Source organism: Megascapheus bottae, chromosome 1, assembly GCF_031878675.1.
Source record: "Megascapheus bottae isolate mThoBot1 chromosome 1, mThoBot2.hap1, whole genome shotgun sequence".
In the NCBI taxonomy this organism is placed as follows: domain Eukaryota; kingdom Metazoa; phylum Chordata; class Mammalia; order Rodentia; family Geomyidae; genus Megascapheus; species Megascapheus bottae.
Window position 1 is genome coordinate 49453875 of NC_143509.1, and position 288358 is coordinate 49742232.

A 288358-nucleotide genomic window follows, 5' to 3' on the forward strand; every position below is an offset into this window, starting at 1 on the left:
TATCTCTACCCTCCCCTTTGTGTCCCTATATTTTATTTCAATATAAAATATTTGTAATTTTGTGATGAAATATAAAAAGAAATCTATTCTGAATCAAGAAAATAACCAACTTGGAAATTACATGGGTATTTTAATATGCATATGTTTATTTAGATGATACAATAGAGAGATATTCTGAGGGAAGTATAAGAACTATCAAATTTTCTTTCTATTTTTCTGATAGAACCTACAAACTATGCTAGATATATCTCATATTTTGAAAATCCCATGGAAATAACTTTGATCAATGTGTGATAAATTATTGATTTAAACCAAAATTTAGCAACCTGATATAGCATATGAATTTGATTTCTATCTTTGTTCATGCAAAATATATAAAAATATTTTCTAATCTCATCACTCACTTGATGTGATTACTCTCTTAGTGCTTTAAAATAAATACCTTTTGATATAAGGGGTTAGTCCTCTTCAAGAGACACAGCTTTGTTTTTAAAAGTATTAAAAAATAATTGATAGATAATCTCCTTGAATCCAAGTCTTCTTTCTCTTATTTATAATCCAAGAACGTTATTATAGCACTGAATAATTTTTTCATGCTAAACATAACCATAATAATATGACTGAAAGGCTGATTCCTAAGTGATATTATAAATGATATTATAAACTATGAAATAATCTGATTATAATGTAACTATGACCACCTCCTTATCATGTCTATTTCTAAAAGTTTTGTTAACATTTTGAAGTATCTACTCCAACTATAAGAGCAATGGGTACATAAGCTTTACAAGATGCTTGGAGAGTTCAATGATCTTGTTAGTAACACTTTGTACTTACTTGAAAGGTTCTAATTTTAAATCTCAGCAGCATGGTATATGCACCAAAGTTTATTTTACGATGCCTGGAGATCCTTATCAGTATGTACTCATAGGAATGAATTTAAGGAATGCATAATTCATAGACACAATATTCCTCAACGTGATGCAAATTGACAGCCTAAATAAATGCATGTGAGTATTTCAAAGGATGCTCAGGAATGTTAAGTTCCCCGTCTTCTGTGAAAGTATAGAGTATGGAGTATAGAGTAGGTTTAGATAATTTTTCACGCACACAAATTCTCATTCTTGTTGGATGGCCTTGCAAGCACTATGAACTTAATGTCCTATGATTTGATCTTGGATATTATCTATCTTAAAAGGTTACATAACTAGAAGTTCATATAGATAAGTAGGAAGACATTACAGTATAGTTGCTGAAAACATGCATTTGGCTTTATTTATATTAGCTTAATTAGTTGTACAAAGGGGTTTTGATACAACATGTCAATTTTTTAGTACATTTTGATCAGGGTAACTCTTTCGTAATCTCCTCCACATCTATTCCAACTACAACTGTAAGTGTTTAGACAGAACAATTTGATGAAAATTTACTGGTTTTATCAGTAACTATTTTATTGATTTTAGTTGGCTTCTTCTCTAAAATTAAGCTAATGCTGCTGGTGTGATGATAAATTTGGAAGTGAAGGTCTAATGCTATAATTCTAGTATATGGTAAACATTCTATAAATTATGTTGATTGTTACACTAAATTATGTTGTCTGCTACACTGGCTACAAAAATACTTTATGATTGTTGTTCTTAATGTAGTATGTGCAGTTACTTCTTTTCTCTTTTTTTCCCCTTATGGTAATCCCTTGTGGTTAATGTATCTGACTTTGTTACCTGACATATTATATATCAGTTTATTTGAAATACGGAAGGGAAGGGGGGAAACAGGATGATTGAGAGGAGGTGGGGGGAGGGAAAGGGGAACAAATCATGGGAAGGGGTATTAATGTTCAAGAAGTAATGTACCCATTACCTGATGAATGTAACTGTAACCCCTCTATACATTACCCCAACAACAGAATACAAAAAAGAAAGAAGAAAAATTATATAAGACATTGATAATATATATATGATATTGCTATCTAATAAAAGATATTAAAGTGTTATATTAGTCCTCAACTTGACACTTGCTATTTTCTATAAATATAAATAAATGCAGATAATTCTTGACTCAAGATGAGGAAAAATTCAATGCAATACCCATCAATATCCCAATGTCATTCTTTAAATAAATAGAAGAGGCAATCCAAAATTTCATATGGAATAATAAAAGAACCCATATAGCAAAAACACTTCTTAGCAGAAAAAACAGTGCAGAAGGAATTTCAATACCAAACTTTAGACTCTATTACAGAGCTATAATTCTCAAAACAGCTTGGTACTGGCACAAGAACAGGCCTGAAGACCAATGGAATAGAACTGAAGACCCAGATATTAAACCACAGACCTAGGGCCACCTAATCTTTGACAAGGGAGCCAAAAAAATAGAATGGAAGAAAGACAGCCTCTTCAACAAGTGGTGCTGGCAAAACTGGTTAACCACATGCAGAAAACTAAAGTTGGATCCTTCTTTGTCACCTTGCACTAGAATTAACTCCAAATGGATCAAAGACCTGGAGGTAAAAACCGACACTCTGAAAACTTTATAAGAAGGAATAGGAGATACACTAGACCTCCTTGGCACAGGTCAAAACTTTCTTAATAAGGACCAAGAATCAGAACAAATCAGAGAAAGGCTGGATAAGTGGGACTGCATTAAACTGCAGAGCTTTTGTATGGCAAAGGACATAGCTAGTAAACTAATTAGGAAGCCTACAGAGTGGGAGAAGATCTTCACCAACCAAACAACGGACAAAGGCCTCATATCTAAAATATATCAACAGCTCAAAAAATTGATTCAATCCAAAACTAATCTCCAAAGTAACAACCATCCCATTAAAAGATGGGCCAAAGACTTAAAGAGAGTCTTCTCTGAAGAAGAAACAAAAATGGCCTATAGACACATGAAGAAATGCTCAACATCTCTGGTCATAAAAGAAATGCAAATCAAAACAACTCTAAGATTCTACCTCACTCCAGTTAGAATGGCCAGGATCAAGAAAACTAATAACAACAGATGCTGGAGGGGATGTGGCCAGCAGGGATCACTACTACACTTTTGGTGGGAGTGCAAACTTGTTCAACCACTATGGAAAGCAGTATGGCAGTTCCTTGAAAGACTAAACATAGAGTTCCCCTATGACCCAGCAATTCCACTACTTGGCATTTACCCAATCATCCAGAAACAAAGACATACTAAATCCACCAGCACAACAATGTTCATTGCAGCACTATTTACCATAGCAAAGATATGGAACCAACCCAGATGTCCCTCAGTTGATGAGTGGATCAACAAGATGTTCCACAATGGAATTCTATGCTGCTGTCAGAAAGAATGACATCGCCCCATTTGTTAGGAAATGGAAAGACTTAGAAAAAAATCATATTAAGTGAAGTAAGCCAGACTCAAAGGAACTTAGGCTCAATGGTTTCCCTCATTTGTCATAATCAGTAGAAATCTTGGGCTCTCCTAGCAGAGATTTGCAATAGAGCAAAATCTTGATACAAAAGGCCATATAGTAGGACACTAAATGAAAGGATCTCTAGGATATAGAAACATAAGCCATATAATGAATGATTGTTGTTCTTGAGGTACTATGTTATCTCTCATCTCTTTTGCTGTCCCTTGGTTATCTCATATTGTTACAGTATCTAACTTTGTTAGCTGATATAACAGATATATTTGCATTTGGTTATTTGAAATTGGATAGGGAAGGGGGGAAAACAAGATGAGGGGTGGGGGTGGGGGGGAGGGAAATGAGGACCAAGACATGTGAAAGGGTATCAATGTATGGGAACTAATGCACCATCTATCTGGCAAATATCATGTAATCCTTCTATTAATTACAATAAAGATATATGAAAAAATATATAAAACAAAATTTTTTGACATACTATATAAGATCCACTAATGGAAAAAAATCTGTAAAATGATGTATGTAAGAGCTTAAGGAAGGGAATTGAAGTAGAGCTCTGGCTCAAGTGGTAGAGCTCCAGTTATGAGCAAAAATGCAAAGCAAGAGTGTAAAGCCCTAAGTTCCAATCTTACACACACACACACACACACACACACACAGACACACACACACACACATACATACACCACATTCAATTACTCACAAAATAATATAGAGGCCTTCCTGCAGGTTTATGCATTTTAAATGTGAATTCCTAATTAAAATGTAGCCTCCTGGAGAGCAGGGCCACTGTTTCCACACAACACAAAATTACTTGAGTAATAAGTGCAAAAGGTAAATATTACATTAACTGGTTCTTTTGATCTGTAGCATGATATAGTAGCATCCATTATTTATGTGTATTGTGTCAATGTGGGAAGTTACTATTACATTAGTAAAAATTTAAAGAATTACATGTTTTGATGTGCGTCTCTGATAATAGGTTAGTATTCTTAATCCAAAAATGAGTTAGTATTTTACTGTATTATTATTCTGATAGTAGATAATTACAGACATTTGATCTCCCAGGAGCACCTTGTATGTAAATATTTCATCATTCCATGTATGTTTGCATGATAAATTAGAACTATCTCTGCCAGGCACTGGTGGTTCATGCCTATAATCCTAACTGTCAGGAAGCTGAAGTGTAAGCATCATGATTAGAAGCCAGCCAGGGCAGGAAAGTCTGTGAAACTATTATTACTACCCCATATCAGGAAATGGAACTGTGGCTCAAGTGACAAAGTGTTAGCCTTGCTAGTGAGGGGAAAATGAAGAAAGAAAGAGAGAAAGAAAGAAAAGCTCAGATATAGCACCCAAGCCCTGAGTTCAAGCCAGGACCAGCACACAAAAAAATTAGAAAGATGTGGCAGTGCCTTCTGGTATTCTCAGAATATCCACATCGCATACTTGAAAGGCATAACAAGCTACTGAATTTAATGCCTAGTTGTGTAGCTCATGCATCTAGTTGGAGTGATCTTACTGGGGAAAGGGTATTAAGGAGGATGTATCAGATGATGAAGCCATTCCACCAGAGTCAGAAATCGCGCAGCTGTAAATACAATTCCAAAATAAGGCCATCAAGATAACTGAAGTGCTACCTCTGTAAAAATAAACATGAAGGCTAATGTGCTTTGGCACAAAGGTTGTCTAATGGAAAAACCCACAATTTCATAGGCACATGTGTATGGTTGGCATATATCAAAAAAATAAAATACAATAGTGCAAAATCAAAATTATGTGTTCAGAGGGAGATATTAGTCTCTTGATGTGGGCAATCAGGATGAAGTTGGAATGTCTGCTCACAGATCTCAATCATGTCAGAGAAAATCTGAGACTTGTGAATGCAGATTTCATACTTCTGCATTCTGCTACTACAGGCATAATTTCTTCAAAAGAAAAATGCAGTGGAAAGGGTAGGATAGAGTTAAAAGTCCTACTTTATTTTTTATTTATATAATATGAATGGCTTCAAACTACTTTCATAGCTGTAAGGCAGGGATGATAATAACCCTACTATCACAAAAAAAAATGAGAAGAGGAGGGGCAGGGATTGGGAGAAGACAATGGAAGGGGTAATAATGTTTGGCAAGAAAGGAACTCATTATCATATTTAAAAGAAAATAAAGTTTAATTGATAAAAAAATTTCTGTGCTTCAGAATAAACATAAAAATACTAGCAGGTGTCAGTTGTTCATTATGTAATCCTAGCTACTCAGGAGGCTAAGATGATTGCGGTTGGAAACCAGCCTGGGTAGGAAAGTCCATGAGACTCTTAAGTCACACAGACTATGCAAAAACTGGAAGTGGTACTGTGGCTCAAAGTGGTAGAGCACTAGCCCTGAGCAAAAGAGCTGAGGGACAACATCCAAGCCTTGAGTCCAAGCCCTATGACCAACAGAAAGAAAAAAAAATAGTAAGATTTGCCTTTCCACCTAGTACATAGAAAGCTGTAAGACAATACCATTTCCACAAAAAAATGTGTCAAAATATAATTTTAGCCCATCAGGAAGGACACTAGACTACCAGAGGTAATCCATTTCAAACAATATCAACCCTTCAATGGGAAGGGAGGGCACATGACATTTTATCACCTGTTGAGCATTTTGTTAACAGAAGGTTAAATGTTAAAAGAAGGTTAAATGTTAAAAGAAGGTTAAATGTTGCAGGAGAATTTAGAATTCCTGAAGGCCCCAGACAAATGAAATCCACATGTATTTTCCAGATTTATAATGTATAAACAATAAACACATAAATACGAATGTCAGAGACTAGATTTAGAATGAAGAGTTATGAATTTATTTGAAAGTAGTTAACATCAGATAGACACAAGATAGGGAAAGGGGTGGGGGGAAGGAAATGGGGACAAAACATAAAAAAGGGTAGCAACGTTTGTGAAGTAATGCACCTTCTATCTGGCGAATATAACCCTTCTATTAATTACAATAAAAATATAGTAAAAAAAGAAAATTATGGCTGGATTACATATGTAATTATGCTTATTATAAACCTATAGCAACAACTTAAAAAGTAAAGCAGATGCAGAAATAAAATTCCAAAATAAAGCAGAATGAAAGGAAACAAACATATGTGACAAAATACCTATAGATAATAACCAAATAGTAATTGTAGATCCAATTGTATTTAATAGAAGGGTTACATTATATTCACCAGATAGAAGGTACATTACTTCATATACATTGATACCTTTTCTCATGTCTTGGTCCCCATTTCCCTACCCCCACCCCTGCCCCTCATTTTGTTTCCCCCTTACCTATCCGTTTTCAAATAACCAAATACGCATATATGATATATCAGATACCAAGGTGAAATATTGTAATAATATGAGATAGCCAAGGGACAGCAAAAGAGATGAGAGGTAACATAGCACATTTAGGACAACAATCACTCATTATATGGCTTTTGTTTCTATATCTTGGAGGTTCTTTCATTTATTGTCATACTATATTGCCTTATGTATCTAGGTTTTGTTCTGTTGTAAATCTCTGCTAGGAGAGCCCAAGGTTTCTACTGATTATGACAATTGAGGGAAACCATTGAGCCTATGTTCCTTTGAGCCTGGCTTATAATAATTATTTTATATACCAACATATCAACACTCAAAATACACCTATTGAACTCTAGAAATTGAGAGATTGTAGGGAAAATGATGAACCAAATTTTACTTTCTATGAGAGAATTTTTTCAGCAAATATCACCGAAAATGGCATTGCAAGTAAGAGTAGAGAAATGAAAAGTATATTATTCTGGTAACTAATAACATGGGGAAACTACCAAATGTTTGGAAATTCTGTGACATATAAATAACTAAAAATAATATTTCAAGCCTAATAAAGAGAGAAAATACATATTAAAATATGAAATATAGTTAAACAATGCTTAGAAGAAAATTTATAATAAAGTCTGTATTAGAAATGAAGAAATATATCATTAATCATTTAAGGATCCACCTTAAGAAAAATGAAAAAAATGTCCAATTACATGCAGAAATGACAAAGTGAAATAAAACAATATTATAACACTATCAGTTAAATCAAATGACCAAGACTGCAAAGAAAACTCAGTGAGACCCAATGCTAATATATGAGTAAATAAAATAGATAAAATTGTGAATTAAATTAGCAATAGAAAAGATGGTATAAAAGTAACACTATAAGAATAAAATAGTGATATCAAAATTGCCCCTTTTTGTATTATCAGTGGAATCTGCCCTGTCTGTCCTTACTGCCACCTTTTTTTTTTTGCAAGTCCTGGGGCTTGAACTCAGGGCCTGAGCACTAGTTCTTGAGTTCTATCACTTGAGCCACAGCACCACTCCAGCTTTTTCTATGTATGTGGTACAGATGGATAGAACCAGGATCTTTGTGCATGCTAGGCAAGCACTCTACCACTAGGCCCAACTCCCAGCCCCTTCCTTGCACTTTCCAAACAGTTTTCCTCTTCTCTAATAAACTTTTCCCATTTTCATGTCTTTTTTATTTTCTGGTGATAGCCAACATTTGATATTTGATACTCTGATGTATTTCATTTATCATGACAAATTCTGGTGGCATCCATATTTCTGCAAAAATGTAATTTGAACCTTTTTAAAGCCTGAATAATATTCCATTGTGTGTATGCCATATCTTCTTCATTCATTCAGCCATTTATGAGTACTTAATCTGCTTCCCTAACTGTGAGTAGTGTTTAGATCAATGTAGCTTTGTCTTTTGATGGGAAAATTACACTTTCATCAGATAACTTTCTTTAACTATATCTTTCTATCTCTGCAACCATCTTTAACAGTTCATGGCTGGAGATGTCTGGTTTTTATTTGCTGGTTGTATTACACTGCCCAAATTACATATTCCTCAGTTTGATCCATGAAACTGCCCTCTTTTTATCGCCAGACTCCTGAGTGATAGGTTGAAATATTCAACCCCTTATATCATCATTTTTAAGCTATGAGGACTTGAGCTCTTCTTTTAACAGATTTTCATCTGTTACATATGAATAATATCTCCTTGGCAAGGTTGTTAGAAGAACGTAAGAATTACATGCTAGTCAAAAAGCTTTTACTAATCTTTTCTCCCTTCCTCATCTTGGTTTCTCTCCATCCACCAGTGGACATTTGTTTTCTACATCTTTCTATTTCTTTCTTTCTTTATTTTTGCCAGTCCTGGGACTTGATCTCAGAGCCTGAGCACTGTCCTTGGGCTTCCTCAATGCTAGAGCTCTACCCTTTGAGCCACAGCACCACTTCTGACTTTCTTTATGTATGTGGTACTGAAGAATTGAACCAGGGTCTTCGTGCATGCTAGGCAAGCACTCTACCTCTATGCCAAACTCCCAGCCCAATTTCTTTGCATGTTCTCATTTCTCCTCTATTTTCTAAGACCTTCATTTTTTTTCTCTCATGTATAAATGCACGTGTTAATCACTCAGGAGTATGTAATGTACAGAAGCCTGTAAGACTGATTTAAATGTGCATGTGTTCCTGGAATAAACTGCTGCTATTTCTACTGTTGCAGAACAGTTAAGTCAAATTTTTGAATTAGGTCAACAAAATCCACAAATAGGGTGGAATCTTTGGACCGTCTAGGCAGGGACAGATCTGGAATAAATCAGCCACAGATATCACTTGTCAGCATACTAAGAGAAGCATTTCAAAAAAAAAAAAGGAGGAGGTATGTCAAGATTACTGGCATGGTGGAAGCATGGTGATACATCCCCTTAAATCTATATTGAGAGTTTTCCATCATGTGGATTTAAGCTAACAGAATTGTTTTATGGCAGTAATGTCTAAACAAGAGTCTACAATTAAGGCTGTATTTTTATCTTGACTTGTGAACTACTGCCGACTCAAATTTCAAGCTTGTTCAGACATATGTTATCCCTGGAAACCTTTCATACAACTGAAGCATTTTACTAGCCCATCAATTCAGCTCTCCTATCTAGCTCCAAATTAACCATGGGATACTTCCAATAGTAGTTGAGTTGTATTTGACACGGCTTTTAAGCAAAACCAAAAAGAACAATATATTTCTTATGGTTTGGATTCTCTTCCTTGGCTTTTTAAACAATGAGACAGATTTCAGCCACTGGCAAGCACAGAATATGTATCTGTTTAATGGTGATTCACAAGTGAATAAAAGAATAAGTTATGTCCTAGTGACATAGCCTATATCTTTCATAAACCTTTAATCATTTATTACTAATTAATGGGTATGTACTAAATGTGATTAGGGATGAGATAAAGACAGGAGTGTCTCAGTTGAAAGGAAATTAAAACACTGGAGAACAAGAGTAAGTTAAGAATGGCTACAAGCTCTGCGTTTATAGCCCACACGTCGCAGCTCAGTATTTATAGGTTTGTTAGACATGTCCTTCCCAATATAACCATGTTAATTGTGAAGTTGCTGTTGGTTTCACTGACAGAGCACAGTTCACCTGACTGCAACTGAAACTATCTGCCATCATTTTCCATAGATGATTGTTTATTTTAAAGCACCAGTAAAGAAATTTGGATGAGATGATAAGTCTTACTTTGAAATGCCCTAGTGACTTCACAATTTTTAAGTGTATTCAATTTCTGAAATATGATTTTCAGTACTCAGAGCTTGTCTAAAACCTCAGGAAATGGTGATGGGTCAAAAGCTGAACACAATACTAAAATGTATACTTAAATTTTCCAGAGCCCTGTTCCCATTGCTTCTTAAATACCATAGGCAAAGCAACAGATAAAATAAATATGGAAAGGGCGTGAGGGAGGAAGGAAGGAGGGGGAGAAGGGAAATAAAAAGGGGGAAGAGAAACACAGAAGAAGGAAGGGAGGGAAGGAGGGAGGGAGGGAGAGAGAGAGAGATTGAAGAGAAGCATGGGGAAATGCTCAGTGGAAAATCTCTAGAAGTGATGTAAGAGAGAGCTGAGGCAGGGATTGGAGTAAGGGGTTCCTAAATGAGACTATAAAAACTCACTCGGAGAGAAAACTTACCATCAGGGCTGAGTTTGGGAGAAACTGCACGGACAGAATTCTCACGTAAGGATCTACTGAATATTCACAAGGTAAATTAACTGCAAAAATCCATGAGATCTTGTGGATTTTTTTTCTTTTTAACTGTGCTATTTACTTTCACTTACTTCTAAAATATTTCATGTATATTTAGATTTCTGTTAAGATTAGAAATGTTTTTGATAATTTTTCCCTCTCTAAAATGAATTTTAAAAATCTAAATGTTTGTAATGCAAAGTGAGGGAGCTAAATATTTGTTTAGATAGTTCATATTTAAAGATTTCTCTGTGCTTTTACATGTCCAAATAAAAAGGAAGAGAGAACTCAAAAGAAAGAGTCTGTACTATTAAATAGTATTATTTTAAGCACACATATTTACTACCAGGGCAATTTTTAATATAAAAGAAAAGCCTAGTGCTGCATAGAGAATGAATTTTGGTTTAATACTTATTTATATCAAAATTACAGCTGAAGACTGCAACTAAGTAATCAAATTCTACATTATCTATTTATAAACCTAAAGCATCTTTTTTCTCTTATGATGAAAGTCAGTTCAGGAATTAATAAAAGAAAGTTGGAGGTGACTTAGATCATGAAGAGTCTGCAGAGTTTGAAGTGTTCTTATCACTTACTGATTGATTTGAATTAATCTGAATACCCTCTCGAGTTCTACTTGAAAACAAATTAAAATTGTTGTTTCAGGTTTTGATCTGCAGAAACATAAGAATTTATACAAAATTTTATCTCTAACAAATACCTACCACAATATTTGTTTCTTCAAACTATAATAAAAGATCAGAAAGGTTTAGTGATGTGATGATTGCTTATTGGTTAAAATATACTTCTAAAAGTGGACCGTTGTGATTTGAATGTCCATGTAATGGTAGAAGTAAAGGAATTGATGATGTCATAGCTTATGTTCTACCCCTAAACTATTAGTCATAATTTTTAGCTTCTTTTTGCTATTCACATAGAAGTTTTCTAAGGAGATTTTTCTGTAGACATGAGTTAACACCTTCTCAATAAGTAACTTCACAAAGTTTAGGTAAGTACTTAAGACAGGCATTTCATTTGGGCTTCTAATTTCTCAGGGTTTTGAACTGATTGCTATATGATGAATTATGAGCAATAGATCATGATCCATTCATGCATCGGCAGAAAGCTTTAGTTGAATAGGTATAGAAACCTCAGAGGCTTAATTTCAACTTATTACTCAAATACTTTTGATGACTTGGACATTTTTAATAATATTAGATTAATCAAATTTGCCCACAGGAGACAATTTCCAAAAGTATTTTACTAGCTCTGCCATATAGCTACAAGTGCATATAATTCAGGCTAGCATTAAGCATTAACATTGGAGTTCTATAATATTATTTTTATTTAGAAGGACAAAAGAAGTAGAAGTATCCAGGATAAAGAATGGAAGATTGATCAGAGAAAGATTCCTTATTGGTCAGGTTTTTTTTTTGTTGTTGTTGTTTTGTTTTTCTACATCCAACACGAAGAATTCATGCAGCATTACAGAATCTTAGGGCTACTCTTCAGATATGATCTAATTTAACCACTTTGTGAACATTTGTCTATGATATTTCCTGCCACCAGAAGCTTTATTTAGATGTGATGGCGCAGTCAAAGAAACGCAAGCTATGGGATGAGGAAAGCAGACTTCTATCCCAAGTCCTGACCTCAACCATTCGGTGACCCTTGACGAATCATTTAGCCTCCCTGGATTTTGTTTTATCTTTCAGTAACACAGGAATCGCGAGAGATACTATAGGGTAACAGCAGGTTCCCATCTAAATCTGGCACCTCTAATCATACCAATTATCTTTAGAAGGAGTGAGGTCTATGAGTAGAACATGTTTTGTTTTGGTTTGGTTTGGTTTGCCAGTCGTGGGCTTGAGCTCAGGGCCTGAGCACTGTCTTTGGACTTTCTCAAAGCTAGAGCTCTATCACTTGAGTCTCAGCACCATTTCCAGTTTTTTTTTCCTATGTATGTGGTACCGAGGAATTGAACCTGGGTCTTCATGCATGCTAGGCAAGCACTCTACCGCTAGGATAAACTCCCAGCCCTAATTAGGACATGTTTTTAACTCTTGCTCTGCTTTCTCCAAATCTCGAGTTACCTCTCTGGTGCAAGGATTGACAGAATTAGTAAACTGTTGCCTCATACCTGATTGGCATGGGCTCTTATCATCTCAAGCCTCATAACCAAGCCTTTCCACCCTTCAGCCCATCTTCTCTCTGATCATTTTTTCCTTCATTTTCTACTTTTTTCTGCCCTTAAAAATCCTCTCTTACATCCATTCTCTCAGACTCACTTGAAATTGCTAATATGCCTTGAAAGTTTATATAAAATGATAACATTCACTTTAATTATTATATTAGTGATGGAAGATTCACTATACATTGAGTATAACTGAGCTATCTGTCCATCTGTTTTTTTTTAATCCAGGAAGATGTCTTTAAAATTGTGTGATAATGTTTCTGTGGTGTTATTATTACTAAACTAATACTGCATCATTGTGCCAGGGCACTGCTTTCACTTCTTAGTCAAATCTCTCTGCTGGTAAAAATTTGTTTCATTTTTGCATTTTATATCACTATGTTCTAATTAGAGACTTCAAGTGACATTTAAATGTTCCTTAAAACTAAAGGTTAAAGATTATATTTTTATTAAAATAAAAATAGGGACTCAAAATGGTGCTACATAGGGAAACTATTATTTATTACCTCATTTGTGCCAGTCACTTACCTGGACTATATCTTCTCATTTAAAAACAACTGCAAAATAACTCTGGCTTATTTTACTACTATGAAAATGTAATGGTATGAAAGTACAAAGGCAAAACCTGCCTCATCAGGATTCACATTAAGATCTGTGTTTCTTAAAGACCAATTTTTTCCTGATAATTGATTCACTTATTAAAAAATATGTATATAAGAGAATCATAATACTTTAATGAGTGCTATATGTATGGAGTTAATTTTAAAATAAAACACTATAAAAACGGATTTTTCATGAAGTATTTGCAATTATTCTTAAACAAAATGGGAATATTCCAGGAAGAAACTGCTCTTTCAAGAGTAACCTGTGATTTTGTCGAATGACCAGTGGGAGGACAGGAAAAATTGTCTTACTCATTTCTATAAGCCCAATATACAGAGTCTCTTATAGTATATTGTGATTATAAATGTCATACTTGTTTTCTTCTTTTATGTATAACAAAATATTTTTATTGATATCTTGGCTATTTTAATGTAATTTAGAAATAAAATATAGTTTCATGTAATTTACATGTAAGATATATATTTTATATATGAAAATATTTATATGTATCCTTTAAAATACTATAAATAAACATAACAATATAATAAAAGGATAAAGATATATGTAGCAGTGTCACCAATGTCTTCAGGGTTACATATCTTGTATTTAACTTCATTTGTGCAACTATGCCCTCTGAAAGCCTTTTTATGCCACCTAAAAGTTGCCTGTGCAACAAATGTCCAACCAGAATGTTGATAGGCAGCTCTATCATCTTTTCCCTACCCGTATTTAAAAGGTCTCTATTCCACTAATGAAGATTAGACATAAACAAATTGCCTCGAGAAAACTGCCTAAAATCATAAATTGGAGTTCTATTCTGTCTGTGGGTAACATAGATTGTGTCACCCTAAAATAGACTATTTAGTATCTGCAGGTATAGAAATGAATTAATGTTGAATAAAGAATGCTAAACTCTAGAAGAATAATTATTGAAAAAATCACATGCCTGTTTCAGTAGAATGATAGGAGTCAGTGCTCAGGCCTGTAATCCCAGCTACATGGAAGGCTGAGATTCTTGGGACCATGGTTAGAGGCCAATCTGGGTAGAAAAAAAGAAGACAAAATACCTCAGAAAAGAGTTGGACATGTTTGCGAGCTCAACCATCGAAGAGTTTATAACCACATTAATCGTTATTAAAAAGAATTGCTGATTATTTATTTATTTATTTATGTGAGTCATGTGGCTTAATCTCAGCCTGAGTGCTGTCACTGAGATCTTCAGCTCAAGGCTACCACCTTACCCGTGAGCCAAGCCCCACTTCCTGTTTTCTAGAGGTTATTTGGAGATAAGAGTCTCAGGTCCTTTTGTGCCCAGGCTGGCTTTGAACCTTGATCCTCAGATCTCAGCCTCCTGAGAGCTAGGATTACAGGCAAGAGCCAACGTGCCCAGCTCTGATTATTTTTAAATGACATATTTCATTGTATAGTAGGTTTCTGTCTTTAAAAATAGGGACTGATAGAATAACTGAAATTTTCAAATAAAATAATTAAACCTGAGAGCTGGGCTTTGATGACTCATATTCATAATCCTAGTTATTTTGGAGGCTGAGATCTGAGGACCACAGTTTGAAACCATCCCAGGGAGAAAAATAACTAACATTGGTACTGTTCCTCAGGTCTTGGTCCCCATTTCCCTGCCCCATCCCCACCCCTCATCTCATTCCCCCCCCTTCAAATAACCAAATAAGCATATATACAATGTATCACATAACAAGGTAAAATACTGTAACAATATGAGATAACCAAGAGACAGCAAAAGAGATGAGAGATAACATTAAGGGCATCAATCATTATATGGCTTTTGTTTCTATATCCTGGAGGTCCTTTCATTTAGTGTCATACTATGTGGCCTATGTATCTAGGTTTTTCTCTATTGTAAATCTCTGCTAGGAGAGCCCAAATTTTCTACTGATTATGACAAATGAGGGTTTGAGCCTATGTTCCTTTGAATCTGGCTTACTTCACTTAATATGACTTTTTTCTAAGTCTTCCCATTTCCTTACAAATGTCATTCTTTCTGACAGCAGCATAGAATTCCATTGTGAACAAATACCACATCTTGTTGATCCACTCATCAACTGAGGGGCATCTGGGTTGCTTCCATATCTTCACTATGATAAATAGCTGACAGATGTTTTCTTTATTATTATTGTAAAGGTGGTGTACAGGGGGTTACAGTTACGTAAGAAAGGAAATGAGTATGATACTTGTCTAATATTGTTGCTTACTCCCTCATTTACTCCTACTATTCCTCCCCATCCCAGAGCAAAAGCTAGAAGTAGAGGTGTGGCTCAAATGGCATTGTTCCACTCCAGCCTTGAGAGAGCAACCTGACCAGGAGCCTAAGGCCCTGAGTTCAAGACCGAGGACGGGATACAAAAAGAAAGCAAGAAAGAGACAGACACACTGAGACAGAAAGACAGAGAGAGTGACAGAAATAAGGGAGAGAGAAGAACTGAGGTACTTATATTTTTTTGAGATTTTGGAAGGCAATAGATTTGTAATAGTTGTTTTAATGAAAGAAAATTGTCTTAAACAAAAACATGATACAGTTACACTAGTACATTATCATTCTTTTTGTGATTTGTAGCATTTAGGGCAGTCATTTGATAATGAAATTGTTTACCATATTAAGAGTATATCATTCATAAAAATCATGCTTAATATGAAATTGTTTTAGATAGAAAATGTTTTATATTAACACAGATACCTTATACTTGAAAGTGCATAAAATTGAGATACTCAAAATGTTATGTTGTGGAAGTGGCACTGTGGCTCAAGGGGTAGGGTGGTAGCCTTGAGCTTAAGAGCTCAGGGACAACGCCCAGGCCCAGAGTTCAAACCCATGAACAATAACAACAGAAAGAAAGAAAGAAAGAAAGAAAGAAAGAAAGAAAGAAAGAAAGAAAGAAAGAAAGAAAGAAAGAAAGAAAGAAAGAAAGAGAAAGAGAGAGAGAGAAAGAAAGAAAGAAAGAAAGAAAGAAAGAGAAAGAGAGAGAGAGAGAAAGAAAGAGAGAAAAAAAGAGAGAGAAAGTGTGAAAGAGAGAAAGAAAGAAAGAAAGAAAGAAAGAAAGAAAGAAAGAAAGAAAGAAGAAAGAAAGAAAGAAAGAAAGAAAGAAAGAAAGAAAGAAAGAAAGAAAGGGAGAGAAAGAAAGAAAGATGTTTTATTGTTACTTTGGTTCTTCTAACTAGCTTTGTGACCATGGAAAATCTACTACCAACTAAAAACTTAAGGTGAAAAAATGCACAATTTCATGTCAAGCAGCACTTTTTCTGTAACAACAGAGCTGTTTTGTTTTGTTTTGTTTTTTATAAATAGATGACTAGTTAATGACTTTTTAAAGGAAGTTTTTCTTTGGATGAGAAGTTTAAAGATTACATTAGTTGTTATTATTTTAAATTGTATACATTTTTCCATAAAAATATTAAAGTTTATTTAAAACTAAAAAATGAAGTAATAAATAGGGAAGAAAGGCATTACTGATATTTTACCTTTTAAAACTTTATTAATTTCTCAGTTTCAATTTGCACTTTTATTCAGAATTATTGCCAAAATATAAAGTAAAATGTCCATCACACAAGGCATTAAATGTTTAATTTGGGGGACCAGGAGTTTGGCCTAGTGGTAGAGTGCTTGCCTAGCATGCACAAAGACCCGGTTTCGATTCCTTGGTACCACATACATAGAAAAAGATGGAAGTGGTGCTGAGGCTCAAGTGGTAGAGCTATAGAAAGTCCAAGGACAGGGCTCAGGCACTGAGCTCAAGCTCAGGACTGGCAAAAAAAAAAAAAAAAGTTAAATTTGGTGAGGGAAATGGGAACAAAAACTTGAAAAGGGATATCAATGCGTGTGAAGTAATGCTCCTTCTATCTGGAGAATATAACTGTAACCCTTGTATTAATTACAATTTAAAAAGTTAAATTTCATAACGACAATCTTAAATGACAAAGTAGGACTCAGAGGTATTTTGGGGAAAACATCATAAACAATATGTGTTAGTATTGGGAGCTGTCAACTATAATTCAATTGCTCTTGATTTAATTGCTGTTCCATAATTCTAAAGCCTTTATTTGAATTGTTGACAATATAAAACTAACTCCCTATTTCTAAAGTATTGAGTGCCACAACTATATTTGGTTTGCGGGGTCGGGGGTGAGACAAATTCACTAATGACTATGTAATCACCACTCCAATTACAACCCAAACAATGTAAAATTCATGCTGTGTCTCTTACATCTTTTTGCTTCATTCTCCATTTAGTTATCACTATGAATTGAAATATCCACATTCGCCATATAAGGACAAATTGTGTCATACCCTTATGATTCTTTAATATGCTTTGCAGACTACCTCTATATGGCTTTAAATGTTATACATGGCTATTAAGTGAATGTAAATGTCATGCTTTGGGGAAAAACATGGCTTCAAAGATATTTCCTCAGTTGAGCAATGGTCAGTTTTATATCATACAATCTGTCCCCACAGGTACCAAATTTTGCATGCACATCTTAGATTTATTGTGAAGATTTTCACAAATGATGAAATAAGAAAACTAAAGGGAGGTAGAGTTTTTTGTCATAAATTTATGTATTTATATACTTATATGTTTAGTAAATAATATATGACTTAATTATATCTTGTTCCAGTGTAGCAAATAAATCCATTATATAACTTTATTATTTTTAACTAATTAAATAACTAAAACTAATAAAATTTTGTGCATTGGTAAGGTGAATTTTAGCCAGGAACTTGATCCCACTAGTAGGTACGTAGAAGACTGAGAGCTAAAGATCCAGGTTCAAAGCCCAAAGCCAGTAAACTCTGTGAAACTCTTATCGCCAATGAACCAAAGCCAGAAAGAGAACTGTGACTTATGCAGCAGAGTGTCAAACTTGAGTGGTAAAATGAAGGGACAGCACAGGCCTGAAACTTAAATCCTGGTAATGGAGATATATATATATGAATATACATTCATATATTTATTAATAAAATAAATTTTACTACTATTTTCCATGACTTACTCATCGGCAGCAAATTGGGGTTCCTGAAATAGGGGGCAGGGACTGGAAAAAATAGAAGAGAGACAAACACATTGGGTCCGGGAGGTCTGCAGCCCAGGCAAAAACTGCCGCGCCCCGTTTATTCTCAACTCAAAGCTTATATCCCTTCTTGAGACCAGGGCACTGCCAGGTGTTACATCCAGATGGTTAATCAGGGAACTGTTGGGGGTTACATTCATATGGTAAAATCTCAGATCAACTGAACAGGAGAAGGCCAAAAAACAATAAGACAATCAAGCAATTATCTGATGCAAATCAAAGTACAGTTTGATTCCACTCTTGCTCCCAACACAAGGTCATCAAGCTAATGATGAGCATGGCACCCTGATTAATCCCATTTTTCAAATCTAGTCCCGACTGCACTAGGAAATTATTAAATGCCTATTTGTTAACTGAGGTTTATTTTTAAAATTACTCATTAATTCATAGGTGAGATGTATGGAGTAACAATATGTGAAAAGTATGTGATTTTGGATAGAACATTCAGTTATTTTATCTTGATAGACTTCATTTAAAATAACAAGTTTTAGGACTTGAGTTTTTGAAAGTCATAAATAACATTTGAAAAGTTATGTCCTTACTAAATACACTAGCCCACGATGTTCATTGCAGCACTATTTGCCATAGCAAAGATATGGAACCAACCCAGATTCCCCTTAGTTGATGAGTGGATCAACAAGGTGTGGTATTTATACACAATGGAATTCTATGCTGCTGTCAGAAAGAACGACATTGCCCCATTTGTAAAGAACTGGAAAGACTTAGAAAAAATCATACTAAGTGAAATAAGCCAGACTCAAAGGAACAGCCTCAATGGTTTCCCTCATTTGTCAGAATCAGTAGAAACCTTGGGCTCTCCTAGCAGAGATTTACAATAGAGCAAAACCTAGATATATAAGGCCATGTAGGATGAGGATAAATGAAAGGACCGCCAGGATATAGAAACTAAAGCCATATAATGAGTGATTGTTGTCCTTAATGTACTAAGTTATCTCTCATCTCTTTTGCTGTCCCTTGGTTATCTCATATTGTTACAGTATTTTGCCTTGTTATCTGATATATTGTATATATGCTTATTTGGTTATTTGAAATAGGATAGGGAAGAGGGGAAAACAAGATGAGGGGCGGGGGTGAGGGAAGGGAAATGGGGACCAAGACATGAGAAAGGGTATCAATGTTTGTGAAGTAATGCACCTTCTATCTGGTGAATATAATGTAACCCTTCTATTAATTACAATAAAAATATATGAAAAAAAGAAAAGTTATGTCCTAGCTAATTCATTTTGCCCCATGTTGACTGTTGCCAAAATTGAAATAATAAGTCTTGTACTTAATAGAATGTCACCATTTAATGTATAACCATGTTTTTTCACCTACTTTGAACACATTAAATATAGAACCTCTTAGGTGAACGATAGAGGTTAGTGATAGAGTGGTAGACTAAATTGGTCCCTGGGTACCAATATTAGAAGTAAAAAGTAAACGAGCTAACTAACTCTTAACATAAACAACATTGTAAAATGTAAGATTTGGAAGATGCAATACTATGCACAGATGACAGTTCATGTAGGAACAGCAGATAAGTTTTTTCCTTAGGTAAGCCTTGATCAAGATCATCATTACCTACAAGCTGTGATTTCAAAATAAATAAAAAATTATTGGCCTTAAAAAACAGACACAACATCAGAGTTCTGTTAAGCCAACTCCATTTTCCTTGGTCTAAAATGGGGGGGAAAATGGTCTAACACCATTTTGTTAAATTTCGACAGAGCCACAGGGAACCAGAAATCCCACAGCTCTTGTTGTCAGGTCCCTTTCTATTAAAGGAACCACACAGACTACATGTGAAGTGTTATTCTCTCTAGGTCTTCTCTCAAAATAAACATTGCCACTCTATCTTCTATTCCTAAGCCTCTTATCTCCTATCATGAGGATCTGCATGCCTGTAACTTCATGGAGTAGGGTTAGAGGAACACTTCAGAACTAACAACAACAAAAAAACAAATTGACTCACCTCTTGCCTGGAAGACCACCTTCATTTCCAGAGAATCAAACCCCTAAGTACTTGAGACACTGATTTTTTACATCAACAATGGTTCATTGGTATACTGATCCTTAATAATGAAAACACTTTTCTTCATTTCAACAGTCTAAGCATTAAACTGTTTTAATATTTAATTCTGTGAATTGACTGTGTATGCTGGACTTTTACTATGGTATGTCAATATATTCTGACAGAATGAACAATCGGTATTGTTACCTAAATTTTGAGGATAAAATTCAGCTTTTCACTTCTCTATGTACTATCCTTCTGTCTTAAACTATAATGAATTCTTTCATGTGGATAATCATTTTAAAAAAGCTTAGGATGTTGTACAGCAGCGTTAAATAAAAAGTAAAAGCATATTTTGCTCATATGTGGAAGCTAGATGTAAAAGACATACTCATGGGTGTACATACCTATAAGCATAAACATATACAGTTTTATATACACATGTATGTACATGTACATGCATACATCATGACTCTATGGAACTATATAAGACAATGAGGTATGGTAGAGAAAAGAAATACTAAATTCAAAATACATGGTACTATATATGAAGCCCACATAACCTTAATCAATTTTAACCCATGGCATTGGGAGTACCAGGAAGGAGAAGGCAGGAAAGAGGTTCTTCAAAGCAAAGTTCAATATATGAATATCTGAAATACCATAGGATAGTCAATACAAGAATATGGAAAAACTGAATGTCTGTGATGTGGGGCTACTCCATTGAGAGTGGTGGGTGAGTATCCTGGGCAGGAAACAGGTTAGTGAGGGGATGTGAAGATGAACAGGGAGGAGTGTGTGTGAAAATAGAACAAGGAAACTTGGTGAAAAGATTTTGTGAAGATGATAGTTGGATAGAGAGAGCACAGAGGGCGCGGCTGATACCTGGGGAAAAATGTGACAGTGAAGCCCCTCTTGTACAAGTAACGAACGTGTGAAAGCATAATAATCCAAGGTCCTACGAATAAATGAAGTGTGAACAAAATCTTCTCAGGAGGCAGATCCCATGACTTCCCTCTGTTTTGACATTCACTACAACCCAGAGGAATTATGGTTTGAAAATTATTCAGTAAGAGTTATTGGAAGGTTGTAAACACTTCTGTTTTGGTGAACTGACAGTCGATGAACATTGGAGGGAATTTGAAAATCATGATCTATATTTATCCACTATCAACAAAATAGGGAAATGGGGCTAAACCTGGTCTTTCCTTTTCCTCCCTATAATTTCCTGTGTTTCTAAGTTTGTAGCAATCATGTTTCAAGTAGTTAATCAAATGTTCTTTGTGTAGCAGGTGCCCTAGTGCTTGTTTTCACTGGTACACCAAGCACCATATTTAGGAATCTGGCCTTTTGGTTTACTGACTGCATGCATGGCTTTAAGCCATTAAATGCATGTGTTTAAACTCAGCATTTATTTTTACATCTCCCTTTCTAAATAATCAGGATGTGGTTATCTGTTAGATGATACATTATGTTTTTTTTCCAATCTACACCCAAGCACAAAAATATTTGCTTCAGGCATAATCCTCAATATCTAAACACCCATCATCCTGAGCCAATTTATAAGGAAAGCTACAGAGATGAAAGGAGACCCAGTGAGTGAAATGCGCCTAAAAATAGCTATAGGAATCCACATGGAAAGCCTTATAAAACTGGGCAGTTTTGCACTTTGCAACCTATTTTTAACTTAATAAGAAAAGGGAAAGGAAAAAAGCACAATCATAGCTTATCTTTGATTAAATGAGCTATTTTTAAAAGATGTAAGAAATATGAGTTAATTTTTGAAAGTACAGCTAAGCTCTTATATCCTCACTTGTGTGGGGAAAAAAAGTCAGAAATATAAGCAAAAATCAGGGGGTGGGATTTGATTAAAGGGGATGATTTCCAAAAGGAAGACCTAATGCAGTTTTCATTTGGTATCTTTACTTCAACTTTTTGTTATTTTGTCTATGTAAGGACATAGTCATTGTTTTTGCTTCCTGAAAGCTGTTGAAAGTCTCAAGTGAGTCACAACTTTAGGCAGGGCTAGTGGCTCATGTCTGTTCTAATGCTAGCTACTTAGTAGTTTGAAATGTGAGGATCTCCATTCAAAGGCAGTCCTGACAGGGAAGTCCATGAGACTTTTATCTCCAATTAACCACCAGAAAAGCAGAAGAGAACCGTGTTCAACTGGTAGAGTACTAATTTTGTGTGAAAAAACCAAACTAGGGTGTGAGGCCCTAAGTCCAAGCCTCAGGACTGGTATACACACACACACACACACACACACACACACACACATACATGCACACATGCAATCACACATGCACACAAACACACACACATACACACAATTGATATTTTGAGCAAAAAGGAACGTAGTATTAAGCATCTCTTTCTCATAAAACAATGGAACACAGAAATGTAATGTAATGGCATGGTTACAAAACAGTTTATTTGTGGACCACAATTAAAAGAACAATTTAGGTCAACTTATATAAAAATGTGGTAGACAGTATTATTGATTGCATTTAAGTTATCTGTGCGTAGTTAGCACAGATGCTCATATATATATATATATATATATAAGACTTAATGATTTATATTTTGGCATATGACATCGCTTACTAAAATCTATGTTGTAGTTTCACTGTACTAATTTTTAAGAAAGCTCCATTAAGAAAATTTGCGGTCATATATGAATGTTTCTAAGCATTAAATAATTATTTAGTAACACCTCATTTATGTTGCTTTCCTTACACATAAATACCATCTCATATAAAGTGATTATTGCATCACTCCAGTCAATCCTCTCACAGTTCTGCTGAAAGGAAAATGTAGTTTATGTGGGTCAAATGATAGATATCTAAGGTCATTGCAACACTAAAGCAAAGTGTAACTCAAGACCAATTCTTTAGATTATATGCTGCTATTCCCTATTCATTGCCCCCAGTGATTTTCTTTTGGATCTGCTTCTTTCTGTGCTAAGCCCTTCTGATTTTTTTTTTAAATAATTCTGGTCCTCACCCTTAAGGCCATGCTTGTTCTTTTACTATGCAGCATTAAGAAAATCAGTAATACAGCTATGTGCTGGGTGGTTCATGTCTGCAGTTCTAGCTACTCAAGAAACAGATATAAGAGGATAGTAGTTTCAAGGTAACCTAGGCAGAAAAATCCATGAGATTCTGATCTCCAATGAATTGCTAAGTTAGAAATAGAGCTGTGGCTCAAGTGGTAGAGCACTAGCCTTGAGTGAAAAAGTTCAGGGGTAATGCTCAGAGGGCAAGCCCAGAACTAGCACAAAAAAAGGCTTAGTGGTAAAACTGACAATCAGCAAACCTGAATTGTTTTATAGCTGAACTCTAACTGCCCTGATTATACCTAGACAGTTTTATATGTCCCCTGGGGTGTTACCATATAGAACCAAAAATATGGTTATATGAACTGGATTTCTCACATTCTGGATTCATTTTATAAAATTATAGCTACAAAAACAATCTAGGTTTCCCTAGAAACAAGTCCTAGATAGATATTTTTTGGAGACATTGATGGCTTCTATTAAGTCTTCCTAAGGTTTGTAGAAAAGCACTTGTTTGTAGAAGGAAATTTAGGCCTCTAATAAGATTTCTTTATGTGTTTAGATGATGATATGTGTTTGTTTGTTTATGTTTATAATGCCAGTACCACGGTCTGAACCCATAGCCTCCATGTAAGTTTGACTTGCTTAATTACAGCTGGTGTTCTACCACGTGTGCCACACTTCCAGCCTGTATTTTTGCTGATTGTTAGAAATGGAGTCCCACAAACTTTTCTGACTCAGTCCTCCAGATCTTAGCCTCCTGAGTAGCTAGACATTATAGTAATAGCCCCTGGAACCCTGCTGGAGAATTTGTTTCATACCTTTACATTCCAAAATCATTCATGCTAATCCTGATAATTGTGAACCCTAGATGCTGGACTGGAGATTGCCAAGTACATATTTCATCCTGGCTGTGACTGTGGTGCTGTGGAGCTCAGGAAAAATCCTCTCAGTGGAAGTAGCAACTGAGGTAATAAAACCAGCTGATAGGACCCTGTCTATATTTTTGTGAACATAAACCATTTCTATCAAGAGTAAGACAGCTAGGAAATGCCTTAGCAAAAAAAAAACTACATTTGGCTTTGAGTGGTGCTTTGGGAGATAAAGTTTAATCTCCTACTCTTTAGGGTTTTTTGTTTGTTTGTTTGTTGTTGTTATTGTTTGATTTGTCAGTGCTGGGGCTTGAACTCTGGGCCTAGGCACTATCCCTGAGCTCTTCAGCTCAAAGCTATTGCCCTACCTTTTGAGTCACAAAGCCACTTCCAGTTTTCTAGTGGTTCTAGTGGGTAAGCATCTCACCGTCTTTAGTGCCTCGGCTGGCTTTGAACCCCGATCCTCAGATCTCAGCCTCCTGAGTAGCTAGGATTACAGGCAATGAACCACCTTGCCCAGTTTCTTCAGCTTTTTTTTCCCTAGTGATTGGAGTATTGTTTCTTCTTCAGTTTCTATGTTGAAATCAACAATGCACTCTATAGAAGAAAGTGATTAAAGAAACAAAGAAGGAATTGCTTAGAATAGCTTTCTATTCTGTGGGAATAATTTTAGGATTTTAGAAAAGAAGCGGTATTTCCTGGAGTACACAATGATCAGGATTGTTAAGAGGAGCCATTTTTTAGAAATTCCATTATTGGGCCTAGGAAAAGAAGAAGATTTAACAAAGTGGACATCTACACAGATGACTTGAATAAATTACTGAGAATATATATGGCTACCAAAGTAGAAAATCTAGCTGGGGCAATAAAGTTATTGGGATAGCTCTTTCACATTTTAGATAGTCATGAATATTTTTAAATAAATCACATAAACGGATGAGATGTTAAGTTTGTTGGGAACAGAGACTGTATTTATTCATGTTTCCCTCCCTTAAATCTAATGCAGACCTGACACATGGTGGGATTTTAGTGGCTTCTGCCAATAAATAATGAATATGAGTGGTGACTGGAAAACAGCACTAAGTTTAGAGTTATTTTCTAAGAATTTGTGCAATATTCATCAGAAATTTATTGAGTATTTTGAGCAAGGCACTGTGCTAGGTACTAAATGGAGCAAATAAAAGCTTAACAAGGCAGCCATTGTCCTCAATTTATTTATAATCTCATAAGAAATCCAGATATATTATAATCAATCTAGCATAAGGTAAAGTGTAATGAGTACCATGAGAAAAGGTTTATAGATGAAGGAAGGAGATAGTTGTTACTGGGACTAAATCTGAAACAATAAGAGAACAAAGTTTTGAAACAAAATCTGCCGGTGACTTTTTTCTTGGTTATACTCTACTGCAGTCTTCAGTCCCCCCAAATGTAGCTTTCTCTCTGAAATGTAACTTCAGGAGACATTATAAAAATTGTACAATGCATGACATCTAAAGAAAATACCTAATGTAGATGATTATTGACACTGTACATTTCTTTGTTTAAACTAAAAGAATCTTTCTATGTCTCATAGGCTTTTGATTCTGGACTCACAGATGTACATTCACCACCCACAGTCAGGGAAGAGAAACCAGCAACTGACCTGGCAGGAAAACTCCTGTTGCTTGATGAACTAGTGTCCTTGGAGAATGATGTGATTGAGACAAAGAAGAAGAGAAGCTTCTCTGGCTTTGGATCTCCTCTGGACAGGCTCTCAGCTGGCACTGTAGATCACAAAGGGAAACAGAGGTAAGTGGAAATGAAAAGTTTGCATTCTTTAATTCTTTTATTCTGCACTCTATTGAGCATAACATTTCAGGGAGTGGAATGGCTACTACAATTTGCATTATTTTACAGTCATACTGTAAGATCTTCTAAGGAAGATCTTTCAAGTAGACGTAAAAACAATGACTATAATGTTTTTGCATGTGGAATCAGGGAAAGTGTGCATGTTGAGATAATCTAGCCACTTGAGCATTCTGCTGAATAGGCATAACTGGTACAGCATTTTAAGTTTTTTATTTTGGCAAATCCCGGGACTTGAGCTCTGTCCTCAGGCTTCCTGAAGGCTAGAGCTCTGCCACTTGAGCCACCGCACCACTTCTGGCTTTTTCTATGTATGTGGTACGGAGGAATTGAACCCCAGTCTTTGTGCATGCTAGGCAAGCACTCTACTATTAGGCCAAACTCCTGGCCCCAGCACTTTAATTTTATCCAGAATATAGAACTTGGCAAAATACAAAACTTAATTGGTTTTCCTACAGCAAGAAGTAGTAAAGAATATACACCACTTCTGGCCATAAACAAAATGAAAATCAAAACACTGGAATTCCACCTCACCCCAGTTAGAATGACCATTATTAAGACAACAGATGATAGTAGGATTTGGAGGGGATGCAGCCAAAAGGAAGCCCTAAAAAACCATTGGTGGGAATCTAAGCATGTTCAAACTCTCTATAAAGAAGCATAGGGGTTCCTCCAAATATTAAATATAGAACTACCCTATGATCTAGCAATTCCATTTCTGAGCATTTATTCAAAAGATTACACAGCAGAATACAGTAAAGCCACTAACACAAACATGTTCACTGCACTATTTACCAAAATATAAAATCAGCCCAGATACCCCTCAGTGGATGAATGGTTCACGAAAATCTGGTATATTTGCACAATGGGGTTTTACTCCTCCATTAGATAGAATGATATTGTGTCATTTACAGAGAAATGGAAAGACCTGGAGAAAATTATGTTAAGTGAGGCAAGTTAGGCACAGAGAGATAAATGATCCATGTTTTCCTTTGTATGTGGAAGCTAAATTTAGCTTAAAATTTCATAAATGAATACATTGGGTAGTAAGCAAGTGTGTAACAAATGTATTAACTGCAATATGGTATATTCTAGGAAGATCTCAAATAGTGCCTTAAAAAAACAAAATCAAAATTCAGCAGAATCCAATGCATATGCTGTGAGAAGGGGTAGACGGGGAGGGATGGGTGAGATTTAAAAGCAATGACATTGATAAAGATACATTTTATTCATAAACTGCTTTGTTAAATGGTAACTCCTTTGAACAAGTACTTAAAGATAATTTTTTTAAAGTGCTGAAGGGAAAAAAGAAAAAAGAACATAAAGCTTTCAAAATATAATATGTGCCTAAGAGAAATGGCTGTCCTTTTATAGCCATTTAACTTGTACAAATTATCTTTTTTCTTTTGTTTCTTTTTTTTCTTAATTGTGTTTTTTTGTTGGGGTAATGTTTAGAGGGGTTACATTTACATTCGTCAGGTAGCGAGTGGTTCATTTATGTAATCCTAGCTTCTCAAGGGGAATGCAGTTTGAAGCCACCCAAGGCAGGAAAGTCTGTGAGACCCATATCTCCAATAAATCACTAAAGCTAGAAGCAGAGATGTGGCTTATGTGGTAGAGTGCTCACCCTGAGTTCAAGCCCTATGATTGGCACCATATATATAATATATATATAACAAATATTATGTATAATGATTGTATCATTATATAGAATGATATAATCAACTAGAAGTGTTTTGTAAGCTGCTAATTACTATAACAAAATGAGAATAAACGTATCTCCCTTAATGATAAGGAATTTTTGAAAAACAAGGTTAACTTAAAACAGCCATTCCAAGTTTAACTCATTTTCCATTCCCTCAATAACTATTACTCATGTCATATATTTCATATTACTAGTGACAAAAAAAGTTCCACCTGATTACAGTACTGAAATCTGTGGATAATTTACTAAAGTGCCTTTTACTTCAGGCTTCCTAGTTTTCACTAAGTTCCCAAAATGCTATCTTTATATCATCTAGAAGATCTCCCTACATTACAACTTTCCTGATTCTGTCCTAGGGTATTATTTTTGCGCATTTGTCTTTCTTCCTTTCCACCTCTGCCACCACCCCATCCTCTTCTTGAAGCATGTTTGTGGAGCACAACACATCAGGGAAATGGAAATCTATGCTGTAGACAAGGAGGCCTAACTTGTGGACCAGTGCTCATTTCCTGGTTTTGGGACCCAACCTGCCTGTACCTGGTTGGAAGGCGTGGCTGTGGTTTGTGATGTAACATAAGGCTACTTCTGGGATTGACCCGAAACGCTTCTGCCCTCTCGGGCAGCTCCTGATTCCTCTTCTTTACCTAGCTCCCCCACCATGCCAACCTTTGTGCTGATAGGCTCCTGCATCCTATATTAGCTGAATGTACTTCCTCAATAAACGAGTTCCTGCCTTGACCGGTCTCCCTGAAGCATCTGATTGTCCTCTGGTGAGGGAAGGCTGGGGGACCTTCAGTCGACCCTTTCCTTTCTTGTCTCCTCCTGGTCAGGGCGTGTTCTCGCTATCCCGCTTGCAGGTGGGGAGGGATGGAGGACTAAAAACCCAGACACATGTTCATCTGCAGCAAAAGCTATGAAATATTATATACTGCTTACAGTACCAAAGTCAAATGACTTAAAAAGTCTTGTAAAGAACTGTGTGACCAGCTGGGCATAATGGCTCACTTCTGTAATCCTACCTACTCAGGAGGCTGAGATCTGAGGATCACAGTTCAAAGCCAGGCGGGGCACTGAAGTCCATGAGACCCTTATCTCCAATTAACCACCAGAAAACTGAAATTGGCTCTGTGGCTTAAGGGGCAGGGCAGTTGCCTTGAGCTGAAGAGCTCCCAGATAATGCTCAGGCCCAGAGTTCAAGTCCCCAACCCACAAAAAAAAAAACAACAATAAAAAAAAAACCCCATGACCTGGCCCCTTCATCAAGAATGACTTGATTTATGGAGTTTGGGGGATTTTTCATTCTGGTTTCATGAATTGGCTGCAATGAATGTACCCACAGGACACATAATTCAACTTTCCAGAGTTCTGTCCTAAGAAACTGTCAAAGCTAAACTAGAAATAAGACCCATTCACTGGATATTATAATTTATCTATCCTATACTTAGAAAATAATCTTATATTCTACTATCAAACTCACATTACATAAATACAGATTAGTTCCACTTATATTGTAGATACTATGTTGGAGTCTTGTGAGAAAATGAATATATAGCATGTCTCTCAAAATAAAATATTAATAAGAAATAAAAATATTAAAATAGATTGACATAAGAAATAAGAAAAGATACATGATCATAAAACAGTTTATAAAGAAGGCTATAATCCAATGACTGAGTAAGTTGCAGTAAAGAAATATTGTACTTTTAAAAGTAAATGTCATTCAGGTGGGGAGGTTAGCCTAGTGGTAGAGTGCTTGACTAGCATGGATGGAGACCTTGGTTGGATTCTTCGGTACCACATACATAGAAAAAAAAGCCAGGAATGGTGCTGTGGCTCAAGAGGTAGAGCTCTAGCCTTGAGAAAGCCCAAGGACAGTGCCCAGACCCTGAGTTCAAGGCCCAGGACTAGCAAAAATAAATAAATAAATGTCATTCCACATATTGTATATACATTTATTTATTTGAAATAGGAAAGGGAAGGGGGGAAAACAAGATGATTGGGAAGGGTTAGAGGGAGGGAATGGGAACAAAAACATGAGAAGGGATATCAGTGTGTGAGAATTAATGCACCTACTATCTGGCGAATGTTACTGTAACCCCTCTATACATAGCAATAAAAATAAATAAATGTCATTCTCATTATGTTATAATATTGTCAAATATATATTCCATGAATCAGTATTCAAATGTTTTATGGAAATATTCATACCTAAGTTTATATTAGCAGAGACAGCAAGTATACAAAATATCTGTTGCAAAATTATAACATATTTATATTTATATATTCTGCATTTAAACATTTACTCTGACAACTTATTTAGGAAGTGTTATACTGAGAAAGATTAACCTTAGAAGATTCTATATGTTTCTCTGTATCTCTGTACCCACCTATCTATCTACCAATTGATTAATCTATATAAAATTAAAGTTTTTTAGGAATTAAAGAGAAATTAGCAGTTTTGTATGTATGCCAGTGTTGCAGCTTGAACTCAGGATCTGGCACATCTCTTAACTTTTATCAGTCAAGGATGGAACTCTAGCACTTGAGCCAATGCTCCAATTCCAGCTTATAGGTGGTAAATTAGAGATCCAAGTCTCACAAGCTTCTCAACCCTGATTGGCAAAAAAACAAACAACAACAACAACAACAAAATCAGGATCTTCAGCTCTCATTTTTCTGAGTAGCACTGATAACATGTATGAATGACTGGTATATAACAGATCTTCACACAGAAAGCCTATAAAGTTAGTATATGCATTCAATAATTGAGGAAATACTAGTCTAAGAGCAGTATCAGATATCAGCTGAGTTACTTTGTGCACCAAAGTGCCTTGAGAGATGCCATCTTAAGCATTACCATAAACTAAGGAAGACAACAGCATTACAAAAATAAAAAGGACAACTAATCAAACATTCAACAACAGTGGCATGAGCATATAAAACTTTACAAAATGTTTTGTTGTTGTACTGCCACCAATTGGAAATAAGAACCATCAAAATTAGAGCCAGCAGATATTGCCTTAATAATTTTTTTGCCAGTCCTGGGGCTTGAACTCAGGGCCTAGACACTGTCCTTGGCCTTTCTCAAGGCTAGAGCTCTGACATTTGAGCCACAGAACCACTTCCGGCTTTTTTCTATGTATGTGGTCAGGAGGAATTAAACCTGGGTCTTTGTACATGCTAGGCATGCACTTTACCACTAAGTCTAAGTCCTGGCCTGATATTGCTTTAATATTATCTGTGTGTGAGTTTTGGTGTTTACTTCATCCCAAAGCCTATCTGTTACTAATGCTGGAATATACAAGTGTTTTGTTAAAATAAAGAACAAAAAGTTAATGCCTGCTATTTCCACTATAATTTAGAAATCTATTTAGACAAGAAAAGACAGAAGTATAATAGTCAGGACCTACTAAAACTGTAAAGAAAAGAAAATCTCATGCAAATTTCCTCCTTCTCAGGATGGCTTTTTACTCATGAATGAAAGGTAATAATCCAAGATCCATTTTCTACACCCTGAAGAACTCACTTGTCTATCAATAACCTTTCTGTGCTATGAGTAATAGTGTCACTTGATGAGCTTTTTCTACTTTAATTTTTTTCATAGAATGCTGATTCTAAAGCTTTAACTCAGTTCTACCCCTTGCATCATACCTATATCACAACTACTGTGCTGATTATTTTGGAGCTATATTATACTATTTTATTTTTGAGATCGGATCTTGAGGACTTTTTGTCTCAGGCTGGTTTCAAACCTTGGTCTTCAGATTTCAGCTTCTGATAGGTAGGTTTAGAGTAAACAGCACCTGGCTTCAAAGAGCAACTGTAAGAGTCCATGGTGGACCAGGAGTGTGGCCTAGTGGTAAAGTGCTTATTTCCATGCACAAAGACCCGGGTTCGGTTCCATAGAAAAAGCCAGAATCAGTGCTGTGGCTCAAGTGGTATATCTCTAACCCTGAGAAAATGAAAGGACAGTGCTCAGACACTGAGTTCAGTCCCCAAGACTGGCAAAAAAAAAAAATCTCATCTTCTTGGGCCAAGAGTTTGGCCTAATAGTAGAGTTCTTGCCTAGCATTCACAAAGACCTGGGTTTGATTCCTCTGTACTATTATATACAGAGAAAAAGACAGAAATGGTGCTGTGGCTCAGGTGACAGAGCTCTAGCCTTGAGAAAGCCCGAGCATGGTACTCATACTCAGGCCATTAGGTCAAGACTGGGTTTGGCAAAAAAAAAAAAAAAGAGTTCACATGTTCACCAATTATTTGCAAATACAATTGTCAAAATATTTGAAAATATAATTTTGTTATATATTAATAATGTGCTTCTTTATTTGTATGTAAAAATCTAGAGATGGATTTAAGCAATAATGGCTACTGGCCAATAATTTAAGGAAAAATACAAATTACCTGCAACACACTAAAATGTAGCCTGCAAGTATTTCTGATATCTAGTTATAAGATCCAGGTACAACCAATCCTGTCAAGATTTCTCTCCTCTATTCATCATTGAAGTGAGTTTCATGCAGGTTAATGAAATTAGAGATGTGACCTTCTTCCAGCCACATTATATAGAGCCTTGATTTATGCCAGATGAAAACATCCAGCATAAAAGTGCATTACTTTTTTATTCAGTTACTGTGAGATATTCAGGAAGGAACAACAAATTGAATCTGCCTTTGGAAAGGTCCACAAAGAAATGAAAACAAGGATGAATGACTAGATGGAAAAAACAAAACATGAAAAACTGAACAGGGCACAGTATACACTAGATGATATTAAAAGTAAGCAAGAAATAAATAACGCAACAGGTGGCATTTTCATCAAATTTGACAGAAGACTTATTGTTAGAGACCTGTGAAAATTACATCAATTTTTGGAGTGAAAGTTGACAGTACTTTAAAGTCTAAAATATTTTTCTCATTTGTTTTACTTGTTTAATATCTGAAGTTAAGGAATGCTAAGCCCATTTATTCAGGTGAATAGAAGTAAGTATGATTATATTCATGGCAAAATTGTATCTCATGTCTGAATGACTCTTTAATGTTAGAAAATATTCAGGATTGACTTAGAACTTTCTGAAACATCTTTTTATGCATAATAATGATGCTGCAAATAGAAGCACAGTAATAATATGCTAACATGAATTACTCTGAAAGAGTTCCAACAGTTGTTGATTCAGTTCCCCCATTAATATTGTGAAGTCAGCAAAGAAAAGAAAAAGTACTATTCTATTATTGGTCAGAGTTCCAATAAAACAGATGAGCATTTCTGAAACAGGAAGTTTGAGAAGGATTGATTCACCAGATCACAAAATCTGGGCACCAGAAAAATCACAGTGGATGCCACAATAATGAAGGAAGGTCCCTGAAGAAATAATCAGGATAAAAGTTTCTGAAAGTTCTCAAGAGTGACAAGCCTTGAGAATCAATTGAGACCTGACAGAGTATGACTCACTGGAAGTCATCTCTTAAGGAAGTTGGGGGGGGGGAGGAGAAAAGTATTCTAATAGTCTCTTTTTATTTGGGGATGTTAAAATTGTTTGACCACAGGGCCTCATTCTTGCTGGGCTATTGTTCTATCACCTGAAACACACTTCCATCTCTGCTCCTCACTAGGTATTTCAGAGCTGAAGTCTAGCAAATGTTTTTACCTGCATTCACTTCAAACCGTTATCCTCTGGATCTCAGTCTCCTGAGTGGCTATTAAATATGTATGAGCCCCTGTTTGCCAGCTCTACCAGTCTCCTTATTAAGGCTGCCTGTTGTTGAACCCAAACTAAAGCCAGAACATAGGAAAGTATCATCCTCCCGGGGTCAAACGTAGAATGAGAAAGGTAAACAGATAAATCTGTATAGCAAATGAAAGACAGGGGCTGGGAAGGTGGCTTAGTGTAGAGTGCTTGCCTATCATGCATAAAGCCCTAAGTATGACTCCTCAGTACCACATAAACAGAACAAGGCAGAAATGGCACTATGGCTCAAATGGTAGAGTTCTAGCCTTGAGCAAAAGAAGCTCAGGGACTGAGTACTGGCCCTGAGTTCTAGCTCTGGGACTGGCAATAAGCAACAACAACAACAACAAAGAAAAATCAACAGCAAATGGAATACAGGAACATGTTTACATATATATATATATCCTACAGACATGCATAAATAAACACTTAGCTGCAAAATAATGGTAGGTCAGCCACTTAACTGAAAGGGAAAGAAAAAAAAATAACCGTAAGAACTAATCCAGAAGAACAACTCTATACCCCATTCACAAGCAGTCAAATCCAGCCAGAGGGGAGAGGGGAGTTGTTTCTTAGATTTTGGAGAAAATGAAAAGCAAGCACCTAAAGACGATTGGATACGTGAAAATAATAAGAATCTATGATAAACTACAGCTCAGTAGTCATTCTTACAGACTAAACCATGAATATTATATTATTCAAGCTTTTGTTTCCCCAGCTCAAGTCCACTTAAAATCAGGAAACTTCAGGGGGATTAGGGCCCCCAATCTGTGGCCAGTTTATCAGCATTCCCCATCACAGGCTGCCTTTTATCTCCTCCAGAATAGGCCCTGGTGATGCGGAGAGGTAACCTTTTACATAGCTGTAACATTTGGATAGTAAAATTTTACCTTCTGTGCCACTATTTTCTGGTCATGATGTGGTTTTAAGTATGAACTAGCTCATTAGAAAATATCCAAAGCTGACTTTTTATCATGTCATGTGTCACATTCATCACTTCATCTGCCTCCGGAACATTGTAATAAGCACCCTGGCCTCTCTGAGGGATGTGTGGTGCCCTTTATCTTCATCCTGCCTTCTTGGCTTCTTTCTGTATTTTACTCAGAATCCCTCTGAGTTCACTTCATCCATCACCCTGGCCCTTGTGACAAGGTCCCTATTATAATTACAATATGCCCAGGCTACTCACATCACTCATGTCGTTGGCTTTGGTTACTAAGAATAAAACTATTCCTTACATGGTCATCTTTTCACTCTACAGGGTCTAGCTAATTTCCACAGCTCCATGACTATCAGATTTTATAGACAATATTTCTTTTCTCAGGTCTGTCAGGTGTCCTGAGTCATTTGTTTGACATCATCCAACCCCCACAAGACCCCTAATGCCTAGTTGGAAGACAAAACAAAAAAGCTGCTAGTCTCTAATAATAACCTATTCCTAAGAGCTGAAGAAATTCCTTTATTGTGACCTATGCAGCATCAACCTTTTATTGGGTTGGCGTTTGGAAAAACATCAATACATAGCAAACTCCTCTTTAAATATCAGATAATCCTAGAATCACACCTTAGGATGCAACTACTCTCTAGTGACTTTTTACTCTCTAGTGACTTTTTTTTCATTCCTTTCATCTTTTGTGGACCACCACCACAACGTAGAAAATCTTATGACATTGATTTATTCTTTTTTTCTTTTCAGTTTCATAGTCCCTTAGTCTTATAGGCATTAGGAGTCTTATTTTGCAGTGGTGGTGGTTTGGTTTTGGTGCTAATCCTAGGGCTTGAATTTAGGGCCTGGGCACTGTCTCTGAGCTCATTTGCTCAGGGCTGACACCATACCACTTGAGCCACAGCTCTACTTCCAGCTCTTTTGGTGATTAATTGGAGATAAATGTCTCAGGGATTTTCCTGCCCAGGCTGGCTTTGAACCATGATCTGAAGATCTCCTTTCCTGAATAGCTAGGGTTACAAGTATGAGCCAGTAGGTCCCAGATATGAGTCTCTTGTCATTGGTGTAGCCTCAGACAGATAAAAGTCATTCCCTGAGTCATCTACAAAGTGTATAACAAATTGTCCAACTACCAGTCTAATAACTTCCCATTTAAACCTACTCCCTATACAGAATTTAAAATTGTGTACAATTAAGATGCATATCAGGACACATTTGAGAATAGTGGTATCAAGTTCATTCTCTCAGATATAATTCATGATGACTACCCCAAAGTCTAAGACAAAAACCCCAAGTTATTTTTTCTTTCTAGTTCATTGTGAAGTAGTGTGCCAAACTTAGGTCAGCCTACACATCTCATGGTTTTTGGTCATTCTTTCCTGGCCTTATTTGCACTGCGCAAAGGTGGTAGTTCAAAATGGGCTGTTTCACTTCTAAGGGCAGAAAAGGATTCCAAAGTCGGGTGCCATTTTTGCAGGCCTCCTTCCTCTAGCTGGGCAATGGGAAATACCCTTAGGTGTAATGAATTCAGACCAGGCTTGTCAATAACTATGTGCTATTACCAGTCTCTTCCCACCTCAGTTCAGCCGCACCACATGAGAAAGTTCTTTTTTCTCCCTGTCCAACTTACTTATAAAATTAAATGTAAAGCATTCTCCTAAAAGAGAAAAGACGTAGGATTCCATACATAGGATTGCAATGCATATTATCCATCTTCCAGAAGGAAAATTCTGTAAGATATTTCTTGCGTAAATTCATCCAATGGATAGAAGTTTCAAAACTTTCTCAAAGACCCACAAAAAGGTTCATGAGCCAAGCAAATGTCTATTTCCTTCTGCACAAGTTTGTTACAAGTTTGTAGTGTCTTCGGGGAATTCCTTCCCAGGTTCCTTAATAACTATTTAGATCTCATTATTTGAATCCAGTGCTCATGATTTCTTTCTAAATGACTATTTATATAGCCATTCCTAGGGATTATAAATCATAAGATGAAATGAGGTCACACACACACACACACACACACAACCTAATAGTCTACTTTAAATTTAATTAACATTCTGTGGAGTTTATTTCCTTCTTATTTTTTGCAAGGTCTTACTGAGATTTTTATTTTAATTGGTTTACACATGTCAGTCTTCCCAAGCTTGTATAGACACATAGCAGTACCCCCATTGCCATTACTTAATTGTATCTTTTTGCTTTTAGTTTCTGCAGTCAAGATTGTGGGGCTCAGAGGTCACCATTCCTTGTATGATTTCCACTTTCTTCCTAATGATACTGTTTGCGGGCAGGAAAGTGTTTAAAACTGAGTTATTTTATTTGTAAAAGATGAGTCCAAAGGAGTGCTCTCAGGGGCTCCAATGGTGGTTTTTATAGTACAGGGCTTCTCCCTTTTTTCTTCTCCTAGGCTCTGCTTTAATAGTTGGGTGACTTCTGCATGTTCACTCCCCCCAAGTTGTTTTCATTGATTGAATGGTCACCCGAGGTATTATGGAAATAAGAAGCATTTGAGCAGGAATTCAAGGCAATATGGAAAGAAAGAAGCTTCGAAATCAGATGTCCAAGAAACTATGGGGACAAGATTCGTCACGATAGAACACAATTATCTGTCACATATAAGATCCACCATTTTTTTACCCCTATTTACCTAACAGTTTCCATTTCCTAGTTTTACCTAGAATCCACCCACACACATAGCATTTAATCTTTTTCATGAGACTCATAATATTAAATGTGGACTATTATGTAGCCAGTTTTCCAAATGTGAATAATTTAAGACAACTGTATGCATTTTTGGTTATTATACAGCTTCTGTAGACTTATAATGGTTTTGTTCATCAGGGCTGAAGTCATCTGAATACTCTGCTACAGATGGATTGTCCACTTCCAAAATGGCCTACTCTCTTGGCTGATGGAAGGAAGTTTGGGTTCCTCACTGGCTATTGGCAGGAGCTCTTCTCTCTTTGCCATATAAATCGCTTTATAAGGCTATTAGTCTGTACTTTGGAAATGGCTGCTGGCTCCTCTCTCCTCCTCCACCAGCTAATGATCCAACAAAGCAAGATAGAAGCTCTTATAGCTTTTATTTCTTCACATGGGATTCTTTTCCCTAACACCCTTGATTACAAGGTCAGCTCTATCCAGGAGCTTTTATGGTGGCAGGATTATGGCCATACTGGAATCTTATATTAATTCACATAAGCTTTCTACTCTTATCTACTTTCTGAACCAGCAAAAAGAACACCTTGTATTAGCTAACACTCTGCTTTTCCTTTTGGATAACACTCAAGGTGGAAAGAAGTGCATGTCATTCCTGAACAAGCTTAGGGTTTTATTCTCTAAAATGTAGTAGTAAATCTGATAATTGTTTAAAGTGAAATCTCAAACTGTGGTTCCAAGTTTCTTTCTTTGGAATTCACAGCCATAAACAAAATCCATAAGCATGAGTGGCTGTGCTCAACATTGGGGGGAGATATTTAAAGACACATGAAGCATTATTTATACATGAAAGTAATGAGTTGCTCATCTGCAAAAACAAGACTTCCAAATTTTAAAGGCATGGGTTTCATAAATTAAGTGTCCTTCAATGATGATATACTTAAATAAACAACGAAAGAAAGACTGAAGAAAGTGTAACCTCAACCAGTTTAGTGGGAATAGTGCTGAGGTGACAGTGAATACAAACACACAAAAAAAGAGAAAAGTTACATTTTGACTCATTAATAATCATAAGTATAAAATTTCTACGAAAAGTAGCAGAGTAAATCCATTAATATATTATAAAGACAATATGTATTTGTTGGCTTGCCACAAAAAATAATGCCTAATGTTGGTATACTTTAGAAAATTAATGGAATTGTCAAATAAAAGAAATTACATATCTCAACAGATACAGAATAGTCAGTAAATAACAAAAGGAAGCTTATTATCAGTATCAATTACAGAGCTTTTTGTAATCAAGTAAAGGACACCTATAAGAAATCAAGCCCAGGACTGGCAAAAAAAAAAAAAAAAAAAGTAAGCTTGAGTTAGGTGCCAGGATCCTAGCTACTCAGACTGAGATCTGAAAATTTCAGTACAAATTCAGCCCAAGAGATTTTTATTTCCAATTAAGCATGCAAACACTCAGGGGGCAAGTAAGTGTGTTTCAAATAAATATTTTTAATAAATTCAGTAGCACTTATACATTGTACATGTATACCCCGGAAATACAAGTCCTTCATATTTTCTTTATTTTCCCCTGTGGTCTTTAGAGGCTTTTAATCATACTATCCACTTGAGCACTTAAACTCATAGACCTGGTTTGTTCATGTGGTCTCTGTAAATTTGAATGCTAAGGTCCTTAAGCTTCAGTTTCTCCACAAATACATGACGTGTGAGAATGGCAACTGGAGAATGGTAACTATAGTTTTTACCTCACCTCCTGTAAAACTACTTGAAACAAAGAAAAATGAAATTAATGGTGAATAACTTGGACAGTAGCTTTCAAATATTCTTGGTTTGTTTCAGGAAAGTAGTAGATCATCCAAAAAAACGATTTGGTGTCCCCATGGATCGCATTGGTAGAAACCGGCTTTCAAATTCCAGAGGCTAATGGTGTACAATTGTGAGTACAATTTGAACAAGCAGCAATATCTTTATTGGATTTTATATTTCATAATTGACTAATTGGTGTACTTTTACTTGTGTATCTCCCGTTTGATTTATTATCTTACATTTCACCTTTTCAAATATTTCTCTATTCGGTTCATATACTGACATTAAAAATTAAAGGAACTTTTAAAAAACAAAGTACATCTTGTCCTTGAAAAAATTCACATTAATATTTCATTCCAAAAATAAAAACTGAGTTAGTTATTTTCTGCAGAACATGTCATTATTGACTATTATATGCAAATGATAGTTAAAATGACAATTAACACAATAAATTATCTTCATAAATATGCATGAATGTGAAACAATCCCATTGGTATTTCCTCTCAAAAGCCTTCATTCCCAGTAGTTACAACAAACAAAAAGTTTTCCCTTCTCAAATGCATCAAGGCCTTCAGGAGAGGGCCGGGAGTTTGGCTTGTCTAGCATGCATGAAGACCCAGGTTCGATTCCTTGGTACCACATACATAGAAAAAAGCCAGAAGTGGTGCTGAGGTTCAAGAGGTAGAGCTCTAGCCTTGAGAAAGTCCAAGAACAGTGCTCAGGGCCCGAGCTCAAGCCCAGGACTGGCAAAAAAAAAAAAAGCCTTCAGGAGTAGACAGTTTTTTTTTATCATAATACAAATACTTGTTCATTTATGATATCTGCCATTCCTAGATGACAATACAGGAGTATTAAATACAGTGAAGAATGTACCATTCAAAAAGTATTATCGGGAAAAATTCAGATTAAACTACTTGTCCTTCATTTCAAGAAATATAGTAAGTGTAATAACTACTTGAGATTGTTAAAACATTGCCATTTAAGTCGGAATTAGCTAAGTACTACTATAAGCCGTTGAAACCAGGCCCACATCTTTCAGTTTATTGACAAATAAACATTATAACCCTGAAAATATTTTTTAAAAAAGTAAGCTTGAGGGGCCGGGAGTTTGGCCTAGTGGTTAAAGTGCTTGCCTAGCATGCATGGAGACCCGGGTTCGATTCCTTGGTACCACATATATAGAAAAAAAATGCCAGAAGTGGTGCTGAGGCTCAAGTGGTAGAGTTCTAGCCTTGAGAAAGTTCAAGGACAGTGCTCAGGCCCTGAGCTCAAGCCCGGAACTGGCAAAAAAAAAAAAATAAGCTTGAGTTAGGTGCCAGGATCCTAGCTACTCAGACTGAGATCTGAAAATTTCAGTACAAATTCAGCCCAAGAGATTTTTATTTCCAATTAAGCACCAAAAAAGCCAGAAGTAGAGCTGTAACTCAATGGTAAAATGTGAGCCTTGAGCAAAAAAAGCTTAGAAACAATGCCTTATCCCTAAGTTCAAGCCCCAGGACTGGCACAAAAATGAGTAAATGAACGAATACACCACTCTTGACATCAACCTCTGTTTTAACATTTCTGAATTTAACATTTCTGAATTAAACCAAAGCAAGTATGCTAAACAAATTACAAAAGACATTCTCATATAAACACTCACAATTTCTATTCTTAGATCCCAGAAACCAAGGAAATCTATGAAGCTGTAAAAAATACAATTAAAGCAATACACAGAATCATTGTGTGTGGAATCTAAATGCATGATGTCCTCACTTAACAGACTTAGTTGTTTCTCTTGACAACTACTGTCTTCATTATTCAAACCTATAGACAGTAATATCAGAGAAGAGTATGTTTAGAGAAGAATCTCTAACATTATGTTTATTCTCTGCTCTGTCAGTATTGTTCATTGAGGGTCTCAATCATTATGTTTCTATTCATTACTATTATATTATCACTAAGACATCTCAGAGTTTTTTTTTAACTTCTTGTCAAGATAACAAACCCCACAAGATAAGTCTTTTGATTTCTATTCGAATTTTCAAAGCACTATTTGCACTCCATTATTTCCTACTATCACACTACCTTTAGAATGAAATATGGATATATGAAATGAGGTGTGACTCTAGTGGTAGAAATCTAGCTTTGAGCTAGTGAGATAGTGCCCAGGCCATAAGTTCAAGCCTAAAAGTTTGCACACACACACACACACACACACACACACACACACACACACAACATGGATGCAATATGTGCCTGACTTACTACACAAAATTTAAGACTTATTAAATAATGTTCTTATTACAAGCTTTAAGATGTTCATACCTTACATAGTTTCAAATTAAGTACTCAAAATCAGTTTAATGCCAATTTCTTTTTTTTATTATTGTTGGGCTGTGTAGATGGGGTTACAGTTACCTTTGTCAGATCGTAGGTACATTACTTCTCACACATTGATACCACTTCTCATGTTTTAGTCCCCGTTACCCTCTCTTCATCCCCTCCCAATCATTGTTTTCCCCTTTCCCTTCCCTATTTCAAATAATCATATATGCCATGTAACAAGCAACGAAGTCAGATTTTTAAAGTTTATCTCTAAATAGTTGTACAAGGGCAAAGTCATTTCACAAAACCGTAAATAAGTAGAATCCATCTTGTTCTATGTTACTCCTTTCAAAAATTTCCTAATTTTGTGATTCATACAATGTCTTCTCAGCTTCACCCTTCCCTTCTTCCCTACTTCATTGGCTACATCTTTCCCTGTGGCCCTACCCCTTGCAAGCAAGTGCCCACTTCTTGGTGCTTATTTTGTTGGGCTTTGAATTTGTTTTTCTAAAAGATTTGTGATATTTGAGTTTTCTATGGTGTCCATTACAGTTAATTCATTTGGAACTGCTCACATACAACCAAGCATGTGTGCTTATAATTCCTTAGGCATATCGTGCACCACTAGTGAGAGAAACCATGCAAACTTTCTCTGGGTTTGACTCCAGTTCACTTAATATAATTTTTCCAAGTCTTTCCATTTCCTTACTAATGGTACAATATCATTCTTTCTAATGGATTTGTAAACTTCTGTTCTGCATGGATACCACAGATTCTTAATCCATTCATCCACTGAGGGTCATTTGGGCTGTTTCATAATTTGGCTATGGTGAATAGTGCTGCAATGAACATAAATGTTCAGAAAACTAGTGATGTCAGAGAAAATTTGCCCAAACTGTATATATTTTTAGCAGATCCTAGCAGGTCGTAGGTGACCTAGGCCTTTAATCTTTGATACCAGCATCCTCTTCATAACCTATTATAACTTGTTAGGTGCTACTGCTGAATTGTCATGACAGGGTGCTAATATTCTGATCACACATTTCTGAGACAAATTGAAATCTGAGACATATTCTGGAGATCTTTTATTTCTGCAGATGTCGAAATGTTGTCTATATCAGAATGTTTAGTTGTACATTTTCACCTTTTGGATTTTGAGACTTCTTACTCCAAGTGAAACTAGTACCTAATCATAGATGTGTGGTTTGGTTTGAGGCCAAACCTAGGTACAGCGGCTATGTGAGAGTTTCCAAACCTATCGTCCATCTCTTCTCTGATAGTACATATCTTAGTAATGAAGATAACCTGATGATATATGTCTTCTCTTTTCCAAATGGATAATATTGTGCATATTTTTTGAGATTTTAGTAGGCCTTTTTTCTAAGCAACTTAGATTCAAAGAGAGATATTTTGGAGGGTGTCATTGTTTCCCTTAATGCAATTAACAATTTCTTCCTCTCTACTATTGAAATCAGGATATTATTCATGAAATTAGAAAACTGACCACTGAAGGTTGTCCTGATGGCTATGTACATAAAGTCTATTCTTTTAATAATGTGAGGCATACATTAACTGATCTATCCTGTTAATATATTTCCTCAAGAAAAATGCTGGATTATTTTAACACAAGAAAACTACAATTATCAATGTGTTATTGTTAATAAATAGAAAATAATACACAAATTTTCTTTATCATTTATCTTTTCGACATGGCAATGGCTTTTTATCAATAAAAACAAATGACAATAGACTTATGAAGAAAGGAGAGAGAGGTGTTATAATTTTTATTTATCCAATTTGAGCATAAATCCTTAAATTATTCATGAAAATACTTGCTTGAATTTATCTTCGTATGAATTTATCATTTTGCTTTATTATTTTCATAAGGAGACTAGGTCATGTAAATGAAAAAAAAGTGCACCAACATGTAATTAGAAATGTAGTACTTTTTTAGGTCTTTTCACCTATTCTCTAGAGTCCTTAATTACCTTTAATAATTTCAACCTTTACTTTTGCAGGTGAAACTTCCCTGTGCAAAATTACACAGAAATATGGAGGATGCTTCAATGAAGTCTTTTAACACATTTTAATGGTTAAACTATTAAGGAACTGCTGATCTGCTGAACAATATAGTGAAGAAAACGCATCCGACAAACCAAAAATCTTGAACTAAATAATTGACCATCTTAAAAGATTATTTTTCAGTTATCCGTAATGTTTTTTAGAAATCCACTTTTCAATGATCTGATAAATTCAAGTAAAAATGGACATGTATATTACTTAGAATATACAATGATTTTATGTGTCATTTCTTAGCTTTTACAGGAAATTGTCTAAATGTTGAGAATCTCCAGTGTAAATTTTTAAAAAAATGAATTTTCCTTTCAGTTGTAATAGAGAATTGTAGCAAAGAGAAAGGAACTTTGAGTAGGATAACCAATAACGTTCTTCATAAATTTGTGTTAGGTTGATAATTATGTGACCTGGGCAAAACTCCTGCAGGGCTCAAGAGTTTGAAAGAATTATTTAAGAAGTAATTGCTTATCTTTTCTGTCTAACCTTCTGATGCACTATGAAAATGTTTCTCATTTCTTTAAAGCTATTTCTTTCCTTTTTCTCCCAACTGAGTATTTCCAAGTAACTGATCCATTCAGTGTTGCTTTGTGTTTTATCAAAAGACATCTATTTTAGCCAAAAACTTTCTCTGGCAAGTAAATAAGATTAACAAATTGACTTTCTAATTTTTTATTCAAAATTGCACTACAGCATTCAGTTTAATTAAGAGAACATATTGATTATGTTCCATCATTCCAGTGGGTAATGGGCTTATCTAAAAATGCATGCACTAAATTTTGGCAAAGCAAACTGAAATATTTTTTCTTCTCTTATAACTATTCTATTTCATATTTCGATTCCATCACTACTTTATGAAGAATAGAAAATAAGATAGCAATACACTAGTTTAAATAGGGTCTCTTCAATATAACTAAATTAAATCATCATTTCCAATAAGACTGTGACGACTCATCTCATTTTATTAGTTCTATACATTGGCTGTCAATAATTCCACTAGACTCTACGGGTTGGCCACAAACTGGAATGAATGTTTTGCTCTATTCTAAAACAATACATTACTTTATTTTCATTGTTCCTGTGTAAAACTCCGTAGAGCAAATGAGCATGTGGGTAAGACTGAGATCTCCATGTGGCCAGATTTTCACAAAGGATGTTCATTTCTAACTACATGTTCCATAAAAGGATTACTTACAGTGTCTTCTAATTTCAGCTATTAAACCACGTATAGCTTTAGAGAATTGAATTTCTTAAAGTAAAATGTTTCAAAAGGACTTAATGGAACCTTCGGGGGGGGGAAACAGGCACTTGGAGCTTTATATGAATGGTTTATAAGACTTGTAAATGTTCACCTTACTCAAAGTTATTAAACATGAGATGATGAAAGTGGGAGTTTTCCAATTTCTTTATAACATCGTGTTTGTGTTCATAACTGCTCTTAATCTACAGAAATATCTTCTGACATCACATTGGTAATATTTATTATGTACATATGAATTACTCCTAATCAAATGTTTAGGGAGCACTGTAAGCCTATTTCCCAATTGGTCACTATATATATATATATATATATACACACATATATACTTAGTTTAAACAGTATTGTTTATTCAATATATATAATATGTTCAATATGTCTGCATTTATATGTTTTTACATTTTTAATTTAACAGTATTGTTCATCCAGTCTCATGATATCACTGCATCTTTAAGCACCACACAATTCATATTATATAGATAAACCTGAATTTTTTTCCATATTGTAAATAATGCAATGTATGCATATGTATCAGATATTTGCACAATTATTAACCTTTTATTATGAAGATATTTCAGCATAACAACACTGATCCTACCTCACCACAGTCAGAATGACCATCATCAAGAAAACAATAAAAAATGCTAAAGAGGATGCAGCCAGAAGAGAACTCTTACTACACTGTTGGTGGGAAAGTAGGCTTGGAAAACCACACGGGAAAACAATATGGAGGTTACTCAAAAAACTAAACATAGAACTTCACTATGACCTAGCAATTCTGAGCATTTATCTAATAGATCACAACACGTGTACAGTAGAGTCACCAGGAAAACCATGTTCACTACAGCACTATTTGACATATATAGCCAAAATATGAAATCAGCCCACATGTCCCTTCTTGGACAAAGGGATTAAGAAAATGTGGCCTTGGATCAGGAAAACGAATAACAACAGATGCTGGAGGGGATGTGGCCAGGAGGGATCACTACTACACTGTTGGTGGGAGTGCAAACTCGTTCAACCACTATGGAAAGCAGTGTGGCAGTGCCTCAAAAGGCTAAACATAGAACTCCCCTATGACCCAGCAAGTCCACTACTTGGCATCTACCCAACCATCCAGAAACAAGGACATACTAAATCTACTAGAGCAACAATGTTCATTGCAGCACTATTCACCATAGCAAAGATATGGAACCACCTAGATGTCCCTCAGTTGATGAGTGGATCAACAAGTTGTGGTATTTGTACACAATGGAATCCTATGCTGCTGTCAGAAAGAATGACATCGCCCCATTTGTTAGGAAATGGAAAGACTTAGAAAAAATCATATTAAGTGAAGTAAGCCAGACTCAAAGAAATTTAGGCTCAGTGGTTTCCCTCATTCATCATAATCTGTAGAAACCTTGGGCTCTACTAGCAGAGATTTCCAATAGAGCAAAATCTTGATACATAAGGCCATATAATGTGAAGCTAATTGAAAGGACCTCCAGGATATTGAAACAAAAGCCATATAATGAATGATTGTTGTCCTTAATGTACTATGTTGTCTCTCATTTCCTTTGCTGTCCCTTGGTTATCTCATATTGGTATAGTATCTCACTTTGTTATCTGATATATTGAATTTATTTGTATTTGATACTTGAAATTTGATAGGGAAGTGGGGAAAACAAAGTGGGGGTGTGGGGGGGAGGGAAATGGGTACCAAGACATGTGAAAGGGTATCAATGAATGTGAATTAATGCCCCTTCTATCTGGCAAATATCATGTAACCCTTTTACGAATAACAATTAAAATAAATAAATAAATAAATAAAAAAAAGAAAGAAAATGTGTCCTAGGAACACAATGGAATTTTACCTATCCATTAGAATGACGATTTACCATTTACAAGGAAATGGAAAGACTTGGAAATTCTATTAAGTGAAATAAGCCAGACCCAAAGAAACAAAGGTCGCATGGCTTCTCTCACTAGTGGAAGATAAAATGTGCCTATAAATCTATAAACGGACATGCTGGGTAGCATACAAAGCAGTTCCAAATAAATTAACTGAACTGTAATAGATGTTATGAAGAGCTCGTACAACTTTTTATAAAGACAATCAAAGCTAAAGCACAAGTACTTACAAGAGGAGTGTGTAGAGCCAAGGGAGAGAGGGATAAGCAAATGAAGGGAAAAACATGGAAAGAATGCAGTCAAGAATTCATTGTATAGACCATAAAATGAAATAACGTAAGCAAAGTGGTGAGTTGAAAGAGGATGAGAGTACTGAAAGGAGTGATACCAAGATTAACTGTATTCACAAACTGTTTCATTAAGATGTCAACTCCTCTGCTCAACCTTGTAAAGATAATTTGTACAAAGACACTAGATAATACTTCTACGCCGGCATAGGTGATGGATATAAATTAAGGTTAAACTACATTCTTGTAATAATTAAATAAATATGTTCATATATATGCATGAACATTACCTAAAATAAAAACCTACCTAGGAAAAACCAATTCATTTGAGGATCTGTTGTTAGATTTTAGCACACATCTACTAGCCTCTCAAAGGCATATGGTTTCTGACATTGTGAGGAAGGCCAAAATGAGAATTTGACAGTAAACTTTTATAGACATTATTTCTTTCTCTCAGACTCCAATAATTCTATATTGCTGCATGTAAGTAATGTATTTGTATGTTTAGTAGGCTGAAAGACAGGTATTCTAATGAACAAAAAGAAGTTGGCAACAACATCATAGAAATTAGTAAAGAGAAAAAAATAATATTCAGAATACATGGTACTGCCTCTTTATGCTTGAAACATCCACTATCTTTCATCAGGATGTACATAATATGCATGTGTGTGTCTCTGTGTGATGTATTTCTGATGTTCATCAGTTTTGCATCCACATGAAAAGCTTTAAACACAATATTCCCAAAAGCAAGCTAAAGAAAATGAAACAAATTCATTATTAGAAACACATTCTATGAAAACTTACATTTGAATAAAAATCTATATATTCTTCAGTAAGAAAAAAAGTTTTGTTGAAAAATCTCCCAAATGATAGTTGTTAGATTTCTATGCATCTTTAAATTAACTTAAAAAGGTGGAATTAGGAGAGTTGAAGGAGAATGAAGAGGTGACAGTGACCAGGATGTAATTCTATGCTAAACTGAAACTCCTTTGTACAACTACTTAAAGACAACTTGGCAATTAATTAACTAAAATTTAACAAATGTGGAAATCCTCTTCTGTATCATATTAGCCACATAGCAAATGCAAGCAAATGCCTTCTATCCATTGCTGAATAGAAATTAGAAAATGATCAGGACACAGAAAAGTCTTATTGTACAGCACCAGTAAACATTGTTATGCATATAATATACCACATATACCACAGAGAACAGGGTAGATTCACCTGTGAGACCATCCTTCTATTATACTTGTGGGCTAACTGAAATTCTAAAGAGGAAGTCACATAAGTAAAGACAATGATAAGTGTATTCTGTTTCTTGAGGAAAGAGAAAGAAACAGAGGTTAAAGATCATCTTGCAAACCAGCACATAACAGTTAACTAAATTAACCATCAAACAACATTGGGACCTCATCATCTGGTCATAAAATAATGCTTCAGACAAAGCAACCCAAAGTTTACAGCATTTCAGTCTTTCAGGTACATAAAGTAAATCATTCCCAGTATTCTATGGTCTGTTTATAATTACTCATCTAGTTTACAGCAGCTTTATCTAACTACTTATAAATTTCTCCAAATTTTTGATATCTAGTTTCTTTTAAAAACTAAGATCTTTTGAGCTAGGTATGTTAGTGCACATCCATAATGCCAGTCCTTGGTAGTCTAAGAAGAAATTCAAGGCCAAGCCTGAACTGAGTAGCAATATCTTAGTAAAATTAAAAGTTCTTAGAACAGCTATATTCTTCATTTAAATAAACAATAAACCAGGTACAGATAGCTTATGCCAAGACACTCATATCCCCAATTAATTACAAAGAAAATCTAGGAGTGGAGCTGTCCCGCACAAGTAAGTACACCAGATGTTAGCAAGAAAAGCCCTGAGTTTTAAGGCCCAGTTCAAAGTAAACAAATAAGTAAACCAAAGTCCATTAGCTTACCCACTCCAACTAGTCTCTCTAAACTGTTATCACACACTCACATATGCACAGGGTTTCAGAATCAACTTCTGATTTCTACAGGGGTCACAGCTAGCTTTCCTTATACAAAACCACAATGAAACCCAGTGAGACCGGTAGTCTATTTTCAGACATAGAGCAGAAGCACTTGGCCCACGAATCTAATCTTTTTATAGTATGCTGTGGAACATCACTCTCACTGAGCATGCCGTTCTTTCAGCTATCTTTGAATATCTTTGGCACAAAGCTAAAAATCCTCTCATAGATAAGATACACACCACATGAATGGTTCAATTAAGTGTGCAATAGGCTAAAGTTTAGAAAGTTTTCTGGATCTTCTTGAAAGGAGCTGCTCCAAGTGGTCTTGCCAACAGTTAGCTCCCAAGGTTTGCGTATCATTTTTCATTTATATAAACAAAATGCAGCTAGTATCTAGATGCCGCTTGATGTCTGTCTACCTTGCTCCCACGTGGCCTGATTTTAGTCCAATGTTGGATAACTGATGGTGAGGTTGATAGTATTGATTGTAACTTATTAATTATACTCTAAACGATTAAAGAAAATAACAAACTGGGTGCTGGTGGCTCACTCCTATAATCTTAGCTACTCAGAAGGTTGAGATCTGAGGATTGTGGCTCAAACCTAGTCCTAGAAACAAAGTCCATACACCCATTTAACTACCAAAAAAAGTTAGAAGTACAGCTGTGGCTCAAATAGTAGAGCACCAGCCATGAGCCAAAAAGCTAAGGGATAGTGCCAAAAGACTGAGTTCAAGACCCAATACAAGGAAACACACACACACACAGAGACGGAGAGGATGGAGAGAGAGAGAGAGAGAGAGAGAGAGAGAGAGAGAGAGAGAGAGAGAGAGAGAGAGAGAGGGAGGGAGAGAGAGAGAAAATTTTAGTATCTCTCCCATTAAAAGATGGGCCAAAAACTTAAAGAGAGTCTTCTCTGAAGAAGAAATAAGAATGGTCTATGGACACATGATTAAATGCTCGACATCTCTGGCCATAAAAGAAATGCAAATCAAAACAACTCTAAGATTCTACCTCCCTCTAGTTAGAATGGCCAGGATCAAGAAATCTATGTAATAAAGGCTGTGTATGAGAAACCTACTGCTGGTATTACACTTAATGGTTAAAATCTAAAGCCATTCCCTCTAAAATCAGGAACAAGTCAAGGATGCCCACTCTCTCCACTCCTTTTTAACATAGTACTAGAATTCCTAGCCAGTGCAATAAGGAAAGAAGCAAGCATAAAAGAGATCCAAGTAGGGAAAGATGAAGTAAAACTATCCCTCTTTGCAGATGACATGATTCTGTATTTAAAGAATCCTATAGACTCTACTCCCAAGCTCCTTGAGCTGATTCAAAGCTTTGGAAGAGTAGCAGGCTATGAAATCAACCCTCAAAAATCAACTGCCTTCCTTTACGCCAACAGTGAGAGGAACGAGGCAATAATCAGGAAAAAACTCCTTTCACAATAGCCTCAAAGAAAATAAAGTACCTAGGAATTAGCTTAACTAAGAATGTAAAGGACCTTTTTGACGAAAATTTAAAACCCTAAAAAAGGAAATTAAAGCAGAACTAAGGAAATGGAAAAACCTCCCATGCTCCTGGATTGGAAGAATCAACATTGTGAAAATGACAATCTTGCCAAGAGCTATCTACAAATTCAATGCAATACCCATCAACATCCCAATGGCATTCTTTAAAGAAATAGAAGAGGCAATCCAAAATTTCATATGGAATAATAAAAGACCCCATATAGCAAAAACACTTCTTAGCAGAAAGAACAGCGCTGGAGGAATTTCAATTCCAAACTTTAGACTCTATTACAGAGCTATAATTCTCAAAACAGCTTGGTACTGGCACAAGAACAGGCCTGAAGACCAATGGAATAGAACTGAGGACCCAGATATTAAACTACAGACCTATGGCCACCTAATCTTTGACAAGGGATCCAAAAAAATAGAATGGAAGAAAGACAGCCTCTTCAACAAGTTGTGCTGGCAGAACTGGTTAAGCACCTGCAGAAAACTAAAGTTGGATCCTTCTTTGTCACCTTGCACTAGAATTAACTCCAAATGGACCAAAGACCTGGAGGTAAAAGCTGACACACTGAAAAGTTTACAGGAAGGAATAGGAGATACACTAGGCCTCCTTGGCACAGGTCGAAACTTTCTTAATAAGGACCAAGAATCAGAACAAATCAGAGAAAGGCTGGATAAGTGGGACTGCATTAAACTGCAGAGCTTTTGTATGGCAAAGGACATAGCTAGTAAACTAATCAGGAAGCCTACAGAGTGGGAGAAGATCTTCACCAGCCAAACAACGGACAAAGGCCTCATATCTAAAATATATCAACAACTCAAAAAATTGAATCACTCCAAAACTAACCTCCAAAGTAACAACCATCCCATTAAAAAATGGGCCAAAGACTTAAAGAGAGACTTCTCTGAAGAAGAAACAAAAATGGCCTATAGACACATGAAGAAATGCTCAACATCTCTGGTCATAAAAGAAATGCAAATCAAAACAACTCTAAGATTCCACCTCACTCGGGTTAGAATGCCCAGGATCAGGAAAAAGAATGACAACAGATGCTGGAGGGGATGTGGCCAGGCAGGATCACTACTACACTGTTGGTGGGAGTGCAAACTCATTCAACTACTATGGAAAGCAATATGGAGTTTCCTCAAAAGACTAAACATAGAGCTCCCCAATGACCCAGCAATTCCACTACTTGGCATTTACCCAATCGTCCAGAAACACGGACAGACTAAATCCACTAGCACAACAATGTTCATTGCAGCACTATTCACCATAGCAAAGATATGGAACCAACCTAGATGTCCCTCAGTTGATGAGTGGATCAACAAGTTGTGGTATTTGTACACAATGGAATTCTATGCTGCTGTCAGAAAGAATGACATCGCCCCATTTGTTAGGAAATGGAAAGACTTAGAAAAAATCATATTAAGTGAAGTAAGCCAGACTCAAAGGAACTTAGGCTGAATGGTTTCCCTCATTCGTCATAATCAGTAGAAACCTTGGGCTCTACTAGCAGAGATCTGCAATAGAGCAAAATCTTGATACATAAGGCCATATAATGTGAAGCTAATTGAAAGGACCTCCAGGATATTGAAACAAAAGCCATATAATGAATGATTGTTGTCCTTAATGTACTATGTTGTCTCTCATCTCCTTTGATGTCCCTTGGTTATCTCATATTGGTATAGTATCTCACTTTGTTATCTGATATATTGAATTTATTTGTATTTGGATATTTGAAATTTGATAGGGAAGGGGGGAAAACCAAGACGGGTGGGGGGTGTGGGGGGGAGGGAAATGGGTACCAAGACATGTGAAAGGGTATCAATGTATGTGAATTAATGCACCTTCTATCTGGCAAATATCATGTAACCCTTTTACTAATTACAATAAAAAAAAGAAAAGAACTCTATTAACAACAGATGCTGGTGGTGATGTGGCCAGGAGGGATCACTACTACACTGTAGGTGGGAGTACAAACTCATTCAACTACTATGGAAAGCAATATGGAGTTTCCTCAAAAGACTAAACATAGAGCTCCCCAATGACCAAGCAATTCCACTACTTGGCATTTACCCAATCGTCCAGAAACAAGGACAGACTAAATCCACTAGCACAACGATGTTCATTGCAGCACTATTTACCATAGCAAAGATATAGAACCAACCCAAATGCCCCTCAGTTGATGATGTGGTATTTATACACAACGGAATTCTATGCTGCTATCAGAAAGAATGACATCTCCCCATTTGTAAGGAAATGGAAAGACTTAGAAAAAAATCATATTAAGTGAAGTAAGCCAGACTCAAAGGAACAGCCTCAATGGTTTCCCTCATTTGTCAGAATCAGTAGACACCTTGGGCTCTCCTAGCAGAGATTTACAATAGAGCAAAACCTAGATACATAAGGCCATATAGGATGACGCTAAATGAAAGGAATCCAGGATATAGAAACTAAAGCCATATAATGAGTGATTGTTGTCCTTAATGTACTATGTTATCTCTCTCCTCTTTTGCTGTCCCTTGGTTATCTCATATGGGTGCAATATTTCACCGTGTTATCTGATATATTGTATATATGCTTATTTGGTTATTTGAAATAGGATAGGGAAGGGGGAAAAACAAAATGAGGGGTGGGGATCAGGGGAGGGAAATGGGGACCAAGATATGAGAAAGGGTATCAATGTTTGTGAAGTAATTCACCTTCTATCTGGTGAATATAATGTAACCCTTCTATTAATTACAATAAAATTATATGAAAAAAAGAAAATTATAGTATCTCATCGCAATATAAATTCTTAATGCCTTCACCTAGGTTTCTGGATCCATCTTGCTTTGAAATTTGATTGTTCATGGGGATCAATTTTTATTTCAGCCACTACCAGTAACTTCACAGTAATATGAGTTGTTTTTGTGACTTGACTTAATCATCTACTTCACATATCCATCATCATAGATATTTACTTGGTTCCTACCACATGCAAAATGGTGTCTTTACTGGGATTTTGCACACTGTTTTCCTTGTTGCCTCCTTTCTTGGTAATTGTTCCTACTTGGCCCCTTTTGCTGATTCTCATCTGCCTAATTTCCAGCCCTGTAGTCATCTGGACTTCAATCCTTGAATGCATTACCTCTCTATCTCTACCTGGATTTAATCCCAGACAATCTCACAATGCCAACTATGAATTTGCTCACAAATATCAAATGTATGCTTCCAATCTGTGTTGCTTCTACAAACTCCCGGTTCTATACCAAAGGTTTACTCAAGTCACAAGGGGATTTTGTTGTGCATGGTATAATAAGCCTATAAGGTCTACAGTAAAAACAATGTTCAATTCCTTGAACACTGTTACCTTTCCTAGGTGCCCTCAACCACACATAAATTGAATTATGTACTTAGTTCTAGCAGTAAGAAGAGAAATTTACATCCTCTGAGCCTCTCCTATCATGCAAAGGAAAAGGAAGAGCATGTGTTCCACATAGTTTAGGTAGGAAGAAGAGGAGAATAAATCAGAATATTCCAGTTTTGTGTAAACCTAACTCAACATAGGAAACTTTATCATATAAACTTAAAATAACACAGGAAGCTACACTCCAGAGATTTTAAGGTTGTTTTTGATAATATTATCTGCCAAGCACATACCAATATGCAAATTGACAAAGTCAAAGTGAGCTCTTATTCTGAGAAGTACCTACAATTTGAAGCAGGTTTACCAACCCATTAGTGGAATAAGAAACTATTCCTATAGGTTTGGAAATATTTTACAAAAAGTTAGCAAATATGGCAAAGTTGTATCTGCAACAGCTATATATTTATTGACCATCTGTCTCTTAAATTTCTAGAAGAAAAGATTGGCAAACAGAAAATTGGACATAGATTAAAAGTTGCATTTAGGTTAGGATTTACAACAAATAAAAAGAGTGTAATGAGCCCAGGAAGGAAATGGTGATTTCACAGTAAAAAATAATAATAATAAAGAAGTTCAAAAAGACTGAAAGAGCTAATTGCTTCTAAATACTGAACATCCTGAAATGAGATTATTAAATGATTTAGGAAACAGAGGTTTGGTAAATATCAATTGGAATAAATAATTCCAGAAATAATTCAGACTAAGCATGTGGTCTTTAAGAGATATTCCAAATAGCTTCCAGAAAGCTGATATATTAGAGTGAAAAAATAATCTAAATATTTTGAGTACTGGGCATAGTGTTCTATACCTATAATTCCACCACACAGGAGGCTGAGGCAATAAGATCAAGTGATCCAGCTTGGATTAGCTGGTGAACACATTGTCAAAGAAATAAAAAATGTATTACCCACAAAACAGTTATGTGAAGAAAGCAGTTCATAAGCTTTCCAGTTTTTATTTTATTGCTTTTTTTTTTTCCTTTGACAGTCCTGGGACTTGGATGCTGTCCCTGAACCTTCGTGCTCAGGGTTACAGCTCTATCACTTCATCTACAGTTTCACTTCTGGCTTTCTGTGGTTAATTGGAGATAAGGACACACCTTCCCACATTGGTTTCTCACCACAGTCCTCAAATCTCAGCTTCCAGAGTGACAAGAATTACAGGTGTGAGCCCCAGGTGACTGGCAGCTTTCTAAATTTTTGACAAGTGCCATGGTCAAGAGAATGTTGTTGCTTAAAATAATAAAAAAAAATTAGGAACTTTAAAACAATAAACTTGCACTTTCAACCTCTGAAAAGTTTTGAGAGACCTGAGAAAAATGTGCAATTCATGAAGGAATCATTCCCCTGAGCTGGAGAGGCCTCCAAGGCTAATGGAAGAAAAACAGAAATTTCAGGCATTGTCAAACTAGGGCAAACAATACAATGGACAGATTAATTATTCTTAGAAATTAGTAGGCTATAACCAACAAACTTATCTCTACTGGGCACAGTAGTAAATAGCTAAAATCCTAGCTTTACAAGAGACAGGTATCAGGTGAATATAGTTCCAGAACAGACTATGCAAAAATATTGAGATGGCGTTCTTTCTGACACCAGCATAGAATTCCATTGTGTATAAATACCCTCATTTGTCTTAATCAGTAGAAACCTTGGGTTCTCCTAGCAGAGATTTACAATAGAGCAAAACCTAGATATATAAGGCCATACAGTATGACACTAAATGAAAGGACCTCCAGGATATAGAAACTAAAGCCATATAATGAGTGATTGTTGTCCTTAATGTACTATGTTATCTCTCACGTCTTTTGCTGGTTTTGCTTGGTTATCTCATATTGTTACAGTATTTTACCTTGTTATCTGATATATTGTATATATGCTTATTTGGTTATTTGGAACAGGATAGAGAAGGGGGGAAAACAAGATGAGGGGTGGGGATGGGGGGAGGGAAATGGGGACCAAGACATGAGAAAGGGTACCATTGTTTTGAAGTAATGTACCTTCTATCTGATGAATATAATGTAACCCTTCTATTAATTACAATAAAAAATATATGAGAGGGACTGGGAGTTTGGCCTAGTGGTAGAGTGCTTGCCTAGCATGTACAAAGACCCGGGTTCAATTCCTCAGTACCACATACATAGAAAAAAGCCAGAAGTGGTTCTGAGGCTCAAGTGGTAGAGCTCTAGCCTTGAGAAAATCCAAGGACCGTGCTCAGGCCCTGAGCTCAAGCCCAGGACTGGCAAAAAAAATTTAAAAAAAGAATAAAAATATATATAAAAAAAGCAAAAATATTGAGAGCTCTTCTCAACCCACAATGTAAAGACTAGTTAGCATTTTCCAGAAGGCCTTTTCTTTAAGAAAGGGATTAGTATAGCTTAATGTGTTTTCTTTTGTTTACATTTATTTTTTTAGTCAAGATCAAAGTATTCGCTTCGGTAGAGGGTGTGGTTTATATTTAGTGTATTTTTTGTTGTTTTTTATTTTGTTTTTTAAACCAGTCTGACTTGTCTGGTTGGCGGCAGCCCATGACTACTTCTGGCAAGTAGACATCTCTAGAAAGGGCATGTGTCACTACTGGACTAGGGACTTGAAAGCTGGGATGTATACTTCATTCATGTCTCTTGGTTTTACTGGTGATTGAACCTAGGGCCTCTTCCCTGCCAGGTAAGCACTCTATCATAAGCTATATCTTTCAGCCCTCTGGGTTCTTTTTTAATTCATAAACAAGATAAATTTATTATTGGGAAACTAATATCAAGGAGTTAGTAGGTCTCAGGAGGACCTGTTTCGCATAAATAGCACCTACTCTGTCCTTATAGGATGAAACGGATAGGTCCAAACACTGTTCCAAGAACAATTTCTTTTTTTTTTTTGGTGACACTAAAATATGAATTCAGTCCAGCCCTCTCTTTTATATCTTTGTTTTGGGATTGAGTCTCACTAATTTTTTGTGGGCTGGCCTTCACTCAGGATCTTCTTGCTATTACCACATAAAGACTACAACTTGTCGCCTTATTTCTTCCATCTTGGAAGTAATTGCAGAAATAATTTCTCAGAAGTCCAATTTTAAAATTTGAAATGCAAGCTTACCTCATTTGTTTGAATGGGATAAGGATAGCCCATCCACAACATAGGATATTCAGCATCGTTGGCCTCCAGGAAATGTTCTTGTTTTTCTAACTGATAAAAACAAATTAAATGGAAATCAGTCTTCCATAACTTGGGTTCTATTCTCTGTTAGTGAAAAAGGAGAAAAAAGGAGGAAAGATGGGAGAAATAGAGGGCAAAGGTAAAAAAAAAGAATTAAGGGAAAATAAACAAAAATAATAACATAGAAAAATGAATTTCCAGAATAGCTGGAAAAATTACGTGAATTGATCAGAAATTATAAAAAAAGAAACAAGGTTTTGACAAAAGAAGTCAAAGTCTGTGTGTAAATTAATAAAGATCCAGTAAAGGTGGGCAGATTGGATAAGATTTCATTTCTTGTACAAGAAACAGTAGGTAACAGTTCTTTTAAAGGAAATTAGAGAAATGTGTGAATGCTTGGATCTCCTCACAAATTTTCTCTTTTGAACAGAAAACGAGAAATATTTCAAGTCTGTATTTTCCACCAAGAATTCAATTATCTTTTTGTTTTTTGTCAATTATGGGGCTTGAAATCTGGTCCTCAGCTCAAGGCTAGTGCTCTACCACTTTGAGCTTCAGGACCACTTCTGGTTTTCTAGTAGTTAATTCGAGATAAGAATCTCATAGACTTTCCTTACTGGGCTGGATATCTTCAGGTCTCAGCCTCCTGAATAGCTAGGATTACAGGTGGGAGTCATCCATGCCTAGGTTAGCTCAGCTATTTTAATTTTCTTTCTTTTCTTTAATTTGGTAGTTCTGGGCTGTGCACTCAGTTTGCTCAGCTTGTTTCTGCAACACTGCCACGTTAGGCATGCTTTCAGCCCAGGTTTGCTAATCAGCAAATAATCATTTGAGGGATGGAATTTCACAACACTTCTGTCCAGGCTTGCTTCAAATCACAGTCCTCCAGGGTTCCTCCTCCTAAGAATCTAGTCTAACAGTAAGACTACCTTAGCTTATGGGTAAGCTACCAGGGCTTGACTTCAAACATCTTAATTTTTAACAATGTCTCATTACCCCCTGAAGAGCTAATTCCACCAAGACAGTGCTCAGCCTGAACTACTCCATGTCTTCCTAGCGTTGATGTTCAAAGACACAAGGACAGTCATCATTTCTTTTCCCAAATGACAGAATAATATATTAGCATCCAAACTATTTGAAGGAGGCTGGCAATCCTGTAATTCAATATATTTTAAATGCATTTTATAGAATATGAAAGATTGAAGAGCACAGAGTTCACGTGGGCTCCCTGTCAAGAGGGCAACATTGCGATTTCTCCAAACCCATTGCTTGAAGCAGAGTAATTCCACTCTTTTATGTCTCATTGGCTGAAGCCATGCAGAATTTGGAGCAAAATGAGGAAAAAAGAGTATCAATAAGACTTTCGGAGAACTTTAGTTGACCCAAGGCCTCCTTGCTGGGTAATTAATATGACCACATCAGGCATAGTTTCATTTTTAAGTATAATTCATAGTTTAAGAATAATTTAAGTATAATCTAAGTATAATTTCATAGTTTTCATTTTTAAGTATAATCTACTCTTTTTTCCTTAGCAAATTATTGTTTCTTCAATAGGACTGGAGAATTCACTTGGAATATTAATGATTTTCATAACATTATGTCAAAAAGAAACTGCCTTGTAATAGTAAAACTGAACATTTAAGTGGGTCTCACTCTCACCTGATTTGGTTCTCCCAGTTTGTGAGCCAGTCCAACACCTGCAAGAAATATTTGTCAGGTGAAAAATGTGCATTGAAAATAATATCCACTTCAGAAAATATACTTAGAATTTTATGTGGCAAGGGCTTTTTTTCCATGTAATTTGAAATTACCTGCCCATTGTCTGAGCACAGTGTCTCAGATAAATCCTAACTCCAAGATATACTTTTATTTGAAAAGAAACAACTACATTTTTACTGACATAGTGAAATCCAGGAAGCAATATTAAATGTTATAAAAAGATACAAATTCTACATGTAGTTCAATGAAGATAGAAAATTTCCTAAAATAGTAGTAGCAATTTTAGATATAAGTCAATGAAGGTTTAAAAAATTCCCAAAATAGTAGTAGCAGTTCTCTAAATTTTATACTGTGGCTTGAATTTTTGTTGTTGTTGGAAATGGGGCTTGAACTCAAGAGTTTATGTGTCGTCCCTGAGCTCTTTTTACTCAAGGTTAGCACTCTACCACTTTGAGCCACAGCTCTTCTGATTTTTGAGTGATCAACTAGAGATAAGAGTCCCATAGGGACTGTTCTACCCAAGCTGGCTTTGAACTCCAATCCTCATATCTTAACCTCCTGAGTAGCTAGCATTACAGGCATAAGCCATCTGTATCTGGCTGAATTTTTCTTTTTACAATTTCACTTCTCCAATGAAAAAGTCTTATTTATAATTTTGAACATTATTTTTAAGTATTAAGATTTGGAGATGGAAATTATCTTTGGTTTAGTTGGGTTCTTTATTTTTCCTCTCTCTGAAATAGGGTCTTATTAACTTTACCCAGTCTGGTCTCAAAATCACCATTCTCCTCCCTCACAAGTTGAGATTACAAGTGTGTACCAAGTCATTCCTCCACTAGAAAATTCACCAATTATGACAGCTAAGGGAACCACTTTTCAATTGAATTCTTTGGGTTTGGTGAATACACAGGGCAACATGTGAAGTATTTTTTAAACCTTTGTCTTTACAGGACAAAGTGTTTGTTAAAAGAAAATATTAAGACTGGAATATATGTCAGTATGCTCAAGCTTTGTTAGTATCTATTGGCAAGGACCAGAGTCCAATCCCTAGTACATAAGTAAATAAATAACATTTAGTGTTGGATATAATAAACTACCCAGACCTTCTCTTAAAACCAAAAACATTTACTAAAATGAAATACTAACTATTCCATGAGATTTCAGAGTCTCATCTCTTCTGGAAGAGAAAAACAAAACTGTTTTTCCACTTCATAGTTAATAATCCATTAGGATACTCAAATGGAATGGAATAGGCTTTTAATGCTTTTAAATAACTGTGAGGGTTTTAGCATGAATGTGTGCCAAGAGAAACATTTAAGCTCTCAATACATCGCACAAGAGAATAGTCATTATTTAATACAAATTGATATTATAAAGAGCAGGTACTTGAGGGGCTAAAAAGCACCCCCATTCTGAGGTAGTAACTATCTTGCTGTTTATATAAACTATACATAAATTAAAGAAACTGAATTGTGGTGCCATTAAAGTCCCAGGAACTGACCTATCTATGTTAAAATTAACCAGAACTCATGTAAATTCAAGGGATGGCATTTGTTTTCTAAAGCCATAAAACTACCCTCAGACAGCTAATTAGGACTCTACTGGCATGGGAACCTACCGTTAGCTTCCACTGCCCTGAAATGTCCCTAACTCCTACCTTATCTCACTCCAATAGCTGATTGCTGTGTTGTTGTAAATCTGTGGTCTTTGCCTTTAAAAGCCCTGTAAAAATTCAGCTCATGGTCTCCTCCTAAGCTCCCACTGGGTGCTTAGGACAAGGCCTGGGAGTCCGCCTGAATAAAGCCTTGCTTTAGCATTTCAGAACATCTGTCTCTCCATGGTCTCCTTGGTGGTCGTCCTGAGACTTGGGCATTACAATACTCAACAGCTGTTTTTATCCAGAAATACTGGCTTCTGACTTAGGTCCATGAGTGAATTGAAAGCTTGCCATCCCAGCTCTGACTCTTGGAATCAGGAAGAACAAGACTGAAAAGTAGATAAGGAAAAGAAAACGTACCTAAGCAGACGTTGGTGGCTTATGCCTGTAATCCTTGCTACTCTGAGATCTTAGGATCTCAGTTCAAAGCCAGCCCAGGCAGGAAAGTGCATGAGACTCTTATCTCCAATTAACCACCAGAAAACCAGAAGTGGCACTGTGGCTCAAGTAGTAGAGCGCTAGTCTTGAGCTGACGACTGCAGGGACATCACACAGACCTGAAATCAAGCCCGAGGACCAATAAAAAGAGGGGAGGGCGGGAGTTTGGCCTTGCAGTAGAGTGCTTGGCTATCATGCACGAAGACCCAGGTTTAAGACCCAGGTTTGATTCCTCAGTACCACATGCATAGAAAAAAGCTGGTAGTGGTTCTCTGGCTCAAGTGGTAGAGCTCTAGCCTTGAGAAAAAGTCCAAGGACAGTGCTCAGGCCCTGAGTTCAAGCCCCACGACTGGCAAAAAAAAAAAAAGGTAAAAAGAAGGAGGAGGAGGAGGAAGAGAAGGAAAGAAAAAGAAAGAAAGAAAGAAAAGAAAGAAAGAAAGAAAGAAAGAAAGAGAAAGAAAGAAAGAAAGAAAGAAAGAAAGAAAGAAAGGAAAAGACAAAGTACCTCCCAACCCCAACCAGACAGCCATGAGTCATAGTGTCACAAAGCCTTTGTCTGACCAATAAAGAGACTGGGAGCAATCAGAGTAGCTGTCACTGGCACCTCTGATCCCTAGGATACCTCTTGACTGAAACTGTTTAGTGAGCCTGTATTCCTCCCTGCAAATGTCTGTGTAATGAAAGTAGTTGGAAATTTGGAAATCACATCTCTTCTCTTCCCATAGTGTCCCCATGCCTCATTAAGTTTCCTTTCTCTGACCTTCACCATTACTTTTCTCTTTATTTGGCATACTAGATTGAGTAACCAGATCTGTCTGGTATATGCAAACCAGGAATTTGCCCCCCTTGGACTTCAAATCTGGTAACTAGTAACTAAATCTCCAGTGGCAGATGGAGATGGAATGGATTTTATTGTTTTTTTTAAATAAAACTTGACTTTATTCTTCACTCACCCATGTTGGAAGGGTTCTGAAAATCAAACTTTTTCTTCAGTAGAGCCAACAAGACTTCAAGATTTAATACCACCATTTCCAATTAGGTTTTACAGGCATTCACCTATGAAAAAGATGTAGAGATACACACAGTTATAAAAATTAATGAATGACCACAGGTCAGGAACTACACAGGTAGTTCCTAGCTACTCGGGAAATGGAGAGAGGAAAGATCAAGTTTGGGAGGCCTCTAGGGTAGGAAACTTTTCAAGACCCTATCTCAGATATCACCATCCAAAACCAAAGCTCTGAGTAGCTAACGCGAAATGTCTTAGCAGGATGATCTGACTTTGGACAGGAATGGACAGGAAGCTTCTTCTGGCACTGCAGGTGACCCACCTGAAAGCCACACGGGAGCAGTGAGGCCTAGCCAGGCGCAGGCAGATGAGTGCCCCTGGTCCAGCAGCTCAAAGGGCTGAGGAGTCAGTAAGGCCGCTGTGTCCAGGCTGGGCCCCAGCTCGCTCTTACCACCAGCGCTAGCCGGCCATCCGGTTCAGAGCGCTGGGGGAGGGGGGGTTGGTGAGGCTGGTGCTGGAACTGGCATCGCATGGGCTCCTGGCCCAACGGGAGCAGCTCGAGCGCACCAAGGGGAGGGGTGCGAGTCACTCTCCTGGAGTATCTTAAGCTCCTGCCCCCATCCCTTCCTTGTTTGTGTCTGCAGTTTTCTGATTCTTCTTTACAGTTACTCTTTCTTGAGTTTATCTGGGATTTCTGAAAGCTATATAAACGTATGTTTCTACACATTTTCGTTGATAACGTGTATGTTATAATGAGGGAGCTCATCACAGCGTCCGGAATGGAAGTGGCTAGAGGAACAGTGGGTTCCTGGGCGCTGAGGCCAGGGAGATCCGCACCTGCAGACCTGAGGCTCAGGGAATTCAAGCTGGCAGCCGCCTCCCGAGCAACTGTGATGCGAACACAAGAGCCGGGAACTGACTGGGCCCCACTCAAATCATTCTTTTTCTAAGGGCTCAAGACCAGCTTCCAGCTTAGTCGAGGGACTAAGGAGTCACTGCTATCCCTGAATCCCTGCAACAAGTATTTCACAGTGGCCTTCTGGAGACCATGCCTTGATCCAAAGCAGTGGCTTGGGCAGAGAACCTCAAAGAGCTGGTCATGAGAAGGAAAAGCTGGCCATACCCAATGAACTCACTAATCACTTCAGCCAAGCTCTGAAGGGCATGCAAGCACTTCTGGGCGGAAATAGATGTCCAAAGGCTCTATAGTAGTAAAGGGCTGCCCCAGAACCTAGATTCTAGACACATCACTTGGAGGTGGCTGGGTTGTTGACCGCTTGTCTAGCCGAAGTTTTCAGTCAGGTGCAAGCTATTCTTTTTGTACACGTTTGGATTTCACATCCTCCTGGGTGGGAGCAGCATGGACTTTCTCGGACATTCTCCTTTCTCCCGCGATTGCCTTTGATTCCTCTGAGATCATCAGCCAGAGTGTGTAGAACAGATGCTGTGCTAGGCATGGCCTCCAGGAGCCAATCCCAATACTTGTGGAGAGGAGCCTGGACTCGGGAGGTCCCTGAGCCCTCCAGTCTCTCTGGAATTGGAAGAGCAGGATATATCAAGAACGGAACTAGCCGGGCATTGTGGCTCACACCTGTAACCCTACCTACTCAGGAAGCTGAGACTTGAGGATCAAGGTTCAAAGCCAGCCTTGGCACTAAAGAACACCAGACTCATCTCCAATTAATCACTAGAAAAGGGGAAGTGGGGCTATGGCTCAAGGGGTGGGGTGGTAGTCTTGAGCTGAAGAGCTTGGGACAGTGCCCAGGCTCAAAGTTCAAGTCCTATGACCCACAAAAATTTAAAAAAACATTATGAATCTGTGATTCCCTCATCAGAATACAAGTGTCAGCAAATAAGGTTAGAAAAATAGAGCTACTTCAGTATGGAGTGGTACATGGGCAGAGAGCTGTGTTTCTTGGTGCCTCTTCCTGAAGGACAATGGAAAGCCTGGGGGAAACTCTGGTGGCCATAGCTGTGTGTAAAATTGGGTACCTATCCAGCTAAAGTGGGTCCCACACTTGCCCCCCCCCAAACAAATTGGACAAGGTTAGATGGGAATGGGACTGCAGGAGCAGCTGTCATCATGACTCCACCCATTCTGCCTGGATCACAAGTCAGGCCACACCCCCTGCTATTTCATGTTTCTGTCTGACCAATGGGATTCAAGAGTCGGGCCACACCCACATCCCATGCTGCTTATATAGCACCGGAATTTGCTCTGTGGACTTACACCACAGCAATTGGAGAGGGTAGAGGTGGCTGCGTGGTGAGTGAGAGAGTTGGAGAGAATTGAGGTGATTTGGGCGGAAAGAGACATAGGTAATTGAGTTAGTTTTTAGTGATTAGGAAAAAGACATAGGAAATAGAGTTAGAGTTAGTTGTTAGAACTTTTAAAAAGCCTGGGAATGTGGCCCAACCATCTTTCCCGTCCCAGAGCTGGGAAGACTGAACAAGCACGACAAAATGAAAAAGCTGCAGGAAAGACACTAGTGCAAGAATACCAGCAGAATTGCTCTGATAGATCTTCAAAATACTTCAAAAGAAAGAAGAAGACCAAAAATGGAGGAAGTCCCAAGACAAACACCATTGGGGATTGTAATTCAGGTGAGAGTACAGCAGAAGAGCATGCTGTCCCTGAGCCTCCCCTGCCTTCAGGCACAGTCAGAGCTGACAGGTACAGGAGTGTTATGGATCTCAGCGCTACTGACGATCTGGAGAGTAACTGCCAACGCCTCCAGTTTTCCTTGTATGCCACCAAGAGAAAAAACCAACTGCTCTGGAGCGAGGCTGAATTACTGAGGCAAGAAAGGAAAGACCTTCAAGATCAACATGACAAAGAGAATGAGAAGAACGCTCACGTGCAAGAAGCACTGAAAGAAGAGCTGGAAGTCCATAAGATAGCAATAGAGATGCTGATTTCAAATGAAGGTGATATAAAATCTACCCTTTCTCACATGCCACACGTAGCCGAGAGCGAAATGGAACGTGAAGGCCACACCAGTCATCTGCGGGCTTCACAGCAACGCATGTTAGAGCTAGAGACTGCATTGTCTGCAGTCACCACCAAGCAGAACAAGACCGAAAAAAAGAATCAACAACTTACCGAAGACCTGACTAACTTGAAGGTTCACTTCCTGGAAAAGATCAGAAGCTATAACAAATTGGCAAGAGAGAACACCGAGTTTCAGGAAAGAGTGGAAGTGCTCTCGACACAAACAGCCAACATGAAACACAGAATTAATCAATTCCAGCATGCATTGCTGGAACGGGCAGCAATGAAAAGACAACTAGACAATTTGAAAAGTCTGGTGACCACATTAAAGTGGGAGAGAGACAAGTTGGCAGAGGACCTGAGGGTGGAGAAGTCCACATGGGCAGAGAAGGTCCAACAGCTCTCTGAGAAGATAAACCAAATGACAGAAGAGAGAGAGCAAAAGTTGTGTGAGGTAGCGGAGCTAGAGAACAACCTCTCAGAACTGAGGAAGCAGCTGGCAGAGCAGCAGCCCCCTGCAGAACCATCACAGGTTGTGCAGCAGCTGCAGGCCCAGGCCTGCCAGTTGCAGAAAGAATTAAAGAATTTGGAGGAACAACTTAACAACCAGTTACAGGAAAACCAGCGCCTCGCTCTCCAGAACATGGAGCAGCAGGAACGGCTGCGGAAGCTGGATGAGGATCATCACAACATCCTTGAGACATCGAGCTGCACACATGCACGCAACAAAGACCTGAAATACAAGCTGGCCCAGCTACAGGCTGCCTGCCACCAGCTGACCGGTGAGAAGGAGGAACTCACCAGAGTCCTGTACTTGGAGCAGCAGGAGAAGCTGGAGCAGCAACAAAAGATAGAAGAGTGGAAAGAGGTAGCTGAAACCAAGAGCCAAATGGCTCAAAATCTGCAGGAGCTGCATGACCAGTTCCTAGCCCAGCTACAGGAGCTCAGAGCCACCTGCGATCAGCACGTGGCCTCCAATCAGGAGCTGACCTTAGAAAAGGAGGCGCTGCAGCAGCATGTGCTAAAGCAGACCATGTTGCTGGAGCAGGTGAAGAAGGAGCAGGTGCAAAGCAAGTTGAAAGATCAAATGGTAACTCAAAATTTACAGGACACTCTGAAGTGCCTGGAAACAACTAGACAACAGAAGGAGAAGCTGCGGGCTCAACTGAGCTTGCTAGCTTATTCCGGGGAAGGTGAAGAAGGAGTAAGCAACAAAGAAAAGGGTGAGGAGGCAACTCCACCAGATATAACCTACCCGGAAGATGATGACAACCCACAAGCCATCGGTGATTTTTATTTGAACGCACTAGCAGCTGCTGAATCAATAAAATTAAGACTGAACAAGCAGCTGCAGGAGCAGCAGGCCCGCTGCTCATGCCTGGACAATCTGGCATCCCAGTTCCAGACAAAGATCAAGTGCCAGGCCCTGTTCCCCAAGAGCTGGGGCTGTGGTGTGTCTTGGAACAGGAAGAAAGATACACAGGAACACAAAAAGCTAAAAGTCTGCTTCATCCATGACCAGCCTGACAAGATAGACTTCCAGAGTCAACTGGAAGAGTTACAGCATCAGAGCAACCAGCTGATAGAGCGTATCAGCACCATTGAAGAATCCATAGTTCTCTCTAAAGAACAGATGGAAGTCCTGGATGAACTGTACCGGGAAAAAGATGAATATGTCGACCAACTTTCCCAGGAAAAGAGGGAGAAGAAGGAGGAGCTGCAGGAGCTTCTGATGCGCCTTGCAGGTGAAAGCACAGATTGCCGGAGCAAGATGCCAGTAGAAACCAAAAGCCTTGCTGCTGAAACTACTTCAGAATACTCAGGTCCAGAGAAGACTGGACCTGAGAAGACTTCTCCAGAGGAGAAGAAAGAGTTTGAGGAAGTGTCACTTGAAGATGATATTGAACCTGCCCAGGTAGAGGCTGAGATGCCTGGCCCCCTAGAGGCTCCTACCACAGGGCATATCGTGCCACTGCTTCCTAATGTCCAGAACGACCAAGCGCTTTCAGGCTCAGGCAATGAGCACTCTGCCTCTGTCTTCTTTAAACTGAGGCAAATGGTAAATATGAAATAATAACTAAAGATTTGGAGCCACCACCAGGAGAAGTAAATATCTGGATAATATTCTTTCAAGCATTGATATAAATGGATGGTAGGTGGTCCAAAATTCTAGACACTTCTCCATTGGTTGCCAGGGAAGGAGTATATGTTATTGTTAGTATATAGAATAATCACAAAAGAACAACAAGGAAGGCTATAGACATGGGTAAACTGTACAGAACAGGTGTGAGGCTCCAACTTAAAATGATGAAGTAAAAAAGGGAATGTGTAACAACATGGAAAGAGATGATGTAAGACAAGAGAAATTGAGAAGGTGTGACTTAAGGGACAGTACTAAACTCGAGTGATAGGACCAAAGTGAAAGACCAATGAAAAAGAAAACTTAAGAAAAGTTAAGAAAAAAAAGAGGAAGGAAGGAAGGAAGGAAGGAACAAAAGAAAAGAAGGAAGAGAAAGGAAGAGAAAAAATGGAAGGAAGGAAGAGAAGAAGAAAAAAAGAAAAAATAAAGATGAAAAAGGAAAGGATAAAGCGAAAAAGAAAGAAAAAATAAAAGAAAAAGGAAGAAGAATGAAAGAGAAAAAAATAGGAAGAAAAAATAGAGAAAGCAAAAAAGAGAAAGGAAGAAAAGATGAAAAAAGGAGAGGAAGAAGAGAGAAAAAGGAAGAAAGAAGAAATAAAACACACAGACAAGAAAAAAATAGGTTGAAAGACGAGAAAAATAGTAGAGGAAAAAAGAAATAGGAAGAAAAAAGAGGAAGAAAAAAGAGCAAAAAATGGAAGAAATTATGAAGAGAAATAGAAGCAGAAAGAAAGAAAACACAAAGAGAAAAAATAGGATGAAAGACAATAAAAAATAGTATAGGAAGAAAAAGAAATAGGAAGAAAAAGGAGGAAGAAAAAAGCAATAAAAGAAAATGGAAGAAAAGATGAAATAAAGAAAAAAGAAAAATGAAGAAAAGATGAAATAGAAGACAGAAAAATGGAAGAAAGAAAAAACATAGAGACAAAGAAAGAAAAAAATAGGATGAAAGAATAATAGTAAAGAAAAAAAGAAATAGGAAGAAAAAAGAGCAAAAAAATTGAAGAAAAGATGGAGAGAGGAAGAACACAGAAAAAAGAGGAAGAAAAAGAAGAAATAAAACAGACAAGAAAGAAAAAATAGAAGGATGAAGGATAAGAAAAAATATTAAAGAAATAGGAAGAAAAAAGAAAAGAGCAACAAAAGAAAATGGAAGAAAAGATGAAGAGAAAGAAATAGAGGAAGAATATTAAAGAAAAGAAAATGGAAGAAAAGATGAAGACAGAAAAAAGAGGAATGAAGAAAGAAAACACATAGAGACAAGACAAGAAAAAATACTAAAAAAGAAATAAAAAAGAGGACTGAAGAAAGAAAACACATAGAGACAAGAAAGACAAGAAAAAAATACTAAAAAAGAAATAGGAAGAAAAAAGCAAAAAAGAAAATGGAAGAAAAGATGAAATGAAAGAAATAGAGGAAGACAGAAAATAGAGGAAGAAAGAAAAAAAGAAAACACAGAGACAAGAAAGAAAAAATAGCAATATGAAACACAAGAAAAGAAAAATAGGAACTAAAAATAGCAGAAAAAAGAGGAAGAAAAAAGAATTAAAACACATAGAGACAAGAAAGAATAAAATAGGATGAAAGATGAGTAAAAATATTAAAGAAAAAGAAATAGGAAGAAAAAAGAGAAAAAGAACAAAAATAGAAAATGGAAGAAAAGATGAAGAGGAAGAAAGAAGAAATAAAAAACATAGAGACAAGAAGGAAAAAATAGGATGAAAGACAAGAAAATGAAAAAAAATAGAAGGATGAAAGACAAGAAAAAATAGTAAAGAAAAGAAAAAGAAATAGGAAGAAAAAGAAAAAATAGTAAAGAAAAGAAAAAGAAATAGGAAGAAAAAGGAAGAAAACAAAAGAAAAAAAGAAAATAAAGAGAAAGTAGAGGAAGAAGACAGAAAAAAAGAGGAAGAAAGAAAGAAAAAATAAAACACATAGAAACAAGAAAGAAAAAAATAGCAGGATGAAAGACAAGAAAAAATATAGGCAGAAAAAGGAAACAGGCAGAAAAAATAGCAAAAAAAGAAAAGATGAAAAAAGAAAGTAGAAATAAAACACATAGAGACAAGAAAGAAAGAAAAAATAGGATAAAAGAGAAAGAGACGGGAAAGAGACAAGAAAGAATAGAAGAATAAAAGAGGAGAAAAAATAGTAAAGAATTAGGAAGAAAAAAGTAGAAGAAAAAAATGGAAGAAAATATGAAGAGAAAGAAATAGAAACAATAGAAGGATGAAAGATGAGAAAAACAGTAAAAAAAGAAAGACAAGAAAAAATATAGGCAGAAAAAGGAAACAGGCAGAAAAAATAGCAAAAAAAGAAAATGGGAGAAAAGATGAAAAAAGAAAGTAGAAATAAAACACATAGAGACAAGAAAGAAAGAAAAAATAGGATAAAAGAGAAAGAGACGAGAAAGAGACAAGAAAGAATAGAAGAATAAAAGAGGAGAAAAAATAGTAAAGAATTAGGAAGAAAAAAGTAGAAGAAAAAAAGAGAAAAAAATGGAAGAAAATATGAAGAGAAAGAAATAGAAACAATAGAAGGATGAAAGATGAGAAAAACAGTAAAAAAAGAAATAGGAAGAAAAAAGCAAAAAAAGAATGGAAGAAAAGATGAAGAGAAAGAAATAGAGGAAGAAGGCAGAGAAAAGAGGAAGAAAGAGGAAATAAAGCATAGAGACAAGAAAAAATAGAAAGACAAGAGAAAAGTAGAGGAAGAAAAAAAACAAAAAAACAAAAAAAAACAAAATAGAAAGACAAGAGAAAAGTAGAGGAAGAAAAAAAACAAAAAAACAAAAAAAAACAAAAAAATAGAAAGACAAGAGAAAAGTAGAGGAAGAAAAAAAACAAAAGAACAAAAAAAGAAAATGGAAGAAAATATGAAGAAGAGAAAGAAATAGAGGAAGACAGAAAAAAGAGGAAGAAAGAAGAAATAAAACACAGAGACAAGAAAAAAATAGGATGAAAGATGAGAAAAGAAAAAGAAATAGGAGGAAAAAAATGGCAGAAAAGATGAGAAAGAAATGGAGGAAGACAGAAAAAATAAAACATAAAAAACATAGAGACAAGAAAGAGACAAGAAAGGAAAAAATAGAAGGATAAAAGATGAGAGAAAATGGCAAAGAGAAAAGAATTAGGAAGAAAAAAGTAGAGTAAAAAAAGAGAAAAAAGAAAATGGAAGAAAATATGAAAGATGAAAATATGAAAGAAGAAAGACAAGAGAAAAATAGTAAAGAGAAAAGAATTAGGGAGAAAAAAGTAGAGTAAGAAAAAAAAGAGAAAAAAAAGAAAATATGAAAATATGAAAAGAATTAGGAAGAAAAAAGTAGAGTAAGAAAGTAAAGAAAATGGAAGAAAATATGAAGAAGAGAAAGATGAGAAAGATGAAAGACAAGAGAAAAATAGTAAAGAGAAAAGAATTAGGAAGAAAAAAGAGTGAAAAAAGAGAAAAAAAGAAAATATGAAAGATGAAAGACAAGAGAAAAAGACAAAGATAGTAAACAGAAAAGAATTAGGAAGAGAAAAAAGAAGAAAAAAATGGAAGAAAATATGAAGACGAGAAAGATGAAAGACGAGAGAAAAAATAGTAAAGAGAAAAGAATTAGGAAGAAAAAAGTAGAGTAAGAAAGAAGAGAAAAAAAGAAAATGGAAGAAAATATGAAGAAGAGAAAGAAGAGAAAGATGAAAGAGAAGAGAAAAATAGTAAAGAGAAGAGAAAGATGAAAGACGAGAGAAAAAAGTAAAGAGAAAAGAATTAGGAAGAAAAAGTAGAGTAAGAAAAAGAAAAAAGAAAATGGAAGAAATATGAGAAAGAAATATGAGAAAGATGAAAGACAAGAGAAAAGAATTAGGAAGAAAAAAGTAGAGTAAGAAAAAAAAGAAAATGGAAGAAAATATGAAGAAGAGAAAGATGAAAGATGAGAGAAAAATAGTAAAGAGAAAAGAATTAGGAAGAAAAAAGAGAAAAAAGAAAAAAGAGAAAAAAGAAAATGGAAGAAAATATGAAGAGAAAAGAAATAGCGGAAGAAGACAGAAAAAAGAGGAAGAAAAAAATAGAAGGATGAAAGATGAGAAAAATAGTGAAGAAAAGATGAAGAAGAGAAAGAAATAGAGGAAGAAGACAGAAAAAAGGAAAAAGAAAGAAGACATAAAACAGACAGGAAAAAAATAGCAAGAAAATGGAAGAATAGCAAGAAAATGGAAGAAAAGATGAAGAGAAAGAAAGGAAGAAATAAAACAGAAGGATGAAAGATGAGAAAAATAGTACAGAAAATAAAAAGGAATGGGAAGAAAAAGAAAATAGAAGAAAAGATGAAGAGAAATAAATGAAGACAGAAAAAAGAAAATAAATAAAGCACACAAAAAAGAGCAAAGAAAGAAAATGGAAGAAATGAAAAGAAGACAAAGAAATAGAAGAAGAAAGAATAAATACAGAGAAAAAAGAAAGAAAAATAAAAGAATGAAAGATGAGGAAGAAAAAGGTAGAGGAAGAGAAAAGAGCAGAAAAAAGATGAAAGGAAAAAGAGGAAAGAAATAGGAAGAAAAAAATAGAAGAAAAAAGCAAAAAAGGAAGAAAAGGTAAGGGAGAAAGATGAAAGGAAGAAGAAAACAGGAAAAAGACAAAAAAGAGGAAGAAAAAGAAGACATAAAAAAGAATAGAAGGATGAAAGATGAGAAAGAAGAGGAAGAAAGAAAAAAGAATAAAGATGAAAGGAAGAGAAAAACAGGAAGAAAGAAATAGAGGAAGAAAAAGAAAACAAGGATGAAAGGAAGAAGAGAAACAGGAGGAAAAAATAGAGGAAAGAGGAAGAAAAGATGGAAAAAGAGAAGGAAAGAAAAAAGGAAGAAAGAGAGGAAGAAAGGAAAAATGAAAGGTAAAGAAATAAAGAATGAAAGGATGAAAGAGAGGAAAAGGAAAAAATAAGAAGAGAAACAAGAAGAGAAACAAGGAAGAACGAAAAAGATAATAACAAAACCTTGCAGATCAATTCCATAAACTCAGACTCCAGATAACTGAGTTTCCCCTGAGAGGAATCGCAGCCAGGGACGGGTACGAGGTGATGCCGCTCTGACCAACCTAAGACAGGGCCTTCAGCTTGATTTGAAGAAGTTCCCCATGACGGGTAAGGCAGAGTCAGCAATCCACCCAACCTAAGACAGGCGGATTCGCTTCTTTTAAAAGAAAGACAGGGGGCATATGCTGGGAGCTGAGTGTGGAGTCAGACTGACCCATGAATCTGCATCATTGCTTTACCACTCTCTGCTGGGCTGTGGTCTTAAGCTTATGGCCGTAGGTGCAGTTAAGCTTATGGCCGTAGGTGTAGTCTTGGGCTGTAGCCCTCCCGCCCCCCCCCTAGAAAAACAAAGATAAAGGAAGAATAGATGAAAGGAAGAAAAGAAAGAGGACAAAAGAAATAGAGGAAAGAACAAGGAATAAAGATGAAGAAGAAAAAAAAGAGATATAGAGGAAAGAAGGAAAAGGATGAAAGGAAGAAGAAAAAGAAAAAGAAAACAAGAGGAAGAAATAGATGAAGAAAGAAAAAGAAAAAGAAAAGGAAGAAGAGAATAAAAAAGGAAAGATGAAGAAAGAGAAAAAGAAAAAGGAAGAAAGTAATAGAGGAAGAAAAAGGATAATGAAAGGAAAAAGGATAATGAAAGGAACAAGATAAGGAGGAAGAAAAAAAATGAAGAAAAAGGAATAAGGATGAAAGGAAGAAGAGAATAGAAAAAGTAGAGGAAGAAAGGGAAAAAGAAAAGGAATAATGAATAAAGGAAAGAAGAAAGGAAGAGGAACAAAGAAAGAAAAATGAAAGATGAAGAGAAAAAAGGAAGAGAGAAAGAGGAAGAAAGAAAAAGTAAAAGGAATAAAGGATTAAAGGAATAACAGAAAAAAGAGGAAGAGGAAAGAAAAAAGGAAAAAGAAGAAAAGATGGAAGAGAATAAAAGAGGTGGAAGAAGAGAGAAAAAGACAAAAGGAAAAAGGAAAAAAGGGTGAAAGGAAGGAGACAATGAAAAAGAGGAAGCAAGAAAGAAAAAGGAATAAAAGATGAAAGAAGAGAAAAGGGGAAGAAAGCAAAAAAAAGGAAAAAGGAAAAGATGAAAGGAAAAAGGAAAAGATGAAAGGAAGAATAAAAGAAAGAAAAAGGTATAAAGTATGAAAGGAAGGAGAAAAAGGAAGAAAGGTAATGGAATAAAGGATGAAAGGGGAAAAGGGATGAAAGAAAAAGGAATAAAGAAGAAAAAGAAATAGAGGAAGAAAAGGAAAACAGGTGAAAGGAAGAGAAATAAAAGAAAGGATGAAAGAGAAAGAGGAGGAAAAAATGATAAATAAAAGACGACTGGAAGAAGAAAATACAGAAAGAGGAAGAAATGAAAAAAAAGAAAAAGCAATGAAATATGAAAGGAAGATGAGAAAAAAGAGGATGAAAGAAAGAGGAAATATAATGAAAGGATGAAAGGAAGATGAGAAAGAGGATGAAATAGAAGGGAGAAAAAGAAGGAAACAAAAGAAAGGAAGAAAAGAGGAAGAAAGGAAAGAAAAAGCAAAGAAGGAAGAAAGATGAAAGACAGACACAGAAGGAAAGGAAAACAGGAAGAAGAAAAAATGACACAGAAAGTGGGGGAAAAAAGGAAGAGTGAAAGCAGAGGAAAAAGGAAGAAAAACAAACACACACCAAAAGAAAGAAAGGAAAAAAGAAAAAAAAACAGGACACACAGATAAAACGAAAAGGAAAAGGAAGAAGAAAGATGCAGACTGAAAAAAGGAAGGAGGGAAGAAGAAATAAAGAAATAAAAGAAGAGTGAAGGATGAAATGAAGAGCCAGAAGGAGAAAGAAAGAAAAAAGGAAAAGGATGGATAGATTTCACATTTCTTTGGGTCATATAAGTGATCTTAGACTTCATTTTTGATTCAATATGAATATATATTCAATATGAATACAATATGAATATATATTCAATATGAATATATAACAGTCTCATAAGAGTTTTATTCAAGAGAAAGATACGATTGGAAAATTTGAATATTAATACATTTTCACTGAAATGAAAAAGGGTAGATGACAATTCTATTGTTTCAACTAAAGAATATTATACTGTGAGACTCATCATCAAGAAGTGAACTTGCAAAGTAGAAATCTGAAGTTTGTTTAATACACAATTTCTCTCCATATGTAAATGGAATATTTTTAAGGACAATAAATTATTTCCCTTTATCAATTTTGTTTCCTATAATTATTTCTACATAGCTGATGTCCTTAGAACTTCTTTCCATGGCTTTATAAGAAAAACATCTTTCTTTTTAAAAAAACACTTTTTAAACTTCACAATGCTAGAGTGCTAGAGTAAGGTGTCAACCAAAGGAAAAAAAATCAGACAGCTGGGAGTTTGGCCTTGTGGTAGAGTGCTTGCCTAGCATGCACAAAGATCTTGATTCCTCAGTATCATTTGTTGCTGTTGCTCAAGTGGTAGAGCTCTAGCTTTGAGAAAGCCCAAGGACAGTGCTCAGGACCTGAGTTCAAGCCCTGGGATTGGCAAAAAAAAAGAAAATCACAGAAAATTTTGCTTCTTGCTTTCATTTTTAATTTTAAAATATAACTTACAAGAAAAATAAGTTTTTACCTTTAATGTTTCATCTTTGAGCAGAAGGCACTGATTACGTAGGATGCTTTTAGCTAGCTAAAGAGACAAATTTTATAGCAAGAAATGTAGAAATAACTCCAATATATAACAAAATATGGATTTTCCAGTCTTCTTGGCTATGATATTCTCTCTTCCATTTTTGTGCTTAGCTGTTTTCTAAGTTTAAGGCCTATCCACAGATATAAGGTTTTTATATGGTTCTTTTTACAATGAAAAGCTAACATGATTGAATTATGTCTTGGATATTATCTTCCATACTAGGGGAAGTTTAGACACTTTCAACTTTATAATATTTGCTTATGTAAAAGAATAATGGATAGCTTTATAAAAAAAAAGTGTGCAAGCTTTTTATTTTTTTTAGTTTTTTGGTCAGTACTGGGGCTTGGATTCTGGGCCTGCACATGGTCCTTGAACACCATTTGCTCAAGAGTAGAGCTTTATGACTTGAGCCACACTACCAGTTCCAACTTTTTCTGTGTATGTGGTACCAGGAAATTGAAACCAGGCCTTCATGCATGCTAGGTGAGAACGTTACCACTAAGCCACCCTCCTGACCCAAGAGAGAAGCTTTCTTTAGTCTTAAGGAAGGGGGGGGGGTTGGACAAGATGGTTGGGAAGGGGGAGGAGGAGGGAAATGGGGACAAAAACATGAGAAGTATCGATGTGTAAGAAGCAATGCATCTACAACCTAGCGAATGTAACTGTAATCCCTCTATACATTACCCTGACAATAAAAAATTTACATCTGAAATTATCCTATTTTGCATATGATAGAGCTAAGATCAAACAGGATTCCAGTGGCAGATAAATAATTGAGCTGCCAGTGGCAGAAGCAAATCACTGGAATGCTGAGTTCAGAAGACTGATTTAATTATCAAGCAAATTCTGTATAAATTCTATTTTTATAGTTCACATATGCTATAGTTACTATTAACACATTTTACAAAGTCTTCAGCAAATATATTCTTTCAGGTTTATACAGAATTAGATGCATTGGGAAAGTATGTTGCAGAGAGCTGGAGAACACTACCAAGTGCATTAATTTGTGATTAAAAAAAATGTGTCAAGATTTATGTGTTAGATTTATGATTTGCCTTTCAATGGGATGATTCCTGTCCACAAAAAATAAAACCCATGCCAATTTCTTTCCTTTACATAATGGCCTAATTTTCGGTGACTTATAAAACCACTTTGTAAGAAAACAAAGTCTAGTAAGTTTGAGTTCAATTAATCCACCTACCTAGTATAACTCAAAATAGACTTTTAAGATCCCCTCTAAAAGTTGAAAGAGAAGTAAGATGAAAGAGTTTCAAACAGGAAGGGCTATTAAGTCACAATTTTAATGCATAAATTTATACACATTTCAAAGTGATTAAATTGTTTAATGACAGTATAAATACATCTTATATTAAGATCTATTTTACTGTGGAATTCATTGATAATTTTAAATGATTAGAATGTTGTCATAATCAACAATGTAATTTCACCAATTTTATAGGATATATTATGTAGATTATTTTGCGTAATGTAAATACTATGGATTTGGTAGTCACTAGATAAATTTAGTGAGTAAACTGAGTGCTAACATTGCCCTCCTGAAAATAGCATGGAATTTTCTCCATGCATTATAACCCTAAACTCTATGCAAATACATTTTTATCTTTATTAGTCTCTAAGATGCTCTCATTGCACAAGAAATTTACTAATATTCTCACCTAATTTAAAAATACCCGTTTTCTTTACAACAAGATGTACTTCTGGACTATGCAAGCATTCTGAGACTGGCCGTTTTACTATTTATACATTCTTGATAGAACTGTGCAAACGAATTTACTGATGATTAAGGAAAAAGATATACTAGAGAATAATTTAATGTTGGATCAAGTTCATTTGGTACAATTTTCTTGAGAGAATATCCTACACCACATTTAATTCAAAACAACTACTTCAGTGATGTTTGGCTACTGATATATTAATACCATAAAGTCTTAATTCACAAATGGCTGAAAAAACACAGTAATACATGTAAGATAAGGATCATTTTCCCATTAAGGTTATTTTCCCATTAAGGTTCTTTCTTTTCTTGCCATTTACCTTGACCTTTGTAATATACCCCCCACTCTCCAAGACTTCAACCAAAATAGAATAGCATACAATATATCTGAGCATTTTCTTTCTCTTCTATCCCTACCATTGAGTCCTACAGCCTTACCTAGAAAGTAATTTTCTTTCCTTGTATTGTAGTGATCATCTTATTGTCTTTCTTTTTTTTGCATTTTTTATTGTAATTAGTAAAAGGGTTACATGATATTTGCCAGATAGAAGGTGCATTAATTCACATACATTGATACCCTTTCACATGTCTTGGTACCCATTACCCTCCCCCCCCACACCCCCCACCCATCTTGGTTTTCCCCCCTTCCCTATCAAATTTCAAATATCCAAATACAAATAAATTCAATGTATCAGATAACAAAGGCAGATACTATACCAATATGGGATAACCAAGGGACAGCAAAGGAGATGAGAGACAACATAGTACATGAAGGACAACAATCATTCATTATATGGCTTTTGTTTCAATATCCTGGAGGTCCTTTCAATTAGCTTCACATTATATGGCCTTATGTATCAAGATTTTGCTCTATTGCTATTCTCCAGGAATTATCCAAGTCACCAGGGTTCCATTATTCCCTTTTCATCTCATCAATATCTACTTAACAAAATCTCAATGCAAAAGAACTCTTTTTAAAATCATTAATGTGATATCTATTAACCCATCACAGTTTTGATATTATAAATGTTTTCCAGATAAATGCGAATTTTTATATTATTTACCATCTCCTCTAAGGACCGCAAGTGTGGGTTGCTGAGAGAAATCAGTGTGCTGACCTTCGGAGCCAGAAAACGGTACAAAGGCAAATCTTGTGAGCAAAAGATAAATTCCCTGAATTTACCCAAGTCCAAAAAAAAATCCTCTAGACATCAATCATTCAGAAACAAGGAAGTGAAGGGAAAGCAGTATTATAAAAGAGCTTCCCACTAAAAAGTAGGCCAAGGGGGAGTGTACAAAGAAGCGAGGAACAAGTTGATCTTCCACACTTTGAAAACTTCAAAATTATTTTATGCTTTTCAGCTTTGAAAATGGCCTTGTTCATAAAAGTTTTATGGGCAATTTAGATATTTTCTGCAAAAAGAAATACAGAATATACAATGAGTTTCTGAGTTTAAAGGTTTCTCCATTAACAACCAATTTCTGATCCATCTGGAAAAGGATGCTCAAGGGGTGAGCTCTGATGACTCATTCCTGTCATGATAGCTACTTGGAGACTAAGATCAGAGGATGGAAGTTCCAGGTTAGGCTAGAGGGCAGTGGGGAAGAGGGAAAAGCTCACATGACCCATCTTAATGGGGATAAGTTTCATATCTAGAAGTTAAATTATAAGCACATATGCAAATGTGAACATATATACACAAATTGAGAAAGGCAGCCAGGGAGGATTCCAATGGAATAACTCTTTTTTTTTTACAAAAAGATTTGGTTTTACTAGTTAAAAAAAGCATAGTCAGTCAGAATGCCAATTATTATTCCATAAAACCAGTACAGTGTTTTTGTGAGTACGTGTGTTGTTATTAGGGCTTGAACTCAGAGTGTAGACATTCACTATCCCTTAGCATTCACTGTTCAAGTACTCTACCAATTGAGCTGCAGCTCCACTTACAGTATTTTGGTAGTTAATTTTTTACTTAGTTAGTTATTTTTTCTGTAATTAGTAAAATGGTTACATGATATTTGCCAGATAGAAGGTGCATTAATTCACATACATTGATACCCTTTCACATGTCTTGATACCCATTACCCTCCCCCCCACACCCCCCACCCACCTTGGTTTTCCCCCCTTCCCTATCAAATTTCAAATAACCAAATACAAATAAATTCAATATATCAGATGACAAAGTGAGATACTATAAAAATATAAGATAACCAAGGGACAGCAAAGGAGATGAGAGACAACATAGTACATTAAGGACAACAATCTTTCATTATATGGCTTTTGTTTCAATATCCTGAAGGTCCTTTCAATTAGCTTCTTACTATATGGCCTTATGTATCAAGATTTTGCTCTATTGCAGATCTCTGCTAGTAGAGCCCAAGGTTCCTACTGATTATGACGAATGAGGGAAACCATTGAGCCTAAGTTCTTTGAGTCTGGCTTACTTCACTTAATATGATTTTTTCTAAGTCTTTCCATTTCCTAACAAATGGGGCAGTGTCATTCTTTCTGACAGCAGCATAGAATTCCATTGTGTACAAATACTACAACTTGTTGATCCACTCATCAACTGAGGTATATCTAGGTTGGCTCCATATCTTTGCTATGGTGAATAGTGCTGCAATAAACATTGTTGTGCTAGTGGATTTAGTATGCCCTTGTTTCTGGCTGGTTGGGTAAATGCCAAGTAGTGGAATTGCTGGGTCATAGGGGAGTTCTATGTTTAGCCTCTTGAGGCACTGCCACACTGCTTTCCATAGTGGTTGAACGAGTTTGCACTCCCACCAACAGTGTAGTAGTGATCCCTCCTGGCCACATCCCCTCCAGCATCTGTTATTATTCCTTTTCCTGATCCTGGCCATTCTAACTGGAGTGAGGTGGATACTTAGAGTTGTTTTGATCTGCATTTCTTTTATGACCAGAGATGTGGAGAATTTCTTCGTGTGTCTATAGGCCATTTTTGTTTCTTCTTCAGAGAAGACTCTCTTTAAGTCTTTGGCCCATTTTTTAATGGGATGGTTGTTACTTTGGAGATTAGTTTTGGAGTGATTCAATTTTTTGAGTTGTTGATATATTTTAGATATGAGGCCTTTGTCCGTTGTTTCGTTGGTGAAGATCTCCCACTCTGTAGGCTTGCTAATTAGTTTACTAACTATGTCCTTTGCCATATAAAAGCTCTGCAGTTTAATGCAGTCCCACTTATCCAGCCTTTCTCTGATTTGTTGTGATTCTTGGTCCTTATTAAGAAAGTTTCTACCTGTGCCAAGGAGGACTTCCACAAAGCTAGAGCTCTACTACTTGAGCCTCAGCACCATTTCTGGCTTTTTTCTATGCATGTGGTGCCGAGGAATCAAACCCGGGTCTTCATGCATGCTAGGCAAGCACTTTTTTAACCACTAGGCCAAACCCCCGGCCCCTATAGGATTCTTTAAATACAGAATCATGTCATCTGCAAAGAGGGATAGTTTTATTTCCTCTTTCCCTACTTCGATCCCCTTTATGCTTGCTTCTTGCCTTATTGCACTGGCTAGGAATTCTAGTACTATGTTAAGAGTAGTGGAGAGAGTGGGCATCCTTGTCTCATTCCCGATTTTAGAGAGAATGGCTTTAGATTTTCACCATTAAGTGTAATACTAGCAGTGGGTTTCTCATACACAGCCTTTATTACATTGAGGAATGTTCCATGGATTCCTAGTTTCTCCAGAGCTTTTAACATAAAGGGGTGTTGGATCTTGTCAAATGCCTTTTCCGCGTCCATTGAGACAATCATGTGACTTTTGTCCTTGCTCCTGTTGATGTGTTCAATTGTATTAATTGATTTGCGTATGTTGAACCAGCTTTGCCTCGCCGTGATGAATCCAGTTTGATCATAGTGTATAATTTTTTTTGATGTGTTGTTCTAGACGGTTGGCCAGTATTTTGTTGAGAAATTTTGCATCGATGTTCATCAAAGAAATAGGTCTATAGTTCTCTTTCTTTGATGAATCTCTGTCTGGTTTGGGGATGAGGGTTATACTGGCTTCATAGAATGAGTTTGGTAAGGAACCTTTATTTTCAATTTCGTTGAAGAGCTTGAGGAGTATTGGTGTGAGCTCTGCTTTGAAGACCTTATAGAATTCAGCTGTGAATCCATCTGGCCCTGGGCTTTTCTTAGGTGGAAGTTCTCTAATTGCCATTTCTATTTCAGAGCTTGAAATAGGCCTGTTGAGTTGGCTTACTTCTTCTTGGTTCAGTGTGGGTATGTTAATATTGGCTAGGAATTCATCCATTTCATCTAGATTCTCAAATTTGTTGGCATAAAGGTTTGAGAAGTATTCCCTCATGATATTCTGGATCTTGGTAATTTCTGTCGTGATATTACCATTTTCTTCTGCGATTTTATTTCGATATGCTCTCTTCTTTTTTTGGTAAGATTTGCTAAGGGCTTGTCAATTTTGTTAATTCTTTCAAAGAACCAACTCCTTGTTTTCTTGATTCTTTCTATAGTTTTTTTGGATTCCAAATCATGTAATTCTGCTTTGATTTTAATAATTTGCTTTCTTCTACTGGGATTAGGGTTGGTTTGTTGCTCTTTTTCCAGGAGCTTAAGGTGAGACAGTAACTTGTTGGTTTACAATTTTTCCAACTTGTTGTTGTAGGCACTCAGCGCTATAAATTTTCCTCTGAGTACTGCCTTTGCTGTGTCCCAAAGGAGTTGGTATTTTGTGTGCTCCTTACTGTTAAATTTCATAAACTGTTGGATTTCTGTTCTGATCTCTTCGATGACCCATTGGTGATTCAACAATGTGTTGTTCAGTCTCCATGAGTTACAGGGTTTTCGTTGGTGGAGATGTGTGTTCAGTTCCAGTTTGATGCCTTTGTGGTCTGAGAGTGTGCATGGAATAATTTCTGTGTTTCTGAATCTGTCCAGGTTTGTTTTATGGCCTAAGATGTGATCTATTTTGGAAAATGTTCCATGTGCTGCTGAGAAAAACGTATATTGTGTTGTTGCTGGGTGGAATATTCTGCAGTTGTCTGTTAGATCTAGTTGGTCTATATAGTTGTTCAGTTCTAAGGTTTCTCTGTTGAGTTTTTGCCTTGTTGATCTGTCCATAGGTGAGAGTGGTGTGTTAAAGTCACCGAAAATCACTGTATTTCGATCTATGTATGGTTTCAGTGTAAGTAAAGTTTGCTTGATGAAGTTTGGAGCTCCGGGATTGGTTGTGTAAATATTTAGGATCGTTATATCTTCCTGGAGGAAAGATCCCTTTAGTAGTATATAGTAACCTTCTTTGTCTTTTCTTACTAATTTTGGTTTGAAGTCTGTTTTATCTGATATGAGGATGGCAACTCCAGCCTGTTTATGGGGGCCTTTAGCTTGATAGAGTTTATTCCAACCTCTCACTTTCAAAAGATGATTGTTTTTTGGGGTAAGATGTGTCTCTTGAAGACAGCAGAACGATGGCTCTTGCTTTTTGATCCAACTAGACAGCCTATGCCGTTTAATTGGAGAGTTAAGTCCATTGATATTGAGAGTTAGGATTGAGAGATATTTATTAGGTCCTACCATTTTTAAAAGCTTTTATTTGGACCTGTGTCTTGACAGTTCTTGTAGTCCTTAGATGGTATGCTGTTTAGGTGCCATTTCTTTCCCTATATTGCATTTATTTTGGTTTTCTATGTATAGATCATCTTTCAGAATTCTCTGTAGTGTTGGTTTTGTTGCGACATATTGTTGCAGCTTTTCCCTGGAATGGAATGTTTTTATTGTTCCCTCAGTTATGAATGAGAGCTTAGCTGGGTACAGTATTCTTAGTTGGTAGTTATTTGACTTAAGGGCGTGACATATATGCTTCCAGTCACTTCTTGCTTGCATGGTCTCTGCTGAGTAATCTTGGGTTATTCTGATTGGTTTTCCTTTATAAGTTACTGAACCCTTTTCCCTGGCTGCCTTTAGGATCCTTTTTTTGGTTTCTATTGATCCAGTTCTGATTACGATGTGGCGGTGGGTTGTTCTTTTCTGATCAGGTCTGTTTGGGGTTCTAAAAGCTTCTTGTATCTGGATGGGTCTGCCCTTCTGGATAATTGGGAAATTCTCTGAGATGATTCCCTGAAGTATATTTCCAATACCATTGACCTCTTTCTCCACGCCCTCCTCAATACCAATTAGCCTTAAATTAGGCTTCCTGATTGTGTCTTGGACCTCATGGAGCGCTCTCTCATTTTTCCTAGATTTGGATTGACTCATTTTCTGTTCTTTCTCTATAATAACTAAATTATCTTCAGCTCCGGAAATTCTCTCCTCTGCATTGTCTAACCTGCTATCAAAGCTATCTACTTTATTTTTCATCTCCCTTGCTACTAATTGCTCATTTTTGATGCCTTGCATCTCTTCTTTTAGATCATGTATGGATTTCTTTAGCTCCTTGATTTCCATTTGAGTGGTTAGCTCAGTAGCTTTATTTTCTTTGAACATTTGCTGGAGTTCGGTCACCTTTTTATTTGTGGATTCTATAAATTCATCCATCTTTCTTTGAAAAACCTTTAGTATGGCCTCCTTTATGGCTTCTTCTTTTTCACTTGTCACCTTGTTTATGGTTTCCTCTTGTTCAGCTATGGCTTCCTCCCTTATCACTTTCTTTATATTTTCACATTTTTCATTAATGATGTTTATCAATTGCATTTGTGCAGCACTTGGAAGACTCTCCTCTAGGTTTGCCAGTGACTGTTCCATTGGCTGTTTACATTGGGTGGGGGGGAGGGGGTTGTTGTTTCTTGATTTGACATTTTTCTTGAGTTTCTTGTTCTGCCCATTTGAAAATGGGAGCAAGATTAATACTAAACATGATTATAGTTTTTCAGATATAACCAACCTAGACCTCTGTAGCTGGAAGACTCTAGATGTTCACAAGTTTTGATTGGTGTTATCACTCTTTCTTTTTGTGCAGTTACTGACTAGTCTAATTATTCACTGATAAGCGATTTATATCCAAAACAATAAGCCTCTCAATCCAATCTCTATTGTCTTTAAGTCCCTCTGAGCCTAGAGAATAATTAAACACCTAGATATACAGTGTTGCTCAACAGCCATCAAGTGTAGATCCATGCAGTATAAGGGTTGAAAGAGGAGTAGAGGTCCAGAGATAGAAAAATAGAATGAGAGAGGTCAGGGGGTAAGTAGGTAGCGTATTTGAGTACAAAGTTTGGAAAGTATTAGAATAAAACTTATGTGTTGCCGCGCGACTAGCTCTTAGCCCAACCAGTGGCCTCACAGTGGACCATGGGATGGATCTGCAAGCTTCTGTCTGAGCGTGGTTGGCGGACGTTTTCCTGTGCTGCTTCCAGGGGCGGCCCCAAGCCAAGGGTCTGGGGATTGAGAGTTTCAGGGGCTCTCAGCAGGACCACCAGGAGACCCCTCTGTTCCCAGGGGCGGGGCCCAGCTGGGGACATGGGCTCCAAGGGCGGAGCCGCGCCTTTTTGGTTCTCCGAAGGGGAGCTTGGCTGCTGGTCGGCCCTTCAGATCCCTGCTGTGTTTCCACTGCTTTGTCAGAGTCTGTGACTGGGGGGGGGGGTCCTCGGTGGTGTCTTGCTCAGGATTCCCAGCTGGAGGATGCCCCGCTCAAGAATTGAGGGGAGGCAGATGCAGGCTCCTATTTACCCGCTCCCCCTACCCACTGTTGTAAGGCAGGGTCCCAGTGCCCTCCACTCTCCAGATCCAGTGGCCTGGGAGAGGAGTCTGGTGGGCAGGTGGGAGCTGGGACACCTCCGCCTCCCCTGGTGGGGTGCTGAGTCTTAGGGTCCGTCCGCTTGTCAGTCTCCAGTCAGAGGGCTGGGGGTTGAGCCCGTTGGGCGGGTGGGAGGTGGGACAGCCCCGCCTCTCTTGGTGGGGTTCTCGGTCTTATGGGTAGCCCGCCTGTCAATCTCCAGTCAATGGGCTCGGGGAGGGGGCTGTTGGGGGAAGGGACAGGATTCTAAATTCCTTGCCCCCCTGCTCCCGCCAGTCTTTCTCGGGCGGGGTGTTGGGGTCTGAGTTAAGTTCTATTGCTTGGCACCCACTCAGCTTTCCCGATGTGTTTAGGGACGTGCTGTATTACTCAGTCCTCTGCGTCCTTCTGCGGGTGCTCCACGGTGGTGGGGAGTCTTTCACTCCCCTCGGGTCTCCGCTGCCACCTGTGTTCTGCGTCTGGGCTCCGCTGCTTGCTGTTCTGGTTCCGGGTCTGGGTTCTGCTGCTTCCGCCGTTCGATGGCCCGGTTCTGTGCTGGTTTCTGCAGCCGTTGGGCTCCCAGCCTGGCGCCCTCCACTGCCGCCGCTTTTCGTGGATTAGAGCCAGTGCCCGCCGCTGGTTTCCCCGCGTGGAGCCGGCACCCACTCAAGCCGCTTTTCGCGGCTTGGTCCGGCGCCAGCTGCCGCTTTCCGAGGCTTTCTGCGGCTTTGGGCGAGAGGTGGGGGAGGGGTCCTAGTGTTCCCAATTCTTTGAGAAAGTTGGATGTGAGCTTTATCTGGATTTCTTTTCTGGTTTGAGTCCTTCTCCGTTGCTTTTTGAGTTTGTTGTTGTGGATTTCTTTAGGTAGTTGGCTCGTGGGACTCCCTGGTTCTCTCTTTTTGTCAGAGAAAGCTAGGCAGCGTCCCTATTGTCTCGGTGCCACCTTCCTTCTCCCTCTTGCTTTTATTTTCTTGCTTGGTTTTTCTTTCTTGTTTTTGGGGGGCCACGTTGAGGTTTAACTTAAGGCCTTGTGCTTATAGGCAAGTGTTAAAGATTTGATAAATTCCTGCAGCCAACATCATCTCTAAGAAAACAGTATATAGTAATGATTGTCTAAATGATAAGGGTTTTGATATTAAGACTCAACATGAAGATTTGAGTTTTCACATAGTTATTTTTTCCCTGAGATTCAACACAATTTTAGCTAAAACTGCAAAAGCATTTCCATGAAATTTGAGAAGCAGAATTTATTATTAGGATGGAAATGGTTCTTAGATGTAAAATTACTGATGTGTTAAAATGATTTATTACACAGTAAGGAAGATTAATTGCAGATGGTAGAAGATACTTGAATATAACACTGACAAATACCTAATACATAATTCAGGCACTAGTGACTCTTGCCTATAATCCTAGCTACTCAGGAGACGGAGATCTAAGGATCACAGTTAGTTCAAAGCCAGCCGGGGTTCTTACCTCCAAATAACCATTAGAAATCCAGAAGTTGTGATGTGGTTCAAATGATAGAGCAGTAGCCTTGATCTGAAGAACTCAAAGACAATGCCCAAGCCCAGAATTCAAGCACCATGACCCCCCCAAAAAAAAGTAATATTCAGAGTATTCTAAGAACTGCCACAACTCAATATTCAAAAGAAATATGTGCTCATAGGAAAACAGAAAATGGCTGGGTGTGGTGGCTCACACCTGTAATCCTAGCTACTCAGGAGGCTGAGATCTGAGGATCAAGGTTCAAAACCAGCTTGGACACAAAAGGACCTCAGACTCTTATCTCCAATTAACCTCTCTACAAAATGAGTAGTGGGGCTTGGCTCAAGAGTAGGGTGGTAGCCTTGAGCTGAAGAGCTCAGGGACAGCACCCAGGCTGATTTCAAACCGGATGACCCACAAAAAAAAGGAAGAAAGAAAGAAAGAAAAAAAGAAAGGATGGATAGAAGGAAGGAAGGAAGGAAGGAAGGAAGACAATGGATTGAAAGATGCACTTCCAAAACTAAATATCCAAAGGGTCAATAAACTAATGTAAAGCTAAAAAACCTCCACTAGAATTCAGGCAATATCAATAAAAACTAAAATAAAATGATTACTGAGGTATCAAATGGTCAAAATTAAAAATGTTAAAAGTATGGTTATAGATTTGAAAGCATAGAAATCATTATACATTACTCTTATACAATAGTAACATGGTATAAATTTGGGAAATGGCCTAGCTATATAATAAAATTAAATAATAACACTAAGTGAATTATGTATATATGTAACAAAATTAGTATATCCATAGCTCTCATTTGTACTTCAAAAATATACTTCACACGGCTGGGCGTTTTGCCTAGTGGTTAAAGTGCTTGCCTAGCATGCATGAAGACCCGGGTTCGATTCCTAGGTACCACATACATAGAAAAAAGCCGGAAGTGGTGCTGAGGCTCAAGTGGTACAGCTCTAGCCTTGAGAAAGTCCAAGGACAGTGCTCAGGCCCTGAGCTCAAGCCCAGGACTGGCAAAAAAAAATGTATATATATATATATATATATGTACTTCACAGTAATGTTTAAGTGAGTACAAAGCCATATTGAAGAAAATTTCATTGGAACTATAAATAGCAACAATCAAAAAACTTAACTTTCCATCTGCACACATGTCAATATGGAGAAATCTTAGATTTCACATTGTTTGCTGAAATGAAGGACATATACCTATTATTATTTTTGGATCTTTGTTGAGGAATTATTGATAAAAGCTTCATATGTAAAGCACAAAACATTTTTGATGTGTGCACATTTTGAAATTATGGCTTCAATCAAGTAAAGTAACACATTTATTGTTTTGTACAATTACCTGCCTTGATCACTTGAGATCTATCAGCAAATTTACATATATAAATCATCATATAGGAATAGCTAATACAGCTAAAATATTGACCTAAGTGTCACTGATATAGTAATATTATTTCATATACTAATATTGCTATTATAGTAATTATTATAGTAATATCACTATATTATTAGTGGTAAAACAATATTATGAGTACAACTACTACTAAGAATATTGCTCAGCTATAGCCATCTTTCTGTACATTAGAATTTCAGTACATGGTTCACTTTAAGTGCAACTTTAATGCTACCTAAACTGAATAAGAGATTTATCAAGAATCATCACATGGATTAAAAATGAGGAAAGCAAAGGAATGACTAGACTAAGCCTCCATTTTTTAAGGCAAAACTATTAGAGCTCTGTGCTTGGGAAAGAGAACAGAGAGGTGTCTAAAGTTATGTCAATTTTCTATTACTTATGCTGGTGCTTTAAACAATAATGTTTCCTTTTATTTCCTTCAATCTGAGCACAGACGCATTCATATTCTTTTGTATATGTGAAATGATTCTCAAAATGCTGAAATACAGCTTTTTCTAACAGACTTTTTAGAATGCTGGAATAACTTTAGGAATGGAATTACCCAAAAAATATAAATAAGAAAGTTCTGCTTGACCTAGGACATCCACATTGTAATTAAATCAACTCAATCATTCTCTTCATCTAAGTTTAATAGTCTGTTTGTAAATTTCATACAGAATATTTTCAAAAGCAAAAGATAGCTTGCTTTTTACTGCTTATGTTTTAACCATGCTATACTATAATTTTGTCACCAGAGGGACTACACAGAATGTACAAGTGCTTCACTGTTGATTTTAGTGATATTTCTTTACCTAATCTCTATTTCTGCACTGTATATTCTCATCCAGGCATGCTTTATAAATATTATGTGTATGTGTGCATTCCCTATCAGCAAAACTGTTGAAACCACTGCAAGCTAGTTATGTTTTTCTGAATATATTAATATGATACAGAAAGTTTTAACTTGGGTTTGTATTATGAAAATAACTTTCACTTCCATATAATGGCAAAAAAATAAATGATCAGTATATGTATTGTGTTAGCATGTGTTTTTCAAGTTCCTGATATAGATACCACAAACATTAGCAACCAACATCAAATGTGATAAGATGAATCAAAATAATTATGGATTGTTAGAATAAAGCCACACACAATCCAAGTCTCTCCCCACTTTGCCATCCTTTACTGTGGGGAAATGTAAATGCTTCTAGAAGCTATTTCTGTAACTACTATGTGTATACAGGGAAAGGATACTACCTACTGAGACACTTCATTTAACTTTTTAGGTATTATTAAGTTTTCAGGCTGTAGAAAATATAGTCATTTGAATACCATTGGACTGGGCTGCTAGCAGCTAAAACTGTATAAAATGTCTTCAAATATATTAACTGATTAACTCTATTCTTTGTGAAATGTAACCTTTGAGAGGTAATATTTACCTTATTCATCATTGTATAACCAAAAACATACAAATATGCACAGATATATTCAAATATTATGTAACAAATAAATATGCTAAATGAGTAAACAGCCCAAAAGATGAAAATAGCAGTATTATCTTAGAGTAGATTTTATTTTATCAAAAAAAGGGGGAAGGAAGGAAGGAGGAAAGGGTGGGAGAAAGGGAGGGAGGTAGAAGTTCAGAATAACAGAACTGCAGATCACAGATACCACAGTTTAAGTCTTCCATTCAGATGAAATCTGGAATGATAAAAGGAAATGAGGGAAAAAAAGGAAGAGAAAGGAGGAAGTTGTTAGTTTGCTTTTAACACCACTACATCTGCCTTTCATTTGTTTGAAAGAGCTGACTCTTGTAAAGCAGAAAAGAAAAACACTGTTTTTACAATTTTTAATCGCCCTTTTTGGAAAAAAATAGTTGTAGGGGCCAATAAACATTGTGCTTTGATCTATATAACTTATAAGCACATCATATGTTCCTTTTAAAAGTAAAATGATTATTTTTCTGGCAACATCTATTGAAATGCTAACATACATAATCTCCCAACTGCTTTTTCTTCCTCTTTTCAGTCCTTCAACCACCTGAAAAGATTTGGTGTTTCAGTTCCTCTTCCTACTTGTCTATATCTACCCTTGAATTTTCTCTTCCATGTAAAGTGGCTTTTTTTTGCCTTACCCATTTCATATAGATATAATGATAAAATATTGAGAAAATGGATATATATTATGTATCAACCCCATTATGTTTGGACAGAAACCTAAAGTCTATGGAGAAAAACACATATTATCATCTCTTCTTAAGGATTCTAGTCACTAGATTGAATCCACTCAGATAATAACACAATGCTCTTCCTACCTCAAGGACCTTAAATTTAATCCTGCCTGCAAAGTCAATTTTGCTGTATAAAAGTTTGAAAGAATTATGGCATGGATATCATAAGAAGCCACTCTTCTGACTACCACAGAAAAATAACTGCTTTAATTCAGAATCATTTAAAATAAAGATTTATCTTAATTTCTCAATAGCCATTATTTTAATTTAAGCATGAATCACATGCCTATAGATTTTTTAAAATAATTCTTAGCCATCAGTTTTAAGCTAATTTTACAAATTGCATGTTCCCATCTATCAATAATATGAAAACTATGTAGTCAGCTTGTGGTCCCTCAATGGATGAATGGATCAAGAAAATGTGATACACACACACACACACACACACACACACACACACACACACACACACACACAATGGAATTCCAACACTTCCATCAGAATGATATTGTATCATTTGTAAGGAAATGGAAAGACTTGGGAAAAAATCATATTAATCAAAATAAGCCAAATGCAGAGAAGCAGAGATTGTCGAGCTACAGGTAAACACACTCTATGATTTAAAATAATACACTGGGCCATGATAAATTATACAGTACTCTCGACATTCACACAGTGAGACCACTGAAGGAATTCTAAGATATTGACACAAGAAGTTTTTGTTACTTCTCCCTTTGTTGTTGTGATTTCTGTGCCTTTTGTCTGGTATGTAAGTCTGTCTTCTTTGGGAAGGTTAAGTGGGGAGCAAAGAAATGGCAGGGCAGAGGGTAAAAAAAGTGCAGCAGTGACACTCACAAGACACCATGTTGAAAAAGAACAATACAGTGAGTGGGGATAAGGTGGATTCAAAAAAAAACTGGAAGAAAGCCAGGGAGAGGGGATATTGTTCAAAAAGAAATGTACTGTTTACCTGACTTATGTAACTGTAACCCCTCAGTGCATCGCCTTTATAATAACTTTTTTAAAGTGCCCCCCCAAAAATTTTCAGTGCAAACAAGGTTGGGAATGGGGCCTATGGTAGAGTACTCACCTAGAATGCACGAAGCCCTGGGTTTGAATCCCTAGAAAAGCATTCACAGAAAAAGCCAGATGTGGGACTGTGGCTCAAGTGGCAGAGTGCTAGCCTGGACAAAAAGTGTCCAAGGACAGTGTCCAGGCCCTAAGTTCAAGACCCATGACTGGCAAAAAAAAAAAAATAGTGCAAACAACAGGCATGTCTTAAAGGGGCATGTTTCCCAGAAGTCTGAGGGAGCTATTGATAGAACAGAAATACGCCTTAAGTTTGGGTTTGGTTTTCCCTTGATTTTGATTTTTTTCCTTAACTAATCATATTTCTGACAAAGACACTTATTCTTGTGAGATTAAAAAAAAAATGAGAAACAGGCCGGAAGTTTGGCCTAGCAGGCAAGAAGACCCGGGTTCGATTCCTCGGTACCACATTTGTAGATAAAAGCCAGAAGTCGTGCTGAGGCTCAAGTGGTTGAGTTCTAGCTTTGAGAAATCCCAAGGACAGTGCTCAGGCCCTGACTCAAGCCCAGGACTGGCAAAAAAAAAGGAAAAAAAATGAGAGCCAGTCAGATGCTGTTGGCTCTGTCATCCTAGTATTCAAGAGCATAAGCTATGAGGACTTCAGCTCAAAGTCAATTCTGTAAAGTCTAGGAGGTTCTTAGCTCCAATTAGCCACCAAAGAGTCAGAAGCGGGATAATGGCTCAAAAGTGGGATAACACTAGCTTTGACCAGAAAAACCAAGAGATAACATCCAAGCCCTGAGTTCAAGTATTCATATGAGCACAATTAAAGACAATAAATAGAGACCATATAAAAGAAGGATGAATGGGCCGGGAGTTTGGCCTAGTGGTAGAGTGCTTGCCTAGCATGAACGAAGACCCGGGTTCGATTCCTTGGTACCACATGCATAGAAAAAGCCAGAAGTGGTGCTGAGACTCAAGTGGTAGAGCTCTAGTCTTGAGAAAGTCCAAGGACAGTGCTCAGGCCCTGAGCTCGAGCCCAGGAGTGGCAAAAAAAAAAAAAAGGATGAATTGACTAATTGGTGTACTTTTACTTGTGTATGTCCCGTTTGATTTATTATCTTACATTTCACCTTTTCAAATATTTCTCTATTCGGTTCATATACTGACATTAAAAATTAAAGGAACTTTTAAAAAACAAAGTACATCTTGTCCTTGAAAAAATTCACATTAATATTTCATTCCAAAAATAAAAACTGAGTTAGTTATTTTCTGCAGAACATGTCATTATTGACTATTATATGCAATTGATAGTTAAAATGACAATTAACACAATAAATTATCTTCATAAATATGCATGAATGTGAAACAATCCCATTGGTATTTCCTCTCAAAAGCCTTCATTCCCAGTAGTTACAACAAACAAAAAGTTTTCCCTTCTCAAATGCATCAAAGCCTTCAGGAGAGGGCCGGGAGTTTGGCTTGTCTAGCATGCATGAAGACCCAGGTTCGATTCCTTGGTACCACATACATAGAAAAAAGCCAGAAGTGGTGCTGAGGTTCAAGAGGTAGAGCTCTAGCCTTGAGAAAGTCCAAGAACAGTGCTCAGGGCCTGAGCTCAAGCCCAGGACTGGCAAAAAAAAAAAAAAAAAGCCTTCAGGAGTAGACAGTTTTTTTTTTTATCATAATACAAATACTTGTTCATTTATGATATCTGCCATTCCTAGATGACAATACAGGAGTATTAAATACAGTGAAGAATGTACCATTCAAAAAGTATTATCAGGAAAAATTCAGATTAAACTACTTGTCCTTCATTTCAAGAAATATAGTAAGTGTAATAACTACTTGAGATTGTTAAAACATTGCCATTTAAGTCGGAATTAGCTAAGTACTACTATAAGCCGTTGAATCCAGGCCTACATCTTTCAGTTTATTGACAAATAAACATTATAACCCTGAAAATATTTTTTAAAAAAGTAAGCTTGAGGGGCCGGGAGTTTGGCCTAGTGGTTAAAGTGCTTGCCTAGCATGCATGGAGACCCAGGTTCGATTCCTTGGTACCACATATATAGAAAAAAAATGCCAGAAGTGGTGCTGAGGCTCAAGTGGTAGAGTTCTAGCCTTGAGAAAGTCCAAGGACAGTGCTCAGGCCCTGAGCTCAAGCCCGGGACTGGCAAAAAAAAAAAAATAAGCTTGAGTTAGGTGCCAGGATCCTAGCTACTCAAGAGACTGAGATCTGAAAATTTCAGTACAAATTCAGCCCAAGAGATTTTTATTTCCAATTAAGCACCAAAAAAGCCAGAAGTAGATCTGTAACTCAATGGTAAAATGTGAGCCTTGAGCAAAAAAAGCTTAGAAACAATGCCTTATCCCTAAGTTCAAGCCCCAGGACTGGCACAAAAATGAGTAAATGAACGAATACACCACTCTTGACATCAACCTCTGTTTTAACATTTCTGAATTTTACATTTCTGAATTAAACCAAAGCAAGTATGCAAAACAAATTACAAAAGACATTCTCATATAAACACTATTCTTAGATCCCAGAAACCAAGGAAATCTATGAAGCTGTAAAAAATACAATTAAAGCAATACTCAGAATCATTGTGTGTGGAATCTAAATGCATGATGTCCTCACTTAACAGACTTAGTTGTTTCTCTTGACAACTACTGTCTTCATTATTCAAACCTAAAGGCAGTAATATCAGAGAAGAGTATGTTTAGAGAAGAAGCTCTAACATTATGTTTTTTCTCTGCTCTGTCAGTATTGTTCATTGAGGGTCTCAATCATTATGTTTCTATTCATTACTATCATATTATCACCAAGACATCTCAGAGATTTTTTTTTAACTTCTTGTCAAGATAACAAACCCCACAAAATAAGTCTTTTGATTTCTATTCGAATTTTCAAAGCACTATTTGCACTCCATTATTTCCTACTATCACACTACCTTTAGAATGAAATATGGATATATGAAATGAGGTGTGACTCTAGTGGTAGAAATCTAGCTTTGAGCTAGTGAGATAGTGCCCAGGCCATAAGTTCAAGCCTAAAAGTTTACACACACACACACACACACACACACACACAACATGGATGCAATATGTGCCTGACTTACTACACAAAATTTAAGACTTATTAAATAATGTTCTTACTAAACAAGCTTTAAGATGTTCATACCTTACATAGTTTCAAATTAAGTACTCAAAATCAGTTTAATGCCAATTTCTTTTTTTTATTATTGTTGGGCTAATGTGTAGAGGGGTTACAGTTACATTTGTCAGATCGTAGGTGCATTACTTCTCACAGATTGATACCACTTCTCATGTTTTAGTCCCCGTTACCCTCTCTTCATCCCCTCCCAATCATTGTTTTCCCCTTTCCCTTCCCTATTTCAAATAATCATATATGCCATGTAACAAGCAACAAAGTCAGATTTTTAAAGTTTATCTCTAAATAGTTGTACAAGGGCAAAGTCATTTCACAAAACCGTAAATAAGTAGAATCCATCTTGTTCTATGTTACTCCTTTCAAAAATTTCCTAATTTTGTGATACATACAATGTCTTCTCAGCTTCACCCTTCCCTTCTTCCCTACTTCATTGGCTACATCTTTCCCTGTGGCCCTACCCCTTGCAAGCAAGTGCCCACTTCTTGGTGCTTATTTTGTTGGGCTTTGAATTTGTTTTTCTAAAAGATTTGTGATATTTGAGTTTTCTATGGTGTCCATTACAGTTAATTCATTTGGAACTGCTCACATACAACCAAGCATGTTTGCTTATAATTCCTTAGGCATATCGTGCACCACTAGTGAGAGAAACCATGCAAACTTTCTCTGGGTTTGACTCCAGTTCACTTAATATAATTTTTCCAAGTCTTTCCATTTCCTTACTAATGGTACAATATCATTCTTTCTAATGGATTTGTAAACTTCTATTCTGCATGGATACCACAGATTCTTAATCCATTCATCCACTGAGGGTCATTTGGGCTGTTTCATAATTTGACTATGGTGAATAGTGCTGCAATGAACATAAATGTTCAGAAAACTAGTGATGTCAGAGAAAATTTTTAGCAGATCCTAGTAGGTCGTAGGTGACCAAGGCCTTTAATCTTCGATACCAGCATCCTCTTCATAACCTGTTATAACTTGTTAGGTGCTACTGCTGAATTGTCATGACAGGGTGCTAATGTTCTGATCGCACATTTCTGAGACAAATCGAAATCTGAGACAAATTCTGGAGATCTTTTATTTCTGCAGATGTCGAAATGTTGTGTATATCAGAATGTTTAGTTGTACATTTTCACCTTTTGGATTTTGAGACTTCTTACTCCAAGTGAAACTAGTACCTAATCATAGATGTGTGGTTTGGTTTGAGGCCAAACCTAGGTACAGCGGCTATGTGAGAGTTTCCAAACCTATCGTCCATCTCTTCTCTGATAGTACATATCTTAGTAATGATGATAACCTGATGATATATGTCTTCTCTTTTCCAAATGGATAATATTGTGCATATTTTTTGAGATTTTAGTAGGCCTTTTTTCTAAGCAACTTAGATTCAAAGAGAGATATTTTGGAGGGTGTCATTGTTTCCCTTAATGCAATTAACAATTTCTTCAGGATATTATTCATGAAATTAGAAAACTGACCACTGAAGGTTGTCCTGAGGATATTATTCATGAAATTAGAAAACTGACCACTGAAGGTTGTCCTGATGGCTATGTACATAAAGTCTATTCTTTTAATAATGTGAGGCATACATTGACTGATCTATCCTGTTAATATATTTCCTCAAGAAAAATGCTGGATTATTTTAACACAAGAAAACTACAATTATCAATGTGTCACTGTTAATAAATAGAAAATAATACACAAATTTTCTTTATCATTTATCTTTTCGACATGGCAATGGCTTTTTATCAATAAAAACAAATGACAATAGACTTATGAAGAAAGGAGAGAGAGGTGTTATAATTTTTATTTATCAAATTTGAGCATAAATCCTTAAATCATTCATGCAAAATACTTGCTTGAATTTATCTTCGTATGAATTTATCATTTTGCTTTATTATCTTCATAAGGAGACTAGGTCATGTAAATGAAAAAAAAGTGCACCGACATGTAATTAGAAATGTAGTTCTTTTTTAGGTCTTTTCACCTATTCTCTAGAGTCCTTAATTACCTTTAATAATTTCAACCTTTACTTTTGCAGGTGAAACTTCCCTGTGCAAAATTACACAGAAATATGGAGGATGCTTCAATGAAGTCTTTTAACACATTTTAATGGTTAAACTATTAAGGAACTGCTGATCTGCTGAACAACATAGTGAAGAAAACGCATCCGACAAACCAAAAATCTTGAACTAAATAATTGACCATCTTAAAAGATTATTTTTCAGTTATCCATAATGTTTTTTTAGAAATCCACTTTTCAATGATCTGATAAATTCAAGTAAAAATGGACATGTATATTACTTAGAATATACAATGACTTTATGTGTCATTTCTTAGCTTTTACAGGAAATTGTCTAAATGTTGAGAATCTCCAGTGTAAATTTTTAAAAAAATGAATTTTCCTTTCAGTTGTAATAGAGAATTGTAGCAAAGAGAAAGGAACTTTGAGTAAGATAACCAATAACGTTCTTCATAAATTTGTGTTAGGTTGATAATTATGTGACCTGGGCAAAACTCCTGGAGGGCTCAAGAGTTTGAAAGAATTATTTAAGAAGTAATTGCTTATCTTTTCTGTCTAACCTTCTGATGCACTATGAAAATGTTTCTCATTTCTTTAAAGCTATTTCTTTCCTTTTTCTCCCAACTGAGTATTTCCAAGTAACTGATCCATTCAGTGTTGCTTTGTGTTTTGACAAAAGATATCTATTTTAGCCAAAAACTTTCTCTGGCAAGTAAATAAGATTAACAAATTGACTTTCTAATTTTTTATTCAAAATTGCACTACAGCATTCAGTTTAATTAAGAGAACATATTGATTATGTTCCATCATTCCAGTGGGTAATGGGCTTATCTAAAAATGCATGCACTAAATTTTGGCAAAGCAAACTGAAATATTTTTTCTTCTCTTATAACTATTCTATTTCATATTTCGATTCCATCACTACTTTATGAAGAATAGAAAATAAGATAGCAATACACTAGTTTAAATAGGGTCTCTTCAATATAACTAAATTAAATCATCATTTCCAATAAGACTGTGACGACTCATCTCATTTTATTAGTTCTATACATTGGCTGTCAATAATTCCACTAGACTCTACGGGTTGGCCACAAACTGGAATGAATGTTTTGCTCTATTCTAAAACAATACATTACTTTATTTTCATTGTTCCTGTGTAAAACTCCGTAGAGCAAATGAGCATGTGGGCAAGACTTTCTGAGATCTCCATGTGGCCAGATTTTCACAAAGGATGTTCATTTCTAACTACATGTTCCATAAAAGGATTACTTACAGTGTCTTCTAATTTCAGCTATTAAACCACGTATAGCTTTAGAAAATTGAATTTCTTAAAGTAAAATGTTTCAAAAGGACTTAATAGAATCTTCGGGGCGGGGGAAACAGGCACTCGGAGCTTTATATGAATGGTTTAAAAGACTTGTAAATGTTCACCTTACTCAAAGTTATTAAACATGAGATGATGAAAGTGGGAGTTTTCCAATTTCTTTATAACATCATGTTTGTGTTCATAACTGCTCTTAATCCACAGAAATATCTTCTGACATCACACTGCTAATATTTATTATGTACATATGAATTATTCCTAATCAAATGTTTAGGGAGCACTGTAAGCCTATTTCCCAATTGGTCACTATATATATATATATATATACACATATATACTTAGTTTAAACAGTATTGTTTATTCAATATATATAATATGTTCAATATGTCTGCATTTATATGTTTTTACATTTTTAATTTAACAGTATTGTTCATCCAATCTCATGATATCACTGCATCTTTAAGCACCACACAATTCATATTATATAGATAAACCTGAATTTTTTCCATATTGTAAATAATGCAATGTATGCATATGTATCAGATATTTGCACAATTATTAACCTTTTATTATGAAGATATTTGAGCATAACAACACTGATTCTACGTCACCACAGTCAGAATGGCCATTATCAAGAAAACAATAAAAAATGCTAAAGAGGATGCAGCCAGAAGAGAACTCTTACTACACTGTTGGTGGGAAAGTAGGCTTGGAAAACCACACGGGAAAACAATATGGAGGTTACTCAAAAAACTAAACATAGAACTTCACTATGACCTAGCAATTCTGAGCATTTATCTAATAGATCACAACACGTGTACAGTAGAGTCACCAGGAAAACCATGTTCACGACAGCACTATTTGACATATATAGCCAAAATATGAAATCAGCCCACATGTCCCTTCTTGGACAAAGGAATTAAGAAAATGTGGCCTAGGAACACAATGGAATTTTACCTATCCATTAGAATGACGATTTACCATTTACAAGGAAATGGAAAGACTTGGAAATTCTATCAAGTGAAATAAGCCAGACCCAAAGAAACAAAGGTCGCATGGCTTCTCTCATTAGTGGAAGATAAAATGTGCCTATAAATCTATAAACGGACATGCTGGGTAGCATACAAAGCAGTTCCAAATAAATTAACTGAACTGTAATAGATGTTATGAAGAGCTCGTACAACTTTTTATAAAGACAAAGTCAAAGCTAAAGCACAAGTACTTACAAGAGGAGTGTGTAGAGCCAAGGGGAGAGAGGGATAAGCAAATGAAGGGAAAAACATGGAAAGAATGCAGTCAAGAATTCATTGTATAGACCACAAAATGAAATAACGTAAGCAAAGTGGTGAGTTGAAAGAGGATGAGAGTACTGAAAGGAGTGATACCAAGATTAACTGTATTCACAAACTGCTTCATTAAGATGTCAACTCCTCTGCTCAACCTTGTAAAGATAATTTTTACAAAGACACTAGATAATACTTTTACGCCAGCATAGGTGATGGATAGAAATTAAGGTTAAACTACGTTCTTGTAATAATTAAATAAATATGTTCATATATATGCATGAACATTACCTAAAATAAAAACCTACCTAGGAAAAACCAATTCATTTGAGGATCTGTTGTTAGATTTTAGCACACGTCTACTAGCCTCTCACAGGCATATGGGATATCTCTAATGGTTTCTGACATTGTGAGGAAGGCCAAAATGAGAATTTGACAGTAAACTTTTATAGACATTATTTCTTTCTCTCAGACTCCAATAATTCTATATTGCTGCATGTAAGTAATGTATTCGTATGTTTAGTAGGCTGAAAGACAGGTGTTCTAATGAACAAAAAGAAGTTGGCAACAATATCATAGAAAGGAGTGAGCAGTATTACATACTCCCCATACAAATTAAGACATTATAATTTATTTTCACTTTCCAAGATGCCCTTTAAGATGTTTTAATTGACAGTTCATCAACATCATCATCACCATGAGATTGTATGTAGACAATCTATCAAAATATACAATACATACACTACTCGCAACTCATGCTCAAAAATCATCTGAAAAGCCTCATCTTAGTCAAAACTGCAATGAGTCTGTTAAATTATTCACACTTAAACATCAAGCATATTGTAATGTGTATGCCAACAAATTAGTAAAGAGAAAAAAATAATATTCAGAATACATGGTACTGCTCTTTATGCTTGAAACATCCACTATCTTTCATCAGGATGTACACAATATGCATGTGTGTGTCTCTGTGTGATGTATTTCTGATGTTCATCAGTTTTGCATCCACACGAAAAGCTTTAAACACAATATTCCCAAAAGCAAGCTAAAGAAAACGAAACAAATTCATTATTAGAAACACATTCTATGAAAACTTACATTTGAATAAAAATCTATATATACTTCAGTAAGAAAAAAAGTTTTGTTGAAAAATCTCCCAAATGATAGTTGTTAGATTTCTATGCATCTTTAAATTAACTTAAAAAGGTGGAATTAGGAGAGTTGAAGGAGAATGAAGAGGTGACAGTGACCAGGATGTAATTCTATGCTAAACTGAAACTCCTTTGTACAACTACTTAAAGACAAGTTGGCAATTAATTAACTAAAATTTAACAAATGTGGAAATCCTCTTCCGTATCATATTAGCCACATAGCAAATGCAAGCAAATGCCTTCTATCCATTGCTGAATAGAAATTAGAAAATGATCAGGACACAGAAAAATCTTATTGTACAGCACCAGTAAACATTGTTATGCATATAATATACCACATATACCACAGAGAACAGGGGAGATTGACCTGTGAGCCCATCTTTCTATTTTACTTCTGGGCTAACTGAAATTCTAAAGAGGAAGTCACATAAGTAAAGACAATGATAAGTGTATTCTGTTTCTTGAGGAAAGAGAAAGAAACAGAGGTTAAAGATCATCTTGCAAACCAGCACATAACAGTTAACTAAATTAACCATCAAACAACATTGGGACCTCATCATCTGGTCATAAAATAATGCTTCAGACAAAGCAACCCAAAGTTTACAGCATTTCAGTCTTTCAGGTACATAAAGTAAATCATTCCCAGTATTCTATGGTCTGTTTATAATTACTCATCTAGTTTACAGCAGCTTTATCTAACTACTTATAAATTTCTCCAAATTTTTGATATCTAGTTTCTTTTAAAAACTAAGATCTTTTGAGCTAGGTATGTTAGTGCACATCCATAATGCCAGTCCTTGGTAGTCTAAGAAGAAATTCAAGGCCAAGCCTGAACTGAGTAGCAATATCTTAGTAAAATTAAAAGTTCTTAGAACAGCTATATTCTTCATTTAAATAAACAATAAACCAGGTACAGATAGCTTATGCCAAGACACTCATATCCCCAATTAATTACAAAGAAAATCTAGGAGTGGAGCTGTCCCGCACGAGTAAGTACACCAGATGTTAGCAAGAAAAGCCCTGAGTTTTAAGGCCCAGTTCAAAGTAAACAAATAAGTAAACCAAAGTCCATTAGCTTACCCACTCCAACTAGTCTCTCTAAACTGTTATCACACACTCACATATGCACAGGGTTTCAGAATCAACTTCTGATTTCTACAGGGGTCACAGCTAGCTTTCCTTATACAAAACCACACGGAAACCCAGTGAGACCGGTAGTCTATTTTCAGACATAGAGCAGAAGCACTTGGCCCACGAATCTAATCTTTTTATAGTATGCTGTGGAACATCACTCTCACTGAGCATGCCGTTCTTTTAGCTATCTTTGAATATCTTTGGCACAAAGCTAAAAATCCTCTCATAGATAAGATACACACCACATGAATGGTTCAATTAAGTGTGCAATAGGCTAAAGTTTAGAAAGTTTTCTGGATCTTCTTGAAAGGAGCTGCTCCAAGTGGTCTTGCCAACAGTTAGCTCCCAAGGTTTGCGTATCATTTTTCATTTATATAAACAAAATGCAGCTAGTATCTAGATGCCGCTTGATGTCTGTCTACCTTGCTCCCATGTGGCCTGATTTTAGTCCAATGGTGGATAACTGATGGTGAGGTTGATAGTATTGATTGTAACTTATTAATTATACTCTAAACGATTAAAGAAAATAACAAACTGGGTGCTGGTGGCTCACTCCTATAATCTTAGCTACTCAGAAGGTTGAGATCTGAGGATTGTGGCTCAAACCTAGTCCTAGAAACAAAGTCCATAAAACCATTTAACTACCAAAAAAAGTCAGAAGTACAGCTGTGGCTCAAATAGTAGAGCACCAGTCATGAGCCAAAAAGCTAAGGGACAGTGCCAAAACACTGAGTTCAAGCCCCAATACAAGGAAACACACACACACAGAGAGAGGGAGAGGAGAGAGAGAGAGAGAGAGAGAGAGAGAGAGAGAGAGAGAGAGAGAGAGAGAGAGAGAGAGAGAGAGAGAGAGAGAGAGGGAGGGAGGGAGAGGGAGGGAGAGGGAGGGAGGGAGGGAGGGAGGGAGACGGAGAGGGAGAGGGAGAGAGACCGAGACAGAGAGAGAGAGAGACAGAGACACAGACAGAGACAGAGACAGAGAGAGAGAAAATTTTAGTATCTCTCCCATTAAAAGATGGGCCAAAAACTTAAAGAGAGTCTTCTCTGAAGAAGAAATAAGAATGGTCTATGGACACATGAATAAATGCTCGACATCTCTGGCCATAAAAGAAATGCAAATCCAACCAACTCTAAGATTCCACCTCCCTCTAGTTAGAATGGCCAGGATCAAGAAATCTATTAACAACAGATGCTGGTGGTGATGTGGCCAGGAGAGGTCGCTACTACACTATAGGTGGGAGTACAAACTCATTCAACTACTATGGAAAGCAATATGAAGTTTCCTCAAAAGACTAACCATAGAGCTCCCCAATGACCCGGCAATTCCACTACTTGGCATTTACCCAATCGTCCAGAAACAAGGACAGACTAAATCCACTAGCACAAAGATGTTCATTGCAGCACTATTTACCGTAGCAAAGATATGGAACCAACCCAAATGCCCCTCAGTTGATGATGTGGTATTTATACACAACGGAATTCTATGCTGCTATCAGAAAGAATGACATCTCCCCATTTGTAAGGAAATGGAAAGACTTAGAAAAAAATCATATTAAGTGAAGTAAGCCAGACTCTAAGGAACAGCCTCAATGGTTTCCCTCATTTGTCAGAATCAGTAGAAACCTTGGACTCTCCTAGCAGAGATTTACAATAGAGCAAAACCTAGATACATAAGGCCATATAGGATGACGCTAAATGAAAGGACTCCAGGATATAGAAACTAAAGCCATATAATGAGTGATTGTTGTCCTTAATGTACTATGTTATCTCTCTCCTCTTTTGCTGTCCCTTGGTTATCTCATATGATTGCAGTATTTCACCTTGTTATCTGATATATTGTATATATGCTTATTTGGTTATTTGAAATAGGATAGGGAAGGGGGAAAAACAAGATGAGGGGTGGGGATCAGGGGAGGGAAATGGGGACCAAGACATGAGAAAAGGTATCAATGTTTGCGAAGTAATTCACCTTCTATCTGGTGAATATAATGTAACCCTTCTATTAATTACAATAAAATTATATGAAAAAAAGAAAATTATAGTGTCTCACAGCAATATAAATTCTTAATGCCTTCACCTAGGTTTCTGGATCCGTCTTGTTTTGAAATTTGATTGTTCATGGGGATCAATTTTTATTTCAGCCACTACCAGTAACTTCACAGTAATATGAGTTGTTTTTGTGACTTGACCTAATCATCTACTTCACATATCCATCATCATAGATATTTACTTGGTTCCTACCACATGCAAAATGGTGTCTTTACTGGGATTTTGCACACTGTTTTCCTTGTTGCCTCCTTTCTTGGTAATTGTTCCTACTTGGCCCCTTTTGCTGATTCTCATCTGCCTAATTTCCAGCCCTGTAGTCATCTGGACTTCAATCCTTGAATGCATTACCTCTCTATCTCTACCTGGATTTAATCCCAGACAATCTCACAATGCCAACTATGAATTTGCTCACAAATATCAAATGTATGCTTCCAATCTGTGTTGCTTCTACAAACTCCTGGTTCTATACCAAAGGTTTACTCAAGTCACAAGGGGATTTTGTTGTGCATGGTATAATAAGCCTATAAGGTCTACAGTAAAAACAATGTTCAATTCCTTGAACACTGTTACCTTTCCTAGGTGCCCTCAACCACACATAAATTGAATTATGTACTTAGTTCTAGCAGTAAGAAGAGAAATTTACATCCTCTGAGCCTCTCCTATCATGCAAAGGAAAAGGAAGAGCGTGTGTTCCACATAGTTTAGGTAGGAAGAAGAGGAGAATAAATCAGAATATTCCAGTTTTGTGTAAACCTAACTCAACATAGGAAACTTTATCATATAAACTTAAAATAACACAGGAAGCTACACTCCAGAGATTTTAAGGTTGTTTTTGATAATATTATCTGCCAAGCACATACCAATATGCAAATTGACAAAGTCAGAGTGAGCTCTTATTCTGAGAAGTACCTACAATTTGAAGCAGGTTTACCAACCCATTAGTGGAATAAGAAACTATTCCTATAGGTTTGGAAATATTTTACAAAAAGGTAGCAAATATGGCAAAGTTGTATCTGCAACAGCTATATATTTATTGACCATCTGTCTCTTAAATTTCTAGAAGAAAAGATTGGCAAACAGAAAATTGGACATAGATTAAAAGTTGCATTTAGGTTAGGATTCACCACAAATAAAAAGAGTTTAATGAGCCCAGGAAGGAAATGGTGATTTCACAGTAAAAAATAATAATAATAAAGAAGTTCAAAAAGACTGAAAGAGCTAATTGCTTCTAAATACTGAACATCCTGAAATGAGATTATTAAATGATTTAGGAAACAGAGGTTTGGTAAATATCAATTGGAATAAATAATTCCAGAAATAATTCACACTAAGCATGTGGTCTTTAAGAGATATTCCAAATAGCTTCCAGAAAGCTGATATATTAGAGTGAAAAAATAATCTAAATATTTTGAGTACTGGGCATAGTGTTCTATACCTATAATTCCACCACACAGGAGGCTGAGGCAATAAGATCAAGTGATCCAGCTTGGATTAGCTGGTGAACACATTGTCAAAGAAATAAAAAATGTATTACCCACAAAACAGTTATGTGAAGAAAGCAGTTCATAAGCTTTCCAGTTTTTATTTTATTGCTTTTTTTTTTCCTTTGACAGTCCTGGGACTTGGATGCTGTCCCTGAACCTTCGTGCTCAGGGTTACAGCTCTATCACTTCATCTACAGTTTCACTTCTGGCTTTCTGTGGTTAATTGGAGATAAGGACACACCTTCCCACATTGGTTTCTCACCACAGTCCTCAAATCTCAGCTTCCAGAGTGACAAGAATTACAGGTGTGAGCCCCAGGTGACTGGCAGCTTTCTAAATTTTTGACAAGTGCCATGGTCAAGAGAATGTTGTTGCTTAAAATAATAAAAAAAAATTAGGAACTTTAAAACAATAAACTTGCACTTTCAACCTCTGAAAAGTTTTGAGAGACCTGAGAAAAATGTGCAATTCATGAAGGAATCATTCCCCTGAGCTGGAGAGGCCTCCAAGGCTAATGGAAGAAAAACAGAAATTTCAGGCATTGTCAAACTAGGGCAAACAATACAATGGACAAATTAATTATTCTTAGAAATTAGTAGGCTATAACCAACAAACTTATCTCTACTGGGCACAGTAGTAAATAGCTAAAATCCTAGCTTTACAAGAGACAGGTATCAGGTGAATATAGTTCCAGAACAGACTATGCAAAAATATTGAGATGGCGTTCTTTCTGACACCAGCATAGAATTCCATTGTGTATAAATACCCTCATTTGTCTTAATCAGTAGAAACCTTGGGTTCTCCTAGCAGAGATTTACAATAGAGCAAAACCTAGATATATAAGGCCATACAGTATGACACTAAATGAAAGGACCTCCAGGATATAGAAACTAAAGCCATATAATGAGTGATTGTTGTCCTTAATGTACTATGTTATCTCTCACGTCTTTTGCTGGTTTTGCTTGGTTATCTCATATTGTTACAGTATTTTACCTTGTTATCTGATATATTGTATATATGCTTATTTGGTTATTTGGAACAGGATAGAGAAGGGGGGAAAACAAGATGAGGGGTGGGGATGGGGGGAGGGAAATGGGGACCAAGACATGAGAAAGGGTACCATTGTTTTGAAGTAATGTACCTTCTATCTGATGAATATAATGTAACCCTTCTATTAATTACAATAAAAAATATATGAGAGGGACTGGGAGTTTGGCCTAGTGGTAGAGTGCTTGCCTAGCATGTACAAAGACCCGGGTTCAATTCCTCAGTACCACATACATAGAAAAAAGCCAGAAGTGGTTCTGAGGCTCAAGTGGTAGAGCTCTAGCCTTGAGAAAATCCAAGGACCGTGCTCAGGCCCTGAGCTCAAGCCCAGGACTGGCAAAAAAAATTTAAAAAAAGAATAAAAATATATATAAAAAAAGCAAAAATATTGAGAGCTCTTCTCAACCCACAATGTAAAGACTAGTTAGCATTTTCCAGAAGGCCTTTTCTTTAAGAAAGGGATTAGTATAGCTTAATGTGTTTTCTTTTGTTTACATTTATTTTTTTAGTCAAGATCAAAGTATTCACTTCGGTAGAGGGTGTGGTTTATATTTAGTGTATTTTTTGTTGTTTTTTATTTTGTTTTTTAAACCAGTCTGACTTGTCTGGTTGGCGGCAGCCCATGACTACTTCTGGCAAGTAGACATCTCTAGAAAGGGCATGTGTCACTACTGGACTAGGGACTTGAAAGCTGGGATGTATACTTCATTCATGTCTCTTGGTTTTACTGGTGATTGAACCTAGGGCCTCTTCCCTGCCAGGTAAGCACTCTATCATAAGCTATATCTTTCAGCCCTCTGGGTTCTTTTTTAATTCATAAACAAGATAAATTTATTATTGGGAAACTAATATCAAGGAGTTAGTAGGTTTAATGTCTCAGGAGGACCTGTTTCGCATAAATAGCACCTACTCTGTCCTTATAGGATGAAACGGATAGGTCCAAACACTGTTCCAAGAACAATTTCTTTTTTTTTTTTTGGTGACACTAAAATATGAATTCAGTCCAGCCCTCTCTTTTATATCTTTGTTTTGGGATTGAGTCTCACTAATTTTTTGTGGGCTGGCCTTCACTCAGGATCTTCTTGCTATTACCACATAAAGACTACAACTTGTCGCCTTATTTCTTCCATCTTGGAAGTAATTGCAGAAATAATTTCTCAGAAGTCCAATTTTAAAATTTGAAATGCAAGCTTACCTCATTTGTTTGAATGGGATAAGGATAGCCCATCCACAACATAGGATATTCAGCATCGTTGGCCTCCAGGAAATGTTCTTGTTTTTCTAACTGATAAAAACAAATTAAATGGAAATCAGTCTTCCATAACTTGGGTTCTATTCTCTGTTAGTGAAAAAGGAGAAAAAAGGAGGAAAGATGGGAGAAATAGAGGGCAAAGGTAAAAAAAAAAGAATTAAGGGAAAATAAACAAAAATAATAACATAGAAAAATGAATTTCCAGAATAGCTGGAAAAATTACGTGAATTGATCAGAAATTATAAAAAAAGAAACAAGGTTTTGACAAAAGAAGTCAAAGTCTGTGTGTAAATTAATAAAGATCCAGTAAAGGTGGGCAGATTGGATAAGATTTCATTTCTTGTACAAGAAACAGTAGGTAACAGTTCTTTTAAAGGAAATTAGAGAAATGTGTGAATGCTTGGATCTCCTCACAAATTTTCTCTTTTGAACAGAAAACGAGAAATATTTCAAGTCTGTATTTTCCACCAAGAATTCAATTATCTTTTTGTTTTTTGTCAATTATGGGGCTTGAAATCTGGTCCTCAGCTCAAGGCTAGTGCTCTACCACTTTGAGCTTCAGGACCACTTCTGGTTTTCTAGTAGTTAATTCGAGATAAGAATCTCATAGACTTTCCTTACTGGGCTGGATATCTTCAGGTCTCAGCCTCCTGAATAGCTAGGATTACAGGTGGGAGTCATCCATGCCTAGGTTAGCTCAGCTATTTTAATTTTCTTTCTTTTCTTTAATTTGGTAGTTCTGGGCTGTGCACTCAGTTTGCTCAGCTTGTTTCTGCAACACTGCCACGTTAGGCATGCTTTCAGCCCAGGTTTGCTAATCAGCAAATAATCATTTGAGGGATGGAATTTCACAACACTTCTGTCCAGGCTTGCTTCAAATCACAGTCCTCCAGGGTTCCTCCTCCTAAGAATCTAGTCTAACAGTAAGACTACCTTAGCTTATGGGTAAGCTACCAGGGCTTGACTTCAAACATCTTAATTTTTAACAATGTCTCATTACCCCCTGAAGAGCTAATTCCACCAAGACAGTGCTCAGCCTGAACTACTCCATGTCTTCCTAGCGTTGATGTTCAAAGACACAAGGACAGTCATCATTTCTTTTCCCAAATGACAGAATAATATATTAGCATCCAAACTATTTGAAGGAGGCTGGCAATCCTGTAATTCAATATATTTTAAATGCATTTTATAGAATATGAAAGATTGAAGAGCACAGAGTTCACGTGGGCTCCCTGTCAAGAGGGCAACATTGCGATTTCTCCAAACCCATTGCTTGAAGCAGAGTAATTCCACTCTTTTATGTCTCATTGGCTGAAGCCATGCAGAATTTGGAGCAAAATGAGGAAAAAAGAGTATCAATAAGACTTTCGGAGAACTTTAGTTGACCCAAGGCCTCCTTGCTGGGTAATTAATATGACCACATCAGGCATAGTTTCATTTTTAAGTATAATTCATAGTTTAAGAATAATTTAAGTATAATCTAAGTATAATTTCATAGTTTTCATTTTTAAGTATAATCTACTCTTTTTTCCTTAGCAAATTATTGTTTCTTCAATAGGACTGGAGAATTCACTTGGAATATTAATGATTTTCATAACATTATGTCAAAAAGAAACTGCCTTGTAATAGTAAAATTGAACATTTAAGTGGGTCTCACTCTCACCTGATTTGGTTCTCCCAGTTTGTGAGCCAGTCCAACACCTGCAAGAAATATTTGTCAGGTGAAAAATGTGCATTGAAAATAATATCCACTTCAGAAAATATACTTAGAATTTTATGTGGCAAGGGCTTTTTTTCCATGTAATTTGAAATTACCTGCCCATTGTCTGAGCACAGTGTCTCAGATAAATCCTAACTCCAAGATATACTTTTATTTGAAAAGAAACAACTACATTTTTACTGACATAGTGAAATCCAGGAAGCAATATTAAATGTTATAAAAAGATACAAATTCTACATGTAGTTCAATGAAGATAGAAAATTTCCTAAAATAGTAGTAGCAATTTTAGATATAAGTCAATGAAGGTTTAAAAAATTCCCAAAATAGTAGTAGCAGTTCTCTAAATTTTATACTGTGGCTTGAATTTTTGTTGTTGTTGGAAATGGGGCTTGAACTCAAGAGTTTATGTGTCGTCCCTGAGCTCTTTTTACTCAAGGTTAGCACTCTACCACTTTGAGCCACAGCTCTTCTGATTTTTGAGTGATCAACTAGAGATAAGAGTCCCATAGGGACTGTTCTACCCAAGCTGGCTTTGAACTCCAATCCTCATATCTTAACCTCCTGAGTAGCTAGCATTACAGGCATAAGCCATCTGTATCTGGCTGAATTTTTCTTTTTACAATTTCACTTCTCCAATGAAAAAGTCTTATTTATAATTTTGAACATTATTTTTAAGTATTAAGATTTGGAGATGGAAATTATCTTTGGTTTAGTTGGGTTCTTTATTTTTCCTCTCTCTGAAATAGGGTCTTATTAACTTTACCCAGTCTGGTCTCAAAATCACCATTCTCCTCCCTCACAAGTTGAGATTACAAGTGTGTACCAAGTCATTCCTCCACTAGAAAATTCACCAATTATGACAGCTAAGGGAACCACTTTTCAATTGAATTCTTTGGGTTTGGTGAATACACAGGGCAACATGTGAAGTATTTTTTAAACCTTTGTCTTTACAGGACAAAGTGTTTGTTAAAAGAAAATATTAAGACTGGAATATATGTCAGTATGCTCAAGCTTTCTTAGTATCTATTGGCAAGGACCAGAGTCCAATCCCTAGTACATAAGTAAATAAATAACATTTAGTGTTGGATATAATAAACTACCCAGACCTTCTCTTAAAACCAAAAACATTTACTAAAATGAAATACTAACTATTCCATGAGATTTCAGAGTCTCATCTCTTCTGGAAGAGAAAAACAAAACTGTTTTTCCACTTCATAGTTAATAATCCATTAGGATACTCAAATGGAATGGAATAGGCTTTTAATGCTTTTAAATAACTGTGAGGGTTTTAGCATGAATGTGTGCCAAGAGAAACATTTAAGCTCTCAATACATCGCACAAGAGAATAGTCATTATTTAATACAAATTGATATTATAAAGAGCAGGTACTTGAGGGGCTAAAAAGCACCCCCATTCTGAGGTAGTAACTATCTTGCTGTTTATATAAACTATACATAAATTAAAGAAACTGAATTGTGGTGCCATTAAAGTCCCAGGAACTGACCTATCTATGTTAAAATTAACCAGAACTCATGTAAATTCAAGGGATGGCATTTGTTTTCTAAAGCCATAAAACTACCCTCAGACAGCTAATTAGGACTCTACTGGCATGGGAACCTACCGTTAGCTTCCACTGCCCTGAAATGTCCCTAACTCCTACCTTATCTCACTCCAATAGCTGATTGCTGTGTTGTTGTAAATCTGTGGTCTTTGCCTTTAAAAGCCCTGTAAAAATTCAGCTCATGGTCTCCTCCTAAGCTCCCACTGGGTGCTTAGGACAAGGCCTGGGAGTCCGCCTGAATAAAGCCTTGCTTTAGCATTTCAGAACATCTGTCTCTCCATGGTCTCCTTGGTGGTCGTCCTGAGACTTGGGCATTACAATACTCAACAGCTGTTTTTATCCAGAAATACTGGCTTCTGACTTAGGTCCATGAGTGAATTGAAAGCTTGCCATCCCAGCTCTGACTCTTGGAATCAGGAAGAACAAGACTGAAAAGTAGATAAGGAAAAGAAAACGTACCTAAGCAGACGTTGGTGGCTTATGCCTGTAATCCTTGCTACTCTGAGATCTTAGGATCTCAGTTCAAAGCCAGCCCAGGCAGGAAAGTGCATGAGACTCTTATCTCCAATTAACCACCAGAAAACCAGAAGTGGCACTGTGGCTCAAGTAGTAGAGCGCTAGTCTTGAGCTGACGACTGCAGGGACATCACACAGACCTGAAATCAAGCCCTAGGACCAATAAAAAGAGGGGAGGGCGGGAGTTTGGCCTTGCAGTAGAGTGCTTGGCTATCATGCACGAAGACCCAGGTTTAAGACCCAGGTTTGATTCCTCAGTACCACATGCATAGAAAAAAGCTGGTAGTGGTTCTCTGGCTCAAGTGGTAGAGCTCTAGCCTTGAGAAAAAGTCCAAGGACAGTGCTCAGGCCCTGAGTTCAAGCCCCACGACTGGCAAAAAAAAAAAAAGGTAAAAAGAAGGAGGAGGAGGAGGAAGAGAAGGAAAGAAAAAGAAAGAAAGAAAGAAAAGAAAGAAAGAAAGAAATAAAAAAAGAAAGAAAGAAAGAAAGGAAAAGACAAAGTACCTCCCAACCCCAACCAGACAGCCATGAGTCATAGTGTCACAAAGCCTTTGTCTGACCAATAAAGAGACTGGGAGCAATCAGAGTAGCTGTCACTGGCACCTCTGACCCCTAGGATACCTCTTGACTGAAACTGTTTAGTGAGCCTGTATTCCTCCCTGCAAATGTCTGTGTAATGAAAGTAGTTGGAAATTTGGAAATCACATCTCTTCTCTTCCCATAGTGTCCCCATGCCTCATTAAGTTTCCTTTCTCTGACCTTCACCATTACTTTTCTCTTTATTTGGCATACTAGATTGAGTAACCAGATCTGTCTGGTATATGCAAACCAGGAATTTGCCCCCCTTGGACTTCAAATCTGGTAACTAGTAACTAAATCTCCAGTGGCAGATGGAGATGGAATGGATTTTATTGTTTTTTTTTAAATAAAACTTGACTTTATTCTTCACTCACCCATGTTGGAAGGGTTCTGAAAATCAAACTTTTTCTCCAGTAGAGCCAACAAGACTTCAAGATTTAATACCACCATTTCCAATTAGGTTTTACAGGCATTCACCTATGAAAAAGATGTAGAGATACACACAGTTATAAAAATTAATGAATGACCACAGGTCAGGAACTACACAGGTAGTTCCTAGCTACTCGGGAAATGGAGAGAGGAAAGATCAAGTTTGGGAGGCCTCTAGGGTAGTAAACTTTTCAAGACCCTATCTCAGATATCACCATCCAAAACCAAAGCTGAGTAGCTAACGCGAAATGTCTTAGCAGGATGATCTGACTTTGGACAGGAATGGACAGGAAACTTCTTCTGGCACTGCAGGTGACCCACCTGAAAGCCACACGGGAGCAGTGAGGCCTAGCCAGGCGCAGGCAGATGAGTGCCCCTGGTCCAGCAGCTCAAAGGGCTGAGGAGTCAGTAAGGCCGCTGTGTCCAGGCTGGGCCCCAGCTCGCTCTTACCACCAGCGCTAGCCGGCCATCCGGTTCAGAGCGCTGGGGGAGGGGGGGTTGGTGAGGCTGGTGCTGGAACTGGCATCGCATGGGCTCCTGGCCCAACGGGAGCAGCTCGAGCGCACCAAGGGGAGGGGTGCGAGTCACTCTCCTGGAGTATCTTAAGCTCCTGCCCCCATCCCTTCCTTGTTTGTGTCTGCAGTTTTCTGATTCTTCTTTACAGTTACTCTTTCTTGAGTTTATCTGGGATTTCTGAAAGCTATATAAACGTATGTTTCTACACATTTTCGTTGATAACGTGTATGTTATAATGAGGGAGCTCATCACAGCTTCCGGAATGGAAGTGGCTAGAGGAACAGTGGGTTCCTGGGCGCTGAGGCCAGGGAGATCCGCACCTGCAGACCTGAGGCTCAGGGAATTCAAGCTGGCAGCCGCCTCCCGAGCAACTGTGATGCGAACACAAGAGCCGGGAACTGACTGGGCCCCACTCAAATCATTCTTTTTCTAAGGGCTCAAGACCAGCTTCCAGCTTAGTCGAGGGACTAAGGAGTCACTGCTATCCCTGAATCCCTGCAACAAGTATTTCACAGTGGCCTTCTGGAGACCATGCCTTGATCCAAAGCAGTGGCTTGGGCAGAGAACCTCAAAGAGCTGGTCATGAGAAGGAAAAGCTGGCCATACCCAATGAACTCACTAATCACTTCAGCCAAGCTCTGAAGGGCATGCAAGCACTTCTGGGCGGAAATAGATGTCCAAAGGCTCTATAGTAGTAAAGGGCTGCCCCAGAACCTAGATTCTAGACACATCACTTGGAGGTGGCTGGGTTGTTGACCGCTTGTCTAGCCGAAGTTTTCAGTCATGTGCAAGCTATTCTTTTTGTACACGTTTGGATTTCACATCCTCCTGGGTGGGAGCAGCATGGACTGTCTCAGACATTCTCCTTTCTCCCGCGATTGCCTTTGATTCCTCTGAGATCATCAGCCAGAGTGTGTAGAACAGATGCTGTGCTAGGCATGGCCTCCAGGAGCCAACCCCAATACTTGTGGAGAGGAGCCTGGACTCGGGAGGTCCCTGAGCCCTCCAGTCTCTCTGGAATTGGAAGAGCAGGATATATCAAGAACGGAACTAGCCGGGCGTTGTGGCTCACACCTGTAACCCTACCTACTCAGGAAGCTGAGACTTGAGGATCAAGCTTCAAAGCCAGCCTTGGCACTAAAGAACACCAGACTCATCTCCAATTAATCACTAGAAAAGGGGAAGTGGGGCTATGGCTCAAGGGGTGGGGTGGTAGTCTTGAGCTGAAGAGCTTGGGACAGTGCCCAGGCTCAAAGTTCAAGTCCTATGACCCACAAAAATTTAAAAAAACATTATGAATCTGTGATTCCCTCATCAGAATACAAGTGTCAGCAAATAAGGTTAGAAAAATAGAGCTACTTCAGTATGGAGTGGTACATGGGCAGAGAGCTGTGTTTCTTGGTGCCTCTTCCTGAAGGACAATGGAAAGCCTGGGGGAAACTCTGGTGGCCATAGCTGTGTGTAAAATTGGGTACCTATCCAGCTAAAGTGGGTCCCACACTTGCCCCCCCCCAACCAAACTGGACAAGGTTAGATGGGAATGGGACTGCAGGAGCAGCTGTCATCATGACTCCACCCATTCTGCCTGGATCACAAGTCAGGCCACACCCACATCCCATGCTGCTTATATAGCACCGGAATTTGCTCTGTGGACTTACACCACAGCAATTGGAGAGGGTAGAGGTGGCTGCGTGGTGAGTGAGAGAGTTGGAGAGAATTGAGGTGATTTGGGCGGAAAGAGACATAGGTAATTGAGTTAGTTTTTAGTGATTAGGAAAAAGACATAGGAAATAGAGTTAGAGTTAGTTGTTAGAACTTTTAAAAAGCCTGGGAATGTGGCCCAACCATCTTTCCCGTCCCAGAGCTGGGAAGACTGAACAAGAATACCAGCAGAATTGCTCTGATAGATCTTCAAAATACTTCAAAAGAAAGAAGAAGACCAAAAATGGAGGAAGTCCCAAGACAAACACCATTGGGGATTGTAATTCAGGTGAGAGTACAGCAGAAGAGCATGCTGTCCCTGAGCCTCCCCTGCCTTCAGGCACAGTCAGAGCTGACAGGTACAGGAGTGTTATGGATCTCAGCGCTACTGACGATCTGGAGAGTAACTGCCAACGCCTCCAGTTTTCCTTGTATGCCACCAAGAGAAAAAACCAACTGCTCTGGAGCGAGGCTGAATTACTGAGGCAAGAAAGGAAAGACCTTCAAGATCAACATGACAAAGAGAATGAGAAGAACGCTCACGTGCAAGAAGCACTGAAAGAAGAGCTGGAAGTCCATAAGATAGCAATAGAGATGCTGATTTCAAATGAAGGTGATATAAAATCTACCCTTTCTCACATGCCACACGTAGCCGAGAGCGAAATGGAACGTGAAGGCCACACCAGTCATCTGCGGGCTTCACAGCAACGCATGTTAGAGCTAGAGACTGCATTGTCTGCAGTCACCACCAAGCAGAACAAGACCGAAAAAAAGAATCAACAACTTACCGAAGACCTGACTAACTTGAAGGTTCACTTCCTGGAAAAGATCAGAAGCTATAACAAATTGGCAAGAGAGAACACCGAGTTTCAGGAAAGAGTGGAAGTGCTCTCGACACAAACAGCCAACATGAAACGCAGAATTAATCAATTCCAGCATGCATTGCTGGAACGGGCAGCAATGAAAAGACAACTAGACAATTTGAAAAGTCTGGTGACCACATTAAAGTGGGAGAGAGACAAGTTGGCAGAGGACCTGAGGGTGGAGAAGTCCACATGGGCAGAGAAGGTCCAACAGCTCTCTGAGAAGATAAACCAAATGACAGAAGAGAGAGAGCAAAAGTTGTGTGAGGTAGCGGAGCTAGAGAACAACCTCTCAGAACTGAGGAAGCAGCTGGCAGAGCAGCAGCCCCCTGCAGAACCATCACAGGTTGTGCAGCAGCTGCAGGCCCAGGCCTGCCAGTTGCAGAAAGAATTAAAGAATTTGGAGGAACAACTTAACAACCAGTTACAGGAAAACCAGCGCCTCGCTCTCCAGAACATGGAGCAGCAGGAACGGCTGCGGAAGCTGGATGAGGATCATCACAACATCCTTGAGACATCGAGCTGCACACATGCACGCAACAAAGACCTGAAATACAAGCTGGCCCAGCTACAGGCTGCCTGCCACCAGCTGACCGGTGAGAAGGAGGAACTCACCAGAGTCCTGTACTTGGAGCAGCAGGAGAAGCTGGAGCAGCAACAAAAGATAGAAGAGTGGAAAGAGGTAGCTGAAACCAAGAGCCAAATGGCTCAAAATCTGCAGGAGCTGCATGACCAGTTCCTAGCCCAGCTACAGGAGCTCAGAGCCACCTGCGATCAGCACGTGGCCTCCAATCAGGAGCTGACCTTAGAAAAGGAGGCGCTGCAGCAGCATGTGCTAAAGCAGACCATGTTGCTGGAGCAGGTGAAGAAGGAGCAGGTGCAAAGCAAGTTGAAAGATCAAATGGTAACTCAAAATTTACAGGACACTCTGAAGTGCCTGGAAACAACTAGACAACAGAAGGAGAAGCTGCGGGCTCAACTGAGCTTGCTAGCTTATTCCGGGGAAGGTGAAGAAGGAGTAAGCAACAAAGAAAAGGGTGAGGAGGCAACTCCACCAGATATAACCTACCCGGAAGATGATGACAACCCACAAGCCATCGGTGATTTTTATTTGAACGCACTAGCAGCTGCTGAATCAATAAAATTAAGACTGAACAAGCAGCTGCAGGAGCAGCAGGCCCGCTGCTCATGCCTGGACAATCTGGCATCCCAGTTCCAGACAAAGATCAAGTGCCAGGCCCTGTTCCCCAAGAGCTGGGGCCGTGGTGTGTCTTGGAACAGGAAGAAAGATACACAGGAACACAAAAAGCTAAAAGTCTGCTTCATCCATGACCAGCCTGACAAGATAGACTTCCAGAGTCAACTGGAAGAGTTACAGCATCAGAGCAACCAGCTGATAGAGCGTATCAGCACCATTGAAGAATCCATAGTTCTCTCTAAAGAACAGATGGAAGTCCTGGATGAACTGTACCGGGAAAAAGATGAATATGTCGACCAACTTTCCCAGGAAAAGAGGGAGAAGAAGGAGGAGCTGCAGGAGCTTCTGATGCGCCTTGCAGGTGAAAGCACAGATTGCCGGAGCAAGATGCCAGTAGAAACCAAAAGCCTTGCTGCTGAAACTACTTCAGAATACTCAGGTCCAGAGAAGACTGGACCTGAGAAGACTTCTCCAGAGGAGAAGAAAGAGTTTGAGGAAGTGTCACTTGAAGATGATATTGAACCTGCCCAGGTAGAGGCTGAGATGTCTGGCCCCCTAGAGGCTCCTACCACAGGGCATATCGTGCCACTGCTTCCTAATGTCCAGAACGACCAAGCGCTTTCAGGCTCAGGCAATGAGCACTCTGCCTCTGTCTTCTTTAAACTGAGGCAAATGGTAAATATGAAATAATAACTAAAGATTTGGAGCCACCACCAGGAGAAGTAAATATCTGGATAATATTCTTTCAAGCATTGATATAAATGGATGGTAGGTGGTCCAAAATTCTAGACACTTCTCCATTGGTTGCCAGGGAAGGAGTATATGTTATTGTTAGTATATAGAATAATCACAAAAGAACAACAAGGAAGGCTATAGACATGGGTAAACTGTACAGAACAGGTGTGAGGCTCCAACTTAAAATGATGAAGTAAAAAAGGGAATGTGTAACAACATGGAAAGAGATGATGTAAGACAAGAGAAATTGAGAAGGTGTGACTTAAGGGACAGTACTAAACTCGAGTGATAGGACCAAAGTGAAAGACCAATGAAAAAGAAAACTTAAGAAAAGTTAAGAAAAAAAAGAGGAAGGAAGGAAGGAAGGAAGGAACAAAAGAAAAGAAGGAAGAGAAAGGAAGAGAAAAAATGGAAGGAAGGAAGAGAAGAAGAAAAAAAGAAAAAATAAAGATGAAAAAGGAAAGGATAAAGCGAAAAAGAAAGAAAAAATAAAAGAAAAAGGAAGAAGAATGAAAGAGAAAAAATAGGAAGAAAAAATAGAGAAAGCAAAAAAGAGAAAGGAAGAAAAGATGAAAAAAGGAGAGGAAGAAGAGAGAAAAAGGAAGAAAGAAGAAATAAAACACACAGACAAGAAAAAAATAGGTTGAAAGACGAGAAAAATAGTAGAGGAAAAAAGAAATAGGAAGAAAAAAGAGGAAGAAAAAAGAGCAAAAAATGAAAGAAAATATGAAGAGAAATAGAAGCAGAAAGAAAGAAAACACAAAGAGAAAAAATAGGATGAAAGACAATAAAAAATAGTATAGGAAGAAAAAGAAATAGGAAGAAAAAGGAGGAAGAAAAAAAGCAATAAAAGAAAATGGAAGAAAAGATGAAATAAAGAAAAAAGAAAAATGAAGAAAAGATGAAATAGAAGACAGAAAAATGGAAGAAAGAAAAAACATAGAGACAAAGAAAGAAAAAAATAGGATGAAAGAATAATAGTAAAGAAAAAAAGAAATAGGAAGAAAAAAGAGCAAAAAAATTGAAGAAAAGATGAAGAGAGAGGAAGAACACAGAAAAAAAGAGGAAGAAAAAGAAGAAATAAAACAGACAAGAAAGAAAAAATAGAAGGATGAAGGATAAGAAAAAATATTAAAGAAATAGGAAGAAAAAAGAAAAGAGCAACAAAAGAAAATGGAAGAAAAGATGAAGAGAAAGAAATAGAGGAAGAATATTAAAGAAAAGAAAAAGAAATAGGAAGAAAAAAGAAAAGAGCAAAAAAAGAAAATGGAAGAAAAGATGAAGACAGAAAAAAGAGGAATGAAGAAAGAAAACACATAGAGACAAGACAAGAAAAAATACTAAAAAAGAAATAAAAAAGAGGACTGAAGAAAGAAAACACATAGAGACAAGAAAGACAAGAAAAAAATACTAAAAAAGAAATAGGAAGAAAAAAGCAAAAAAGAAAATGGAAGAAAAGATGAAATGAAAGAAATAGAGGAAGACAGAAAATAGAGGAAGAAAGAAAAAAAGAAAACACAGAGACAAGAAAGAAAAAATAGCAATATGAAAGACAAGAAAAGAAAAATAGGAACTAAAAATAGCAGAAAAAAGAGGAAGAAAAAAGAATTAAAACACATAGAGACAAGAAAGAATAAAATAGGATGAAAGATGAGTAAAAATATTAAAGAAAAAGAAATAGGAAGAAAAAAGAGAAAAAGAACAAAAATAGAAAATGGAAGAAAAGATGAAGAGGAAGAAAAGAAATAAAAAACATAGAGACAAGAAGGAAAAAATAGGATGAAAGACAAGAAAATGAAAAAAAAATAGAAGGATGAAAGACAAGAAAAAATAGTAAAGAAAAGAAAAAGAAATAGGAAGAAAAAGAAAAAATAGTAAAGAAAAGAAAAAGAAATAGGAAGAAAAAGGAAGAAAACAAAAGAAAAAAAGAAAATAAAGAGAAAGTAGAGGAAGAAGACAGAAAAAAAGAGGAAGAAAGAAAGAAAAAATAAAACACATAGAAACAAGAAAGAAAAAAATAGCAGGATGAAAGACAAGAAAAAATATAGGCAGAAAAAGGAAACAGGCAGAAAAAATAGCAAAAAAAGAAAATGGGAGAAAAGATGAAAAAAGAAAGTAGAAATAAAACACATAGAGACAAGAAAGAAAGAAAAAATAGGATAAAAGAGAAAGAGACGAGAAAGAGACAAGAAAGAATAGAAGAATAAAAGACGAGAAAAAATAGTAAAGAATTAGGAAGAAAAAAGTAGAAGAAAAAGAGAAAAAAAATGGAAGAAAATATGAAGAGAAAGAAATAGAAACGATAGAAGGATGAAAGATGAGAAAAACAGTAAAAAAAGAAAGACAAGAAAAAATATAGGCAGAAAAAGGAAACAGGCAGAAAAAATAGCAAAAAAAGAAAAGATGAAAAAAGAAAGTAGAAATAAAACACATAGAGACAAGAAAGAAAGAAAAAATAGGATAAAAGAGAAAGAGACGGGAAAGAGACAAGAAAGAATAGAAGAATAAAAGAGGAGAAAACATAGTAAAGAATTAGGAAGAAAAAAGTAGAAGAAAAAAAGAGAAAAAAATGGAAGAAAATATGAAGAGAAAGAAATAGAAACGATAGAAGGATGAAAGATGAGAAAAACAGTAAAAAAAGAAAGACAAGAAAAAATATAGGCAGAAAAAGGAAACAGGCAGAAAAAATAGCAAAAAAAGAAAATGGGAGAAAAGATGAAAAAAGAAAGTAGAAATAAAACACATAGAGACAAGAAAGAAAGAAAAAATAGGATAAAAGAGAAAGAGACGAGAAAGAGACAAGAAAGAATAGAAGAATAAAAGAGGAGAAAAAATAGTAAAGAATTAGGAAGAAAAAAGTAGAAGAAAAAAAGAGAAAAAAATGGAAGAAAATATGAAGAGAAAGAAATAGAAACAATAGAAGGATGAAAGATGAGAAAAACAGTAAAAAAAGAAATAGGAAGAAAAAAGCAAAAAAAGAATGGAAGAAAAGATGAAGAGAAAGAAATAGAGGAAGAAGGCAGAGAAAAGAGGAAGAAAGAGGAAATAAAGCATAGAGACAAGAAAAAATAGAAAGACAAGAGAAAAGTAGAGGAAGAAAAAAAACAAAAAAACAAAAAAAAACAAAAAAATAGAAAGACAAGAGAAAAGTAGAGGAAGAAAAAAAACAAAAGAACAAAAAAATAAAATGGAAGAAAATATGAAGAAGAGAAAGAAATAGAGGAAGACAGAAAAAAGAGGAAGAAAGAAGAAATAAAACACAGAGACAAGAAAAAAAATAGGATGAAAGATGAGAAAAGAAAAAGAAATAGGAGGAAAAAAATGGCAGAAAAGATGAGAAAGAAATGGAGGAAGACAGAAAAAATAAAACATAAAAAAACATAGAGACAAGAAAGAGACAAGAAAGGAAAAAATAGAAGGATAAAAGATGAGAGAAAATGGCAAAGAGAAAAGAATTAGGAAGAAAAAAGTAGAGTAAAAAAAGAGAAAAAAGAAAATGGAAGAAAATATGAAAGATGAAAATATGAAAGATGAAAGACAAGAGAAAAATAGTAAAGAGAAAAGAATTAGGAAGAAAAAAGTAGAGTAAGAAAAAAAAGAGAAAAAAAAAGAAAATATGAAAATATGAAAAGAATTAGGAAGAAAAAAGTAGAGTAAGAAAGTAAAGAAAATGGAAGAAAATATGAAGAAGAGAAAGATGAGAAAGATGAAAGACAAGAGAAAAATAGTAAAGAGAAAAGAATTAGGAAGAAAAAAGAGTGAAAAAAGAGAAAAGAAAATATGAAAGATGAAAGACAAGAGAAAAAGACAAAGAGAAAAATAGTAAACAGAAAAGAATTAGGAAGAGAAAAAAGAGAAGAAAAAAATGGAAGAAAATATGAAGACGAGAAAGATGAAAGACGAGAGAAAAAATAGTAAAGAGAAAAGAATTAGGAAGAAAAAAGTAGAGTAAGAAAGAAGAGAAAAAAAGAAAATGGAAGAAAATATGGAAGAAGAGAAAGATGAGAAAGATGAAAGAGAAGAGAAAAATAGTAAAGAGAAGAGAAAGATGAAAGATGAGAGAAAAAATAGTAAAGAGAAAAGAATTAGGAAGAAAAAGTAGAGTAAGAAAAAGAAAAAAGAAAATGGAAGAAATATGAGAAAGAAATATGAGAAAGATGAAAGACAAGAGAAAAGAATTAGGAAGAAAAAAGTAGAGTAAGAAAAAAAAGAAAATGGAAGAAAATATGAAGAAGAGAAAGATGAAAGATGAGAGAAAAATAGTAAAGAGAAAAGAATTAGGAAGAAAAAAGAGGAAAAAAAAGAGAAAAAAGAAAAAAGAGAAAAAAGAAAATGGAAGAAAATATGAAGAGAAAAGAAATAGCGGAAGAAGACAGAAAAAAGAGGAAGAAAAAAATAGAAGGATGAAAGATGAGAAAAATAGTGAAGAAAAGATGAAGAAGAGAAAGAAATAGAGGAAGAAGACAGAAAAAAGGAAAAAGAAAGAAGACATAAAACAGACAGGAAAAAAATAGCAAGAAAATGGAAGAAAAGATGAAGAGAAAGAAAGGAAGAAATAAAACAGAAGGATGAAAGATGAGAAAAATAGTACAGAAAATAAAAAGGAATGGGAAGAAAAAGAAAATAGAAGAAAAGATGAAGAGAAATAGATGAAGACAGAAAAAAGAAAATAAATAAAACACACAAAAAAGAGCAAAGAAAGAAAATGGAAGAAATGAAAAGAAGACAAAGAAATAGAAGAAGAAAGAATAAATACAGAGAAAAAAGAAAGAAAAATAAAAGAATGAAAGATGAGGAAGAAAAAGGTAGAGGAAGAGAAAAGAGCAGAAAAAAGATGAAAGGAAAAAGAGGAAAGAAATAGGAAGAAAAAAATAGAAGAAAAAAGCAAAAAAGGAAGAAAAGGTAAGGGAGAAAGATGAAAGGAAGAAGAAAACAGGAAAAAGACAAAAAAGAGGAAGAAAAAAGAAGACATAAAAAAGAATAGAAGGATGAAAGATGAGAAAAAAGAGGAAGAAAGAAAAAAGAATAAAGATGAAAGGAAGAGAAAAACAGGAAGAAAGAAATAGAGGAAGAAAAAGAAAACAAGGATGAAAGGAAGAAGAGAAACAGGAGGAAAAAATAGAGGAAAGAGGAAGAAAAGATGGAAAAAGAGAAGGAAAGAAAAAAGGAAGAAAGAGAGGAAGAAAGGAAAAATGAAAGGTAAAGGAATAAAGAATGAAAGGATGAAAGAGAGGAAAAGGAAAAAATAAGAAGAGAAACAAGAAGAGAAACAAGGAAGAACGAAAAAGATAATAACAAAACCTTGCAGATCAATTCCATAAACTCAGACTCCAGATAAATGAGTTTCCCCTGAGAGGAATCGCAGCCAGGGACGGGTACGAGGTGATGCCGCTCTGGGTTTGTGCTCAGAGTCTGAGCACTGTCCTTGGGCTTTCTCGAGGTTAGAGCCCTACCAATTGAGCCACAGCACCACTTCTGGCTTTTTTCTATGTATGTGGTACTGAGGAATCGAACCTGGGTCTTCATGCATGCTAGGCAAACACACTACCACCAGACCAAACTCCCAGCCCCTGCTAATCATTTTTTAAGAGATTGCCTTAGCTAAAATTGATTACCATATTTTTAAAAACCTTTTTGAAGTCTTTTGTTTCTGTCCTTGAATTTGAGCATTTCTATGCCATACTTCCTCTTAAATATTTCTTGAAAAGCATGGTATGTTTGAAATTTAACAATAGGGCATCCTGTGTCTTTCAGTTGTAGCATTTAACACACAATTACAGAAAAATTCTGGCTTGAATATCCAATTGACTAGTTTTCTGTTTGTCATGTTCTGTGTGTCCCTGTTAGCTGGACTAGTCCTTTATTCCATACCCCCGGTGTCTGGATGACCTGGGGACCTCTCAGTCCACCTGTGCCTCTTGTAGTCCTCTTGAGACTGCAGGAGGTGCTGGGAAGACAGCATGCTAAGCTATGGAGGAATTGCAGGCAGCATCCTGGGCTCTGTTACTGTCCCCTCCTGGAAGCAGGACATTGTCATCACTATCCCCAGAGCACAAAATCTCAAAGACAGTGTCTAGGCCCTGAGTTCAAGCCCCGGGGACTTACATCTATTTGAAAAAATTGAAAAGTAATACTTTGTAATGATTTAAGTCAATTTACACTTTCATAATGCATATATGATTGACATGTGTTTTATTTGCACTTGAAACATATCCACTATCATTATTAGATCGGTATTCATTTGTATTTACCAACAAGCAATGCGTTTCATTTAGATTTCAATTATTTCTCACCTTTCATCCAAGAAACATAGACATAATTACTTTTGTGTCATTTTGAATTGTGTTGTTTAAAATTTTCATTTCCTGTTATTTAACAAGCTTTATCATGGACATTTTCAACTAAGTTGGAAGACAAAATAATAACTGGATTTCTCATTCTCCATAAATGATATATTCTAAATATTTTTCTGTACCTTATTTCTTCCATACTTACTGACATTCCTGCTCCTCTATAAATGGTGTAGTGACTATCTCTTATTAGATACAAGGCCTCATTCTCATTTATGTAAGCAAGATATAATTATTACACCTAAAAGATTAACCCTGTCTTTAAGATCACTCAATATCAGATATCTTTATGTCTCTTCAATGGTTGCAGGGATCTTTTCAGCTTGTAATTAAAGCATTGCATGTTGTGTGTGTTCGTCTGTGTACGATTGTCATTGTAAAGTTGTCATTGTAAAACTGTCATTTCCATAGCTGGTCTTTGGCAATGTACAATTTTGTTCATTAAAATGTTTCTGCCTAAAAAGTGGTAATTTTGTGTGTTGGTACTGGGCCTTGATCTCAGGGCTTTATGCTTGTTTGGCTTTTTCCACTTAAGACTGGCACTGTACTATTTGAACCTTATTTTGTTTTCTGGTTGATGGTTAACTGATAATTTTTTTCTCAGGTTGCTGCCAAGATTGGCTTCTAATCACAACCTTCAGCTCTCAGCCTCCTGAGTAATTAAGATTACAGGTGGTAAGCTACCAATGACCAGCTGGTAGACAAATTTTGAACCTTGGTAATTTTGTTGCTAGTATTAGAACTTTCTATTTGGAGACAGAATGTATAAATTCTCCTTTTGTGAAGACAATCTTAATCTATCACCTTTTATTTAACTATTAGTTGAACATGTTTATCAAGGGCAATTAACCTTGATTAATTATTCATTACTCGGAAGTATACATTTTTGAATAAACACCAGAATACATAAATGTTTAATTATTCACTCCCTTTGCCAGCTTTCCAATTAATGAATTGATTCATATCTGCCGTAGGGGATGTGTAGGTTGTTTTTAGGGAGGGAACAAAGATCATTTTAAATTTATTGGATTAAACACATAGAATCTGTTCATGTGTTTCCTCTAACAAAGCACAACATCATTAGTTGGGAGGAAGCCCTTCAATTTGGGGAATGAGACCCCTTCAACTGGACCTGACCTCAGTTATTTGTTTCACTACTACTAGTAGTGCAAGATTTTCCAAGTTCATCTTTTATGTTTGACTCCCAAAGAGCCCCTTCTTTATGAAGCCTTTCCAATAGAGAATATTATTGCAAGGCCATTATAGCCATGAAATACTTATATTGTTTCTGAGTTATTTCTAAGATCTGGGATGGCTTAGAATATTTTTAAAGTATGTTTATATGGAGAGAGATATAGGGAGGAATAATGATACATAGTTATTTCAATAGGTTCATTGTACATTATTAAGCCATCAACAATGATTTGATTTTGTTTTCTGTTCACTTATACAGTTTCAAATTTAGAACAAGTATCTACTTCTAACATAAATGTATAAAATGAGGAATGTTCCATATTAAGCATCTATAGGTCTGACACACATATTTCCCTAATCAGTTCAGACTTGGTTATTCATTACAAGTAAACATCCTTACATATAAGCATCATTGTCCTACTCTTCTAAGTTCATGGTGACAAACATTTGTCCGCCATCTTGCTTTTCTGTTTAAAACTACAATGTATGATTAGTCTATGTCTGAAATAGTCCTCATTCGTCCTGAAGGCTTAATAGTATTTCACAAGTGTATTAATTCCCTGGTTTCCATGGAAAATATTGAGATAAGCTTATTTTTTATTTTTTAAATTGTATTTTATTGTTAAGGTGATGTATAAAGGGGTTAGGGTTAGGGCTACAAATGTAATGACTATGTTTCTTGTTGAACATTGTTACCCCCTTCCTTGTTTTCCATTTGTCTCCCACTTTTTCTCTCCCCTCAGTCACCCTCCCAAGTTGTTCAGTTCATTTCCAACATATTATCCTGTAGCACAGTTGCACTGTTTCCCCTTGTTCTTTGTCTCACCCTTTGGTTGTTCCGCTTCCCTTCCCCAATTCAGACAAACATATATACAAGACACAGGGTAGCAACATCATATACAGTGACAACAGAGGATAAACCAAAGTGGGGGGGGACTTCACAATACATTAAAAACAACAAAGAAAAACCTCATTTCCATATCTTGGGAGTTCATCACTCCAAGATCACTCATATAGTTACATGTATAATACCACTTGTAATCTTATTTCAAAATTATCCTCTTAATAATCTCTTGGACTAGCAAGAGTGACAGAAGGTGTTCTTTGCCTAATCTGAAAATTACTAAACCAATTGGTCACTAAAGGTTAAGGGATCACAACTAAGACATAAGAAAGACATGCTAAGACCTAGGAGAAAAAGTATACAGAGGCTCCAGAAGTTAGGGCAGTCAGGGCATTCCTCTTTATAAGGGCATTTAAAACATAAACACACATTTACGGCAAGAAGCAGTCAGAATAAGAACTTAGACAGCTACACAACACCTATTTTTTTCAGTGCTAATGGAAACTATATCCTGAGCCATAATAACTAACACATTAACAATTAAAATCTGTGGTTAATCACATGCTTAGAGCACATCCTTTAACCACAACTGACCCAAACTAGAAATCAATGGTAGAAAAAGTCAAAGGAAAATTTCCAAACACTTAGAAATTAACACACATCTAATTCATGATTCTAAGAATAAATCTTAACATAGATTTTTTTTTAAATAAATTGAAGTAAAAATAAATCAGATCAATAGGGAAAGGGATATTTATATTTGTATAAATTTTATTTGGTTATTATAAAGGTGATGTACAGAGGGTTTACCAAAGTCAGGTAAAGTACATTTCCTTTTAGAAAATGTCACCCATTCTCTTGCTCTCTCCCAGCTTTTTGTTTATAAATCCTTGGGACAGAAAAATGGGGGGAAAAAATCTTAAATCAAAAATCCAAGCTCCAATTCAAGAATCTAAAAGGTGATAAATAAATCTAAAGCAATCTGTAGAAACTACAGTGCAGAGGCCATGAACTCAAGCCCCAGTGCTAACACAATAAAGGACAAGGCACAGCCCACTGACTTAACGAATGGATGACTTTATTGAGAAGGACAAGGTGGGCAGGTGATCACCGCAGTCATGACATCCAGGAAAATCAAGTACACAGACATACCTACACAATACTTTGGTTTAAAAATTATCCTTAACATCATGTGCAACCTGTTATCTGAAGAAGCAAATGTGGAACATAAAGCATGAAAACGCCAGCTTGCATAGATGAGCTGATGGAGACAAGGCAGGCTGGAGCGCGGGATAGCGCCTTCACGATGTGACCATTCACGATGTGACCTCCGCGGCCTCCCGACAGAGGAGTGTCACCAGCACCGTGGGCTTCATCTGCCTCCAGGAGGTGATGAGCGAGAGTCTGTGCTGCAGGAAGGTGAAGTGAAGCAGACTGATCCACCGGCCTCGTTCAGATGGGTGCCCACCCATCTCCTTTAAGGCATCCATATCGGTTCCCTCACAGGATCACTTAATCTCTAGATAGGCATGTGGTCGGGGGTGGTATGCTTTTCATCCTCAGCAAGTGTACCCCACCAGGGTTCTGTTTGGCCTTATCAAAAGAGCAACTTCAAAGCTGCTTTTCTCCCCTGTGGGCTTGGCTATAACCTGATGAGAACTTGAGATAGCATTTCCTTTCATGAACACAATCCACATTCTACATATCCAAAGGGTATTTACCAAAGAACTGGAAGTGTTGGGCACTGCTAAGTTCTGTCTCAAGAGATTATTTTTCCATATTGTAAGACAAATGGCAGCATCACCTAGAATTTCCTGAGCAACTTGATTTGTGAGCAAATTTGACATATTAATTCAGCACCTTTTCAAAATACATTTTGCTGGGCTATTCTTCTTAGGGAAAACTCTACACTACAGAAAATTCTCATGGTGGAACATCACTTTTTATAACTTATTCCCCACTATACTTTTTTACTTATAGCAGTTCATGTAAAGAATATTGGGTTGCCTGGAAGAGGCAAGAAGAAAATGCCTTTTGGTTTACAATGTCTACAGTTAATAGCCTATGGGGATGTCAGAGACTAATTTCATCAACATACAAAAACTCTGGACACCTAAAACTATCTCACTAGACTAGGGCTATGGTCCAAAATTCAGTGTGTCATATCATATTCTTGCATCTGTCTTCTCTTTCCTGTCTTCAATTTTTTCTCTCCTTGCCTTTGATCCTACTTCTCTTCCTATCTTAACCCCCGTAACGAATATTGGGACACGGAGTTACATAATAGTTCCGCCATGACTGGAAATCACGGCTGGCCCCGTCATAAAGCTTATCAAAAAGAAAAAAAATGAATACCAGCTTTGTGAAGATATTTAAAATACTACTACTTAATCTATGAAGAACGTGTTAGTAAGCAGGCAATGTTCAGATATAAATGCATATGGGAAACAGAATGGCTTTTAGGGTTGGCCATTTCTTAAAAATGAATACTTACTTACTAGAACCTTTAAAAACCACCCTGGTATCTCCCCTACCACAGCAAGTTTTCCAGAGTAATTTTCTCCTAAAAAGTAGAAAAACAGAAGAGTCTGCAACATATCATCTTCCATTTCAAGTGAATGCATGCTGTTTGGTTTTGTCCCCTTTTTTGTTAATGGTAAATACTCCTTTCAATATACAAAGGCATTGTGAAAATGTTTACAGTGTTAATGTCTTCATTGCACAATAGAATCTTTAAAAACATCTATGTAGTCCTTATGTAATGGAAAAAAATAGTCAAAAAACTCGACTGTTCAGAAAGTGATCGCCTGGTATGAATGTTCTAACAATGATTTCCTCTTTCCTCCTACCAGTCTTTCTGGTCATGTCTTTGCAATACAGGGAGCTGAACTGATGTTTCTGTCAGTGCCAAAATCAGCAGAAGTACAGAGGGAGAAGAGGCCAGTGTTCCATCTGACAAGGAGGCTTGAGGATCATCTGTGGGTTTTGTCATTGGAGATCTGTCGTTCACATACAGCAGTATACTGAGCTCAGACAAAGACTAATGTAAGGCAAAACTGCTGCTCATCAACACTGCTAGCATAATGCTCAGGGCTCACCAGGAAAGTGAGTTTGTACCACTGACATCTTCCCAGTTAACTCTCACCAAAATCAACTTTGAGCATTCCTCATGAGACTTGTCAAGAGCCAGGAACGGCAACAACCTCTGCTTTTTCCTTTAGTAAGCAGTCTCCCACAGACCATCCTGGATGAAGGAAATTGTTCCAGCAAGAATCAGCATGACCCTGAGCCTTGTTTAGCATAACCAGGGTCATCGTAGTTTGCTACTCTCTGCTCAACTACATGATCATAGATTAGGAAAGAACAAGACAAGCAGATATAACTTCAAAACTCACAGGCACCAAGAGATAAAAGGGAAATATTTTCTAGACTCACTTCTGGATGAGCGATGAGCAGAACATTATGAACACAGGACATACTCTTTTGCTAAAAAGATCAGGGGTTGAGTTTTTTGTCTCTTTAATGGCTGTGTATCAAAATATGGCACAGTATATACAGTGAAATCTACTTGACCAGTGTTACTTTTCAGTGTTAATGGTCACTACACCGACATCATCTTCCTGAAAGGAGGCCAAGCCTTCAATTCGGATTCTATTCTGTTCTCAGTAATTCCACTGATTTTTTTCTTAGGCAGTTCCCAAAGTCATCTTTCAAGAAAACTGAGCAACAAACTTTCTTTTTTCTTTTCTTTTCTTTAAACAAAGGCAATATTCATTAAAAATCAAGGCCCTAATAAAAACGCTAACCACTTATGTGGTAAACTTAATGCACCATTTTATAATAGATATTTGCAATTTGGCACAAGACAAATTTAGAGTAAATATGACACTATTAAAAAATAACTATCAGCTAAAAGTAAATATAAAAATACTATTACAATTTTATACTGACACATCGTGTATATGAAGAGGATAGAAACTGTCAGTAATGAATTTATTCATTAATTTGTTCAGTTTCCATCTAGAACAAAGAAACAGAGGTGGGTTGGGTTCAGAATTCCTAGAGTTCAACCAAAGGCCTATTCTGAAAATGGCTTACTTCTAGGAACTTTTGTCCATGTTTCTTTTTAATTTAGATGTTTCCCTATGATCAAATTTGCTTAGGTCTTACTGTTCTGATGTTCCAGTTAATTACTGTCCTACAACTCACTTGTAAAGTCACTTGAGAAACTAACTCCGTACTATACATGCTCACTTTTCTAGAGCATGTGAAGAAACTATCTGGTCTGTCATGAAAACAATTACATCTAACAGTACCTTAAACTCAATCTCAAAAATGTGCTAGAGATTTTTGTTTTGCTTTTTCATGTCAGATATTTAAGCTGACTTCATCTAATCTCCCGACTAGCCAGTGATTTACAATAGGCCAGGTGGAAGAGAAGAAATACATGTCAAGTAGCCCTAAAAGCCAGGTTCCTTAACATACGGTGCTCATTTAGCCACACTAGTAGTGGTAATAGGGCTTGGCTTCCAGACAGCAGAAACTCAGAAGCAGAAAGAACTTCTGCCATTGGTATGTATAAGTATAATATATATAACCCTTAATACATTGTGGGCCTAAAAACTAAGTTGCCTGTGTTCCAGGAAAGGAACAAAATAACTGTGCTCATATTGATGACAAAGTAAATGGTGAAGTATAGAGCAGGAAACACAGTGAAGATAGGAGTTCATCATAACACAGCTATTAGTTGCCTCGGTCATTTCAAAGGTAAATATTACATTACTGAATGAGACAGAATGAGAATATGACTTACAGTAGATTTCTACCTCTCTAATTCACAGGTAAATAATTACGGATACTCTTAAAAAAGTGTTTGCTTTACAAAGAAAAATAAAATAAAATAAAGATAAAATATTTTAAAATTCTAGTCTTTTAAAAAACCTAATAAAAAGTAACAAGTTTTCAATACTGATGTTGAGTTAGATGTCACAAGGGCACTATTATGTGTGTGTGGTCACTCACAAATAGCTGCAGTCTTAGTACTCTGGTGTGACAGGTAGCCTGAAATCTTTTTGGAATGATGTGTGCACAGCTAACATTTCACAATAAATATGATTGAATAAAGTACATGAAGAGCCAATAAACTGCTGAGTTTCAAAAGCAAAACTGATTACTGTATAATATAGAAAAATAAACATTTATAAAGTAAAAACATGGCAAATAAATGTTATCCATTTGCGTAATTATCAAATGAAAATACAAGCGTATTTTCTGAATTTAAAGTTACCATTTTAAAATACTAATCAAAACAATAGGCCAGAGAAAGAAAAGTTTAGCCATTACTTTAAGTCACCAAGGCTGAGCTTTGGATATTAACATCTCTACCTCGATATGGACTTAAGACCAACCTTCCTTTTGTCTTTCTTCCTTAAAGGAAGATTTTTCTGTATTCACTTCATTATAACTGCTTAAGTCCTTTTATTTTTCCCTTTCCTATATTTTCTCAAATTGACTACAGAACTTCAGGCTTTGGTTCTTTTCGGATTATCATTAACCTAAAACTCTCAGGTGCCCTAACTTAAGCACCTGCAATAAAAAAGAAACTAGTTTCATAAAGTCTCTCAAAATGAAAGATCCAAATCCACTCTGAAAATCGGTTTGACATACCTTCCCTGAATTATGCCCAATATTTAGACTGTCTGGAAAATAAGGCAAATAGAAGGCAGTTCCCAGTATAGGAAAAATTAACAATTCTTTCTCTAGATCTTATATATTTCTTTCCTAAATAAATGCCATATTGAAATGCAAAACAAATGACAGATTCATACAGTGAAAATAGCAGGAAATGAAGCTGAAAGAATGTATTAATTATGGTTTGATTGCCATGTAGGTTAATAGAGAAGTATGGATGAATATACATGTCTGTGAGTTCGCAGCCACACTGATCTAAATTTCTGAAAGGCCCCACTTATTAAAAAAATGAATACAATCTATGGAACCAAATACTTAGTAAAGAGCCATTTCATAAAGTGGTTCTTATTACTAACTGGGACACAAACCATTATTGAAAAGTTGCCAACAAATACTGTTCTTTTAAGCAAGAGGCAATCTTCAGTTTATAGCCAGAGACTTACTGAATCTTCTCTTCTATTTCCATTTCCCTTAGCTCCTTCTAAAAGTAAATGGCAAACAAAGGATACAAAAAATTTTTTTTTTAATTTTCAGTTCATTTTGCAGAGGTGTGAATTAAGATCTCAGGGAATTAAGTTTTTGGCAATAAATACCAAGAAGTGTTCTTTGCTTGCCGTCTGAGAGACTTGCTATTGCAGAAGCAACAACACAGTAAGTGTAAAATATGGGATACAGGCCAATTTTCCCAGGGATGCTTATTATAAATATATACAAAACCTCTACCAGGTCCATGTATTCAGAACAATAATTTCAAATGACCCTGGTGTTTCTTCTTTAAATACTTTTTGGTTATAATATTTTGCTTTCCTGAGAATAAAAAGTAAATGCCTTGTCCTTCCAAACATCGAATGCACTGCGAGCTCTGTCTCATATTCTGTGTGACAGATAACTGTTACCTTTTACTTTAATTCTACATAATGCTACATAAAGCCTAGCTAGGTGTCAATGCTCCATCCTCAACACATAAATGTTACAGAGCATATGGAAGCCATATCCCAGGAAATACACATGTGGCCTAGTGGTGGCCATTATCCAAAAGCTACATTTTCTTATACTGCCCAAGTGATCAGAAATACCAAAATCATTTGACAGGAATTAAAATAACTGACAGTCAAAAAAGAAAAAAAACTTGAGAATAAATCCCAGGAATACAAACACAGAGATAAGAACAAATGTGGCATACAATCTGTATCATCCAGATATATGCTACAGTGAGTCCATTTTCAAGTCAGAGTTCCTAGGTTTTTACTGCTTGTAATGGAAACCTGGGTTGGGAAGAGAAAAGACAAAAGCAGTTAGGAAAAAATGTCTTTGAGCTCAAGTCTACTGCACTACCGTTGAGCCAAGCCACATTTCCCATTTTCTAGGTTAAATGGAGATAAGGGTCTTAGGTCCTTTTGTGCCTGGGCTGGCTTTGAACCTTGATCCTCAGATCTCAGCCTCCAGAGTAGCTAGGATTACAGGTGTGAGCCACCTCACCCCACACCCTGCTGGAAAAACTTATCTCTGAATCTCAGCAACTTTTCTTCATGTTCTTTTCTTTGTTTTTGATCATAAAATATCTTTTTACAAAGTAAATTATTACTTTAATATTATCAATGTATGTGTCCAAAAAAAGAGGAATGAACGCAGCATTTGAAATAGAAAAATATCAAATTAAATTAGGGATGGTGAAATGTGACCAATTGGTCAGAATTATAATGAATGAACTGTTTTGACAAGTATGTTCATAATTTCCAACTAGCCCCCATTTTATACACAATATCTTTTATCTTAGTCTCAACATTAGGTGGATATCAATGGGGAAAGGTTAGCTTTTAAAAAATGTCAATATCTGGTACTCCTTTCCCAGAGATTTTGATAGTAAGAAATGTCCTTTCAAGAGCTTTATCTTGTGTGATTCTTGCTCTTAAGGTATTATGCTATTTCTCTTCTCTTTTGTTGCCTTTATGGTTATTAATCTCATGTTGTTACTGTATCTGACTTTGTTACCTGGTATACTATATATATGTTTATTTGTTTATTTGAAACAGGAAAGGGAAGGGGGGAAAACAAGACTATTTGGGATGGGTAAAGGGAGAGAAATGGGGACAGAAACGTGAGTAAGAAGCAATGCACCTCCTACTTGATGAATATAACTGTAACTCCTCTATACATTATCCCAACAATAAAATAAAAAGAAACAACAGCAACAAAAAAAGAATTTTGAAAGACTGTCATTAGCTTTGGAAAAAACAATGAAAGTATTATTTGGTAAGTCTTTAAAAATTGTATTGTAACAGACCTGATAACAAAATCTAATGTTTGTAAAATCTACTGCAAACTTCAAAATTCTCATATGTTCTTAACAACTCTAGATTAAGTATTTACATTGCCTCCACTTTGCAAATGAAGACATTAATATAAGAAGCTATCATTTATTTCATTTTACAACTTTCATAAATATATGTATGTCTTTATATATGAGATTTATTTCTTCCATATAAAGGAGCAATCCAATTTAAATATCCATATTATTTCATTTTCTTTACTTCATTCTCTGCATAAAGTTTATGTGGTATGTACATGTATTCATTTGAAATCTAATCTGCAGACAGAGGCAGATGCAAATTAAGAGTCAATACAGTCTGATAATATTTTGTCCACAATGCAAGCAACTTTTTCATATTTCAGTTTTTCTGATTTTTAGAATATTTGTATACACTAACATTAGCTGAGCATCCCTAACCCTGTTATATGAATCTGACATATGAAATCCTACAGAATTCTAACATTTCTTGAACAGCAAGTCAGCATTCAAAATGCCATAGAAATCAAACTTCCCTATTAAAACGCTCTCAACCTATTTAAAAGTAGCCCAACAGAGCTAAATAGGTTATAACTACTTTAAAAGGAAGGGATGGGAAAACTGCAATCTCTCTCCACAGGAAAATGCAAACATATAGAAAATCTTGCACTCACTTTAAGGTCCTTTGCTTTTTATTCTTTTTTCTCTGCTTGCATTTTAACAAATACGAAACAATGTAATGATGAAAATTAAATGATATTTTCCTACAACTCCAGTAATCAGAACACAGTACTTGATTTTCTACAATAGGAAGTTTACAAAAGATATGAAACTTAAAAAATGGATCTGATCACATATACTCTTCTTACCTTTATGAGCGGACTCTGATTTTGAGAAGTGACGACTAGAACTGTGTTGGTTTGTGAAGTGAGTGCAATCTGGACCCTCAACTTCTGTCACAGTAGCTGGGAATGACCTGAAGAAAAGATGAATTTAGAGAGACATCTAAATAAGGCTGGGAGATTGGCCTACTGGTAGAGTGTTTGCCTAGCATGCACGAAGACCTGGATTCAATTTCTCGGTACCACATACATTGAAAACGCCAGAAGTGGTGCTGTGATTCAAGTGGTAGAGCTCTAGCTTGAGAAAGCCCAAGGACAGTGCTCAGGCCCTGGCTCAGGCCCCAGGAATGACAGAGAGAGAGAGAGCGTGCAGGGAGAGGGAGAAGGAGAGAGGGAGAGAGAGAGACAGACAGAGAGACAGAGAGAGAGGTCTAAATAGTAGTATGGACAATCCCAACTTTCATTGGGTTATATTAAAAATATTTTCTGAAGAAATGAAAACCCAAAATAATCTAGAAAAATCTCACTATAGCTCCTAGATAACCACATGAACTTAAATTACTTTAGCCTGTTCTTCCAGTATCCCGTGTTCTGATTAGCCTAATTCAAACAAAACAAGTTATTTTCTCAACACTTAATGCCTATGGCCCTGAGCAAGACAAAGAAAGGAATATGAGATATTCTCAGATAGCTGAGAGATAAAGGTACTTTGAAAAACAAAATTTCACAGGCCAACTTCCTTTGTCCACTAGGTGGCAAAATAGGTCTGAAGATAGTTTCAACTTTCTATTGTAATACATACACTAATAACTTTTTATATCAAAGAGAAAACAATAGAATTGAATTCAAATTTTGTCATTCTAAAACTTTATTATTTTAGTACTTAATACAGATTTTTTACAAATACTTCGTATTGATAAAGATTTCAATCAAAACCTATCAGTGTGCCAAGCACGCTGGTGGCTCACACCTGTAATCCTAGCCACTTGGGAGGCTGAGATTGGAAGATTGTCATTCGAATCTAGCACAGACAGAAGAGTCCATGAGATTCTTATCTCCAACTAACCAACAAAATGCTGGAAGTAGAGCTTTGGTGCATCCCTTAAACAAAAAACTAAGGGACAGTACCCAGACCCTGAATTCAAGCCCAGAACCAGCACAAAGGTTTCTTCCCCCCCCCCCCCCCGCCAAGATATATTCAAGTTTCATACTAAAACAAAGAACCAGCTGAAATTAATATTGTTTTGAATAATTATAAGTACCCTGAGATTTATAAAGTCAATTTGGTACCACGGGCTCTGTAATTTAAAAAAAGTCCAGGCAAGAGGGTTCAAATTTTTCATTCTATCCCTAACAACAGGAAGATGGATATAAATCTGCGCGGATAAGACTACCTTGTTGTGAATTCTATGTAGATTAACTCAATTAATAATCAGTGCAAACAAGTCTGCACAGTACCTAATAGGTACATATTTCAGAGGTCAAAAACCATTTTTTAAATGCACATTTAAAAGGGTGTAGTGATGTCTTGACACATGTATATGTCGGTAATGTTTACATCAACATCAGTACACCTCTCTCCTCAAGCAGCTATCGTTTCTCAGTGGCACACTGTAGTGTAGCGTTTCAAATTGCAGGGCTCCTTGCTGCTACCCTGCCACTGCCTGTGCAACAGCACCAGAACTTCCTGTGCCAGTTTAACTGCAGCTTAGTTCCCACTGATCAGCCTTTCTCCGTTTGCTACTCGCCTCCTCTCCAGCCATCTTTTTTTATTTCATGTTTTCTCCTCATATTCCAACCATTTCAAAGGCCACTATGAGCAACAGAATAAAAAAGGCCGCTTCTCCAGGCTTAAGTGCTGACAACAGAAGTGCAAGGACAACTCATAACTTTAACTCAAGACCACCTGAGCCTGAAAGAAGTCAGGAAAAATACATCCCACAGGTATGTCCTGGGAAATGAATGCAAAAAGGACACTGAGACTCAGGCAAGAACAAGTCTGGGAATACCTAAATTGGGCATATTTACGTAATATGCATTAATACTGCAACCATGAGGAATCCAGTAACAATTTAAAATCCAAGATTTTATTTAGGAAAATAACCTCTTCTCTTCCTAGCTCTGGTTATAAATACATAAATGCTGAAGTATAGAGAAACAGCCACACTACCCTTTATACATAGCAGTTACTATCAAATATTCCTATTTGACATATGAATGTAATCCAATAAAGTTTAAGAGTAACAGTGTAAGCCGGGCACCGTGGTTCATGCCTGTAATCCTAGCTACTCAGGAGACTGAAATCGGAGGATCGAGGTTCAAAGCCAGCGCGGCACTGAAGAACATGAGATTCTTATCTCCAATTAACCACTAGAAAATTAGAAGTAAGGCTGTGGCTTCAGTGGTAGGGCAACAGCCTTGAGCTGAAGAACTCCGGGACAGTGCCCAGACCCACAGTTCAAGCCCCACAACAGAGAGTAAAACTATAATGCTTGACACTACCTCCCAATTACAGATTTTGTATCTCTTCTCTAAAAGAAGCCTTCTTAGACAAGGGGTATTTCCTTACTTACCAACTCACTTACTCTGCTTTTCTTACTTAACAAGAACTCATTTACTCACTCTGCTTTTCAAGTGTCATCTTACCTTGCTGACCTGTCATTCTTAGAACGATGAAATTCATCACTCTCCTTTGATTTTAGGTGTGTTGATTTAGCTGATTTTGACTAGGGACAAAAAAATAACAACAGCACACACAAAAAATAATGTTTAAGGAATACACATACCATGTCAAACTTTTCTTCAGCAATTTTAGTTTACTTTTATTTAATAAAGCATTTTTATAACATAACCATTCAAGTTAAAAAAAAAAGGCTGCAGTACAGTTAGATGATAAGCTAGACACAAAAACACGCCATCCCCCAAGGCCACAGATGATTAACATTAAGAGTTTTAAGAGCTGGAAGGTTAGGTTAGGGATTTCAAGTTTTCTTCTGTACATCTCACTTAGGACTGATGGATTTTTCAATCAGAAAACTAAGGAATATGCAAATCAACATTCCATTAAAGGAAGAGTGCCAGTATCAGTCTATGGTTTGTTTACTCACAGATGTTATAAGCTTCCTAGCAATGTGTTTATCACCCTGTGACTTGTCTGATTTATAATCCATAAAAATACTTGTTCTTTGCTAGTTAAAAAAGAAACAGTAACTGTGACAAAAGCATCTGAGAAAAGACCTTGCATATCCACAGGGTACAGTAGAGCTAACTCAACTTAAGCAATGTGGAAACAACTTTTTTTTTTTTTAAAGACTGATACTGAGGAAGAGGAAATAGTAGAGCAATAATTTCAGCATGTCTACTTGGTCTTATAACCAGTACTGAGACGGTGAGGAAGGACCAGAGAGCCAAGGGAGGACTCTGAAAGAAAAGAGTGCTAAAGATCAACTATATCACGGATGCACACCCTAGGTTGCATTGTGACAGACCCAGTGTGAACTCCCTTCCAAAAAAGACTTTACTGCATGAATTCTGTTCCTCTTCATCTGTTCTTGTATTCAGCTTGACCTTATGTTTGCTGCTTATAATTTGACTGTGCTGTACAGAGTCACTGAAAGCAGTTTCCTGAACAAAACTCGAAATTGCTATATACAGCAATTAAATTATTTTGGAATGAATTATAGTCACTGTCTATTTTGTCTTTTATCTTATTAACGCGGGGAAAGACAACAATTAGGACTCATGCTAAAGAATTCTTACACTGCAATGTAAAGTAATGACTGTGATGACAGCAATTTGTCAGAATCCCATTAATGAAATTATGACAAAGCAAAAAAAGACTAGCTAATGGCAAAGATGCAGAATAATAAAACACAAAGACCAAGTAGTCAGAGAAGTAATATGCCTGTGAGATGTTGCCTGTGAGATGCTGCCTTTTTTCTCTACCTTAGTATATAAAAAATTAGATCAATTATGACCAGAAGCATCTGTACCTCAGTTGTCAAAATGCACAGAATGAATTTTCTCAACCTCAGCTGTAAGTTTTACATTGCTGTCTTCATGGAATTTTCACAATCAAGTAACTTTCACACGTTAGATTCATACGTAAAAGATTAAGTTGCACACCCTAAATACATTTGGAGAACTTGCTCTGTATACAGTCTCTTTTCATTTTTAATTTCTAACTAAAACATAAAAAAATCCTACCTTTGATTCAGGGTCATGCTTTCTTTTGTCTAAAGAGGACTTCTCACGATCTCTGGCTTTTTTATAAGCTTTCTTTTCTTCAGCCATTAGAAGCCGAGCAATTTCCTAAACAAAATCCAGTCAATTCCATTATCTACAATTAGCCTTGAAATTACCAGGATGTTAACCCAAAAATATCATCATGTAAAACTTGCTGACATGAACTTACCTCATCCTGGGCTACTTGAGCGGCTCTCATGTCCGCCTGGGTAGCCTGTGGTATAAAGAGCAGATATATGAAAGTGATTTAATTGGAATCCATGTTTTCTATCTTTTTAAAAACTCTTACATAAATAAACTGGCACTGGGTGCCAGTGGCTCACATCTGTAATCCTAGCTATGCAGGAGGCTGAGATCTGAGGATCACAGTTCCAAGCCATCCCAGGCAAGAAAGACTGTGAGACTCTAAGCCCCAATTAACCACCAAAAAGCCAAAAGTAGAGCTGTGGCTCAAGAGATAGAATGCCACCCTTGAGCAAAAGAGCTCAGGGACAGTGTGAAGGCTCTGGCAGAGTTCAAGTCTCAGTACTGGCACATAAATTAATTTTAAAAAAGAATTGACATTGAAAATTATCTGTGATTAACATTCCTGAAGTTGCTAATACTGTGGCTTACTTTGACTGACCAGAGCAGAGGTATATTTGATCAAATTATACAACAGGTTAAGAAAATTACCAGAACTAAATAATGCAGTGGTAGATACATAGAAGTATACAAATGGAAGCAACTAAATTGACAGTTCCCTTCTCTACCAGGATACATTCCCATACCCTCAAGGATATCTGACACTGCAGATACGTGTTTCTTATACACATATACAGGAGAAAGCTTAGTTTACAAATGAAGTCCAGAAAGATGAATGATATTGAAAAAACATATATAGCACTATACTGTTATAGAGTTGGTAGTTGTTATTTCTGGACTTTGCATGGCACTTTTGGACTACACTTGGGCGTGGTCACTGGAACCACAGGTCTAGCTGTGGATAAGGAAACTACACTATACCCACTGCCAGAGACTATTGAGCCATTACATAATCCCTGTATTATTCACAATGTAATGGAATTGTCAGTCAATACACAAACGATCAAAAGCAACAACAAAATCTACTGATTCAAGCCGGGTGTGGTTGCTCAAGCCTGTAATTCTAGCTACTTGGAAGGCTGAAATCTTAGGATCAAGGTTCAAAGCCAGCCTGGTCACAAAAGGATCTGATCACAAAAGGAATTGAATGTGCTTACCAAAAGTTCTTCTTCTTGCAGTTTTCTGGCAATCTCAGCATCATACCACTCTTGATCCCTATGGGTCACCCTCGATGGAGTAGCAGTAGCCTCTTTCATCACTCTTGGCTTCACTCCTAAAAGAAACTCAGTACAATAAGGCAACTATAAACAGACATCGAAGTTTCCCTTTATTACCTTCAACTAAACATATAGCCTCCATACCAGAATTCAGTGTGGAGTAAATCTCAAATACACTTTTCTTGAAGCATGGGAGTGGTGATAGATAACCAAACTGTCCTGATAAAAATCCCTCTCACAGTTTCTTCAACAGCAGAAAATCATGCACGAAACCTTCACAAAATAGGGAATGGAAATAAAGAAGTTGTTGAAAATAAAAAGAATTTAAAGAAAAAGGTTACAGCATCAGATTTAAAAGGTTATATCATTGAGATGAGAGGGAAAGAGAAGTCTCTTTCTAGTTCCTACAAGCTTTTTATCTCACTAGTGAGAAGACAGGAAGACATCCACAAGTTACCTGAAAATGTTAGCCCCATATGGCTCCTGATTCACAATCTAATGTCATTACTAACTTTTAGGCAAGACACAACAGACAAAAAATGTCACAGAGTGCACTGCCAGCATCCACTCCTCTAGGGAGAAAGGAATACTGGGAGACTAATAAGTCCTGCAATTCTAGCTTTTTACTTTGAAATACTATAGGCATAATCTATTGTGTTAGTGTCACTAATTACAACAAATGTTAATGGTTGTTTCCATTTTGTAGGTGTTTTCCAAGTACCTTGTGATAAATTACAATTACTTAACAGCATGAATGTACTGTGCTCAGAATTTCTCCAAACATTAAATGCAGTGAATAACATCAGACATCTGGAATAGTGGCATTCAGTAAAAAGATAGTGAAGACGGCTGGGAGTTTGGCCTAGTGGTAGAGTGCTTGCCTGGCATGCACGAAGACCTGGGTTCAATTCCTCGGTACCACATACATAGAAAAAAGCTGGAAATGGTGCTGAGGCTCAAGTGGTAGAGCTCTAGCCTTGAGAAAGTCCAAGGACAGTGCTCAAGCCCTGAGCTCAAGCCCAGGACTGGCAAAAAACCCCCAAAAAAACCAACACGGCATAGCATAGCACAAGATCTAGTATCTCCAGAGATGATTTAAAGTGATTTGTATAACCAGATCCTTAATAAGTCAAGCAAAGAAACCCCGTGTTGGTTTTATCCTCCATTACTAACTGGTTTGGGGCAGAAAAAAAAAAAAAGTAGATGCTCCCAAGGGGTGACTATATATAAATGGGATTTACACCACCCTGGAGTATCTTGGACCTATCCAGAAAGGCAGATTATTGGGAAAGTAAATAAAACTACGGAGGAACTTAGCACTGGGAGAGTTGAGTGGACAGATATGCTGTTATATGATCCTCCAATCTATTGGCAAAAAATGGCAGTTTGATGCACAATCCACAGACTCACTCATAATGATTTAATATGCCAAGCTTCTCCTATTTATCTATCTTATATCTAATGAACTAGTAGAGAAGAAAGTATTTGGATTTTAAGACATTCAACTTTCTTCACTAGTGCTGAAGATGTGGCAAGAGTGCCCACCTAACAGATGCAGGGCCCTGAGTTCAGAGGACAGAATTAACCAAGGAAATATTTTGCTTTAAAATCTATGAAAGGAAGGGAAGGGGTGATATTGTCCAAAAAGAAATGCACTCTTTACCTGATTTATGCAATGGTAACCCCTCTGTACATCACCTTTATAACAACTATAAAAAAGTAAAATATATCAAAAGACATTCTACCAAATATACCGTGAAATGAATGTTCAATTATTTTGACGAAATTATAGGATTATAACGTTGGTAAAATTCAAAGTACTCAGAGGAGAAATAATTCAAATCCTTGCTGTGTTGTGAATTGGTAATTCTCATTAAACAGAAAAATCTCAGAGCTCAAGTTCCTGAACTTACATCACTTTCTACTCTTCATAGTGTTCTCTGTATGTCGGTGATTAAGATGTCTATAAACGCAAGTTAGTAACCACAGTAGCACTGTGAACAGTAGTCATTACAAAAGCAGAGATATTTTTTAAATGCTTTAAGACAGAATGAATTGTGGGCTAGAAACTTGAACAGCTGTCTTCATTTTGGCAGCCTAAAGCTCGATTCAAGTGAGCTATATTTCTACGGAGGGTGTATGTGTGTGTGTGTGTGTGTGTGTGTGTGTGTGTGAATCTGAATCTGTGTGTGTTTCAGGTGAGAGCCAGGACTCTGCCCATGCTAGAAAAACAAACTTATGACTAGTAGTCATACCCTTATCCCTTAGACACTAACCTAATTATTTTCCTGTTCATCATTCAATTTGAAGAAACAGATTCCCAAAATGAATACAAATAAAGCCTTCTTTTTAGTGCCTCAGAATAAGAAAAACTGCTGAAAGTATTGCAAGATATATTTAGTCCAAGCTTGAAACAAAATTATGTGGTGACTTATAGACTTGATATTAGATAGGAATATTTTTTAATTCATCTCACATGTAGGGAATGTCATAGTACATGTGGCAAACAAATACAGAAAATTGCAGACATTTTATGGCTTTGAGAAGATAAAGAGAACTTGCAAACATGATAAGCTGTTTAGTAACAGAGAAATGTGTTTCAAAGATTAGGTTTGACTTAATTGCCCTGTAGGAAATTAACTAATCACCAATCTAGTTTAGCAATTTAGTTTTGTTACTTTTCCAACTGACTCTATGTATGTTGTTGTGTAAATGCTCTTGGAACAAGCTTTGTCATCCTTTTAGTTTCTTCATTATTGAGTTAAATAAAACTTTGGCTGTACCAACAGCCTTAAGAACTATGTTTTGTTTGTTCGTTTGTTTGGGGTTCTTGTCCCCAATAACAGGTACATAGTATGACTCTTCTGAACTACTATTACAAAAAGGTTGCAAATTCAAATGACAACCTGACAGGAAAAGTAAAATTTGTAAGAGGAGCTGAATGTAAAATGGCAAATATATCACAGCTCACATCTTAGTCATTTTAATACTGACTAGCAACACTTTTTAAAAACTCTTGTAGTAGCAAAATAAAGGAGTATTTGCTTATAGTGCCAGTACTGGGGCCTGTGGGTCAGAATTTACTGTCATGCTTCCTAAACTCATGAGTATAACCAAAAGCCCTGAAAGCTAGCAATCCTTTAAAGCACTTTTACAGAGTCAAACTCACAGAATCAGAAAGAGGTCAATGTAATCACCATTCCTTGCCTCCCCAAAACATGCCTTTCTAAACTTGAACACATACACCTACTCCAGATAGATATAATAACTTCCTTCTTTATTCCCCACTGTTCTTTCTTCATATCTCCCTAACACATCTCTGATTTGGCAAGTATTTGTTTACAAACCCATCCTTTTGGCTTAACTCTCTGAGGCTTGGATTCAAGTATAAATTCTAATGGTATTTGTGGTACTCAGTTTGGTTTGCTAAATTTTAATTTTCCTTATAATTAAGTCCTTCTAACAGAGATAATATGACAGGAAAACCAACTGAATCAATCTGAATTTGAAACCTAGAAACCAGCTTCCCAGCCACAAGTAAAGTACTATCTGGGCCACAGCAGGTTCCTCCTTTATACTCCTTTCCCAATAACCTATCCATTTCTGTAAAACTTCAGTGAGAGTGAAATAAAACCAGGATGCTAAGTAGGGTCTAGTAAAACATCAGACAGTGTGATGTTGTGACAACATCTTAGCCACAGGGAAAAGCCCCACCTCAGATTTGTTCCAAACAGCACAAAAAACAATTCATGTTGGTGACAGGTTTCGGAGTTAAGTCTCACTGAAGGCTCATATTTAATCACTTCATTTACAGGGACCAAGAACTTACACTTATTGATACTTTACAAACAACATCTGTAGAATTAGAATTTGAGAAAGAGCATAAAATGTAACTTAAAGCAATGAGTTTTAAATTTCAATTTCCTAAAAATGTCTAAAACATGCCCAAACTGAACCAGAAATTTACTTTGTCAGGAAATAGCCTATTTTCATCCCATATTGAAAATAATGTGAGGCCCTGAATTTGGAAATACTATCTTTTAAGATTTGTATACCCAGCCATCATTTTACATAAGAGAAAGATGATATCTAGAAAATCAAGTACTTCCAGCTTTAACATCATTAAGTCATTTTCACCAGATCTTCTGAGTTCACTGAAATAAAACCAGAAATTCAGAACATCTGATTACGTTTCAAATGAAAAAGCGCAGAGATTTGGGCATGTTCACCTGAAACCTGGGCCTGGTAAAACCCTCCTAGGAATCTATGTCTCCTCACTGGAAAAACCTGAAGAAATCAGTGTATTCTCGACACAGAAGGAGAGAGGCACCAATGCTTTCTTTGCTCCTCCAGACTTGCAGTGTATGGCTTCAGGATTTGTTTCAGGGACATGAGTACAAACCACAGAGCTTAAAATGTTTATGAAATGCATTGTATAATGTATACATGTCACACCAGGGCTTCCAATGGGGCTGTCCTTGTATTACCTGGGTCGTGGAGGTGGTACAGCTCTTCTCTCTCTGAGAAGGTAGGAGTCCTGGGCCTGTGCCTCCTTTCTCTGTGCTCACTTTGCCCATGGTCCCTCCCATACACAGTTTCCTTGCAGTGAGGCCCCGACATCTGTGCAGACTTGGGTGACAGTGGGTCTTGGTGTCGGGAATGCTTTTCCGGATTCCGAGTCTGATGGCCATTGTGAGCCTCGCAGTCATCACACCCAGAGCTCAGAAACACCTCACCACTAATCTTGGGGAGTGGAGGTTTCCGCAACCTCTCTTGACCAGACCGTTTCCTTCCGTGATGCTCCCTGGTAATGTGGGGATCATCCCTTACTTTTCTCCAATTAGCAGATGTCAGGGCTGTTTCTGAAGAATAACATTCTTCTGGCTCTTCCCAGCCCTCCTGTGGATGCCTTGATTTCTCCTTCCTCTGCTTCAGAGCCAGTGCATCGCTTTGCAGTCTTTGAGATCTTGAGCATCCAGAACCCAATTCCCTGGCCCTCCTTGACCTTGGCAGGTCTGAGAGGAGGTGGAGGGATGTGAAAAATAAAAATGCTGATTAACTTAATGAGGGAATGCATACATTACATGGAGGAAGTCAGGGCCCAAGTGTAACGTAATTTTTAAAAAATGAGGAAAACTGCTTTATCAACCACAAAACTGAGAAGAGGGGATGAACATTCACTGGAATGATCCATACATGCATGAAAGTTGTTATGCACATAGCCAAAAGGATTAAAAAAATAAAATTAAGTAAATTAAATTGGAAGGAACTTGATCATGATTAGGTAGAATTAACAGAGTATTTTTATATTTGCCAATAACAAAAATTATAGCCATTAAACACTAAATTCTACTTTATAAAACCAATTTGGAGCCAGTGTGTTTACAGACATTGAAGAGTTTACTTTAAAAAAAAAAAAAAACCTATGTGATTGTTGTTCTTAATGTACTCTGTTATTTCTCTTTTATTTTCCCTTATTACTAACCTCATGTTGTTACTGTATCTGACTTTGTTACCTGGTATATTGTATATGCATTTATTTATTTGAAATAGGGAAGGGGGAAAACAAGATGATTGGGAGGGGTTGAGGGATAGAAATAAACGTAAGGAGTGGTTATCAGTGTACAAGAAGTAATGCAGCTACTGCCTGACAAATGTAACTGCAAGTCTTTCTGTGAAAGACTTTCAAATACCCTTATTGGAAATAAAATCAAGATACATCTGAATATTAGTAGTTTCTACCTAAGTCAGGGACATGGTTCCTCTGCCTCCACTTTTATGAGGCCAAAATAAACCAGCTATTTCAGAGAACTGTCTTATATTATAGTCCAGTGTGGAAGAAGATGAAGGAGAATTTTAAGTGAGCAAATTACCCTATATCTTTAGATAATTCTGTTCTTGATTTTTACCTAAGCCTTGGCAGAGAAAGAGAAATGCCAAAATAACACACATAAAAGAGCATATTTAAAAAAAGAACATGACATTTCTTCTTTGTCTGAGAATAGAGCATTGCTAAATATATGTCCTCAAGCTTAATGCAAACTTTAAATTTGTATATCCACCCCTGACTGCACTGTCAGGTCTCACTTAGACACAAACATATTCTAAAAACCAAGGAAGTAAATTAATATGCACTTTGCAAGAACATGTAGATGTTAATATTTTTCTGCAACTTTTACTACATTGTCAATAATAAAAAGAGATGCTAATCCATGGAAATGTACATTCCCTTTTGAATCACAAGTCAAAGAGCAATCATAATTTGGTAAGGAAGGAAGGTGCTGTATTTTCTTAGCTTTTAGGGCTCTAAATTGTTTTGGCTCATTGTTTTGAATAGAAATCTGATAAAACAACAGAACAATGGGAAAGATTTGCTCAGTGCAACACTGGCCTTCTAGCTTCCACTCAAAAACCTTAATCTCCTCTTACATTTTCCAGAAGAAACATTTGTTTCACAAATTTAAGTCCAGATTAAAATGTCTTCTATACAATCTGCAAGTTATAGAGTTACTACTATCACTTATAGTTAAATGTGTATAGTACATAAAATCACACAAGTAAAGCACCAGGAGTTTGGCCTAGTGGTAGAATGCTTGCCTAGCATGTACGAAGACCCGGGTTCGATTCCTCAGTACCACATACATAGAAAAAAGTTGGAAGTGGTGCTGTGGCTCAGGTGGTACAGTGCTAGCCTTGAGAAAAGTCCAAGGACAGTGCTCAGGCCCTAAGCTTAAGATCAGGACTGGCAAAGAAAAAAAAAAAAAAGATCAGGTGGCCATAGGTCTGTGGTTTAATATCTGGGTCCTTCAGTTCTATTCCATTGGTCTTCAGAGCTCTGGGACAGCACCCAGGCCGAGTTCAAGCTCCTTCACCAACAAAAAAAAAAAAAAATCACACAAGTAAAATAGAACAAATTCTATGACTAAGAAAAAAAGTATCCTCTCTGTGATGCATACTTTTAAGTTTGTCTTTATAAATGAAAGAACTGGCTACTACAGTGAATTAATGTTACTATGAGCACATTCTGAGACCAAAGCTTTATACCAACGTTCCTGTTTAGAAACGCATGAATGAAATATAATTTAAGCCTAAAAGAAATAGAGTTTTGTTTCAACATGAATTTGTGAAGCAGTTGTTTTTTGGTTTGTGTGTTTCTTTTTTTCCCAGTTTTTCTTCTTATACAGTTAATTAATCCATAATAGTTTCAATTTGGGGAAATATGTTGTCTATATTATTAAAGCTATCCTAGATTTTGAAAGTGTAAATATATATGTACATAGATACATATATTTCATAAATCAGTTACTGCAATATCTTTAAATTAGAGTGGTAAGAAATAGATGTGGAACATTTATTTGAATTCTTTTTAACACTGTTGAGAATGTTTCTTGAAGTTATTTGGCAAATAAAATTAACTCCTTTTTTGCATACATGTATACATATAAGCACACATATACATATAGATCTACATTTTATATAGGGCCCATGTTTGTCATTCAGATGGCTTGTTCATAAAATAAAATATTCACATATTGCATTGATACATGGCTAGGGAGCCCAGAGCTTATATATCCTTCACCAAAATTACAATCGATTTTTTTAACATCTATGTGAAGGTTCTATTTTTAAAGTTCCATTTTCCAGATGAGATTATAGGTTTAGAAATAAAAGTAAGTAACTCTGGTAAAAATTTTAGTTGTTTTAAGTAAATGAAAGAACTTGAATCACAGTATCACAGTCTTATATGACTTTCTAAAGACCATGACAAATCATCAGTATAACAACACAGGGTAACTGGCTTGAAAGACAAACATGGATGCACAAAAACAATATATACTATTCCATGATTTATATGCATTTTGAAAATGTTTTGGATAATGTCAAATTTATAGATCATTGTTAAGATTTATTAAGACATACATAAAAGCTGGAAGGACAACCACTTCATAAGGATTTGCTGTGATTATTATGTAAGTTAAGACAAAATCAAACTACTAAAAGAGAAATATAGTCACAGAATATACAGATGTGTTGGGAAAGAACTACTGCAAAAACTTAATGACTGCTCTGTAAATATGGAGAATTCATTCCAGTATGGTCTCTGTGGTATTCAACCTGGTCTAATACCATGGCACATAAATGAGAACATGGTCAGCAATACACAGTCTCTCAACAACCACAGCTGCAGCAAAAGGAATCCCATACCCTACACACACACACAGAAACTCCTATGGCCCCTCAATACTCTCCTGTTCCTCAATACGCCCTCAGGCTCTCACAAGCACAGATACCATTCCCTACAAGTTTACTAAAGTTGTTTAAAATAAATACAGAACTATTTAAAACTTTTAGGTGTTCTTTATGACCACTTAAAGTTCTTAACATAGCTACAGTCCTAGAGATACCAATCAGGATGAGTGCTCAAGTCAAAGCAAACAGGCTTAAGTCTCATTTCAAGATAGCACAGGCTTTAACACAGACAGATAAATATTAATACTTTCACATACTTTACTACTTCTCAACTTGATATATTTAGAATTACATGCTTAAAATAGTTACTTTTACTTATACTAAACACGCCTTCAAAAAGAAATAAACATATTTTGAAGACTGAAATTGAAATTGAAGAGTACTTAACCCCTTAACCTCTGGTCTCTACTATAACAAAATATGACAATATTCTTTCTTTTTAAATAAACTAATATATAACGATGAGAAAAACTAGCAAGCTGAGAACTTTATTTTGGGGAGAAGAAACCATCTAGTATTAAAGAATCTATTTAGTAAATAGAACATAGAGCTTAGCTCTGATAGGTAAAACTAGGCAAGACTTGACTAAGTAAGATTATACATAGAAATGCTACCCTCTACTATCATTCTTTTCACCCTACTCACTATGGACAGTTTTTTTTATTTTCTGAAGTGAAACGACAGAAAAACGGTTGGCCGGCCTCTCAGGATCACCTCAAAATCTACAAAGTATCTTCAGGTTTTGTTCATTGGTAACTCAGAAAGTATGTGAAGCTGAATTTCGTTAAACAGAAAATAAAATTCAGGAAATGTCTCTGACAAATATTTGAAAAGAACTAAACTATGTTTGTAGATTTTCATTTCCCAACACATTTTTAAGATAAAGAATCACCATCACCGCAACCGCTACCATCACAGCACTACCACCACCACACTGCAAAAGTTGGCATAAGGAAGAAAACCGTAGAGAGCCAGCTTTACTTCAGAAATTACTCAACATGATCATCCAACAAGATACCATCAAATCCAGAAACAGAGAACAATGAATTTTGAAGGTTAATATTGTTTGGCCCAAGTTTAGAAGACAAGAGAATGGGAAAAAGCAGTGTTACCCAGTAACTAGGGCATAAGGTATCTTCTTTATTTAGAACACTGTTCATTCAAACAAAACTGTGTAGACTTCCTTGAGAAAGGGTAATAAGTCCAAAGACTTACCTGACGCTTTACACAGTAAGAGTAGTGGCTACAGCACAGAATAATTCATGCCAAGTGGCACAGAGCCATACTCAAGATTTTAGTCATAAAAAATGGCTGCAACTGGGGCCGAGAGTTTGGCCTAGTGGTAGTGCTTGCTTGGCATGCACTAAGACCCAGGTTTAATTTCTCACTACCACATACATAGAAAGAAGCCGAAAGTGGTGCTGTGGGTCAAGTAGTGGAGCTCTAACCTTGAGAAAGCCCAAGGACAGTGCTCAGGCCCTGTGTTCAAGCCCAGGACTGGGAAAAAAAAAATGGCTGTAACTGCCAGGTGCAGTGATTCACCTCATACCTATAATCCTAGCTACTCTGGAGGTCGAGATCTGAGGATTGCGGTTCAAAGCCAGCCCAGGCACTAAAAAGTCCATGAGACTCATATCTCCAATTAACCACCAGAAAACAGGAAGTGGGGGTGTGACTCAAGGGGTAGGGTGGAAGCCTTGAGCTGAATAGCTCAAGGGACAATGCTCAGGCCAGAGTTCAAGTCCCACAACTGACCAAAAAAAAAAAAAAAGACAAAAAAATAGCTGTAATTGTACAACTAAGGAATAGATGATCCCATCAACATTAAATAGAATACTATCACAATTCTAAATGTACCCAATTCCTGGATACAAGAGAAATCTCCCCAGCTTCCTCTGGTCATTGTATAGATAAAATTAAAGGGATGTCTGGTCAATGGGTCTGAGAACAAAGTAGATCATGATACTCATGAGAACCGTTACCTCCATCTTCATAGTAGTAATTATCTCCAGAGGCATTAGCTACAGAGAATTCTGGAATGTGTTTCTTCCTCTTTTTCTCTTCCTGTAACTCTTTTTCTTGCAAAAGGCGAGCTATATCCTACAAAGACAAAAGGAAAAGGAAATAAATGTTTAGAATGAGCAAGTTTAATAGAGTATAGAGTATGGCAAACTGTTACATGCTGTATTCATAAGTTTCCAGACTTCTGGCCACTAATATATACTATTCAAATGTCACAGACTAATCAATAGTTTTGACACAAAATCTACACGATGACTTTTCTTTTTTAACTGAAATTTAAATTTAACTCAATCTAAAGAGTTTCATATCTAGCCCAGCCTACAGCAGGTCTACAGCAGAATTTTGATATATATTAGTTATATTTTGATACATATATCAAATACTATATATATATATATATATATATATATAGAGAGAGAGAGAGAGAGAGAGAGAGAGAGAGAGAGAGAGAGAGAGAGAGTGAGTTTTGGGTTTTTTTTTTTGTTGTTCACAGGACTTGAAATCTGGGCCTGGGTGCTAGCCCTTTGATCTTCAACTCAAGGCTGTTGCTCTACCACTTGAGCCACAGTACCACTTTTTTTTTGGTAGCTGATTGGAGATAAGAGTCTCACAGACTTTCCTGCCTGGGCTGGCTTTGAACCACAATTCTCTGATCTCAGCCTCCTGAGTAGCTAGGATTACAGGTGTGATGTGAACCACTGCACCTGGCTGTTACAGCCATTTTTTTTTTTTTTACAGGCATGAGCCACCAACATCTGGCTAAATTTATATGTATATATATATATATTATATATATATATATATGTATGTATTTGAAGTCCTTCCTTCTGAGCTGACGATCAAGTAAGTCTTGTTGGGAAGTCTCAGGAACATATTTTTTAATGAATTGTATTTTATTGTTACAGTTATATATACAGTGTGAAAATGAGTACATTTCTTGTACCCTCCCTTTCCCCCCTCCATCCCCCCATTTTTCCCTCCCTAAATTGTAAAGTTCATTTGCAACACAGTGTCTTGTGAGTATTCCTGTTGAATTGGTTCACCCTTTGTCCATTTCCCAAGTCAGACAAATGTACATACAAGACACCAGATATCAAACAAACAAATAAAAGCCAGTGACCATATAAGGTAACAATGTCATTTGAAGAAAGAAAGTTAATTTTGATTGAGATGGAATTTTCAAGTGGTTTTTTTGTTGTGTTTTTTTTTTTTTTTTTTTTGCCAGTCCTGTGCTTGAGCTCAGGGCCTGAGCACTGTCCTTGGGCTTTCTCAAGGACAGAGCTCTACCACTTGTGCCTCAGCACCACTTCTGGCTTTTCACTATGTATGTGGTACCGAAGAATCGAACCTGGGTCTTCGTGTATGCTAGTCAAGCACTCAACCACTAGGCCAAACTCCCGGCCCAGATTTTGGTTTTTAAATGACTGGCATTTTGTATTTGCTGGTATCAATTACAAAGAAGTTTTCTGTGTTTTCCTTGAGACCCTTCACTTTCAGTATGGCTGTTTAAGTCTGTAATTTTTCTCAAATTCATTTTTATGTGTGAGAGAAATGTTAACATTCATTTCTCTATCATTTGTGCAAATAGTTGTTTTAGCCTCATTAAGCAAAATAACAAATGTTTTTCATTAAATTCCTTTGACACTTTTAAAAGATCAATTGTCCTCTGATGTGTGGATCCTATTTCTGAACTCTATACAGTTCTATTCTCTTAATGTTCTTGTTTTTCCTTATGCCATAGATTTATTCATTTACTTACTGACTTCTGATGCAGGGTTTCACATTTGCTAGGCCTTTTGCTTTATTTACGTTTTAGATAGTCTTATGCTTTGTGTACCAATTGGCCTAGGATTGCAATCCTGTTAGTTGCTGCTTAGTTTAGTTGGAATTACAGATGTGTTCCTTTATGCCTTTTTTGTTGAGTTAATATCTTGCTAATTTTTGGCCTGGTCTATTCTCAAACCATGATTCATAGTCTCTGCTTCCTGAATAGCTGGGATTATAAGAGACAATACTACACCCAGCTCATGCTGTTTTGATTTACTGGAGTAAGTTTTGGTGTGAATTCTATAAGCAAGGTCTTCTGTTGTTGTCATTGTTTAGTTTTGCTTCTCCCCTCCTCCCCAGTCCTGGGGCTTGAGCTCAAGGCCTGGGCACTGTCCTTGAGCTTTCTTAAGGCTAGAGCTCTACCACTTGAGTCACAGCACCATTACTGGCTTTTTCAATGTATGTGGTACCGAGGAATCGAACCCAGGTCTTTGTGCATGCTAGGCAAACACTCTATCAGTAGGCCAAACTCCTGGCCCTATTTAGATGTCTCTTTAAATTCATCTTTTCTTCAGGCCACTCCCAGCTACTGTGACAGAAGTTGAGGGCCTAGATTGCACTTACTTCACAAACCTACACAGTTCTAGTTGTCACTTCTCAAAATCAGAGAAGCTAAGAAGAGTATGTGTGATCAAATCCATTTTTTAAGTTTCATATCTTTTGTAAGCTTCCTATTTTAGAAAATCAAGTACTGTTTACTGATTACTGGAGTTGAAAATTAAATACTACAGAGGCAGAGATCAAAAGGATCTTAGTTCAAGGCCAGTCTGGGCAGAAAAGTCAATGAGACTTCAAAATAATCTGCAAGGAGCCACAGCTGAAGATGGGATTCATGTGGCAGAGTGCCAGCAGAGCAAGAAAGGTAAGTGTATCAAGGGCCCCGAGTTCACCTTTCAGCTCATCTTGGCTACTGTGCTAAGATGTTCTCTTCTGATAGAAAAATGTGAGTCTTCCTTGAGTAGCAAGTTATCAATATTAAATGAATAGAATTTGCATTAATAAAATTTGTTCTTGAGGAATGCCACAAGCAACCTTTGAGGCAGAGGAGACAGGGAGTCAGTCAGTAGTCTAATTCTGTTCTATGCTAACCACTTTCTTATAATGTGCCCCAGTTCTTTTTTTCTTTTCTTTTCTTTTTTTTTTACTCTTTCGTCTTCTTCCCTGTAGTTGAATTAGTTCTTTAATAATACAGCTCTGGAAAATGCCTCTCTGGATTTTTACCTAAATATATCAGAGGTATTTGGGGTCAACTCTTTTGAGCAGCTTATAACTTCCCCAAATGACCAGATATAAAAACAAAGGCCCATTTCTTGGGTTTGAGATTTTGTTCTGAATATATTACACTATAAAGTAATGGCACTACACAGCTTTGTGTGTGTGGCTGAACATTTCCAGTATTATCATATAACTGTAGTGTGCTTGTTAACAGAGAGCAGAAGGAAAGTAAAGTAACATTAACATGCTAGGGATCAGATGTAGAAAAAGTTCTTAATAGCATTTGGGACATTGTTCTCTTTTTCCCTTCTCTTCCTTCTCTTTTCCATTCTTTCCCTCACAATTATGCTCTTTATCTTTTATTTGCTGTTAGTTTTCCCTTTAAACCTTTTTTGTGTATTGTCTTAAATATAGAGGTTGAATTTTTCTTTAGGTGTTCCTTTGAAGTGACTTATAGCCTTTTGGTATACTCTTGTGAGGTTGTGATTATATGAGTAGATTAATTATACTGAAGTCTTTCTCCAGTCACAGCATATGCATTTGCCAGTGGTTTCTTTTTTTTTTTAAATAAATTAGTGTGAGTTCAGTTAATTGGACTTAGTTATTTTTAAATAAAACATTGTGTATTTCTGTGTATATTTTAGACTTATGCATGTGTGTATGTGTGCATGTATTATGTTTAAACCTTGGACAAATATATGTGAATTATTATTTTTAGGAAAACCTTTTTTTCTTATTTTTTAAATTTTTGATTAAGTAAACATTAGCATGGTCAAACATGCCATGAAATGTTGTGGCACTGACCTGACAACTTGAAGGCATCTGTATATTTGAACTGCTCAAATTATCAGCTTACATTAAAAATAAAAAAAAACATGAATCTCTTATATGCCATCGTACTTATTCAAAGAACTTTAGGCAAGTGGAATTTTATGACATTTCTTTTTGTTTTGTTTTTGAATTTTGTTTGTCAGTCTTGGGGCTTCAACTCAGGGACTGGTTACTGTCTGTGAGCCTTTCTTGCTCAAGGCTTGTGCTCTACCACTCTGAGCCACAGCTCCACTTCCTAGAATTTTAAGGTATAAAGTAATATTTATATAAGCTGATAATACTTTTTTCTTGAGATTTTTTTTATTGTCAGGGTAATGTATAGAGGGGTTACAGGTGCATTTGTCAGGTAGTGGGTGCATTACTTCTCAAACACTGATACCCTTTCTTGTGTTTTTGTCCCCCTTTCCCTCCCCTCATCCCATCCCAATCATCTTTCTTTTCCCCCTTCCTATCCCTATTTCAAATAAACAAATAAACATATATATATATAATACACCAGGTAACCAAGTCAGATACAGTAACCACGATTAACCATATGGGGGAAAAAAAAGAAAACAGAAATAACTGCACATAGTACAGTTTAGCCTAGTGCTAGAGTGCTTGCCCAGCATGCACAAAGACCTGGGTTCAATTCCTCAGTACCACATACATAAAGCTAGGAGAGGCACTGTTGGCTCAAGCAGTAGAGCTCTAGTCTTGAGAAAGTCCAAGGACAGCGCTCAGGCCCTGAGCCCAAGCCCAGGATTGTCAAAAATAAATAAATAAAAACAAAATTATGCAGTCACAAAGACATTGCAGCAAGGGAGTTTTCCAAATAAAGCTCTTTGTACTCATTTTCCAAAAAAAAAAAAACCAATATATATATATATATATATATATATATATTCAGAGATTTAGATTACATGTATCAATTGTTTATTGAAAAGTAAAACTACCAAGAACAGAGCATGATTAATGCCAGCTCCTAACCCTTACCAAGTACTAATCCCAGATTCTAGCTTGGATTTCATTCAAGGTATGCTCTATCTAAATGAAAACTCAGGCAAAGAAAATGTTAGTGAGTTGAACAGTGTCCTTATTTGGAAATGGGGGATTTGTGGATGACAGTAGTTAAGTCGATCATTCAGATTAGGTCCTTAAATCAATCATTAGTATCTGTGTGAGAAGATATATACAGAGAATAAGGCATATGACAAAAGAGACAGAGAGTTAAGTGATTCAGACACAAACCAAAGACTGCCAGGAGTCACCAGAGCTGGAAAAAGGTAAAGAAAAGTTCCTCTTAAGAGGAAATACAGGGCCTGGAGTTTGGCCTAGTGGTTAAAGTGCTTGCCTAACATGCACGAAGACCCGGGTTCGATTCCTTGATACCACATATATAGAAAAAGTCGGAAGTGGTGCTGAGGCTCAAATGGTAGAGTTCTAGCCTTGAGAAAGTCCAAGGACAGTGCTCAGGCCCTGAGCTCAAGCCCAGGACTGGCAAAAAAAAAAAAAAAAAGAGGAAATACATTCCTGCCACCACCACCCTTGATTTTAGACTTCTAACCTCTAAAACTGGGAAAGAATAAACTTCTGTTACGTTAATGAATCAACCTTGTGGAATTTGTTTCAACAGTCCTACTAAAGAAATTGATACTGAATTACCTACTGATATCGAATTACCTATTATTATTTCTCAAATCTTTACCAGGTGTGCACCTTTCAAAAAACAGGTGATCCATGAGAGCAATGCTTGCACTATCACACTCCAAGTAAACAGAGTCTGCTGCCCAGCCAGCCTCCCTTGAGTCAGTACACACAGAAGGCCTTTGAGGCAAGCTGGGCACCCCTTCTCCACGGGGTGGGGAAGGGGTTATACCTCATCCTTCTTCTCCTGTATGCGACGTCTCTCTGCTTCAATAGTCAGCTTCTCTTGAATTTCCTGAGCAATTTCACAGTCTTGTTGTTCACTACAAAACAAAGGCAAGAATAATGTCAACAACAAAAACAAGGACTACTGTTACTAAAAAAAAAAAACAATTAACATAGTTTCCTGATGAGGAACCCTCATATATCTTTACCTCACTTTAACCTTCATGAAAATGACACACACAGGCTGATAACTGTCCAATTGTGTAGAGAGAAAACTAGGCTTAGAAAATAAGGTCATTTCCCTCAAGATCACAAAGAAAGTATATGGTAGAACCAGAGTCTGACCCACAGACTGCAATGCAATGATCTTGCTTCTTCACCACATCGCATCATACTAAGGGATCTTCTGATGGGAAACAAGCATGGTTTCCAGGGATTCTGCGAAGGTTTTATATGTAAAGAAATACAAAGACACACACACACACACACACAGAGAGAGAGAGAGAGAGAGAGAGAGAGAGAGAGAGAGAGAGAGAGAGAGAGAGAGAGAGAGAGAGAGAGAGAGAGAGATTAATGCCTCTTAATATCCAAATAGAACACAATAGAAACAGGAGAAAATGCCCCACCAGACTTTTGAAACCCCTGGTACTTGTAGCAGAACAAAGATCCTTTAACAGAGTATTGTCAGAAAAGCTATTCCACAAAAAATGAAGGCTGATTTTCTCAGAAACTACTACCCAGGGTGCCCTGACCTACAGAAGTCATCCTATTTTTTATGTGAAAAAAAATTTAGAAACTTAAACCTCCAAAATGTGATTATCTCTGGAATGTTACCTTTCATACAAAGCCACAAACTAGGAAACTAGCTTGGAAACCTACAAATTTGCCAGACTGTAATTCATATATACAGTCCATTTGCAAAGTACATTCCATCATTCTCCCCTTGCCAACTGACCTTCAGGTATTCAAGGAGACTCAAATTTGGTCATATGTTTCATGTTTAATGTCAGTCTTTTGTAATTACAAACAGTTAAGGACCATGGGGAACTATTCTGTAACTTATTCTCTGGAGAATAAACCCAAGTATTCTAACAAAACTGAAGACAGAAAAGTAATTCTCATTTAAACAAGACAATGGTCATTTTGGCAGTATTGGATTTTGAACTCATGGAATATGCTTGCCAAACAGGAGCTCTACCAATTGAGCTATACCTCTAAGTAGGAATTTGTTGTTTTGAACATACATGGAAATAAGCAGGGGAATTTAGGTGAGAATGCAGACACTAGATGTATATACACAAAAAGACAGGAAGAAAGAAAGCAATTACAACAACAGAACATAAGCTGGAAACAGGAAGACATGCATTTAGAGCCTGAAAGGAAAAAAAAAATCACTAAATAAGAAATCTATAGATCTGCATTCAGAGAGAGAGAGAGGGAGAGAGGGAGGAAGGGAGAGAGGGAGAGAGGGAGAGAGGGGGAGAGGGGGAGGGGGAGAGAGAGAGAGAGAGAGAGAGAGAGAGAGAGCGCGCGAGCGCACGCGCGCGCACGCCTCTCATCCTAGGGCTTCAACCCTGGGCCCAACCACTGTCTCTGAGCCTTGTCCTTAAAACTAGCACTTTAGGGCCAGGAGTTTGGCCTAGTGGTAGAGTGCTTTGCCTAGCATGCATGAAGACCCGTTTCAATTCCTTGGTACCACATACTCAGAAAAACAAAGCCAGAAGTGATGCTGATGCTCAAGTGATAGAGCTCTAGCCTTGAGAAAACTCAAAGACAGTGCTTAGGCCCTGAGCTCAAGCCCAGGATTGGCAAAAAACAAGCAACAACAACAAAAATAGCACTTTATCATTTGCGCCACACAACTACACTTCCAGTTTTTGGTGGTTATCTGAAGATATGTCCAGGCAGGACTTTTCTGCCTGGATTGCCTCCAAACCACTATTTTGTTACTACAGAATGCTTTTGAATTCCAGTTAATCGCCTGTTAAGTTAATGACTTTACATTATAAGTCAAAGAATCTAGGATTCTTATTCACTTAACTCAAAAACATAAAATTTACTCAGACTTCTATTTATATTTTCTCTTCTAAATTTATATTTATGTAAATATGTATTTGTTTCCTCTTCTATTAATTCAATTCCTTAAAATAATAAGAACCATGAGTTTGAAAGACTTTTACCTGACCTTCCCAATGAATGCAGAGACCATACAGGTAGAAGGAGCTACTAACTACACATAGGTGATAATAAACTTGAAGAAAGCAAAAGAACAATGAACTGTTCAGCTCTCAGGTGACAGGGAATTTGCAGCGCTTTGTACAGAAAGTAAGAGCACAAATGTTCAGTGAAGCTTCATGATTTCAAACTGCATTTATTTCCAAAAAGGGTCAGCTAACTATAAAGAACCATGAAGAAGTAAAATAATGTGCAAAAGGAATAGGGAATAATCGGTAAGCTTGGTTTTGAACAGTGGCCCCAGGATACCGAGATAGTGAAAGAGGCCAGCTCATTAAAATCCAAAGCATCTCATCCTTCCCTTTATGTGGTCAGCTGTCAACACTTCCAGAAAGTGAAGGCTAGAATTCCTTTCCAACTTATTAAGAATTTCCAAAAACCTTCGCCTCCCAGGAAGAAATACCCCATGCCTGGTTCTTCTCACATTTAGGACTATTCTGCTTCTTTCCAAATCCTTATTTGTATCTCAAAGCATTTTGTCTTAATAATCTCTAAATCATCTCATTATGCTCAATGTCATCAACCTAATTCAGGAACTTTAATCAGTACATTAACCTCAGAACTGGTTTAACAGGTAATTGTGAAGAATATAAAGGGTGACCATTGACATGTCTCAAACATTTTATTTTAGATCTGGCTCTCACTTTATCTCTACGTATTACCCTGGGCCTCAGAATCTCTCAAATCTGTCCCTTCCTCTCACATCTGATTATCACCACTCAATTCAGGCTTAATTGTCTCTAAATTTGACCTACAGTCCTTTGCCCAACCAAATCCTCCAAATAGGTCTGGAAAGGATAACCTAAAACTTTCAATGGTGTATAACATAAATAGTTGTAATATAATCTATGTGACATAATTACTTTACCATAACTTGTATGTCCACTCTGATCTAGCATAAATATTCTTCTCATTTCATGGTCCTAATACTTTTCTCACTATAGTGTTAATCATACTCTCACTTTAGCAATACTCAACTTCCCACAGTTACTGTAAGATTCCAGGTCCTTTTGCTGTGTCTACCTGCATGCTACTCCTTCTGGCTGGAATGGTTTTTCCCGCGATTATTATCACAAATGTCTAACTAGCCATCAAGATAGAGATGATTAAGCATATCACGTGTCTTCTGAAACTTTTCCCAATCTCTCTTCATGGGCATGAAATGTACATTCTAATCTGTGACTCAATTATCTGTCTCTATGTGTACAATGTTCACGTGTTTTCCTGAGGTTCCTAAAGAGCATGCCAATATCTTGGTCATACTTCCGGTCTCCAACGCTGTTCTTCGGTCGGGTTTAGCAAGCCAATGGTATTCACTTGCAATATTAGGACGCTTAACAAAATTCATAATAAAGTCTTCTCTACAAATGATAAGCAGAAGGAAGAACCCTTCTACAAAGAGGGGGAGGGTCAGTAGGCACTCCTGTTTGATTTGAACATGAAAATAAATTAGGGGATCTCTTCATATCTCCTTTTATTCATTTCTCCTCAACACATGGTCTTGTGGTTAAATCTACCATTTCAAGTTTGAGCTGCAAGAGCCAACTGTGACAACAATTGTACTCAGTGAGCTTTTTTACATTACAAAAGATTAAAAAGCCATTATACTTGAAGGACCTTAGAAAGAAAAATATCTATTCATCTATCTAACAAGGGAGGGAAAAGTTTGGTGTGATGTTGAAATTATGAAGATAATTAGGTATACAAGTCAGAGCTTTTCAGAACACTCTGGAAACAGAATAAACATAGCTAGAACATAGTAAACAAAACCAATACAACTCACAGGCTTTTTTGTTTTTGTTTTTTGGTTTTTTTTATGTCTACTATTTCAATGGATCCCCTAAATAAACTGTGAGACAGAGGAAGAAAAGTCACCTCTCCTTACACTTGAGATATAAAAATCAAATTCAAGGAATGAAGTCACTATACTGTTAGGAATTAACGCAGCCTGCCATAAACTAAGTTAATGGTACCCCCCGCAAAAAAAAAAAAAAAAAAAAAAAAAAGGTTTTTGGGGTTTTTTTTCAGATAAAAGAAAATTACTAGGATTTATAAGAGAACAAAAAAAAGGAACAGGAGGAATTTCCTGCCCTGTCCTAGTTAGCTGCTGGCTCCACAGACAATCCCCACTCCCCAAATCCTTACAGGTCTTTATAGCGCTTCTGGAGCTGAGCCTGGGCTTTCAGATCTTCCTCCTGGAGCTGCTTAGCCACCTGGAGATCATGTTGGACCAAACGGCTCCGCTGAATGTTCGACGCCAGGTGATGCTCAACTGGGCAGAATGATCGAAGAGAGTTAGAGTTACAATGCTGCCATGGCTTTGCTGGTTAATAATAATAGGCCTCATAATTAATTTAAGAAGGCTTTTACTGTTTAAAAGAACAGTGCAGAGATTGTTATTGCCGGCAAAAAGAGTCACTTGCACTGGTCTCATGGCAAAAAAAGTGGTGATGCCAGGATTGTTTCACCAATATTCTAAGCCAGGGCCCGTGCTCTATTATCATATTATCATATTACTACTCCTTCATTAGCCACATTTTTCAATTCACTTTATATTGATAAATTAATAAATGATTAAAAATTCACAAACTCATATATGTACAAACTTAATTTTACTTTCTATAAGAGCACTTTTTTTTTTTTTTTGCCAGTCCTGGGCTTAAGCTCAAGGCCTGAGCACTGTCCTTGGACTTTCTCAATGCTAGCGCTCTAGCACTTGAGCCTCAGCACCACTTCTGGCTTTTTTTCAAACCCAGGTCTTCACTCATGCCAGGCAAGCACTCTACCACTAGCCTAAACTCCCAGTCCTACAAGAGCACATTCTAAAAAAAGAGTACTTTCTAAAAAGTCTACAATGTAACTTTATATAAATTCTGTGATTGCCAAGAAAAGGTGTTCAGTCCACTAGTTGAGGACAAGAACAGACTCTTATGCTAGGTCCTGGCATATCTTGGATACATTTACCAGCACTGTCTCTCTCTTCAAATCTATTGAATCCTCCTATACACATAGCAGTGGCTTCACACCCCTGACAAGTCTTAAACACTCATAAATTCATTTTCATCAAGTCATTTACCTAGACCAATCCTTCTGGAATGGATGTAGAGTGCATCTTGGTCACTACATTCTTTCCTATATCATTCTAAGAAACAAGCCTCAAGTTACCAGTAAAAGAAGAAGCTGAAGGCCAATAAGTAAGAGTCATTACTCACTCTCTTGTTCCTGAAGGCTGTGAGCAAGGGTGTGGTCCTCTAGAACAGCAAAATCTCGGCACACTGCAGAGGATGGGAGGGGTAAAGGAGGAAAGGCAGAGAGAAAGACGCTCGTTAGCTATATTTTAATATGAAATGTACTTGGTTTATTTTTTTAAAAAATCGGGGCCAGGAGTTTGGCCTAGTGGTAGAGTGCTTGCCTAGCATGCACGAAGACCTAGGTTCGAATCCTGGCAAAAAGCCAGAAGTGGTGCTGTGGCTCAAGTGGTAGAGTCCTAGCCTTGAGAAAAATCCAGGGACAGTCCTCAGGCCCTGAGCCCAAGCCCAGGACTGGCAAAAAAAAAAAAAAAATCAATGAAAATTATTTTAAGATGATCAACTTTATAACCTGAAATGCATAAAAACATGAAGACTTCACTTCCAGAATTTCACTCAGTGCCTGCTCAGTGTCCAGCTCAGAGTGTCACAAAATAATGGCCTGAGGTAAGGGATTACTATCCACAGTCTTAGAGCCCAGAGGTCTAGAATTTCCAGGGCACTTCTTTATAGGAAGAAGTGTTGCTGAAGTAACTGAAGAGTTAACAATGCTTTCACACTGATGCCAAGTGAAAGTGGAGTTCTTGCAGGGTCAGAAGAGTTCAAAGAAGCAGAGCCTAAGCCTCAGCCATTCTTAGTTCAAGGGTCCTCTCACAGGGAGTTACAGTGTCTTTATAGAAAAACACCACCTTTTTTAGTCCCTCAGGAACAAACCTCTATTTTAATAATAATCACTTTTTTAATTTTATTATATTGTCAGGGTAATGAACAGAGGAGTTATAGTTACATTCATATGGTAGTGAGTACATTTCTTCTCCAACATTGTTACTCCCTCCCACATATTTCTCCCACTTTCTCTCCCCCACACCTCCCCCCCAAGATGTGATTCCCAAGTTGTGATTATCACTAAAGAATAATCACTCTTTAATGCATGAAAAAGCAGTAATTCCCATGGAAAGTTCTAGTCTTTGAAATTCTAATATGGGCAGACCTAGACTGAGTCACTGTATATCAAAGAATGAAAGTATTTTCAAAATGAACTAGTTGACTTCCTCATTTTATATGCGAGAACCTGAGGGTCAATAAGAAGGGAATTTTACTCAGATTTTTATATATGTAGGGCACTGGTGACAGGGATTGGGGGTATTCAAACCAGTAAAATCTTTCCTGTTCTGGCACTGTAACAACATTACCTGAACCCAGGAAAACCATAGGCAAAACATCTGAGGATATACTTATATTAACCAATATGCACTGTCTAAGAGCCTTCAATAAACTGATACTTAATTTTTCAATACAACCAAGTTTTACGTATAAGAATGCTATTATAGGGGCCGGGAGTTTGGCCTACTGGTTAAAGTGCTTGCCTAGCATGCACGAAGACCCGGGTTCGATTCCTCGGTACCAGATACATAGAAAAAAGCCAGAAGTGGTGCTGAGGCTCAAGTGGTACAGCTCTAACCTTGAGAAAGTCCAAGGAGAGTGCTCAGGCCCTGAGCTGAAGCCCAGGACTGGCACACAAAAAAAAAAGGATGCTATTATAGAGATTGGAGGCATGGCTCAGTTTAATGGTTGGTAAACTAGGATCAAAAGCATCATCAAGTACCAATCTCCAAACAACAACAAACAGAATGCTATTGTATATGCATTCTCACTCCCTTCAACTTGCCCAACTAACCTTTCCTGTTAACCATGGGAAAAATCCTAGTTTCATTTTGCTGCTGATGACAAGGGACAATTGCTTATGTGATGAGAAGAGAGGTTGGAAAAGAAAAAAACAAAACAAAACAAAAAACAAACAACAACAAAAAAACCCACAAAGAACAAGTTATCTAGCCATAGGGATGAGGCAAGCATCTGGATTTCTGATTTGTTCTTCTATCATTAAATACGATACAAAACAATAAAAAGCTCTTGTATTTCCTTTAAAAACTTCAAAAAAACCCAGTAACCTCTATGGAACTGATTTAAAATATTTCCTTTCAAAGAAACAAGCATTGCTCAAAATTACATTCTGTTTCCCACATCCATGAAACCAACACTCAACAGTATTGTTATGAAGCATCCCATCAGAGAATAATACGATCAAAATGTAGCAGTTTTATACTTTCCAATAAATCTAAAATCAGTATACATTAGAATTCATTACATATTCATGAGAAAATCAATGAGAAAGGACATTCACAGTCATGCCTGCAAGTGTTAGAATAACATTATTGTGAAAGAGACCAAACTATTAAATGTCTTAAAGTGTAAATTATCATGTTAGATACAGCCTTTCTCACCAGTGAGCAATCTGTAACTACACTTGTAATTTGTATTAATTGTGCTCAATCAAACAGTAAATTCCCATGTTGAGAAAAACTGCTTCCTCTTAAAATGTTGAATAATTTGGGGGAGGTAAACATAATAAAATGTTCATCCAGTGAAAACAAAAAAAAAGAATGCTATTATAACACACTATTTATAGTTGGCGTAGTTTTATTAGAATACAAGAGCTACTGCTTATATACATCAGTTTTTTTTAAATTCAAATGGTATTTTCCAAATTATGAATGTCTATCATTAGATCATAGAAACAATGTACAAAATCTGTCACAAACAGCTAAACATTCACAGGCTAGAAAATAACACAATAAGCTGGGTGTGGTGGCTCACGCCTGTATTTCTAGCTACTCGGGAGGCTGAGATCTGAGGACCACTGTTCAAAGTCAGCCCCCACACTAAACACTATGAGACTCTGAGACTCTTATCTCCAATTAATCACTAGAAAAGGAGACATGGGGCTGTGGCTTGAGGGATAGAATGGTGGCTTTCAGCTGAAGAGCTCAAAGACAGTACCCAAGCCCAGAGTTCAAGCCCCATGACCCACCCACCCCCACCCAAATAAAAGGAAAAGAAATAAAATAACAAAATTAGCAAATAGTATAGGTAACTATGGTTTAGAAAGAGTATTTTTCAGTATTACATATACATATATCACATAAATATACAATCATGTAAGTGATATATGTACTAGTTCACAAAAAATTATTATTTTATAGATTATACTGAAAAACTTCATAAGGTATTTCAATGTATGTTATTAGACCATCACATATGTCAAACACATATTTTATATGTTTTCCACATCATGCTGATTAAGATAAAAAATATGAAATTATTATAGCTTTTCCATGCAGAGAATTATATACCTGAAATATTTATATTTTTATTTTTAATACACTTAAAAAAGCACATAGTTTCTAGACAGGTACATTAGAATTTAAAACTTGGTTTTTGAATATATAACACTAAATTGAACATAGTGGTAATCCCAGAGAGAGATGAAAAGAGGGATGCCTTAGCATTAACAGCAAAGGGAAAAAATTTAGGCAAAATATTGACATGTATTTGAGTGGTGGGCTCCTTTTTCTTCCTTTTTCTTCATTTGTTTTGTTTTAGTTCTGGGGCTCAAAGTGAAGAGCTACACACACAGCCCACAGCCTAGGTTCCTGGCTTTCAGTATTTTCTGTGCTTTTTTGTCTTGTAATATGCTATGTATATCGTAAGTATAATTTTTAAGCACATATTGCTACCATATATAAGAGATGAAAATCTGCTTTTTCTAATAAGGACTGATTCCCACTTAGTTCCACAAGTTAAGTAAAAGCAGGATAAAAAGCCTGCCCATCTGTCTTATCGATCATAAACCTTTGAGTGAGAGTCTACCTAGCTCTGAGGTAGGCATATCATTTAGAAATTTTGTTGTTACTACTGTTTTCTTTTTCTTTTTTGTCTCATTTCTTGGTTTGTATTTGGGGTGGGGGGTGGAAACAAAAAGTGAACAAACACAACAGTGGTACTTGTTAGATGCTATGTGGAAAATGAACTGTGCATCTTGTGAGTGGGGATGGGAGGGAAAAAAACGGAGCGAGCGCAGAGGAGACATGGTTCAAAAGGAATTATGCTCACTACCTGACTTGTAACTGTAATCTGCGTATCACCTCTACAGTAACAATAAGATATATTAAAGATGTTTAAAGTATTATCTAACAGCATTGCTACTTCCCCTATGCCCATCCTTCAAAGCTGAAGGCTCAAAGGTAACAGCAAAGAAGGCATTTACCACCAGCAGAACCCCACCAATGGACTAATTAAAACATCTTCAGACACTGTCCTAGCATGCTCCAGATCCAGTCACTCCACCACCACTCCTGCCCACCCCCCATGCACATAAGCAAGTAGCAATCCTCTCCTAGGAACCAGACTGCCCCCCTCCATAGGACTTCTTCTAGCCACCTTACTGAACCAGAACTGAGATAAAGATCAACCAATCATAGAGGAAGGAAGCAACAATCAGGAAAGTAACCCCTTTTACAATAGCCTCAAAAAGAATAGCCCAGGACTGTTTATGCTATTTCTAGTCTCTTATTCCAATTCCTCCTCTGTTTAAATTTAAAGCTGCAACAATGGCTGAAATGCTTATTCTCCTTCTTCCCATGGCCACCCTAACACCCATGCTAACACATCTCGTTTCTCTCTGTTTTACTACTGCCTTCTTCAACTACCCTATTAGGGCTAGTGGCAAACACACTATTTTCTGGTTCCTCTCCCCTCAGCTACTACCAGGGAGTTAGGCCTCTGGACTAGGTCTCTGGATCCAAAATCAAACAAATAGAAGGGTTTGGCATGGACAAAGATAATTGATTACCTTAAGGCTTTTTATAAATGAATTTAAAAATCATTTAAATAGCTAAAATGAAATAAATTCAATTACTGTGAACTGACCCCGTGTCTTCTACCAAAAGAGGCTCTGGAGGGCCTGAGCTAGAAGAGGACCCTGAAGACTCAATGACATTAAGGAGAGCATACACCTGCTTACAGGTGTATTGTCAAGTACAGTGACAGATATAGCACCGCAGAGCTTACCAAAACCTTCCAAATACACAGTCATTTATTCCGAAATACTATTTGTCCACTCCACACACAATTTCTTCCAGCATCTACCACACACCACAAACACACAGCCCTCCCCCCCCCCCCCCCCCCCCCGCCACACACACACACCCCAGAGCTTGAACTCTGGGCCTGGACAATGTTCCCAGGCTTCTTTTGCTTAAGGCTAGCGCTCTACTACTTGAGCCACAGTGCCACTTCCAGCTTTTTTTTATTGGCGATAAAAGACTCATGGACTTTTCTGCCTGGGCTGGCTTTGAACTGTGATCCTTAGAACTCAGCTTCCTGAGGAGCTAGGATTATAGGCATGAGCCATCAGTACCTGGCCGACAATATATTCTTTTCAAGACCTTGCAATGTATATTCTGAAACATTAATATAAGCTGGAAAAAGAGTCACAAATTCAATCACCTTTATAAATCATTAACTAGACTGGAATGCAGTACACTTCACTGTAAGGTCAAGTTTATAGAGTCTGGACAGAACTTTGCTCTTTGGCACACTACACTTGAATGCTTCAGTATATCTTAAATATAACTGGGGGAACATTTAAGCTACTTATCTGAAATCCATTTTAATCTTCTACTTTTCAAACCTTTTCCTTCCATGTTCATTCTCACCCACAACTCAGACTTGACGAAATGCTGTAAGCACACCCCAGCTTTTTGTCTATTGTCCTAGCCTGTTATTAAAAAGAAATTCCACACCATAGTTAATACACAATTATTCTTGTTTCCACTAACAATGACAGTCCTGTAGCCACTTCCCTTTGCCCTAAACATTTGTCCAAAAAAGTCTTTTTATGTGCTTGCAAGCTGACAAGATCAACATAAAGATGCCCTGTACACAGGCAGACAACTGTCTCTTTAACTGTCTGGAAAGAAGGTAGATCAGAGGATTTGTGAGGTCTCTTCATGTTCTACACTATTAGTAATATGTGTATATACAGTGAGACTCATTCAGTTAAAGATTCCCCCTAACTACCCACTCTATTGAAATCACCTAATAAACACTTGTTTGTTCAATAAATGAGTAAGCTCTATGTTTCAGTATGAGTAAGTCATCCCCAAAATCATAAAGAGGTAGAAATGAATGAGATGATAAATAGATGAAATATAACTTAATAGATGTTATACTAAATGTGAAAATATTTGAACAGTGAAGCTTATTAAGAGCTAGAAGGAGGAGTGAGAAGTGGACTTGGACAGTATATCCGATGCCCTCTAAATAGTTAGCATGTGAAATGGACTGCAAAACAAGGTTAAGCACTGATGGCAGAGAGAGCAATCACAGAAATATATATATATACATATATATACATATATATGTATATATATATATACAAAAGACCAAAAAAAAGTCACAGGCAATGTCCTGAACTTCTGTGCCTCAGAAGCATGCATCTGAACGGGAATCTGTGCACCCTTTCTACCCTGTGTTGCTGATTTATACACATGCCAAAGGAAATCTGGTATTTACTGCCTTATTTTTTTCCCCTTCTTCCTGAATCTCTCTCTTTTGCATTCTTCCTGAATTTCTAACACATCTTCCTTCTTTTGGCTGATTTTTCCCTCTACAGAGATCTGTTTGACAATTTTCTCTCCCAGCTTGAGGAGAGTCTGCTGACTACCCATTCTCCTTCCCAGTAACTGGGAGGCTTTCACTTGCAGGGAAAGGAACTGCTTCTCCTTTTACAAAGCAGAACACTTCACCAGTGCACTGCTAGAAAGAAGAAACTACATTTCTACCCTCTACTAACTAATAAGATAAGTAAAGCCAACTGAGCATCAATGACTTAAATATGCCCTGAAATTCTGGTTCAATGAAAACAAGTTCAAAGTCCTACATTCTTATTTCAAACAGATTTCTTAGTCATTAACAACTACTACAGGTATTGATCCTCTTCCTCAGCCTTCTGCCCATACAGAAAGAATGCCTCCAGTTTACATACCAGTATACAAGATGGTTATTTTTTAAAAGTTCACTTTAAGCAACTCTCCCTTCCCATTCAGACACGTGTTTCAGAGAATTGATTCAGGTTTAGAAATTAGAATGAAAGTCACTGAATCTCCTTATCAGATTTTTGTGGACAAATAGAAGTATCTCCTCCTACTTGTTAGCTACCACAGGCATACGTGCATGCACTTGTGAACATGCACATACTATAAATTGATGTTTTGCTCAATCTATTAAACATACTCAGGAAGTTTAGCTAAAAACCAAGGACTTAACCCATACTTCTACTGATAACGTAATTGAAGGTGGGGGGAAAAAAACACCTTTGGGAACAATTTCCTAAAACTATTCTGCTCAAAAGTCTAAGTTAAAAACTAAACATACTCCTTTTACTCCTTTGAAGTCTCTCTTTCCCTACAGTCACATATAAGGAATGAGCATACATCATTGTTCTAGGACATTCTCCTATTATTTTCTACAAGTACTTATTTCCAACTCTTTTGCATTTAACTCTACACAAACCAGAAAAGTGAAAATCACTTTGCTTTTGTCATTATTTAATCATATCTCAACTCTGAAAGTGCAATTGCTATGAGTCAACCACTACAAGTTTTTACCCACAGAATATTGCACAGATTAGTAATGCATCCATTTACTATTTGGTTCAGCCAAGTCTGTTTTACCTTTTATGGAATGATGGCACTTTAAGAATCGCCCTGCTTTTATGTAAATTATTTGTAACAAATAGACTACACACTCATCTATAAACATGAAATACTGTCTACGAACAAGGAGGGCATTCCAGAAACATATTTTATGTCTTGACAGGATGGGAGGCATCTACAGCTAACACTTGCTCAGAATTTTATAGATTATACTGCACTTTCATTTTACTCTCAACCATTTAAAAAACGTTCTATCAACATCTTCATTTTCTAGGCTCAAATATTTCTGCTCAAAAAAAACAAAACAAAACAACAACAACAAAAAAACACAATGGGGGCCGGGAGTTTGGCCTTGTGGTAGAATGCTTGCCTAGCATGCATGAAGGCCTGGACTCGATTCCTGTACCACATACATACATACATACATACATACATACATACTACATACATACATACATAAGAAAAAGCTGGAATTGGTGCTGAGCTCAAGTGGTAGAGCTCTAGCCTTGAGAAAGTCCAAGGACAGTGCTCAGGCCCTGAGCTCAAAGCCCAGGACTGGAAAAAAAAAAAGAATGAAAAAGACTAGATAGACAGATATTTGAACATATATATGCTTGAGGGTTTTTTGAATAGAGAAAATAAAAAATTGAGAGAAAATGGTATATGTATTCAAAAAGCAAATTCTAGTTCTAAAAACAGAAAATATGAAATATAATTTAGCCTATTATTTCTTATGAATAGACCCTTAAGCATAAGAAGTAGCCAATATTTACTCCAAAAAAAAAGAATAAAATCTTATTTTAATTTACACAGTGCTTCATAAGTAACCTACAAGAAAAAAATCCTCTAGTGTCTGTAGTGGAAGATTTTAAGAAAATTCTCCCTTTAAGATATACCAGTCTTCCCCCCGCCCCCCTTGCTGGTCCTTCATATGACAAAAGTTTCCTTTTCTTTGGGAAGGCAGTGAATTACTAAATCTTAAACAATTTAAACTAAAAGCCAACATACATATACTCCACCTTTGTTCCCCTACAATAGAAATGTCTCAATCTATAAAAGTCTATTCTTAAAAGGTTTTCTTCCATTTTTTTCTTAATAGTAGTGGGTGAAAAGAAATTTGGATGTCAGAAAACTATAGACTGATCATGACAAATGGTGTATGTCTGCTGCTCCAACAAAGTTTATATATTTGTAAACTAAGATAACATCAGTGTCATCATTACCAACACCATCACCAACAATCCAGCCTGGAGCAGTCAGAGTTCCTCCAGATGCTAACCTATAGGCTTAAGACAAGTTCCTAACTGTCCCGATTATGAACCTCAGAACAGCACATATTGCTATGAGCTACCACTCAGAGAACAAAAGCTCCCACTATCAAGAAGGCTAAAAATCAAGTGGATATCTAAGCAGTGTTAAAGCAATTTATCAGCTATAAAACAAAGGGTTACTGAAATCTCTGTTCCTTCTCCCTCAGTGGCCTAAAATTTCTCATTGAAATGAAGAAAGAAAAAAAGTATAGTATAACAACAAAAGGGAATGGCAGCTAATTTGGACAGGGGCTGAGCAGATAAGTGGCCCAGGTATCCTGTCCTCATTTACTACAGTCCTGGTAGTCAATGGTATGGCTACTGTTCTGATCAAGTCTCCAAATCCTATGTTGGTTCCAAAATGCCATGATTACTCCACCTGTCTGGAAAGCAGATGATCCTTCTGAACAGAGATCCATAATACAGTTAAATCAGATCCACCTGCCTGTAGCTATTTATTAGTACAACTACTACCCAGAAAGGACACAGATTTCTGTAATTTCTTTGTGAAAGACAAAGACGTTCAATCGAAACATGTAAAAGAAATGCAGGATCAAGAAATACTAACCAATACTACAGCTATCCAGGGATAGTTATTGGTTTTGGTTTTTATTTTTAGTGCTCTGGAGGTTGTGGGTGTAAAACAAAGAGAAAAAGAACTTTTCAAGTCTATGAAAAACTTAGATTCTATCATACAGATGTGGGGGAAGGGGAGGGGGAGGGTTCAATCTATACCCATCACACCCTCTTTGCTGTCCTAACAACTCATTCCACAACTCTAATGTTATTATTTCTATTAACTCATACTTATACTTTATATACTACATGCAATTAAAAAAAATCAGTGGAAGGGCCAAGAGTTTTGCCTACTAGTAGCATACTTGCCTAGCATGCACGAAGACCTGGGTTCAATTCCTCGGTACCACATACATAGAAAAAAGCTGTAGGGTGCTGAGCCTCAAGTGGTAGAGTTCTAGCCTTCAGAAAGTCCAAGGACAGTGCTTAAACCCTGAGCTCAAGACCAGGACTGGCAAAAAAAAAACAGTGGAAAACATTTTTCCTATTTTTCCCTTTCAATGTGTCACAGCATGTGGTATATAATATACTTCAGCACTAATCATAGTTAGAAGATTTCATATATCCATTTCCTTAGTATACATTCTAAATCCCAAAAATTGGAGAAAGTCTTATGAGTCATTTTATCGCCAATGTTCATATCAGTGATTTTCAAATGAATGTTTCTGAAAAGAATGGCTCCTGAGAAGGAAGATGGTAAGTATTCCTTACATAGCATAAAACAATGAATGTTTTTATCCCCAGCCATCCAGCATATTGACTGGTTCAAATTCCCTGCCTTACTCAAAACAAGGCTAAAAAGCTACAAGCCAATTAACATTATCTCAAACGACAATGAATCCTATTACTCCAATCTCAGGTGTATTTTCACAGACAGGTATCTGAAGGAATCTGAGAACACTCAGAAACGTTTACTCAGGCAAATGATTGATGGTACCTTTGAACCAAAACCAACATCATCACTTGGGGGAAGACTGGAATCACTGGAAGATTTGGAATATATACTGATGATCATACAGAATTAAAAGTGGCAAATTCAGATTAAAGCTCAATATTATAAAATGTAAGTATATTCTCATGGGAAGATCTGTTTCATTCAGCAGCAAACACGCTGTTGTCTATGTGTGTACATGTCAGTTTGAAGCAAAGAAGGTAAAAATTGAAGTTTTTCAGTTCTCATATCAGAAATAAAAAATGTTAAGTCTTCACTTTAAGGAAGTATTTTAGTACCATAAATGAAAATAAACTCTAATTTCAAACACACACACAAATATACACACAGACACAGATACACACACACACACACACACACACACACACACACCCCAAACACACAGGGTAACCAGAACAGAAAGCTAATCTAAGAAGTACAATAACTGATTTAATCCCAATATTTCACTCCCATAAAATTTATCAAAGGAAGTTTCTAAGTGTGGCCTTCTCTACTCAAACGCCTCAAATTCAGAGTAAAGTAAAAACCCCAGTAACCTAAACCACTTGTTTGGCAAGAAGATACATTCTAGCTAACCACAGACAGCAGATTGCAGGCAAGCGGTTTGTGAAAATGCTGAGATAATGTAAGTCATCAAGTCAGAAGTACTACTTTAATATCACAGACCATCCACATCATTATCAGAAACCACAGATCACTGGGTAACTTATTGGAAAGTAGAAAATGGCTGAATCAGAAATTTCCATCTTACAGGGTACATGACAGGGCATGAGAAGAACAGTGAAAGAGAAGGGACAGAGAAGTAGAGTAGAATTAAAGCAATTTTCACTCACACCAGTGGCACTGTGGGAAAGAGAAAAAAACTTTCCACATGAAACACAAGCTACCATAAGTGATTTTTTAACACATATAACTTCATAAGCATCCTATATGGCACGGGCATGAACTTAACAGATTGGTGTTATCATGAAACCAAACTTTTTTTGTGGTAATAATGAAGCCAAAGTTATATAATGAAGTAAAAGTTATATATTCTCAGAAAACAAAGATACATATATTAATATAAAACATTTAAGTTTAACTTTTCTTCTCAAAGAGATCCCATAATTTGAAAGGAGCTTACTGAAGAAACCAATTAGTCTGAGTTCTCATAAAAACAATTGTTGAATTGTTTTCTTTTCAGTGCCACCAAGTAGTGATCACTAAGGTGTCCATCAAATTCCAAGTCATAAATATTCCAAATGGCCTATTGCATAAGCCATGTATCAGAAAAGACTTCTTCCTTAAACCAGACAAAAACTGGTATGTTTTATCACTGTTATCATTATTCTAAAGTCTACTGTCCTCATTTTTCTACTCTATATGTCACATGCATTCATTTCAACTTAAAATTAAATTTTAAAAATTCAATCCTTAGTTTCATGAACCACATTTCCATTCCTAAATAGCCACATGAGGTTGGTGAGTATAATACTGAATATCTCCAATACCACCTACATTCTATTGGTTAACACTGCTCCAGACATCAGAACGTGACCCTGCTTAGGCAGTAACCCTTAGCTAAGCTCCACAGCACTTAAAAACATTTAAAACACTATGTATGCAGGCCTGTGTGTAGGGGTGTGTGTGTGTGTATGTGGAAGGAGTTACACTATAAACCAACTTATAATTTACTTTGCCAACCAAAATGTCCTGATAACCCAGTCCTGAGTATATTACAGCTCTTGTGCAAGCCACCAATTTATCTTGAGTGCTTATGTACTACATTTCTTCTACTTTTCTTATTCCTCAGCCCTAGTGATGGCAGTTTTGCTAACCTCACCAAGGTAAAAGAGAAAAAAATCACATTTACATGGCAATCACTGAGAAACAAAGAAAGCAAAGGAAAATAGGTATTCAGCATGGTTAAATTAAATGTACAGTTTTTTTGTTGTTGTTTTTGTGATACTAGCATTTGAACTCAGGGCCTGGGCAGGGACTCAACCATTTCAGCTATGCCCCCAGCCCTAGAATTTCAATTCAAAACATTTAACTGCTATTGACTAAACTTACCAAATCTCTAATTCTGTACCAAATACTTGCCAATGAACACTGGCAAATATGCCTATTTATGCATTTTAACTAGCCTTGAAAATTAAACTGATCACATCCGAAAAAAGCAGTTCCCTAAAGTTATTGCTGTCCTAGTCCTCTAAAAATAAATAAATAAATAAATAACATTTTATATGGGTCATCTCCTCCAGAACAATTCAGGACTATTTTAATTTACAAAGCAACTAAACTACTGTTAGTTTCAAAAAAGTGAGGAAAATAAAAGAATTCTGCTATTTTCAAATGCTCCATTTATTTTTAAATGACATTTTACGAATTTCATAATTCAGTAAGAAGAGGCAATACGAAAACTGTAATAAGCGAATGAAATTCTCAAAGAGCATTTTCAATAGGATGATGCATACAACACTGGCTCAGTGTGATACTGAGTGACCACACACAGCACAATGAACCACTCTGCTCAATAATCCCTATGTGAATAATCTTGTGTCACCTGTTTGTTCACCTATGAGAAAAATAATAATTATCAGTAAGTACCTGAGCAGTGCAGGGAATTAAATTTTTAAGATATGCACAAATTACTCTCATAAGAGATCATTATGCCTATGTATAAAACAACATATCAAAGGATGGAGAATGACAGGAAGGTTGCCATTAATCAAAACACACTGTACTCATAACCTGACTTCGTGCAACTACTTTAAAAAACACTAATGATTGTTACACTGCACCCTCAAAAGGTAGATCGCAGTATAGAAACAATAGTAGGCAGAATCTTGTGAAGAAACTTTTTTTGGGGGGGTGAGGCAGTCCTGGGACTTGAACTCAGGGCCTGAGCACTGTTCTTGAGCTTTCTCAAGGCGAGAGCTCTACCACTAGAGCCAGAGCACCACGTCCAGCTTTTTCTATGCATGTGGTACAAAGGAATAGAACCTGAGTCTTTGTACATGCTAGACAAGAACTCTACTATTAGGCCAAACTCCCAGCCCAGACCTATTTTTCACTAAGAATATCCAGACAGTAAGAATTTGTTTATTCTATTTTGGGACCATGTATCCCTAAAGAAACTCCAACCTTCTGTTGTATCCCTATTTGAATGGCACTTTTCCTGGCACTTAAACAAGCCCACAAATGGTTTGGCAGCCAGTTCTCTGTTTGCCTTAGCCTAGAAAGAAAAGCCGCCCATCTTCTCAAACCTCTGTAGAATGAATCCAGTGATGCCCATTAAAAACCAAAGGATCACATCCAACCCAACTTAAGTACAAGTTTGCACCATGGGGGAAAAACCCATTTTGGTTTACTGGCTTTGTATGACAAGAGAGTTGCCTTAATTACTGGCTACTACAAGTTCTGTTTATCCTTGAGTCATATATATTTCCACTTTCAAATTCTCTTGTGCAAGTAGAGACTTTGGCATTTTTCTTTCAAATTAGACTAGTAAATTTAAAAAAAATCCAAGAGCAAGGCTCAAAATCCCCCAACTGCTTTATAAAAGATAGTGACGATAAGAGAGTAGATAAAGTAAAATGTTCTTAGAATTTTGTTCCGATAAAATAAACTGCACAACTCATAATTTCATTCTGGTTACCACTTGTCAGAATTCTATACACATTTCCAGTGACCTACTAGTATGTAAATCAAAACATAAGCACAGGAAAAAATAAGTGAATCTTCAAAATTTCTAATGTCACTATATCCTAACTAATTGGTCATGTTCACTAACTAGTCCATAAGTCAAGTGGGAGTCCTGGCTTCTTTTTAGAAACATACTCAGTTTTACACTTATCTTAGGTAGTATCTACACAGAAGACTTACCATGCATTGATGGCTCACATTTGTAATCATAGCTAAAAAGAGGCTGTTATCTGAGGATCAAGGTTCAAAGCCAGCCTTGGCATAAAAATCCATGAGACTTATCTCCAGTTAACCACCAGAAAACCAGAAATGATGATGTGGCTCAAGTGGTAGAATGCTAGACTTTTGCCAAAGAGCTCAAGGGCAGCACTCAGGCCTAGACTTCAAAGGACCACAACTGACAAAAAAAAAAAAAAAAAAGACCAGAAGACCTGTCTTCCTACATTGGTTTGCTAATATAAGCAGGCTTGCATTAAAATCAGATTTCCTCCTCTAGAACAATAAGCTCTACAAAGTAAGGATGAGATCTTATAACAAATTCAAAGAAGCTAGCCAAATTGGGAGAAAATAAAGGAAGAGGTGATATTATCCAAAAAGAAATATACTCTACATCTGACATAACTGTAGGCCCTTTGTATATCACCTTTATAACAATAGAGAATTTAAATCAAAATAAAGAAAAGATGGCCTGTGTCTCAAAGTATGTGCAGTTATTACACAAACAGGCAGGAATAGCTAGAGATGTTAAGATGTGATCCCATCAACTATTTTGTCTCACTGCAAAGACTGTTCAGAGTGGAATATTTTTTTTTCCTTGAGTAAGAAACTTGTATTTGCATCACTGGTACTTAAGTTATATCAAGTCCAGACTCTTTACTCCCAACGAAAATTAGAAAATCAACAGGTATGAAGAGAAAAGAGAAGCAAAAACCATAGTGATCAAAGTCCAATTAGCGTACTGAGATCAAACGTGAACAGGGGATCCCAGTGGCAGTTGCTTAACACCTGTAATCCTAGCTACTCAGGAGGCAAAATTATACAGAATGATGGTTCAAAGCCAACGAGGGCAATAAGGTTTTTAAGACTCCATTTCCACAAATAAACAGGAAAAAGCCAGGCTGGACGCATGAGTCAGGTAATAAGAGTATTAAACCCCTAGTTTCAAATTATAGTACCACAAAAAAGGATACACAAGCACAGTAGAGAGGTTGTAGTATGGATTTGTAATGAATTTTGCTTAGTACTTAAATACTTCTGTGAAGAAACATCAACGACATTAAAGATATCCAAACAGGACTTCAAATATTACTTACTTAACAAGCTAAAAGACGTTCAATTAATTATTGACCCTCTTTGGGCCTCAAGCTCCTCATCTGTAAAATAACAATAAATTGGGAAAAGAGGTGAGGAATGAAGAATGGTAGCAAGGTAGAGTGAGAAGTTGTATTCAACCACACAGTCACGTGCCACAGGTACTGACAATGCACTGCATTATTTCAAAAATCTAGAAGATAAGATTCTAAGTGTCTTCACCATGAACAAATGATAAAAGTAAATATTTGAGAAGTTTACCTTTGTGTAAACATTACACAATGTGTTTGTTTATGCGTCAATGCACCACAAAGTCCTCCATAAATATTCATAATCTATTTACTCGTACAGCTACAAAAGATAAATTTTAATTTTAAAAAGTAAAAAAAGACCTAAATTAGCTAACCTATGTGACAGGCAAAGAAATTATCTGACACTCGGTAAGAAGGCTTTCATTAAACAAAGCTTACTATTATTTTTAGCATCACCGAAGTTAATAATCTTGTAATAAGTTATTTCCTCGTAAGTACCTCCTTCAGTCTGGTTCCAAGAAGTTAATGATTAGTCTCTTCTAAGTAGAATATGAGGTCATGACCTGATCTTAATAATGCAGAAAATATTTTCTGGCAATAGTCAAACAACAGTTCTTCCTAATTTTGTCCAACAGAGAGAGATGTATTTCAAATAACTCAGATGAACCTGAGTTACAGGCAAATCAGAATGCCTAGAAAATAAGCTCAACCATTTCAAACTTTCTTTTCAGCTTAATTCTCAAGACTGGTAAACTAGAAGTCTATCTGAAAATGATTTCAAGAATGTTTAAGAATGGAATGGTAGGTTTAGAACTATTAACTTTTCTCAGGGTGGTAGGGTGTGGTGGCTTACCTGTGTAATCCTGGCTACTCCTGAGGCTGAAATTCAAGAATCATGATTCAAAGCCAGCCCAGACAGGAAAGACTGTGAGACTCTTATCTCTAATTAACCACCAAAAAACTGGAAGTGGTGCGGTAGCTCAGAGTGGTAAAGTGCTAGCCATAAGCAAAAGAGCCCACAAACAGTGCACAAGCCACAGGTTCAACCATCAAAGACCAACCAAAAAAAAAAAACAAAAAACAAAAAACAAAAAAAGACTTAGAGGAACTTTTCTTTGGTTTATTTTATTTTTTAGAAAACCTGACCTCTTTTATTGGGTTCAATTTTGTCCTGGGTTTTGGTTTTCTTCACAATCTTGAACATTTTATACTAGAACTCATCTAAAAATGGTTATTTGGGGATAGGGGAAACATGCACAAATCTTTTCATAATTAAAAAGAGCCTTACTTTCTTTACACACCACAAAAAAATGGGTATTTTGTCAAAAATATATAGGGACTCAATATTTGCATACGCAATGATATGGACATGGTACAGGAAATATAAACATAACTACATAGACATAAAAACTTATGACTCTATAGACATAATGTTTTATTACACTGATTAATACATATCTATGATATACAAACTCTTAGACTAATTTTGATTATGTTCTAAATATTAAGTGTCTGTGATTGTATATAGAGATTCCCTTCTTGAATACTTGTTTACTAAACATGTCATTTGAAATATGATATAAAAATCAATGTTAATAAATTCTTTAATAAAAAAATACATAGGGATTATTTTGTTGAAACACTACTTTGTCAAAAACAACATGGGGATTAAAATGTGTGTCATGCCTAAATCTAGACAGATTTTCCTAATTTCTGCACTTTGAGATGCTTCAGTAAAAGCTTCAATTCACTTTTGCAAGAAACATCATTATTTTGTGCCTAATTTTAAGAAATCTAAGGGCTTCACTGTAGTATATAAGTAGAAAAATATAAAGTACTAATAGCTCTCAATTCCAGATACCTGCTCAAATTTTAGTCCTGACTCTTACCAATTTAACAAGTGAACTTTGACAAGCTTTTTCCCAAATAAGAGCCTCATGCCCCTACGTATGAATACATAGTCTAAATACTCTTTCAGAACTAATCTGAGAGACAAGATTATAAGAATGAATTCATTCTCTTAGATAGTAAGTGTATCATCTAAAAATGTGTACCCACACCCCATATGAAGCTTACCTATTCAGCATAATTGATGGAGGAACCTTCTCCTGTATCTAATATTGTTATCTTCTTTGTTACTCTTCCTATCACTACTCTAGCAAACCAAAACAATCTTCTGCTTTAATTTATCTGAAAAGCAATTGTATCCAACTATTAATGTTAAGCTAACCTTTTGCCCAACCTTGTGCCTGATTTTTTTTTTTTTTTTTTTTTTTTTTTGCCAGTCCTGGGCTTGGGCTCAGGGCCTGAGCACGGTCCCTGGATTTTCTCAGGGCTAGGGCTCTACCACTTGAGCCAGAGCACCACTTCTGGCTTTTTGCTATGTGGTACAGAGGAATCGAACCCGGGTCTTCGTGCATGCTAGGCAAGCACTCTACCACTAGGCCAAACTCCCGGCCCAACCTTGTGCCTTTAAAAAGATAAACTTTCCTATTACAACTAGCAGCTCTTACAGAACCTTCATCATCAGGCTAAAACACAACCAAATTATCAGTCCCTAACTGCTCAACAAACTCAAATGTACACAGTAATCTTTGCTAAAGGTTTCCTTTAGCCAAGTTTCTTCCAGACAGATGAACAAAGCCCAAACAGCTAATACCTTCCACATTCAGAAGGCATGTTGGAGACCACCAGATGATTTCAGTCTTTGTGGAATGCATCCTAAATGTACTGAACTTCTCTATATATGGGTACTAAAATCAGTTCAGTACACCCTACAAGGTGTTGTGCAATAGCATTGCACAGGAACTGAAAAGAACATCAGGGCAGCCAAATTTGCAAACCAAACCAACTACCCACTAATATAACTTTCTGGACACAGGGATCCACTTGCTGTATTTGTATTTTAAGGGGTGAAATTGTTCAGTTGATTTAGAAAGTTTATATATTAACTCCCTAGAATTAGAAATCTCTTTCACGCACTACATGGTTTTAAAGCAGTGTTAACTGCTTATACACCATATAAAGCTGAACACAATAAAAATAAATAAATAAATATTATTATAAAAATAAATTAAAATTAGTCTTCCCTGAAGCAAACTCTGAATTCTTTTGCTTCTTCATTCTTTCCATCCTAAATCACTGCAAATTTACAGGACTGACCCCCACCTTGTTTTCCCAGATGCAGATGGATACCAGGCAAGCCACCAAAGTGCAGACTGCCTGACAGGCAGGGCAATCTGACCTGAGTCTTAAAAAATTTGAGTTTCATCCACCCTTCTTAAGAAACTAATCAGAAATCAATGGCCCGTGTCTATAATCCTAGCTATTCAGGAGGCTGACATGCTAAGACTGTGATTAACGAAACGTCTCTGACATTCTTATCTCCAATTAACCACCAGAAACTGGAAGTGGTGTTGTGACAACGTGGTACAGTGGTACAGTGACTTGAGCTGAAGAGCTCAGAGAGCGCCCAGGCCCAGAACTCAAGCCCCATGTCCAACTAAACCAAAAACTGGACCTTCTAATCAAAACAAAAGCTCTAGCAGTTCACTGAATAATATATAGGCATTACCAAGATCTCATGTAACTAACCTGAATGTCCAACAGGTAATACTGTTGTTGCCAATGTAGACTACTACGGGTTTGAACCTAACCTCAATTCCAAAAACTTTTACAAAAGTTTGAAAGATGAGTCAATCAAATTTAACTTACTCTTCATCCTATAATCCTACCATAGTAGATTCAGATAAAAGATCATTGATAGCTTTTAAACAAGGTCATTCTGTCCACTAAGCTCAAATTGCCAGGTATTCTGACAAGTTTGCTAGTGTACCTTCTATGTGTAAAAAACAAAGAACTATTACAAACAAAAAGCTGCTGGCCTTGACTTGAAAAACCAGCAGACCAATACAGTCAGAGACTGCTAAGTAAGACAGTAAACAAATGTTTCCATATATAAAGCTAGACAGGCTAGGGGAAAATGAGCGAAAGAAAACACACAGCAAATACAGGAGCTTATTCCTTCATGTACTTCCCTTAAAAGTAAGGGATCAAATTCATTTAGGAGAAAAGCAGGGGAACTTAAGAAAACAGGCCTGGTGAAAGCAACTCAGAAATATGGTATTTAGAAACACAGAAATGCCATCTCCACTTCAAAAAGAGACAACAAGATGCATTCCTTCCAAAGAAAATTGTTTTCCCAAACTTAAGCCAACTCCTGACCCAAATGCTGATAGCAGTGTGCCTCCTTATAGATAAGAGTCTGTTCATGGCAGGATGCATTCTTACTTGGGAACTCAGAAAGTAACACCAGGTGTGATTAGAGCTCAGACAAAGCACCTATCTTTCCATAACTTTGAAGGAGACACCCTAACTTTACCCTATAAATACCTCAACAGCCCAATTGTCTCTCTGTCTCTATCTACCTCTCTGTGAGAGCACCCACACTCTGCTAGAGTGTGCCCCTGTCCTTCTGCTTGTCTGTATATCTGCTTTTTGTCTGTATATCTGCTTGCATGCTTTTACTCAATAAAGCTCTACCAAATTTTCTTAACATTGTGACTTGTCTAGAAATTCTTATTCTGGGATAGAAGTCAAGGACTCTAATTCTTACCTCTAAAAGAAAACTTCACTAACCCTCACCTGCACACAGTGACATAACATTGCTTCAAATATAAAACAAGCCTATGTATTTGGCATAGTAAATATTGTCTCCAATGATGTCTCTGAGTTGATACAGCTAATATGGGAGAAAGAAGAAATAGAAAACCAGGCCTTACAAATCTAGGCTCAAAAAATTTCCTTTTACAAGGAAGTTATTAGTCAAATGAACTTAAATTTTGAGTTAACTATGTGATAAACTGGTAAGCTAATGTAAATATTATACAGCAATGCAAAGATACGTGGCACAAGAGTGTAATGAACAGCCCTCCTATTCTATTGAACAGGATGGTCATATTCCGTAGTGACAGTAAGTTGTAATCAGAATATACATTCCTCACTTATCTTAAATAACCTTATTCAGTTCAAAATGAGTTCTTCACATTTTTTAGATGATAAAGAAACCCATAAATAGATAACAGAAAGCTAACTCAAGAAATATAATTTTGGTGATTTTTAATTAAATATGAGTAGTGAAATTCCAATGATTTCTAATGTATTTTAAACAGTAGATTCCATATTCTGTTTAATAATCAAGCATGAGCTAAGAAACAAAGTGAAAGTCAGGACAGTCCACCCAAACTCTAGTTGTATTTCAGCAATGTTCTTTTCAGTTAATGATCGTTCACAGAGATCAACTCCATGAAGCTGGAATAGGCAACAAAAACAACAGAAAAGACTAAATGATTTGCAAATACAATGAAGCCCAATGTAAAATCAGGCCTGTCCACAGAAGTCAGGAAAACAACAGAAGCAGATGTGTTAATTTAGAATTCAGCTATCACTGACTGAAAAGGGAACATTTCATAAGCAAAGCCTGAAGCATCTAGAAAGGCAGACACTGAGAAGAGATGAATAGTTCTTTCTACCATGGCTAGCCCAGATGTGAGGACAAGTAAGAGATGCAGATGACAGTAAAAGGAACTTAATGGAGTCCTTTCTCTTTTGCAACTTCAAGTTTCCCAATGATCAAAACTTAGTAAATGTAATACTTAACATAAACTCTGGGCTCCCTCTCAATCAATTAACAAAACAATTTTTTGTTGCTGATAAAAAGGCATTTTAGAGGGAAAGACTTAAGTCATATACACTTTAACTATACACAAAAGTCCTGGAGTACAATTGATGGAAATGGACTCAGTCTTTATGACTCATTAGAAAAGCAAAAGACAAAATGTCCAGTATTTGGTCACTTAGAAGTTTTACCAGGACTGAAAATATTTATCAAACATAGAACTTTGAAAGTTTGGTGGTCAATCAGCCTAGGCAAAATTCTGACACAAATTTCTCTGAAGTGATATGCAAATATCAATAAAAGGCTTTGAACAGATCCAATTATTAGGTAACAATATAAAAACTATAAGCAGAGCCAGATGCTGGTGCTAGAATCCTACCTAGGTTGAGATCTGAAGGATTGATGTTTCAAGTCAGCCTGTACAGAAAAATTCACAAAACTATATATTTAATTAACAAGCAAGAGATGACTAGTGTTGTGGCTCAAAAAAAGGGCAAAAACATAAACAAGCACACCTCTTAAAAACTGGATTCGTGGTCCAGGAGTTTGGCGTAGGGGTAGAGTGCTTGCCTAGCATTCACAAAGATCCGTGTTTGATTCCTCGGTACCACTTACATAGAAAAAAGCCGGGAGTGGTGCTGAGGCTCAAGCAGTAAAGCCTTCTCAGGCCCTGAATTCAAGCCCAGGACTGGCTAAAAAAAAAAAAAAAAACTGATTTGTTTAATCAGTTGAAAGAGCATTTGCCTGATATATAAAATCCCAAAGTCTTGGGTTTGATCCCAATCCCTAAAAACAGGGAGTTAAATGTTGGATTTGTTGGATGTTTACGTAGCTTACTCACAAAATGTCTCATGGAGCTGCTTTATGGCACAGTGGGTACTTTAAATAATGTTTTCACCTTGATTTCACTTTTAATTCCATAGAAATCTGTAAGGAATCTCATCCTTATATATAAATGTATAGTTAGATCCAATACAAGGTACAAATCAATACCATATATGTACATGCACAAACACACACACACACACACACACACACACACACACACACACTACACACTGTCCTGGTATTTACACTGATAACTGAAATTCGGGCTGAGACTTAGTGGAATGTGTGTCTAACATGCATGAAGCCCTGGGTTTTATTCCTCAGTACCACATATATAGAAAAAGCGAAAAGTACCATTGTGGCTGAAGTGGTGGAGTGCTAGCCTTGAGCAAAAAAAGCTGCGGGACACTGCGCAGGCCCTGAGTTCAAGCCCAGGACTGGCAAAAAGTTTCATGGAGAATATTTTCAAAAGGAATCTTTCATTTCCTGTCAAATACCAGATAATAAAACACAAAGAATCATGGGGTATCTTACTACAAGGCCTCATGTGCCTCTGTGGCACAAAAGCAACCACGGATGAATGAGTGAATGAGAATAGCTGTGCTCCAATCAATCATACAGGCACTGCAATTCAATTTCTTATAGCTTTCACAGCCCACCAAACAATAAGCCATTCCCCAGTTTATGTGCTATCTCAAGACAAAAACTGCAGCTGAGTGCCAGAGGATCACGCTTGCAATCATAGTTACATGGGAGGCTGAGATGGAAGGATCATGGTTTGAGTCTAATTCCCCCCCCCCCCACACACACACACAAATGTGACCAGCAAAAAGCTGGAAAAACTGTGACACAAATGTTAAGAGCCTCAGCTGTGAGTGAAAAGTCAAGTAAGAGGCCCTGATTTCAAACCCCAGTATCCTCATATACATGCACACATGAAAACTATATATACATGTGTAAAAACTCATAACTATATGCTAAAAATGGAAATTATATATGTTATATTACGGTGAACTTAACCACACTTCCACAGTGCCAAAATTACAGGTAAGCACCACCACATCTGGCATATCATGTCTTTTTTTTTTTTTTTTCCCTTTTTGCAGAGCACTGAACTCAGGACCTTGCATTTACCAGGCAAGTATTCTTCCACTAAAGTAAATCCCCAACTCTTTGTCACATCCTTTTAAAATGTACTATCTGAAAACACATTTAGCATAATTCTCCAAGGTCAAGTGTCTAAGCAACCCACAGAGTCCTTCTGAACATAAAACCCAATTATCTTTTGTAGGCCTTTTTGAAAATCTAGGGTATCCTAATTTTAAATCAGCACAGGGCACCTTTAAATGGATCATGAGATAAAAACCTTTATCCAATGGTCCTTCCAGTGGGTTAACACTTAAAGTGCTTTGTCATTAAAGTAAATTTGTCTCAAAACCTCTTAAAACAAGATCATGGTAATTGTTTTCTTAGTCTAGGTCTATTATAAGTTGAATTTTAGACATTATTTTGTGTAGTTTTTCAAGTAGAAAAATATGTAAGCAAGTGGGTGCAGGTGGCTCACGCCTGTAATCCTAGCTACTTAGAAGGATGAGATATGAGGATTGAGGTTCAAATCCAGCCTGGGCACAAAAGGACCTGAGACTCCTATCTCCAGTTAACCTCTAGAAAACACTAAGTGGGGCTTGGCTCAAGGGTAGGGCAGTAGCAGTGAGCTGAAGAGCTCAGGGACAATGCCTAGGCCCAGGGATAGGGTGGTAGTCTTGAGCTGAAGAGATCAGAAACAGTGCCCAGGCCAAGTTCAAGCCCCATGACCCACCAAACAAAGAAAAAGAAAAATACGTAAGCAGACAAACACTGATTTAAAAAAATGTGACTTTTTATATTGTTCACTCACTAATTCATCTGTTCTGCCAAAAATTAACCTCAAGAAAAGCTTAATTGAGAGGGAAATGGGGACCAAGACATGAGAAAGGGTATCAATGTATGTGAATTACTGCACCTTCTATCTGGCAAATATAATGTAACCCTTCTATTAATTACAATAAAAAATATATGAAAAAAAAAGAAAAGCTTAATTGAAAAGTAAAAAAACTTAAGGGCTGGGAGTTTGGCCTAGTAGCAGAGTGCTTGCCTAGCATGCATAAAGACCCGGGTTCAATTCCTCCGTACCACATACATAGAAAAACCTGCCAAGTGGTGCTTCAAGGACAGTGCTCAGGCCCTGAGTTCAAGCCCCAGGACTGGCAAAAAAAAAAAAAAAAAAGTAAAACCTATTGGGTAAAATCAGTCATTCATACCTGTAATTCTAGCAACTCAAGAGTCTGAGAGCAGGAGGAACAAGATGTAAGGCCAGCCTAAGAAGAAAAATTCATAAGAACCTTTTTCAATCCATATAGCTGAGTGAAGAGGCATCATTGCTGGGCCAAGAAGGAAAGTCTACAAGATGATGTCTGTAGCAAAAGAAGCCGGCATGCTTATGACCCAGCAACTACAGGAAAGGTAGTTGAATCTTAAGTAGGTGGATCTATATCCAGGCGTATGCCTATGTCCAGGTACAGAGACCCTGTCCCAAAACAAAGCCAGCAACAAACAGTGCAAGAAGCCCTGACTTCAAACCCAGTGCTACCAAAACCAACAACCACTGACACCACGCTAAACACTGCTAGCTCATGTCTATAAATCCTTGATACTCAGGAGGCTGAGCTCTGAGGATCTCAATTCAAAGCCAAGCCAGGCAGGAAAGTCCATGAGACTCTTATCTACAATTAATCGCCAAAGAGCCAAAAGTGAGCTGTGGCTCAAATAGTAGAACATTAGCTTTGAGCACAAAAACTAAAGGATTGCATCCCAAGCCAGGAGGACCTTAAGTTCCAGGACTGGTGCCAAATAATAATAATAATAATAATAATAATAATAATAATAATAATAATAATAATAAATGAAAATAAAAACCATTAGCATCTCGAAAAAGGTCTTGCCACTTATTAAAATTTTCACTGTAATATTTTAATGACAATATGCAAAGGAACACTTTAGAAATTAGTAACATGTATCTATGGAACAATTTAAAAGAAAAAGAGGAAGAAAATGAATTACGTAAATTTTTCTAATTTAAATCCCCAATAGGTCCCTTGCTAGTTCAACTGCAAGGTTTCACACATTTCCCATCTTCAGCACACAATTTTTTTTTTCCCTTCTGGAATGTGGGGTCAGTAGGTTCTTTCTCTCTTTCTCTCTCTCTCTCTTTCTTTCTTTCTTTCTTTTCTGGGATCCCTTTTTAAACAAGCAACTAACTCTATATAGTTCCAGAAAGAAAATGCAGTAAGAAGCTTAAGACTACATTAAAAAAAATTAAGTTTGTCTGACTAATTACAATCCTTTATTTTTAGGGAAAAAAATGCATCTGCAGCTGTGAACTCTAAACTGAGAACTTTACATTACTGTTGGAATCCCTATGATCCTCTGCCTAACATTCACAGACTGCATATTACATTTCAGTTGTAAATCTAATAATTTTTAAAATATCTGAAAATTATTTTAGCTCTTGTTGCATAGAATCCCAAGAGCTTCAGAAAGAAATAAAAGAATTATTCCAAATGTGTCTTAAACATTTTTTAAAAGGCATCTGACATTTAGTGAATTCTCTGTACTGCTATAAACTCCAAAGGTCCTTCTTTGTGCTCTAGTTTAAGAATGATATCCCAAGCTATAAATACGGCCATGGTTAACAGAGAATGGAATGGGGAGAAGGAATTAAAAAAGGCCTTTCCAAATGATAATTTCTTTGACCTCCTTAAAAACTAAAGAGGCAAACACTGTATTTTAAACTTGCAAAGAATATAAAATGTCTGCTGCTACCCATGACCTCCCTTTTGAGAGGTTCACAACAAAGGTCACAAATGGCAGTGGAAGGGTCATACATTCACCACAAAATTATTCTCCATTTCCACTGGAATCTCCCCCATGATGCTGGATGTGAATGTACATAAAACTACCAAAGGTTTAAATTAAAAAGAGAAGTGGCAAAAAGGACTGATTATTTTTTTAATGGAGTTCAAAAATCTGTGGCAGAATATTAAGCAAACTCCTACCAAACTTCCTCAAACTCAGTAATAAAACAGTTTCAATATTCTGCTCCTGCATGCTCCAGCTTGGTTCTCTTTCATTAGCATGAAGTTCTCGAGAATAACTAGGTCATAATAAAGAGTTATGTTAGAGAAAAATACTGTTTATTAGGCTTTAATACCCGCCCGGTCAAAAACTTCCCTACTCTTAGGACATTCCTAAACAATACATCACTTCCTTTCATGATCCTGGACCCAGAAAAGTCACATGTGTACAAAGACAACAATGTTCAACAATTTCTTAAACAGTAAAATCTAACTCCACAAAGGCACATGAAAGAGCCACACTAAATTTCATTACTTTATCAGACTGTAAAATTCACTACTACACAATTTTTTATTTATTTTATTTTTTTTTTTGCAAACTGAAACCAATTAGTAAGTACTCCATGAGAAATTAAGAGTGGAAAAATCCTCCAATTGTAGATGGAGAGCATGTGGAACTCTAAAAATTACTAAGTGGTTCAAGCTTGTAGTCCTAGCTACTAAAGTGGGTGAGATCTAAGGATCGAGGTTCAAAGCCAGTCCAGGCAGGAAAGCCCAGGAGATTATTATTTCCAATTAACTACCAACCAGCTGAAAATGGAGGTATGATTCAAAATGATAGATTACCAGCTTTGGGCAAAAATGCTGAAGGATAGCACCCAGGCCATGAAAAAAAAAAAATCAGAAAACCAAAAAGTAATGTGAATGCACTGAAAGTTTTAAGATCCCCTTCCCGCTCCCCAGTTCACTGACATAGATTTGAGGCCTAAGTAAAATAATTTACAAGTTAAGTTTTGTCTGAATTCCAATTCTCACTCTATTATCACCTACCTCTAAGGAGTACTACCATATGGACCGGTCACTTTTTCTTTAAAGACCTACCACCACACAGAAAAGAACTCTTGGTCAAAAGGCACAATTAGACAAACTAAGCAAATTACTGAGCTGCCTTTGCAACCACTCAGCACCTAAGTCTTGACAGTGAATGGAAAACTGTAAAAAATGAATAGCTTCAACAAAGCTGGGTTAGGAACAGAAAATCAGAAAAATGTGAATGGTTAAAAAAAATGTTATTACCCTTCAAAAACATCAAAACAGACTCAGTCCCATTAAAATGTCTAACAAGATAAATGAATAAATAAAAATCAAACTACCAGCCAGTAATCTCCTAATACTTGGAACTCTGGGGAAGATGGCAGGAATGCAGCCACCAATCTCGGTCTGTCTAGGTTGCTGAAGCAAGAACACTTTGGAGTCTAACTAAGCTGACAGAGAAAACATGCAATCGCAGGAGAGCAATATCCTTATTTTTCAATTCCACATGAGCAAATCTGCACAGGTGACAGTAAATACTTAGGAGCAACAGATGACACAAGTTCTTGGACCTTATGGGTGCTTTCTAGAACCAAAGAAAACAGTCTAAACAGCTAAAAGTTAAAGAGATGATCCAACACCCAAGATAACAATTTAAAACATTAAAAATTAAAAAAAAAAACTTGGTCCTGGGGGCATAAAATAATAATGAACACTAGAGAAGCCAGAGGATGGCTTGGGGAGTCAGGCAGGCCAAGCTAGAAGCACTGGACTTTTCTTGCCCATCCAGATGGGAAGATTTTGAAGGTCGCCGGGCCCTGACTCCCACCTAAGGCCCAAGCCTCAGCTCTGAAAGCTGGAGGGAAGGTGGGCACACACTTGGCCGGCCTGCCAGCCAGCCAGCCAGCCGGCTGCCAGGCCGGGTGAAGGGGGGTGGGGGGGGGGAAGAGGAGGGAAAAAAGGAGTCATGTTTCAAAACAAAGAGCTTCCAGGAGAAAGCTGGGGACCAGGGGTGTCAGCCCGCTTCCCAAAGCCTCCCAGCCCGCCCTCCTGCCCGGGGCCAGGATTTTCTTTTCTTTCACCAATTAAGTCAGATCCAGCTGTGCGGGCGGTCACCGAAGGGTGGGGGGGGCGCCTGGGGACTGGGCCGAGGACCCCGGGGTCGAGTTCCAGGCCAGGCCTGACCGACGGGGCGGGGGGTACGAGCGGGCCGAGTGGGGCCGGGCGCCGTGGGGGCCCCTCCGAAATGCCCCCGTCCCCCGGCGCGGGCTGGGGAGAAGGGAGCGGCCGCGGACCCCCCGCCCCTCGCCAGCCCTACCTTCCTTCACTCCGGGCAGCTTGGACTGGTCGATGCTGACTTCGGCCATGGTGGGCCGGCCAGGGTCCCGCGCGCGCCCCCTCCCCCGGGATCCTCCGTGCCCGCCCGGAGCCGCGCCCGCGCCCGACGCCGCGCCGAGGTCTGACGGGCTAGGGAGCCGCGGGAAATCCCGTCGGGTGCTCCCGCCTGGGGGCTCCGGCCGCCCCACCCCGCCGCCGCGGCCACCTGCTTTCCGCCCCCCCACCCCCCCGCGCGCCTCCGCGGCCCGGATCGACACCCGAGATCCCGGAAACAGACCCCGAGCGGCCCACTACGGAGGGAGAGAGGAGCCAGAAAGGCGGGGTGGGCGGGCGAACGCGCGGGGCCGGCCTGGCCGGGGAGGGGGAGCCTGGCCCTGGCGGGGGAGGAGCGCTGCAGGTCTGAAACCACAGATGGCCAGGCTGCCTCAGCTTCTGGCTCAGTGAGGCTGGGCCCTTGCCCCCCTAGTCTGCACCCGGAGGAATGAGTCTTCAGATGTCCTGAAGGTCCACCAAAAAAAAAAAAAAAAAATCAGTCTATCTAGCTAACTATAATTTTTATTTTATCTATAATTTTTAAAAGCCAACCAGACCATGATTTGGATAGGGACCCAAACCATGATCATTCCTATCAGAGGTGTTTGCCTGTACTCTGTGATCACAGGACACTTCTGGCAAACCTAGCTATATCTCAGTATTCCAGGCTGTTTTTTGGTTTGGTTTGGTTTTTGTCTGCTTTTGTGCCCATCATGGAAAAGGAAATAATTTATGACGATTACCATTAAAAAGAAAAAAAAGACAAAATAAAATAAAAGCCTCACAGACTACACATACAATTTAAAACAGCTGATAAAATTCTGAGCTGATTTAGAGATTCCAGTAGAATGTTCACAGCCAACTGGTGGAACTCTGCTGAGTCACTCATTCATCAGAAAAAAAAAAAAAAAAAAACATATCCACAAGTTTAATGCCAGGTATGGGAGTGATTTAAAAATCAAACAGACTTAACCACTGTTACAGCATGCAGCCTTTAGAACTGTAATTGTAAGGGCCAAGAGTTGGCCAAGTGATGAGTGCTTGCCTAGCATGCATGAAGACCAGGGTTCAGTTCCTTGGTACCACACACATAGAAAAAGTCGAAAGTGGTGCTGTGGCTTAAGTGGTGTAGCTCTAGACTTGAGCAAAGCCCAAGGACATTGCCCAGGCCGCAAGTTCAAGCCCCAGGACTGGCCAAAAAAAAAAGAAAAGAAAAAGAAAAAGTAACTGTAATTGAAACACTTCTTTCTCCTTGACTTGCCCAGGTCATCTCTTGGTGACATGTCCTGTTGAGAAGATGACCCCTTTCCCCTCCTCAGAGGAGGGCTCCTATTCTCAGTTTATGCAAAAGTAGAACCTCAGCACCCCAGACCTCAGACAGTCTCCATCACCTCCACCCCAAACACATACACAGCCACCTAGGTTTATCAAGGGTGTGTGTGTGATCAGAGTCAAGAAGTGTTCCTCAATATTAATTACATAAATCACATGGCGTATGGCTCATATGGCTCTGTAATCCTAGCTACTTAGTAATCGGAGCTTTAGGATCTGGGTGGAAGTCAACCTGGGCAAGAAAGTCTGTGCAACTCTTATCTACAATTAACCAGCAGAAAAGGGGGGGGGGGTCCGAGGAGCAGCCAGCTAACACCAGCTTTAGTTGCAAAAGCTAAGGGACAGCACTCAGGCTAACTCATTCTATCTCCCTCCCTCCCTCTCCACACCCCTCCCCACTCTTTCCCTTTCTTCCCCCTCTCTCCCCTCTTTCTAACTCTTCCCCCTCCCTCCTCTTTCCTCTGTCTTCCTGCCTCCTTCCTCTTCCCTTTCCATTCTCCCCTCTCCCTGACAAGTAAGAAGAGAATGCATAGGAGGAAAAGAAGGAAGTCTGTCCTCAGTAAAGAAGTCAACTGTACAAGGAAGCAAAGATAGAACATAAGGAGTTAGACATCTCTGAGGCAAACAGTAACAGACTAAGATATCTCTGGAGCTCAGCAGGGATATCTTCTATCCTGAATGTAGCCATCTCTGAAGTTGTCTTTGGTTACACAGTTACATTTAATGGAATAAAAATTGGTTTCCTGCCTTTGTCATCTCTGAATTCCAGTATTTTAGCCACTAGGGGTGTGGGGGGAAGGTTTCACTCTGACTTGACAATGAAAAGCAAGCAAATCATAGAATATCCAAGCCAGCCCTTAAGATAGTGAAAAATCTAGTAGAGTTCTTTCTAACCCAGAGATGGAAAACTGTGGTCCATAGACTAATTCTGGTTCACTGTTGGATAACTATATGTTAAAATTATCTCGTTTTAAATGGTTACATAGATGAGATATATTTTAGTTTGGCCTCATGAGCCCAGAGTTAAAATATTATCACATTCTTTACAGAAAAAATTTGTCCAAGCAGGTGCCAAGGTAGAAAGGATTCTCAGTAAGTTAAATAGGTGACAGAATTTTGAGCAGAAAACAAAATACATTTTTTTATTTTCTTGCTATTAACTCGTGTTTATCTTCCTTCAGTGATAGGGAATATTTACAATAGCAGTCTTTTCTGTTCCCCTCCTTAACTTTATACTTTGTACTTCTGTACCAAGCTCCGCTGTGGGATGATGATAAATCACTCCCCTGGCCTTGTGGCTGGCTACCTGTTGAGCTGGTCCAATGTGAAATACTGTCAAAAGATCAAAAGAAAGGAGAATAGAAATGGCAAGAGTATGTATTATAGTCTTCTTCCCTTATGCCAAACAAAAATTTGGTTGTCATTGTGTCTTTCTGGAACTATAATGCCTGTCTAGAGGCCTGGTTTCTTCTCTATGACTTCAGTTCTAGTGGGTTTCTGGGGTGTGTGTGTGTGTAAGTGTGTGTGTGTGTGTGTGTTGCTGGATTTGAACTCATGCTTGGTTAGCTGGTACTCTGCCACTTGAGTCATACCTACAGCTCCTTTTTGCTTTTAATGGCTACCAACTTTTTTTTTATTTTAGGATAGGATTAATTATTTTGGCCTGGGGCCAGCCTGGACCTCATTTTACTTCTGCTTTCAACTTAACTACAATGGCAGGTGTGCATTATCACATTCAGCTTTTTTGTTTAGACTATCTTTCCCTTCCTCATTCCCTCCTTCCTCCCTGTCCCTGTCCCTGTCCCTGTCCCTGTCCCTGTCCCTCTCCCTCTTTTTCCTCTTTTGGCCTTGGTGGACCTCTAATCATAATCCTCCCCAGTGTCTGTCTCTGGAATACTTGGGTTTACAGATTCAAATCAGACATCAAGCCTCTCAAGGGTTTCTAATGTTATCATTTCCTTTCAGCACCCTTAGGGGTTAGGGTGTTAATGGCTTCCCACTGTAGATAGCTCATGTAACTCAGCTATCTCCCCTGCAGTCCCTTACATTCTGTTCAGATATGTCATTTTGATGGCCACTTACTTTCTGCCTGGACTCTGAGTGGTTCAGTAAGATATGCCAAAAGGCCGCTGTTTTGCTTTCCTTAAAAATGTCATTTCTGGCCTTGATACTATATCAAAAAGACATGGATATTGTTCAGGGCATGATTAATGTTAGATGCCTTCATGAGATAAAGTACAGACAGCAGGAACCCCATCTAATTTCTAGAGCAGATGATCTGGAAAATGCCCACAGAGTGGACCTTTCCTCTGATTTACATCTGCTGAATTGGCCCCAACAGGACCAAGCCATTAGAAGTTGGGGTTACAATCTGACTCCTTCAACAGAAGCCTGAAAACAGTGTGGTAACAACTAAGTGTTTTTGTTGTTGTTGTATTTTGTGGGGTTTTTTGTTTGTTTGTTTTGTTTGTTTTTTGCCAATTCTGGGTTTGAGCTCAGGGCCTGAGCACTGTCCTTGGACTTTCTCAAGTCTAGAACTCTACCACTTGAGCCTCAGCACCACTTCCGGCTTTTTTCTATGTGTGTGGTACCAGGAATCAAACCCGGGTCTTCATGCATGCATTCTACCACTAGGCCAAACTCCTGGCCCATAACTAAATATTTTTGATGAATATTTTTGATGGAATTTTTTTTACAGAATGTGTTTTATTAATAGGGAATGAACCTGTGTGAATGTCTATATCTCACTGATATTTCTTAGTATCATCTGACAGTCCCATCCCAAAGAGTAGCTCCCAAAGTGCTCCACCATTTCAAATCTTTTGGGAATTCCAATGAGTTTAGATATTATGTAACCAGAAACAAAAGTGAACACAAAATGGAAATAGCATCATACCATTATCATCATGGTTGGAGTCCAGTTTTACTTGAAGTCCATTTCATTATTACAGATAGATTGATTTCTGATTTGAAAGAGCAGAAATGCCAACTGCTCATGGCTCACACTTGTAATGCTAGCTAATCAGGAGGCTGAGATCTGTGGATCAAAATTCAAAGTCAGCTCAGGCGGGAAAGTTATGAGATTCCTATCAAATGCATTTGAAATATATTGAATTACAGGATTGCCAGCCTCCTTCAAATAGTTTGGATGCTAATATATTATTCTGTCATTTGGGAAAAGAAATGATGACTGTCCTTGTGTCTTTGAACATCAACGCTAGGAAGACATGGAGTAGTTCAGGCTGAGCACTGTCTTGGTGGAATTAGCTCTTCAGGGGGTAATGAGACATTGTTAAAAATTAAGATGTTTGAAGTCAAGCCCTGGTAGCTTACCCATAAGCTAAGGTAGTCTTACTGTTAGACTAGATTCTTAGGAGGAGGAACCCTGGAGGACTGTGATTTGAAGCAAGCCTGGACAGAAGTGTTGTGAAATTCCATCCCTCAAATGATTATTTGCTGATTAGCAAACCTGGGCTGAAAGCATGCCTAACGTGGCAGTGTTGCAGAAACAAGCTGAGCAAACTGAGTGCACAGCCCAGAACTACCAAATTAAAGAAAAGAAAGAAAATTAAAATAGCTGAGCTAACCTAGGCATGGATGACTCCCACCTGTAATCCTAGCTATTCAGGAGGCTGAGACCTGAAGATATCCAGCCCAGTAAGGAAAGTCTATGAGATTCTTATCTCGAATTAACTACTAGAAAACCAGAAGTGGTCCTGAAGCTCAAAGTGGTAGAGCACTAGCCTTGAGCTGAGGACCAGATTTCAAGCCCCATAATTGACAAAAAACAAAAAGATAATTGAATTCTTGGTGGAAAATACAGACTTGAAATATTTCTCGTTTTCTGTTCAAAAGAGAAAATTTGTGAGGAGATCCAAGCATTCACACATTTCTCTAATTTCCTTTAAAAGAACTGTTACCTACTGTTTCTTGTACAAGAAATGAAATCTTATCCAATCTGCCCACCTTTACTGGATCTTTATTAATTTACACACAGACTTTGACTTCTTTTGTCAAAACCTTGTTTCTTTTTTTATAATTTCTGATCAATTCACGTAATTTTTCCAGCTATTCTGGAAATTCATTTTTCTATGTTATTATTTTTGTTTATTTTCCCTTAATTCTTTTTTTTTTACCTTTGCCCTCTATTTCTCCCATCTTTCCTCCTTTTTTCTCCTTTTTCACTAACAGAGAATAGAACCCAAGTTATGGAAGACTGATTTCCATTTAATTTGTTTTTATCAGTTAGAAAAACAAGAACATTTCCTGGAGGCCAACGATGCTGAATATCCTATGTTGTGGATGGGCTATCCTTATCCCATTCAAACAAATGAGGTAAGCTTGCATTTCAAATTTTAAAATTGGACTTCTGAGAAATTATTTCTGCAATTACTTCCAAGATGGAAGAAATAAGGCGACAAGTTGTAGTCTTTATGTGGTAATAGCAAGAAGATCCTGAGTGAAGGCCAGCCCACAAAAAATTAGTGAGACTCAATCCCAAAACAAAGATATAAAAGAGAGGGCTGGACTGAATTCATATTTTAGTGTCACCAAAAAAAAAAAAAGAAATTGTTCTTGGAACAGTGTTTGGACCTATCCGTTTCATCCTATAAGGACAGAGTAGGTGCTATTTATGCGAAACAGGTCCTCCTGAGACATTAAACCTACTAACTCCTTGATATTAGTTTCCCAATAATAAATTTATCTTGTTTATGAATTAAAAAAGAACCCAGAGGGCTGAAAGATATAGCTTATGATAGAGTGCTTACCTGGCAGGGAAGAGGCCCTAGGTTCAATCACCAGTAAAACCAAGAGACATGAATGAAGTATACATCCCAGCTTTCAAGTCCCTAGTCCAGTAGTGACACATGCCCTTTCTAGAGATGTCTACTTGCCAGAAGTAGTCATGGGCTGCCGCCAACCAGACAAGTCAGACTGGTTTAAAAAACAAAATAAAAAACAACAAAAAATACACTAAATATAAACCACACCCTCTACCGAAGTGAATACTTTGATCTTGACTAAAAAAATAAATGTAAACAAAAGAAAACACATTAAGCTATACTAATCCCTTTCTTAAAGAAAAGGCCTTCTGGAAAATGCTAACTAGTCTTTACATTGTGGGTTGAGAAGAGCTCTCAATATTTTTGCTTTTTTTATATATATTTTTATTCTTTTTTTAAATTTTTTTTGCCAGTCCTGGGCTTGAGCTCAGGGCCTGAGCACGGTCCTTGGATTTTCTCAAGGCTAGAGCTCTACCACTTGAGCCTCAGAACCACTTCTGGCTTTTTTCTATGTATGTGGTACTGAGGAATTGAACCCGGGTCTTTGTACATGCTAGGCAAGCACTCTACCACTAGGCCAAACTCCCAGTCCCTCTCATATATTTTTTATTGTAATTAATAGAAGGGTTACATTATATTCATCAGATAGAAGGTACATTACTTCAAAACAATGGTACCCTTTCTCATGTCTTGGTCCCCATTTCCCTCCCCCCATCCCCACCCCTCATCTTGTTTTCCCCCCTTCTCTATCCTGTTCCAAATAACCAAATAAGCATATATACAATATATCAGATAACAAGGTAAAATACTGTAACAATATGAGATAACCAAGCAAAACCAGCAAAAGACGTGAGAGATAACATAGTACATTAAGGACAACAATCACTCATTATATGGCTTTAGTTTCTATATCCTGGAGGTCCTTTCATTTAGTGTCATACTGTATGGCCTTATATATCTAGGTTTTGCTCTATTGTAAATCTCTGCTAGGAGAACCCAAGGTTTCTACTGATTAAGACAAATGAGGGTATTTATACACAATGGAATTCTATGCTGGTGTCAGAAAGAACGCCATCTCAATATTTTTGCATAGTCTGTTCTGGAACTATATTCACCTGATACCTGTCTCTTGTAAAGCTAGGATTTTAGCTATTTACTACTGTGCCCAGTAGAGATAAGTTTGTTGGTTATAGCCTACTAATTTCTAAGAATAATTAATTTGTCCATTGTATTGTTTGCCCTAGTTTGACAATGCCTGAAATTTCTGTTTTTCTTCCATTAGCCTTGGAGGCCTCTCCAGCTCAGGGGAATGATTCCTTCATGAATTGCACATTTTTCTCAGGTCTCTCAAAACTTTTCAGAGGTTGAAAGTGCAAGTTTATTGTTTTAAAGTTCCTATTTTTTTTTTATTATTTTAAGCAACAACATTCTCTTGACCATGGCACTTGTCAAAAATTTAGAAAGCTGCCAGTCACCTGGGGCTCACACCTGTAATTCTTGTCACTCTGGAAGCTGAGATTTGAAGACTGTGGTGAGAAACCAATGTGGGAAGGTGTGTCCTTATCTCCAATTAACCACAGAAAGCCAGAAGTGAAACTGTAGATGAAGTGATAGAGCTGTAACCCTGAGCACGAAGGTTCAGGGACAGCATCCAAGTCCCAGGACTGTCAAAGGAAAAAAAAAAGCAATAAAATAAAAACTGGAAAGCTTATGAACTGCTTTCTTCACATAACTGTTTTGTGGGTAATACATTTTTTATTTCTTTGACAATGTGTTCACCAGCTAATCCAAGCTGGATCACTTGATCTTATTGCCTCAGCCTCCTGTGTGGTGGAATTATAGGTATAGAACACTATGCCCAGTACTCAAAATATTTAGATTATTTTTTCACTCTAATATATCAGCTTTCTGGAAGCTATTTGGAATATCTCTTAAAGACCACATGCTTAGTGTGAATTATTTCTGGAATTATTTATTCCAATTGATATTTACCAAACCTCTGTTTCCTAAATCATTTAATAATCTCATTTCAGGATGTTCAGTATTTAGAAGCAATTAGCTCTTTCAGTCTTTTTGAACTTCTTTATTATTATTATTTTTTACTGTGAAATCACCATTTCCTTCCTGGGCTCATTAAACTCTTTTTATTTGTGGTGAATCCTAACCTAAATGCAACTTTTAATCTATGTCCAATTTTCTGTTTGCCAATCTTTTCTTCTAGAAATTTAAGAGACAGATGGTCAATAAATATATAGCTGTTGCAGATACAACTTTGCCATATTTGCTACCTTTTTGTAAAATATTTCCAAACCTATAGGAATAGTTTCTTATTCCACTAATGGGTTGGTAAACCTGCTTCAAATTGTAGGTACTTCTCAGAATAAGAGCTCACTCTGACTTTGTCAATTTGCATATTGGTATGTGCTTGGCAGATAATATTATCAAAAACAACCTTAAAATCTCTGGAGTGTAGCTTCCTGTGTTATTTTAAGTTTATATGATAAAGTTTCCTATGTTGAGTTAGGTTTACACAAAACTGGAATATTCTGATTTATTCTCCTCTTCTTCCTACCTAAACTATGTGGAACACACGCTCTTCCTTTTCCTTTGCATGATAGGAGAGGCTCAGAGGATGTAAATTTCTCTTCTTACTGCTAGAACTAAGTACATAATTCAATTTATGTGTGGTTGAGGGCACCTAGGAAAGGTAACAGTGTTCAAGGAATTGAACATTGTTTTTACTGTAGACCTTATAGGCTTATTATACCATGCACAACAAAATCCCCTTGTGACTTGAGTAAACCTTTGGTATAGAACCAGGAGTTTGTAGAAGCAACACAGATTGGAAGCATACATTTGATATTTGTGAGCAAATTCATAGTTGGCATTGTGAGATTGTCTGGGATTAAATCCAGGTAGAGATAGAGAGGTAATGCATTCAAGGATTGAAGTCCAGATGACTACAGGGCTGGAAATTAGGCAGATGAGAATCAGCAAAAGGGGCCAAGTAGGAACAATTACCAAGAAAGGAGGCAACAAGGAAAACAGTGTGCAAAATCCCAGTAAAGACACCATTTTGCATGTGGTAGGAACCAAGTAAATATCTATGATGATGGATATGTGAAGTAGATGATTAGGTCAAGTCACAAAAACAACTCATATTACTGTGAAGTTACTGGTAGTGGCTGAAATAAAAATTGATCCCCATGAACAATCAAATTTCAAAACAAGACGGATCCAGAAACCTAGGTGAAGGCATTAAGAATTTATATTGCTGTGAGACACTATAATTTTCTTTTTTTCATATAATTTTATTGTAATTAATAGAAGGGTTACATTATATTCACCAGATAGAAGGTGAATTACTTCGCAAACATTGATACCTTTTCTCATGTCTTGGTCCCCATTTCCCTCCCCTGATCCCCACCCCTCATCTTGTTTTTCCCCCTTCCCTATCCTATTTCAAATAACCAAATAAGCATATATACAATATATCAGATAACAAGGTGAAATACTGCAATCATATGAGATAACCAAGGGACAGCAAAAGAGGAGAGAGATAACATAGTACATTAAGGACAACAATCACTCATTATATGGCTTTAGTTTCTATATCCTGGAGTCCTTTCATTTAGCGTCATCCTATATGGCCTTATGTATCTAGGTTTTGCTCTATTGTAAATCTCTGCTAGGAGAGTCCAAGGTTTCTACTGATTCTGACAAATGAGGGAAACCATTGAGGCTGTTCCTTAGAGTCTGGCTTACTTCACTTAATATGATTTTTTTCTAAGTCTTTCCATTTCCTTACAAATGGGGAGATGTCATTCTTTCTGATAGCAGCATAGAATTCCGTTGTGTATAAATACCACATCATCAACTGAGGGGCATTTGGGTTGGTTCCATATCTTTGCTACGGTAAATAGTGCTGCAATGAACATCTTTGTGCTAGTGGATTTAGTCTGTCCTTGTTTCTGGACGATTGGGTAAATGCCAAGTAGTGGAATTGCCGGGTCATTGGGGAGCTCTATGGTTAGTCTTTTGAGGAAACTTCATATTGCTTTCCATAGTAGTTGAATGAGTTTGTACTCCCACCTATAGTGTAGTAGCGACCTCTCCTGGCCACATCACCACCAGCATCTGTTGTTAATAGATTTCTTGATCCTGGCCATTCTAACTAGAGGGAGGTGGAATCTTAGAGTTGGTTGGATTTGCATTTCTTTTATGGCCAGAGATGTCGAGCATTTATTCATGTGTCCATAGACCATTCTTATTTCTTCTTCAGAGAAGACTCTCTTTAAGTTTTTGGCCCATCTTTTAATGGGAGAGATACTAAAATTTTCTCTCTCTCTGTCTCTGTCTCTGTCTGTGTCTCTGTCTCTCTCTCTCTCTGTCTCGGTCTCTCTCCCTCTCCCTCTCCGTCTCCCTCCCTCCCTCCCTCCCTCCCTCTCCCTCCCTCTCCCTCCCTCTCTCTCTCTCTCTCTCTCTCTCTCTCTCTCTCTCTCTCTCTCTCTCTCTCTCTCTCTCTCTCTCTCTCTCTCTCCTCTCCCTCTCTCTGTGTGTGTGTGTTTCCTTGTATTGGGGCTTGAACTCAGTGTTTTGGCACTGTCCCTTAGCTTTTTGGCTCATGACTGGTGCTCTACTATTTGAGCCACAGCTGTACTTCTGACTTTTTTTGGTAGTTAAATGGTTTTATGGACTTTGTTTCTAGGACTAGGTTTGAGCCACAATCCTCAGATCTCAACCTTCTGAGTAGCTAAGATTATAGGAGTGAGCCACCAGCACCCAGTTTGTTATTTTCTTTAATCGTTTAGAGTATAATTAATAAGTTACAATCAATACTATCAACCTCACCATCAGTTATCCACCATTGGACTAAAATCAGGCCACATGGGAGCAAGGTAGACAGACATCAAGCGGCATCTAGATACTAGCTGCATTTTGTTTATATAAATGAAAAATGATACGCAAACCTTGGGAGCTAACTGTTGGCAAGACCACTTGGAGCAGCTCCTTTCAAGAAGATCCAGAAAACTTTCTAAACTTTAGCCTATTGCACACTTAATTGAACCATTCATGTGGTGTGTATCTTATCTATGAGAGGATTTTTAGCTTTGTGCCAAAGATATTCAAAGATAGCTAAAAGAACGGCATGCTCAGTGAGAGTGATGTTCCACAGCATACTATAAAAAGATTAGATTCGTGGGCCAAGTGCTTCTGCTCTATGTCTGAAAATAGACTACCGGTCTCACTGGGTTTCCGTGTGGTTTTGTATAAGGAAAGCTAGCTGTGACCCCTGTAGAAATCAGAAGTTGATTCTGAAACCCTGTGCATATGTGAGTGTGTGATAACAGTTTAGAGAGACTAGTTGGAGTGGGTAAGCTAATGGACTTTGGTTTACTTATTTGTTTACTTTGAACTGGGCCTTAAAACTCAGGGCTTTTCTTGCTAACATCTGGTGTACTTACTTGTGCGGGACAGCTCCACTCCTAGATTTTCTTTGTAATTAATTGGGGATATGAGTGTCTTGGCATAAGCTATCTGTACCTGGTTTATTGTTTATTTAAATGAAGAATATAGCTATTCTAAGAACTTTTAATTTTACTAAGATATTGCTACTCAGTTCAGGCTTGGCCTTGAATTTCTTCTTAGACTACCAAGGACTGGCATTATGGATGTGCACTAACATACCTAGCTCAAAAGATCTTAGTTTTTAAAAGAAACTAGATATCAAAAATTTGGAGAAATTTATAAGTAGTTAGATAAAGCTGCTGTAAACTAGATGAGTAATTATAAACAGACCATAGAATACTGGGAATGATTTACTTTATGTACCTGAAAGACTGAAATGCTGTAAACTTTGGGTTGCTTTGTCTGAAGCATTATTTTATGACCAGATGATGAGGTCCCAATGTTGTTTGATGGTTAATTTAGTTAACTGTTATGTGCTGGTTTGCAAGATGATCTTTAACCTCTGTTTCTTTCTCTTTCCTCAAGAAACAGAATACACTTATCATTGTCTTTACTTATGTGACTTCCTCTTTAGAATTTCAGTTAGCCCAGAAGTAAAATAGAAAGATGGGCTCACAGGTCAATCTCCCCTGTTCTCTGTGGTATATGTGGTATATTATATGCATAACAATGTTTACTGGTGCTGTACAATAAGACTTTTCTGTGTCCTGATCATTTTCTAATTTCTATTCAGCAATGGATAGAAGGCATTTGCTTGCATTTGCTATGTGGCTAATATGATACGGAAGAGGATTTCCACATTTGTTAAATTTTAGTTAATTAATTGCCAACTTGTCTTTAAGTAGTTGTACAAAGGAGTTTCAGTTTAGCATAGAATTACATCCTGGTCACTGTCACCTCTTCATTCTCCTTCAACTCTCCTAATTCCACCTTTTTAAGTTAATTTAAAGATGCATAGAAATCTAACAACTATCATTTGGGAGATTTTTCAACAAAACTTTTTTTCTTACTGAAGTATATATAGATTTTTATTCAAATGTAAGTTTTCATAGAATGTGTTTCTAATAATGAATTTGTTTCGTTTTCTTTAGCTTGCTTTTGGGAATATTGTGTTTAAAGCTTTTCGTGTGGATGCAAAACTGATGAACATCAGAAATACATCACACAGAGACACACACATGCATATTGTGTACATCCTGATGAAAGATAGTGGATGTTTCAAGCATAAAGAGCAGTACCATGTATTCTGAATATTATTTTTTTCTCTTTACTAATTTGTTGGCATACACATTACAATATGCTTGATGTTTAAGTGTGAATAATTTAACAGACTCATTGCAGTTTTGACTAAGATGAGGCTTTTCAGATGATTTTTGAGCATGAGTTGCGAGTAGTGTATGTATTGTATATTTTGATAGATTGTCTACATACAATCTCATGGTGATGATGATGTTGATGAACTGTCAATTAAAACATCTTAAAGGGCATCTTGGAAAGTGAAAATAAATTATAATGTCTTAATTTGTATGGGGAGTATGTAATACTGCTCACTCCTTTCTATGATATTGTTGCCAACTTCTTTTTGTTCATTAGAACACCTGTCTTTCAGCCTACTAAACATACGAATACATTACTTACATGCAGCAATATAGAATTATTGGAGTCTGAGAGAAAGAAATAATGTCTATAAAAGTTTACTGTCAAATTCTCATTTTGGCCTTCCTCACAATGTCAGAAACCATTAGAGATATCCCATATGCCTGTGAGAGGCTAGTAGACGTGTGCTAAAATCTAACAACAGATCCTCAAATGAATTGGTTTTTCCTAGGTAGGTTTTTATTTTAGGTAATGTTCATGCATATATATGAACATATTTATTTAATTATTACAAGAACGTAGTTTAACCTTAATTTCTATCCATCACCTATGCTGGCGTAAAAGTATTATCTAGTGTCTTTGTAAAAATTATCTTTACAAGGTTGAGCAGAGGAGTTGACATCTTAATGAAGCAGTTTGTGAATACAGTTAATCTTGGTATCACTCCTTTCAGTACTCTCATCCTCTTTCAACTCACCACTTTGCTTACGTTATTTCATTTTGTGGTCTATACAATGAATTCTTGACTGCATTCTTTCCATGTTTTTCCCTTCATTTGCTTATCCCTCTCTCCCCTTGGCTCTACACACTCCTCTTGTAAGTACTTGTGCTTTAGCTTTGACTTTGTCTTTATAAAAAGGTGTACGAGCTCTTCATAACATCTATTACAGTTCAGTTAATTTATTTGGAACTGCTTTGTATGCTACCCAGCATGTCCGTTTATAGATTTATAGGCACATTTTATCTTCCACTAATGAGAGAAGCCATGCGACCTTTGTTTCTTTGGGTCTGGCTTATTTCACTTGATAGAATTTCCAAGTCTTTCCATTTCCTTGTAAATGGTAAATCGTCATTCTAATGGATAGGTAAAATTCCATTGTGTTCCTAGGCCACATTTTCTTAATTCCTTTGTCCAAGAAGGGACATGTGGGCTGATTTCATATTTTGGCTATATATGTCAAATAGTGCTGTCGTGAACATGGTTTTCCTGGTGACTCTACTGTACACGTGTTGTGATCTATTAGATAAATGCTCAGAATTGCTAGGTCATAGTGAAGTTCTATGTTTAGTTTTTTGAGTAACCTCCATATTGTTTTCCCGTGTGGTTTTCCAAGCCTACTTTCCCACCAACAGTGTAGTAAGAGTTCTCTTCTGGCTGCATCCTCTTTAGCATTTTTTATTGTTTTCTTGATAATGGCCATTCTGACTGTGGTGACGTAGAATCAGTGTTGTTATGCTCAAATATCTTCATAATAAAAGGTTAATAATTGTGCAAATATCTGATACATATGCATACATTGCATTATTTACAATATGGAAAAAATTCAGGTTTATCTATATAATATGAATTGTGTGGTGCTTAAAGATGCAGTGATATCATGAGATTGGATGAACAATACTGTTAAATTAAAAATGTAAAAACATATAAATGCAGACATATTGAACATATTATATATATTGAATAAACAATACTGTTTAAACTAAGTATATATGTGTATATATATATATATATAGTGACCAATTGGGAAATAGGCTTACAGTGCTCCCTAAACATTTGATTAGGAATAATTCATATGTACATAATAAATATTAGCAGTGTGATGTCAGAAGATATTTCTGTGGATTAAGAGCAGTTATGAACACAAACATGATGTTATAAAGAAATTGGAAAACTCCCACTTTCATCATCTCATGTTTAATAACTTTGAGTAAGGTGAACATTTACAAGTCTTTTAAACCATTCATATAAAGCTCCGAGTGCCTGTTTCCCCCGCCCCGAAGATTCTATTAAGTCCTTTTGAAACATTTTACTTTAAGAAATTCAATTTTCTAAAGCTATACGTGGTTTAATAGCTGAAATTAGAAGACACTGTAAGTAATCCTTTTATGGAACATGTAGTTAGAAATGAACATCCTTTGTGAAAATCTGGCCACATGGAGATCTCAGAAAGTCTTGCCCACATGCTCATTTGCTCTACGGAGTTTTACACAGGAACAATGAAAATAAAGTAATGTATTGTTTTAGAATAGAGCAAAACATTCATTCCAGTTTGTGGCCAACCCGTAGAGTCTAGTGGAATTATTGACAGCCAATGTATAGAACTAATAAAATGAGATGAGTCGTCACAGTCTTATTGGAAATGATGATTTAATTTAGTTATATTGAAGAGACCCTATTTAAACTAGTGTATTGCTATCTTATTTTCTATTCTTCATAAAGTAGTGATGGAATCGAAATATGAAATAGAATAGTTATAAGAGAAGAAAAAATATTTCAGTTTGCTTTGCCAAAATTTAGTGCATGCATTTTTAGATAAGCCCATTACCCACTGGAATGATGGAACATAATCAATATGTTCTCTTAATTAAACTGAATGCTGTAGTGCAATTTTGAATAAAAAATTAGAAAGTCAATTTGTTAATCTTATTTACTTGCCAGAGAAAGTTTTTGGCTAAAATAGATATCTTTTGTCAAAACACAAAGCAACACTGAATGGATCAGTTACTTGGAAATACTCAGTTGGGAGAAAAAGGAAAGAAATAGCTTTAAAGAAATGAGAAACATTTTCATAGTGCATCAGAAGGTTAGACAGAAAAGATAAGCAATTACTTCTTAAATAATTCTTTCAAACTCTTGAGCCCTCCAGGAGTTTTGCCCAGGTCACATAATTATCAACCTAACACAAATTTATGAAGAACGTTATTGGTTATCTTACTCAAAGTTCCTTTCTCTTTGCTACAATTCTCTATTACAACTGAAAGGAAAATTCATTTTTTTAAAAATTTACACTGGAGATTCTCAACATTTAGACAATTTCCTGTAAAAGCTAAGAAATGACACATAAAGTCATTGTATATTCTAAGTAATATACATGTCCATTTTTACTTGAATTTATCAGATCATTGAAAAGTGGATTTCTAAAAAAACATTATGGATAACTGAAAAATAATCTTTTAAGATGGTCAATTATTTAGTTCAAGATTTTTGGTTTGTCGGATGCGTTTTCTTCACTATGTTGTTCAGCAGATCAGCAGTTCCTTAATAGTTTAACCATTAAAATGTGTTAAAAGACTTCATTGAAGCATCCTCCATATTTCTGTGTAATTTTGCACAGGGAAGTTTCACCTGCAAAAGTAAAGGTTGAAATTATTAAAGGTAATTAAGGACTCTAGAGAATAGGTGAAAAGACCTAAAAAAGAACTACATTTCTAATTACATGTCGGTGCACTTTTTTTTCATTTACATGACCTAGTCTCCTTATGAAGATAATAAAGCAAAATGATAAATTCATACGAAGATAAATTCAAGCAAGTATTTTGCATGAATGATTTAAGGATTTATGCTCAAATTTGATAAATAAAAATTATAACACCTCTCTCTCCTTTCTTCATAAGTCTATTGTCATTTGTTTTTATTGATAAAAAGCCATTGCCATGTCGAAAAGATAAATGATAAAGAAAATTTGTGTATTATTTTCTATTTATTAACAGTGACACATTGATAATTGTAGTTTTCTTGTGTTAAAATAATCCAGCATTTTTCTTGAGGAAATATATTAACAGGATAGATCAGTCAATGTATGCCTCACATTATTAAAAGAATAGACTTTATGTACATAGCCATCAGGACAACCTTCAGTGGTCAGTTTTCTAATTTCATGAATAATATCCTCAGGACAACCTTCAGTGGTCAGTTTTCTAATTTCATGAATAATATCCTGAAGAAATTGTTAATTGCATTAAGGGAAACAATGACACCCTCCAAAATATCTCTCTTTGAATCTAAGTTGCTTAGAAAAAAGGCCTACTAAAATCTCAAAAAATATGCACAATATTATCCATTTGGAAAAGAGAAGACATATATCATCAGGTTATCATCATTACTAAGATATGTACTATCAGAGAAGAGATGGACGATAGGTTTGGAAACTCTCACATAGCCGCTGTACCTAGGTTTGGCCTCAAACCAAACCACACATCTATGATTAGGTACTAGTTTCACTTGGAGTAAGAAGTCTCAAAATCCAAAAGGTGAAAATGTACAACTAAACATTCTGATATACACAACATTTCGACATCTGCAGAAATAAAAGATCTCCAGAATTTGTCTCAGATTTCGATTTGTCTCAGAAATGTGCGATCAGAACATTAGCACCCTGTCATGACAATTCAGCAGTAGCACCTAACAAGTTATAACAGGTTATGAAGAGGATGCTGGTATCGAAGATTAAAGGCCTTGGTCACCTACGACCTACTAGGATCTGCTAAAAATTTTCTCTGACATCACTAGTTTTCTGAACATTTATGTTCATTGCAGCACTATTCACCATAGTCAAATTATGAAACAGCCCAAATGACCCTCAGTGGATGAATGGATTAAGAATCTGTGGTATCCATGCAGAATAGAAGTTTACAAATCCATTAGAAAGAATGATATTGTACCATTAGTAAGGAAATGGAAAGACTTGGAAAAATTATATTAAGTGAACTGGAGTCAAACCCAGAGAAAGTTTGCATGGTTTCTCTCACTAGTGGTGCACGATATGCCTAAGGAATTATAAGCAAACATGCTTGGTTGTATGTGAGCAGTTCCAAATGAATTAACTGTAATGGACACCATAGAAAACTCAAATATCACAAATCTTTTAGAAAAACAAATTCAAAGCCCAACAAAATAAGCACCAAGAAGTGGGCACTTGCTTGCAAGGGGTAGGGCCACAGGGAAAGATGTAGCCAATGAAGTAGGGAAGAAGGGAAGGGTGAAGCTGAGAAGACATTGTATGTATCACAAAATTAGGAAATTTTTGAAAGGAGTAACATAGAACAAGATGGATTCTACTTATTTACGGTTTTGTGAAATGACTTTGCCCTTGTACAACTATTTAGAGATAAACTTTAAAAATCTGACTTTGTTGCTTGTTACATGGCATATATGATTATTTGAAATAGGGAAGGGAAAGGGGAAAACAATGATTGGGAGGGGATGAAGAGAGGGTAACGGGGACTAAAACATGAGAAGTGGTATCAATCTGTGAGAAGTAATGCACCTACGATCTGACAAATGTAACTGTAACCCCTCTACACATTAGCCCAACAATAATAAAAAAAAGAAATTGGCATTAAACTGATTTTGAGTACTTAATTTGAAACTATGTAAGGTATGAACATCTTAAAGCTTGTTTAGTAAGAACATTATTTAATAAGTCTTAAATTTTGTGTAGTAAGTCAGGCACATATTGCATCCATGTTGTGTGTGTGTGTGTGTGTGTGTGTGTGTGTAAACTTTTAGGCTTGAACTTATGGCCTGGGCACTATCTCACTAGCTCAAAGCTAGATTTCTACCACTAGAGTCACACCTCATTTCATATATCCATATTTCATTCTAAAGGTAGTGTGATAGTAGGAAATAATGGAGTGCAAATAGTGCTTTGAAAATTCGAATAGAAATCAAAAGACTTATTTTGTGGGGTTTGTTATCTTGACAAGAAGTTAAAAAAAAATCTCTGAGATGTCTTGGTGATAATATGATAGTAATGAATAGAAACATAATGATTGAGACCCTCAATGAACAATACTGACAGAGCAGAGAAAAAACATAATGTTAGAGCTTCTTCTCTAAACATACTCTTCTCTGATATTACTGCCTTTAGGTTTGAATAATGAAGACAGTAGTTGTCAAGAGAAACAACTAAGTCTGTTAAGTGAGGACATCATGCATTTAGATTCCACACACAATGATTCTGAGTATTGCTTTAATTGTATTTTTTACAGCTTCATAGATTTCCTTGGTTTCTGGGATCTAAGAATAGTGTTTATATGAGAATGTCTTTTGTAATTTGTTTTGCATACTTGCTTTGGTTTAATTCAGAAATGTAAAATTCAGAAATGTTAAAACAGAGGTTGATGTCAAGAGTGGTGTATTCGTTCATTTACTCATTTTTGTGCCAGTCCTGGGGCTTGAACTTAGGGATAAGGCATTGTTTCTAAGCTTTTTTTGCTCAAGGCTCACATTTTACCATTGAGTTACAGATCTACTTCTGGCTTTTTTGGTGCTTAATTGGAAATAAAAATCTCTTGGGCTGAATTTGTACTGAAATTTTCAGATCTCAGTCTCTTGAGTAGCTAGGATCCTGGCACCTAACTCAAGCTTATTTTTTTTTTTTTGCCAGTCCCGGGCTTGAGCTCAGGGCCTGAGCACTGTCCTTGGACTTTCTCAAGGCTAGAACTCTACCACTTGAGCCTCAGCACCACTTCTGGCATTTTTTTTCTATATATGTGGTACCAAGGAATCGAACCTGGGTCTCCATGCATGCTAGGCAAGCACTTTAACCACTAGGCCAAACTCCCGGCCCCTCAAGCTTACTTTTTTAAAAAATATTTTCAGGGTTATAATGTTTATTTGTCAATAAACTGAAAGATGTAGGCCTGGATTCAACGGCTTATAGTAGTACTTAGCTAATTCCGACTTAAATGGCAATGTTTTAACAATCTCAAGTAGTTATTACACTTACTATATTTCTTGAAATGAAGGACAAGTAGTTTAATCTGAATTTTTCCTGATAATACTTTTTGAATGGTACATTCTTCACTGTATTTAATACTCCTGTATTGTCATCTAGGAATGGCAGATATCATAAATGAACAAGTATTTGTATTATGATAAAAAAAAAAACTGTCTACTCCTGAAGGCTTTTTTTTTTTTTTTTTGCCAGTCCTGGGCTTGAGCTCAGGCCCTGAGCACTGTTCTTGGACTTTCTCAAGGCTAGAGCTCTACCTCTTGAACCTCAGCACCACTTCTGGCTTTTTTCTATGTATGTGGTACCAAGGAATCGAACCTGGGTCTTCATGCATGCTAGACAAGCCAAACTCCCGGCCCTCTCCTGAAGGCTTTGATGCATTTGAGAAGGGAAAACTTTTTGTTTGTTGTAACTACTGGGAATGAAGGCTTTTGAGAGGAAATACCAATGGGATTGTTTCACATTCATGCATATTTATGAAGATAATTTATTGTGTTAATTGTCATTTTAACTATCAATTGCATATAATAGTCAATAATGACATGTTCTGCAGAAAATAACTAACTCAGTTTTTATTTTTGGAATGAAATATTAATGTGAATTTTTTCAAGGACAAGATGTACTTTGTTTTTTAAAAGTTCCTTTAATTTTTAATGTCAGTATATGAACCGAATAGAGAAATATTTGAAAAGGTGAAATGTAAGATAATAAATCAAACGGGACATACACAAGTAAAAGTACACCAATTAGTCAATTCATCCTTTTTTTTTTTTTTGCCAGTCCTGGGCTCGAGCTCAGGGCCTGAGCACTGTCCTTGGACTTTCTCAAGACTAGAGCTCTACCACTTGAGTCTCAGCACCACTTCTGGCTTTTTCTATGCATGTGGTACCAAGGAATCGAACCCGGGTCTTCGTTCATGCTAGGCAAGCACTCTACCACTAGGCCAAACTCCCGGCCCATTCATCCTTCTTTTATATGGTCTCTATTTATTGTCTTTAATTGTGCTCATATGAATACTTGAACTCAGGGCTTGGATGTTATCTCTTGGTTTTTCTGGTCAAAGCTAGTGTTATCCCACTTTTGAGCCATTATCCCGCTTCTGACTCTTTGGTGGCTAATTGGAGCTAAGAACCTCCTAGACTTTACAGAATTGACTTTGAGCTGAAGTCCTCATAGCTTATGCTCTTGAATACTAGGATGACAGAGCCAACAGCATCTGACTGGCTCTCATTTTTTTTCCTTTTTTTTTGCCAGTCCTGGGCTTGAGTCAGGGCCTGAGCACTGTCCTTGGGATTTCTCAAAGCTAGAACTCAACCACTTGAGCCTCAGCACGACTTCTGGCTTTTATCTACAAATGTGGTACCGAGGAATCGAACCCGGGTCTTCTTGCCTGCTAGGCCAAACTTCCGGCCTGTTTCTCATTTTTTTTTTAATCTCACAAGAATAAGTGTCTTTGTCAGAAATATGATTAGTTAAGGAAAAAAATCAAAATCAAGGGAAAACCAAACCCAAACTTAAGGCGTATTTCTGTTCTATCAATAGCTCCCTCAGACTTCTGGGAAACATGCCCCTTTAAGACATGCCTGTTGTTTGCACTATTTTTTTTTTTTTGCCAGTCATGGGTCTTGAACTTAGGGCCTGGACACTGTCCTTGGACACTTTTTGTCCAGGCTAGCACTCTGCCACTTGAGCCACAGTCCCACATCTGGCTTTTTCTGTGAATGCTTTTCTAGGGATTCAAACCCAGGGCTTCGTGCATTCTAGGTGAGTACTCTACCATAGGCCCCATTCCCAACCTTGTTTGCACTGAAAATTTTTGGGGGGGCACTTTAAAAAAGTTATTATAAAGGCGATGCACTGAGGGGTTACAGTTACATAAGTCAGGTAAACAGTACATTTCTTTTTGAACAATATCCCCTCTCCCTGGCTTTCTTCCAGTTTTTTTTTGAATCCACCTTATCCCCACTCACTGTATTGTTCTTTTTCAACATGGTGTCTTGTGAGTGTCACTGCTGCACTTTTTTTACCCTCTGCCCTGCCATTTCTTTGCTCCCCACTTAACCTTCCCAAAGAAGACAGACTTACATACCAGACAAAAGGCACAGAAATCACAACAACAAAGGGAGAAGTAACAAAAACTTCTTGTGTCAATATCTTAGAATTCCTTCAGTGGTCTCACTGTGTGAATGTCGAGAGTACTGTATAATTTATCATGGCCCAGTGTATTATTTTAAATCATAGAGTGTGTTTACCTGTAGCTCGACAATCTCTGCTTCTCTGCATTTGGCTTATTTTGATTAATATGATTTTTTCCCAAGTCTTTCCATTTCCTTACAAATGATACAATATCATTCTGATGGAAGTGTTGGAATTCCATTGTGTGTGTGTGTGTGTGTGTGTGTGTGTGTGTGTGTGTGTGTGTGTGTATCACATTTTCTTGATCCATTCATCCATTGAGGGACCACAAGCTGACTACATAGTTTTCATATTATTGATAGATGGGAACATGCAATTTGTAAAATTAGCTTAAAACTGATGGCTAAGAATTATTTTAAAAAATCTATAGGCATGTGATTCATGCTTAAATTAAAATAATGGCTATTGAGAAATTAAGATAAATCTTTATTTTAAATGATTCTGAATTAAAGCAGTTATTTTTCTGTGGTAGTCAGAAGAGTGGCTTCTTATGATATCCATGCCATAATTCTTTCAAACTTTTATACAGCAAAATTGACTTTGCAGGCAGGATTAAATTTAAGGTCCTTGAGGTAGGAAGAGCATTGTGTTATTATCTGAGTGGATTCAATCTAGTGACTAGAATCCTTAAGAAGAGATGATAATATGTGTTTTTCTCCATAGACTTTAGGTTTCTGTCCAAACATAATGGGGTTGATACATAATATATATCCATTTTCTCAATATTTTATCATTATATCTATATGAAATGGGTAAGGCAAAAAAAAGCCACTTTACATGGAAGAGAAAATTCAAGGGTAGATATAGACAAGTAGGAAGAGGAACTGAAACACCAAATCTTTTCAGGTGGTTGAAGGACTGAAAAGAGGAAGAAAAAGCAGTTGGGAGATTATGTATGTTAGCATTTCAATAGATGTTGCCAGAAAAATAATCATTTTACTTTTAAAAGGAACATATGATGTGCTTATAAGTTATATAGATCAAAGCACAATGTTTATTGGCCCCTACAACTATTTTTTTCCAAAAAGGGCGATTAAAAATTGTAAAAACAGTGTTTTTCTTTTCTGCTTTACAAGAGTCAGCTCTTTCAAACAAATGAAAGGCAGATGTAGTGGTGTTAAAAGCAAACTAACAACTTCCTCCTTTCTCTTCCTTTTTTTCCCTCATTTCCTTTTATCATTCCAGATTTCATCTGAATGGAAGACTTAAACTGTGGTATCTGTGATCTGCAGTTCTGTTATTCTGAACTTCTACCTCCCTCCCTTTCTCCCACCCTTTCCTCCTTCCTTCCTTCCCCCTTTTTTTGATAAAATAAAATCTACTCTAAGATAATACTGCTATTTTCATCTTTTGGGCTGTTTACTCATTTAGCATATTTATTTGTTACATAATATTTGAATATATCTGTGCATATTTGTATGTTTTTGGTTATACAATGATGAATAAGGTAAATATTACCTCTCAAAGGTTACATTTCACAAAGAATAGAGTTAATCAGTTAATATATTTGAAGACATTTTATACAGTTTTAGCTGCTAGCAGCCCAGTCCAATGGTATTCAAATGACTATATTTTCTACAGCCTGAAAACTTAATAATACCTAAAAAGTTAAATGAAGTGTCTCAGTAGGTAGTATCCTTTCCCTGTATACACATAGTAGTTACAGAAATAGCTTCTAGAAGCATTTACATTTCCCCACAGTAAAGGATGGCAAAGTGGGGAGAGACTTGGATTGTGTGTGGCTTTATTCTAACAATCCATAATTATTTTGATTCATCTTATCACATTTGATGTTGGTTGCTAATGTTTGTGGTATCTATATCAGGAACTTGAAAAACACATGCTAACACAATACATATACTGATCATTTATTTTTTTGCCATTATATGGAAGTGAAAGTTATTTTCATAATACAAACCCAAGTTAAAACTTTCTGTATCATATTAATATATTCAGAAAAACATAACTAGCTTGCAGTGGTTTCAACAGTTTTGCTGATAGGGAATGCACACATACACATAATATTTATAAAGCATGCCTGGATGAGAATATACAGTGCAGAAATAGAGATTAGGTAAAGAAATATCACTAAAATCAACAGTGAAGCACTTGTACATTCTGTGTAGTCCCTCTGGTGACAAAATTATAGTATAGCATGGTTAAAACATAAGCAGTAAAAAGCAAGCTATCTTTTGCTTTTGAAAATATTCTGTATGAAATTTACAAACAGACTATTAAACTTAGATGAAGAGAATGATTGAGTTGATTTAATTACAATGTGGATGTCCTAGGTCAAGCAGAACTTTCTTATTTATATTTTTTGGGTAATTCCATTCCTAAAGTTATTCCAGCATTCTAAAAAGTCTGTTAGAAAAAGCTGTATTTCAGCATTTTGAGAATCATTTCACATATACAAAAGAATATGAATGCGTCTGTGCTCAGATTGAAGGAAATAAAAGGAAACATTATTGTTTAAAGCACCAGCATAAGTAATAGAAAATTGACATAACTTTAGACACCTCTCTGTTCTCTTTCCCAAGCACAGAGCTCTAATAGTTTTGCCTTAAAAAATGGAGGCTTAGTCTAGTCATTCCTTTGCTTTCCTCATTTTTAATCCATGTGATGATTCTTGATAAATCTCTTATTCAGTTTAGGTAGCATTAAAGTTGCACTTAAAGTGAACCATGTACTGAAATTCTAATGTACAGAAAGATGGCTATAGCTGAGCAATATTCTTAGTAGTAGTTGTACTCATAATATTGTTTTACCACTAATAATATAGTGATATTACTATAATAATTACTATAATAGCAATATTAGTATATGAAATAATATTACTATATCAGTGACACTTAGGTCAATATTTTAGCTGTATTAGCTATTCCTATATGATGATTTATATATGTAAATTTGCTGATAGATCTCAAGTGATCAAGGCAGGTAATTGTACAAAACAATAAATGTGTTACTTTACTTGATTGAAGCCATAATTTCAAAATGTGCACACATCAAAAATGTTTTGTGCTTTACATATGAAGCTTTTATCAATAATTCCTCAACAAAGATCCAAAAATAATAATAGGTATATGTCCTTCATTTCAGCAAACAATGTGAAATCTAAGATTTCTCCATATTGACATGTGTGCAGATGGAAAGTTAAGTTTTTTGATTGTTGCTATTTATAGTTCCAATGAAATTTTCTTCAATATGGCTTTGTACTCACTTAAACATTACTGTGAAGTACATATATATATATATATATATATATATACATTTTTTTTTTGCCAGTCCTGGGCTTGAGCTCAGGGCCTGAGCACTGTCCTTGGACTTTCTCAAGGCTAGAGCTGTACCACTTGAGCCTCAGCACCACTTCCGGCTTTTTTCTATGTATGTGGTACCTAGGAATCGAACCCGGGTCTTCATGCATGCTAGGCAAGCACTTTAACCACTAGGCAAAACACCCAGCCGTGTGAAGTATATTTTTGAAGTACAAATGAGAGCTATGGATATACCTAATTTTGTTACATATATACATAATTCACTTAGTGTTATTATTTAATTTTATTATATAGCTAGGCCATTTCCCAAATTTATACCATGTTACTATTGTTACTATTGTATAAGAGTAATGTATAATGATTTCTATGCTTTCAAATCTATAACCATACTTTTAACATTTTTAATTTTGACCATTTGATACCTCAGTAATCATTTTATTTTAGTTTTTATTGATATTGCCTGAATTCTAGTGGAGGTTTTTTAGCTTTACATTAGTTTATTGACCCTTTGGATATTTAGTTTTGGAAGTGCATCTTTCAATCCATTGTCTGTCTTCCTTCCTTCCTTCCTTCCTTCCTTCCTTCCATCCATCCTTTCTTTTTTTTCTTTCTTTCTTCCTTTTTTTTGTGGGTCATCCGGTTTGAAATCAGCCTGGGTGCTGTCCCTGAGCTCTTCAGCTCAAGGCTACCACCCTACTCTTGAGCCAAGCCCCACTACTCATTTTGTAGAGAGGTTAATTGGAGATAAGAGTCTGAGGTCCTTTTGTGTCCAAGCTGGTTTTGAACCTTGATCCTCAGATCTCAGCCTCCTGAGTAGCTAGGATTACAGGTGTGAGCCACCACACCCAGCCATTTTCTGTTTTCCTATGAGCACATATTTCTTTTGAATATTGAGTTGTGGCAGTTCTTAGAATACTCTGAATATTACTTTTTTTGGGGGGGGTCATGGTGCTTGAATTCTGGGCTTGGGCATTGTCTTTGAGTTCTTCAGATCAAGGCTACTGCTCTATCATTTGAACCACATCACAACTTCTGGATTTCTAATGGTTATTTGGAGGTAAGAACCCCGGCTGGCTTTGAACTAACTGTGATCCTTAGATCTCCGTCTCCTGAGTAGCTAGGATTATAGGCAAGAGTCACTAGTGCCTGAATTATGTATTAGGTATTTGTCAGTGTTATATTCAAGTATCTTCTACCATCTGCAATTAATCTTCCTTACTGTGTAATAAATCATTTTAACACATCAGTAATTTTACATCTAAGAACCATTTCCATCCTAATAATAAATTCTGCTTCTCAAATTTCATGGAAATGCTTTTGCAGTTTTAGCTAAAATTGTGTTGAATCTCAGGGAAAAAATAACTATGTGAAAACTCAAATCTTCATGTTGAGTCTTAATATCAAAACCCTTATCATTTAGACAATCATTACTATATACTGTTTTCTTAGAGATGATGTTGGCTGCAGGAATTTATCAAATCTTTAACACTTGCCTATAAGCACAAGGCCTTAAGTTAAACCTCAACGTGGCCCCCCAAAAACAAGAAAGAAAAACCAAGCAAGAAAATAAAAGCAAGAGGGAGAAGGAAGATGGCACCGAGACAATAGGGACGCTGCCTAGCTTTCTCTGACAAAAAGAGAGAACCAGGGAGCCCCACGAGCCAACTACCTAAAGAAATCCACAACAACAAACTCAAAAAGCAACGGAGAAGGACTCAAACCAGAAAAGAAATCCAGATAAAGCTCACATCCAACTTTCTCAAAGAATTGGGAACACTAGGACCCCTCCCCCACCTCTCGCCCAAAGCCGCAGAAAGCCTCGGAAAGCGGCAGCTGGCGCCGGACCAAGCCGCGAAAAGCGGCTTGAGTGGGTGCCGGCTCCACGCGGGGAAACCAGCGGCGGGCACTGGCTCTAATCCACGAAAAGCGGCGGCAGTGGAGGGCGCCAGGCTGGGAGCCCAACAGCTGCAGAAACCAGCACAGAACCGGGCCATCGAACGGCGGAAGCAGCAGAACCCAGACCCGGAACCAGAACAGCAAGCAGCGGAGCCCAGACGCAGAACACAGGTGGCGGCGGAGACCCGAGGGGAGTGAAAGACTCCCCACCACCGTGGAGCACCCGCAGAAGGACGCAGAGGCCTGAGTAATACAGCACGTCCCTAAACACATCGGGAAAGCTGAGTGGGTGCCAAGCAATAGAACTTAACTCAGACCCCAACACCCCGCCCGAGAAAGACTGGCGGGAGCAGGGGGGCAAGGAATTTAGAATCCTGTCCCTTCCCCCAACAGCCCCCTCCCCCAGCCCATTGACTGGAGATTGACAGGCGGGCTACCCATAAGACCGAGAACCCCACCAAGAGAGGCGGGGCTGTCCCACCTCCCACCCGCCCAACGGGCTCAACCCCCAGCCCTCTGACTGGAGACTGACAAGCGGACGGACCCTAAGACTCAGCACCCCACCAAGGGAGGCGGAGGTGTCCCAGCTCCCACCCGCCCACCAGGCTCCTCTCCCAGGCCACTGGATCTGGAGAGTGGAGGGCACTGGGACCCTGCCTTACAACAGTGGGTAGGGGGAGCGGGTAAATAGGAGCCTGCATCTGCCTCCCCTCAATTCTTGAGCGGGGCATCCTCCAGCTGGGAATCCTGAGCAAGACACCACCGAGGACCCCCCCCCCTCCCCAGTCACAGACTCTGACAAAGCAGTGGAAACACAGCAGGGATCTGAAGGGCCGACCAGCAGCCAAGCTCCCCTTCGGAGAACCAAAAAGGCGTGGCTCCGCCCTTGGAGCCCATGTCCCCAGCTGGGCCCCGCCCCTGGGAACAGAGGGGTCTCCTGGTGGTCCTGCTGAGAGCCCCTGAAACTCTCAATCCCCAGACCCTTGGCTTGGGGCCGCCCCTGGAAGCAGCACAGGAAAACGTCCGCCAACCACGCTCAGACAGAAGCTTGCAGATCCATCCCATGGTCCACTGTGAGGCCACTGGTTGGGCTAAGAGCTATTCGTGCGGCAACACATAAGTTTTATTCTAATACTTTCCAAACTTTGTACTCAAATACGCTACCTACTTACCCCCTGACCTCTCTCATTCTATTTTTCTATCTCTGGACCTCTACTCCTCTTTCAACCCTTATACTGCATGGATCTACACTTGATGGCTGTTGAGCAACACTGTATATCTAGGTGTTTAATTATTCTCTAGGCTCAGAGGGACTTAAAGACAATAGAGATTGGATTGAGAGGCTTATTGTTTTGGATATAAATCGCTTATCAGTGAATAATTAGACTAGTCAGTAACTGCACAAAAAGAAAGAGTGATAACACCAATCAAAACTTGTGAACATCTAGAGTCTTCCCGCTACAGAGGTCTAGGTTGGTTATATCTGAAAAACTATAATCATGTTTAGTATTAATATTGCTCCCATTTTCAAATGGGCAGAACAAGAAACTCAAGAAAAATGTCAAATCAAGAAACAACAACCCCCTCCCCCCCCACCCAATGTAAACAGCCAATGGAACAGTCACTGGCAAACCTAGAGGAGAGTCTTCCAAGTGCTGCACAAATGCAATTGATAAACATCATTAATGAAAAATGTGAAAATATAAAGAAAGAGATAAGGGAGGAAGCCATAGCTGAACAAGAGGAAACCATAAACAAGGTGACAAGTGAAAAAGAAGAAGCCATAAAGGAGGCCATACTAAAGGTTTTTCAAAGAAAGATGGATGAATTTATAGAATCCACAAATAAAAAGGTGACCGAACTCCAGCAAATGTTCAAAGAAAATAAAGCTACTGAGCTAACCACTCAAATGGAAATCAAGGAGCTAAAGAAATCCATACATGATCTAAAAGAAGAGATGCAAGGCATCAAAAATGAGCAATTAGTAGCAAGGGAGATGAAAAATAAAGTAGATAGCTTTGATAGCAGGTTAGACAATGCAGAGGAGAGAATTTCCGGAGCTGAAGATAATTTAGTTATTATAGAGAAAGAACAGAAAATGAGTCAATCCAAATCTAGGAAAAATGAGAGAGCGCTCCATGAGGTCCAAGACACAATCAGGAAGCCTAATTTAAGGCTAATTGGTATTGAGGAGGGCGTGGAGAAAGAGGTCAATGGTATTGGAAATATACTTCAGGGAATCATCTCAGAGAATTTCCCAATTATCCAGAAGGGCAGACCCATCCAGATACAAGAAGCTTTTAGAACCCCAAACAGACCTGATCAGAAAAGAACATCCCACCGCCACATCGTAATCAGAACTGGATCAATAGAAACCAAAAAAAGGATCCTAAAGGCAGCCAGGGAAAAGGGTTCAGTAACTTATAAAGGAAAACCAATCAGAATAACCCAAGATTACTCAGCAGAGACCATGCAAGCAAGAAGTGACTGGAAGCATATATGTCACGCCCTTAAGTCAAATAACTACCAACTAAGAATACTGTACCCAGCTAAGCTCTCATTCATAACTGAGGGAACAATAAAAACATTCCATTCCAGGGAAAAGCTGCAACAATATGTCGCAACAAAACCAACACTACAGAGAATTCTGAAAGATGATCTATACATAGAAAACCAAAATAAATGCAATATAGGGAAAGAAATGGCACCTAAACAGCATACCATCTAAGGACTACAAGAACTGTCAAGACACAGGTCCAAATAAAAGCTTTTAAAAATGGTAGGACCTAATAAATATCTCTCAATCCTAACTCTCAATATCAATGGACTTAACTCTCCAATTAAACGGCATAGGCTGTCTAGTTGGATCAAAAAGCAAGAGCCATCGTTCTGCTGTCTTCAAGAGACACATCTTACCCCAAAAAACAATCATCTTTTGAAAGTGAGAGGTTGGAATAAACTCTATCAAGCTAAAGGCCCCCATAAACAGGCTGGAGTTGCCATCCTCATATCAGATAAAACAGACTTCAAACCAAAATTAGTAAGAAAAGACAAAGAAGGTTACTATATACTACTAAAGGGATCTTTCCTCCAGGAAGATATAACGATCCTAAATATTTACACAACCAATCCCGGAGCTCCAAACTTCATCAAGCAAACTTTACTTACACTGAAACCATACATAGATCGAAATACAGTGATTGTCGGTGACTTTAACACACCACTCTCACCTATGGACAGATCAACAAGGCAAAAACTCAACAGAGAAACCTTAGAACTGAACAACTATATAGACCAACTAGATCTAACAGACATCTGCAGAATATTCCACCCAGCAACAACACAATATACGTTTTTCTCAGCAGCACATGGAACATTTTCCAAAATAGATCACATCTTAGGCCATAAAACAAACCTGGACAGATTCAGAAACACAGAAATTATTCCATGCACACTCTCAGACCACAAAGGCATCAAACTGGAACTGAACACACATCTCCACCAACGAAAACCCTGTAACTCATGGAGACTGAACAACACATTGTTGAATCACCAATGGGTCATCGAAGAGATCAGAACAGAAATCCAACAGTTTATGAAATTTAACAGTAAGGAGCACACAAAATACCAACTCCTTTGGGACACAGCAAAGGCAGTACTCAGAGGAAAATTTATAGCGCTGAGTGCCTACAACAACAAGTTGGAAAAATTGTAAACCAACAAGTTACTGTCTCACCTTAAGCTCCTGGAAAAAGAGCAACAAACCAACCCTAATCCCAGTAGAAGAAAGCAAATTATTAAAATCAAAGCAGAATTACATGATTTGGAATCCAAAAAAACTATAGAAAGAATCAAGAAAACAAGGAGTTGGTTCTTTGAAAGAATTAACAAAATTGACAAGCCCTTAGCAAATCTTACCAAAAAAAGAAGAGAGCATATCGAAATAAACAAAATCGCAGAAGAAAATGGTAATATCACGACAGAAATTACCAAGATCCAGAATATCATGAGGGAATACTTCTCAAACCTTTATGCCAACAAATTTGAGAATCTAGATGAAATGGATGAATTCCTAGCCAATATTAACATACCCACACTGAACCAAGAAGAAGTAAGCCAACTCAACAGGCCTATTTCAAGCTCTGAAATAGAAATGGCAATTAGAGAACTTCCACCTAAGAAAAGCCCAGGGCCAGATGGATTCACAGCTGAATTCTATAAGGTCTTCAAAGCAGAGCTCACACCAATACTCCTCAAGCTCTTCAACGAAATTGAAAATGAAGGTTCCTTACCAAACTCATTCTATGAAGCCAGTATAACCCTCATCCCCAAACCAGACAGAGATTCATCAAAGAAAGAGAACTATAGACCTATTTCTTTGATGAACATCGATGCAAAATTTCTCAACAAAATACTGGCCAACCGTCTAGAACAACACATCAAAAAAAATTATACACTATGATCAAATTGGATTCATCACGGCGAGGCAAAGCTGGTTCAACATACGCAAATCAATTAATACAATTGAACACATCAACAGGAGCAAGGACAAAAGTCACATGATTGTCTCAATGGACGCGGAAAAGGCATTTGACAAGATCCAACACCCCTTTATGTTAAAAGCTCTGGAGAAACTAGGAATCCATGGAACATTCCTCAATGTAATAAAGGCTGTGTATGAGAAACCCACTGCTAGTATTACACTTAATGGTGAAAATCTAAAGCCATTCTCTCTAAAATCGGGAATGAGACAAGGATGCCCACTCTCTCCACTACTCTTAACATAGTACTAGAATTCCTAGCCAGTGCAATAAGGCAAGAAGCAAGCATAAAGGGGATCGAAGTAGGGAAAGAGGAAATAAAACTATCCCTCTTTGCAGATGACATGATTCTGTATTTAAAGAATCCTATAGGGGCCGGGGGTTTGGCCTAGTGGTTAAAAAAGTGCTTGCCTAGCATGCATGAAGACCCGGGTTTGATTCCTCGGCACCACATGCATAGAAAAAAGCCAGAAATGGTGCTGAGGCTCAAGTAGTAGAGCTCTAGCTTTGTGGAAGTCCTCCTTGGCACAGGTAGAAACTTTCTTAATAAGGACCAAGAATCACAACAAATCAGAGAAAGGCTGGATAAGTGGGACTGCATTAAACTGCAGAGCTTTTATATGGCAAAGGACATAGTTAGTAAACTAATTAGCAAGCCTACAGAGTGGGAGATCTTCACCAACGAAACAACGGACAAAGGCCTCATATCTAAAATACATCAACAACTCAAAAAATTGAATCACTCCAAAACTAATCTCCAAAGTAACAACCATCCCATTAAAAAATGGGCCAAAGACTTAAAGAGAGTCTTCTCTGAAGAAGAAACAAAAATGGCCTATAGACACACGAAGAAATTCTCCACATCTCTGGTCATAAAAGAAATGCAGATCAAAACAACTCTAAGTATCCACCTCACTCCAGTTAGAATGGCCAGGATCAGGAAAAGGAATAATAACAGATGCTGGAGGGGATGTGGCCAGGAGGGATCACTACTACACTGTTGGTGGGAGTGCAAACTCGTTCAACCACTATGGAAAGCAGTGTGGCAGTGCCTCAAAAGGCTAAACATAGAACTCCCCTATGACCCAGCAATTCCACTACTTGGCATTTACCCAACCAGCCAGAAACAAGAGCATACTAAATCCACTAGCACAACAATGTTTATTGCAGCACTATTCACCATAGCAAAGATATGGAGCCAACCTAGATATACCTCAGTTGATGAGTGGATCAACAAGTTGTAGTATTTGTACACAATGGAATTCTATGCTGCTGTCAGAAAGAATGACACTGCCCCATTTGTTAGGAAATGGAAAGACTTAGAAAAAATCATATTAAGTGAAGTAAGCCAGACTCAAAGGAACTTAGGCTCAATGGTTTCCCTCATTCGTCATAATCAGTAGAAACCTTGGGCTCTACTAGCAGAGATCTGCAATAGAGCAAAATCTTGATACATAAGGCCATATAGTATGAAGCTAATTGAAAGGACCTTCAGGATATTGAAACAAAAGCCATATAATGAAAGATTGTTGTCCTTCATGTACTATGTTGTCTCTCATCTCCTTTGCTGTCCCTTGGTTATCTTATATTTTTATAGTATCTCACTTTGTCATCTGATATATTGAATTTATTTGTATTTGGTTATTTGAAATTTGATAGGGAAGGGGGGAAAACCAAGGTGGGTGGGGGGTGTGGGGGGGAGGGTAATGGGTATCAAGACATGTGAAAGGGTATCAATGTATGTGAATTAATGCACCTTCTATCTGGCAAATATCATGTAACCATTTTACTAATTACAGAAAAAATAACTAACTAAGTAAAAAATTAACTACCAAAATACTGTAAGTGGAGCTGCAGCTCAATTGGTAGAGTACTTGAACAGTGAATGCTAAGGGATAGTGAATGTCTACGCTCTGAGTTCAAGCCCTAATAACAACACACGTACTCACAAAAACACCGAAGGTCAGCACACTGATTTCTCTCAGCAACCCACACTTGCGGTCCTTAGAGGAGATGGTAAATAATATAAAAATTCGCATTTATCTGGAAAACATTTATAATATCAAAACTGTGATGGGTTAATAGATATCACATTAATGATTTTAAAAAGAGTTGTTTTGCATTGAGATTTTGTTAAGTAGATATTGATGAGATGAAAAGGGAATAATGGAACCCTGGTGACTTGGATAATTCCTGGAGAATAGCAATAGAGCAAAATCTTGATACATAAGGCCATATAATGTGAAGCTAATTGAAAGGACCTCCAGGATATTGAAACAAAAGCCATATAATGAATGATTGTTGTCCTTCATGTACTATGTTGTCTCTCATCTCCTTTGCTGTCCCTTGGTTATCCCATATTGGTATAGTATCTGCCTTTGTTATCTGATACATTGAATTTATTTGTATTTGGATATTTGAAATTTGATAGGGAAGGGGGGAAAACCAAGATGGGTGGGGGGTGTGGGGGGGGAGGGTAATGGGTACCAAGACATGTGAAAGGGTATCAATGTATGTGAATTAATGCACCTTCTATCTGGCAAATATCATGTAACCCTTTTACTAATTACAATAAAAAATGCAAAAAAAAAAGAAAGACAATAAGATGATCACTACAATACAAGGAAAGAAAATTACTTTCTAGGTAAGGCTGTAGGACTCAATGGTAGGGATAGAAGAGAAAGAAAATGCTCAGATATATTGTATGCTATTCTATTTTGGTTGAAGTCTTGGAGAGTGGGGGGTATATTACAAAGGTCAAGGTAAATGGCAAGAAAAGAAAGAACCTTAATGGGAAAATAACCTTAATGGGAAAATGATCCTTATCTTACATGTATTACTGTGTTTTTTCAGCCATTTGTGAATTAAGACTTTATGGTATTAATATATCAGTAGCCAAACATCACTGAAGTAGTTGTTTTGAATTAAATGTGGTGTAGGATATTCTCTCAAGAAAATTGTACCAAATGAACTTGATCCAACATTAAATTATTCTCTAGTATATCTTTTTCCTTAATCATCAGTAAATTCGTTTGCACAGTTCTATCAAGAATGTATAAATAGTAAAACGGCCAGTCTCAGAATGCTTGCATAGTCCAGAAGTACATCTTGTTGTAAAGAAAACGGGTATTTTTAAATTAGGTGAGAATATTAGTAAATTTCTTGTGCAATGAGAGCATCTTAGAGACTAATAAAGATAAAAATGTATTTGCATAGAGTTTAGGGTTATAATGCATGGAGAAAATTCCATGCTATTTTCAGGAGGGCAATGTTAGCACTCAGTTTACTCACTAAATTTATCTAGTGACTACCAAATCCATAGTATTTACATTACGCAAAATAATCTACATAATATATCCTATAAAATTGGTGAAATTACATTGTTGATTATGACAACATTCTAATCATTTAAAATTATCAATGAATTCCACAGTAAAATAGATCTTAATATAAGATGTATTTATACTGTCATTAAACAATTTAATCACTTTGAAATGTGTATAAATTTATGCATTAAAATGGTGACTTAATAGCCCTTCCTGTTTGAAACTCTTTCATCTTACTTCTCTTTCAACTTTTAGAGGGGATCTTAAAAGTCTATTTTGAGTTATACTAGGTAGATAAAAAGGGATAAAGCTTCCCACTTTTGGATTAATTGAACTCAAACTTACTAGACTTTGTTTTCTTACAAAGTGGTTTTATAAGTCACCGAAAATTAGGCCATTATGTAAAGGAAAGAAATTGGCATGGGTTTTATTTTTTGTGGACAGGAATCATCCCATTGAAAGGCAAATCATAAATCTAACACATAAATCTTGACACATTTTTTTCAATCACAAATTAATGCACTTGGTAGTGTTCTCCAGCTCTCTGCAACATACTTTCCCAATGCATCTAATTCTGTATAAACCTGAAAGAATATATTTGCTGAAGACTTTGTAAAATGTGTTAATAGTAACTATAGCATATGTGAACTATAAAAATAGAATTTATACAGAATTTGCTTGATAATTAAATCAGTCTTCTGAACTCAGCATTCCAGTGATTTGCTTCTGCCACTGGCAGCTCAATTATTTTTCTGCCACTGGAATCCTGTTTGATCTTAGCTCTATCATATGCAAAATAGGATAATTTCAGATGTAAATTTTTTATTGTCAGGGTAATGTATAGAGGGATTACAGTTACATTCGCTAGGTTGTAGATGCATTGCTTCTTACACATCGATACTTCTCATGTTTTTGTCCCCATTTCCCTCCTCCTCCCCCTTCCCAACCATCTTGTCCAACCCCCCCCCTTCCTTAAGACTAAAGAAAGCTTCTCTCTTGGGTCAGGAGGGTGGCTTAGTGGTAACGTTCTCACCTAGCATGCATGAAGGCCTGGTTTCAATTTCCTGGTACCACATACACAGAAAAAGTTGGAACTGGTAGTGTGGCTCAAGTCATAAAGCTCTACTCTTGAGCAAATGGTGTTCAAGGACCATGTGCAGGCCCAGAATCCAAGCCCCAGTACTGACCAAAAAACTAAAAAAAATAAAAAGCTTGCACACTTTTTTTTTATAAAGCTATCCATTATTCTTTTACATAAGCAAATATTATAAAGTTGAAAGTGTCTAAACTTCCCCTAGTATGGAAGATAATATCCAAGACATAATTCAATCATGTTAGCTTTTCATTGTAAAAAGAACCATATAAAAACCTTATATCTGTGGATAGGCCTTAAACTTAGAAAACAGCTAAGCACAAAAATGGAAGAGAGAATATCATAGCCAAGAAGACTGGAAAATCCATATTTTGTTATATATTGGAGTTATTTCTACATTTCTTGCTATAAAATTTGTCTCTTTAGCTAGCTAAAAGCATCCTACGTAATCAGTGCCTTCTGCTCAAAGATGAAACATTAAAGGTAAAAACTTATTTTTCTTGTAAGTTATATTTTAAAATTAAAAATGAAAGCAAGAAGCAAAATTTTCTGTGATTTTCTTTTTTTTTGCCAATCCCAGGGCTTGAACTCAGGTCCTGAGCACTGTCCTTGGGCTTTCTCAAAGCTAGAGCTCTACCACTTGAGCAACAGCAACAAATGATACTGAGGAATCAAGATCTTTGTGCATGCTAGGCAAGCACTCTACCACAAGGCCAAACTCCCAGCTGTCTGATTTTTTTTCCTTTGGTTGACACCTTCCTCTAGCATTGTGAAGTTTAAAAAGTGTTTTTTTTAAAAAGAAAGATGTTTTTCTTATAAAGCCATGGAAAGAAGTTCTAAGGACATCAGCTATGTAGAAATAATTAATTGATAAAGGGAAATAATTTATTGTCCTTAAAAATATTCCATTTACATATGGAGAGAAATTGTGTATTAAACAAACTTCAGATTTCTACTTTGCAAGTTCACTTCTTGATGATGAGTCTCACAGTATAATATTCTTTAGTTGAAACAATAGAATTGTCATCTACCCTTTTTCATTTCAGTGAAAATGTATTAATATTCAAATTTTCCAATCGTATCTTTCTCTTGAATAAAACTCTTATGAGACTGTTATATATTCATATTGAATATATATTCATATTGTATTCATATTGAATATATATTCATATTGAATCAAAAATGAAGTCTAAGATCACTTATATGACCCAAAGAAATGTGAAATCTATCCATCCTTTTCCTTTTTTCTTTCTTTCTCCTTCTGGCTCTTCATTTCATCCTTCACTCTTCTTTTATTTCTTTATTTCTTCTTCCCTCCTTCCTTTTTTCAGTCTGCATCTTTCTTCTTCCTTTTCCTTTTCGTTTTATCTGTGTGTCCTGGTTTTTTTTCTTTTTTCCTTTCTTTCTTTTGGTGTGTGTTTGTTTTTCTTCCTTTTTCCTCTGCTTTCACTCTTCCTTTTTTCCCCCACTTTCTGTCATTTTTTCTTCTTCCTGTTTTCCTTTCCTTCTGTGTCTGTCTTTCATCTTTCTTCCTTCTTTGCTTTTTCTTTCCTTTCTTCCTCTTTTCTTCCTTTCTTTTGTTTCCTTCTTTTTCTCCCTTCTATTTCATCCTCTTTCTCATCTTCCTTTCATCCTTTCATTATATTTCCTCTTTCTTTCATCCTCTTTTTTCTCATCTTCCTTTCATATTTCATTGCTTTTTCTTTTTTTTCATTTCTTCCTCTTTCTGTATTTTCTTCTTCCAGTCGTCTTTTATTTATCATTTTTTCCTCCTCTTTCTCTTTCATCCTTTCTTTTATTTCTCTTCCTTTCACCTGTTTTCCTTTTCTTCCTCTATTTCTTTTTCTTCTTTATTCCTTTTTCTTTCATCCCTTTTCCCCTTTCATCCTTTATTCCATTACCTTTCTTCCTTTTTCTCCTTCCTTTCATACTTTATACCTTTTTCTTTCTTTTATTCTTCCTTTCATCTTTTCCTTTTTCCTTTCATCTTTTCCTTTTTCCTTTTTTTTGCTTTCTTCCCCTTTTCTCTTCTTTCATCTTTTATTCCTTTTTCTTTCTTGCTTCCTCTTTTTCATTGTCTCCTTCCTTTCACCCTTTTTTCCTTTTTCCTTTTGTCTTTTTCTCTCTTCTTCCACCTCTTTTATTCTCTTCCATCTTTTCTTCTTTTTCCTTTTTTCTTTCCTCTTCCTCTTTTTTCTGTTATTCCTTTAATCCTTTATTCCTTTTACTTTTTCTTTCTTCCTCTTTCTCTCTTCCTTTTTTCTCTTCATCTTTCATTTTTCTTTCTTTGTTCCTCTTCCTTTCTTCTTTCCTTTATTCATTATTCCTTTTCTTTTTCCCTTTCTTCCTCTACTTTTTCTATTCTCTTCTTCCTTTCATCCTTATTCCTTTTTCTTCATTTTTTTTCTTCCTCCTTATCTTGTTCCTTTCATTATCCTTTTTCCTTTCATTATCCTTTTTCTTCCTCTATTACTTTCTTCCTTTTTCTTTTTCTCTTTCTTCATCTTTCCTTTTTTTATTCTCTTCTTCCTTTTCTTTTTCTTTTTCTTTCTTCATCTATTTCTTCCTCTTGTTTTCTTTTTCTTTTTCTTCTTCCTTTCATCCTTTTCCTTCTTTCCTCTATATCTCTTTTTTTCTTCTTCATCTTTATTCCTTGTTCTTTCCTCTATTTCTTTTGTCCTCTTTCTTTTCTTCCTTTCATCTATTCTTCCTTTATCTTTGTTTTTCTAGGGGGGGGGCGGGAGGGCTACAGCCCAAGACTACACCTACGGCCATAAGCTTAACTGCACCTACGGCCATAAGCTTAAGACCACAGCCCAGCAGAGAGTGGTAAAGCAATGATGCAGATTCATGGGTCAGTCTGACTCCACACTCAGCTCCCAGCATATGCCCCCTCTTTCTTTTAAAAGAAGTGAATCCGCCTGTCTTAGGTTGGGTGGATTGCTGACTCTGCCTTACCCGTCATGGGGAACTTCTTCAAATCAAGCTGAAGGCCCTGTCTTAGGTTGGTCAGAGCGGCATCACCTCGTACCCGTCCCTGGCTGCGATTCCTCTCAGGGGAAACTCATTTATCTGGAGTCTGAGTTTATGGAATTGATCTGCAAGGTTTTGTTATTATCTTTTTCGTTCTTCCTTGTTTCTCTTCTTGTTTCTCTTCTTATTTTTTCCTTTTCCTCTCTTTCATCCTTTCATTCTTTATTCCTTTACCTTTCATTTTTCCTTCCTCTCTTTCTTCCTTTCTTTCCTTCTCTTTTTCCATCTTTTCTTCCTCTTTCCTCTATTTTTTCCTCCTGTTTCTCTTCTTCCTTTCATCCTTGTTTTCTTTTTCTTCCTCTATTTCTTTCTTCCTGTTTTTCTCTTCCTTTCATCTTTATTCTTTTTTCTTTCTTCCTCTTCTTTCTCATCTTTCATCCTTCTATTCTTTTTTATGTCTTCTTTTTTCTTCTTCTTTTTTGTCTTTTTCCTGTTTTCTTCTTCCTTTCATCTTTCTCCCTTACCTTTTCTTCCTTTTTTGCTTTTTTCTTCTATTTTTTTCTTCCTATTTCTTTCCTCTTTTTCCTTTCATCTTTTTTCTGCTCTTTTCTCTTCCTCTACCTTTTTCTTCCTCATCTTTCATTCTTTTATTTTTCTTTCTTTTTTCTCTGTATTTATTCTTTCTTCTTCTATTTCTTTGTCTTCTTTTCATTTCTTCCATTTTCTTTCTTTGCTCTTTTTTGTGTGTTTTATTTATTTTCTTTTTTCTGTCTTCATCTATTTCTCTTCATCTTTTCTTCTATTTTCTTTTTCTTCCCATTCCTTTTTATTTTCTGTACTATTTTTCTCATCTTTCATCCTTCTGTTTTATTTCTTCCTTTCTTTCTCTTCATCTTTTCTTCCATTTTCTTGCTATTTTTTTCCTGTCTGTTTTATGTCTTCTTTCTTTTTCCTTTTTTCTGTCTTCTTCCTCTATTTCTTTCTCTTCTTCATCTTTTCTTCACTATTGTTCTCATCTTTCATCCTTCTATTTTTTTCTTCCTCTTTTTTCTGTCTTCTTCCGCTATTTCTTTTCTCTTCATATTTTCTTCCATTTTCTTTTTTCTCTTTTTTCTTTTTTCTCTTCCTCTTTTTTCTTCCTAATTCTTTTCTCTTTACTATTTTTCATCTTTCTCTTCTTCATATTTTCTTCCATTTTTTTTCTTACTCTACTTTTTTCTTCCTAATTCTTTTCTCTTGTCTTTCATCTTTCTCATATTTCTTCCATTTTCTTTTTTCTTTTTCTTACTCTACTTTTTCTTCCTAATTCTTTTCTCTTTACTATTTTTTCTCTCGTCTTTCATCTTTCTCTTCTCTTTACTATTTTTCTCTTGTCTTTCATCTTTCTCATCTTTCTCTTCATATTTTCTTCCATTTTCTTTTTTTCTCTTCTTTGTTACTCTACTTTTTTCTTCTTAATTCTTTTCTCTTTACTATTTTCTCTCTCGTCTTTCATCTTTCTCTTCTTCATATTTTCCTCCATTTTTTTCTTCTCTTTTTTTTCTTCCTAATTCTTTTCTCTTTACTATTTTTCTCTTTGTCTTTTTCTCTTGTCTTTCATCTTTCATCTTTTCTTTTTTTCTCTTTTTTTCACTCTTTTTTCTTCCTAATTCTTTTCTCTTTACTATTTTTCTCTTGTCTTTCATCTTTCTCATCTTTCTCTTCTTCATATTTTCTTTACTTTCTTACTCTACTTTTTTCTTCCTAATTCTTTTCTCTTTACTATTTTTCTCTTTGTCTTTTTCTCTTGTCTTTCATCTTTCATATTTTCTTTTTTTCTCTTTTTTTCACTCTTTTTTCTTCCTAATTCTTTTCTCTTTACTATTTTTCTCTTGTCTTTCATCTTTCTCATCTTTCTCTTCTTCATATTTTCTTTACTTTCTTACTCTACTTTTTTCTTCCTAATTCTTTTCTCTTTACTATTTTTTCTTTCATCTTTCTCTTCTTCATATTTTCTTTTTTTCTTTTTTTCTTACTCTACTTTTTTCTTCCTAATTCTTTTCTCTTTACTATTTTTCTCTTGTCTTTCATCTTTCATATTTTCATCTTTCATATTTTCTTCCATTTTCTCTCATCTTTTATCCTTCTAATTTTTCCTTTCTTGTCTCTTTCTTGTCTCTATGTTTTTTATGTGTTTTATTTTTTCTGTCTTCCTCCATTTCTTTCTCATCTTTTCTGCCATTTTTTCCTCCTATTTCTTTTTCTTTTCTCATCTTTCATCCTATTTTTTTTCTTGTCTCTGTGTTTTATTTCTTCTTTCTTCCTCTTTTTTCTGTCTTCCTCTATTTCTTTCTCTTCTTCATATTTTCTTCCATTTTCTTTTTTTGTTTTTTTTTTTTGTTTTTTTGTTTTTTTTCTTCCTCTACTTTTCTCTTGTCTTTCTATTTTTTTGTTTTTTTTTGTTTTTTTGGTTTTTTTCTTCCTCTACTTTTCTCTTGTCTTTCTATTTTTTCTTGTCTCTATGCTTTATTTCCTCTTTCTTCCTCTTTTCTCTGCCTTCTTCCTCTATTTCTTTCTCTTCATCTTTTCTTCCATTCTTTTTTTGCTTTTTTCTTCCTATTTCTTTTTTTACTGTTTTTCTCATCTTTCATCCTTCTATTGTCTCTATTTCTTTCTCTTCATATTTTCTTCCATTTTTTTCTCTTTTTTTCTTCTACTTTTTTCTTCCTAATTCTTTACTATTTTTTCTCGTCTTTTATTCTTCTATTCTTTCTTGTCTCTTTCTCGTCTTTCTCTTTTATCCTATTTTTTCTTTCTTTCTTGTCTCTATGTGTTGTATTTCTACTTTCTTTTTTCATCTTTTCTCCCATTTTCTTTTTTTGCTATTTTTTCTGCCTGTTTCCTTTTTCTGCCTATATTTTTTCTTGTCTTTCTTTTTTTACTGTTTTTCTCATCTTTCATCCTTCTATTGTTTCTATTTCTTTCTCTTCATATTTTCTTCCATTTTTTTCTCTTTTTTTCTTCTACTTTTTTTCTTCCTAATTCTTTACTATTTTTTCTCGTCTTTTATTCTTCTATTCTTTCTTGTCTCTTTCTCGTCTCTTTCTCTTTTATCCTATTTTTTCTTTCTTTCTTGTCTCTATGTGTTTTATTTCTACTTTCTTTTTTCATCTTTTCTCCCATTTTCTTTTTTTGCTATTTTTTCTGCCTGTTTCCTTTTTCTGCCTATATTTTTTCTTGTCTTTCATCCTGCTATTTTTTTCTTTCTTGTTTCTATGTGTTTTAGTTTTTCTTTCTTTCTTCCTCTTTTTTTCTGTCTTCTTCTACTTTCTCTTTATTTTCTTTTTTTCTTTTGTTTTCTTCCTTTTTCTTCCTATTTCTTTTTCTTTTCTTTACTATTTTTTCTTTTTCTTCCTATTTCTTTTTCTTTTCTTTCCAATTTTTTCTTGTCTTTCATCCTTCTATTTTTTTTTCGTTTTCTTGTCTTTCATCCTATTTTTTCCTTCTTGTCTCTATGTTTTTTATTTCTTCTTTCTTCCTCTTCATCTTTTCTTCCATTTTCTATTTTTGTTCTTTTTCTCTTTTTTCTTCCTATTTCTTTAATATTTTTACTCATCTTTCATCCTATTTTATTCTTTCTTGTCTCTATGTGTTTTAATTCTTTTTTCTTCCTCTTTTTTCTGCTATTTTTAGTTCCTATTTTTCTTTTCTTGTCTTTCATATTGCTATTTTTTCTTTCTTGTCTCTGTGTTTTCTTTTTTTCTTTCTTCCTCTATTTTCTGTCTTCCTCTATTTTTCATTTCATCTTTTCTTCCATTTTCTTTTTTGCTTTTTTCTTCCTATTTCTTTTTTAGTATTTTTTCTTGTCTTTCTTGTCTCTATGTGTTTTCTTTCTTCATTCCTCTTTTTTCTGTCTTCATCTTTTCTTCCATTTTCTTTTGTTGCTCTTTTCTTTTTTCTTCCTATTTCTTTTTCTTTTAATATTTTTTCTTATCCTTCATCCTTCTATATTTTCTTTCTTGTCTGTTTTATTTCTTCTTTTTCTTCCTTTTTTCTGTGTTCTTCCTCTCTCTTCATCTTTTCTTCAATTTTTTTGCTCTTTTTTCTTCCTATTTCTTTTTTTCTTTACTATTATTCTTTCATCCTATTTTTTTCTTTCTTTGTCTCTATGTTTTTTCTTTCTTCCATTTTTCTGTCTTCTATTTCATCTTTTCTTCATTTTTCTTTTTTCTTTATTTCATCTTTTCTTCCATTTTCTTTTATTGCTTTTTTCTTCCTCTTTTTTCTTCCTATTTCTTTTTCTTTCTATACTATTTTTTATTGTCTTTCATCCTATTTTTTCTCTTTGTGTTTTCTTTCTTTCTGCTTCTATTTCTCTTCATATTTTCTTCCATTTTTTGCTCTTTTTTCTTCCTTTTTTCTTCCTATTTCTTTTTTCCTCTACTATTTTTCTCGTCTTTCAACCTATTTTTTTCTTGTCTGTGTGTTTTATTTCTTCTTTCTTCCTTTTTCTCTCTTCTTCCTCTCCTTTTTTCATCTTTTCTTCCTTTCTCTTTTTTGCTTTCTCTATTTTTTCTTCCTATTTTTTTCTCTTTCATTCTTCTTCCTTTTTATTTTTTCTTTCTTTTTCGCTTTATCCTTTCCTTTTTCATCTTTATTTTTTCTTTTTTTCTTCTTCTCTTCCTTCCTTCCATTTTTTCTCTTCCTTTCTCTTCTTTTCTTTTGTTCCTTCCTTCCTTCCTTCCTTCCTTCCTTCCTTCCTTCCTCTTTTTTTTCTTAACTTTTCTTAAGTTTTCTTTTTCATTGGTCTTTCACTTTGGTCCTATCACTCGAGTTTAGTACTGTCCCTTAAGTCACACCTTCTCAATTTCTCTTGTCTTACATCATCTCTTTCCATGTTGTTACACATTCCCTTTTTTACTTCGTCATTTTAAGTTGGAGCCTCACACCTGTTCTGTACAGTTTACCCATGTCTATAGCCTTCCTTGTTGTTCTTTTGTGATTATTCTATATACTAACAATAACATATACTCCTTCCCTGGCAACCAATGGAGAAGTGTCTAGAATTTTGGACCACCTACCATCCATTTATATCAATGCTTGAAAGAATATTATCCAGATATTTACTTCTCCTGGTGGTGGCTCCAAATCTTTAGTTATTATTTCATATTTACCATTTGCCTCAGTTTAAAGAAGAAAGAGGCAGAGTGCTCATTGCCTGAGCCTGAAAGCGCTTGGTCGTTCTGGACATTAGGAAGCAGTGGCACGATATGCCCTGTGGTAGGAGCCTCTAGGGGGCCAGGCATCTCAGCCTCTACCTGGGCAGGTTCAATATCATCTTCAAGTGACACTTCCTCAAACTCTTTCTTCTCCTCTGGAGAAGTCTTCTCAGGTCCAGTCTTCTCTGGACCTGAGTATTCTGAAGTAGTTTCAGCAGCAAGGCTTTTGGTTTCTACTGGCATCTTGCTCTGGCAATCTGTGCTTTCACCTGCAAGGCGCATCAGAAGCTCCTGCAGCTCCTCCTTCTTCTCCCTCTTTTCCTGGGAAAGTTGGTCGACATATTCATCTTTTTCCCGGTACAGTTCATCCAGGACTTCCATCTGTTCTTTAGAGAGAACTATGGATTCTTCAATGGTGCTGATACGCTCTATCAGCTGGTTGCTCTGATGCTGTAACTCTTCCAGTTGACTCTGGAAGTCTATCTTGTCAGGCTGGTCATGGATGAAGCAGACTTTTAGCTTTTTGTGTTCCTGTGTATCTTTCTTCCTGTTCCAAGACACACCACGGCCCCAGCTCTTGGGGAACAGGGCCTGGCACTTGATCTTTGTCTGGAACTGGGATGCCAGATTGTCCAGGCATGAGCAGCGGGCCTGCTGCTCCTGCAGCTGCTTGTTCAGTCTTAATTTTATTGATTCAGCAGCTGCTAGTGCGTTCAAATAAAAATCACCGATGGCTTGTGGGTTGTCATCATCTTCCGGGTAGGTTATATCTGGTGGAGTTGCCTCCTCACCCTTTTCTTTGTTGCTTACTCCTTCTTCACCTTCCCCGGAATAAGCTAGCAAGCTCAGTTGAGCCCGCAGCTTCTCCTTCTGTTGTCTAGTTGTTTCCAGGCACTTCAGAGTGTCCTGTAAATTTTGAGTTACCATTTGATCTTTCAACTTGCTTTGCACCTGCTCCTTCTTCAGCTGCTCCAGCAACACGGTCTGCTTTAGCACATGCTGCTGCAGCGCCTCCTTTTCTAAGGTCAGCTCCTGATTGGAGGCCACGTGCTGATCGCAGGTGGCTCTGAGCTCCTGTAGCTGGGCTAGGAACTGGTCATGCAGCTCCTGCAGATTTTGAGCCATTTGGCTCTTGGTTTCAGCTACCTCTTTCCACTCTTCTATCTTTTGTTGCTGCTCCAGCTTCTCCTGCTGCTCCAAGTACAGGACTCTGGTGAGTTCCTCCTTCTCACCGGTCAGCTGGTGGCAGGCAGCCTGTAGCTGGGCCAGCTTGTATTTCAGGTCTTTGTTGCGTGCATGTGTGCAGCTCGATGTCTCAAGGATGTTGTGATGATCCTCATCCAGCTTCCGCAGCCGTTCCTGCTGCTCCATGTTCTGGAGAGCGAGGCGCTGGTTTTCCTGTAACTGGTTGTTAAGTTGTTCCTCCAAATTCTTTAATTCTTTCTGCAACTGGCAGGCCTGGGCCTGCAGCTGCTGCACAACCTGTGATGGTTCTGCAGGGGGCTGCTGCTCTGCCAGCTGCTTCCTCAGTTCTGAGAGGTTGTTCTCTAGCTCCGCTACCTCACACAACTTTTGCTCTCTCTCTTCTGTCATTTGGTTTATCTTCTCAGAGAGCTGTTGGACCTTCTCTGCCCATGTGGACTTCTCCACCCTCAGGTCCTCTGCCAACTTGTCTCTCTCCCACTTTAATGTGGTCACCAGACTTTTCAAATTGTCTAGTTGTCTTTTCATTGCTGCCCGTTCCAGCAATGCATGCTGGAATTGATTAATTCTGCGTTTCATGTTGGCTGTTTGTGTCGAGAGCACTTCCACTCTTTCCTGAAACTCGGTGTTCTCTCTTGCCAATTTGTTATAGCTTCTGATCTTTTCCAGGAAGTGAACCTTCAAGTTAGTCAGGTCTTCGGTAAGTTGTTGATTCTTTTTTTCGGTCTTGCTCTGCTTGGTGGTGACTGCAGACAATGCAGTCTCTAGCTCTAACATGCGTTGCTGTGAAGCCCGCAGATGACTGGTGTGGCCTTCACGTTCCATTTCGCTCTCGGCTACGTGTGGCATGTGAGAAAGGGTAGATTTTATATCACCTTCATTTGAAATCAGCATCTCTATTGCTATCTTATGGACTTCCAGCTCTTCTTTCAGTGCTTCTTGCACGTGAGCGTTCTTCTCATTCTCTTTGTCATGTTGATCTTGAAGGTCTTTCCTTTCTTGCCTCAGTAATTCAGCCTCGCTCCAGAGCAGTTGGTTTTTTCTCTTGGTGGCATACAAGGAAAACTGGAGGCGTTGGCAGTTACTCTCCAGATCGTCAGTAGCGCTGAGATCCATAACACTCCTGTACCTGTCAGCTCTGACTGTGCCTGAAGGCAGGGGAGGCTCAGGGACAGCATGCTCTTCTGCTGTACTCTCACCTGAATTACAATCCCCAATGGTGTTTGTCTTGGGACTTCCTCCATTTTTGGTCTTCTTCTTTCTTTTGAAGTATTTTGAAGATCTATCAGAGCAATTCTGCTGGAATTCTTGCACTAGTGTCTTTCCTGCAGCTTTTTCATTTTGTCGTGCTTGTTCAGTCTTCCCAGCTCTGGGACGGGAAAGATGGTTGGGCCACATTCCCAGGCTTTTTAAAAGTTCTAACAACTAACTCTAACTCTATTTCCTATGTCTTTTTCCTAATCAGTAAAAACTAACTCAATTACCTATGTCTCTTTCCGCCCAAATCACCTCAATTCTCTCCAACTCTCTCACTCACCACGCAGCCACCTCTACCCTCTCCAATTGCTGTGGTGTAAGTCCACAGAGCAAATTCCGGTGCTATATAAGCAGCATGGGATGTGGGTGTGGCCCGACTCTTGAATCCCATTGGTCAGACAGAAACATGAAATAGCAGGGGGTGTGGCCTGACTTGTGATCCAGGCAGAATGGGTGGAGTCATGATGACAGCTGCTCCTGCAGTCCCATTCCCATCTAACCTTGTCCAATTTGTTTGGGGGGGGGCAAGTGTGGGACCCACTTTAGCTGGATAGGTACCCAATTTTACACACAGCTATGGCCACCAGAGTTTCCCCCAGGCTTTCCATTGCCCTTCAGGAAGAGGCACCAAGAAACACAGCTCTCTGCCCATGTACCACTCCATACTGAAGTAGCTCTATTTTTCTAACCTTATTTGCTGACACTTGTATTCTGATGAGGGAATCACAGATTCATAATGTTTTTTTAAATTTTTGTGGGTCATAGGACTTGAACTTTGAGCCTGGGCACTGTCCCAAGCTCTTCAGCTCAAGACTACCACCCCACCCCTTGAGCCATAGCCCCACTTCCCCTTTTCTAGTGATTAATTGGAGATGAGTCTGGTGTTCTTTAGTGCCAAGGCTGGCTTTGAAGCTTGATCCTCAAGTCTCAGCTTCCTGAGTAGGTAGGGTTACAGGTGTGAGCCACAACGCCCGGCTAGTTCCGTTCTTGATATATCCTGCTCTTCCAATTCCAGAGAGACTGGAGGGCTCAGGGACCTCCCGAGTCCAGGCTCCTCTCCACAAGTATTGGGATTGGCTCCTGGAGGCCATGCCTAGCACAGCATCTGTTCTACACACTCTGGCTGATGATCTCAGAGGAATCAAAGGCAATCGCGGGAGAAAGGAGAATGTCCGAGAAAGTCCATGCTGCTCCCACCTAGGAGGATGTGAAATCCAAACGTGTACAAAAAGAATAGCTTGCACCTGACTGAAAACTTCGGCTAGACAAGCGGTCAACAACCCAGCCACCTCCAAGTGATGTGTCTAGAATCTAGGTTCTGGGGCAGCCCTTTACTACTATAGAGCCTTTGGACATCTATTTCCGCCCAGAAGTGCTTGCATGCCCTTCAGAGCTTGGCTGAAGTGATTAGTGAGTTCATTGGGTATGGCCAGCTTTTCCTTCTCATGACCAGCTCTTTGAGGTTCTCTGCCCAAGCCACTGCTTTGGATCAAGGCATGGTCTCCAGAAGGCCACTGTGAAATACTTGTTGCAGGGATTCAGGGATAGCAGTGACTCCTTAGTCCCTCGACTAAGCTGGAAGCTGGTCTTGAGCCCTTAGAAAAAGAATGATTTGAGTGGGGCCCAGTCAGTTCCCGGCTCTTGTGTTCGCATCACAGTTGCTCGGGAGGCGGCTGCCAGCTTGAATTCCCTGAGCCTCAGGTCTGCAGGTGCGGATCTCCCTGGCCTCAGCGCCCAGGAACCCACTGTTCCTCTAGCCACTTCCATTCCGGAAGCTGTGATGAGCTCCCTCATTATAACATACACGTTATCAACGAAAATGTGTAGAAACATACGTTTATATAGCTTTCAGAAATCCCAGATAAACTCAAGAAAGAGTAACTGTAAAGAAGAATCAGAAAACTGCAGACACAAACAAGGAAGGGATGGGGGCAGGAGCTTAAGATACTCCAGGAGAGTGACTCGCACCCCTCCCCTTGGTGCGCTCGAGCTGCTCCCGTTGGGCCAGGAGCCCATGCGATGCCAGTTCCAGCACCAGCCTCACCAACCCCCCCTCCCCCAGCGCTCTGAACCGGATGGCCGGCTAGCGCTGGTGGTAAGAGCGAGCTGGGGCCCAGCCTGGACACAGCGGCCTTACTGACTCCTCAGCCCTTTGAGCTGCTGGACCAGGGGCACTCATCTGCCTGCGCCTGGCTAGGCCTCACTGCTCCCGTGTGGCTTTCAGGTGGGTCACCTGCAGTGCCAGAAGAAGTTTCCTGTCCATTCCTGTCCAAAGTCAGATCATCCTGCTAAGACATTTCGCGTTAGCTACTCAGCTTTGGTTTTGGATGGTGATATCTGAGATAGGGTCTTGAAAAGTTTACTACCCTAGAGGCCTCCCAAACTTGATCTTTCCTCTCTCCATTTCCCGAGTAGCTAGGAACTACCTGTGTAGTTCCTGACCTGTGGTCATTCATTAATTTTTATAACTGTGTGTATCTCTACATCTTTTTCATAGGTGAATGCCTGTAAAACCTAATTGGAAATGGTGGTATTAAATCTTGAAGTCTTGTTGGCTCTACTGAAGAAAAAGTTTGATTTTCAGAACCCTTCCAACATGGGTGAGTGAAGAATAAAGTCAAGTTTTATTTAAAAAAAAACAATAAAATCCATTCTATCTCCATCTGCCACTGGAGATTTAGTTACTAGTTACCAGATTTGAAGTCCAAGGGGGGCAAATTCCTGGTTTGCATATACCAGACAGATCTGGTTACTCAATCTAGTATGCCAAATAAAGAGAAAAGTAATGGTGAAGGTCAGAGAAAGGAAACTTAATGAGGCATGGGGACACTATGGGAAGAGAAGAGATGTGATTTCCAAATTTCCAACTACTTTCATTACACAGACATTTGCAGGGAGGAATACAGGCTCACTAAACAGTTTCAGTCAAGAGGTATCCTAGGGGTCAGAGGTGCCAGTGACAGCTACTCTGATTGCTCCCAGTCTCTATTGGTCAGACAAAGGCTTTGTGACACTATGACTCATGGCTGTCTGGTTGGGGTTGGGAGGTACTTTGTCTTTTCCTTTCTTTCTTTCTTTCTTTTTTTATTTCTTTCTTTCTTTCTTTCTTTTCTTTCTTTCTTTCTTTTTCTTTCCTTCTCTTCCTCCTCCTCCTCCTTCTTTTTACCTTTTTTTTTTTGCCAGTCGTGGGGCTTGAACTCAGGGCCTGAGCACTGTCCTTGGACTTTTTCTCAAGGCTAGAGCTCTACCACTTGAGCCAGAGAACCACTACCAGCTTTTTTCTATGCATGTGGTACTGAGGAATCAAACCTGGGTCTTAAACCTGGGTCTTCGTGCATGATAGCCAAGCACTCTACTGCAAGGCCAAACTCCCGCCCTCCCCTCTTTTTATTGGTCCTCGGGCTTGATTTCAGGTCTGTGTGATGTCCCTGCAGTCGTCAGCTCAAGACTAGCGCTCTACTACTTGAGCCACAGTGCCACTTCTGGTTTTCTGGTGGTTAATTGGAGATAAGAGTCTCATGCACTTTCCTGCCTGGGCTGGCTTTGAACTGAGATCCTAAGATCTCAGAGTAGCAAGGATTACAGGCATAAGCCACCAACGTCTGCTTAGGTACGTTTTCTTTTCCTTATCTACTTTTCAGTCTTGTTCTTCCTGATTCCAAGAGTCAGAGCTGGGATGGCAAGCTTTCAATTCACTCATGGACCTAAGTCAGAAGCCAGTATTTCTGGATAAAAACAGCTGTTGAGTATTGTAATGCCCAAGTCTCAGGACGACCACCAAGGAGACCATGGAGAGACAGATGTTCTGAAATGCTAAAGCAAGGCTTTATTCAGGCGGACTCCCAGGCCTTGTCCTAAGCACCCAGTGGGAGCTTAGGAGGAGACCATGAGCTGAATTTTTACAGGGCTTTTAAAGGCAAAGACCACAGATTTACAACAACACAGCAATCAGCTATTGGAGTGAGATAAGGTAGGAGTTAGGGACATTTCAGGGCAGTGGAAGCTAACGGTAGGTTCCCATGCCAGTAGAGTCCTAATTAGCTGTCTGAGGGTAGTTTTATGGCTTTAGAAAACAAATGCCATCCCTTGAATTTACATGAGTTCTGGTTAATTTTAACATAGATAGGTCAGTTCCTGGGACTTTAATGGCACCACAATTCAGTTTCTTTAATTTATGTATAGTTTATATAAACAGCAAGATAGTTACTACCTCAGAATGGGGGTGCTTTTTAGCCCCTCAAGTACCTGCTCTTTATAATATCAATTTGTATTAAATAATGACTATTCTCTTGTGCGATGTATTGAGAGCTTAAATGTTTCTCTTGGCACACATTCATGCTAAAACCCTCACAGTTATTTAAAAGCATTAAAAGCCTATTCCATTCCATTTGAGTATCCTAATGGATTATTAACTATGAAGTGGAAAAACAGTTTTGTTTTTCTCTTCCAGAAGAGATGAGACTCTGAAATCTCATGGAATAGTTAGTATTTCATTTTAGTAAATGTTTTTGGTTTTAAGAGAAGGTCTGGGTAGTTTATTATATCCAACACTAAATGTTATTTATTTACTTATGTACTAGGGATTGGACTCTGGTCCTTGCCAATAGATACTAAGAAAGCTTGAGCATACTGACATATATTCCAGTCTTAATATTTTCTTTTAACAAACACTTTGTCCTGTAAAGACAAAGGTTTAAAAAATACTTCACATGTTGCCCTGTGTATTCACCAAACCCAAAGAATTCAATTGAAAAGTGGTTCCCTTAGCTGTCATAATTGGTGAATTTTCTAGTGGAGGAATGACTTGGTACACACTTGTAATCTCAACTTGTGAGGGAGGAGAATGGTGATTTTGAGACCAGACTGGGTAAAGTTAATAAGACCCTATTTCAGAGAGAGGAAAAATAAAGAACCCAACTAAACCAAAGATAATTTCCATCTCCAAATCTTAATACTTAAAAATAATGTTCAAAATTATAAATAAGACTTTTTCATTGGAGAAGTGAAATTGTAAAAAGAAAAATTCAGCCAGATACAGATGGCTTATGCCCGTAATGCTAGCTACTCAGGAGGTTAAGATATGAGGATTGGAGTTCAAAGCCAGCTTGGGTAGAACAGTCCCTATGGGACTCTTATCTCTAGTTGATCACTCAAAAATCAGAAGAGCTGTGGCTCAAAGTGGTAGAGTGCTAACCTTGAGTAAAAAGAGCTCAGGGACGACACATAAACTCTTGAGTTCAAGCCCCATTTCCAACAACAACAAAAATTCAAGCCACAGTATAAAATTTAGAGAACTGCTACTACTATTTTGGGAATTTTTTAAACCTTCATTGACTTATATCTAAAATTGCTACTACTATTTTAGGAAATTTTCTATCTTCATTGAACTACATGTAGAATTTGTATCTTTTTATAACATTTAATATTGCTTCCTGGATTTCACTATGTCAGTAAAAATGTAGTTGTTTCTTTTCAAATAAAAGTATATCTTGGAGTTAGGATTTATCTGAGACACTGTGCTCAGACAATGGGCAGGTAATTTCAAATTACATGGAAAAAAAGCCCTTGCCACATAAAATTCTAAGTATATTTTCTGAAGTGGATATTATTTTCAATGCACATTTTTCACCTGACAAATATTTCTTGCAGGTGTTGGACTGGCTCACAAACTGGGAGAACCAAATCAGGTGAGAGTGAGACCCACTTAAATGTTCAATTTTACTATTACAAGGCAGTTTCTTTTTGACATAATGTTATGAAAATCATTAATATTCCAAGTGAATTCTCCAGTCCTATTGAAGAAACAATAATTTGCTAAGGAAAAAAGAGTAGATTATACTTAAAAATGAAAACTATGAAATTATACTTAGATTATACTTAAATTATTCTTAAACTATGAATTATACTTAAAAATGAAACTATGCCTGATGTGGTCATATTAATTACCCAGCAAGGAGGCCTTGGGTCAACTAAAGTTCTCCGAAAGTCTTATTGATACTCTTTTTTCCTCATTTTGCTCCAAATTCTGCATGGCTTCAGCCAATGAGACATAAAAGAGTGGAATTACTCTGCTTCAAGCAATGGGTTTGGAGAAATCGCAATGTTGCCCTCTTGACAGGGAGCCCACGTGAACTCTGTGCTCTTCAATCTTTCATATTCTATAAAATGCATTTAAAATATATTGAATTACAGGATTGCCAGCCTCCTTCAAATAGTTTGGATGCTAATATATTATTCTGTCATTTGGGAAAAGAAATGATGACTGTCCTTGTGTCTTTGAACATCAACGCTAGGAAGACATGGAGTAGTTCAGGCTGAGCACTGTCTTGGTGGAATTAGCTCTTCAGGGGGTAATGAGACATTGTTAAAAATTAAGATGTTTGAAGTCAAGCCCTGGTAGCTTACCCATAAGCTAAGGTAGTCTTACTGTTAGACTAGATTCTTAGGAGGAGGAACCCTGGAGGACTGTGATTTGAAGCAAGCCTGGACAGAAGTGTTGTGAAATTCCATCCCTCAAATGATTATTTGCTGATTAGCAAACCTGGGCTGAAAGCATGCCTAACGTGGCAGTGTTGCAGAAACAAGCTGAGCAAACTGAGTGCACAGCCCAGAACTACCAAATTAAAGAAAAGAAAGAAAATTAAAATAGCTGAGCTAACCTAGGCATGGATGACTCCCACCTGTAATCCTAGCTATTCAGGAGGCTGAGACCTGAAGATATCCAGCCCAGTAAGGAAAGTCTATGAGATTCTTATCTCGAATTAACTACTAGAAAACCAGAAGTGGTCCTGAAGCTCAAAGTGGTAGAGCACTAGCCTTGAGCTGAGGACCAGATTTCAAGCCCCATAATTGACAAAAAACAAAAAGATAATTGAATTCTTGGTGGAAAATACAGACTTGAAATATTTCTCGTTTTCTGTTCAAAAGAGAAAATTTGTGAGGAGATCCAAGCATTCACACATTTCTCTAATTTCCTTTAAAAGAACTGTTACCTACTGTTTCTTGTACAAGAAATGAAATCTTATCCAATCTGCCCACCTTTACTGGATCTTTATTAATTTACACACAGACTTTGACTTCTTTTGTCAAAACCTTGTTTCTTTTTTTATAATTTCTGATCAATTCACGTAATTTTTCCAGCTATTCTGGAAATTCATTTTTCTATGTTATTATTTTTGTTTATTTTCCCTTAATTCTTTTTTTTTTACCTTTGCCCTCTATTTCTCCCATCTTTCCTCCTTTTTTCTCCTTTTTCACTAACAGAGAATAGAACCCAAGTTATGGAAGACTGATTTCCATTTAATTTGTTTTTATCAGTTAGAAAAACAAGAACATTTCCTGGAGGCCAACGATGCTGAATATCCTATGTTGTGGATGGGCTATCCTTATCCCATTCAAACAAATGAGGTAAGCTTGCATTTCAAATTTTAAAATTGGACTTCTGAGAAATTATTTCTGCAATTACTTCCAAGATGGAAGAAATAAGGCGACAAGTTGTAGTCTTTATGTGGTAATAGCAAGAAGATCCTGAGTGAAGGCCAGCCCACAAAAAATTAGTGAGACTCAATCCCAAAACAAAGATATAAAAGAGAGGGCTGGACTGAATTCATATTTTAGTGTCACCAAAAAAAAAAAAAAAGAAATTGTTCTTGGAACAGTGTTTGGACCTATCCGTTTCATCCTATAAGGACAGAGTAGGTGCTATTTATGCGAAACAGGTCCTCCTGAGACATTAAACCTACTAACTCCTTGATATTAGTTTCCCAATAATAAATTTATCTTGTTTATGAATTAAAAAAGAACCCAGAGGGCTGAAAGATATAGCTTATGATAGAGTGCTTACCTGGCAGGGAAGAGGCCCTAGGTTCAATCACCAGTAAAACCAAGAGACATGAATGAAGTATACATCCCAGCTTTCAAGTCCCTAGTCCAGTAGTGACACATGCCCTTTCTAGAGATGTCTACTTGCCAGAAGTAGTCATGGGCTGCCGCCAACCAGACAAGTCAGACTGGTTTAAAAAACAAAATAAAAAACAACAAAAAATACACTAAATATAAACCACACCCTCTACCGAAGTGAATACTTTGATCTTGACTAAAAAAATAAATGTAAACAAAAGAAAACACATTAAGCTATACTAATCCCTTTCTTAAAGAAAAGGCCTTCTGGAAAATGCTAACTAGTCTTTACATTGTGGGTTGAGAAGAGCTCTCAATATTTTTGCTTTTTTTATATATATTTTTATTCTTTTTTTAAATTTTTTTTTGCCAGTCCTGGGCTTGAGCTCAGGGCCTGAGCACGGTCCTTGGATTTTCTCAAGGCTAGAGCTCTACCACTTGAGCCTCAGAACCACTTCTGGCTTTTTTCTATGTATGTGGTACTGAGGAATTGAACCCGGGTCTTTGTACATGCTAGGCAAGCACTCTACCACTAGGCCAAACTCCCAGTCCCTCTCATATATTTTTTATTGTAATTAATAGAAGGGTTACATTATATTCATCAGATAGAAGGTACATTACTTCAAAACAATGGTACCCTTTCTCATGTCTTGGTCCCCATTTCCCTCCCCCCATCCCCACCCCTCATCTTGTTTTCCCCCCTTCTCTATCCTGTTCCAAATAACCAAATAAGCATATATACAATATATTAGATAACAAGGTAAAATACTGTAACAATATGAGATAACCAAGCAAAACCAGCAAAAGACGTGAGAGATAACATAGTACATTAAGGACAACAATCACTCATTATATGGCTTTAGTTTCTATATCCTGGAGGTCCTTTCATTTAGTGTCATACTGTATGGCCTTATATATCTAGGTTTTGCTCTATTGTAAATCTCTGCTAGGAGAACCCAAGGTTTCTACTGATTAAGACAAATGAGGGTATTTATACACAATGGAATTCTATGCTGGTGTCAGAAAGAACGCCATCTCAATATTTTTGCATAGTCTGTTCTGGAACTATATTCACCTGATACCTGTCTCTTGTAAAGCTAGGATTTTAGCTATTTACTACTGTGCCCAGTAGAGATAAGTTTGTTGGTTATAGCCTACTAATTTCTAAGAATAATTAATTTGTCCATTGTATTGTTTGCCCTAGTTTGACAATGCCTGAAATTTCTGTTTTTCTTCCATTAGCCTTGGAGGCCTCTCCAGCTCAGGGGAATGATTCCTTCATGAATTGCACATTTTTCTCAGGTCTCTCAAAACTTTTCAGAGGTTGAAAGTGCAAGTTTATTGTTTTAAAGTTCCTAATTTTTTTTTATTATTTTAAGCAACAACATTCTCTTGACCATGGCACTTGTCAAAAATTTAGAAAGCTGCCAGTCACCTGGGGCTCACACCTGTAATTCTTGTCACTCTGGAAGCTGAGATTTGAGGACTGTGGTGAGAAACCAATGTGGGAAGGTGTGTCCTTATCTCCAATTAACCACAGAAAGCCAGAAGTGAAACTGTAGATGAAGTGATAGAGCTGTAACCCTGAGCACGAAGGTTCAGGGACAGCATCCAAGTCCCAGGACTGTCAAAGGAAAAAAAAAAGCAATAAAATAAAAACTGGAAAGCTTATGAACTGCTTTCTTCACATAACTGTTTTGTGGGTAATACATTTTTTATTTCTTTGACAATGTGTTCACCAGCTAATCCAAGCTGGATCACTTGATCTTATTGCCTCAGCCTCCTGTGTGGTGGAATTATAGGTATAGAACACTATGCCCAGTACTCAAAATATTTAGATTATTTTTTCACTCTAATATATCAGCTTTCTGGAAGCTATTTGGAATATCTCTTAAAGACCACATGCTTAGTCTGAATTATTTCTGGAATTATTTATTCCAATTGATATTTACCAAACCTCTGTTTCCTAAATCATTTAATAATCTCATTTCAGGATGTTCAGTATTTAGAAGCAATTAGCTCTTTCAGTCTTTTTGAACTTCTTTATTATTATTATTTTTTACTGTGAAATCACCATTTCCTTCCTGGGCTCATTACACTCCTTTTATTTGTTGTAAATCCTAACCTAAATGCAACTTTTAATCTATGTCCAATTTTCTGTTTGCCAATCTTTTCTTCTAGAAATTTAAGAGACAGATGGTCAATAAATATATAGCTGTTGCAGATACAACTTTGCCATATTTGCTAACTTTTTGTAAAATATTTCCAAACCTATAGGAATAGTTTCTTATTCCACTAATGGGTTGGTAAACCTGCTTCAAATTGTAGGTACTTCTCAGAATAAGAGCTCACTTTGACTTTGTCAATTTGCATATTGGTATGTGCTTGGCAGATAATATTATCAAAAACAACCTTAAAATCTCTGGAGTGTAGCTTCCTGTGTTATTTTAAGTTTATATGATAAAGTTTCCTATGTTGAGTTAGGTTTACACAAAACTGGAATATTCTGAGTTATTCTCCTCTTCTTCCTACCTAAACTATGTGGAACACACGCTCTTCCTTTTCCTTTGCATGATAGGAGAGGCTCAGAGGATGTAAATTGCTCTTCTTACTGCTAGAACTAAGTACATAATTCAATTTATGTGTGGTTGAGGGCACCTAGGAAAGGTAACAGTGTTCAAGGAATTGAACATTGTTTTTACTGTAGACCTTATAGGCTTATTATACCATGCACAACAAAATCCCCTTGTGACTTGAGTAAACCTTTGGTATAGAACCGGGAGTTTGTAGAAGCAACACAGATTGGAAGCATACATTTGATATTTGTGAGCAAATTCATAGTTGGCATTGTGAGATTGTCTGGGATTAAATCCAGGTAGAGATAGAGAGGTAATGCATTCAAGGATTGAAGTCCAGATGACTACAGGGCTGGAAATTAGGCAGATGAGAATCAGCAAAAGGGGCCAAGTAGGAACAATTACCAAGAAAGGAGGCAACAAGGAAAACAGTGTGCAAAATCCCAGTAAAGACACCATTTTGCATGTGGTAGGAACCAAGTAAATATCTATGATGATGGATATGTGAAGTAGATGATTAAGTCAAGTCACAAAAACAACTCATATTACTGTGAAGTTACTGGTAGTGGCTGAAATAAAAATTGATCCCCATGAACAATCAAATTTCAAAGCAAGATGGATCCAGAAACCTAGGTGAAGGCATTAAGAATTTATATTGCGATGAGATACTATAATTTTCTTTTTTTCATATAATTTTATTGTAATTAATAGAAGGGTTACATTATATTCACCAGATAGAAGGTGAATTACTTCACAAACATTGATACCCTTTCTCATATCTTGGTCCCCATTTCCCTCCCTTGATCCCCACCCCTCATTTTGTTTTTCCCCCTTCCCTATCCTATTTCAAATAACCAAATAAGCATATATACAATATATCAGATAACACGGTGAAATATTGCACCCATATGAGATAACCAAGGGACAGCAAAAGAGGAGAGAGATAACATAGTACATTAAGGACAACAATCACTCATTATATGGCTTTAGTTTCTATATCCTGGATTCCTTTCATTTAGCGTCATCCTATATGGCCTTATGTATCTAGGTTTTGCTCTATTGTAAATCTCTGCTAGGAGAGCCCAAGGTGTCTACTGATTCTGACAAATGAGGGAAACCATTGAGGCTGTTCCTTTGAGTCTGGCTTACTTCACTTAATATGATTTTTTTCTAAGTCTTTCCATTTCCTAACAAATGGGGAGATGTCATTCTTTCTGATAGCAGCATAGAATTCCGTTGTGTATAAATACCACATCATCAACTGAGGGGCATTTGGGTTGGTTCTATATCTTTGCTATGGTAAATAGTGCTGCAATGAACATCGTTGTGCTAGTGGATTTAGTCTGTCCTTGTTTCTGGACGATTGGGTAAATGCCAAGTAGTGGAATTGCTGGGTCATTGGGGAGCTCTATGTTTAGTCTTTTGAGGAAACTCCATATTGCTTTCCATAGTAGTTGAATGAGTTTGTACTCCCACCTACAGTGTAGTAGTGATCCCTCCTGGCCACATCACCACCAGCATCTGTTGTTAATAGAGTTCTTTTCTTTTTTTTATTGTAATTAGTAAAAGGGCTACATGATATTTGCCAGATAGAAGGTGCATTAATTCACATACATTGATACCCTTTCACATGTCTTGGTACCGATTTCCCACCCCCCACACCCCCCACCCGTCTTGGTTTTCCCCCCTTCCCTATCAAATTTCAAATATCCAAATACAAATAAATTCAATATATCAGATAACAAAGTGAGATACTATACCAATATGAGATAACCAAGGGACATCAAAGGAGATGAGAGACAACATAGTACATTAAGGACAACAATCATTCATTATATGGCTTTTGTTTCAATATCCTGGAGGTCCTTTCAATTAGCTTCACATTATATGGCCTTATGTATCAAGATTTTGCTCTATTGCAGATCTCTGCTAGTAGAGCCCAAGGTTTCTACTGATTATGACGAATGAGGGAAACCATTCAGCCTAAGTTCCTTTGAGTCTGGCTTACTTCACTTAATATGATTTTTTCTAAGTCTTTCCATTTCCTAACAAATGGGGCGATGTCATTCTTTCTGACAGCAGCATAGAATTCCATTGTGTACAAATACCACAACTTGTTGATCCACTCATCAACTGTGGGACATCTGGGTTGGTTCCATATCTTTGTATGGTGAATAATGCTGCAATGAACATTGTTGTGCTAGTGGGTTTAGTATGTCCTTGTTTCTGGATGGTTGGGTAGATGCCAAGTAGTGGAATTGCTGGGTCATAGGGGAGTTCTATGTTTAGCCTTTTGAGGCACTGCCACACTGCTTTCCATAGTGGTTGAAAAAGTTTGCACTCCCACCAACAGTGTAGTAGTGATCCCTCCTGGCCACATCCCCTCCAGCATCTGTTGTCATTCGTTTTTCTGATCTTGGCCATTCTAACTGGAGTGAGGTGGAATCTTAGAGTTGTTTTGATTTGCATTTCTTTTATGACCAGAGATGTTGAGCATTTCTTCATGTGTCTATAGGCCATTTTTGTTTCTTCTTCAGAGAAGACTCTCTTTAAGTCTTTGGCCCATTTTTAATGGGATGGTTGTTACTTTGGAGGTTAGTTTTGGAGTGATTCAATTTTTTGAGTTGTTGATATATTTTAGATATGAGGCCTTTGTCCGTTGTTTGGTTGGTGAAGATCTTCTCCCACGCTGTAGGCTTCCTGATTAGTTTACTAGCTATGTCCTTTGCCATACAAAAGCTCTGCAGTTTAATGCAGTCCCACTTATCCAGCCTTTCTCTGATTTGTTCTGATTCTTGGTCCTTATTAAGAAAGTTTCGACCTGTGCCAAGGAGGCCTAGTGTATCTCCTATTCCTTCCTGTAAATTTTCAGTGTGTCAGCTTTTACCTCCAGGTCTTTGATCCATTTGGAGTTAATTCTAGTGCAAGGTGACAAAGAAGGATCCAACTTTAGTTTTCTGCAGGTGCTTAACCAGTTCTGCCAGCAGAACTTGTTGAAGAGGCTGTCTTTCTTCCATTCTATTTTTTTGGCTCCCTTGTCAAAGATTAGGTGGCCATAGGTCTGTGGTTTAATATCTGGGTCCTCAGTTCTATTCCATTGGTCTTCAGGCCTGTTCCTGTGCCAGTACCAAGCTGTTTTGAGAATTATAGCTCTGTAATAGAGTCTAAAGTTTGGAATTGAAATTCCTCCAGTGCTGTTCTTTCTGCTAAGAAGTGTTTTTGCTATCCAGGGTCTTTTATTATTCCATATGAAATTTTGGATTGCCTCTTCTATTTCTTTAAAGAATGACATTGGGATGTTAATGGGTATTGCATTGAATTTGTAGATAGCTCCTGGCAAGATTGTCATTTTCACAATGTTGATTCTTCCAATCCAGGAGCATGGGAGGTTTTTCCATTTCCTTAGTTCTGCTTTAATTTCCTTTTTTAGGGTTTTACAGTTTTCGTCACAAAGGTCCTTTACATTCTTAGTTAAGCTAATTCCTTGCTACTGTTGATGTGTTGAATTATATTAATTGATTTGCATATGTTGAACCAGCTTTGCCTCCCTGTGATGAATCCAGTTTGATCATAGTGTATAATTTTTTTGATGAGTTGTTGTAGACGGTTGGCCAGTATTTTGTTGAGAAGTTTTGCATCGATGTTCATCAAAGATATAGGTCTATAGTTCTCTTTCTTTGATGAATCTCTATTTGGTTTGGGGATGAGGGTTATACTGGCATCATAGAATGAGTTTGGTAAGGAACCTTCATTTTCAATTTCGTTGAAGAGCTTGAGGAGTATTGGTGTGAGCTCTGCTTTGAAGACCTTATAGAATTCAGCTGTGAATCCATCTGGCCCTGGGCTTTTCTTAGGTGGAAGTTCTCTAATTGCCATTTCTATTTCAGAGCTTGAAATAGGCCTGTTGAGTTGGCTTAGTTCTTCTTGGTTCAGTGTGGGTATGTTAATATTGGCTAGGAATTCATCCATTTCATCTAGATTCTCAAATTTGTTGGCGTAAAGGTTTGAGAAGTATTCCCTCATGATATTCTGGATCTTGGTAATTTCTGTCGTGATATTACCATTTTCTTCTGCGATTTTGTTTATTTCGATATGCTCTCTTTTTTTGGTAAGATTTGCTAAGGGCTTGTCAATTTTGTTAATTCTTTCAAAGAACCAACTCCTTGTTTTCTTGATTCTTTCTATAGTTTTTTTGGATTCCAAATCATGTAATTCTGCTTTGATTTTAATAATTTGCTTTCTTCTACTGGGATTAGGGTTGGTTTGTTGCTCTTTTTCCAGGAGCTTAAGGTGACACATTAACTTGTTGGTTTGCGATTTTTCCAACTTGTTGTTGTAGGCACTCAGCGCTATAAATTTTCCTCTGAGTACTGTCTTTGCTGTGTCCCAAAGGAGTTGGTATTTTGTGTGCTCTTTACTGTTAAATTTCATAAACTGTTGGATTTCTGTTCTGATCTCTTCGATGACCCATTGGTGATTCAGCAATGTGTTGTTCAGTCTCCATGAGTTACAGGGTTTTTGTAGGTGGAGATGTGTGTTCAGTTCCAATTTGATGCCTTTGTGGTCTGAGAGCATGCATGAAATAATTTCAGTGTTTCTGAATCTGTCCAGGTTTGTTTTATAGCCTAAAATGTGGCCTATTTTGGAAAATGTTCCATGTGCTGCTGAGAAAAAGGGATATTGTGTTGTTGCTGGGTGGAATAATCTGCAGATGTCTGTTAGATCTAGCTGGTCTATATAGTTGTTCAGTTCTAAGATTTCTCTGTTGAGTTTTTGCCTTGTTGATCTGTCCATAGGTGAGAGTGGTGTGTTAAAGTAACCAACAATCACTGTGTTTCGATCTATGTATGGTGTCAGTGTAAGTAAAATTTGCTTGATGAAGTTCGGAGCTCTGGGATTGGGTGTGTAAATATTTAGGATCGTATGTCTTCCTGGAGGAAAGATCCCTTTAGTAGTATGTAGTAATCTTCTTTGTCTTTTCTTACAAATTTTAGTTTGAAGTCTATTTTATCTGATATGAGGATGGCAACTCCAGCCTATTTATGGGGGCCGTTAGCTTGATAGAGTTTATTCCAAGATGTGTCTCTTGAAGACAGCAGAATGATGGCTCTTGCTTTGTGATCCAACTAGACAGCCTATGCCGTTTAATTGGAGAGTTGAGTCCATTGATATTGAGAGTTAGGAATGAGAGATATTTATTGTCCTACCATTTTTAAAAGCTTTTATTAGGGCCTGTGTCTTGACAGTTCTTGTGGTCCTTAGATGGTATGCTGTTTAGGTGCCATTTCTTTCCCTATATTGCATTTATTTTGGTTTTCTATGTATAGAACATCTTTGAGAATTCTCTGTAGTGTTGGTTTTGTTGCGACATATTGTTGCAGCTTTTCCCTGGAATGGAATGTTTTTATTGTTCCCTCAGTTATGAATGAGAGCTTAGCTGGGTACAGTATTCTTGGTTGGTATTTATTTGACTTCAGGGCATGACATATATGCTTCCAGTCACTTCTTGCTTGCATGGCCACTGCTGAGAAATCTGAGGTTATTCTTATTGGTTTGCCTTTATAGGTTATTGATCCCTTTTTCTTGGCTGCCTTTACGATCCTTTCTTTGGTTTCTATTGATCCAGTTCAACACATCAACAGGAGCAAGGACAAAAATCACATGATTGTCTCAATAGATGCAAAAAAGGCATTTGACAAGATCCAACACCCCTTTATGTTAAAAGCTCTGGAGAAATTAGGAATCCATGGAACATTCCTCAATATAATAAAGGCTGTGTTTGACAAACCCACTGCTAGTATTACACTTAATGGTGAAAATCTAAAGCGATTCCCTCTAAAATCAGGAACGAGACAAGGATGCCCACTGTCTCCACTCCTCTTTACCATAGTATTAGAATTCCTAGCCAGTGCAATAAGGCAAGAAGCAAGCATAAAGGGGAACCAAGTAGGAAAAGAGGAAGTAAAACTATCCCTCTTTGCAGATGACATGATTCTGTACTTAAAGAATCCTATAGACTCTACTCCCAAGCATCTTGAGCTGATTCAAAACTTTGGAAGGGTGGCAGGCTATAAAGTTAACCCTCAAAAATCAACTGCCTTCCTTTACGCCAACAGTGAGAGGAACGAGGCAATAATCAGGAAAGCAACTCCTTTTACAATAGCCTCAAAGAAAATAAAGTACCTAGGAATTAGCTTAACTAAGAATGTAAAGGACCTGTTTGATGAAAACTTTAAAACCTTGAAAAAGGAAATTAAAGCAGAACTGAGGAAATGGAAAAACCTCCCATGCTCCTGGATTGGAAAAATCAACATTGTGAAAATGACAGTCTTGCCAAGGGCTATCTACAAATTCAACGCAATACCCATCAATATTCCAATGGCATTCTTTAAAGAAATAGAAGAGGCAATCCAAAATTTCATATGGAATAATAAAAGACCCTGTATAGCAAAAACACTTCTTAGCAGAAAGAATAGCGCAGGAGAAATTTCAATACCAAACTTTAGACTCTATTACAGGGCCATAATTATCAAAACAGCATGGTACTGGCACAAGAACAGGCCTGAAGACCAATGGAATAGAACTGAGGACCCAGATATTAAACCACAGACCTATGGCCACCTAATCTTTGACAAGGGAGCCAAAAAAATAGAATGGAAGAAAGATAGCCTCTTCAACAAGTGGTGCTGGCAGAACTGGTTATGCCCTGCAGAAAACTAAAGTTGGATCCTTCTTTGTCACCCTGTACTAGAATTAACTCCAAATGGATCAAAGACCTGGAGGTAAAAGCTGACACTCTGAAAACTTTACAAAAAAGAATAGGAGATACATTAGGCCTCCTTGGCACAGGTTGAAACTTTCTTAATAAGGACCAAGAATCACAACAAATCAGAGAAAGGCTGGATAAGTGGGACTGCATTAAACTGCAGAGCTTTTGTATGGCAAAGGACATAGCTAGTAAACTAATCAGGAAGCCTACAGCGTGGGAGAAGATCTTCACCAACCAAACAACGGACAAAGGCCTCATATCTAAAATATATCAACAACTCAAAAAATTGAATCACTCCAAAACTAATCTCCAAAGTAACAACCATCCCATTAAAAAATGGGCCAAAGACTTAAAGAGAGTCTTCTCTGAAGAAGAAACAAAAATGGCCTATAGACACATGAAGAAATCCTCAACATCTCTGGTCATAAAAGAAATGCAAATCAAAACAACTCTAAGATTCCACCTCACTCCAGTTAGAATGGCCAGGATCAGGAAAACGAATAATAACAGATGCTGGAGGGGATGTGGCCAGGATGGATCACTACTACACTGTTGGTGGGAGTGCAAACTCGTTCAACCACTATGGAAAGCAGTATGGCAGTTCCTTAAAAGACTAAACATAGAACTCCCCTATGACCCAGCAATTCCACTACTTGGCATTTACCCAACCAGCCAGAAACAAAGACATACTAAATCCACCAGGAAAGCAATGTTTATTGCAGCATTATTCACCATAGCAAAGATATGGAACCAACCTAGATGTCCCTCAGTTGATGAGTGGATCAACAAGTTGTGGTATTTGTACACAATGGAATTCTATGCTGCTGTCAGAAAGAATGACACTGCCCCATTTGTTAGGAAATGGAAAGACTTAGAAAAAATCATATTAAGTGAAGTAAGCCAGACTCAAAGGAACTTAGGCTCAATGGTTTCCCTCATTTGTCATAATCAGTAGAAACCTTGGGCTCTACTAGCAGAGATCTGCAATAGAGCAAAACCTTGATACATAAGGCCATATAGTATGAAGCTAATTGAAAGGACCTCCAGGATATTGAAAGAAAAGTCATATAATGAATGACTGTTGTCCTTAATGTACTATGTTATCTCTCATCTCCTTTGCTGTCCCTTGGGTATCTCATATTGTTACAGTATCTCACTTTTTTATCTGATATATTGAATTTATTTGTATTTGGTTATTTGAAATTTGATAGGGAAGGGGGGAAAACCAAGACGGGGGGCGTGGTTTGGGGGGAGGGTAATGGGTACCAAGACATGTGAAAGGGTATCAATATATGTGAATTAATGCACCTTCTATCTGGCAAATATCATGTAACCCTTTTATTAATTACAATAAAAATATAAAAAAAGAGCATCAGATTTTTTTTTGCCAGTCCTGGGCTTGGGCTCAGGGCTTGAGCACTGTCCTTGGACTTTCTCAAGGCTAGCACTCTACCACTTGAGCCTCAGCACCACTTCCAGCTTTTTGCTATGTATGTGGTACCGAGGAACCGAATCCGGGTCTTCATGCATGCTAGGCAAGCAGTCTACCACTAGGCCAAACTCCCGGCCCCAAAGCATCAGATTTTTATGACTAGAACTTTGAGAATAAGCTAAGAAGAATTCAAGTCAATTAATGCATGGCTCACTGTCACACAGAAACAAAATAAAAATTGTAGTATGTTCTATCCCAGGCTCAATACATAATAAAACTTTAGTATATTCCAAGCTCAGTTCTGTCCATCAAACTCAGTTACATATAATTACAGTTAGGTGCACTTATATTGAGGATAATTTTGGTGAAAGAGAAAAAGAGAGGGGGGGGTTAGAGAACAGCAGAAATTAGAAGGAAACTATTCAACAAATGACACTTACTATAATCAATGGTAGGGGAAACTGATATGTTTCCCTATGGAATCTAGAACATATTCACACTGGAAGATGGTCACAGTGGGCAAAGCCAGACAGAGGAAGCAGCCAATGATGTTCAAGAGCATGTGACAGGATTGTCAGATCTCCAGCTCCCACCTGGCACCCTCTTCTTTCTCTCACATTTGTGGACTTAACACCATGGTGTGGGCATCTTTTCTGAACTTTACACAGTAGATCTTTCTCTCCCCTGCCTCCCTCTCTCCCTCCCTCCCTCCCTCCCATCCACCCTCCATCCCTTCCATTCTTTCTTCTTTCTTTATTTCTATCCTATTACTGAGGCTTTAACTTAGAGTTTGAATGTTAACCCTTACCTTTTTTTTTCCTCTCAAATTGGATGCTGTACCACTTGAGCTCTAATAAGTGTCTCATGGACTTTTCTAGGCTGGCTTCAAACTGTCACTGTCAGATCTCAGCCTCCTGCATAGCTAGGATTTCAGGCACAAGCCACAAACACCTGGATGAGCCTTTTCTTTAACTATGTCCCAGTGTGGATAACATACTACTTACTTAAGATAGCCATTTTTTTAAAAAAATTTTGATTAGCAAGGGAGGGGAATTGGAGCAGACACAGCTGTAAGATTTATGGTATTTTTCTTTATGCATGTGCCACAAATCTCTCTTTTTAGTTTATCTCCAATCATTTGCCCTTCTATTTTTTCTTCTGCATGACAGCTTGTCAGACATTTGCAGGCAGTGTTGTATGTCCCCTGATGATATGCTTGTCTGAAACAGCCATCCCTAGGGCCAAGGCTATCCTTTTATGGTTCAGCCTAAGGCCCTCACACGTCTGACTTCCTTCTGTCATCTGTCTTAGTGTCTCTGCCCATTGCGTTGCGATGTCACCTCCAGCCAGGGACTGAGTTCCAGGAAACGGAGCAGATCTATTGCTATTCTAAGTTTGGGCATCATTCATGTATCTAGCCTTTCAGTCTATTTTTCCACACACTAGTATTATTGACAATTCAGAAGCCCAAGGGAGGTTTGCAATAAAGGAAAGGTCTCGCCTTTGTCCCAGGTTAATTTTATTAAACTTGCTTACGGTCTACATTTGATGAATTTTCTTGCATCCTGATTCTGACAAATTGGATTTCTGTGTAAATTTGATGACCATTGGCTTAGCTTTGGGTGACTGGCAGCTGCCCCACTGAGTACCCTGACAAATGGTGGCTATTTTATAGCCTGTGACCCTGGCTTTTCCCTGGCACCCATAAGGTGAAGAGGAAGGAGGCAAGAGGCTTGTAACACAGCACACTTCCTTGTTGGAAGAGGCGAAAAGAGACAAAGGGCTTGAAAATTCCAGTGTTTATACTAACCTGCTTCATAACTACAATTTTCTCCACTAAAAGCAAAATGATTATTTTTAGTTTTCAAATTATGTCCTTGTAGAGCTTTGAAATGTTCTGTTCTTGAGTTTATAAGATAGCTGTGCTGGGTAAATGGGAAATATTTTTGTCTGCTCACTTAGAAAAAAAAGAAAAGAAAAGAAAATTGGCAATCTGTTGTTTTGCCAAAGGAAAGAGAAAAAAACCCAAAACAAAACAGGCTATGAAATCCTCTAAGTTTAGAGAGCGTTGGTTTCTAACATTTTTAGTAGGTATATTAAATGATTTGTATAAATTATCAATACTTTATTTTCTGTGAATACTAATGTGAAGAATAATCAGCAAATTACAACTCTGCTTAAGACTAGAGAGCATTTGGCTGTGAATGCTCAGAGCTACGGCATAAGAGGTTGCTGTTAGTTTATACAACACAGAAGAGGAAGGTGGACTTGGATTGTGTGTGTATATGTGTGTCCATTTCACAGACTTTCCTACCTGGTCTGGCTTCGAGCTGTGATCCTTGGATCTCAGCCTTCCAACCTGCTAGTATTTCAGACATAAGCCTGGCACCAGGCATCTGCATAGAAGTGGCTCTCGTGTTCTCAGATCAGTTACTTGAAAAGATTTCTAGCATAGAAATGCAGTGGGAAATAGAAGAATTAGTATATATCAGATAGAAAGTAGATTCCCAGCCTTTCATAGAGTATCAACTATTATGGCCTCAGTTTATTTACTCTTCTGTTTACAGAAGCCCTTTTCCAACTCTAAAAAAATGAAGATTTTAGCTACATAGATCAAATGTAATGTGAAAGAAAAAAAGGAATGGATGAATGAGAAAATGAGGCTACCAGTACCTGTGTGTGTGTGTGTGTGAAGTAGAAAAAGTCATTTTTCTTTTTGAAAATATTTTAAGTAATTATCATGTACACTTTTTTTTTATTGTCCGGGTAACAGATAAAGGGGTTACGGTTACATTTGTCAGGTAGTAGGTATATTAATTCTTGAACACTGATACCCCTTCTCATGTTTTTCTCCCACTTTCCCTCCCCAAACCCCTCCAAATTACCTTGTTTATTCCCCTTCCCTTCCCTATTTGAAATGAACAAATAAACATATATACAATGTACCAGGTAACAAAGTCAGATATAGTAACAATATTAGATTAGCCATACGTGGAAAAAAGATAAAAGAAATTACATTAAAACCAACAATCACAAAGATAATCCTCTTGTTTCCATATCTTGGAGTTCATTTAACTTAGCTTCATCCTTCATGGCCATATGTATCTAGCTTTTGAGCTATTGTGATCCTCAGCTAGGAGAATCCTAGATGTGTACTAATTATTACACATAGGGAAATCATAGAGCATGTGTTTCTTTGGGTCTGGCTTGCTTCACTTAATATGATTTTTTTCTTAAGAAAACAGATTAAGTCTTTGGCCCATCTTTTAATGGGATGGTTGTTACTTTGGGGATTAGTTTTGGATTGATTCAAATTTTTGAGCTGTTGATATATTTTAGATATGAGGCCTTTGTACATTGTATGGTTGGTGAAGATCTTCTCCCACGCTGTAGGCTTCCTAATTAGTTTACTAGCTATGTCCTTTACCATACAAAAGCTCTGCAGTTTAATGCAGTCCCACTTATCCAGCCTTTCTCTGATTTGTTGTGATTCTTGGTCCTTATTAAGAAAGTTTCAACCTGTGCCAAGGAGGCCTAATGTATCTCCTATTCCTTCTTGTAAAGTTTTCAGAGTGTCGGCTTTTACCTCCAGGTCTTTGATCCATTTGGAGTTATTTCTAGTACAGGGTGACAAAGAAGGATCCAACTTTAATTTTCCGCAGGTGCTTAACCAGTTCTGCAGGCACCACTTGTTAAAGAGGCTATCTTTCTTCCATTCTATGTTTTTTTGTCTCCCTTGTCAAAGATTAGGTGGCCATAGGTCTGTGGTTTAATATCTGGGTCCTCAGTTCTATTCCATTGGTCTTCAGGCCTGTTCTTGTGCCAGTACCAAGCTGTTTTGATAATTATAGCTCTGTAATAGAGTCTAAAGTTTGGTATTGAAATTCCTCCTGCTCCTTTCTTTCTGCTAAGAAGTGTTTTTGCTATACAGGGTCTTTTATTATTCCATATGAAATTTTGGATTGCCTCTTTTATTTCTTTAAGAATGCCATTGGGATATTGATGGGTATTGTGTTGAATTTATAGATAGCCCTTGGCAAAATTGTCATTTTCACGATATTGATTCTTCCAATCCAGGAGCATGGGAGGTTTTTCCATTTCCTCAGTTCTGCTTTAATTTCCTTTTTCAAGGTTTTAAAGTTTTCATCAAACAGGTCCTTTACATTCTTAGTTAAGGTAATTCTTAGGTACTTTATTTTCTTGGAGGCTATTGCAAAAGGAGTTGCTTTCCTGATTGTTGCCTCATTCCTCTCACTGTTGGCATAAAGGAAGGCAGTTTATTTTTCAGGATTAATTTTATAGCCTGCCACCCTTCCAAAGTTTTGAATCAGCTCAAGATGCTTGGGAGTAGAGTCTATAGGATTCTTTAAATACAGGATCATGTCATCTGCAAAGAGGAAAAGTTTTACTTCCTCTTTCCCTATTTGGATCAAGAAACACAAATGGCCTATAGACACATGAAGAAATGCTCAACATCTCTGGTCATAAAAGAAATGCAAATCAAAACAACTCTAAGATTCCACTTCACCCTAGTTAGAATGGCCAGGATCAAGAAACCTAATAACAACAGATGCTGGAGGGGATGTGGCCAGGAGGGATCACTACTACCCTGTTGGTGGGAGTGCAAACTTGTTCAACCACTATGGAAAGCAGTATGGCAGTTCCTCAAAAGACTAAACATAGAGCTCCCAGCGATTCCACTACTTGGCATTTACCCAATCCTCCAGAAAGAAAGACATACTAAATCCACCAGCAAAGCAATGTTCATTGCAGCACTATTTACCATAGCAAAGATATGGAACCAACCTAGATATCTCTCAGTTGATGAGTGGATCAACAAGATGTGGTATTTGTACACAATGGAATTCTATGCTGCTGTCAGAAAGAATGACATTGCCCCATTTGTTAGGAATGGAAAGAGTTAAAAAAGATCATATTAAGTGAAGTAAGCCAGACTCAAAGGAACTTAGGCTCAATGGTTTCCCTCATTTGTCATAATCAGTAGAAACCTTGGCCTTTCCTAGCAGAGATTTGCAATAGAGCAAAACCTTGATACAAAAGGCCATATAGTAGGACACTAAATGAAAGGATCTCTAGGATATAGAAACATAAGCCATATAATGAATGATTGTTGTTCTTAAGGTACTATGTTATGTCTCATCTCTTTTGCTGTCCCTTGGTTATCTCATATTGTTACAGTATCTCACTTTGTTACCTGATATATCGGATATATTTGTATTTGGTTATTTGAAATTGGATAGGGAATGGGGGAAAACAAGATGAGGGATGGGGGTGGGGGGAGAGAAATGGGGTCCAAAACATGTGAAAGGGTATCAATGTATGTGAATTAATGCACCTTCTATCTGGCAAATATCATGTAACCCTTCTGTTAATTACAATAAAAATATATGAAAAAAACAGATTCTAGGAAAGAGAAAACTCAGTAGGAATAGACATAAATGAGAGACCTTGAAATTATTTAATATCCTGGTGATCCTGGTGGGAAAAGAGTTGCGCCACAGAAACCAGGTGAGCGCGGTGAGTGTGGGAAGTACCAGCTCTTTGTCTCCCCTTGCCCTGCCCTTTGCACCTCAGTCTGAATTGGTGTGCTCAGCTTTTTTTATCTGTGGAAATTAAGAGGGAATATTTGCTGATGGAACCTGGACAAGCCTTTGAATGTGGCATGAGGACCAGAGGGAGAGTTAATCTGCCCTAGGACCCTGAGCTGTGAGCAGCTCACAGGCCCTACCCCTTCCAAGGGGAGTTTGCCTTTACATGCAGAAGCAGCCCTGATAGTGAGATGAGAGCAATACTCACCATATTAGCAGTGAACTGGCAACATGAATCACATAACATCCACCCGAGAAAGTGATCAAAAGCAACAAGACTTGAGCAGCTGGCCAAAGATGACCCCTTGGATGCTTGGCTACTTCAAAAATGCAGCTGACCCCAAAGATCTCTACAAAGCAAGGGAATGGGTTCACAGGAGAACAAGTTAAATGATTTCTTCCTCTGTGAGTCTCCCTGCATACTGCCCTCTCCCTTTAATCTCATCTCTTTCCCAAATCCAGCTCATCTGGTTTACTACTTAGTCTTTATTCACAAATAATATTTTAGTTGGGAATCAGAGGATCATACCTGTGATCCTAGTTATTCAGGAGGCTGAGATCTGAGGGTAGCCTGGTTTGAAGCTAGCTGAGACAGAATCCAAGAGACTCTTATCTATAGTTAACTAGAAAAAGCCAGAACTGGAGGTATGGCTCATGTGCAAGGACACCAGACTTGAGCAAAAAAGCCAAAAGAGAATGTGAGACCCTGGGAATAATATTATATACAAAACAGGTAAGTTTGGTTTTGGGGTCTTCTAACTGAGCCTTATGAATTTCTGGGCTGGAGCTCTGCTGCTAACTTCAGCAGTCATTAGACTACTCCTGATTTTTCTTCAGGTGCACTCAGTGAAGAGTCAGATGCTGCAATGCAATCAAAAGTTGCTTCACTCCAACTTCAAAAAAAATATTTTGCTGAAAGCCATGCTTGAAGCAAAAAAAAATACAGTATCTATTTCTACACCTGCAGAGGAATATTTTAATTACCAAATTCATGGTTCTTGGGCCACATTCTCCATTTGTTGTTTTGTTCAGCCTGAGATTCTTTAAAGGGAAGAGGTCACTTACTCATAGAGACAATTTCTTTTCCCATTTTCTTTATAGCCAGATGGTGACTCTTTTAGATGAATTCTCAGCAGGAAAACATTGAAAACATTTTAAAATAAATGCATTTACTGCAATTAAACCAATAATAGCATGTTTATTCATTAGTACTGGGACTCTACTAAATAGTAAAAAAAAAAAGCAGAACCTTATATACTAGAAAATCAATTCACTGTTCTATTGGAGAACACAGTTAGGAAAATGAAGCCACAAAGTTCACAGGTTTTGCCTAGGTCACCCAATCATTAATGGCACAGACAAGTCTTAGAGCCAAGGTCCTTGAATCAAATTCTATTAGCCAGTAACAAAACCAAAAATTTCTATGATGTGTGTGTGTGTGGTGGGGGAAGTGGGAGAGAGATAGGATTGGGCCTTGAACTCAGTGCCTGGGTGCTATTCTTGAACTGTTTAGCTCAAGGCTGGCACTCTACCACTTTATCCACACCTTTATTTCTGGCTTTTGGGGATTAAGTAGAGATAAGAATATCTTAGCCTTTCCTGTCTTGGCTGGCTTCAAATTTCAATCCTTAGATCTCAGCCTCCTGAATAAGTGGAATTGCCGATATAAGCCTCGGGTGTGTGGCTCTTATGTTCTTTTTATTCAAAGGATGTGGGAACTGGCATTATGGATTGCACATGCAGCAGGTAAAATGTAGAACGGTAGACCCTATCCAGGACCCATGGAGTCTTTAAATTAATTCCCACAAGCTTTGTGTATAAAGGAAAGTGTTTCATGAACGAAGTTCTCACATGAGGGATTTGCGTTTAATTTATGGATATCTTTCATTAGGATCAAGTATTTAGACTATGTAGGCCTGTAAAACATTATGTTACACATGCAATTGCATTTTCACTAAGAAGGTATTGATTATTCTGCAATTTGGCTTGATGCATGGAAAATTTGGGACCATCAGTAATTAGCAGATGACGACTTGATATGTGATCATTTGAGGTCAACATTCAAAGCTAAAATGATCTTGGATGCTACACTGACTACTGGAGACAGTAAACCTTCTTGCATTGGCATTCAAGGTATTTTCTAAATTTTAAAAATATGCTTGGCTCTCTCTAAGTCTTTAGCTCATCTTTTAATGAGATGGTTGTTTCATTGAAGATTTGTTTTAGAGAGATTCAATTGTTTTAGCTATAGAAATGCCTTAGATATGAGGTCTTGGTGTGTTGTGTGGTTAATAAAGACCTTCTCCTACTCTGTGGGCTTTCTATTTAACTTGCGGCTATGTCCTATACAGAAGCTCTGCAGGTTAATGCAGTCCCATTTGTCTGAACTTGCTTTCATTTGCTGTGTTTCTGGGCCTTTATTAAGAAAGTTTCTACCTGTGCCAAGGAGACCTAGTGTTTCTCCTATTCCTTCTTGTAAAGTTTTCAGGGTATTTACTTTTACCTCGGGGTCTTTGATCCATTTTGAATTAATCCTGGTATAGTGTGACATAGAAGGATCCAACTTTAGTTTTCTGCGGGTGCTTAACCAATTCTGCCAGCACCACTTGTTGAAGAGGCTGTCTTTCTTCCATTCTATTTTTTTGGCTCCCTTATCGAAGATTATGTGGTCATAGGTCTGTGGGTTGATTTCTAGGTCTTCAGTTCTATTCCATTGTTTCTCAGGCCTGTTCTAGTGCCAATACTAAGCTGTTTTGGTTACTATAGCTCTGTAATAGAGTCTAAAGTTTGGTATTGAAATTCTCCTGAGCTGTTCTTTCTGCTAAGGATTGTTTTTGCTGTATAGGGTCTTTTATTATTCCATATGAAATTTTGGATTGCCTCTTCTATTTCCTTAAAGAATGACATTGGGATATTGATGGGTACTGCATTGAATTTATAGATAGCCCTTGGCAAGATTGCCATTTTCACGATGTTAATTCTTCCAATCCAGGAGCATGAGTGTTTCTTCCACTTCCTCAGTTCTACTTTGCTTTCCTTTTTCAGGTTTTTAAAGTTTTCATAATAAAGATTCTTTACATTCTTAGTTAAGTTAATTCATAAGTACTTGATTTTCTTTGACACTATTGTAAAAGGAGTTGCTTTCCTGACTTCTGCCTTGCTCCTCTCATTGGAGAATTTTTCTTTTTTTGAGAGGCATCTGGGATGAGTGATTCCTTACCTTGATTATGCAATGAACTTGGTTATGCTGGAGGCTTTGCTATAACTTGGTTTGTATTCTTTTGGATAAGTGATCAAGAATGTGATTGTTGGATCATAGGGTAGTTCTGCCTTCAGTTTTATGAAGAACTTCTATGCTGCTTTCTACACTGATGTAACAAGTTTACAATCCTATCCACAGTGTTTTAGCATGGACCACATCTGTGCTAGTATTTGTTATTGTCTCTACTCTCCAAGACGGCCATTCTAACTGGGTTCAGGTGGCATCTTAGTTTCATTTTTATTTGTATTCTCTTTATAACCAAAGACCTAACTCATTTTCTATTATGCAGACAGAAATACCTTTTAAGATTTGTTTCCTAGTCCTGAGGCTTGAACCCTTGGCCTGTGTGCTGTCCCTCAGCTCCTTTTGCTCAAGGCTAGCATTCTACTACTTGAATCATAGCTCCACTTTCAGCTTTTTCTGTGATTAATTGGAGATAAGAGACTCACTGACTTTCCAGCCTGGGTTGGCTTTAAACTGTGATCCTCAGATATCAGTCTCCTGAGTAGCTAGGATTAAAGATATGAACCACTGGCACCTACCTTGGAATACCATTTTTCAAAAACAAAGCAAAGTGGGGGTGGAGGGGAGGGAAATGGGGACCAAGACATGAGAAAGGGTATCAATGTATGTGAATTAATGCACCTTCTATCTGGTGAATATAATGTAACCCTTCTATTAATTACAACAAAAATATATTTAAAAAAAACAAAGCAAAATGAAATCTAAAACATTTAGCCCTGGTTTCGAATCCAGTGTTTTCCTTCCTAAAAAAGTGAGAATTTTTTTCTGTATAGACCTTTATCTTGAGGTAACCTTCAAGCTTTGACTCTTACTAAATCACCAATGTAATGAATGATGCTTGATCTCATTCCAGATAAGAAAAAAACCTGCTCTATACAGAACCTTAATAGTACAAAGGGAAAAAATGAATACAATCTGTCACAGAAAATCCTACATTATTGTTAGCTTCCCCGTATCACCAACTATACTGCATTTGTGTGAAAATGTAACCTCTGTGTAAGAAAATTTCACTTTGTTATTTAAAGAAAGAGTCCCCATTGTGTGTGAAACTTATTCTTCAATTGTTCAGAAGTGTAATATATACATAGATACACATATAAATATAGATATGTATATCTATCTATCTGTACATACATGCATACATCTTAAGAGAGAGAAACAGTTGAATGTTTGTTTCTGAAAAACTTGGCTATCAGTGTGGTCATGTTGAGGTTGAGACTTTGGAGAAGCAAATGAGACATCAAACCTCTATCCTCTGGGATAGGACTAATGCTGTCATTAAAAGGAAAGCTTTTCTTCCCCTTTTCCTGTGCTATTCTGCATCTCCCCAAGAGGGCTCTCACTACATGCCAATGCCTTGGTGTCTATTTTTTTTGCCTTCAGACAGATCTGTGCAAAAACTTACTAAACTTGTTTATTATAAATTACCCCTGTGTCAGGCATACAGGTTTGATACAAAATAGATGAAAAACATTGGTACCAGGAAGTGGTGTAATTGTTGTTACAACCAATTCTTAATGATGAGGAAGCATCTTTGGACCTGGTAAATGAGAAGAGGCTCCAGCACTTTTGAAGTGAGTAATGAGATAGCCTGTGTTGCTATGAGAGGTGATTTTTTAGGATGATTCGGTTGAAGACTGAGAAGAAATCAGCTGTAGGAGAGACCGAATCTTCCTGGGATTCAGTAGTGATTGTTCTGATGAGATTTCAATGAAAAATGAGGAACAGGTGTCAAGACCTGATGGGAGACTACTACTGTTATAAAGTAGCCAAGACCTCTGTAGATTTGTGTGCATATGCTAGAATTTTATGGAAATCAAGATCTAAGAGCAAGGAACTAGGATATCTGGGAGAAGAAGTAGCTAAGGATATTATTCAAGGGCTAACTGGCTTCTTTTAGCTGTGCATGGTATATGTAGGATGGAAGATTTAAGTATGGAATTTAGAATAAAAAGGGATTTAGATTCAAAAGATGTAAAATATTCCCAGCCAGACCTTTTAAAGAATGAACAAGCATAGTTAGGAGAAAACATCTAGTGGTGCCAAGAATCCTTTGCTGAAGAATTTAGTATAAACAGGAGAAAGCCAGGAGGTATCACCAAGGCCATGAATAAGCTCAAAGACATACAATGTGTACACCTATTCATTTTGGGATAGAAATCACCTAAGAGTAGCAAACATCCAGTGCTACAGTTGTCCCTTACCAAAAGTGTACATAAGTGACTTTAATTTTTTACTTTCACTTATGTATATTTTTCCTTAATGTATTCAAATAATCTGTATTACTTGTTAAAATAGGAATAGAAACCCTAAGCTATTGTACTTGCAAGTTCTTGTTTTAGTTGTCTACTTGGAAATTAGGATTATAAATAATGGATTTATTAGGCTTCTTAATTTGTAAAATGTTAGCGTCTAATTTAACCTTGCTGATATCAGTAATCCAATGGTTTTTCTTGCATTTGCTTTTCCTTAGTTGTTCTTTAAAGGGGAAAAATAAAAAAAATAAAACAACAACCTCTCCTTTTAAAAGTTTTATCCACTACTTTAATCAGTTTGAACACTTCCAGTTTTTCAACTATTAGAAATCGACAACTTAAATAGTTTTTGATAAGTCTATATGTATTTTCCTTGTTGGTGAAGACACTAAAAGTGCCTCCCCCCCCACACACACAAAAAAGACAGGACTAGGTATGTCAATTCACAGCTTAAATCCCTGCTACTTGAGAGGTAAAGATTGGAGAATCATAGTTGAAAGTCAGCCTGAACAAAAACAAAATTAGCAAGAGTTTTAATTTTTTCTACGTGTAGTTTTTTTGTTATTGATTTAATTTTCTGGTCAATGTGATGTACAGAGGAGTTACAGTTACATATGTAAGGTAAGAAGCACATTTCTTGCCAAACATTGTTATCCTCTTCCTCATTTTTCTCCCACTGACCCCCCTCCAAGACTGCCCACTCAAGAGGTAAAGTTCATTTCCAACATAATGTCTTGTGAGTATCACGCTTGCATTGGTTCAACCTTTGTCTTTTGCCTCAGCAACAAACAAGATTACTTTGGCTATTTAATCAGATATTCAGTGGATCTTTCTTTGAGAAATTTGGTTCTATGTTTGTGGGGTTTGCTGAACAGATACAGCTGAATTGGCCTACTTGATGAAATAGGCTAAAGTCAAGATGGACACAGAAGATCAAAAGTCAATACCAGATAGAAAAGAAGAAGAGAAGAGCCTGAGTAGAGTTGGGTCAACAAGATAGTTTTGACCTAGGTCAAGTGTGCAGAAAAGCATAGTCCTTTATTTGTCATGGGCCAGGGAAACAATAAACCAGAGGATATGTTCACTTCTTTCCTTTCCTCTCTTACTAACTTTATAGGGATACCTTTAACATTGAAGCGTGTTTCCAGTTTGACATGTAACAAAAAAATTCAGAAAAACCCAGGGCTATGATACTTTTCCCTATAAAATGCCAGAGGAAGATGGAAGAACACAGCAGTGTTCTATATCTCTATCAGAAATGCACAAAAGAGGGGCCTGGAGTGTAGCCTAGTGGTAGAGTGCTATCATATATGCTGAGTGTCAGATAGCCATTAAACCTCCAAATGGAAGAGGGACAATAAGAGACATCCTACTTAGATTCAGGTCCAAGTTACACATCAGCATAGATTTGTCATTTGAAGCTACAAAGCCAGAAGAGAGCAGCAGGAAGTGATTGGCTGTAAAGAAAGAAGAAATGTAACAACAATCACTGGGGAACTCCAATGTTTAAAAGCTGAAGAGAGGAAGAGCAACAGGAAACATGACTGAAGGTGAATGATCTGTCGTGAAGGAAGAACTCAGTTAGAAAGCTGTGTTCTGCCAGCCATAGGGACAGAAGGAAGCATCCACAAGTTTCTAGCAGGGGCCTGTTGGAGAAGTTCCCAGTGAATAACTGGTTTATTAAGAAGAAGGAAAAAAGTTATTCACTGAAAATGAAGGTGTAGAAAGAGAAGGGAGACATATATCCCGAAAGATTACTGAAATATTGATTTTTCAAGGAATGAATAAAAGCAACTAAATATGAGAATACTTGAATCTGTGTATGCCTGTGTGTTATACAATATAATTTACATAAAACTCTAAAATCTTGTATGAGACATGAATATCTACATCTATCTAGATCTATTTATCTATCTATTATTAACCTATCTATATATATCCATCTCTTTATATTTATCAAATCTACATATACACATTAAATAAATATTATACCTTTTCAGAGAAATTTGATAGAGAAGAAACTTAGTTTTATACCCATTACATTTCTTTTTGAGTGTTAAAGCAAACCATTCGTCATAATCAGTAGAAACCTTGGGCTCTACTAGCAGAGATCTGCAATAGAGCAAAATCTTGATACATAAGGCCATATAGTATGAAGCTAATTGAAAGGACCTCCGGGATATTGAAACAAAAGCCATATAACGAATGATTGTTGTCCTTAATGTACTATGTTGTCTCTCATCTCCTTTGCTGTCCTTTGGTTATCTCATATTGTTATAGTATCTCACTTTGTTATCTGATATCTTGAATTTATTTGTATTTGGTTATTTGAAATTTGATAGGGAAGGGGGGAAAACCAAGGTGGGTGGGGGGTGTGGGGGGGAGGGTAATGGGTACCAAGACATGTGAAAGGCTATCAATGTATGTGAATTAATGCACCTTCTATCTGGCAAATATCATGTAACCCTTTTACTAATTACAATAAAAAAATAAAATAATATAAAAAAAGCAAACCATAGTTATTTTTCAGTTTAATGAAAGAGTTGGTCTCAAAGGCCTTTGTGAAGGAAGGAACTCATGCTAGCAAACCTAAAGGCAATAACCAGAAGGCAGGACTAGAGTGTGATGCAGTAGATCCTCCAGTCTCTGGGAGGCACCTGGGCCTTAGCTAATGATGGCTGTCTGTACAGTGAGAGAGTTTCTGTGCTCACTTAAGTCAGACTGCATTTCTGTGCTCACTGAGTCTTTATTTCTGTTCTGGTGGCTGGAAGTCCAAGGCTTGAACTCAGGGCCTCTCATTTTTATTGACATTTTTCTCTCAAGGGTGGTGCTCTTACCACAACCCCACTTCATCTTTTTGATACTTATTTGAGATAAGTGTTTCATGGACTTTACTACCTGGGCTGGCTTCAAATTATGATTCTCAGATCCCAGCCTCCTGAGTAGCTAGGATTATAAGTGTGAGCCAGTAGCACTTGACCTCCAACATGTGAACTTTAGAGGATACAATCTTCAGTTCTTCCACATTCCTCACACAGGAACTTATATCTATAGACAGAAAGAGGTTTTCAGTGCCTAGCTTTCCCTTGCAGCTGGGTTTTGAATACCTGGATTTGTTTAATATTTGTTTTTGTCATAAAATCCCATCAACACCAAGAGATAGAATCCATGTCTCTTTATATAAAGTCACTTTCCCCTAAGAATTTAGTCTTTATTTAATACTGTTACCTCTCTGAGCCTAGCAAGTGATATATATATATGTATACATATATATATATATATATGAAAGCATTTTTCTCTAGAAAATAAGGTTCTAGAGATTTAAAAATTGAGAAGTTCTAGATGTGCCCAAAACACAACATACAACTTTGGATTTAGACAAATGACAGACAGTAGCAACCTCTCACCAAGGTTGATTAGTAGATCCTTCTGGAACTTTGATGTCTTCACAGTCATCAGTAAACTGAGTAGAGATACTAGCTAATTAATGTCTGCTGGTTTTTAATCCAATCAGAGAAACAAACTGACAGAACCTAGTGGCTTCAAAACAGCTGCTGCAAATCATATTGTGCAGGGCATCCCTGATATCTCTGTCTTAGATTCTGATATTTTGATGCTACAGTGGCTTTTAGAGTTATGCTTTTCTATAACATGATGAGGTAAAGTATTTCTTCAGGGTAATTAGGACACACTGAATAAGTTCTCAAAGCAGCCTACAAAGCTTCACTGTGGGAAGAGAAGTCATAGCGTTCTGGGGTAGGGGGCTTGACTATCAGAAGAAAGATTTAGTAACAATTGTGGATATTCTCACAGATAGTATAAGATCCAGAGAAGAAGTTTTAGGCTTTTTCAGAGTTCTCAAGTACTCTGGACCTTTCCAACAATGGAGCCTTTCAGAGGTAGCCTGGTAGACTGCCAATGGCTAAACAGTTTTTATAGCCACTGGGGACAAAAACATGGCTAAATATTATACACTTGGACTTGTTTTAGTGTTTAGGGGCTCCAAATGAAGGGGAAATTAAGAGGCAGAGGTTCCTCTTCTCAGCCAATGGGCCCTCATGGGACCCATCATGCCTAGAAAGCTCTTTGGAAGCCACTAGGCTCTGTCAGTTTGTTTCTCTGTATACACCATTGATAAGACACTGGAGTTCTATAGCCCTGAAGACTTATTTGGAAGAGCCTGAATAAAAACCCTGGTTTTTATTGATGATACTGGTGGTGGTGGTGATAGCAATTCTATCACTCTCGCTGGCCCTCACAAGCTTTTGCTTGTGGGCATGGCTGTCTGTCTTTGGCAAATTTTCACAGATTTTTTTGGCTTATTTAAAAGGACGGCCCTAATACTTAGAAGATCCGTGGGTGTGTAAGTAAATTATTGATGGCTTGAAATCTTGTACATTCACTCACCAAAGGAGTAATGCAATATGGATGAGACCTGAGTTCTGCCTCAATGCATAAGCCATGCTCAGCAGTCTTACAGAATGGTCTTCTCCGTGTTGAGTCTTGTGGCAATCTCTGTGGGTTTTAAATTTTCATGGCCCAGGCATTACTCAAGGTGAGTTAGGTGTTCATGGAACATTATTTTAGTAGTAACTTCTTTGAGGCTTGGATGTTTGATTGTCTTCTTTTGTTAGGTTATATCTGAGCTGCATTTTCAGCATGAGAGTACTATTAGGAATATGTCAAAATCTAAAACAGCACAACGAAGAAGTGGTCTTATATTCATCCTGCTGGAGAACAAATTTAGATTATGATAAATTCTGTACTTCACACTAAATTACACAGTAGATGAACATGGAATCTGTTTATGAAATCCAAATTGGACCTCAAGTTGAATTCTGCTTTCAGCCCAGAGAAGGTAGTAAAAGTTCAGGTTTCTGGATGGCCACATCAGAGTTTACGATTCAATCCATCCAAGAATTTATTTTTATAACAAGTTCCCAGGTGATGCAGATGACTGAGGATGAGTCTGAGTTTGCTCAAAATTCATGTTAAGTCCTAAGGCCAGGGTGATCAGATTTAGAAGGTGATTACGACTTTGGGGTAGAACCCTTCTGAATAGGATTGGAGTCCTGTAAAAGAGGCTACTGTGAACATTCCCCTTTCTAACTCATGATCTTAGACTTCCCAGCTTCTACAAATGTCAGATATATGTTTCTGATATTTGTAAGCCACTTTATATGTGATGCTATGTTATGGATTTTGAAATGACTAAGACATAGATGCTTTGGTCAGGGTTTATATTTTGAGAACCATTAACCTAACTTATGGATATACTAAAACTTTTGTTTATTCTAGTGGTGCTTTGAAAGTCTGATGTTGAATTTTGAGAGTGCTACAACAATATCTTTTATATTGTTATGGGCAATGTATTTTTTCTCAAATATGACTGAAATAATTTATCCTCTGACTCTCTGGAATAAGATTTTAGAAATTCCTTATGTTTTGTTTTTTTTGGAAAAATGAAAGCCATTTTTGGATGTACATTTCTTGCTGGAAAAGATGAATAACCACATCTGAGCTTTCTGATGGTTCTGACAGCTTCATTTTGACTTCCTGTACAATATCTCTATGAAGTGATTGTATTCAAGGCCCAGCCTCCATGAACATACTTCACATTTGTCAAATCAATGTAGTGATGTTGTGTGTATTGTAAGAGAGACAAAAAACATATGGAGAGACTTTGAAAATAAGAAATTCCTTTTGAAGTTTTCTTTTTTTAGTACAAGGCTAGAGCTATATCACTGGAGCAATAGTGCCACTTCTGGTTTTTGGGTGGTTGATTGGAGATAAGAGTCTCATGGACTTAAGTGCCCTGGCTGCCTTTGAACCTCAATCCTCAGATCTCAGTCTCTTGAGTAGCTAGCATTACAGGTGTGAGCCACAGGTGCTTGACTTTAATTTTTAATTAAATCAGTCTTGTCTTATTTTATTTTTAAAAATTATCCATAAGTAGTTATATGAAAGGATTTCAAAGGGGCCTGAAGTTTAGCTTAGTGGTAGAGTGTGTGCCTTGCATGCATGAAGACCCAGGATAGATAAATGCTGGAAGTGGTGCTGTGGCAGAGCTCTAGCTTTGAGAAAGCCAAAGGACAGTGCTCAAACCCCGAGTTCAAGCCCAAGGACTGGCAAACAAACAAACAAACAAACAAACAAACAAAAACAAAAACAAAACAAAAGAAACCAAAGGGCTTTCAAATTAACAAGTCAGTTGTGAGTATAATGCATCTTGATCAATGGTACTTCTTTCCTCATTCTTTCCCTACTCGTCCAACCCCACCCATTCTGCATTTCTTTTATTGCACTTTAAAGAACTGACACAAATATGTACCAAATGATTTCTTCATGGACAATCTGTGAGTAGAGACACCCATCTTTGTAATAAAGTAATTGGTCTTCCTGAATACCTATAGGTGAGCAAGAAAGTGCAGGTTGCACTTGACAGCAGTGAACTTCAGATGCATGCCTTTCAGAGAAATGCTGCTGAAATTCTTGGAATAATTCTGTTTTGATTCACTTACTAATAGTGTATCTTGGATGTAGCCATAAAATTATGTCTCAAGTACATCTTGTTGGGTGGGTCTATTACTTTTATTTATTTTCTTCCTTCTCAAAGAAATCTAAATACTCTACTGTTTTCAGGAGCAATGACATTGCTTTTATCCTCAAGGGTACATTAAAATGATGGTGCTTAATGTGCATTTAATTCTTTTCCAAATATGAGCAAGAAAAGCGAAAGAGACCAGAATTTCTGAGATGCAAAGAATATATTTTTTAATACTGGAGTGGTTTGAAATCAAAGTTTCAGGCTTGCTAGACTGACACACTCGTGTTTAATCCATTCTTTCTGAATTTTTGCTATTGTTATTTTTGTTATGAAGTTCTACTTTTTACCTCAGCCTTCTTTTCCCTTTTCCTGCTATAGCTGGGATAAGAGGTATGTACCACTAAGGTGGGGATTTCAATGTTTGTAACAAATTATCTGTAAGTAGTTATACAAAAGAGTTTCCATTGTTGTGCAGGAACTCAGTCCTGAGGAAAAAAAGAAGCCATGTGACGAAAGGTCAAAGTGGGAATCTTTATTGGAACTCAGTCATAAGAAACAGAGAAGCCGCATTTTGAGAGGTCACATTGAAAGTCTTTGGAGAGGGAGTGACTGCGGGTGTTCTGTCTCAAAGACCTACAGCTGCCTTGAATACACTTCCCACTGTTAGAAAACTGAGCCCTGACAGTCAGGAAGTAAGTCAAGAGCAGTAAAACAACATCAAGAAACGAAGGGAGATCAACTCCAATGGAGAGCTGAAATGGAATGTCATGGTGACTAAGGAGACATGAGACTTGGGATTATGGCATCTGAGTTGGTCCAGGCCTGAATAGGGTCACAGTTAAGGGATAGCATCACAGGGAGCAGAGAATCTCAGGATATCAAGGCACAGGACTGACAGGTCTAGTAACCTATGATCTAAGACCTCGCATCTGCTTCCAGGAATTCCAGCACACCTATCACCTGGGCCTGTGACTTCACCTTCCTCCACCATGAAGGCAAGATGGTGCCAGTTAAACCCAATTCCCTATCATCCAGCACGTGGCCAAGATGGAGCCAGTTAGAACTAATATTTTTATTTCACAATCAGTGTGTCAATTTGTGAGTATGATGCATCTTGATTGATTAATGTCATTCCCTCTGTCATTCTTTTCCCTCTCTTCCAACCCTATCCCTCCCCTGAAGTTATGTGGTTTTAGCTTCACATTTCACATGTACATTGAATATGACAATTGTAAACTCCTATTCTTCCTCTCTCCATTCATCTTGGCCCCACTTCTTGACAACTCCTGATTCCCACAAAATGTGTGTCAGGTTCCTGGTATTCATTTTATTTAATTGTACATTCCTGTTTAAAAGAGTTATTCCAGCGAAAGCCACGGAAAGCTGCAAAAAGTGGCGGCTGGCGCCGGCTCCAAGCCACGAAAAATGGCAGCAGTGGAGGGCGCCAGGCCGGGAGCCCAACGGCTGCAGAAACCAGGACAGAACCGGGCCAGCGAAAGGCGGAAGCAGCAGAACCCAGACGCAGAACCAGAACAGCAAGCAGTGGAACCCAGATGCAGAACAGAGGTGGCGGCAGAGACCCGAGGGGAGTAAAAGACTCCCCACCACCGTGGAACACCCCCAGATGGACACAGAGGCGTGAGTAATACAGCACGTCCCCAAACACATCTGGAAAGCGGAGCGGGTGCCAAGCAATAGAACTTAACTCAGACCCCAACACCCCGCCCCGAGAAAGACTGGCAGGAGCAGGAGGCCAAGGAATTTAGAATCCTGTCCCTTCCCTCAACAGCCCCCTCCCTCAGGCCATTGACTGGAGACTGACAGGTGGGCTACCTAAGACCCAGCACCCCACCAAGGGAGGCGGGGCTGTCCCAACTCCCACCCGCCCAACGGGCTCAACCCCCAGCCCTCTGACTGGAGACTGACAAGCGGGCAGACCCTAAGACTCACCACCCCACCAGGGGAGGCGGAGCTGTCCCCGCTCCCACCCGCCCACCAGGCTCCTCTCCCAGGCCACTGGATCTGGAGAGTGGAGGGTGCTGGGGCCCTGCCTTACAACAGTGGGTAGGAGGTGCGGGAAAATAGGAGCCAGCATCTGCCCCCCCTCAATTCTTGAGCGGGGCATCCTCCAGCTGGGAATCCTGAGCAAGACAGCACCGAGGTGCCCCCCACAGTCACAGACTCTGACAAAGCACTGGAAACACAGCAGGGATCTGAAGGGCTGACCAACAGCCAAGCTCCCTTCTGAGAATCAAAAAGGCGAGGCTCCGCCCTTGGAGCCCACTTTCTCAGCTGGGCCCCGCCCCTGGGAACAGAGGGGTCTCCTGCTGGTCCTGCTGAGAGCTCCTGAAACTTTCAATCCCCAAACCCTTGGCTTGGGGCTGCCACTGGAAGCAGCACAGGAAAACGTCTGCCAACTGCGCTAAGACTGAAGCTCGCAGATCCATCCCATGGTCCACTGTGAGGCCACTGGTTGGGCTAAGAGCTAGTCATGCAGCAACACATAAGTTTTATTCTAATGCTTTCCAAACTTTGTACTCAAATACACTACCTACTTACCAACTTAGGTCAGTTATCCTTATGCTATACCTTTCTTCATTACTACAATATTCTTACACTCCTACGTTAATCCTCTTGTACCTCCCCTGACCTCTCTCATTCTATTTTTCTATCTCTGGACCTCTGTTCGTTTTTCAATCCTTATACTGCACGGATCTACACTTGATGGCTGTTGAGCAATACTGTATATCTAGGTGTTTAATTATTCTCTAGGCTCAGAGGGACTTAAAGACAATAGAGATTGGATTGAAAGGCTTATTGTTTTGGGTATAAATCGCTTATCAGTGGATGCATTAGACTGGTCTGTAACTGCACAAAAAGAAAGAGTGATAACACCAATCAAAACTTGTGAACATCTAAAGTCTGCCAGCTACAGAGGTCTAGGTTGGTTATATCTGAAAAACTATAATCGTGTTTAGTATTAATCTTGCTCCCATTTTCAAATGGGCAGAACAAGAAACTCAAGAAAAATGTCAAATCAAGAAACAACATCCCCCACCCAATGTAAACAGACAATGGAACAGTCACTGGCAAACCTAGAGGAGAGTCTTCCAAGTGCTATACAAATGCAATTGATAAACATCATTAATGAAAAATGTGAAAATATAAAGAAAGAGATAAGGGAGAAAGCCATACCTGAACAAGAGGAAACCATAAACAAGGTGATAAGTGAAAAAGAAGAAGCCATAAAGGAGGCCATAAGAAAGGTTTTTCAAAGAAAGATGGATGAATTCATAGAATCCACAAATAAAAAGGTGACCGAACTCCAGCAAATGTTCAAAGAAAATAAAGCTACTGAGCTAACCACGCAAATGGAAATCAAGGAGCTAAAGAAATCCATACATGATCTAAAAGAAGAGATGCAAGTCATCAAAAATGAGCAATTAGAAGCAAGGGAGATGAAAAATAAAGTAGATAGCTTTGATAGCAGGTTAGACAATGCAGAGGAGAGAATTTAGTTATTATAGAGAAAGAACAGAAAATGAGTCAATCCAAATCTAGGAAAAATGAGAGAGCGCTTCAGGAGGTCCAAGATACAATTAGGAAGCCTAATTTAAGGCTAATTGGTATTGAGGAGGGCATGGAGAAAGAGGTCAATGGTATTGGAAATATACTTCAGGGAATCATCTCAGAGAATTTCCCAAATATCCAGAAGGGAAGGCCCATCCAGATACAAGAAGCTTTTAGAACCCCAAACAGACCTGAACAGAAAAGAACATCCCACTGCTACATCGTAATCAGAACTGGATCAATAGAAACCAAAGAAAGGATCCTAAAGGCAGCCAGGGTAAAGGGATCAGTAACCTATAAAGGAAAACCAATCAGAATAACCCCAGATTTCTCAGCAGAGACCATGCAAGCAAGAAGTGACTGGAAGCATATATGTCATGCCCTGAAGTCAAATAAATACCAACCAAGAACACTGTACCCAGCTAAGCTCTCATTCATAACTGAGGGAACAATAAAAACATTCCATTCCAGGGAAAAGCTGCAACAATATGTCGCAACAAAACCAACACTACAGAGAATTCTCAAAGATGTTCTATACATAGAAAACCAAAATAAATGCAATATAGGGAAAGAAATGGCACCTAAACAGCATGCCATCTAAGGACCACAGAACTGTCAAGACATAGGCCCTAATAAAAGCTTTTAAAAATGGTAGAAACTAATAAATATCTCTCAATCCTAACTCTCAATGTCAATGGACTCAACTCTCCAATTAAACGGCATAGGCTGTCTAGTTGGATCAAAAAGCAAGAGCCATCGTTCTGCTGTCTTCAACAGACAGATCTTACCCCAAAAAACAATCATCTCTTGAAAGTGAGAGGTTGGAATAAACTCTATCAAGCTAATGGCCCCCATAAACAGGCTGGAGTTGCCATCCTCCTATCAGATAAAATAGACTTCAAACTAAAATTAGTAAGAAAAGACAAAGAAGGTTACTACATACTACTAAAGGGATCTTTCCTCCAGGAAGACATAACGATCCTAAATATTTACACAACCAATCCCGGAGCTCTGAACTTCATCAAGCAAACTTTACTTACACTGAAAACCGTACATAGATCGAAATACAGTGATTTTCGGTGACTTTAACACACCACTCTCACCTATGGACAGATCAACCAGGCAAAAACTCAACAGAGAAATCTTAGAACTGAACAACTATATAGACCAACTAGATCTAACAGACATCTGCTGAATATTCTACCCAGCAACAACACAATATCCCTTTTTCTCAGCAGCACAAGGAACATTTTCCAAAATAGATCACATCTTAGGCCATAAAACAAACCTGGTCAGATTCAGAAACACTGAAATTATTCCATGCACACTCTCAGACCACAAAGGCATCAAATTGGACCTGAACACACATCTCCACCAACAAAAACCCTGTAACTCATGGAGACTGAACAACACATTGCTGAATCACCAATGGGTCATCGAAGAGATCAGAACAGAAATCCAACAGTTTATGAAATTTAACAGTAAAGAGCACACAAAATACCAACTCCTTTGGGACACAGCAAAGACAGTACTCAGAGGAAAATTTATAGCGCTGAGTGCCTACAACAACAAGTTGGAAAAATCTCAAACCAACAAGTTAATGTGTCACCTTAAGCTCCTGGAAAAAGAGCAACAAACCAACCCTAATCCCAGTAGAAGAAAGCAAATTATTAAAATCAAAGCAGAATTACATGATTTGGAATCCAAAAAAACTATAGAAAGAATCAAGAAAACAAGGAGTTGGTTCTTTGAAAGAATTAACAAAATTGACAAGCCCTTAGCAAATCTTACCAAAAAAAGAAGAGAGCATATCGAAATAAACAAAATCGCAGAAGAAAATGGTAATATCACGACAGAAATTACCAAGATCCAGAATATCATGAGGGAATACTTCTCAAACCTTTACGCCAACAAATTTGAGAATCTAGATGAAATGGATGAATTCCTAGCCAATATTAACATACCCACACTGAACCAAGAAGAACTAAGCCAACTCAACAGGCCTATTTCAAGCTCTGAAATAGAAATGGCAATTAGAGAACTTCCACCTAAGAAAAGCCCAGGGCCAGATGGATTCACAGCTGAATTCTATAAGGTCTTCAAAGCAGAGCTCACACCAATACTCCTCAAGCTCTTCAACGAAATTGAAAATGAAGGTTCCTTACCAAACTCATTCTATGAAGCCAGTATAACCCTCATCCCCAAACCAGACAGAGATTCATCAAAGAAAGAGAACTATAGACCTATTTCTTTGATGAACATCGATGCAAAACTTCTCAACAAAATACTGGCCAACCGTCTAGAACAACACATCAAAAAAAATTATACACTATGATCAAACTGGATTCATCACGGGGAGGCAAAGCTGGTTCAACATACGCAAATCAATTAATATAATTGAACACATCAACAGGAGCAAGGACAAAAGTCACATGATTGTCTCAATGGACGCGGAAAAGGCATTTGACAAGATCCAACACCCCTTTATGTTAAAAGCTCTGGAGAAACTAGGAATCCATGGAACATTCCTCAATGTAATAAAGGCTGTGTATGAGAAACCCACTGCTAGTATTACACTTAATGGTGAAAATCTAAAGCCATTCTCTCTAAAATCGGGAATGAGACAAGGATGCCCACTCTCTCCACTACTCTTAACATAGTACTAGAATTCCTAGCCAGTGCAATAAGGCAAGAAGCAAGCATAAAGGGGATCCAAGTAGGGAAAGAGGAAATAAAACTATCCCTCTTTGCAGATGACATGATTCTGTATTTAAAGAATCCTATAGGGGCCGGGGGTTTGGCCTAGTGGTTAAAAAAGTGCTTGCCTAGCATGCATGAAGACCCGGGTTTGATTCCTCGGCACCACATGCATAGAAAAAAGCCAGAAATGGTGCTGAGGCTCAAGTAGTAGAGCTCTAGCTTTGAGGAAGTCCTCCTTGGCACAGGTAGAAACTTTCTTAATAAGGACCAAGAATCACAACAAATCAGAGAAAGGCTGGATAAGTGGGACTGCATTAAACTGCAGAGCTTTTATATGGCAAAGGACATAGTTAGTAAACTAATTAGCAAGCCTACAGAGTGGGAGATCTTCACCAACGAAACAACGGACAAAGGCCTCATATCTAAAATATATCAACAACTCAAAAAATTGAATCACTCCAAAACTAATCTCCAAAGTAACAACCATCCCATTAAAAAATGGGCCAAAGACTTAAAGAGAGTCTTCTCTGAAGAAGAAACAAAAATGGCCTATAGACACACGAAGAAATTCTCCACATCTCTGGTCATAAAAGAAATGCAGATCAAAACAACTCTAAGTATCCACCTCACTCCAGTTAGAATGGCCAGGATCAGGAAAAGGAATAATAACAGATGCTGGAGGGGATGTGGCCAGGAGGGATCACTACTACACTGTTGGTGGGAGTGCAAACTCGTTCAACCACTATGGAAAGCAGTGTGGCAGTGCCTCAAAAGGCTAAACATAGAACTCCCCTATGACCCAGCAATTCCACTACTTGGCATTTACCCAACCAGCCAGAAACAAGGGCATACTAAATCCACTAGCACAACAATGTTTATTGCAGCACTATTCACCATAGCAAAGATATGGAGCCAACCTAGATATACCTCAGTTGATGAGTGGATCAACAAGTTGTAGTATTTGTACACAATGGAATTCTATGCTGCTGTCAGAAAGAATGACACTGCCCCATTTGTTAGGAAATGGAAAGACTTAGAAAAAATCATATTAAGTGAAGTAAGCCAGACTCAAAGGAACTTAGGCTCAATGGTTTCCCTCATTCGTCATAATCAGTAGAAACCTTGGGCTCTACTAGCAGAGATCTGCAATAGAGCAAAATCTTGATACATAAGGCCATATAGTAAGAAGCTAATTGAAAGGACCTTCAGGATATTGAAACAAAAGCCATATAATGAAAGATTGTTGTCCTTCATGTACTATGTTGTCTCTCATCTCCTTTGCTGTCCCTTGGTTATCTTATATTTTTATAGTATCTCACTTTGTCATCTGATATATTGAATTTATTTGTATTTGGTTATTTGAAATTTGATAGGGAAGGGGGGAAAACCAAGGTGGGTGGGGGGTGTGGGGGGAGGGTAATGGGTATCAAGACATGTGAAAGGGTATCAATGTATGTGAATTAATGCACCTTCTATCTGGCAAATATCATGTAACCATTTTACTAATTACAGAAAAAATAACTAACTAAGTAAAAAATTAACTACCAAAATACTGTAAGTGGAGCTGCAGCTCAATTGGTAGAGTACTTGAACAGTGAATGCTAAGGGATAGTGAATGTCTACGCTCTGAGTTCAAGCCCTAATAACAACACACGTACTCACAAAAACACTGTACTGGTTTTATGGAATAATAATTGGCATTCTGACTGACTATGCTTTTTTTAACTAGTAAAACCAAATCTTTTTGTAAAAAAAAAAGAGTTATTCCATTGGAATCCTCCCTGGCTGCCTTTCTCAATTTGTGTATATATGTTCACATTTGCATATGTGCTTATAATTTAACTTCTAGATATGAAACTTATCCCCATTAAGATGGGTCATGTGAGCTTTTCCCTCTTCCCCACTGCCCTCTAGCCTAACCTGGAACTTCCATCCTCTGATCTTAGTCTCCAAGTAGCTATCATGACAGGAATGAGTCATCAGAGCTCACCCCTTGAGCATCCTTTTCCAGATGGATCAGAAATTGGTTGTTAATGGAGAAACCTTTAAACTCAGAAACTCATTTTATATTCTGTATTTCTTTTTGCAGAAAATATCTAAATTGCCCATAAAACTTTTATGAACAAGGCCATTTTCAAAGCTGAAAAGCATAAAATAATTTTGAAGTTTTCAAAGTGTGGAAGATCAACTTGTTCCTCGCTTCTTTGTACACTCCCCCTTGGCCTACTTTTTAGTGGGAAGCTCTTTTATAATACTGCTTTCCCTTCACTTCCTTGTTTCTGAATGATTGATGTCTAGAGGATTTTTTTTTGGACTTGGGTAAATTCAGGGAATTTATCTTTTGCTCACAAGATTTGCCTTTGTACCGTTTTCTGGCTCCGAAGGTCAGCACACTGATTTCTCTCAGCAACCCACACTTGCGGTCCTTAGAGGAGATGGTAAATAATATAAAAATTCGCATTTATCTGGAAAACATTTATAATATCAAAACTGTGATGGGTTAATAGATATCACATTAATGATTTTAAAAAGAGTTCTTTTGCATTGAGATTTTGTTAAGTAGATATTGATGATATGAAAAGGGAATAATGGAACCCTGGTGACTTGGATAATTCCTGGAGAATAGCTTGGGTTAAAGAAGAAATTGTGACAACAGGGCTTGGTTTGAGCAACATAGGAAGGAGACTATAGGTCTAACCAAGTGTCCCAGCCAGAGTGGCTAAGCTGAGGAAGTTAAAGGTAAAGCAAGGAAGAAACAAAGCAGGAAGTTCCTTTTCCTATTATCTACCTTGCAATTTTACCCTCTAATGCTTCCTGTCAATGGAATTTTACTAGTCATTTAGCAAAAGAGCCTGGCAGATTCAGTTTTCTACAGTTGAGGCTTCAACATCCCAGAGTAGAATGAACTTGGAAGAAAATTCATAATTGATTTGCACACACATAGTAATTTGTATTTTCTATTGAAATGCTACCACCATTAAATACATGATGTTTTATCAACTAATACAGTAAATTACCAATAGAAACTTCACATGTTTCTGTCATTCATGAATTACTGTCTGCATTTTAAACTTTGATAGGAAATATTTCAAATTAATATTTGGTAATTTTGGGTAGATTTTTTTCATCTGTATTTATTTACAATTTAATTACATTTTACATCAAGTGCAATCACACATGAATAATTTAAATACCAAATGTATTTCTTCCCTTCCCCTCCACACACAAAACAGAATTTAAAAACAGTAGAATATTCAGAGAAGGACTTTAGACTTCATGTAATCAATGAACTTGAAATTTTTTAAGTTATTTACATAAATTGTCAATTTTTTAGCACCTTAGTGCTAGATTGAGACAATAATACTAAAGAAAAAAAGAGATTTGCATTTAACACATGACTTCATTAACCCAATTTTTCTGAATTATATGAGGTGGAGCTGTTTTAGGTGTACACTTTGAGTACAAGGAACAGGAATAGAAATGAGAGCAGAATGGGTGGAGATGCTAACTCAGCTTGTTAAGGAGATACAATTAGAAGCTGTACTACCCAGAAGGCATGCATTATCTTTTTTTTTGGCATAAAATTCTTTGAAGTATGCTCTAAGTACTTGGAGAAAAATATTTTTTTTCAGCAGAAGAATCACCAAAAAGTTTATGAGAGCAAGACAGAAAATGCACACAGATTAGTTTAAGAAGCACTATGGAGATGCTTATGTAATGGATTACCTGTTCAGTGTAGGAAACAAGAGAATCAGGGAGGTGGAAAGCAGAAATGGGCTTCTAGTGTCCCCTGGGTAAAGAAAGAGAGTCTGAATGATTCTGCCTAACACAGAGCCTCTGTTTCAATGCAGTTAATGAAAGCTACACTCAAAGCTATATAATTGATTTATATTCTGGTTATTGCCTCTCAGCAAGCACTCCTCTTCATCAAAACCTTCAGCATATGCTAAAACATCTACTTGTCCCCAAATGTACTGTGGTTTTTCTGTGATTTTTTTTTTTGCTCCTGAATTCCTCAGTTTGAAATGCTCTTTATTCCTTTCTTCTTCCTCTTGAAATTCCACCAGTCAAGATTTAGTTCATGCATTCCTCAGGCCATCCCATTTTGTATTATTTCTTTTTTGTTTATTGTAATTAATAGAAGGATTACATTATATTCACCAGATAGGAGGTGCATTACTTCACAAACATTGATACCCTTTCTCATGTCTTTGTCCCCATTTCCCTCCCCCCACCCCCACCCCTCATCTTGTTTTCCCCCCTACCCTATCCTATTTCAAATTTCTAATTAGTCACTTCCACTTCACTCCTAGATTAACTTGATGGCTTAGTGTCCATATTTCCTAAACAATTCCTTACTTTGGGCAATATACTTCCTTGATGATGTATAATGGTCTATTATGGGCGAAAGTCTCATATTCTCCTGCCAGAAACCATATGTATATATATATATATATATGTTTATATATATATAAACATACATAGGTGTGTATTTGTATTTACACACAACACATTTTACATACAATTTGCTAAGAAAACCTAGAGATTTTCAAGGATTTAGGATTTTAGAAATTTAATGCACAATTTTTGTTTTTTTCCCTTCTCTGCCTTTCTGTTGTCTCTTTTCTTTTATTTCATCTTCCCTTCTTCTCGCCTTTCCCTCTATCCCTACCCCTCCCATTCTAAATCCACTAACACAATGATTTTCATTGCAGCACTATTAACCATAGCAAAGCTATGGAACCAACCCAAATGCCCCTCAGTAGATGATTGGCTCAACAAGATGTGGTATTTGTACACAATGGAATTCTATGCTGCCATCAGAAAGAATGACATCGCCCCATTTGTAAGGAAATGGAAAAACTTGGAAAAAATCATATTAAGTGAAGTAAGCCAGACTCAAAGTAACATAGGCTCAATGGTTTCCCCCATTTGTCATAAACAGTAGAAACCTTAGCCTCTCCTAGCAGAGATCTACAATAGAGCAAAACCTAGATACATAAGGCCATATGGGATGAAGCTAAATGAAAGGACCTCCAGGATATAGAAACTATGTTATCTCTCATCTCTTTTATTGTGCCTTGGTTATCTCATATTGTTATAGTATTTTACCTTGTTATCTGATATATTGTATATATGCTTATTTGGTTATTTGAAGTAGGATAGGGAAAGGGGGAAAACAAGATGAGGAGTAGGGGTAGGGAAATGGGGACCAAGACATGAGAAAGGGTATCAATGTTTGTGAAGTAATGTACCTTCTATGTGGTGAATATAATGTAACCCTTCTAGTAATTACAATAAAATATATGAAAAAAAGATTACTTCATTCCTGCATCTTTTCAATTGTTTCTTCCTTGTATTTGCCCTTTTCTTTTCCTACTTAATGGGATTTGGCTTTCTGTTGCAGGATGTTTGTGGGGTCTTTGTCCAGTTTCATCCTGGTGACAGCCATCTTGCTGAGGAGATGCCCACATAGACAGTGTTGCCTTGCCTTTTCCCACTGTCCCTGTTCAGTGTAGATGACACACTTCTTCCTGTGACCCTGCACCACTTTGCCAACCTGCTGTTCTTCATAGTGCCAATCTACTACCTCCACCTCATCGTCCTTTTGGGTGGGCATAGGCCACACGTTGTCTCAGCTCTTTGGAAAGAGAGGAAGACATAATCTTCTTGTGAATGTGGGAAAGTGCATGGAAATGCCTCTTCCGGTTCTTGCTTCGGTTAGAAGTGACAAAGGGATTGAACTTCATTTTGGCCGCTCTTGCTTCAATGATGGCCAAAAAGGGAAAGAGCACAAGATGTCTTTATACACATGAAGCTATGTTCATGAACATGAACATCAGTATTTCTTACAATATCTGATATTGTAAATTATCTCCATCATCTACAATAAAAGAATGAAGTATAAAGTGCAATACTTTCAGATTTTTCTCTTTACAAGTTGTCTAATTTTATACATCTTATCTTGTTCCCAAGTCCCAATTTCCTCTTTTATAATATGAACAAATGGAGTCTTATGTTTGTTAATCCACTGAAGTCTCAACGATGCATTTGGTCAGGACTCAGTGGCTCATGCCTACAATCTTAGCTACTCAAGAGGCTAAGATCTGAGGATTGTGATTTAAAGCCAACTCAGACAGACAGAAATCCTCGAGATTCTATTTTTAGTCAACTAGCAAAATAAAAGTCTGGAGATATGGCCCAAGTGATAGATCACCAGCTTCTACCAGCCAGAAAGAGAAAGCTAAAAGATAGACAAAATGGAATCCTATGCTGTGGTTATAATGATAGCTGAAGAAATATAAGATGGTAATTATTTTAGTGTGCTATCAGTTATATTTTAGAATACATGAAAAAGATTATCAAAATATTTAAAATAAATAATGTAATCGCAGTGTATCAAAATCAGAATTAATGGAGTGTAATGTAAAATATGTGATTAATTGTCTTAAACATACAAAAGTCCAAGGATAGGGCTGGGAGTTTGACCTAGTGATAGAGTGCTTGCCTAGCATGCACGAAGACCCGGGTTCGATTCCTTGGTACCACATACACAGAAAAAAAGCCGGAAATGGTGCTGAGGCTCAAGTGATAGAGCTCTAGCCTTGAGAAAATCCAAGGACAGTGCTCAGGCCCTGAGCTCAAGCCCAGGACTGGCAAAAAAAAAAGTCCAAGGATAGCTATTTTTCTAAAGAACAATTCATAACTGCTGCGAGATGCTAGTGAAGCATACCTATAATCCTAGCTATTCTAGAGGCTGAGATCTGAGGACTGCAGTTCAAAGCCAGTACTGGAAGAAAGTCTTATCTCTTAATTCACCAGCAAAAAGCTGGAAATCGATGTGTGGTTCAACTGGTAGAGCACTAGTCTTGAGCTCAAAAGCCAAGTTAGGACACAAGGCAAACACACACATATATACACATGTATGTGTGTATATACATACATTTATTCAAATGACACAACTTCTGTTGCTTATGCTTTAATTATAAATGGTTTAATAAACCATTTGGAAATTTTAATTGTTTTTGCATTGAAAAACTAATAGCAAATATAATATATATTAGTAAACTCCAAGAACAAGTGTGAGCTCAATACATAGGCACATACATTATATACTCTAACTCTTGGTGACTAAATTGCTGTTTCTGTGTCTTTTTATCTATATTGTCTGTTTCTGGGAGGCAATTCAGCTTCATTCACCATTCTCAGCAATGTCGTCTTTCTTTCCCTGAGCCACTTCCTATTGCTACAAAAAATGAGTGGAAAAGCATACACTGCTGGCAATGATGAAGCCTTTATTTGAATTTGGAATCAAGCATTATTAAAGCTTATTCTCTACTCATTTTCTATATCACTCTCAGTTTTCTATACAGTTATTTGGAAGTTCATGAAAGGATCAAAGTAGACAACTGGGAAATTAAATTACTTTGGGACCAGTGAAAGTTGTTTCAAATGGTAAACTATATACACAAGTGAGATTATTTATTTAATTCTGAAGTTGTCCCTTTCCTTAGCTGTGGCCTTTAAAACCAAATAAATACATCATGTATAATTTAAAGTAAAAACAGAACTTGTTAAATAGGCTTTAAAGGTTGCCAGAATTTTGAGTTGAACCAAAGACAGGAAAGTTTCATCTATTCAAAACACAAGTATTTATACTTCTTTCACATTTCTAAAACTGAAATGAGTCACATTAATGTGTAATTGCTTATACTTATAATTGCTGTGGCCTGGGGTTTTTGGCAATATTTTTATTGCTTGCCCCAGTGTGAATATCAAAAGCTCTGGCTTCGACACCCACAAAATGGATATCCACAGCATGTAGGAAGATCTCTGAGATAGATGCACTCTGAGAAAAGTCAATGATGTCAATTCTCCTGGTGGCACAGAGGGCAAATTGAGGGAAATGGAATGGCTATGGGTTACTTGAGAATAAAACATGATTCTGAATGGTCAGACTGAAGGGGGAATTTCCAGAAATTTTAACCAATTCATTCCATTTGTATGCATAAAGGGATATGTTGTTTTGAACAATGGTCAAAATTATTTTCAAAGCTATACTAGGCTAAGCATTAATGGCTCAGGCCTATAATTATTTTTATTTTTTATTTTTATTATTAAAGAATTTATTAACATTGACTTTTACATCATATTTCAAATGTCATGTTTAACAGACAAGTATTCAAGAAGGGAATCTCTATATACAATCACTGGCACATAGATTTTAGAACATAATTAAAATTAAGCTGAGAGTTTATATGTCATAGACACATGTCAATCTATATAACATTATGTCTATAGAGTATATATCCCATCATAGATTTTTATGTCTATGCAATTATGTTTATATCTCCAAGACCATGTCCATAACATTGGGAACCCAAATATTGAATCATCGCTCTTGTACTGTTTGGATCTAATATCCACATATTAAGGATACCAGGCACTTTTTGTTCCTTTAGTCTTGACTTATCTCACTCAACATGATTCACTTTAATTTCATCCACTTCCCAGCTATGCATTATTTGATCTTGTCTGTTGGCTATGTAGAATTCCATTGTATATAAATATATATATGTATGTACATATATCACATTTTTTTGTATCTATTCATCTGCAGGAGGGTATCTGGGTTGTTTCCATTGCTTGGCTATTGTGAATAGGGCAGAGATGAACGTGGCTGTGCAAGTGTTCAGGCCTATAATTCTAGCTACTCAGAGGCTGATATCTGAGGATGAAGATTCAAAACTAGCCTAGGAGAGTAAGTCCATGGGACTCTTCAGTTAATCACCCAAAGCCAGAAAGTGGAGCTGTGCCTCAAGTGATAGAGCACTAGCTTTGAGCACAAAATCTCCAAGACAGAGTCTAGGCCATGAGTTCAAGCCTCAGTACTTGCGCGTGTGTGTGCGCGCGCTCTCACACACACACACACACACACACTTTTGCACACGTGCACACACACACACACACCTATTAATATATGAAAGCACGTATCCATTTGACGCAAAGCATTTCTTTTCCATAGTTATATAAACAACAATGATTCATTTTATAACTAGTCATGTCCTAAATACCATATGGGGTAAATGATGCCTTGCAATTTTCATGTAGGAGTTTAGGAGCTTTATTTTATCCTGTAATCCTGAATATTTCAGCATGTCATTCTTTCAGAATGAAGGCCAATCTCAGCATAATGCCATCCAATGTCCAGTCCAAATTTAAATTTCCCAAATATTAAAGAAAGGTTTATTTAAAAGAAGTCATCATATAAGGGTCAGGAGTGTGTCCTCATGGTCGAGTGCTTACCTAACATTCATGAAGCCCTGGGTTCGAGTTCTCCATCCCAGATACACACAAAAAACCAGAAGTGGTGCTGTGGCTCCAGTGGTAGTGTGTTAGCCTTGAGAAAGCCCAAGGACAGTGCCCAGATCCTGAGTTCAAGCCCCAAGACTGGAAAAAAAAGAAAGTAAACAAACAATTAGCATCCACTTGTTTTATGTAAACCATTTTACTAAAATCACTAATATCAGCACTGTGTATAAAATCCTCCATTGTGCTATATTTATACACTTCAGGACTGTGGTGGTCATCTGATTTCGCCTAATGAAATATTTGAAGAAATTATTTGGTCGCCCTATCCAAATTAAATAAAAACAAACAAATCACAACAAAATAAAATCCTAGACTACTTGGACTTTACTCTGTATGATTTTCTTTTACTAAGTTTCTTATTTAGGGGAATGGTCCTGGGACATAAAACTCAAAGCTTGCACTCTACTACTTGAGCCATACCTCTAGTCCAACCTCTTAAATTTCCTTTGACTCATTTTGTTTGCATTCCTTCTTAGAATTTTTGGAATTTTAAAAATTATCTTTAAGTAGTTTTACAAAATAATGATCATTTAACAAACAGTTTATGAATACAGTACATTTTGATCAGTGTCTCCCCTTTCATCATGCTTTGTTTTCTGGTTAATTGGAGATAGACTTTTGTCCCCATACTGGCTTCAAACCATTGATCTCAGCCTCCTGAATAACTGTTTCCAGGTTCACATTGGCCACATTTAACTTTTGGTTGGATTAGGTTGCAGGCATTGCAGGGACTGCATTGTACTCTACAGCATCAAACATGCAGAAGAGGGCTTATGACAGTGACTTTTGAAGGGTCAGTGTTTAGAGTCTGACTCATTTTGAGAAACCACCTCATCTTGATGAGGCAGCTCAGATTTTCCTGTTGTAACTTGAAAACAGCTTCCTGAACGTTTCCTTTAGATAGGTGTGGATACTTGGAGAGAACGGCATCTCACAATGAATAAAAATATTCCTTTTCAACAAACATCTTAATGTTCCATTATTGTATAAAAGTGCTCAGCGCTTTAGTGTCAAAAGAGGCTTAAGGAGCACGTATGCACTAAAGACCAAAAAACCCAAAATATTCCGAATAGCAGATAGTGAATGTTAACATTAAGCTTTTCATTTATGTACAGGCAAAGAATGAAAACCATGCGGGGAAATGAACATTAAAAGATATATAGTCTTGGGTTGGGAGTTTGGCCTAGTGGTAGAGTGCTTGCCTAGCATGCATGAAGACCCAGGTTTAATTCCTTGGTACCACATACATAGAAAAAATTTGGAAGTGGTGCTGTGGTTCAAGTGGTAGAGCTCTAGCCTTGAGAAAGCCCAGGGACAGTGTTGAGGCCCTGAGTTCAAGCCCCAGGACTA

The 288358-nt window shown here is 37.2% G+C and overlaps 8 protein-coding genes, 1 long non-coding RNA gene and 1 pseudogene across 14 annotated transcripts; 5 read left to right on the forward strand and 5 right to left on the reverse strand.

The window, feature by feature from the left end:
- The first annotated feature begins 24330 nt into the window (after window positions 1-24330).
- On the forward strand, window positions 24331-43419 carry Ostn (osteocrin). The gene is made up of 4 exons (XM_090331812.1): window positions 24331-24429; window positions 25905-26119; window positions 39065-39161; window positions 43357-43419. The coding sequence occupies exons 1-3, from the start codon at window positions 24331-24333 to the stop codon at window positions 39147-39149; spliced, it is 399 nt and encodes a 132-aa protein (XP_090187938.1). The 3' UTR covers window positions 39150-39161; window positions 43357-43419.
- An 11361-nt stretch (window positions 43420-54780) lies between these two features.
- On the reverse strand, window positions 54781-62258 carry LOC150069112 (urotensin-2B-like). The gene is made up of 5 exons (XM_090331823.1): window positions 62067-62258; window positions 61689-61791; window positions 58581-58618; window positions 56862-56951; window positions 54781-55138 (listed from the first exon to the last, which is right to left on the reverse strand). The coding sequence occupies exons 2-5, from the start codon at window positions 61762-61764 to the stop codon at window positions 55097-55099; spliced, it is 246 nt and encodes an 81-aa protein (XP_090187949.1). The 5' UTR covers window positions 61765-61791; window positions 62067-62258; the 3' UTR covers window positions 54781-55096.
- Window positions 62259-63954: 1696 nt separating this feature from the next.
- On the forward strand, window positions 63955-66810 carry LOC150069113 (golgin subfamily A member 2-like). The gene has a single exon (XM_090330436.1). It carries the CDS (start codon window positions 64150-64152, stop codon window positions 66808-66810), a length of 2661 nt encoding a protein of 886 aa, XP_090186562.1. The 5' UTR covers window positions 63955-64149.
- Window positions 66811-88425: 21615 nt separating this feature from the next.
- Window positions 88426-112190, reverse strand: LOC150069114 (urotensin-2B-like). 3 transcript variants are annotated; one of them, XM_090331851.1, is made up of 5 exons: window positions 111181-111372; window positions 110805-110907; window positions 107718-107755; window positions 105998-106087; window positions 88426-88574 (listed from the first exon to the last, which is right to left on the reverse strand). In XM_090331851.1, exons 2-5 carry the CDS (start codon window positions 110878-110880, stop codon window positions 88551-88553), a joined length of 228 nt encoding a protein of 75 aa, XP_090187977.1. In that variant the 5' UTR covers window positions 110881-110907; window positions 111181-111372; the 3' UTR covers window positions 88426-88550. The 3 variants fall into 3 exon arrangements, with proteins under 3 accessions (XP_090187977.1, XP_090187971.1, XP_090187962.1); XM_090331845.1 differs by lacking the exons at window positions 88426-88574; window positions 111181-111372 and adding exons at window positions 103813-104266; window positions 112110-112190; XM_090331836.1 differs by lacking the exon at window positions 88426-88574 and adding an exon at window positions 103813-104266 and having other exon boundaries at window positions 111181-111375.
- A 1018-nt stretch (window positions 112191-113208) lies between these two features.
- Window positions 113209-115827, forward strand: LOC150069115 (golgin subfamily A member 2-like). The gene has a single exon (XM_090330449.1). It carries the CDS (start codon window positions 113209-113211, stop codon window positions 115825-115827), a length of 2619 nt encoding a protein of 872 aa, XP_090186575.1.
- Window positions 115828-125317: 9490 nt separating this feature from the next.
- On the reverse strand, window positions 125318-188514 carry LOC150069116 (coiled-coil domain-containing protein 50-like). 3 transcript variants are annotated; one of them, XM_090343923.1, is made up of 13 exons: window positions 188281-188514; window positions 160070-160132; window positions 159003-159129; window positions 154630-154720; window positions 148859-148976; window positions 143114-143641; window positions 138567-138682; window positions 137495-137539; window positions 137287-137391; window positions 135727-135806; window positions 133108-133214; window positions 126755-126823; window positions 125318-125669 (listed from the first exon to the last, which is right to left on the reverse strand). In XM_090343923.1, the coding sequence occupies exons 1-13, from the start codon at window positions 188327-188329 to the stop codon at window positions 125449-125451; spliced, it is 1719 nt and encodes a 572-aa protein (XP_090200049.1). In that variant the 5' UTR covers window positions 188330-188514; the 3' UTR covers window positions 125318-125448. The 3 variants fall into 3 exon arrangements, with proteins under 3 accessions (XP_090200049.1, XP_090200064.1, XP_090200056.1); XM_090343930.1 differs by lacking the exon at window positions 125318-125669 and adding an exon at window positions 131135-131216 and having other exon boundaries at window positions 126756-126823; XM_090343938.1 differs by lacking the exon at window positions 143114-143641 and having other exon boundaries at window positions 188281-188508.
- A 5397-nt stretch (window positions 188515-193911) lies between these two features.
- LOC150069117 (uncharacterized) lies at window positions 193912-211562 on the forward strand. The gene is made up of 2 exons (XR_016535262.1): window positions 193912-194000; window positions 211414-211562. It is a non-coding gene; the product is annotated as an uncharacterized LOC150069117 (long non-coding RNA).
- A 20911-nt stretch (window positions 211563-232473) lies between these two features.
- Window positions 232474-235134, reverse strand: LOC150069118 (golgin subfamily A member 2-like). Its single transcript, XM_090330463.1, has one exon. It carries the CDS (start codon window positions 235132-235134, stop codon window positions 232474-232476), a length of 2661 nt encoding a protein of 886 aa, XP_090186589.1.
- A 1108-nt stretch (window positions 235135-236242) lies between these two features.
- LOC150069119 (urotensin-2B-like) lies at window positions 236243-244569 on the forward strand. Of its 2 annotated transcripts, none has more exons than XM_090331877.1 (5): window positions 236243-236288; window positions 237491-237593; window positions 240643-240680; window positions 242311-242400; window positions 244135-244569. In XM_090331877.1, the coding sequence occupies exons 2-5, from the start codon at window positions 237518-237520 to the stop codon at window positions 244174-244176; spliced, it is 246 nt and encodes an 81-aa protein (XP_090188003.1). In that variant the 5' UTR covers window positions 236243-236288; window positions 237491-237517; the 3' UTR covers window positions 244177-244569. The 2 variants fall into 2 exon arrangements, with proteins under 2 accessions (XP_090188003.1, XP_090187996.1); XM_090331870.1 differs by lacking the exon at window positions 236243-236288 and adding an exon at window positions 237023-237217 and having other exon boundaries at window positions 244135-244567.
- A 38390-nt stretch (window positions 244570-282959) lies between these two features.
- Window positions 282960-287058, reverse strand: LOC150069120 (large ribosomal subunit protein uL24-like; annotated as a pseudogene).
- Window positions 287059-288358: the final 1300 nt, after the last annotated feature.

Excerpts from the sequence above, each read along its gene's own strand:
- LOC150069119 (XM_090331877.1), top strand. The coding sequence starts at position 237,518 with ATGGTGGTATTAAATCTTGAAGTCTTGTTGGCTCTACTGAAGAAAAAG. Across the intron at positions 237,594-240,642 it reads TCAGAACCCTTCCAACATGG|GTGTTGGACTGGCTCACAAA; the intron begins GTGAGTGAAGAA and ends TATTTCTTGCAG. Across the intron at positions 240,681-242,310 it reads AACTGGGAGAACCAAATCAG|TTAGAAAAACAAGAACATTT; the intron begins GTGAGAGTGAGA and ends TGTTTTTATCAG.
- LOC150069115 (XM_090330449.1), top strand. The coding sequence starts at position 113,209 with ATGTGGCCCAACCATCTTTCCCGTCCCAGAGCTGGGAAGACTGAACAA.
- Ostn (XM_090331812.1), top strand. The coding sequence starts at position 24,331 with ATGCTGGACTGGAGATTGCCAAGTACATATTTCATCCTGGCTGTGACT. Across the intron at positions 24,430-25,904 it reads CAGTGGAAGTAGCAACTGAG|GCTTTTGATTCTGGACTCAC; the intron begins GTAATAAAACCA and ends TATGTCTCATAG. Across the intron at positions 26,120-39,064 it reads GATCACAAAGGGAAACAGAG|GAAAGTAGTAGATCATCCAA; the intron begins GTAAGTGGAAAT and ends GGTTTGTTTCAG.
- LOC150069116 (XM_090343923.1), bottom strand. The coding sequence starts at position 188,329 with ATGGCCGAAGTCAGCATCGACCAGTCCAAGCTGCCCGGAGTGAAGGAA. Across the intron at positions 160,133-188,280 it reads GCTGCCCGGAGTGAAGGAAG|TGTGCCGAGATTTTGCTGTT; the intron begins GTAGGGCTGGCG and ends CATCCTCTGCAG. Across the intron at positions 125,670-126,754 it reads GTTTTTAAAGGTTCTAGTAA|CACAGACTCTCGCTCATCAC; the intron begins GTAAGTATTCAT and ends ACCTTCCTGCAG.
- LOC150069112 (XM_090331823.1), bottom strand. The coding sequence starts at position 61,764 with ATGGTGGTATTAAATCTTGAAGTCTTGTTGGCTCTACTGAAGAAAAAG. Across the intron at positions 58,619-61,688 it reads TCAGAACCCTTCCAACATGG|GTGTTGGACTGGCTCACAAA; the intron begins GTGAGTGAAGAA and ends TATTTCTTGCAG. Across the intron at positions 55,139-56,861 it reads ATCCCATTCAAACAAATGAG|CCTTGGAGGCCTCTCCAGCT; the intron begins GTAAGCTTGCAT and ends TTCTTCCATTAG.
- LOC150069113 (XM_090330436.1), top strand. The coding sequence starts at position 64,150 with ATGTGGCCCAACCATCTTTCCCGTCCCAGAGCTGGGAAGACTGAACAA.
- LOC150069114 (XM_090331845.1), bottom strand. The coding sequence starts at position 110,880 with ATGGTGGTATTAAATCTTGAAGTCTTGTTGGCTCTACTGGAGAAAAAG. Across the intron at positions 107,756-110,804 it reads TCAGAACCCTTCCAACATGG|GTGTTGGACTGGCTCACAAA; the intron begins GTGAGTGAAGAA and ends TATTTCTTGCAG. Across the intron at positions 104,267-105,997 it reads ATCCCATTCAAACAAATGAG|CCTTGGAGGCCTCTCCAGCT; the intron begins GTAAGCTTGCAT and ends TTCTTCCATTAG.
- LOC150069118 (XM_090330463.1), bottom strand. The coding sequence starts at position 235,134 with ATGTGGCCCAACCATCTTTCCCGTCCCAGAGCTGGGAAGACTGAACAA.